Here is a 243793-nt window from a genome sequence, read left to right on the forward strand (position 1 = left end):
ATTGAAGTTTCCAAGTGGAAAAAAAACCAACAAGGAAATATCAGTTAAAAAAAAAAAATCTGATGTACTAGTATTTTTAGTAGCAAAAAAAAAAAGTAGATTTCATTGAAAAGGACAGAAAGGAGTATTTCAAATTTATGAAGGGAATAATTCACCAAGAAGGAACAACAGTCAAGTAGAGCTTCAGTATACATAAATAGAGAAATTGACAAATACAAAATCATGTGAGGAAACTTCCTATGGAAACTCTCAAACAGAAAATATACAAACAGAAAAAAAAGACAGGGGCTTGCTCTGTTGCCCAGGCTGGAGTACAGTGACACAATCATAGCTCACTGCAGCTGTAAACTCCTGGGATCAAGCAATCCTCCCACCTAAGCCTCCTGAGTAGCTGCAACTATAGGCATGCACCACCATGCCCAGCTAAATTTTTTTTATTTTTATTTTTGTAGGGATGAGGTCTTACTATGCTGTCCAGGCTGGTGTCAAACTCCTGGCCTCAAGCAATCCTCCCATCTCAGCTTCCCAAAGTGCTGGGATTACAGGCATAAGCCACTGTGCCTGGCTAAAAATATACATTTTATTCAAATATGAGTGGAACATTTACAAAATATAATTATATACCACATAATTTTATTTTAAATCATTAAAAAATAAAATTTAAAACTCTTTATTGAAGATAAGCCAAATCACCATATAATTATGTGTCTCTCAGTCATGAGTGAATAATTCATTACCATAATAAGTAGATGTTTTTTCTGTCATAACTGCAATCTTGTTTATTAAAGAGTAAAATTATATAAGACAATGATAACTCTAATTATTGCTAAAAGCTGTCTGTGTGAAAAATTATGTGAATGAAAAGAGATATGACCTAGGTCTCACAAATTTTCTGAACAAGTAGCCTTGTGAGAGAATCTTGGACTACATTGGTTTGCATGTCAATCTTAGAAATCTCTAAATTCAATAACTTTTGACATATAAACTCTGGGGCAGAAGACAGAAATTTCAGTATTATATTTTGAAAGCTATTTAGGCATAATGGATGCTAATGTTAGCTAATTCAGACACATAACTACTCAGGCAGCATATTTGTGCAACTCACAGCTCCACCACCAATATTGACCCTACTTTTCCTGTGTGTGTGTGTGTATTGAGTACCATAAAGGCTCTTGTAACTGGTAACAATATAAGTAACAGTATTTGGAGCAGCATGCCTTGGGGCTAATTCCATACTGATAGAACACCATAGTTCTCTTCCTTTGCCAAGAAGCATTGCCTAACATTAAACAGAACTTGAGTCTAAGTTTGGGCTCCTTATTTGTTGAGGCAAGAGGAAGAATCTTGTAAAAAAATTTCCCCTAAAAAAAAGATAGTTGCTCAGTTGTAAATGGAGTCCTTATATATTAAAATAAAAAAAGTATTCATTTTCACTGAACATGTTTTTGATTGTCAAGAAAATCTAGAACTGTACGTTCTGAAACCAATTCATACATTTCCTACAAGGCATTCATCTTTGATCCAGATTGCATTTTTTTCTCCCAAGAATATAATACATTCAATTCACAACAACTTCACAAAAAAATTGTAATAGGCAATTTGATATTAATCATTGAATTTCTTCCTCCTAATCATACAAACTTTATTAGCGAGAGAGAGAGAGAGGAGAAAAAGAGAGAGGAGAGAAAGAGAGAGAGAGAGACTTTGTGTACATAGGTAGTAGTGTACTGGTTAATGTTTAACATCTGGCCTCTCCCTGGAGGGGGAAAAAAAAAAGGTGCTGGTTTGTAACATTTGCTGGTTTCCATGGTGTAAATACTCCTTCTATGACTGATTTCAAGCTGCCAACATGATTCCTAAAAATCTAACAATCAGCTGTTATAAGCCAGTGCAGGCCAGTTTCAGCACACCAGTGGGGGAAAATGCTTTTAAACCATCAAAATTGAATTGATGAAAGTGTCTGCATTTTGCTACTCTGATTATGCAGTTTAGGGTATGTAATTTATGATAAATGTAATCTTTTATATTCAGTTATGTTTTTACCTAGGTAAAATATTTGGCAACATAAATATCAGCCTTTTATATCATAAGATCTCAGAGAGAGAAGGTTGAATATAATTACACGTGCACAAATCAACAATATAAAAATTAATAACTGCAGAATAAAAGCTATAAAAATATCCCTTTCAGCCAGAACCACCATCTTCCAGTAATTCGCCAAAATGATGAACACAAAGGGTAACAGGAGAGTCACCTGATAATTGTTCTCTCGGCCTTTTAGAAAATATAGAATTGTTCCTTTGGCCACATACATGGTAATCTGTAAGAAAGGGGATATTGTAGACATCAAAGGAATGGATACTGTTCAAAAAGGGATACCCCACAAGTGCTACCATGGCAAACCTGGAAGAGTCTACAGTGTTACCCAGCATGCTGTTGGCATTGTTCTAAACAAACAAGGGCAGGATTCTTGCCAAGAGAATTAATGTGCATGTTGAACACATTAAGCACTCTAAGACCTGAAATAGCTTCCTGAAACGCGTGAAGGAAAATGATCAGAAAGAAAGGAAGCCAAAGACAAAGGTACTTGGTGTCAGTCAGCCCCACCCAGAGAAGCACACTTTGGAGAAAAATGGAGAGGAGCCTGAGCTCCTGGAACCTATTCCCTATGAATTCATGCCACAATAGGTATATAAAGATAAAAGACCTCTGGACTATGAAAAAATATATAATATATTTAAAACATATATATATAATGTATGTAAGTACACACACACATAAAAGGCACTTTTTAAATTATTTATTTATTTATTTATTATACTTTAAGTTCTGGGATACATGTGCAGAACATGCAGGTTTGTTACATAGGTATACACATGCCGTGGTGGTTTGCTGCACCCATTAACCTGTTATTTGCATTAGGTATTTCTCCTAATGCTATCCTTCCCCTAGCCACCCCCCACCTCCAAACAGGCCCAGTGTGTGATGTCCCCCTCCCTGTGTCCATGTTTTCTCATTGTTCAGCTCCCGCTTATGAGTGAGAATATGTAGTGTCTGATTTTCTGTTCTTGTTTGCTGAGAATGATGATTTCCAGCTTCATCCATGTCCCTGCAAGGGACATGAATACATCCTTTTTTATGACTGCATAGTATTCCATGGTGTATATGTGTCACATTTTCTTTATCCAGTCTATCATTGATGGGCATTTGGGTTGGTTCCAAGTCTTTGCTATTGTGAACAGTGCTGCAATAAACATATGTGTGCGTGTGTCTTTATAACAGAATGATTTATAATCCTTTGGGTATATACCCAGTAATGGGATTGCTGGGTCAAATGGTATTTCTGATTCTAGATCCTAGAGGAATCGCCACACTGTCTTCCACAATGGTTGAACTAATTTACACTCCCACCAACAGTGTAAAAGCGTGCATAAAGGGCACTTTTCAAAGTAGAGCCTAAAGACAGTAAGTAGTTTTCTGTGGTTTCTTTCCTTCTTTCTTTCTTTCTTTCTTTCTTTCTTTCTCTCTCTCTCTTTCTCTTTCTTTCTTTTTCTTTCATGTGAGTAGATAATAACCATTACTTTCATGCTCTGTTCAACCCTGAGAAGAGCTTTTCAAGCTGTATTCCAGAAATGCAACATTAAAGTCATGCTGAGAGCTTTTCCTTTTAAAACAGGTAACAACTTATTATATAGATGTGGGGAGGTATCATTTAGCTACACTCCAGCTACACTCCTGGCCTGAGTCACTCTGACAAGTTTTGTGTGATTTTCAAATAGGAGAAATGATCTTACTGACACTTTCTTCCAACCTAGAATGGTTTAATTAGGAAACTGGAAGATATGAAACCTCATTTTTCCCCTTACTTATTGTACCATGTATCTGCTATTGACATTTTTGAAAAAAGACATCATTTTCCACATGTTGGGAAATTTTGTTATATTCAGTTTTATAAGTTATGCAGCTTAATTATCCCTTATCCAAAATGCTTGGAACCACAAGTGTTTCAGATTTCAATTTGATTCAGATTTTGGAATATTTGCATTCTACATTTTACCCTGGTTAAATATCCCAAATCCAAAAATCAAAAATCTGAAATGCTCCAATGAGCATTTCCTTTGAACGTCATGTCAGCACTCTAAAGAGTTGAATTTTAGAAACATTTCAGATTTCGAATTTTCAGATTTGAGATGCTCAGCCTGTACCAAACAAAACACATACACATAAAATGTTAGAAATTTTTCTATTCATATTAACTTTCTAAAAACTGCATTTTAAAATAGAATCTTAAGAATAAAAGGAATTCAGATGCTGCCTCAAACATTAAATGACACTGTCTGTTCAACTGACACTGCCAAGGGCATAAAAAACTTGGGTATGGTGTCATGAAATGTTTATATCCTTTTCTCCCAATGTAAGACTTAAAAGAGAGTGTTGGATATTGCAGCAAATTAGTAATTTTAAAGCATAACTTAGTGTATTAACTTAGGAGCAAAACAAATGATGTACATTGATTACTCAGTTGAGTTTGATACATTAACTAGAAATACATAAATGTACGATTACATTTCAAATGGACCATAAGAGTTAAAGTGCTCTAGTTATGTTGAAATACGTTTAACTAAATGTCAATTACACCATTAATATCATTAAAATATAGTTTCCAAATAAATTATCACCATTGACCCTTTTTTCTTATTTCTGAGCTTATTCATTTAATGTATTTTATTTCTACTGTAGTCAAAATGCTATTCGTAAGCAAATAACAACAGAAAAATATGTAAGTATGTAGATAGCAAGAAGGTTTACATCTGCAGTTTTCCAACTGAGATATAATCCTGAGGCTGCCTAACACTTTCCATGGGATATAAAGACAAAGATAGTTTTATGGAAATAAATTTAGTTAAAATGATTCCCTTTAACAATTTCCCTTCTTCTGCTTCACAAAAGAAAGAAAACTACCTTAGGGGCATAAAAAAATCTCTGGGGCATTACAGAGGATATTTGAAATGTTGGTGGAGGTATTAAGAAAATTAAGATCATGTCCAGGAAATGCAGTACCTAAAAAAAGAAAAGAAAATTAAGATTAGGTAACAAATCATTTTTTTTTCAATTGAGGGGTATTCAATTATTTTTCTTAAAAAAAATGTAAAGAGTCTAATTCAATTGTCAATGATAGGTCACTAAAAGTGCTTTTGATACGAGACTACTAGTTAGGATTCTTCAGATAAACAGAACCAATAGGAGATAGAGATAAATATATAGATAGATACAGAGATAGAGAGAGAAATGGAGATAGAGAGAGATAGAGATAGAGACAGAGACAGAGGGGGAGGGATAAAGATAGAGATAAAGATAGAGGTGGGGATAGAGATAGAGATGGAAACAGAGAGAGAGAGAGAGAGAGAGAGAGAGATACATAGAGAACTATCTTAAGGAATTGGGTCTTGCAGTGGGGTTAACAAGTCTGAAGTTTGTAAGACTGGCTGGCAGGCTGGAAATTCAGGTAAGAATTGACATTGCAGTCTTTAAACCAAAATCTACAGAGCAGTCAGCAGGCTGTAAACTCAGGCAAGGTTTCTATGCTGTCTGCAGTCTTAAGGTAGAATTGCTTCTCTTTTGGGAAACCTCAGTCTTTTCTCTTAAGACATCCAATAGAATAAACGAGGCTTAGCCACATTATTGTAGGCAATTTGCTTTACTCAAGGTGTATTGGTTGTAAATGTTCATCACCTCTACAAATACCTTCATGGCAAAATCTAGACTAGTGTTTGACCAAATAAATGGGCACCATAGCCTTGCCAAGGTGACACATAAAGTTAACCATGACAGGGATATATGTGTTTTTTGCATATGACTTGAGTCAATAAAACTGACTGACATTACTGTAACAAAACCTTCATTCTCATCTACTTAAGTGAACATAAGCTTTTCATCTCTAAGGAGGAGAAATAAAGCAAAGTTGATGCTCAACCCTGCCTAACAATTAGTAATATTCATCCATGTCTACAATAAGCTAATTATTTTTAAAAATTATATCTATCCCCCTAAGAAATGGATTTGCTTAATTATGTATCAAAATGTGTAATATATTCATGCCATTTAGTCCTATTTCGTACTAATAACTATAATGAATACTCAATCCAAAAGAAACATTTGAACAGTTAGAACCTATGGACATGAATTTTTAAAATTAGTTCCCAAATGAGTACTCATGCATTTGTTGCTGAATAATATGATTAATAAGGGATTTTTAAGCATAAAAATCAATTAGGTTATAATTCAGATGCAGAAATACAAGTATGAAGAAAACTACAAGTGAAAAAATGGAAGATTTTAAAGCATAAAAATATATTGAATTAAGAAACAATTCTGTGGGGGGATGGAATGGAAATAAAAGAACAAAACTACAAATGAAATTTCTGGTTTGAACTTTTCAATGGGTTATAGCTAGTAACAGATTGCTATGGTTTTTGTTATATTGAGTGCTTTTAAAATGGCTTTATTCTAAAAGGTCAATATTTATATTATACTGAAAATTACACCCCTTATCATTGTTTTTAGTGATGAAAAGAAATTTTAATGTCCATTTAAATGTGCAGGAGGGTATATAGCTTTTTAGAATTCTTTTAGCAGGTGTGTAAGAAAAAAATTAGGGGACTGCTGTCATACATGATATGCCTTAAGAATACAAAAGACATTTCTCTCTAGAAATAACTGTGCTAAGTGGAGGAAATGTTTCAAGTTCTCAAGTCTACATAATATACTGCTACAACACAACTGAACCTTAGAGATCATCTTATGCAGGTTCATTATGACAAAGTCGGGCCCAGAAAAGGTAATAAGAGGGTCTTTTCACCCACTCTAGTTTTGCCAACATTGTGATGTAGAGACCTCTTGCTGAGATGATCTGGCACAGCATCCTGCGATGCAGACAAGGATGTAAGGGCAAATATACAGTATCAGAATGGTACATGTGAACATTGTACTGGAATTTTGTTAAGAAATTTTATTTACTTAGCACCTCCAAGTTTATCATTTTTTGCTAAAGATACATTAAAAGTTTGTCCTTGAACTTTCAGAATTTAACAGATATTAATATGGACCTATTTGACAGTCTGATCCTGGCATATAAACTCTTGAAGTATAAAAAAATGGCTACCGAAGGTCATGCCCTTCAGATCCCAAATGCTAGAATCGAAGGGGAAGCTGAGTGCTTTACCTGAGGTAAAGTGCTTAATATAATCATGACGAGGCTTTCTAAAAGAAAATATGGAGAAAAAATACCAAAGCAGTATTGTATTCATTTGTATCAGTTTATATTAGGGTAATAATGTTGTAGGTGATTTTTTTCTTTTCTTTCTTTTCTTTTTTTTTCTTTTTTACAAATTTTGTTTAACGGGATCATACTACTTTTACAACAGAAGATTGTTTTCAGAAATATTCAGAATTTCTATGTTTCCTCACATTCACAGAATTTGGGGAGTAATAGACTGAAAAGCAGTATCAGGGGAGGAGAAGATAAATAATTTTAGAGCTTTAAATAGAGATCTACTAAGGAATATAAGGACTGATAAAAAATAAATATCAAGGCATTTATGCCTTTACATTTTCTATTTAATACAATTATTTCATGTAATCAATTGAAAAAGAAATAAAGCCCCACCCTGTTGGGTTGTGACACATCAGACTTAGCCCCAGAGTGGTATCACTGTCAAAGAGGCACAATCCAAACAGGCAAAAAAGGTTTCAATGGAATTTCATTCCTTAGTTAAACCTCTGTAAAGACAGTAAGGAGATCTATTTCTAGGCACTCAGCAAAATGTCGCAGTTAGCACATCTTGTTTTCCCTTCTCTTCTCCAGTGCTTTCAAATTCCACATCCACTAGAGCCTTTCATTTGCCAAACCCAAGGTAAGAGGCAAAAAAGAAAAGAAAAAAGAAATCAATCAATCAATAAAAACTTTCTCTTCAACCCCCAGTCTGAAACTGTCTCTCTTTCTCAACTCATGGATTTGCTGAGATTCAACCGCTTTGCTGGGTCCTCCTCACCTTTCCCCTTCTCAAGTTGGTGATGGATATGGGTTGGATTGGGAGAGTGGGAGTAGGCTGGGAGTTACAGGATTGCTGAATCATCTTGCTTCATCTTTACCTTTATAAAATTTGTTAAAATTAAACTTTTACAAAATCATAACAGATACACTGTATCATTTCCTGCAACATCAACGACAACAACAAAAAATCAAAATTTGTAGTGAACGTCCACCTTCTTTTAAAAATGACACTGACAAAAACTCTTGGAGTCATTGAAACCCTGTGAAGTGTGTACTTCAGGGAAATCTGTGTTGATATGCATGTGTGCCGTGTCAGAATCACTCACTACAGGAGTACAGATGCAGTGTCTGCAGAAGCATACAGAAGCCACATAGGACTGCTTGGAAAGATTCATCAGCACCAGCCATTTGCTTTTTCTCATCTTTGCTTAGAAAATTTCTCTTCCAGCCACCACAACTGGGATATCTCCTGCTCAGTGGTAAATCACTTTTATTTCATAAAATGGCCTCCTAGAGCAGTTTTTAATCTATTTTACTACCACGATGATCTGCCTGATCACACTGATGTCTTCAAGGTGACAGCACTCACTGCACAATTCTCAGCCTCCTGGATCACACCACAGCCCCTTCACTGCCTTCACTGCTGCAACATAGCAAATAGCAGGTCATTCTTGAATTGCTGAAAAAAAAAAGATGAATACATTTTTAAAAACATTCAAAATAATTCCAAAAAGGCATGAATAAATTTTAAAATACTTTCAAGACAATTTCATTGTTTGATATTGATTTTCTGGATAACTAATCTACAAAATGTAGCCATTGTTTCCTCCACCCAAGTAAAACATAGAAAGAAGAAAAGATATGAAAGAGGTAACTGGAGAAAGATACACAGTCAAGACATTCTATAGATTGGCCCCCAGAGAATATATTCTTTCACTCTGCCTGAATTGTCACATTGAATTAGCCAGACTAAATAAAACTCCACTGTTGGAGATACTTTGGGTTAACACATATCTTCCTTTAAAGCACAAACAATCTTGTTTAAATCAGCTTATTTCCATACTAAAAGGTGATTAGAAAGAGTTCATAAAAGATGGATTTCATTTGAGAGGTATGAAGGGTTTTTGTAGGGGAGAAATAGGTAATATTGGAGCAAGGAGGCCTTCCAGGAGAAGGGAAGGGTCAAATATTATACTTATAAACCTAGGAAAGCACTGAAGAGAGACTCTAAAGAGGTTGGAAAGTATGAGCAGAGAGTTATGATACAAAAGATACCCTGTGAGCATTATAATTTTACCCAGGGCAGTGTTTTGCCCTGGAAAAGAGGAGGAAATGTCTTTTAGCACTGAATACTACCCACAGACCCCTCTTCATGGACGAGCCCTCCTCCTTGTCTAGCTTCTATTCAGTTATTCACTTATGCAACATTTATTAATAGTCCTCTGTTTTTAAATTACAAGAAGAGTTAGATGGGGATTTGGGGGCTGGTTGATAAGCTAGCTATCATCTACAGCTCGACTTCATAGGGAAATGTGCACCAAGTACCCTAATATATGAACTCAACTTATTGTGAGAAATGCATATAAGAAATGTCAGTATATTTTTAGAAAGCAAACAGAAAGCTGAAAAAAATTTAGCTACTTATAAGTAGCTAAATAGAATGCGTACATTTTATTGTCCTACTGAAACAATATATGTATTTTTAGTCATTTATACAGTAATATAAATTAGTTTAATCTGATTGATTTTTTTTTCCTAATTCTTAAGCTGATACTATTGCCAGGAGGGGGAAATTTATTTTGGTTTGAGATCTAGGCGGAAAACATCATTTGTTAATATGGATCACGTTTGGAGGTTTTACAGGCTGAGATACAGAGATGAAGAAAAACAAACAAACAAAAACTTAGGGCAGTTTAAATCTAAAGGTCTGCTGAAAACCCAGTAGGAACTCAAAAATGTTTTTGGACAAATAGGCTATATATGATCAACTCAGGAGTGAAACATTAAGTAGAGAGATATTCCGTCTCATTTGTATTTATTAGGGACTACTCTATGGAAAAAGAATGGAAGACTGCTGGTTGGTGAGTTTGAGGAGAAGGTGCCACAATCTAGCATATCCTACCTGAGGTATTAACTCAGCCAGAACAAAAGAAGCAGAGGGGAGAGGGTTCTTATGGAATTATAAAAAGTAACTCAATGCTAGCATTAAGTCTTTAATGGAGTTTGTTGTTAAAAGGAATGAGACACTGAGGCTTCAAATGACTTAACAAAATACATTTCACACCCTGAACTCGGCCTTCTATTTTAGACCAGTTGTATATCTCTCAGTTTGTCTCCATTTATAGACAGAAGAACACACTGAATTAGGTCATTAATAAGACACACACAATGCACTGCCTTCTCAGTATAAGCAACCATGAAAATTCGTTCTGGGGAAAAGTAAACCTGTCCTTCAACATTTCAGTTGTTGAAGGTTGCGCTGAATTAGATTGCAAAGATTACATAATGTTTCTGGGGGTTGCAGGCCTTTCATCCTCTCAGCTGGCATGAAAACTGCTAGGTGCTCTTACACAGCACTAGAATTAATATGTGTGCGTGTCCTATCAGTTCGTTTATACAACATATCCTTGGCTTTTAAGAAATGAACTTGATTAGCCTTCCTCCCAGTAATAGTCTGTCATTGTCCAAGACTAGGGGAAGTAGGTTCTCACTTTAAGAGATTTTAATCCCTGTAAAGAAGAGTTCTTAAAAGGATCAGAATTGTAGAATATTAGAGTTCAATTGATCTTAGAGTATTTTTTAGACTAAACCCCTCTTTTTATAGATGAAGCCACTGAAGATCAGAAAATTATTTGTCCAGAATCACACACCTAGCTAATGGAAGGAGAGACCCCAGGTCTTAGCCTATTGAGATTCAGGTTTACATACTTACATACTAAAACTATGCTGTACAGTCTCCGGGGAACTTCTTAGAAGTGAAATTCCCATATGCCACTCCAGACAATTCATCAAAATCTCTGGGTGAGGAAACTTGGCTTCTGTATTTTTTTTTTTTAACTTTCCCAGGCAATTCTAATGTGGAACCAGTTTGGAAATCACTAGTCTAGAAAAAGAGTCTATCATCTTTGGCAAAGACAAACAAATATCTCCCTTTCTTTAGCATGTTCTTGGTTCTTGGTGTTCTTGTTCTTGGTGTTCTTCGACCTATTGTCCTGGGTCTAACTGTTGATAGAAACCCCTTTCACACTCAGAAGTGTCCCAGTATGCATGTCCCAAGCTACATCCTATCTTTAATCTATTTGACTTTTAGGCATTGAAATGACATCTCCCATGGCAAATGCAAAAGTCCCCCTAAAGAGTTAAAAAGTTATAGCTATGAGTCATGGTGCCAAAAAAAGAATACAATTTATCAGCTACCCTGGAATTCTCCCCTTAAGAAAGAGATATTTCTATGTCTGTATTGAATGTTGGCTTCCTAAGCCTAAGGTGACAATGTAGCCAGGTTTTGAAAGACTTTGGGAAGGCTAGCTTTCTGGGATCTCCCTAAATTTAATATTACAGGAGTTCCCTACTTCCCTTAACAACAAATAGCAATTTATTAATGTTAGATGCAAGAGGAATAAAGGAATCCTGGCACAAAACCAAGTTATTAACGAAAATGCCTACATATGTGACATATCCAGAGAACTCATTCGTACCATTGAAGGAATTGTTAACTTCCTGCATGTTTTTTTTAAATCTCCATTTCTATTTGTTGGTATTGTTTATTTTAGTCAGGGTATTTTCAGTTTGAAATAACAGAAATGCAATTCAACTAGCGTGTGGTAAAAATTAATTTATTGACTATATAGAAGGGAAGAAAATGAATGGTCCCAACGTCAAACATTTTGCACTAACCTAATAGATTCGGGACTAGATCACCTTGAAACATCACAGTGTACTCCATATATATGTACAACGATTACATGCCAATTAACAACAAAATTTTAAAAATTAGCCTTTTCCTCACGTTTCAGCTCTGCGTCTTTCTAGGTGTGGACCTCATTCTCTCATATTGTTGGCAGGCTGTAGCCACACGATGAGTAGGATAGTTTCTAGGGGTCTTAGGTTCCTATCCTTCCAGTAAGGGGACCACAGAGGTAAGAAACAATTTTCCAACCTTGTCCCAATAGGAATATCCCAAGGAGTCTGATTGATCGATCGATGTCATTAAGCTACCTCTCAGCCAATGTATGCAGCCAGGAGAATGAGTGTTTCTGTTTGCCACGACTGTTACTCCCATCCACTAATACTGGGGTATATAAGGAAGGAGCCTATTATATAAGTAGGAAGGTACATATGGGAAAACTTGTTGTGCAGTTTAAAACAATAACTACCACAAAATAATACCACCATCCTTATAGAGCCTCAAAAAATAAACACTTCAATTCAATAGATTAGTAGAGAAAATATCAAAACATATTTAGGAGTAGACCTGCTTGCTTCTAAATTAAAGGTAAGAGGTATGCTGGATGAAAAAATATAAAGCTTATTCTTCTAAATGCACTGTTCCAAATTCATTGAAATGGAGTGAGAATGTCCTTTCTTCACATAAGCACCTGAACCTCTATTGGGAAGTTGCCATTACAAACGCAGTTACATGCGAGTGAAAAAGCAGCTGAAATCTCTTTTTTTCTAATAGGATTCTGAGTGCAGATGGAGAAGCATCAAATTACACAGGAAGTCTAGAAAAGAATGAAATCCAGACCCAGGATGTCCTAACCCTTCCCTGACCCTTAAAAACAAAAACTGTGCAATTGGCACTTTAATGCTTTGTATTCACTTATCAGGTGGTAGCAAGAATTTGTGAATTACGGAAATGGAGCCTGAAGAAAACAGGTTAAAAAAAAGGGGGGGGGGGCATATGAATAGGGATTTAATTCTTTTTCTGATAAATTTTAGAATATATTTCTTAGACCTTTGTCTCTGAGTTGGAACTACATTCAAATGTGAACAGAAATATTGATTGAACACAGCTGGTGAGCATTTTAATCTCACAGTCCAAGAGGATGAAGCAGGAGCCTGTGAACTCCTCTCCAGTATAATCTCTGTTTATTATCAGATGTTTTCATACATTCAATTCTGCTCTAGGAATGCACTTTCAACACTTTGTAAATAAGAAATAGTAAATGTGAATGAGTCTGTAATTAATTTACAAAGAATGAAACTGAGGCATGAAGAAGCTGGTCTCCTTCTGAGAATTCCCGTAAATTATCATGGAGTCAAAAAACCAATTCCTGAAGGAGGATATGGTCAGTGCATTTGCAATGTTAGAGAAGGAAATATTTTTCCAAGCTCAGCTACTAACTACTGTACTCATTTCTATGCTTCAGGGAGTAACTTGTGATTCTTTAGATCAATATTTCTCCAAGTTATAAATGTTAGCATAAATGCACATTATTGGCTATCACCTCATCTTTGCTGATTTAGTATCCATGAAGAAAGGGCCTGTCCTAGAACCTTCATTTTAATAAGCATCCTCACATATTTCTTAAGCAAGCTAAACTTTAAGAACTTCTGCTTTACTATTTATTAATTACCAGTACACTATTTTCCACCTCTAGTATATGATTTATTTTTCTCTTTATATTTAACTTTTAATAAAAACAACATGTGACCAGTATTGCCTTTTGTTCCTTAAGGAACTTAGGAAAGCATTCCTTAAGCACAATTCAAGGTATATCTAGCCTACATGAGACATATAAACAAAAATTCTCTATTATCCATTCAACAATTATTTACTGAATGATTATTTTGTGACAAGCTTCAGTCACTGTACTGGAGACAGAACAATGACCAAATAGACAAAAATCACTGCCTACATGGAATTTATATTCTAAGTGAAAGAGAGGTTTCTAATAAGACTTAAAAGATGAAAATATACAATATGTTAGATAATAATACTTTCTAAGGAAAAAATAAAACAATATAGCAATAGGTAGCACATAGGTGCTATGGTTTGAATGTATCCCCTCCAAAATTTACGTGTTAGAAACTTGTTCCTCAGTGCAGCAGTGTTGAGGGAACAGGCCTAATGAGAGCCATTTAGATCATGAAGCTTCTGCCATGCCCCTATAAAAAGTAGTCATGGGAGTGGGTTCTCTCTCTCTTGCTTTTCTGCCACGTGAGGACACAACATTCCTTCTCTCTGGAGGAAGCAGTGCGTGAGGTGCCATCTTGGAACCAAAGAGACCAGGCTCTAATCAGACGGCACCTTAATCTTGAACTTCCCAGTATACAGAACTGTGAAAGAATAAATTTCCATTCCTTATAAATTACCCAGTCTGTATAATTCTGTTATAGCAACACTAAACAAACCAAGACAATAGGTGAGAGGAAAACAGTATTTGAAATTTTAGACAGGGCAGTCAGGGAAGGTTCCACTAAAGAAGGTAACATTTAATTTCAGGCCTTAGAAGGTAAAGAAGTGTGGATATTTGGGAAAGGAGAATTTCTGGCAGAGACCAGCAAATGCAAAGATCCTAAAGGAGCAAAAGCATGCCTGGTATGTTAGATGAAGACGAAAGCGATCAGTGTGCGGGGAGCAAAGTGAATGAGAGAGCAGTGGCAAATAAGGTCAGAGAGCTGGAGAAGGGCAGATCAAACAGTATCTTACAGGTTCTTCTAAAGACTTTGGTTACATTATAAATGAGATGGGAAGCAATTTGGACTAAAGATTCTGAACACTGTTCTTTCTATTTAGAAGGCAAAAGTAAGAGAGGGAGTATAATAGCATGGCTTAGAATGCAAACCCCTGACTGTGGAGGATTTTTACTTCCAGCAATACCTAGTTCAGTGATTTGGGCCAAACCTGCTAAAGATAATAAAAAAGACTAGCTAATATTTTTTAACTTCCTAAATGCATTAAAGAACTAACAATGCAATTAGGAATTATCAAATTTAGGAGAAATTTGGAAGAAAACAGGAATCTAAAGAGATGAGCCTAACATTCAAAACAACCCCACCAGTGGGCATTTGTAAATCCAAAAAGAGACGATTAAAAGGTTGTGCAACACTTTTTACAATGTCACTTGAATAGGAACATATAAGTAGTGGTCAAAGTTGGTGAAACTAGAAAAGAACTCCCTATTTAATTTGGGGCTCAGAAGGGCTGCAAATTGCATTCCATGAATAAGTGAACAGGAAATAATGAAAGAACTATATGGACTGCAGCATCTCTCTGCCATCAAATTTTCTGGGTAACATAGAATATCTCAAATCCTAAAATTAGATTTCGGAGATCCTAGATTAGTACTGCCACCAGGCACATAAAAGAAACAAAAGTAAATCTTCCCTGGAGGAATTAACATCATCTTAGGCCTCAAATTATTTCTGTAAATAATTTTTTTCAAATACACTATGCAGCACCTAATCAAAGATAACGAGAAACATGAGGAAACAAGATAAAATGAACAAGATCTGGTACAAATAACAGTCAGCAGAAACATGCATAACTTCTTCAGTTAGTAAAGTTGTCGGAAACAGAACATAAAACAATTACCATGTTCGTGAAGTGAAGCTAAAAGGCCAACTTTTAAGTTTCCAAAATGAGCTAGAAACTGTAAAAAGTAAACATGGCTTATTTTTAAAAAGAATTAATTTGATATTGAACATTCCTAGCACAAAGAAATGATAAATATTTGAGATGATGGAAATGCTAATTACCCTAATCTAATCACTCTACATTATGTGTATGGAAACATCACTAGTACCCCCACAAATATGTACAGTTATTACCTATCGATTAATAAAAATAAAACAAAAAGGAAATTCTAAAGCTAAAAATACAAATAAGCTAAATTAATAACTCAGTGGATGAGTTTAAGAACAGATTAGGCCGGGCGCGGTGGCTCAAGCCTGTAATCCCAGCACTTTGGGAGGCGGAGATGGGCGGATCACGAGGTCAGGAGATCGAGACCATCCTGGCTAACACGGTGAAACCCCGTCTCTACTAAAAAACACACACAAAAAAAACTAGCCGGGCGAGGTGGCGGGCACCTGTAATGGCGTAAACCCAGGAGGCGGAGCTTGCAGTGAGCCGAGATCGCACCACTGCACTCCAGCCTGGGCGACAGAGCGAGACTCCGTCTCAAAAAAAAAAAAAAGAAAAAGAAAAAAGAAAGTAAAAGAACAGGTTAAAGAAAGATGGAAGATAGGTCAGGAAGAACTACTCACGATGATGCACAGAGAGACAAAAAGTTGAAAAATACAGTAAGGAGGGTTTGAGTCATAGAGAAAACAAATATCTAGCGTACATTTAATTGGAGTTGTAATAAAAGATAAGAGAGTGGGACAAAAATATTTACATAATATTGGCTGACAATTTTCCAAAATTGATAAAAGAAGCAAGCCACAGCTTCAAGAGACTGCAGGGCAGATTAAAGGAAATTTACACAGAGATACATCATAGCAAAACATAAAATCAAATAAAAAAAGAACAACCTTAAAAGCATCCAAGGGAAAAATAAAATATAAATTCTTTTCCAAGGAGCAACAGACTAACAGATGAGTTTCCAAGAGCACCAATGAATGAAAAGTTAAAGAGTAAAATATCCTTAAATATCCTTAACATACCAGTAGAAACACAACTTTCCACTTAGATTTTTATACTCAGTAATATCATTCTTCAAAAATGAAAGTGAAATATATACATTTTCAGATAATAAAAAATTGATATTCAAAGTTAATTCAAAATCAACTTCCAGTAATAGTAGGAGATAAGTGGCCCTGCAAATGTGCGACAGATAGTAATTATAAAACATTAAAGACATTAAAATTGCCTAAAGTTACTGAGAAGTATCTAAAAGCATAAATAAAAATACAAAAACTGAGTGGAAGAGCTAAGAATTGTGAGCTCACAACATAAAAATCACAGAGACCCAAATGCAGAATCTGAACTACTTAAATGCCTGACTGATAACTATTGGTATATTTTGAGACTCCAGGAGACACCACAGACAAGTAGGCAAAGGGAAGAAAATGTGTATTCTTGAAAAAATATAGTGATATAGAGCAGAATCTATGAATTGGATGCTTTTCTTAGAAAAGCATATTCCCAATTATGAAAAGTTCAAGTAATAGAGAACCTAAAGGTCAGAATACAGATCCCAAAGCGAACAAACCTGCGTGAAACTACTTGTATCATAGAACCATTCCATGCACTTTTTGCCCTGTTCTGTCTTTGCACTGCTTTTAAAACCTGGTTCTCTGTGGATTTTCCCTATGCTGAAAAACTTGGTGGTTAGTTAAGTATTTTGGCCCATGTGGCACTCACTCCAGAGACAGTTATTATGTCTATAAAAATATTCAAAGAATTGGCCAGGCGCAGTGGCTCACGCCTGTAATCCCAGCACTTTGGGAGGCCGGGGCAGGTGGATTACCTGAGCTCAGGAGTTTGAGACCAACCTGGCCAACATGGTGCAACCCCATCTCTACTAAAAATACAAAAATTATCCAGGCATGGTGGTGCATGCCTGTAATCCCAGCTACTAGGGGGGGCTGAAGCAGGAGGATCGCTTGAACCTGGAAGGTGGAGGTTGCATTGAGCCAAGATGGTGCCACTGCACTCCAGCCTGGGCAACAGAGTAAGACTCCATCTCAAATTAAAAAAAAAAAAAAAAAAATTCAAAGGATTGAAGAAAAATATGGTGTCAATGAATAAATAGGCATTTTATAGTTTTAACATTTGTACTTCTTTGGCTTTAGAATTATTACTTAACAATTTTTATTTCTGTCAAGAAATAATATTTCTTAATATAATATTTATTATAATAAAATATAATAATAGTCATATAAAATTGTTATGGTAATATTTGTATTATTATAAATATAATATTTATTTCAACCAAGAAATAAATATTATTGTTAAATAATAATTATAAAGCTGAAGAAATACAAATGATAAAACTGTAAAATCTCCTAGATGTGCAAAACAACACATCAGAGATGCCAAAAACCACAGAGAATTAGTCAACCAAATTGGTTGAACTAGTCAGTTATATAAGAAAAAAAGGATAGAATAAAAAGGTTAAAATTGATGAATTGAACTATATTAAAATGAAGAACTTCTATTAATCAAAAACACTATTACTGAATATTCTCACTTATAAACAACTCTAAACAACAAGAACACATGGACACAAAGGGGGAAAACAGACACTGGGGCCTTCTTGAGGGTGGAAGTGGGGAGGAGGGAGAGGATCAAAAAGCTGCCTGTGGAATATGATGCCTATCACCTGAGTGATGAAATAATCTGTACACTAAACCTGGGTGACACACAGTTTACCTATATATAACTAATCTGCACGTGTGCCCCTACACCTAAAATAAAAATTAAATTAACAAAAAGAAAAAACGAATCTGCTGAAGATGTGGAGAAATTGGAACTCCTCTGTACTGTTGGTGGGAAAAAAAAAATGATGCAGCCATGATGAAAAATTGTGGAGATTTGTCAAAAGTTAAAAATGAAAATTATTATCCAGCAATCTCATTTCTGAGAACGTATCTAAAATATGCAGTGTAGGCCCTGGAAGAGATAGTTGCACACCCATGTTTATTGCTGCATTATTCATAAAAGCCACAAGGCAGAAGCAACCCAAATGTCCCTTGACATGAACAGTTAAAGAAAATGTGGCACATACGTAGAATGGAATATTATTCAACCTTAAAAAAGAAACCTTGTCACATTCTATGATAAAGATAAACCTTGAGAATATTGTATTAAGTGAAATAAGCCAATAACAAAGTAATAAACACTGTAGGATTTTACTTATATGAAATAATCTTAAGTAGCCAGTCTCATAGAAACAGAAAGTAGAATGATGCTTGTCAAGGGCTAGGGATTGGGTAAAATGGGCAGTTGTTACTTAAAGGGTATTGAGTTTTCATTTTGCAAGATATAAAAGTTCTAGAGGTCTTTTGCATAACAACGTGAATATAGTTAACACTATTGGACTGTACACTTTAAAAGATTTAAAATGGTAAATTTTATGTTGTGTGTGTTTACCAAAATTAAACGCAAAAACATGTAACTAAAAAAAACTATAAAAGAGTAAAAATCCAAGTCATAGAATGAGAGAAAACATATAAATCTAACTGAGATCTCATATCAGGACTACATTAAAAACTTCTGCGAACTAATATGAAGGAGAGATGACTATGGTAAAAGCATATTGTAAAAAGAATGGACAGGAAACTTGAAAAGGGAATTCAAAGAGAGACATCCAAATGACTTGTAAACAGAAAAAGATTCTCAACTTCATTAGTAATTAAGAAAACACAAATTAAAGAAAAAATATGTTCTCACTACATATTTGTCAGAATGACTAAATTAAAACAACGAAAATTCTCACACTCTGCTGGTGGGACTATAAATTGGTCAAGAATTTGGAAAATTATTTGACATTAACTGCCGGAGTTGAACATACACATATCCTATCCTCAGCAATTCAGCTTCTAAGTATGTCCCCTGCATGTGCAACAGGAGACATGTCCCAAGTGTTCATAGTAACATATTAATAATAACCAAATACTGAAAATAACCTAAAGGGTCATAAAAAATAGAAGAATAAGTTGTAATATCCTCATTCAATTGAACACCAAAAAACAATGAAAAGGAACAACTATAGAAACAATTAGGAGTAAATGAACTAAAATTCCAGAGACAGAATCGTCCTTTCTAGATGAGATGTTGATCATGATTGCCAGCTGTTTTCTTCTCTGGGGGTATTTGCTGGTTTCTCTTCTGCTGGTTTCTTTCTGCTTACATTTTTGGCATTAAAATCTCTAGTTGAGAGTTTGTTCTCAGCTCATACCAGGAGAGCTTGGTGGCTCTGAGGAGCTCCTACAATAGATTAAAAAATACAAAAGCCCAGTTTTTGTAATTTTCTTTTCTTTTTTCTTTAAGAGACAAGGTCTCCCTCTGTCACTCTGGCTGAAGCACAGTGGCACTGTCACAGCTCACTGCAGCGTCCTCAAATTCCTGAGCTGAAGTAATCCTTCCACCTCAGCCTCTTGAGTAGCTAGCACTATAGACATGACACCATACCTAGCTAAGCTTTTTTTACTTTTTGTAGAGACAGGGTATCTCTATATTGCCCAGGATTATCTCAAACTCCTGGCTTCCAGTGATCCTTCCACCTTGGTCTCCCAATGTGCTGGAGTCACAAGTGTGAGCCGCTGGGCCTAGCAATTTTCTTTTACTATAACATCCTGCTCTGATTTTAGTTTTAGAGTTTACTAGCCTGTTAAGATGAGTTGAAGAGTATTCATTCTTTTTATATTCTACAGAAAAGTTTTAAAGCATTGAAATTAACTCCTTTATGAAGGCTTGATAAAATTTTCTAGTAAAACTGTTGGTGTCTAGTGTTTTCTTTCTGAGGGTATTTTTATGGCTTTAATTTCTTTAGTAGTTATGTGAGTACTAAACATTATTATTCTAGATTGAGCTTTGCTAAGTTATGCTTTTCTAGCAAATTGTTCATTTTGTCTATGTTTTTTATTCATTGGCGTAAATTTGTTCACAGCTCTCTTCTAAATATCTGTTAATTCTCCAGTGATATCATTTTTCTTTGATTTACCATTTTTTATTATGGATATTTTCAAACATAATCAAAAGCAGAGAGATTAGAGCAAACTTTATAACTATTTTCTATCTTTCCGTTTTGACTTTTTGGATCATTTTGCACCTGAGATTTTTCTTGGAGATTACATACTAGACTTTTGGTTTGTAATCCAACCTATCTCTGTCTTGTTAGTGGAGAACTCAGATTCTTTTTACCACTTCCTTTTTTCATAAGTTTAAGTTTCTAATTCCATTTTTTTCTATAGTTCTGAAGATTACACACTGTATTCATTTATTGGTTAACTTTAAGATTTTAACATGCAAACTTCTAAAATTTTTTCTACAGTTTTCAACATTTTCAACATCTAAAATTTTTCAACATTTCAAACTTTCTCCAAATACAAATATTTTACATTTAACTCTTTTCATACCCCCTCATCATACATATTAATTTTTCTAAATATTTATATTCTATCACAATTTAATTACCCAAATCAAATATGACATTTATGCCATCCAATTTTTCTTCAGATTTACCTACATATTTCCCAGATATCTTTCTCACCAGTCCTTCTTACATGTCTGAATTCCAACTTACTTCCTTCTTAGAGAACATCATACAAATGTTCAAATATAATTTACATATTATATTAGTTTCCTAGGACTGCTATAACAGATTACCATAAACTTAGTGACTTCAAACAGTAGAAATTTACTCTCACAGTTGCAGAGTCCAGAAGTTCAAAATCAAGTTGCCTCCCTCCAAAGGCTCTATGGGAGAATCCTTGCTTGCCTCTTCTAACTTCTGATGGTTTCTAGCATTCTTTGGCTTGTGGCAGCATAATTCCAAACTCTGCCTCCAGGTTCACAATGGTCTTTTCTCTGTGTCTCTCAGTGTCTTCTCATTTTATGAGGACAGCAATCACTGAATTTGAGGTGCCAAATCCAGAATAATTTCTTAAGATCTTTATCTAATTGCATCTGCAATGACCCTATTTCCAAATAAGGTCAGATTCTGGGATTCTAGGTGGGCATGAATTTTGCGGGGACACTATTCAACCTCTACATGTACCCAACAATATACCAATTTGTACAGAATAAAATGTAAAATTCATTTTTTTTGTATATTTAGAATTCTGTAGCCATCTCCCCAATCAATTTCAGAACATTTTCATTGTCCCTAATAGGAATCCTGTACTGTTAAATACATCTGTTAAATTTTTCTTTAGTGAGAAACTTGGTGGTTGCAAATTTTTTCAGTTTTCCAAATCTGAAAATACCTTTATTTTGTATTCATTCTTAAAAGTCAAGCAAAAGTTATAATTCTAGATTGACATCTATTTTCTCCTAGCAGTTTAAATAAAATTCCACCATTTTCTGGATCTGTTATTGCTATTGAGAAGTCTGCCATTAGTCTAATTGTCATTTCTTTGTAGCATCTGTCCTCTTTCTTTGTTTTTAAAATCTTCCCTTTATTTTTAGACTTTTGCAGTTTCACTATGATATGTTCAAGTATGATTAGAATTTGTCATAATTATCAAATCTTTAGATTTGTATATTTCATCATATTTAAAAAATTAGCCATTATATTTTCACAAAATCCTTCTTTTTTTTTTTTTTTTTTTTTTTTACTCTCCCCTTCTAGAGATAGACCCTGGTAATGGGGAATCAGATTCCAGTTAGCTCAGCAGATTGCTCTGTTCTGGTCCCATTTTCAGCAGAGGGGTTGTACTCTACAATTCTGTGACTGACTGTCAAGCCAACTCAGAGAATCGTGCTATTAGTCACAGAAGAAGCTGTGGAGAAACACGAGTTCCTCAGTATAAAGCCATTTCCATACCATTTCGGGGAAAATTCAAAGCCCATGCCTTCCTGAGAACAGCAGGTATGTTAAGCCATCTTTCCAGATTAAGAACTGTGTTGCTATATTACAAATGAAGAGAAATGTTCCCTGGAATTATTGCTTGGCCTATAGATAAATATTTGAGTTTAGCAACTGATCTCTATTGTTTTTTTTTTCCTAATCTTCCAGAGTAAAAGTGTTATAGAAATCCCATCAATCATATTTTGCTGTTTCAAAGAAAACACACGATATTTAGCAATTATTGTAGCTGATATCCCAGTATATAATTCTAGTTAATTACTGTCAGTTATTATGGTTTTTTACAATATTTATTCTTCAGTGAGCAAAACTCAGTCTCGGAATAAGACATTATCTTATTCATTATGCCAGAAATGAATTTCTAAAATACATTATTAAAATAAACTATTACAAATCCAACTGTCTCAATGGAAGCTGTGTCTTTGTCATAAACCTTACTCAGGATACTTGGAAACTATAATTTGAAAAACAGAAATAAAACATGTCCCAGGGCTATGGTCCATTTGTCAGAACATTTCCACGTACATACTTTAATGTGATCTCTCTACATAATAAAAGATATTTACATATGTTTGGCAAAAGTTCTTGCTGTATTAATGTGTTTTTCTTCTCTTTTTTCCAAGAAGGTAGACAGTGTCTTTCTAATATCCTCTCCTCAGTGTGGTGGCCACTGCCAGGCCTGCCCACAGAAAGCCCTTAAGTAGACTTAAATGGAAAACTCAGATAAGAAGAGACTGTCCCTGTGCTAGCAAAGCAACAATTTCACAGCCTGGAACCCAGATTTTTGGTCTGGTTCACATGCTTCCTAGAGAAGGTTAAGTATTACCTTTCAGGGCAATATGTTATTTCTGGGTGCTGATGTGGCTGGAAACACAAAGAACAGCAAGCTCATCCTCAACCTGGCAGGCATTCCCCCTTTTCAGGGGCTGCCAAGACCCCTGAGATTGGCTGTGCCTCTGCCTGATATGCAGGGGAAAGCAAGGAGCTGCACCTACATACTTGTGTCCCTGTCTTTATGTGTTTCTGCTTTGCTATTGTAATGCTTCAGGAGTAAGCTGAGTCCAAGTTATAGTTCTTACCACTCCTCAAACTCAAATCAGATTCCATTGTCCAGTCCAGATGCTCAGAGATATTTGTAGGGCATGAAGCAAAAGCTGCTCAAAGGTAATCTTTTGTGAAAGTCTCTATCCATTGGAGATATTATGCTAGTTGTCCTGGGGTTTCTTTGAGGGTGAACGTGGCAGTCTGTGTCTTTGTTGGACAATGGGACATGGATGGTCTTGGACAACTGAAGGGGAAGAGAGTTCTAGAAGGTCGACATCTTGCTCCCTGGGAAGCCCAGGGTGGGTAGCAAGCCCACAGAGGAGTTTTGTTCTACACATGGCACTGAAAACACCGAACTATTGAATTTCAAGAGTCTATGGGTATTTGTGCCATGAACAGTAACCACATAGGGCTAGAAATCTGAGAACCTGCCTTCCTTTCCTAAGCACCACATACACCTTCTGTATCATCCTAGATGGAGGAAAGAGCCATGGTAAGGATTAATACCTTATTTCTTATCCACTTCTCAGAATAGAGAAACCAGGTCAGGGTTCAAGTTGATTTAGAGAAAATAAAGTAACAGATTATTTCCTCCAGATCTGACTATGTGGTTTATGATTAATACTATATACTATACATATTTACAATTTTTCTTTCAAGCTAAGTAAAATTTCAAGAATATTATCCATCACTTACTCGTACTATACCCACATACACACACACAAACGCACACATAGGTATGTACACACACAACGGAACACATTTTTCCATATTCTATTTCTCTTTTGTGTGTTATTTTTCATTTTCCAAACTCCCAGACTTGTATGGTCTTCCTCCCTATTATTGTGATTCTCCTCTCTATGTTTTTCTCTTCTTTTGCAATATAATCCTTACAAACCCTTTGCAGATGCATCTTTTCCACCCTGTCGTTCATCTTCACCTTCTTCACCTACCAAGAACCACTGATAATTGTCTCCACTATCATTATCTTTGGTTGTGGGATAGTGCTGTTGTGTCTCCCCCTTCTACATGATTTTCTTTTCTTTTGAAGTGATACACTCTTCTTTCCTGCTTTGAAACTTTAAATATTTAACTGGTGGACTGAAAAGATGTAGACTTCTTTTGCAAGAAGCTTAGTAGTGAAATGAAAGAAACAGGTTGGGCACGGTGGCTCACACCTGTAATCCCAGCATTTTGGGAGGCTGAGGCAGACGGATCACTTGAGGTCAGGGGTTCGAGACCAGCCTGACCAACGTGGTGAAACCCCATCTCTACTAAACACCAAAAATTAGCCGGGCATGGTGGCGCAAGCCTGTAGTCCTAACTACTCAGGAAGCTGAGGCAGGAGAATTGCCTGAACCTGAGAGGCGGAGGTTGCAGTGAGCCAAGATCATACTACTGCACTCCAGCCTGGGGGACAGAGTGAGACCTTGTCTCAAAAATAAATAAAAATAAATAAATAAATAAATAAATAGTTCATTGTAATAGCAAATCGAGAAACAAGATATGTTCAGCATAGGAGAGACATGAAAATGCTTCTCCTCAGAAGGAAAAAAGTGAGTAGTAGAACAGGAGGCACTGACTATGAGAGAAAGAAATGGGTAATTAAAGAGCCAATTCCTATGAAAGGCAAGAGGGAGTAATATCAAGGGTAACTTGAAAAAGAAGGGACATTTTAAAATTAGAATAAAGATGAGAATTATTAAATATATAAAAATATTAAATATAAATTCTTAAATATACAGAAATATTAAATATACAAAAAATGTGATGTAAAATTGAAGGAAGTTAATGGGGTTCCTATCACACTTGTCTCACTGTTCTCAACAGAGTAGGAGATATTGACACTGGCCAAGAATGAGCTCAGAGCTTAGCAAGTGGAAAAAGTTTGAAATAACGCGAATTCTGAAGAAGTAACAAAATAATAATAGCCACAACGATAAAGATAATAATGGCATTATAATATAATAATTGTAGTCTTCTGTTTTGTCCCTCCAGTTAACCTCAGCTTCTGTCATATCCTTCACTTCCTCCATTTGTGTTCTTATTTTAGAGTCTTTGTTCTGTCTGCTGCAAGCCTATTGGCCACATTCGCTTTCCTCTTTCCATCCCTTGGTTCCTCTATACTCTTTTTCCCTCTTTCTTTCCTCCTCTACTCACAAAGCCAAGTTCTACTGGTTCCTTTTGTTTGCAAGAGCTTTCTTCTCCTTATGTTCTTGCTATACCTCACATTTAATTTCATCTTCACTTTTCCCCACATCCATTCCAAAATCTGTAACTTCCTTGTGTTAATTCCTGAAGCCAAATCTACTGATTTTTCCCTTCCTTTCAAGTCCCAAGGACTTTCTCTTTATTCATTTGGTAGCTGTTTTTATCTCAGTTATTTCACTTTACCTTCCCTTTTCTACTGCTAGAAATAGGCCAGCTCTTCCTACCTCCTCTGCTTCTCCCAGGGCAACCATGAGGATTTTCATAGCTAGCTTTCCTTTCTCAGAGGTTATCATAGTCTCATCTTCTAAGGAAGATACTGTCATGCTCTTTCTTCCATCCCAAAAGCTCAATAGTTGACAAGTAGACAATTTCTGGAGCCACAGTAAAAGTATATTTTAACCTTAAACTTCTTCTGCGCTTGCCACAATAGTTTAATTCAAACTGTTTTCCCACCTTTTTTGAGGCTAGTGATTTCTTTAAACGAACCCTAGCAGTTCTTATATTCAGGTTTTCCTTCCCAAAGATAAAGAACAACCTTCATACTTGGTTGACTAAGTGAATTGCTCCATAAATCCTCTAGCATTCTGTAATTTCCTCGCCTCTGAAACTGGAGGGGAAAAATATAAATCTAGCCTTCAACCCATTTGTGCTTGCTATCTGTGCTCTAACAGACTATTTTCTCAGCCAGATATGTGGCAGAATACAGGCGGCCTCAAATTCTCCAGTACTCTTCTCATGAAGAGATGACTGGATCTACATCCACGTCCCTAGAATGTGAGTAAGTTCTGTTCCTGCTTTGACCAATAGCATGTGGTGGAAATGATGTTGTTTCAGTTTCTGGGCCCAGGCCTTAAAAGACTGACTGCTTCCACTTTCTCTCTATTGGAAGAGTCACTCTTGGCACCCTCAGTCACTGTAAAAATGTCAATCACCTGATAGAGAGAACAAGTGGAAAAGCCTGAGGCCACCTGGAAAGGAAGGGTTCAACTGAGCCTAGACTTCTAGCCATACCTAGGAAGGCCTCAGACATGTTAGTAAAGCCTCCAGGCCAGATCAGCCACTCATAATACTGAGGAACCCCGGTCAATGCCATGTGGAGAAGAATCACCCAGCCACTTGCCTAAATTTCCAAACAACAAAGGCAAATGTATGTGTAAAATAGAATCTGTATTTGCATATGTATATGTAATGTCTATATGCAAAATTATTATTGTCTGAAACCATAGTTTGGGGGATAATTTGTTATGTAATAATAGATGAAGGAGGAAGGTCTTATGGGCACACACAAAGGAATGCCACTCATGCACAAATAGATAAAGTTCATTTGTTCCTCAGTGACCTTAGAATAAAGTATTATCCCCATTTCACAGATCAAGAAAATAGCAAAAGCACTGTAGAATCAGCATAATATAAGGTTAAGAGGGTGAAGTTTGGAATTAGAGCATCTGGTGTCAAAGCCCTCCATTGTAACTTACCAGTTGTATAACTTTCTGAAACTGAATTGGGCTTCAGACAGTGCTCAAATGAATATATTATATTGAGTTATATACCATTAAAAGTAGAAGGCATCTTATTCATCCTTTCTATTTGATAGCACAATAGGGTGAGTATAGTCGATAATAGCTTAATTGTACATTTCAAAATAACTAAAAGAGTATAATTGGATTGTTTATAACACAAAGAGTAAGTGCCTGAGGGGGCACATATCCCATTCTCTATAATGTGATTATTTCACATTGCATGCCCATATCAAAACATCTCAGGTACTCCATAAAAATATACATATACTATGTACCCACAAAAATTAAAAATTAAAAATCTTGTAAAAAGTAGAAGGGATCTTGGCATCATCTAGTCCAGTGGTTTTAAAACCATGCTGCTTCAGAAACTTTTGTGTGAAATATAAAACTGAGGATGCATGCCAGTCACCTGGAGCCAGATTCTAGAACAGTGTGCTCCTCACAAAGAGTAGCAGGGAAGAAAGACTCCTGTGATGCTCAAAAAAGTGTGTGGAAGGTGCAGGTGGAGGGTTGGCGAGGGGAATTCTTCATGCCCCATCTCCCAACAGGCCCCAGTGTGTGTTGTGTGTGTTGTTCTCCTCCTCTGTGTGTCCATGTGTTCTCATCATTCAGCTCATGTTTATAAGTAAGAACATGTGGTGTTTGGTTTTCTGTTCCTGTGTTCATTTGCTGAGGATATGGCTTCCAGTTCCATCCATGTGCCTGCAAAGAACATGATCTTGTTCTGTTTCATGGTTGCATAGTGTTCCATGGTGTGTATGTACCACATGTCTTTATCCATTCTATTAGTAATGGACATTTGGTTGATTCCATGTCTTTGCTATTGTTGCAGCACTATTAACAATCAGAATTTTCTTAAAAGTTATTGCTGCTAAAAGAAAATAAACTAAAATACTAATATTTACTATATCTGTATGTTAAACTAGTACCCAAAGTCCTAATTTCAAAAATGAGGAGAGTGCCAGGGGAAGTGACTTTTGCCCAGAATACTCTTGCCCATTCTCTTCAGATATTCCTGTTCATCCCTCAGTTCTCAGACAAGACTTCACTTCCTTCAAAAATATTCCTTCCGCTTTGCATGTTCATTTCTGTGACTGTTTCTTTTTCAACTTTTTAATCAAAGCGCTCGCTGCTACATTTCAACAATCTAAGATTCACATTTTTCATATTTTAATATTGCTAAAATGAGGGTGCATGATTTAATCGATAACATCACCAACCAGTTATGACACAGTTCTGTAAAAACTTTCTACTGGGAGCTTCTGGTGACATCAAAAAAAGCATCAAAGCATCAGAGATTCATTACAATGCAGGTTATTTGTAACATAATGATATGCTTAAATGTTTGTTTCTTCTACCAGACTAGAAGCTACAAAAATGCAGCCATATCTTTCTCATTCATTGGTAAAGCTCCGCTCTCTGACACATAATACATTCTCAGTGAGCATATGTGGCATTGTCCAAGTAGATTTATTTCTATTCTCAGAATGAAGAAGTTGATAAAACATTTAAATACAAATGACAACAACAATTTTCTTGATAATTAAGTTCTTCATTTCCAATGAGTAAAAGTCTTTTTATAGATTAGACACAATTACTTTAAGGTTAGTTTAGTATTTGACAGAGATAAACACACTATAGCACAGAGAGACTGGTATCTTCGAACACTGCAAGTGGTTTTGTAGATTGGTGCCAACTTTTAGAAAGCAATTTTCCAAATTTTATTAATAAGGACTGTTAGTATTGTTTGTTGAAATCTGATTCTGATTAACTTAAGCAAAAAGAAAGATTAAAGGGATCACTGTTGAAGAAGTAATTGAACTACCGAAGGGCTATTCTGTGTGGAAATCAAGGACTGAGGATGCATGCCAGAGTGACCTGGAGCCAGATTATGGAGCACAGTGCTGCTCACACAGAGTGGCAAGGGAGAAAGAGCCCTTCTGTGACACTCAAAACAGTGTGGAGGAAGTGGAGAATTCTTCTTTAGTGAATGCCAGCTAATAGAGAAGGAATGATAAGAATTAGAAAATCACCATTTTATAAACCACAGTTTATAAATTGCTTCAGGCAGGGATCCTCAATTGTTACTAAAACAATTCCTTGTGATCCTGTTGGAGAAGTCTATATCCATAGATCTGAAGTGTCATCCCCATAAATTCCTTACTAACTGTAGAAAAAGAAAATATCTTTACAACGGGAAAGTGTGGCAGTCAGCACCTTTAGCAGGTAATCAAACCCAGCTTTACCAGTAATGGCTTACCTTTTGATATGATAGAATAAGAAACGCAAAACATCACCTATGGAGTATTTGTAACAAAAATGTCATTTTGCTTTTATTGTGAAAAAATTTAAGTAGAAAAGTAACTAAAAATGCACATTTCTCTTAACTTTAAAGTTGCACTAGTCACTAAAATATTAAGATTTTCAGTAATTTTACATATTTCCTCCCTGAAAATACATTAACATCCGAAAATATTTGTCTTCTCTGGCACTTTTCCTCCAAATTCCTTATTCATCATCATCTGCATATATGCTTTGGAAAAATGTTTGGAAAAAAAATCCAATTGGCACTAAACTAGCCACTTTTACTTTAATAAATAGCAGATAAGTAAATAATTTACTGATGTTAAATGTTAATCTCAAATTACAATATTTATTTTAGAATGATAGAGGTGTGCATTACAGACTCACTGTCTAAATAGCTTGATAAAATTGTTTCTTAAAATGCACCACATGGAGCAATAATTCACCAAGTTATTTTGCACCAATATACCCACCAATAACAACTTTAATAAACTAAATTAAATATAAAACATGTTTTTTTGAGGCATCAAACAACTAACAAGCCAGTAATAAATTGCAGGGACAAAACCTAGGATTGAAAGAAAGCTCAGAGAGGTAAGTCTGACATTTGAGACTACTCTTTTCTTACAGGAGTTTGCTGACTTTAAAAGTGGCAACTAAAAGTCTGAGAAGCTGAGCATAGCTTTGAGCAGACCACAGAGGCTGCTGGGACAGAAGTTGGGATTCTGGGATTTACCAAGAAAAGATTACCATGACAAAAAAAAAAAACACAACAGGGATTTGACTGGGACATGTAAGGGTTGCATCTGAGAGTTAGAGTGAACAAAAAATAAACCAGCACTAACAGAGACTGAAACCCAGTTTTGAGTCATTACTGCACCTAACTGAATGAATGTTTAGCTAGGACTGCTAGTTCTGACTACTTGTCAGACACAAAAGTAAATCTCTAGAAGAAGATAACATCTTCCACAATCTTAAAATAGCTCTACAAATTTTTACATATACTTTCTGGGACTCAATAAAAAATAACTGAACACATGAGAAAGCAACAATTGATAATAAGAAACCAAAAGAAAAAAAGAAGGCAGACTCCAGATAATGGGGTTATTACATGCAGTTGAAAATAAGTATGAGTAGTGTTTTCAAGGAATTACAAGTTCAGACTAAGAATTTTAGTAAAAATTTTTAAACTATATATAAAAGAACTTAATAAAAGGATTTAAGAACATATCAGACAAAGATGAAAAAAGAATTAGTGAATTGAAAAGTAAGTAAAATGTTTCATATTTTAAATGTAGAATATATGAAATACAGAGGCTCCCCAACCTATGATGGGGTTACATCCCAATAAACCTATCATAAGTTAAAACAACTTTAAGTCAAAAATGCATTTAATACACTTAACATACTGAACATCATAGCTTAATTTAGCCCACTGTAAATGTGCTCAGAACATTTACATTAACCCCAGAGTTAGGCAAAATCATCTAGCACAAAACCTATTTTATAATAAAATCGTGTTGAATACTGTACACAGTGTATTAGTTCTTGTACTGCTATAAAGAAACACTTGAGACTGGGTAATTTATAAAGAAAAGAGTTTTATTGGTTCATGGTTCTTCAGGCTGTACGGGAAGCATGGCAGCATCGTCTTGGCTTCTGGGAGGCCTCAGGAAACTTACAATCATGGCTGAGGACAAAGCAGGAGCAGGCGTCTTACATGACAGAAGCAGGACCACGAGAGAGTGCGGTGCTGCTACACACTTTTAAACAACTGGATCTTGCAATAACTCACTCACTCACTATCACAAGAACAGCACTGAGGGGATGGTGCTAAACCATACCCATGATCCAATGACCTCTCACCAGACCCTCTGACATTGAGGATTACAATTCGACATAAGATTTGGGCAGGGACACAGATCCAAACTATATCACACAGATAAGCATTCTGTAGATATGATGGGATGCAAAAACACAACATTCAAAAAAAGCTGGGGATGCAGTACACAGTAGTTCACCCTTTGGATCATATGGCTTACTGGGAGCCACAGCTTGCTGCCAGTGCCCAGCAACACAAGAAAGTATCATACCACATATGACTAGTCCAGTATCACTTTTACACCATTGTAAAGTCAAAAAACCATTAAGTCAAACCATCCTAAATTGGGGAGGATCTGTATGTGTATCAGCAAGGTCTACCTTATGATTATTTATAATTTCATTAAAAAGGGAAGAGATAACCTAGCAGAAGCAATATTTGAAGACATAATGAGCAAAAATTATCCAAAATTGACAAAACACATAAGGTCTTTAAAATAGAGCCTGGGAATACTCTAACCTCATTTACTTTAGTAAACTTATATGCTATTGTTTTTATGTATTTTAAATTCCATATGTATTTTCAGCCCCAGAAAACATTATCTTCATTATAATTTTATTATTTATTCAGTTATTATTTATTTAAATGTACCCACATTATTTCTTCTCTCCACTATTCACTTCTTCACATATTTTCAAGTTTACATCTAAAATCACTTTCTTTCAAAAAAGACTTTAGTATTCGCTTTGAATGCTTTGCTGGTGATTAATTCTGGTTTTTGTGTGTCTGAAAAGTATTTATTTCCTCCTTACTTATTTCGTTGTAAAGATTTAAGAATCCTTACAAATCCCAAGCAGGAAAATAAAAAAGAAAGCTAGACATATGTATATATGTATAAAACTACAAGAAAATACATACAACATGAAAATCTTAAAAGCAGTAAGAAAAAGTCAGATTACCATCAAAGAAGCAACAATGGGACTGGTAACTGATTTTTTAGTGAAAACAATGGTAGCCTGGAGGCAATGGAATGATATCTCCAAAATGCTTTCTTAAAAATGTGGACAACCTAGATTCTATAACTAACAAGTATATCCTTCAAAAGTGGATAGAGCTGGGCACAGTGGTATGTGCCTATAGTCTCATCTACTGGGGAGGCAGTGGTGGGAGAATTCCTTGAGCCCAGAAGTTTGAGAATGAAGTGTACTATAATCACACTTGTGAATAGCCACTGCACTCTATCCTGGGCAGCATGGCAAGACTTTGTCTCAAAAGATAAAAAGTAAAGAGGAAATAAGGACTTTTCAGACACACAAACACTAGAATTAATTACCAGCAAACCAGCCAAAAAGAAATACTAAAGAAAGCGTTTCTTGAAAAAAAGTGATTCCAGATGGAAACTTGAAAATATGGGAAGATAAAAAGAGTAGTGGAGAGGAGATATATGTGAACATATTTAAATGATTATTAACTGAATAAATAATAAAATTAAAGTAAAAATAATACTTTATGGGGTTCCACATACATAGGGAATTAAAGTACATAAAACAATAGCATATAAATGATAAAACTGAAGTAAGTGAAGTTAGAGTATTCCAAGGCTCTTGTGTTGTTTAGAAAGTGGCAAAAGATAGAAATTAATATTCAAAGATGTATATTGTGATCTCTAAGGTAACCACTAAAAAGAACAGTAAAAGAATTTATAACTGTAAAGACGGCAAAGGGAGAAATGTAATAATAGAAAAGAATTTATCAGAAGGCAAAAAAAATTGAAAAAGAAAAATAGGACAGATGGGACAAAAACAAAGCAAATTGTAATATAGTGAACTTAACCCCAAATAAATCAGTAATTAGATTAAATATAAACAAAGTAAATACTCCAATTAAAAAATAAAGATTGTCAGAGTGGATTAAGAGGGAAAAAACACTCTAAGCTACCTGTAAGAAACTAACCTTATATATAAATACACAGACATGTTAAAAGTAAAAGAATGGAAAAGTATATACCATGCAAACACTAACCAAAAAAATTACTAGAGGTAAAGAGGAAATTTAATAATGACAAAAGTTTCAATTCACTAACAAGATGCAATAATTCAAATTTTTATGTATTTATAGAAAGGCCTCAAATATATAAAACTGTTAAACAATAAAAGGTTTTAGAAAATGCAGTTTATTAAAATCAGTCAAAAAGTAGTGCCTTCTAAATTTTATCACTTTAGTAACAATGAAAAAACCACTGGAAAAAAATCTGAGTAAATCTTTAAAAGAGAAGAAATCCAACTTCTACATTTTGCATCTTAAATTCATATATTGCAATCCATTCCCATCACACAGGTGACCTGAAAGAAAAAGAATCTACAATATGCCAGAATCTCCACAATGCTGCAAGCATTTTATTTGCTTAAATATAATGACACCTTCAAAGGTATAGCTACTCTCTTTTCTTAGTTTTAAGAATAAACATATATTTGTAGTCCATGATGTTTAGAATGAGTCCATTTTCATGAATTAAAAGAAAGTATATCTTGAGTCTCCTACATGATATTTTCTAAGCCATCACTGAACATCTCTATTTTTTATTTGTTTGTTTGTTTGTTTATTTATTTATTTTGAGATGAGATCTCACCATGTTGACCAGACTAGTCTCGAACACCTGACCTCAAGCAATGCTCCCATCCTGGCCTCCCAAAGTGCTGGGATTACAGGCATGAGCCACCATGCCCAGCCACTGAACATCTTTAGACAATGGTTTATGTTAATTTGCCTACAAGCTTTATACTTATACAGATTATTTACATAAGTAAGGGTAACAGAACTATACGTCAACTGTTATTACCAACAATCATATTTATTGATCTGTTTTAGTGTCTCAGTGCACCTTATAACTTCTCCCCAAATTCAATGTCTTGCTAGTCCCATACAGGATGTGGCAAGGCCAAATTGGCTACAAAGGTTCCAGACAGGGATCTGAGATTAATTAGAGTTTGGGGTAGGCAAGTAGGAGAATCAAGGGAGTTTCAGCTAATGCAGGGCAGTTGAGAAGCAGACACCTGGGCAGAGTCTAGAGTCTAGTCTACACGGTGAATTCCTAAGTTGAAATGGTTATTGCGGATCCAAATCCACAGATGATTTTGTTCCCACTCTGTATATGTAAACTTGGACCTGTAGGCTTTCCCCATTATAGTAAGCCCTGACAATATAATAATTACTAGGACTACTTTATCCCCAAGAATTAAATATCTAGGAAATTGAAAAAATTTGGAATTGGTATTTGTCAGATTTTGAATTCTCAGTCCAGGTTTAAACTCCACTTCTGTAACCTTACTTGTTCAAATTCCTTTATCATGTATCTAACTTTTGGTATCTACATAACCTACATGGTACTTGTTCTAAGAGGTTAAATAAACTCCTGAGGTTTTGCATACAGGAAAGGAAAGATGTTTAACAGACTTAAATAAGAATTACCATGGTCCTACTGTTCCTGCCCAGTGGGGGACCTTTTTTAGTTCACACTCAAACGACAAATTACTTTCCCATCACAAAAATAAGTGAAATAAAGCCCTTCACATTGCAGCATGCATGTAGAATACAGAGGCAATAGACAGAGTACTGAAAAAGAAGCCGAAGCTGCAATCCAGCAAATAAAAAGAGAATCCATTTCCAAGCGAATAAAATAGAATAAGCAGAAGGCATTAAACAGGAAGCACTGGATGGAAGCCACCTCCTTCAAAGACAATTGATAATGTCTCTATATTGACAACAAACTCAGAGCAATGATAGAATTTTTTTTAAAAACCATTTTGTAATGGGTCATTAAGACACAGACTTAAGGATATAACTTTCCTAGCACAGATAGGCACAAGACAGGAGACATGTGCAAAACAATACAGACAACTCAAGAAAATAAAACAGGTCAGAGATAAGTCTTTAGCTTCTCTTGGTTAAATGATTCAACAATAACTTTAAAAAGAAGATGTGAACATTGATTTCTGGGTTAGTTCATTATTCATGCCCTATTATGAACACCACAGAATACTTTATATAGTTCTCATTTCAAAATATAGGCTTAACAATTTTCAATTAATTTCTCCTGTTGCTGCTAAAATTTTTTAAGTTAAAAACTCTCCAACCTCAGTATACATAATTTATCATACTAAATGGACCCACTTAATTATTTTGACCAAGATATTGCTGCCCAGAGAATCAAATAAGTTAAGGAATTTATCACACACGTTGGGCTTTCATGGTGAGGAACAGAGAATAGTAATACATTTCATGTTATTCAGGTGGATGCGCAAGGTTCTTCCAACTGCACAGCAGACGCTTGACCCCTGGCAACCAAATGAATTCCAGTCTCCACCAAATGCTGATCCTGAAGCTTTTTTAAAAACCCTTTTTTTGAGCCCATATTCATCTCCAACTACTTTTCTTTCACTGACTTTTCCTCTATACAAAATGTTGGTAAGTTGCCAGATTGAAATAAGTTGAAGAGGCTGTGGGAGACGCAGAAAAAGATAGAGAGAGAATGGGGATGTCTCACCAGATATTTTGTATGAAGGAGGGCGTTAAGACCAATCTGCTGTACTACAGTTTGACAGTGGCTACATTCTTTTGCTTAAAGCCACACTAAGTGTCTCCTAAGACTCATCAATATACTTTCTTTTTTAATTTCATGTGCTCTTCAACTACTTATTCTGATATAGAAACTGTAGACTTTGGGGAAATGAAGCTACTGTCAAATCACAGCATAACAGGGAGGGAAGCAGGATCTTTCTCTTCTCTCATTGGCTTAATCCAACATCAAGTCAGAGACAAGGGAGCCTGGCTGATATAATTCATAAAATTATGTTCCCAGGGCACGGCGTAGCATGGAGAAGCGTGGACAGACAAACAGAATATCCATAATTCTCCCCAGTTTTATCTTTAAGTCTGACAACTCTCCTCAACGATAATTTTATTTTCTTCTGTCTGATCATTAAATGTTGGAATGTCATAGTCATTCTCAGGCTCTCCTGTCTTTTCACTCCGCACTATACACAGGAGAGATCCTTCATACTTATGGTTGCAATTACCACCTACACACCAATGATCCACAAAATGTGCAGTTCCAATCCAGACCTCTCCCCTGAACCTAAGACCAAAATATCCAAGTGCTTCTTGGATATCTCCTGTTCAGTGTTCCAAACTCAACATGTTCACAACCACCTTCCTAATCTTCTCCTCTAAATGGGACCCCCTTCCAGAGTTTCCCCTCCCTACAAATGACTGCACTAGTCAGAACATTCTGCAATCCCACAATCATCTTCTTCACATTTCATATGCAATACATTACTATGCACAATGGATCTGTCCCAAAAAAAATCTCTCAAACTGATCCACTACTGTTTATATCTACCACCACCAAGGCACAAGGACCTCTATCTGCACCAAGACTACTATTGACCACCTCACTCCTACCTCTACTCTAATCTGTTTTCAACTTAGTAGACAAAGTCATCTTTAAAAATACTCATAAGTCTGGTCATTTCACAGCCTTGCTCTAAAGCCTTCAATCATTTCTTAGTCTCTGATCAGAACTTCATCATGATCTACAAGGCTTCCTACAGATTCTCCCCCTCCTTATTCCTTCTCACTCTGTGCTCTTGTCATACTGCCATTAGTTCCTGAGAAAGGCCGAGCCTCTGCCTGCCAGAGGAGATTGTGCATGACTCCCTTTGAATGAAATGCTCTGCTGTGGCCACCACCTTAATCCTTTGGCAACACAATTGCAACTCGCCCTCCAGATCTTAGCTCAGAGAAGTTGTAATTTTTCTAGGAGAAAGCCTTCTTGCCCCCTCCCTCCAAGTTAATAGGCTCCTTCATAGCACTGTGCATCTTTCCTTCATAGAACTTACCTCATTTCTCGGTTTTAGTTATTGTGTTGTTGTTGTTGTTGTTGTTGTTTTGCAGACTGGGTCTCGCTCTGTTGCCCAGGCTGGAGTGCAGTGGTGCAATTACCACTTACTGCAGCCTTGAACTCCTGGGATCAATCAATCTTCCCACCTCAGCCTCCCAAATAGCTAGGACTACAGGTGCACACCACCATGTCTGGTGAATTTTTTGTATGTTTTGTGGCAACAGGGTTTCACCACATTGCCCAGGCTGGTCTCAAACTCCTGGGTTCAAGTGAACTGCCTGCCTTGGCCTCTCAAAGTGCTGGGATTACAGGTATGAGCCATTGCACCCAGCCCTCATTTCTAATTTCGAATTTGTTGGGGGGGGAGGGGCAGTGATTATTTGATTAGTATTCCCTGTCCTCAGTAGACTGTAAGGTCCATGTGAACAGGACCGTGTCTACTTTGGCTTACAGTATTCACAGCACTGTGCCTAGTATATGGTATATGATTGGCAGATATATCTGCTGAATGGAAGTGGGAATAGATGACTGGATGAGTGAATAAATGAATGAATGGAAATAGTCAACATTAATCTTGCAGTTGGCAAGCACTGTCATTCCAGCTGGGAGGTCTTGGGTGGTGGCTAATAATACGAGAGACTGAGACATGAAATAGAATGTAAAAACTGAAATTTTAATAATTTCAAGATTTGTGTAACTAAGAAACTCTATTCAAGCAATCCCTTGGGTGGGCCCTGCCTCAGGCAAGCTGGGACTTCAGCACCCCAGGCCAGAAGGAAAGAGGAAGAGCCTAGGACCTACAGCACACATCAGTGCAGGACCTGCTGTAAGGTGAGGAGCTCAGGAAAACAATCCAAGATGCTTAGGTTAACACTTGGGCACTCAGAGTTGACAGAGAGGTTAACACAGAGTTCAGTTCCTGTTAGAAAGAGCCGTCCTGCAGAGGTCTGCCATACCTGTCAGTCACCTGTAAAGACTTTCCAATCAGATAATACACATGAGAGCCTGGAGAGAAGACGGAAAGGAAACTGTTCGAACTGGCTGTCTGATCAAACTGGCTGTCTTTACATGGCTGAGTGCTCTTGTTGCAGGGAAACCATTTGTGCATCTCAGTGTTCCTCACACGGATGCCAGCATTCCTTTTTTTCACTTCCAAAATGTTTTCCAGCTCTCATGTAAATCTGGTCTATAATTCAGCAAAATTATTTTTAGGAAGATAACACACTGTTTCATCTTTGAACCTAAAGTGAATTAAAAATTGTAAAAACTTGTTTTGGAAATAATACAGTGACTTCTCTGTATCTGAATATACCATGCAACTATGGGTGAAAAACAAAACCTGCAGCAAACAACTATAATTTGTAAGGTTGCATTGTTAGCCTGAGGAGATGCCAAGGATGTTTGAAACTAGGATTTTTTAAACGCCATGACAACTGGTATTCTTTAACATCAGATAAATTGATTTTATCTATCTACAAAAAATTATCAAGTCTCAGACTCCCTGGCAAGTTGTATTTTGTTTGTTGTTTGTGAAACTTTTCAAGCTTTTATTCATTTTTTATGTCTATGGTATTCCTACCTTGATGTGACCATTTTCAGTTATTTGTAGAGCCTGACTGGATGCATGCAGTGTGCATACAGAGAGTGAAGGAAAGAAAGAACAGACCCAGGAAATGCCTTTCCTCAGAGGCATGATAATGCCAAGGCTCAGACTTGACTTTGCAGTTTTCCAAACTTGTCTCTGTTTCCATTAGCAACTGTGAAATACAACCAGCAGAGTGTTTCACATGGAGACTGCTTTTGCCAGGAGCAGGAGGTTGCATAATTAGATTGAATGTGCTTAATCTCTCCTAGAGCTAAAACATGGAAAGATTTCATTTGATGAATTAAAAAAAAAATAAACAGTGGAAAGTATTTAAAACTGAAGCATTTGTGGTTTTCTAACGTCAATACATAATGTCTTTTCCTGGTTTGGTTTCAGAAGTTGCACACCAAAACTGCTACATCTAATGGTGAGGTTTGTAAAAAAATGTGTTGTGGTTGCTTCTTACAATGGGAGCCAGAATTAAAAAGTGATTGCATCATAATATCGCTCATTAGAGAGTCAGGGGAAGAAAACAAAGCTATCCCATTCAGTGAATGACCTATGATGCTGAGGCATTATGTTTGGCCTGATGGGGGAGAAGTGAACCAAAGTCGTGCCTCTATGAGCTTGCAACTGATTAAGAAAAATTGTAGCATTAAAAATAATAAATAATGTAACTGTGACTATTTTGCATGTCTTGTCAAACAAATTCCTTTGTGCTAACAAGGATTAGAGATTTCTTGCAAGAATATGTCAGTTGAACTGAACCTTAAAAGAAATAAATAAATGCACAAATACCATCTCATTCTTGCACTAGTCTAAAATTCCACCACAACCATGATCAAAGTATCCATTTTGAAAACAACAAATGGCTTTTCTGAGTGTTTTAAACTCTATTTATTTATTTCTTTATTTTCTATTAAGTTTAAGTACCAGAACTGGTACTAACTCTAATCGCCTAAACTAATACATAAATTCTCATCCTTAAGGTAACTAAAGAGATTGGTTTTGTTTTCTTTTAAATTTCACAGTCACATAGGTATGTTTTTTGTTTGTTTTACCACAGGTAAGGATTAAATCAGGGTGAAATATGCTAGTTTTAAAAGCTTTACTTATCACACTTTCATCTGAAAATAGCTTCACCATCTAATACATCAAATGCTTCCTCTTCCATATACCTAATGTGTAGTTACCTCCCACTAGATACCATTTCTGCCAAGAAACTGAAAGGTCCTTACTCTCTTCAGACCTGTTCATCCCAACAGTCTTTCCTATACACACACACACACCTTTCCATGCACTAAACTCAGGGCCTATGAAAGATGTTTTGTTCTTCTACAGACCACACAAGATTTGTATCATTTTTCTTCTATTCTTAGTGCAGAGATAATTATTTTCTTCCCAGCTGTTAAGTTTCCATTCATGTACATGAGGTATGTGTGGTTCATTTTGGGATTCTCAACCTCCTAAAAAATAGTGGTTGCTGCATGTATTAGTCCATTCTCACACTGCTATAAATAAATACATGAGACTGGTGATTTATAAAGAAAAGAGGTTTTCATTGGTTCCTGGTTCCTCAGGCTGTACGGTAAATATGGCAGCATTTGCTTCTGGGGAGGCCTTAGGGAGGTTTTACTTGTGGTGGAAGGCAAAGCAAGCAGGAGCAGGTGTCTTACAAGGCCGAAGCATGACCAAGAGAGAGAAGGGAGAAGTGCTACATACTTTTAAACAACCAGATCTCATGATAACTTACTCCTAAGCCGTTCATGAGAATTCTGCTTACATGATCCAATCACCTTCCACCAAGCCCCACCTCCAACACTGGGGATTAGAATTCAATATGAGATTTGGTGGGGACACAGATCCAAACCATATCATTGTATGTCACGACGTGTCACATTGTGGAATAAATATATATATTTAATTAAGTGTATTAATTAATGCTTTTTTGGTTGTGAGAGAATTCAATTTGGCATATGCAAAGAAAAAATTAGGTGGGGGGAGGGTAGAGTAAAAATTAATTTCCTCATGAGACTCAATAGGCCAAGGGTACCTACCTGACAAGATTAGACTGGTCTTAGAGAATGATTGCATTTAAGAACCCAACCTTGTCTATGTGGTTCTCTCCATTCCTTGATTTTGTTTCTCTTTGTATATATTGACTTTATTTTCTCCTACTATAGATGGCTTTCTCCTTGTGGCATTGGAAGGAAAAGGATGGTTGTAGACAGCTCCAGGTTTATATTATTCTAGTCAGTTCACTAAGAGAAAAGACATATTCTTTCTTCCAGTGTCCACATAAAAAATTCTACAGCAGTATGACAGAATCAAGCAGTTCTTGATTGTCAGACACACAAGAAATGCATGGAGTGGAGGAATAACAGTTCACCAAATGAAAGGAGATGCCAAGACCCAAAGATGTGAGTGTGAGATAATGGCCAGATAAAAACAACAGATGTTGATAAGCAGTATGGCAGATGCTTTTGGTGTCCACTCCATATCCTCTTGATCCAGCTCTGAGTTCAACTGTCACTGTGGTAGATGGTTTCTGGCATGCTGCTAGCTTCCCCTCTTGAGTTCCTGGTTCTACTCATTTATCTGCCAGAGGGCTTTCTCTACACTGTGAAAGCTTGCACCATCACAGAGTCTCATGACAAAGCACAAGTGAGTTAACTACCAGGTATTGTCAATCCTCACTCAGAGAGGATGAATTGGTAGGTAAAATCCTAACCTACTCATTGTCCAGTGGGACAATTCTGAGGTATGTTCAATATGCTTTCTTAGAATGTCTTTAGTGGGATTGAATTCCAATTGCCTACAAAGAGCTGGTTTATTTATACTTTTTATTGGTTCTTTTTCTTTTCCTGTCTCCCTTTCATATTACCTCACTTGGCTGCCTGAATTTACATCCCAAATAAACCACCACCACCCAAGTCCTTATGTCAAGGCCAGCTTTGCGGGGAGCCCAAAGAAAGACAACCAACTTATCCACTCAATTTTCCAAATAATAACTGCATTAGACACTGGGAATATAACACTAAACAATATAGGTATAGTCTCTCTGGGAGATGATAGAAAAGAAATTTAACCTCTAATTATAATTACTATCATATTATTCTCATTGGCATTCTTGGTGCCAGTTAAGATAAAGAGAATGGCTGATTATATAGGCTTACTTCACTTAATAAAGGTATTGGCTAGAAAAGAAATTTAACTCTCAGATCACAGTGGAATAAAAATAGAAATCAATGCGAAGGACATTTCTCAAAACCACTCAATTACCTGGAAATTAAACAACTTGCTCCTGAATGACTTTTGGGCAAACAACAAAATTAAGGCAGAAATCAAAAAATTATTTGAAATGAATGAAAGCAGAGTCACAGCATACCAAAACTTCCAGAATGCACCAAAAGCAGTGCTAAGAGGAAAGTTTATAGTGCTAAATACCTACCTCAGAAAGTTAGGAAGGTCTCAAATCAATGATCTAATCATACCTAGAGAAACCAGAGAAACAAGGACAAACTAACCCGAAAGCTAGTAGAAGAAAATAATTAACTAAAATTAGAGCAGAATTTAATGTGAGACCCATACAAAGAATCAACAAAATATCCATACAAAGAATCAATGAAATAAAAGTTGGTAATTTGGAAAAAAATAGACAAGGTTGATAGACTGCTAGCTAGATTAACAAAGAAAGAGAGATCCGGCGGAGCAAGATGGCCAAATAGGAACAGCTCCAGTCTCCAACTCCCAGCGCGAGCGACACAGAAGACCGGTGATTTCTCCATTTTCAACTGAGGTGCTGGGTTCATCTCACTAGGGAGTGCCGGACAATCGGTGCTGGTCAGCTGCTGCAGCCCGACCAGCAAGAGATGAAGCAGGGCAAGGCATCGCCTCACCTGGGAAGCGCAAGGGGGAAGGGAATCCCTTTTCCTAGCCAGGGGAACTGAGACACATAACACCTGGAAAATCGGGTAACTCCCACCCCAATATGCGCTTTAAGCAAACGGGCACACCAGGAGATTGTATCCCACACCTGGCCGGGAGGGTCCCATGCCCACAGAGCCTCCCTCATTGCTAGCACAGCAGTCTGTGATCTAACTGCAAGGCAGCAGCGAGGCTGGGGGAGGGGCGCCCACCATTGCTGAGGCTTAAGTAGGTAAACAAAGCCTCTGGGAAGCTCGAACTGGGTGGAGTTCACAGCAGCTCAAGGAAACCTGCCTGTCTCTGTAGACTCCACCTCCGGGGACAGGGCACAACTAAAAAACAACAAAAGCAGCAGAAACCTCTGCAGACACAAACGACTCTGTCTGACAGCTTTGAAGAGAGCAGTGGATCTCCCAACACGGAGGTTGAGATCTGAGAAGGGACAGACTGCCTGCTGAAGTGGGTCCCTGACCCCTGAGTAGCCTAACTGGGAGACATCCCCCACTAGGGGCAGTCTGACACCCCACACCTCACAGGGTAGAGTACACTCCTGAGAGGAAGCTTCCAAAGCAAGAATCAGACAGGTACACTTGCTGTTCAGCAATATTCTATCTTCCGCAGCCTCTGCTGCTGATACCCAGGCAAACAGGGTCTGGAGTGGACCTCAAGCAATCTCCAACAGACCTACAGCTGAGGGTCCTGACTGTTAGAAGGAAAAGTATCAAACAGGAAGGACACCTACACCAAAACCCCATCAGTACGTCACCATCATCAAAGACCAGAGGCAGATAAAACCACAAAGATGGAGAAAAAGCAGGGCAGAAAAGCTGGAAATTCAAAAAAATAAGAGCACATCTCCCCCGGCAAAGGAGCGCAGCTCATCGCCAGCAACGGATCAAAGCTGGACAGAGAATGACTTTGACGAGATGAGAGAAAAAGGCTTCAGTCCATCAAACTTCTCAGAGCTAAAGGAGGAATTACGTACCCAGCGCAAAGAAACTAAAAATCTTGAAAAAAAAGTGGAAGAATTGATGGCTAGAGTAATTAATGCAGAGAAGGTCATAAACGAAATGAAAGAGATGAAAACCATGACACAAGAAATACGTGACAAATGCACAAGCTTCAGTAACCGACTCGATCAACTGGAAGAAAGAGTATCAGCGATTGAGGATCAAATGAACGAAATGAAGCGAGAAGAGAAACCAAAAGAACAAAGAAGAAAAAGAAATGAATAAAGCCTGCAAGAAGTACGGGATTATGTAAAAAGACCAAATCTATGTCTGATTGGGTTGCCTGAAAGTGAGGGGGAAAATGGAACCAAGTTGGAAAACACTCTTCAGGATATCATCCAGAAGAACTTCCCCAACCTAGTAGGGCAGGCCAACATTCAAATTCAGGAAATACAGAGAATGCCACAAAGATACTCCTCGAGAAGAGCAACTCCAAGACACATAATTACCAGATTCACCAAAGTTGAAATGAAGGAAAAAATCTTAAGGGCAGCCAGAGAGAAAGGTCGGGTTACCCACAAAGGGAAGCCCATCAGACTAACAGCAGATCTCTCGGCAGAAACTCTACAAGCCAGAAGAGAGTGGGGACCAATATTCAACATTCTTAAAGAAAAGAATTTTAAACCCAGAATTTCATATCCAGCCAAACTAAGTTTCATAAGTGAAGGAGAAATAAAATCCTTTACAGATAAGCAAATGCTTAGAGATTTTGTCACCACTAGGCCTGCCTTACAAGAGACCCTGAGGGAAGCACTAAACATGGAAAGGAACAACCGGTACCAGCCATTGCAAAAACATGCCAAACTGTAAAGACCATCGAGGCTAGGAAGAAACTGCATCAACTAACGAGCAAAATAACCAGTTAATATCATAATGGCAGGATCAGGTTCACACATAACAATATCAACCTTAAATGTAAATGGACGAAATGCTCCAATTAAAAGACACAGACTGGCAAACTAGATAAAGAGTCAAGACTCATCAGTCTGCTGTATTCAGGAGACCCATCTCACATGCAGAGACATACATAGGCTCAAAATAAAGGGATGGAGGAAGATTTACCAAGCAAATGGAGAACAAAAAAAAGCAGGGGTTGCAATACTAGTCTCTGATAAAATACACTTTAAACCATCAAAGATCAAAAGAGACAAAGAAGGCCATTACATAATGGTAAAGGGATCAATTCAACAGGAAGAGATAACTATCTTAAATATATATGCACCCAATACAGGAGCACCCAGATTCATAAAGCAAGTCCTTAGAGACTTACAAAGAAACTTAGACTCCCATACAATAATAATGGGAGACTTCAACACTCCACTGTTAACATTAGACAGATCAACGAGACTGAAAGTTAACAAGGATATCCAGGAATTGAACTCATCTCTGCAGCAAGCAGACCTAATAGACATCTATAGAACTCTCCACCCCAAATCAACAGAATATACATTCTTCTCAGCACCACATCGCACTTATTCCAAAACTGACCACGTAATTGGAAGTAAAGCACTCCTCAGCAAATGTACAAGAACAGAAATTATAACAAACTGTCTCTCAGACCACAGTGCAGTCAAACTAGAACTCACGACTAAGAAACTCAATCAAAACCACTCAACTACATGGAAACTGAACAACGTGCTCCTGAATGACTACTGGGTACATAACGAAATGAAGGCAGAAATAAAGATGTTCTTTGAAACCAATGAGAACAAAGATACAACATATCAGAATCTCTGGGACACATTTAAAGCAGTGTGTAGAGGGAAATTTATAGCACTAAATGCCCACAAGAGAAAGCAGGAAAGATCTAAAATTGACACTCTAACATCACAATTAAAAGAACTAGAGAAGGAAGAGCAAACACATTCGAAAGCTAGCAGAAGGCAAGAAATAACTAAGATCAGAGCAGAACTGAAGGAGACAGAGACACAAAAAACCCTCCAAAAAATCAATGAATCCAGGAGTTGGTTTTTTGAAAAGATCAACAAAATTGACAGACTGCTAGCAAGACTAATAAAGAAGAAAAGAGAGAAGAATCAAATAGACGCAATAAAAAATGATAAAGGGGATATCACCACCGACCCCACAGAAATACAAACTACCATCAGAGAATACTATAAACACCTCTACCCAACTAAACTAGAAAATCTAGAAGAAATTGATAATTTCCTGGACACTTACACTCTTCCAAGACTAAACCAGGAAGAAGTTGAATCCCTGAATAGACCAATAGCAGGCTCTGAAATTGAGGCAATAATTAATAGCCTACCAACCAAAAAAAAGTCCAGGACCAGATGGATTCACAGCTGAATTCTACCAGAGGTACAAGGAGGAGCTGGTACCATTCCTTGTGAAACTATTCCAATCAATAGAAAAAGAGGGAATCCTCCCTAACTCATTTTATGAGGCCAATATCATCCTGATACCAAAGCCTGGCAGAGACACAACAAACAAAGAGAATTTTAGACCAATATCCCTGATGAACATCGATGCAAAAATCCTCAATAAAATACTGGCAAACCGGATTCAGCAACACATCAAAAAGCTTATCCACCATGATCAAGTGGGCTTCATTCCTGCGATGCAAGGCTGGTTCAACATTCCCAAATCAATAAACATAATCCAGCATATAAACAGAACCAAAGACAAGAACCACATGATTATCTCAATAGATGCAGAAAAGGCCTTTGACAAAATTCAACAGCCCTTCATGCTAAAAACTCTCAATAAATTCGGTATTGATGGAACGTACCTCAAAATAATAAGAGCTATTTATGACAAACCCACAGCCAATATCATACTGAATGGGCAAAAACTAGAAAAATTCCCTTTGAAAACTGGCACAAGACAGGGATGCCCTCTATCACCACTCCTATTCAACATAGTGTTGGAAGTTCTGGCTAGGGCAATCAGGGAAGAGAAAGAAATAAAGGGTATTCGGTTAGGAAAAGAAGAAGTCAAATTGTCCCTCTTTGCAGATGACATGATTGTATATTTAGAAAACCCCATTGTCTCAGCCCAAAATCTCCTTAAGCTGATAAGCAACTTCAGCAAAGTCTCAGGATACAAAATTAATGTGCAAAAATCACAAGCATTCTTATACACCAGTAACAGACAAACAGAGAGCCAAATCATGAGTGAGCTTCCATTCACAATCGCTTCAAAGAGAATAAAATATCTAGGAATCCAACTTACAAGGGATGTAAAGGACCTCTTCAAGGAGAACTACAAACCACTGCTCAGTGAAATAAAAGAGGACACAAACAAATGGAAGAACATACCATGCTCATATATAGGAAGAATCAATATCGTGAAAGGTTATTTATAGATTCAATGCCATCCCCATCAAGCTACCAATGAGTTTCTTCACAGAATTGGAAAAAACTGCTTTAAAGTTCATATGGAACCAAAAGAGAGCCCGCATCTCCAAGACAATCCTAAGTCAAAAGAACAAAGCTGGAGGCATCACGCTACCTGACTTCAAACTATACTACAAGGCTACAGTAACCAAAACAGCATGGTACTGGTACTAAAACAGAGATATAGACCAATGGAACAGAACAGAGTCCTCAGAAATAATACCACACATCTACAGCCATCTGATCTTTGACAAACCTGAGAGAAACAAGAAATGGGGAAAGGATTCCCTATTTAATAAATGGTGCTGGGAAAATTGGCTAGCCATAAGTAGAAAGCTGAAACTGGATCCTTTCCTTACTCCTTATACGAAAATTAAATCAAGATGGATTAGAGACTTAAATGTTAGACCTAATACCATAAAAATCCTAGAAGAAAACCTAGGTAGTACCATTCAGGACATGGGCATGGGCAAAGATTTCATGTCTAAAACACCAAAAGCAATGGCAACAAAAGCCAAAATTGACAAATGGGATCTAATTAAACTAAAGAGCTTCTGCACAGCAAAAGAAACTACCATCAGAGTGAACAGGCAACCTACAGAATGGGAGAAAATTTTTGCAATCTTCTCATCTGACAAAGGGCTAATATCCAGAACCTACAAAGAAGTCAAACAAATTTACAAGAAAAAAACAAACAACCCCATCAAAAAGTGAGCAAAGGATATGAACAGACATTTCTCAAAAGAAGACATTCATACAGCCAACAGACACATGAAAAAATGCTCATCATCACTGGCCATCAGAGAAATGCAAATCAAAACCACAATGAGATACCATCTCACACCAGTTAGAATGGCGATCATTAAAAAGTCAGGAAACAACAGGTGCTGGAGAGGATGTGGAGAAATGGGAACACTTTTACACTGTTGGTGGGATTGTAAACTAGTTCAACCATTATGGAAAAAAGTATGGCGATTCCTCAAAGATCTAGAACTAGATGTACCATATGATCCAGCCATCCCATTACTGGGTATATACCCAAAGGATTATAAATCATGCTGCTATAAAGACACATGCACACGTATGTTTATTGTGGCACTATTCACAATAGCAAAGACTTGGAATCAACCCAAATGTCCTTCAGTGACAGACTGGATTAAGAAAATGTGGCACATATACACCATGGAATACTATGCAGCCATAAAAATGGATGAGTTTGTGTCCTTTGTAGGGACATGGATGCAGCTGGAAACCATCATTCTTAGCAAACTATCACAAGAACAGAAAACCAAACACCGCATGTTCTCACTCATAGGTGGGAACTGAACAATGAGATCACTTGGACTCGGGAAAGGGAACATCACACACCGGGGCCTATCATGGGGAGGGGGGAGGGGGGCGGGATTGTATTGGGAGTTACACCTAATGTAAATGACGAGTTGATGGGTGCTGACGAGTTGATGGGTGCAGCACACCAACATGGCACAAGTATACATTTGTAGCAAACCTGCACGTTATGCACATGTACCCTAGAACTTAAAGTATAATAATAATAATAAATAAATTTAAAAAAAAAAAAAGAGAGATCCAAAGAAGCATAATCAGAAACGACATAGATGACATTATAGCCAATCTCTTCAGAGTCTATTATGAACACCTCTATGCACAGAAACTAGAAAATCTGGAGAAAAATGAAAAAAATTCTGGAAACAAACAACCTCCCAAGATTTAATCAGAAGGAAATTGAAACCCTATTCAGAATAATATTGAGTTCTGAAATTCAATCAATAATAAAAATTCTGCTAACCAAAAAAAGCCTCAGACCAGATGGATACACAGCTGAATTCTACAAGATGTACAAAGAAGAGATGGTACCAATTCTACTGAAACTTTTTCAAAAAATTAAGGAGGAAGAACTCCTTCATAACTCATTTTATGAAGTCAGCATCACCCAGATACCAAAACCTGGCAAAGACACAACAAAGAAAGAAAATGAGAGGCCTATCCCTGATTAACATAGACAGAAAAATTCTCAACAAAATACTAGCAAACCAAATCTAGCAGCACATCAAAAAGTTAATGCACCATGATCAAGTAGGCATCATTCCTGGGATGCAAGATTAGTTGAACATACACAAATCAATAAATATAATTCACCACATAAAGAGAATTGAAGACAAAAACCACATGATCATTTCAATAGATATGAAAAAAGCTTTTAATAAAATCCAAGACCTCCTCATGATAAAAACCCTCAACAATCTAGGCATCAATGGACAATACCTCAAAATAATAAGAGTCATCTATGACAAACCCACAGCCAATATCATACTAAATGGGCAAAAGCTGGAACCATTCCCCTTGAGAACTAGACTAAGACAAGAACACCCAGTCTCACCACTCCTATTCGAAATAGTTCCAGAAGTGCTAGCCAATCAGGCAAGAGAAAGAAATAAAAGGCAACCAAATAGGAAAAGAAAAATTCAAACTACCTCTCTTCATGGATGACATGATTCTATAACTAGAGAACCTGAAAGATTCTGCCAAAAGGATCCTGGAATAAACTACTTCAGTATAGTCTCAGGATACAAAATCAATGTACAAAAATCAGTAACATTTCTATAAACCACAATAATATTCAGGCTGAGAGCCAAATCAAGAACACAATCCCATTTACAATAGCCACATGAAAAAAAAAATACCCAAGAATACAGCTAACTAAGGAGGTGAAAAATCTCTACAAAAAGAACCACAATACTGCTTAGAGGGATCATACATGACACAAACAAATGGGAAGACATTCCATGTTCATGGATTAAAATAATCAATATCATTAAAATGGCCATCCTGCCCAAAGAAATATACAGGTTCAAAGTTGTTCCCATCAAACTACCAACATCATTTTTCACAGAATCAGATAAAAAAAACTATTCTAAAATTCATGTGGAACCAAAAAAGCCTGAATAGCCAAAGCAATCCTAAACAAAAACAAAAAAAGCTGGAGGTATCTCATTACCCAACTTCAAAGTATACTGTAAAACTACAATAACTTAAACAGTAGCATACTGGTACAGAAACAGACACATAAATCAATGGAACAGAATAGAGAACCCAGAAATAATGCCACACACCTACAGCCATTTAATCTTTGACAAAGTCAACAAAAACAAGTCATGGGGAAAGGACTCCCTACTCAATAAATAGCGCTGGGATAGCTGGCTAGCCATATGCAGAAGAATGAAACTGGACTCCTGCCTTTTACCATATACAAAAATTAAATCAAGAGGGATTAAAGATTTAAATGTAAGACCTCAAACTATAAGAATCCTAGAAAAAAATCTAGGAAACATCATTCTGGACATTGGCCTTGGTAAAGAATTTATGACTAAGTCCTCAAAAGCAATTAGCACAAAAACAAAAATTGACAAATGGGACCTAATTAAATGAAAGAACTTCTGCACAGCAAAAGAAACTATCAACACAGTGAACAAACAACCTACAGAATGGGAGAAAATATTCAAAACTATGCATCTGATAAAAGTCTAATATCCAGAATCTATGAAGAATTTAAGCAATTGAACAAGCAAAAAAGAAATAACACCATTAAAAAGTGTGTGTCATGGTTACTAGTAGGTGTCAATTTGATTGGATTGAAAGATGCCCAGATGGCTGGTAAAGTATTGTTTCTGGATGTGTCTGTGAGTGCGTTGCTAGAGGAGACTGAGATTTGAGTCAGCGGACTGGGAACAGAAGACCCATCCTTAATGAAGTTGAGCACCATCTAATTGGCTGCCAGTGCAGTTAGAATAAAGCAGGTGGAAGAATGTGGGGTGACCTTGCTTGCTTCTTTATCCTGTGCTGGATGCTTCCTTCTGCTCCTCCTGCCCTTAAACATCACACTCCAGGTTCTTCAGTCTTTGGACTCTGGGACTTGCACCGTGACTTGACAGGAATGGCACTGTTGGCTTCCCTCATTTTGAGGCTTTTGGATTCAGACTGAGCCACTACCAGCTTCTCTCTTCCCCAGCTTGCAGATGGCCTATCATGGGATTTCATCTTGTAATAAACTCCTATAGGATACACACACACACACACACACACACACACATGTCCTATTAGCTCTGTCCCTCTGGAGAACCCTGACTGACACAGTGGGCAAAAGACATGAACAGACACTTCTTAAAATAAGACAAGCAATCAACAAACATATCTACATCACTAATCATCAGAGAAATGCTATTCAAAACCACAATGAGATACCCTCTCACACAAGTCAAAATGGATATTACTAAAAAGTCAAAGACAACAGATGCTGGCAAGGCTGTAGAGTAAAGGGAACTCTTATACACTGTTGGTGGGAGTGTAAATTACTTTAGCCATTATGGAAAGCAGTTTGGAGATTTCTCAAAAACCTTAAAACAGAACTACCATTTGACCCAACAATCCCATTACTGGGTATATATCCAAAAGAAAATAAACTGTCTACCAAAAGACATATGCACTCATATGTTCATCACAGCACTATTAACAATAGCAAAGGTGGCTGTGCGCGTTGGCTCACACCTGTAATCCCAGCACTTTGGGAGGCCAAGGCAGGCGGATCACCTGAGGTCGGGAGTTGGAGACCAGCTTGACCAACATGGAGAAACCCCATCTCTACTAAAAATACAAAATTAACTGGGTGTGGTGGCCCATGCCTGTAATCCCAGCTACTCGGGAGGCTGAGGCAGGAGAATCCCTTGAACCCGGGAGACAGAGGTCACGGTAAGCTGCGATTGTGCCATTGCACTCTAGCCTGGATGATGGAGCCAGACTCTGTCTCAGAAAATAATAAAATAAAATTAAAAAGAAAATGGCAAAGGCATGGAATCAATCTAGGTACCCATCAACAATGGATTGGATAAAGAAAATTTGGCACATATGCACCATGGGATACTGTGTAGCCACAAAAAAAAATAAAATCATGTCTTTTGCAGCAACATGGATGCAGCTAGAGGCCATTATCCTAGGCAAATTAACGCAGGAACAGAAAACCAAAAGCAGATATTCTCACTTATAAGTGGGAGCTAAACATTGGGTATTTCTGGACATAAAGATGGCAACAATAGACACTAGTGACTACTAGAGGGAGGACAGAAAGAGGGGATCAGCGATTGAAAAACCAAGTAATGGGTACTAACCTCATTACCTGGGAGATGAGATCAATCATACCCAAACCTCAGTATCGTACAATATACCCATGTAACAAACCTGCACATGTACCCCCTGAATCTAAAATAAAAGTTAAAATTATTCTTTAAAAAGATGAAAGAGCAGAGGGAATGAATTATCCATTCAGGTTCATAAAAATACGTTTTCTTTTTTTCAAAGTGGAAAAATATTTTTAACTATTTGTTTATGTGTATTTGTTTTCATTTGTCATACATTATAAAATTAGAATTTGGGTCCCACTCAAAGCCTTTGTTCCCAATTCTAAGAATAAATCAAATTTGAGACTGTTATAAATGAATTCAGGCCCAGCTTGTCTCTTAGCTCGTCTTCCTCTCATTCGATTTGTTGTCCATCTGCAGATTCAAATTTTGCTGAAAATTATAGCACAAATTCTAATCTTCAGCAAAAGAAATTTAAATAGTTCTTGCCTGGTACTTTGGGATTCAGAAGGAGATTATCTCTGACCTCAAGTCTCACAAATCACAACAAGGCTTTGGTCTTAATCCTGAGACTTGGGTGCCCACTGTGAATCATCTTTTAACAACTGAGTTTATACATCATCCCTGACCAACAGCTAATGTATCCATTGTTTTCCAAACCAAATGGCTGCAACAAAAAGGAGGTACATTGGTCCAGGCAACTAAAAAGTCCAGAGGTAACGCTGTTCTTAGGCATCACACAAGCCAAGGTTTACTATATCCTTAAGAGTTTTGTCTTCATTTCTCTGCAAATTTCCAGTTCTGCCCATTGTCTTCTGTCAGAATTTTCCTTAACATCGTTTCCCTCATGGTATCAAAACTGGCTGCAATAGTGCCAAAGAAGGAAGAGATCATCTGCATCGCAGCCATCTTAGTAAAAGTCCTGACATTCACTGTGGGACTACTAGAGGGAGGACAGCAGGAGGGGGTCAAGGTTTGAAAAACCAAGTAATGGGTACTATGTTCACCACCTGGGAGATGGGATCGACCGTACCCCAAACCTCAGCTTAGGTCGTGGACTCTATGCTAATTGCCTTTCATTTTAGTTCTTTAGCTTTTTGTCTTAGTTATCTGCCTTCTTACTCATGCTATTTAGCACTGGATCTCATCTTGTTCTTTCCAACCTTCTGCTAAGGATCTTGGTCCTGGGTCTAGTGGCTAACTTTCCTAAAGGCAACTCTCTGGGCTTTTGACCTTCAAACATCACTTGATTTCCTCTTGACTCTGCCCCACAAATCTCCCAGGATGCCCTCTTTAAGCCCCAGTGCTTCCATTTTCTTTTACCATACTGTTTTGTCTACCCTGACCTGCTCGTCGGATCGATACCATCAGCTCATGTGGCTAAGTCTGTTCACCGGCCAAGCGTCAGGTCTAACCCCAGCTCCACACTCTCTATTCCACCTGTCAGTTTGTCAGGTGCTGCTGGGCCAAATCCAAGGTATGTTTTTTTTGTTTGTTTGTTTGTTTTGTTTGTTTGTTTGTTTTTAATTCTCAGCACTATACATTTAGAAAGAGGTAGAAATCTAACGAAAAGATAAAGAAAGCTACTCAAAACAATTTACCGATATTATTTTGAAAAATGCTGATTAAGATTTTCTTCTGGAAAGAACAATAGGAATTACAGAGTGATCTAAGAAGATTAATTTTATTTACTAGTGACATTTTGAGCAAAGTATTTTCAAATAAATATGTTTAAGGTGGTAAAAGTAGAATGCTACTGAATAACTTTTCAGATTCATAACAAATAGAAAAAGGTTTAGAATAGGTTTAAATCATTTGCACATAGCTCATCTGTTTATTCAAGTCCATACTTCTAGTGTTTGAGAACAGCTTGTTCCTTTTTTATCGTCTTAAACATCTCATCTGCAGACTCATGTATAACATTAAGCTGCTTTAAAATATTTTCACCCCCTTTTAAATGGTTCAAAAATAAATTTTATGCCGTGTCCCATCTGGCTGAGTATAAATTATGAATTGACCAAAGCCAAAATTATAACATTTTATGGACCAGGAACTAGCCTTTGGAAACAGAATTACGTGAGTGGCTGAGGTACACTAAGCAGTCAGCCTTCCATTCCTGAAGATTGTGTCTCCCCATAGAGGTATTTCCTCCTAAAATATTGCTCTCTTATATCTTTCATTAAAAGTAAAAAGGCCCAAAATAAAAACCTCTCCAGACTCAAAACTAATGTACTATAGTGACTGGCTCTTTCAAAACAGTGCAATCCTTCCGTTTGAGGTCCTCCATGTTGCTCACATTAGTGATTGATAAAGTGCTAATTAAACTAATTGGGTGTTTGTGATTACACATTTATTTATGTTCCTTCTTAACCTGATATATCTGTATCAAGAACAAAATATGGCTGTTTTCAGAAAAAAATAAAGAGAAATAGAATTTTAGGTCCCCCCAAATCTTGAAGATTTTCAAATGCAACCATACATCTGAAAGATTTTCAAAGGTATTTCTAAAAATTATTTTACTGTTGAAATGTGCATATAAAAGTTTTCTATTGGCTCCCAGAGATAAAATCTGTGTCTTTAAAAAATCATGTACTAGACTGCACATGGTGGCTCACACCTGTAATCCCAGCACTTTGGGAAGCCAAGGCAGGCAGATCACCCAGGGCCAGGAGTTCAAGCACTCAGTCCCTTAGTGCTTCTTATTATCTCCCTGACATCAAAGCCAAAAATCCGTTGCTATTTATACTAGCAGTGGTTTTCTTTTGGCATATAAATATTTTTCTATATTCATAGTTTTTGTTTGACTTGTTTCACTTTGTTTCGTTTTTAACAGAAGAGCTTTACTCTGTTGCCTAAGCTATAGTACAGTGGTACAATTATAGCTTACTGTAGTCCTGAACTCCTGGGCTCCAGTAATCCTCCTGCCTCAGCCTCTGGAGTAGCTGGGATTACAGGAGTTTGAGACTAGCCTGGCCCAGACCCAGGAGTTTGAAACCAGCCTTGCCAACATGGCAAAACCTTGTGTCTACTAAAAAAAAAAAAAAAAATTAGCCAGGTGTGGTGGTACACGCCTGTAATCCCAGCTACTCCAGAGGCTGAGACATGAGAATCATTTGAGCCTGGAGGCAGAGGTTTCAGTGAGCTGAGATCGTGCCACTACCCTCCAGTCTGGGCAACAGAGCGAGACCCTGTATAAAAATAAAATAAAATAAAATAAAATAAAATAAAATAAAATAAAATAAAATAAATAGTCTTATCTGATGATAAAAGTCAGCCACATTTTCCAAGACTGAGAAGCAAGTAAGAGAATAAATACCATGTCAATACTACTCAATGCTGGTTAAACAGTGACTATTGTAACTTCCAGATAATTTCTCCTGTCAGATGACATGGCGATTTTCTTCTTCTTCTTCTTCTTTTTTTTTTTTTTTTTTTTTTTTTTTTGAGACAGGGTCTTGCTCTGTCATTGAGGCTGCAGTGCAGTGGCACAATCATGGCTCACTGCTGTCTCGATTTCCTGGGCCCAGGTGATCTTCTCACCTCAGCCTCCTGAATAGCTGGAACTGCAAGGTGCACGCCACGACAGCCAGCTAATTTTTGTAATTTTTGTTTTGCCATGTTGCCCAGACTGGTCTTGAACTCCTGGGCTCAAGTGATCTGCACGCCTTGGCCTCCCCAAGTGCTGGGATTACAGGTGTGAGCCACTGCACCAAGCTGACATGGTTATTTTCTAAGAAAATAAAATATTTCATTGTTCGGCAAACAAGCCTTTTATGCTTCCCCATTTTCACTCCTAAAAGGAAATATTAATGTGATACAGGACAGGTGAGCCCCAAAATTGGGGCTTAGCCCAAGAGAGTTCTTGGCATACCCAGGAAAGGATTCCAGGATGAGGCAGTGGTGTTAGACAGTAATCTTTTATTGAATGATTCTGCTCCTTGTGACCTAACTCATAGGCAGTGTGCCCAGAGTTGGCAATGTATGGGCTGCTGGCAACTGTGCTTATATCCACTTATGTCCACTTTTAATTACATGCAAATTAAGGGGCAGGTTAGTGCAATTTGAGAGGTGGGTTATTTAGAACTTTCTAGGAAAGGGCAGTAACTTCCAGGTTGTTGCCATGGCATTTGTAAACTGTCATGGTGCTGGTCTTATGCTAATGAGCTATAAGGGCCACTAGGGATCATTTTCATTACCATCTACTGGTTTCTGTTAGTTTCTTTACTTTATCCTGTCTGGACCAGATCATGTTTTGGTCAGCAGGATTGTGACCACGATACAAGTCCTCCTGCTCTCCTACCTCTAATGCATTTATCGTTATCATAGCATGAAACTGAATAGGATACAGAATTACCTCGTGTTTCTTCAACTTTCAATATATGTTTTAAGTGTTTGCAATGACAGTTAAAGCAAATATTGAAAAATATGCATGCTGACCTTTTTAGGAGTTTTAAAGTTACTACTTAGCAATGCAGTGTCACCTTCTCCAAGAAGTCCTGGTGGACATCGGCTCTCTTAACTAGGTGATTTACTGCTGCGCTTTCATAATACCTCAGACGTATCTGTCAGATACGTCACACTCTGTTAGTACTGAATATACAAATCACTAAGATAGGAATAATAACATAGTGTGGGAGATAGGCATATGAACATGAGAAAATGGGGAAGCATAAAAAGCTTGTTTGCCGAACAATGAAATATTTTATTTTCTTAGAAATGAGCAATATGTTCATATGCCTATCTCCCACCTCAGTTGTAAGGGAAGGGTTTTTACTGATAACTGTGCCAGTGAGGTACTATCAGTACTGAATATACAAATCATTAAGATAGGATTCTATACTCTGGGACATCCCAGCCTTATGATCTGGCTTCTAGGTGCTCCCCACTATCCACAGAGATTGCAAATCAACAAGCTTAGGATAGAAGAGGCTGGTACATATGTTGTCTTTGACTCACGTAATATTTTAGAAAAATTTCAGTCAATATTTAAAATGTGAGTGATTTCAACAAATCTCAGGATTTCAGCTGTTCTTCAGAAATCTGAAGATCTGGCAGTACTTGACCTGGTTTCTTATGTGGCATTAGTCAACTATCAATAAGAAATAGTTATTCCTTTGCACAGGGCATGTGCTTCCCATGTTATCTCAGTCCCTAGTGCTCCTCATTATCCCCTTGACATCAAAACCAATAATCCATTGCTATTTATATTAGTAGTGCTTTTCTTTTGGTATATAAATATTTTTCTGTATTCATTGGTTTTGTTTGGTTTGTTTCACTTTGTTTTGTTTGTAAGAGACAGGATTTTACTCTGTTGCCCAAGCTGCAGTACAGTAGTACAATGACAGCTCACCTCGAACTCCTGGGCTTAAGTAATCCTCTTGCCTCGGCCTCCCAAGTAGCTGGGATTATAGGCACCACCACCCAGTTAATTAATTTATTTATTTTTTTGTGGAGACAGATTCTTACTTTGTTCCCCAGGCTGGTCCCAAACTCCTGGGTTCAAGTGATCCTCCCTCCTTGGCCTCCCAAAGTGCTAGGATTACAGGCATGAGACACCATGCCAAGCCTATTCATGTTTTTTAATTAAAAAAAAAGATCAAGAGAGCCATGGGATTTTTAAAAATATACCAACCTGCTTTATTTATCTGCTTACCTGAACTTATTTCAATAGCCTTCTGATTAATTCATTCAATACACTCATAGGTGTGTGCTCCAGGATTTAACTGGTCTCCCCACCTCGATTTCTCCCCTATTCTAACCCATCCTATATACCCTTATGGTATCATCACTATTTTCTAACACCTATAATAGTAACAGTGGTGGTAATAGTAGTAGTAGTAGTAGTAGTAGTAGTAGTAGTAGTAGTAGTAGTAGCAGTAGCAGCAACAGCAATAGCAATAGCAGCAGTAACAAAAGCAGCAATCGTTAATATCTAGTGAATGCTAATGATAACTAGCTGTTTGGCAGTGTCATGTGTACATTACTTGCAGTAACATTTAATTCTTATGTCACCAGGTCAAATAGGTAAGATTAATTATTACAGACTCTGCATGAACTCTGACCGATTCCATGCAGACACAACTCAACAGCACCTTACTTCATGCCTGCATCACACATCCACTTCTGCTCAGTGCTTCTCTGTTGTTACTGGTCACGTGGACCCCAACCAATTGTGTGGTGCAACTCAGAAGAGCAGAGAATTCATGCCCCACCAGACAAGGCTTTGACCATTAGGTGATGGGAGTCAGTGAATAAATTCCTCCCCTCAGAAGTGAGAAAAATCCTTTATAATTAACATCAAGTGGCAACCAAGTAAGTAACACATCCTCATATTGCATGTCCTCTCTTCCTGTCCCACTCCCCTCACTCTTGCTTCCAAGGACTGCACTCTCTGTGAAGTGCCAGTGCATGCACATTTGCCTCAGGCTCTGCTTCCTGGAAACCCACACTGACCTTCTTCCCCCACCATTTTTGCTTACATTATTTATATTGCTTTCAAAGACCACCTCTTCATATTACTCATTTTTTAGTTGCAAGAGATTAAAAAAATGAACTCTGCCAAGACCAGCTCGGCCATGGAGACCCTGACCCAGCAGTGCTAGAGGAATTAAAGACACACACACAGAAATATAGGATGTGCAGTGGGAAACCAGGGGTCTCACAGCCTTCAGAGCTGAGAGCCCTGAACCGAGATTTACCCACATATTTATTGACAGCAAGCCAGTGATAAGCATTGTTTCTATAGATTATAGATTTACTAAAAGTATCCCTTATGGGAAACAAAGGGATGGGCGGAAATAAAGGGATGGGTTCTTTCTGGCCAGTTATCTGCAGCAAGAACATGTCCTTAAGGTACAGATCACTCATGCTATTGTTTGGGGTTTAAGAAAGCCTTTAAGCGGTTTTCTGCCCTGGGTGGGCCAGGTGTTCCTTGCCCTCATTTTGGTAAGCCCACAACCTTCAGCATGGGTGTCATAGCCATCAGTAACTTATCATAGTGCTGCAGAGATTTTGTTTATGGCCAGTTTTGGGGCCAGTTTATGGCTAGATTTGGGGGCCTATTCCCAGCAGAACTCAAGCTAAGGTTAGTCAAAGAAATTACAAGGGTTCTTGAATATTTCCCTTGGCAGGGGGAGGGAGGGCTACAGTTGGTCCTAGGAAAAGTGAAAACAGTGCTCTCTTGCACTCTGTCTCTCATTTTCATTTCCATTCTCATCTCTGCTCTTACAGATATATCAGCTTCATTTTCACTGCAATAGTCCAGCGTCTTCCCTGTGTTGTAGGACACGGTAGACGAGAGTTCCCAGCATGTATTTCCCATGGCTCCCATACATTGAGAGTTGACTGCTTCTATTCCATAAAATTCAGATTGAGAATTCCGAAGAGCAGGTTTTAACTGATCTGGTTTAGGATGGGTCGGCAAGGAGTCAGGGAAGGAAAGTCACAGAGGACTGATATGGCCTCGAGGGCTCACTCCCAGCAGAATCTTTATGGGACAGGACTCTACCAGAACATGGCCTGTCAATGCCCAACCTGTGGTACTTCCTGCATAGACCTCCTCTGATCCTGAAAGTCATCATGTGGTAATTAAAAAAGATTGGGCCACCATGTATTCAGCACAAAATGCCAACTCTGAATTCCTCCCAAACATACCATTCTGAGCCTCGGTTTTATCATCTGTGAAGCAGGTAAAATAATGTCTACCATGTGACAGAAGAAATGATTTTTAATGTGCCTAACGTGTAACAGGTATTCAATAAATTCCATCAACCAAAATTAATATCTATCTCTCCAGGTGCAATGGCTCATGCCTGTAGTCCCAGCAACTCAGGAGGATCGTTTGACCCAGGAGTTGGAGGCTGCAGTGAGCTATGATCATACCACTGCACTCTAGCTTGGGCAACAAAGTGAGATCCTGTCTCTTTTTTTTTTTTTTTTAACTTTTTTTTTTTTTTTTTTAATTATACTTTGAGTTCTAGGGTACATGTGCATAATGTGCAGGTTTGTTACATATGTATACTTGTGCCATGTTGGTGTGCTGCACCCATCAACTCGTCAGCACCCATCAACTCGTCATTTACATCAGGTATAACTCCCAATGCAATCTCTCCCACCTCCCCCCTCCCCATGATAGGCCCCAGTGTGTGATGTTCCCCTTCCTGAGTCCAAGTGATCTCATTGTTCAGTTCCCACCTATGAGTGAGAACATGCGGTGTTTGGTTTTCTGTTCTTGTGATAGTTTGCTAAGAATGATGGTTTCCAGCTGCATCCATGTCCCTACAAAGGACACAAACTCATCCATTTTTATGGCTGCATAGTATTCCATGGTGTATATGTGCCACATTTTCTTAATCCAGTCTGTCACTGATGGACATTTGGGTTGATTCCAAGTCTTTGCTATTGTGAATAGTGCCGCAATAAACATACGTGTGCATGTGTCTTTATAGCAGCATGATTTATAATCCTTTGGGTATATACCCAGTAATGGGATGGCTGGGTCATATGGTACATCTAGTTCTAGATCCTTGAGGAATCGCCATACTTTTTTCCATAATGGTTGAACTAGTTTACAATCCCACCAACAGTGTAAAAGTGTTCCCATTTCTCCACATCCTCTCCAGCACCTGTTGTTTCCTGACTTTTTAATGATCGCCATTCTAACTGGTGTGAGATGGTATCTCATTGTGGTTTTGATTTGCATTTCTCTGATGGCCAGTGATGATGAGCATTTTTTCATGTGTCTGTTGGCTGTATGAATGTCTTTTTTTGAGAAATGTTTGTTCATATCCTTTGCCCACTTTTTGATGGGGTTGTTTGTTTTTTTCTTGTAAATTTGTTTGACTTCTTTGTAGGTTCTGGATATTAGCCCTTTGTCAGATGAGTAGATTGCAAAAATTTTCTCCCATTCTGTAGGTTGCCTGTTCACTCTGATGGTAGTTTCTTTTGCTGTGCAGAAGCTCTTTAGTTTAATTAGATCCCATTTGTCAATTTTGGCTTTTGCTGCCGTTGCTTTTGGTGTTTTAGACATTAAGACTTTGCCCATGCCCATGTCCTGAATGGTACTACCTAGGTTTTCCTCTAGGATTTTTATGGTATTAGGTCTAACATTTAAGTCTCTAATCCATCTTGAATGAATTTTCGTATAAAGAGTAAGGAAAGGATCCAGTTTCAGCTTTCTACGTATGGCTAGCCAATTTTCCCAGCACCATTTATTAAATAGGGAATCCTTTCCCCATTTCTTGTTTCTCTCAGGTTTGTCAAAGATCAGATGGCTGTAGATGTGTGGTATTATTTCTGAGGACTCGCTTCTGTTGCATTGGTCTATATCTCTGTTTTGGTACCAGTACCATGCTGTTTTGGTTCCTGTAGCCTTGTAGTATAGTTTGAAGTCAGGTAGCGTGATGCCTCCAGCTTTGTTCTTTTGACTTAGGATTGTCTTGGAGATGCGGGCTCTTTTTTGGTTCCACATGAAGTTTAAAGCAGTTTTTTCCAATTCTGTGAAGAAACTCATTGGTAGCTTGATGGGGATGGCATTGAATCTATAAATAACCTTGGGCAGTATGGCCATTTTCACGATATTGATTCTTCCTATCCATGAGCATGGTATGTTCTTCCATTTGTTTGTGTCCTCTTTGATTTCACTGAGCAGTGGTTTGTAGTTCTCCTTGAAGAGGTCCTTTACATCCCTTGTAAGTTGGATTCCTAGGTATTTGATTCTCTTTGAAGCAATTGTGAATAGAACTTCATTCCTGATTTGGCTTTCTGTTTGTCTGTTACTGGTGTATAAGAATGCTTGTGATTTTTGCACATTAATTTTGTATCCTGAGACTTTGCTGAAGTTGCTTATCAGCTTAAGGAGATTTTGGGCTGAGACAATGGGGTTTTCTAAATATACAATCATGTCATCTGCAAAGAGGGACAATTTGACTTCTTCTTTTCCTAACTGAATACCCTTGATTTCTTTCTCTTGCCTGATTTCCCTAGCCAGAACTTCCAACACTATGTTGAATAGGAGTGGTGAGAGAGGGCATCCCTGTCTTGTGCCAGTTTTCAAAGGGAATTTTTCCAGTTTTTGCCCATTCAGTATGATATTGGCTGTGGGTTTGTCATAAATAGCTCTTATGATTTTGAGGTACGTTCCATCAATACCGAATTTATTGAGCGTTTTTAGCATGAAGCGCTGTTGAATTTTGTCAAAAGCCTTTTCTGCATCTACTGAGATAATCATGTGGTTCTTGTCTTTGGTTCTGTTTATATGCTGGATTACGTTTATAGATTTGCGAATGTTGAACCAGCCTTGCATCCCAGGGATGAAGCCCACTTGATCATGGTGGATAAGCTTTTTGATGTGCTGCTGAATCCGGTTTGCCAGTATTTTATTGAGGATTTTTGCATTGATATTGATAAGGATATTGGTCTAAAATTCTCTTTTTTTGTTGTGTCTCTGCCAGGCTTTGGTATCAGGATGATGTTGGCCTCATAAAATGAGTTAGGGAGGATTCCCTCTTTTTCTATTGATTGGAATAGTTTCACAAGGAATGGTACCAGCTCCTCCTTGTACCTCTGGTAGAATTCGTCTGTGAATCCATCTGGTCCTGGACCTTTTTTGGTTGGTAGGCTATTAATTATTGCCTCAATTTCAAAGCCCACTATTGGTCTATTCAGGGATTCAACTTCTTCCTGGTTTAGTCTTGGAAGAGTGTAAGTGTCCAGGAAATTATCCATTTCTTCTAGATTTTCCAGTTTATTTGCGTAGAGGTGTTTATAGTATTCTCTGATGGTAGTTTGTATTTCTGTGGGGTCGGTGGTGATATCCCCTTTATCATTTTTTATTGTGTCTATTTGATTCTTCTCTCTTTTCTTCTTTATTAGTCTTGCTAGCAGTCTGTCAATTTTGTTGATCTTTTCAAAAAACCAACTCCTGGATTCATTGATTTTTTGGAGGGTTTTTTGTGTCTCTGTCTCCTTCAGTTCTGCTCTGATCTTAGTTATTTCTTGCCTTCTGCTAGCTTTCGAATGTGTTTGCTCTTGCTTCTCTAGTTCTTTTAATTGTGATGTTAGAGTGTCAATTTTAGATCTTTCCTGCTTTCTCTTGTGGGCATTTAGTGCTATAAATTTCCCTCTACACACTGCTTTAAATGTGTCCCAGAGATTCTGATATGTTGTATCTTTGTTCTCATTGGTTTCAAAGAACATCTTTATTTCTGCCTTCATTTCGTTATGTACCCAGTAGTCATTCAGGAGCAGGTTGTTCAGTTTCCATGTAGTTGAGCGGTTTTTATTGAGTTTCTTAGTCCTGAGTTCTAGTTTGATTGCACTGTGGTCTGAGAGAGAGTTTATTATAATTTCTGTTCTTTTACATTTGCTGAGGAGTGCTTTACTTCCAATTATGTGGTCAATTTTGGAATAAGTGCGATGTGGTGCTGAGAAGAATGTATATTCTGCTGATTTGGGGTGGAGAGTTCTATAGATGTCTGTTAGGTCTGCTTGCTGCAGAGATGAGTTCAATTCCTGGATATCCTTGTTAACTTTCTGTCTCGTTGATCTGTCTAATGTTGACAGTGGAGTGTTGAAGTCTCCCATTATTATTGTACGGGAGTCTAAGTCTCTTTGTAAGTCTCTAAGGACTTGCTTTATGAATCTGGGTGCTCCTGTATTGGGTGCATATATATTTAAGATAGTTATCTCTTCCTGTTGAATTGATCCCTTTACCATTATGTAATGGCCTTCTTTGTCTCTTTTGATCTTTGATGGTTTAAAGTGTATTTTATCAGAGACTAGTATTGCAACCCCTGCTTTTTTTTGTTCTCCATTTGCTTGGTAAATCTTCCTCCATCCCTTTATTTTGAGCCTATGTATGTCTCTGCATGTGAGATGGGTCTCCTGAATACAGCAGACTGATGGGTCTTGACTCTTTATCTAGTTTGCCAGTCTGTGTCTTTTACTTGCAGCATTTAGTCCATTTACATTTAAGGTTGATATTGTTATGTGTGAACCTGATCCTGCCATTATGATATTAACTGGTTATTTTGCTCATTAGTTGATGCAGTTTCTTCCTAGCCTCGATGGTCTTTACAGTTTGGCATGTTTTTGCAATGGCTGGTACCGGTTGTTCCTTTCCATGTTTAGTGCTTCCCTCAGGGTCTCTTGTAAGGCAGGCCTAGTGGTGACAAAATCTCTAAGCATTTGCTTATCTGTAAAGGATTTTATTTCTCCTTCACTTATGAAACTTAGTTTGGCTGGATATGAAATTCTGGGTTTAAAGTTCTTTTCTTTAAGAATGTTGAATATTGGCCCCCACTCTCTTCTGGCTTGTAGAGTTTCTGCCAAGAGATCTGCTGTTAGTCTGATGGACTTCCCTTGGTGGGTAACCCGACCTTTCTCTCTGGTTGCCCTTAAGATTTTTTCCTTCATTTCAACTTTGGTGAATCTGGCAATTATGTGTCTTGGAGTTGCTCTTCTCGAGGAGTATCTTTGTGGCATTCTCTGTATTTCCTGGATTTGAATGTTGGCCTGCCCTACTAGGTTGGGGAAGTTCTCCTGGATGATATCCTGAAGAGTGTTTTCCAACTTGGTTCCATTTTCCCCCTCACTTTCAGGCACCCCAATCAGACGTAAATTTGGTCTTTTTACATAATCCCATACTTCTTGCAGGCTTTGTTCATTTCTTTTTCTTCTTTGTTCTTTTGGTTTCTCTTCTCTCTTCATTTCGTTCATTTGATCCTCAATCACTGATACTCTTTCTTCCAGTTGATCGAGTCGGTTACTGAAGCTTGTGCATTTGTCACGTATTTCTCGTGTCATGGTTTTCATCTATTTCATTTCGTTTATGACCTTCTCTGCATTAATTACTATAGCCATCAATTCTTCCACTTTTTTTCAAGATTTTTAGTTTCTTTGCGCTGGGTACGTAATTCCTCCTTTAGCTCTGAGAAGTTTGATGGACTGAAGCCTTCTTCTCTCATCTCGTCAAAGTCATTCTCCGTCCAGCTTTCATCCGTTGCTGGCGATGAGCTGCGCTCCTTTGCCGGGGGAGATGTGCTCTTATTTTTTGAATTTCCAGCTTTTCTGCCCTGCTTTTTCCCCATCTTTGTGGTTTTATCTGCCTCTGGTCTTTGATGATGGTGACGTACTGATGGGGTTCTGGTGTAGGTTTCCTTCCTGTTTGATACTTTTCTTCCTAAAAATCAGGACCCTCAGCTGTAGGTCTGTTGGAGATTGCTTGAGGTCCACTCCAGACCGTTTGCCTGGGTATCAGCAGCAGAGGCTGCGGAAGATAGAATATTGCTGAACAGCAAGTGTACCTGTCTGATTCTTGCTTTGGAAGCTTCCTCTCAGGGGGGTACTCTACCCTGTGAGGTGTGGGGTGTCAGACTGCCCCTAGTGGGAGATGTCTCCCAGTTAGGCTACTCAGGGGTCAGGGACCCACTTGAGCAGGCAGTCTGTCCCTTCTCAGATCTCAACCTCCGTGTTGGGAGATCCACTGCTCTCTTCAAAGCTGTCAGACAGAGTCATTTGTGTCTGCAGAGGTTTCTGCTGCGTTTGTTATTGTTTACTGTGCCCTGTCCCCAGTGGTGGAGTCTACAGAGACAGGCAGGTTTCCTTGAGCTGCTGTGAGCTCCACCCAGTTCGAGCTTCCCAGAGGCTTTGTTTACCTACTTAAGCCTCAGCAATGGTGGGTGCCCCTCCCCCAGCCTCGCTGCTGCCTTGCAGTTAGATCACAGACTGCTGTGCTAGCAATGAGGGAGGCTCCGTGGGCATGGGACCCTCCCGGCCAGATGTGGGATATAGTCTCCTGGTGTGCCCGTTTCCTTTAAGCGCAGTATTGGGGTGGGAGTTACCCGATTTTCCAGGTGTTGTGTGTCTCAGTTCCCCTGGCTAGGAGAAGGGATTCCCTTCCCCCTTGTGCTTCCCAGGTGAGGCGTTGCCTCGCCCTGCTTCAGCTCTCACTGGTCGGGCTGCAGCAGCTGACCAGCACCGATTGTCTGGCACTCCCTAGTGAGATGAACCCAGTACCTCAGTTGAAAATGCAGAAATCACCGGTCTTCTGTGTCGCTCGCGCTGGGAGTTGGAGACTGGAGCTGTTCCTATTCGGCCATCTTGCTCCGCCCTCCGAGATCCTGTCTCTTAAAAAAAAAAAAAAAAAGTAACATCTGCCTTGAACATTTATGTAACATAACAAATATTTGTATCACTTTATCTCTTTGTCATTTTTTTGTGTATATTTTATCTCCCCTATTTGATCATATATTCCCTAAGGGCAAGGAATATCTTATTTCTCTTCTTTGTTCTCTTAACCTTGGTATATTTTCCAGCACACTGGAGGTGAAATATAAATATTTATTAAAAGAGTAATTCAACTGTACTCTATAAAGTGATCTGGTTTTTATTTGCAGATTATTACAACTTTTTGAAAATGATTAGTTCTTCCTCAGATTCAAGTAAAAGTAAATCTTTTAACTTTAAATGAGAAAAAATGTTTTCTTCCTCTCTCAAAATTTACTAAACGCCCTCTGTGCAGCAAGTACTGTTAGAAATACTAATAATTGAAAAATGGAATAAACTCCCTCCGTCCTTAAAGAGTTGAATATTAACTTGTTGATGTAGTTATTTAATTTTCACATGTATTTTTCTTCATATGTTCTTCATATGCTGAAAAAATAAACATCTTTAAAACTGGCTTTCTTTCTATTCCATGTTGCCTTCAGTTCCACACCCATGATGCAAGTAGAAACTGTTCATGTGCATTCGATTACATCAAAATGGCTTGTATATTTTCTTCTGTTAATTACAGTGATTTAAAAATTTATAAACTATTTCCTTCTCCACTCCATTTGCCATATGCACACCATATTAGTTACACATCTTTGGCTTAACACAGCTAGGGCACAGAAATACTTAATATATGTAAATAAAAGCCTTTAACCACATACATTCTCTGGGTTTTACATATAAAACTTATTATTTCTCAACATTTAAAAAGGCTTGCCTATACAAACAATTTAAAGAACTCATTTTAAGTAAAGAATGACAGTTAAGTCTTTCGTCAAACTAAAAAAAAAAAAAAAAAAGTCATTCTGTTACAGCCTGTTTCACCCTTTAAGGCTTAAACCATGTTTTCTCTGACGATTGTAATGGGTTCCCCACAATTTTACCAGTCCTATGTAACTGCAGGTTCTAGATGAAATAAAGAACCCCACCCACTCTGGACACCGTAAGCCAAATGAGCCTCACTTTGCCCACCCCAATGTGTGCTCAAAGCTAGGAACTCCAAGCTGGTCTCCCTTTTCTCTCCTTTCTTTTATCAGGAAATGCCTTTATCATTTGTGATGAGCATAACAAATCCAAACATCTGGTTACAGACATCATTGGCATCCCTGGAGCTCACTCAATTGCAAAGCATTCCACATAGAAATACGTACTTGTAGAGCCTCAAGAAGCCTTGGAGATCAAGAAGTACTGGACCTTCATTTTGCAGATGAAGAAAAAGCTCTATCAAAATGAACACTGAATTGAATTTGGCTGACTTGCCGAAGTGAACATACGAGTTGGTAAAGGAGCCTGCATGAATGATTACATAGCCTGTTTTAGGAGAAGGACCTGCTGACCTCTAAATGCTAGCTATACAGTCGTCCCTTGGTATCCTGAGGGACTGGTTCCAAGACTCCTCCTTGAATACCAAAGTCCACAGATGCTCACATCCCTTATAAAAAAATGGTGTAGTATTTGTATATAACCTGTGCAAGTGGAATCTTGGTCAAAACATATCTTGGGGTCTTGGTCCCACTCCACTGCCAAGTGTTCCCATGGAGGTTCACACCCCAGCAGGCCTACTTTTCCAGACAGTATGCAAAGATTCATATTCTTTCTTTTCCACCATCAGAACACCTGTATTTCCTAGTCTTCCCAGCCAAATTGGTTAAACCAATCCATCCTTCACTGTACATCATGGATTTAATCCTTGCAGGATGGTTTGCTTGTTAAAAGAGGCATTTTTGTTAGCCCTGAAAAATGATTAATGATAGCACCAGGAAAGGATTGGGGTGGGGCTTAGCAGCAGCTTTAAAACGTCTGTAAAATGAATTTCAGCTGGTAGATGCTTCAGAATTTTTATGTAAGAAAGCTCAGCTGACTCATCCTGTTTAGAAGGTGGTACTGTGGGGCTTTTGGTGAAACTGCATTTGCCTAGCAAACCCATTGCTTTTTCACAGATTTTCTAGGAAATTACTTGGAGTGGCTTTGGAGACAATGAGAGAAATCAAGCCAAGTTGTCCCTTGACACATCAACAGATTATGCTACTTCTCAAAACGGATAGTATTTGGTCTAAGGAGTATTCGGTCTAAGGAGCTGATCCAAAATCTTTTTTCACAAATTTCTGCCTTCCCAATCCTGGTTACAGTTGTCTTAATGTTTTCACGAAGTAAAAAACAATCAACATAAGCCATGAGTATTGCCCTAAAAACACTCTATATACTTCTAAAAGCAGTTTTAGCAGAAGTAGAAAACAGCCAGTTTATACAGAGATGACTCAACCTTTTTCCATTTTAAGAATGATGTGAAAACCAGAAATTTAATATTATAACATACATGTATTTTGCACACTTTGGAAGGAAGGAGTGTGAAAAGCACTGCTGAATGTATCAAACTGATAGCAGTCCGAGATTCTGCCTGATTGCATCCTGACATACAGTCTATAGCATCAGGTAGTAGGAAAAGAAATTTTGGGGGAGTGACTAAATCCACACGTTAGCATAGGTAGTCATCCACCTCAAAATAGCCAAACGGTCAGTCACGAGGCCTCAGATAACTGGAGGAAGTTATAAATTTCTTGAAGCTTATGCTGAATCTTATTCGTATTGCTTTTTCCCTCCACCTCTCATTGAGATCCAAGCACAAAACAGATGCTTAATAAATGTTTCCTAAATGGAAAAATAAAGTACAGTTCTCCACTTAGTTTATTATCGACTCTTCCAAGAACATATCATAGCAGGCAAGCTATTTCTCTAATCCGTATTTTCTCAATTGGCCCAATTATTATGAAACATGATCCTTTCCATATATATATGTTATTTTTGTCCTTTATTAAATATATAATTTTCATAATTTCCCATAATTATTTTTCACTAACACAAAAAGGAATAAAAAACAAAAGAATAAAAGAAGTGAAAATTATGATAATCAAAGAAGGAAAATGCTTACATATGCATTTTAGAAAAAATATGCCACTTATAGTTTCATATTTAAGCTTTTTCATGTCATAAGTTTCTGAAGACTTATGTACTTTTTTTATATTTTATTATAACATATGATATATGCTAGATTTCCACGTTTAATAAACCAGCAACTTAAAATAGTTATTAAGCCCTCTCTGTAGCTCCACTGCCCAGAGACACTATGGATAATCTTGTAAAAACAGCTTGTGCACCATAGATTGTAAGCCTGATCTGATGAATATGGCACCTGCCTGGCCTTGGGTCCAGATTTCAAGTTTGCACTCAAAGCTTCCTGGCAGGAGAAAAAAGCTAACACATGTCTGGTTTTACTACAACATGCTCTCCCCACTTTGGGCTGCCACTCTGACTTCTGTTTCTCCCTTAATTCCTAAGTCCTTTTCAAAGCCTTTTTTAGCTCATCTCTCTTTCTTTTTTTTTTTTTTTCTTGAGACGGAGTCTCGCTCTGTCACCAGGCTGAAGTGCAGTGGCACGATCTCGGCTTGCTGCAACCTCTGCCTCCTGGGTTCAAGCGATTCTCCTGCCTCAGCCTCCTGAGTATCTGGGACTACAGGTGCACGCCATTACACCCAGCTAATTTTTGTATTTTTAGTAGAGATGGGATTTCACCATGTTGGCCAGGATGGTCTCGATCTCTTGACCTCGTGATCCACCCACCTCGGCCTCTCAAAGTATTGGGATTACAGACGTGAGCCACTGTGCCTGGCCTTTCACCCCATCTCTTAATGTTTCATTACTGTAGGACTAGATTGGGTATATTCTTCCCATGGTCTAGCTGTTGGCATAGAGAATCATAGCAGTTGAGGATTCTCACTCCTCTACCTAACTAAGGTAGCAATTATCTTGATCATCTTCATCCCCTTTGTGGCCACAATAATACCCTGATCATCATCCTTCCATACACCTAGAAAAACTAGCTTTCTCAAAAATTCACTGACCTTTCTATAACTGCAAAGCTTAGGAGTTAGAAGCATTAACTCTGGAGTTAGACTGTCAGGTTCAAATCCTGACTCTACCTCTTACCTGCTGTATGACCTTGGACAAATTAGCCTTCTAAGCCTTTGTTCCTCACTTGTATCGTGGAGATGATGATAAAAAAAAATAATATTGATGTTAAAGGTTGTTATGAGGATTAAATGAGATAATATATGTAAAGCACCTGGACAATAGTGTACAAAATAAGTTCTTAATAAGCTATGACTGTTACCATTACCTTTTTGCCTCACATTTTTTAGGGTATGTATTGAGAGTTGCAGATTCAAAAATGCAAGAAACTTGAAAATCAACTGGTCCAGGGTTAAAAATACTCAAATGCCTACAAGGCCAAGATAGGCAATACGATTGATATGATTGAAACAAACTCACAAGATGAAGGACAGTAGGAAGAACTGTGGTCACCTGGCTAGACAGCACTCTAGCTGCCACTCAAGGTGAAGCACATTGCTGTCATATGAGATCAGGAGCCTGGTATTACCAGATTTTCCAGTTTTTCAAGAGAAGCTAGAAATCCAGATTTGTATGTAATTCCAGTGTATAAATGTCGACAGTCAATTCAAATTCTTATAAAAGGCTTTATTGGTTTAAAAAAAAAGAAGCATGGCAGCTTTTACTTTACAGCCTCTAATCTAATTGCATCTCATTTGAAAACTGAGAAAATAACATTATCAAAAAAAGTGCTATATGCCCAAGGGTGCACACAACTAGCTAAAGGCAAAACTGATAAAACTCACATCTCCCCCTGACTCCAGGGACCTCTTATGTCCTTTCCTATGGTGCTTTTTTCTCCTTTACATCTGTTTCTAATCTGCAACTAAATGCTGTTATTCTGTACTCTCCACTCCATTCTCATGGTCATCACGTTCACTGGGTTGCAGTTGTATCATAAACTTCTCACTGGAATTTCTGTCACTCCGATTCACCTTGGTTGGTTTGCTAAGATCAGACTAACCTTCTTGACATTAACCCTCACACCCCTGCCCTAAATTCTTCAAGAATTCCTTATCACTACTGCATCAGTGCGAAGTACCCTGGCCTGTTATTCAATCATCTGGCCTCAAGTTGGTTTCCTTCTGCTTTCCTCAGGCCTCTGCAGCTGGCCTGCATCCTGCCTGCTCCTGGAACAAGCTGGGTCACATTAACTCAGTGTTTCCTAAAGTAAGATAAAAATAATGGGAGCGTATAATAAAACAAGAACAAAGAAACATACATTGGTTTTGCTCCATACCAATGCATTCTTCTTAAAGTATATAAAAGATAAAGAGAAAAACTTCAAGAAAAACCCACAGAGAAAAGACAGATGACTTACCTGCAAAATGATAATTTGACTCATTACCCACAACAGAAGCTAAATAATAATGCAGTCATATTTCAAATGTTTATGGAAAATCTAGAATGTTATACAAAAACTGAAGTATTTCTTCCAAGCCTAGAAGAAATACTTTTTATTTATTTATTTATATATATGTATTTTTTTTTCTGAGACGGAGTCTCACTGTGTCACCCAGGCTGGAGTGCAGTGGCTTGATCTCGCCTCACTGCAACTTCCACCTCGGGGGTTCAAGTGCTCCTCCTGCCTCAGCCTCTTGAGTAGCTGGGACTACAGGCACGCACTACCACGCCCAGTTAATTTTTGTAGTTTTAGTAGAGATGGGTTTTCACCATGTTGGCCAGGCTGGTCACGAAATCCTGACTTCAAGTGATCTACCTGCCTCGCAAAGTGCTGGGATTACAGGTGTGAGCCACTGCATCCGGCCACGAAAATACTTTTTAGCCTCACAAAAATTCAGTGTGCCACTCATAGATCTTCCCTAAAACAATTTTAAAATTATTTCTGTTGCAGCAGGACAAATTACCACAAATTTAACAGCTTAAAACAACACGTATTTATTATCTCACAGTTTCTTTTGGTCAGGAGTTCAGATGTGTCTTGGCTGAGGTTTCTGCTTCAGGGTTTCTCACAGGCTATAATCAAGGTAATGGGCAAGGTGCATATCATCCAAAGGCTTAACAGGGAAGTGAGGTCACACAGGTGTTGGCAGGATTTGGTTTTTCTGTTTTGAACTGAGAATCTTAGTTCCTTGTTGGCTGCCAGCCATAAACTACCCTCAGTCCCTTATCACATGGACTTCTCCGTAGGGTTGCTCACAACATAGCAGCATCGTTCATAAAAGCCAGCAAGAGAGTCTACTAGCTAACCAGAAGTTACCGTCTCGTGCAACCTAGTCATGAAAATGACAATCCATAACCTTTGGTATGTTCTATTGGTTAGAACTAGGCCAGCCCACACTCAACACAAGAGAATTATGGAAGGGCACAAGGACTGGAGGTCAGCTTAAAGTCAGTCCACTAAACCAGAGCAAGAGAAAAAACCCAGAAAAAAAGACATGGATTATAAGGAAAATGGTTTTTATGTTATCTGCTTGATATTTGGTGCCATAGGTGGTTATACTTACTTTTATAAGTTTCTCTGCACCTCCTAAGCTACTTTTTACTTATTTTTGCCGTTATTATGTGAAAAATCACATTATTAGTGCACTACAACTTGGATGAGCAAAGCGTTAAGGACTTAGGTGTTGTGATGGCTGTGCTCCTTTCACAATTCTTACATACTTAGACAGTACGTCAGTGTGTTTAAATGAGAAAGAAAGGAAATTTATGGCTCAGGGTTACAAAAAGGTACTGAATTGAAATAAGCTTGATGCTCCTTAAGTAAAAGTGCACAAGGCATATGCACGAGAATCAGCACAGACAACTGCTTCTTCTGTGGGAGGGGGATGGGGAAGAAGGAATCGAAGATTTACTTCCTGTCTGGTCCCACTGAAACCGCAGGAAGGGAGGCAGTTTTTCCATTGGTGTTTGGCTGGAGTAGGGCAGATATTGCCAAAAGGCTTTTCTGCTGTTAGGTTATTCTTTTCCCAATCCTCCTGCAATGGGAATAGGCTTTCTTGGAGCTTTTTGTCTCATGCCTACTGGCAGCTCCAGTTTGGAGACAACAACGTCTCAAGACGATGTGAAAGGCAATAAAGAAACCTAAGAAGCTCACCATCATGTCATCTTTCAACTCTCAAGGTCCCTAGACCATCTGCCTTATTCTTTCTACATTTTTGAATCTTCCTGTGCCTGTTTGTTGTATTGTCTCTAGGGTTTTTTGGTTCTAGGATGGAGAACCTGGAAAGAATGGGGCTACCCCATGTTGGCTGGAACATGATCCATATTTTTAAATAAGTGTAACAAAGTAATTTTAAAAGAACACATTTGAGATAATTAAAGGAATTTGAGTATCAACTGAGGATAAGATGATAGAGGAATTGTTTTTAACTTGATTTGGTTTGGTGTGATAATTGTATTGTGATTATATAATGCCTTCAAATACAGATTTTTAAAAATCATTTTTCTTTATTCTTTGGAGATGTTTCCTGAAGTATTTTAGGTGAAATTATTTGACATCAGGAATTCCTATAAACTATATCTGCAAATTTTTTTCTAAAAATTAGAACAGGAGAAAGAGGAAAAAAGAAAAAAAAGAGGCCATGCGCAGCGGCTCATGCCTGTAATCCCAGCACTTTGGCAGGCTGTGGTGGTAGGATCATGTAAGCCCAAAAGTTTGAGACAAGCCTGGGCAGGATGGAGCTACAAAAATAAAAACTTAAAAATTAGCTGGGAATGGTGGCACATGCCTGTAGTCCCAGTTACTTGGGAGGCTGAAGTGGGAGAATCCTACTGCCAGGAGTTCCAGGCAGCAGTGAGCTATAAGGGCACCAGTGCACTCCAGTGTAGGTCAAAGCAAGACTCTGTCTCAAAAATAAAAAGGAAAGATAGAAGAATGAAAAAAGGGAGAGAAGACAGATATAACAAGCAAGAAGCAAGCAAGTGTGCCAAGATGCTGGTAACTGTTGAATCTGGCTGATGGCTAAATGGAAGTCATTATACTATTTTCTCTACTTTTGGGTATGGCTAAAAATTGTTATAATAAAAAGTTTTGTTAATTTAAAAATCATTCTCGTGATATTATGAAGAAAAGATTGGAAGGGGCAATCTAGCCAGAGGCAACTTCAGTAAACCCACAAGATATAATGGTCGTTTTGACTAGGATGGTGGCAGCTAGAGGAAAAGAAGACAAAAAAGTGAGCAAAAGATCTGGGAATTCATGACAATGGTTTGGGAAAAATATCTGAAGGAGGATTAAGTATCAAGTATGACTGCCAGGTATCTGGTTTGTGTTACCTGTGACAGGAAAGATGGGAGAAGGTACAATTTTGGTACAGAAAAGTGAGTAGGGAGGATTTGGTTTTGAATATGAGAAGCAACCAAGTGGAGTGATTTAGGCAGCATGCAATATAAAATCTTAAGCTTAAGAGCAAGGTCTAGATTGGAAGTGGTACAGCATTGGAAGTTGTTACATAAATGTTAGATGAACCATAACAATGGGTAAGAGAGTCATAAAGAGAAAAAAAGGGCAGGGCTTAGGACAGAGCCCTAAAAGACTTGAGAATCTACAAATCAGGAAAAGGTAATTTTTCTTAAAAATGGCCAAGCTGCAGGAGAACCTAGCATCCAGATCTTAGTTTCTAAATGCCATTTGTTCATTAATTTATTAGATATGATTAGTTAATAAGTAGGGTGGGCCCTTAATCCAATCTGACATACTCTTATAAGAAGAAAAAGGGCCAGGTGCAGTGGCTCACACCTGTTTGCTAGCACTTTGAAAGGTTGAGGCAGGCCGATCACTTGAGGTCAGGAGTTCGAGACCAGTCTGACCAATACAGTAAAACCCTGACTCTACTAAAATACAAAAATCAGCTGGGTGTGGCAGCGCCAACCTGTAATCCCAGCTACTCAGGAGGCTGAGGCAGGAGAATCATTCTAACCCTAGCAGGCAGAGGTTACAGTGAGCCGAGATCATGCCACTGCACTCCAAACTGGGCGACAGAGCAAGACTCTGTCTCAAAAAAGAGAAAGGACACTGCCACTTGAGGTGGCAGCTTCAGTGGGAAGTCAGAGCGCCAACTGAGTGAAAAGAATATCCATTCATAGGAGAAATCCTGCATAGGCTCTCAGAGTTGGAGCAAGAGAGTGAACAGGCATACAAGCCACCAGACACAGAGTGTCGATGCCCGTTTGGAGTGGCAGGAAAAATGTTCATTGGCAACATTTAGGCAAGTTGATTAAGTGAATATATTAAGGAATATAAGAGCCAAGTTTCTCACTCGCAGAAAGGGGAATTAAAACAAAGGAAAAAAGACAACTAGAGGCCGGGCGCGGTGGCTCAAGCCTGTAATCCCAGCATTTGGGAGGCCGAGACGGGCGGATCACGAGCTCAGGAGATCGAGACCATCCTGGCCTACACGGTGAAACCCCGTCTCTACTAAAAAATACAAAAAAAAAAACTAGCCGGGCGAGGAGGCGGGCGCCTGTAGTCCCAGCTACTCGCGAGGCTGAGGCAGGAGAATGGCGTCAACTCGGGAGGCGGAGCTTGCAGTGAGCTGAGATCCGGCCACTGCGCTCCAGCCTGGGTGACGGAGCGAGACTCCGTCTCAAAAAAAAAAAAAAAAAGACAACTAGAATTAACTCTGTGATGAACAGAAATTGGAGCTATTGACAATAAACTTACGCATTTCAGTAAATATAGATAGATATAGAAATAAACACAGTTGTGTGTGTGTGTGTGTGTGTACATATGCATACATCTATTCCTTAGCTTAGTTTTCTGAGAAACAGCAGGAGTACCTAGTACCGAGATCTGATTTCTAAATATTATTCGCTACTAAAAGGAAGCAGAAACTTCTTGGAAAAAATGGCAGATTCCAGGGCTGGAGGAGGAAAAGTACAAAATGATTGATTTTTGTGCTGAAAAAGTAATAGAACGTGTCAAAAGCACAAGACATCAACTTGCAGGGGTTCTCATTGGCCAAACTGGGGGAACTTCGAACATTAAAATCAATAATGATATTAAGAAATTATGGTTTATTGAATAAAATAGAAACTATGAACCCTAAGAGATATAAGTAAATGAATAAACTGAAAGTTTAATGAAAAGCAGGATATTTACATAGTCTTAAAGGACTCCCAACAAAATACTTCTAAAATTATACAGTGAAAAAGAGTAACTTTACAGTGAAGAAACCTGGCAGACACCACCCTGATCAAGTAATAAAAGTGAAAAATATTAGCAATGGGGGTCGTTAAAATCATGTGCACCTGACAGGATGTATTGAGAACACAGCATCACTTCTGTGATATTCCTGCCAATGATGTGTCACCTCAATATAATCATGAGAAGACTTCAGACACATCCATGCTGAAGATTGTTCTTCAAAATAACTGGCTGGTATCTTTGAAAGTATCAAGGTCATGAAAGTGGGGAAAAAAACTGAAAAATGTTTCTAGAGTGGAAGAACCTTGAGAGAAATAACAATAAAAGCAACACATGATCCTGAAATTAATCCTTTGGTAAAAAAGAACATTAGTGGGACAATTGATAAAACTGAAATAAAGTCTGAGGTTTAGGTGAGAGTAACATATTAATGTTATAAAACACATGTTAAAATATCCAGGGAACACAGGGCATTATATTGATAACCTTCTCTTAAATGGCCCAGAAAAAAAAAACTTCTTTGCACTTGCAACTTAAAGACCGTTGATTCTTTTATGTTTTATTTTTTATTTTTTTTTTTGCATTTGAAGAACACTTCAAAACATAGTACAGTGCAAAATGCCAGGCTCTAGAAGATACAAGACCTATACACAAGGAATTTACAACCCAGCAAAGGATTGAGACATGCACACCTGTATACCTGGTAAATCAAATTGAGCCAAGGATCAAATTTGACTGAAAAATTTTAACAGAGTTCTTGCCATACCACATTTCACAACATGTATTAAGGAAGGTTAATATTCCTTAACAAAATTGCCCCTGACTTGATCCAACTGATTTGCAATACTGAATATATGTATTCTTTATACTTCAATCCAACCCCTGGTAACTGACTAGGGTGAAATTGAAGGCATGGCCCAATTTTGTAAAGTAAATTTATAAAGGAATTTGTAAGTGAAGAAAATGGAGCTCCAGGGAACAAAAATAAAGAACCCTTTGTTTTACACCCACTATACCCAGTGCCAAAGTAGCATTTATTTTCCAAAGTATCAATCATCCCCCACAGAAAACTAATTTCTAAAATAGAAGAGGAACCCGGAGTAAATTTGTTACAATGATTTTCAAGACTCCTCATAAAACAACAGAAGAAAACGATCACTAGAGGGCACAGCTGTGTTGCTCTGAGGCATGTATATATAAGGAAATTTCTTCAATTTTATATCTAAATGAATTTATACCATCATTACACCTTTGAAATACAGTAGGTAAGTGAGTTCATTTCCAACAATGTGGGTGCAAGCCCTTGCCTGATACAGGTGATTTAGTGGCGGAGGGGAATTAAAAACGCTGTCGGAAAATTAAGACACTCTCATTTCTGGACTGCAATGTCATTTATATTTTTTTCTGGTTCTCAGGTCATATCTATTATTTTGTAGCATTTAAAATAGGACAATGTGTCTCCCCATGTTTAAGTTGAATCTCATTAAGAAGAAGACTTTTTGCTTTGTGTAACTGTTAGCCAGCACTGCAGACACCATTCCCTTACTGGCAGCTTTCCATTTATTTAAACCTTTGGCTTTCTACTAAGAATTAAATTTGAAATTTTCGTCTTTTAAATAACATCATCAGTAACTCAGAGTGATCACTTCTATGCCACTCTTACTGTTGGATAGTGAAGTTGTGAAATCTTAGTGCCTAATATTCTGTAGAATTTTTTCTCTTCAGTTAGGTCTCCTCTTCAATGAAGCAATGATGAACAAGAATTTTCTAGGATATTTAGCAGCCTGTGGTGTGTGATGTGTGGAAAGTGGGCTGAAAGCCGTTCCGCTGTCATTGCTACGTACCCCACGTCCACCCACCTGACACCTCTCTACTCACACTTGCCCACTTTCTCACATACACCTTTCCCTGGTCTTTCTCAAAAATAACTCACCCCAAAACACTGGTTAAGCATCTGAGCAATGCAAGGTGGAATAGAAAATGGTAAAAATTTATGCACACATTAAGAGCCTTATAATCTAGTTAGAAAGGCAAAGCCTAAAACTACAAAAATGTTTCAAACACATGATTACTTAAGGAACAACTGAAATTATGTGTTTAAGGGATGCAGTGGTTCAACCCTGTAATCCCAGCACTTTGGGAGGCCAAGTTGGGAGAATGGTAAGCCCAGAAGTTGGAGACCAGCCTGGGCAACATGGCAAAAACATATCTCTACAAAAAAATACAAAAATTAGCCGGGTGTACTCGTGTGCACCTGTGGTCCCAGCTACTCGGAAGGCTGAGACCGGCAGATCCATTGAGCCAGGGAGGACGAGTGTCTGCAGTGAGTCGTGACAGTGCCACTGCAATCCAGCCTGGGAGAAAGAGCGAAACCCTGTCTGAAAAGAAAAATGTTTTAACAGTCTATATTCTACATTTCCAGAACAATATCAATATTCTGACTCATTGTCACTTCATGTGTTAAAAAAATTTAGCATAGTATTTAACTTCAGTATCTTTAGGGGCTCTGAATAACTGGATTAGAATACAAGTGTTGTCAACTATTATGTAAATTCATATTTCTCATCTGTAAAATGTGAAAAGTAGTGCCTATCACTTAGAGTTAATAGGAAGATTATATTTTTCTGGGATAACGTACAGCAAGTAGTTAGCGATAATGGACAATTACATCATTGTGATATGTCAAAGTATATGTTCAAAACCTTTTATTGGAAAATCGTATTATTGTGGCTACATATCAGGTACCATGCAAAACTCTAGATAAAGATGAATCATACAGTTATTGCCTTCAATGAGCTTACCATCTAATACTAGCATTAGTATTATAAATATGGAAGAGTATATTTATGTCATAAATGTATATAAACATAAAAATACATACCCAGGAGGCTATTCTCAGATTTTTTTTTTTTTTTTTTTTTTACCATTGGGGTGCATGAGCAACAAATTTAGACCATTGACAGGTATATTAACAACTGATTATTGTACTGTGTTAAAATATTCTGCTGTCATGGTATGAATTAAGTGTTATGGGAGCCCAGACGCAAGATACATCTGGACACTCTAAAGTGTAGCTCAGAATTCATCATTCAGGAAAATACAAGAACAAAATTTCCAGCAGATGTAGTAAGCATGGGCTTTGGGTAAGAAAAAGCTGTGCTGAAATACTGACTCTAACACTTTCTAGCTGTGTGACCTCAGTGTGTGTGTGTGTGTGTGTGTGTGTGGAAACACTACTACTACCCACCCCAGGGCTGCCTGAGGATCTTTTTAAAAAAGACATTACGATAATATTCATTAGTTCAGTGCAGTTCTCTTGCTGTAGGTCTCTTTTCCCCTTGTTGTCTAAGGAGGATGCTCCTAACTAGATGTCTCTGCACATGCCAGGCCAGCAAAGCACTGAAGGGTAACTGGAGTTTTGAATTCTTCTGTTATTGCTGCTCCAAAGTTGTTTGTGGTTAATACCTGGATTTTAGCCCCTCATAACCATTCACTTTACCTGGGTTTCTGAAACCTGCTGCTTACCTACATGGACTTCTGATCTTCTGTCGAGCCCTGAACTGTTGCTACTGACTATAAACGTTTCTTGGTTTTTGTACTCCCATGTTTTCCTAATCTTGCTTCTCCCTGCTTCTGGTAGCAGCACTCTCATTTCCTTTGGCAACCCATCTATTTTTCATTCAGTCTGTAAGGCTCTGGGACTCTAGCCAATCACAAAAATGTATCTTCCCCGCTAGAGAAATTGGGTCCAGGATGGAGTACAATGCAAGTCAAAGAGAGCCAGGCCCAAGACACTTATTGGCACTTAGCAGGGCACACTTTCTCCTTCTTCTAGATTTGGAGCTGAAGTTGCCAGAGGAAATCATTAAGACAGCACCTGACTGAGAGTGAAGCCAGTGGAGTAAAGTATAATCAAAAGACAGTAATTTTTTTTAAAAAAATTAGCTTCCTGAGGACTTTTTTAAGGGCCTGGATCCACCAATACCTGAAGCCAGTAGATGTGCTAGATTTTTCAGCATATAAACCCGTAATTCTTTTTCCATTAAGCCTGGTTTTGGGCTTCTATGACCTGCAACTGAAAGAGTCCTAATACCTCTGAAGTGTGTTGGCCAATGCAGTCTTCTAACTGACTTCATTTAATATTGGCTGCCTCTGCCTCTCTAAACTAAAGTTCCAGCTTACTGCCATCATCGACAACTGAATTTATTACAAAGTACAGAACAAACCCACCTGCTTTCTCAGATCTGTTACATCTATACTAATTGTGTCAATCTACACTGCTTATGGATTACTTCTACACTCTGAAGCTTATGGTAAAATCAAAATAAGTTCAATCCGTCAATTCTCTATTTTTGAAGGGCACAGACTCTACCGCCTCATACAATCTTAATGCTACTACTACTACTAATAATAACTGTAAGAATAATAGCTGAAATTTATCCAACGTCTGCTGAGTAACCAGCACTACACAATTAATGGGTTATGTTTTGTGGGCTGCAATTATTATTTTTTAAAAATGGAGCAGGATGGAATAGAATCAAGTAGATTATAATGAAATGGAATGAAAAAGAAAATATCAGATTGCATCCAATAGGCTGGGCATGGAGGCTCACGCCTGCAATCTCAGCACCTTGGAATGCTGAGGCAGGCAGATAGCTTGAGCTCAGGAGTTCTAGGCCAGCTTGGGCAACATGGCAAAACCCAGTCTCTGCAAAAATGCAAAAATTTCCCAGGTGTGGTGGCACATGTCTTTAGTCCGAAGTATTCGGGAGGCTGAGTTGGGAGAATGACCTGAGCCTGGGAGGTCAAGGTTGCAGTAAACCGAGATCATACCACTGCAATCCAGTCTGGGCAACAGAGCCACCCAACTCTGTCAAAAAAAAAAAAAAAAAAAAAAAAAAAAGGCAAGAATTTAAGTATTGGTTTGCAAATTTTTATTTTCATTTATATCGTGTGTCTATGTGTGCATATATTTAACGATTTGCAACATGAACATATTTTCTAAATGTAGGTTGTGGTGAAGGTCATTTGTCCAAAGTCACAAAAATAGGAAGTAAGAGAGCCAGCTCTGACTCCAGGCGTAGACTGCCAGCTGACTTTCAAAACCATATGCCACTTATGGATAAGGAAATTACGCTTGGAGAAATCAAGTCATAGGGGGAAAGTGATAATACCTACCATATAGAATTGTAAGGATTAAGTCAGATAATATAATTGTCTGATATATAACTGAGCATAATGAAAGTTAATATTATACCATTTCAGAAGTTTTTTCATGTAACAATATATTAACAAATTTCCATTTCTTTAGTCTTTTACAACAGCATTTTAAATGCCTGCAATGTATTCCTTTGTATTTGCAGTTCTTTGCTTATTCGATCTGATACCATGAGACATTTAGGTTGTTTTCATCTTTTAACTACTTGCAATAAAAACTAACAGCGGCCGGGCATGGTGGCTCACACCTGTAATCCCAGTAATTTGGGAGGCCAAGGCAGATGGATCATGAGGTCAGGAGATCGAGACCATCCTGGCTAACGTGGTGAAACCCCGTTTCTACTGAAAAACACAAAAAAATTAGCCAGGCGTGACGGTGGGCGCCTGTAGTCCCAGCTACTCTGGAGACTGAGGCAGGAGAATGGTGTGAACCATGGAGGCGGAGCTTGCAGTGAGCCGAGATCATGCCATTGCACTCCAGCCTGGGTGACAGAGTGAGACTCCGTCTAAAATAAAAATAAAAATAAAATAATAATTTAAAAAAAACTAACAGCTTATGGCAACATCTTCTGTATAAATATTTCATAGGATAAATTCTGAGAAGGGGAATAGCTAAGTCCAAGGGCATACATGTTGTAAACTTTAGAAAGTTTAAACCAATTTACACTTTGCCCCAGCAATTGCTCTAAGTCTGGCATCTATAAATATGGGGTGTTATTTGTCAAGAGTTTTGAAACAACTTAAGAATCTATTTGTAGGATAAGTTACTGCTGTCACAGTAAGACCAACAAACAACAAAGCTGGCTTTGTGCAAATCTCATTAAAGCATCCCCGTGCTTGATCTTCAACTTCCTTACCCTCATCTCCTCCCCACCCTTGACTCACTCAGCTTTACATCTCTCTTAGAGCACTCTTAGTTTCCTCACGTAAGTAACTATTGCTGCCATCATTGGATACACTCTCTGGAACCCGACAACATCTATCTCCTGACTCTATAGGAATTGAGCAGGATCTTACTCTGTTTCCTAAACACAATCATACTGAGTGCAACAACACTGTCTGCTTGACTGCTTTAGCAGACTCTGACAGGTATTATTTGTAAACACCCAATACTCTTTTCCATATCCCTTCTTTTAGCAGCACCCCTGTCGTTTTCCAGACCTTTGTTTTAAGGAACAGCCCCCTACCCTCCAGTTCCATGTGATACTAGCGAGGGCCCTTCATCATAGTAACTCATTCTCTCTCCTAATGAGTGAAATAAAGATCCAATCTGAACCTATAACAGTAGCATATTCTTCTGAACAGAGAAATTGGTATAAGGGACAGACGCAGGACACATGAAGGGCCAATCAGAGTCTCTCTCTGAGCTCAAGGTACAAATTTTGAGTGAAGAAACTTCTCTCCACGTGGCTACTAAACTGATTATGACCTGTGGTACTGCTGGCACCTATCTTCCCCAGATGTCTAGAGAAAGTTGTCTGCTCCAGAAGTAGTCCAATACACCCAGAGGACAGAGATGAGCAGATCAAGAAATCTGATGACATCATTGGCCCTGCATTTAGCAGTGCTTGAAGTCAACACCAACAGACGTCTGAGTGGAAAAAAAAAAAAAAAACGAAAACTTGTTGGCCAAGGACAGTTTCATTGGTTTTCTGCTTCTAGTGATTAGAAGAGTCCTGACTGGCATAGTCATAAAATGAGCAAAATTAACAATATATATCTTGAGTTTGGATTAGGGAGGCATACAATCCGGAAATATTATATGGTAAACAGGGCAGGAATGGAGTTGGGTTGTAAAATAATATAAATAATAGTAGTTGTAAGAGAATGATGAATGCAAAATAACTCTAAGAAAGATATTCATTTTTAAAGGCAACATAATGAATTTAAATAAAAGAGGCAGAGCGTGGAGACTCAGCTATGGTTTCAATCTACCTCTAGACAGCTACATGTCCTTGGCCAATTCACATCACCTCTTAGGGACTTCATTTCCTCATCTAAAAATAAGTACACTGAATAGTTTAATTCTAGAATCTCGTATACCTCGAAAATCTAAGTTAACAGCCCAGTAAAGTTATTGTGCTATAACCTGTATTTCTAGGAAATGTTATTTTCTGATTGGCTTAGGCCTAGGTTACTGTCTGTTGAAGGCAGCAAGGGTGATATTACACTGCACGTGGAGGTGTAATGAAGCATATTACATTTGCTTTATTTTACTAATGATATTTTTCTACTCACACTTAACAAGTCCAGGATTCAAATCTGCCAATTAAAACTATCATCTTATTAGATCTTTTAGTCCTTAATGAAGACAAAAGAATAATTTTCCATTTTCTGTAGTTTTATGTGCATATGGACTCTGCAGAGGAATTTCTGAAAAGTAGCTCTTGAACAAGCAGCTATTTCTTAGCCACAATTTACAGCATATTTGCCATATGGAGTCCAGGGGCAGTACTGGGTAAGCTCAATTGTTACCATATTGAGTGCATGTGCACAGTGGGTGGGCAAGTTCATAAGCAGGGCCTTAGACAATGATTGCAGACTAACTAGTCTAGAGGCCAAAGGGTACCTATGCATGCAAAATGGTCCAAAGAGGTCTGTAGAAACCTGGAAAATGCATGCCTTGTCTGAAGTAGGCAGCTGCTACTCAGCTCCAGTTTATTGTTGCCACGAGGGAGTGTGTGCTCAGCACTGCCAGAGAGAATGTCTGATTCAAGGGAAGCCAGAAATCTGTACTTTTTAATGCAAAATCTCCTGATTTTTAAAATATTGGCAACTTATTCAAAATTTTAAAATTATTATGCAGACCAACAATGTGTGGTCCTAACAAAACCCATCTGTGGTCTACCAGATTGTGACCTCTGCTCTAATAATTGTTCTAGAAGGGGTCAAACATTCAGAAGGAATGGTGGTAAGTCAAGGTCATTCATAACCTATATTAATTTTATGAAATGCTCAATGACTTCATCATCCATTAAAGTGGGTATTTTGGGACAAACACAGATGCCTTCTAAAATCACTGTGTGGTATTGTAATTGTGTCCTCACTAACCCCTCCTCTAATGTGTAATAACCATGTGGCTTGGGTGGAACTGATTCCAATCCCACCGCACAATAAGAAATGTATTTTATTTCATTTCTTGGTGGTGCATTTCTTAATGTAGTTTGCATTTGAAAACACTCAAGAAGAAGAGAGTTACAGAATCTATCACACACACACCATTTCTGAGAAAATACTCAAGTGAATATTACAGTTGACTCAGTAATATAAAAAATATGGAGCTGAAATGTCACTAAGCAAACTATAGTGACTATTTATAATCAGTCAAGGTTCTAGTTTGCAGAAATTAATTTAAGTTAATTTAACTAAGGTAAATTTGAACAGAAAAATAATCTATTGGGAGTATACTGGGTACTATATTATTTATCTATTGCTGTACAACACATTCCTGGTGATTTAAAACATCGTTTATTGTCTCACAGTTTATATGGAAGCACAGCCTCGCAGGTCCTGTGTCTTTGGATCTCTTGTACGTCTGCCATCAAGATGTCAGCTGGGGCTGCAATCACCTTAAGGTTCAATTAGGTATGAATCTATTTCCAAGCTCATTCAGGTGGTTGTTGGCAGGATTCAGTTCATTGTGGGTCACGGGACCTCAGGCCTCAATTTCTCATGAGCCATTAGTAGCCTCCCATAGTCCTCTGCCACATGGACTCACAGGGTGGAAACCACTGCAGCAGTCGCTGAATACTGCACATCTCCTCCCGCGCGGCCAACTCAGCCAGTTCTGAACTCTAGATACCCTCTACAACATTATTTAGAATTAATGTCTAATTAGCTATTGAAATAATCTGCAAATATTGTAAAAATTATGAAAGTATTTTTTAAAGAGATGTAAAATTAAAATAATTTATTGTAATCACAAATAATAATAACCTGAAACTATTAGAAGAATTAACTTTTTTATCCTACAAGGGGAGAATTAATAAATGATGGTATATACATAATTTTTAATCTTTTATTGTGAAAAAGTTCAAGCATAAACAATAAAAGAGAATATTGTTATTAACCCTCGTGTATCCCCATCCAGCACTGGTGATTATCAACATTTTTTTTTTTTTTTGGTCAATCTTCTGTCATCTCTTCCATATACTTTTTTCTGGCTAACATATTTTAAAGCACATTCCAACCAATATAAATGATATGATATTGATGCTAATAAATAAGTGGCATTCAAAATTATTTTTAAAAAATTTAAGGCCATAATTAAATTTCTGTTTGTTAAATGTCTACTGTATGCCAGACATCTAGGCAAACATACAATGATAAGAATTTAATATAACTTTTCAAGCTAAATCAGTGAGTGTTTATGTGCTAAATAACACAGTTTAAAAATATACATAATAAAATTTGTGAGAAATTATACTAATAGATTGAAAAAAAATCAGACAATCTATGTCTCTCAGTCTTCTACAGAACAAGCTAACAAATATAATATACATTATATAATTTAGCATTATATATATTGAGCTTTTTACACGTGGACAATGCATATTCTTTTCAAAATTCATGATGCATTTTATAAAAGGGTTTCTTAATATATTCCAAATAATACAAGTAATAAAGGCACGTTCTTTGACTACAATATAATAAAAGTAAATATTTGTATGGCAACAAAACACAAATAATAAATAAAAGTCCACTTATTAACTAGAAATAAAATGTACACTACTGAGTCACAGAAAGTCACAGCATCAATAGCAGACTAATTAGAAAGCACCAGTGACCTGTAAGCATGACAACACAACCTTTAAATTTATGAGAAGTACTTACACTTTATTCAGAATAAAATGCATACTTTTAAATACTTTCATTATCCAATAAGAATTAATAAAAATAAGGCCGGGTACAGTGGCTCACATCTGTAATCCCAGCATTTTGAGAGGCCAAGGCAGGCGGATCACCTGAGGTCAGCAGTTCGAGACCAGCCTGACCAACATGGAGAAACCCTGTCTCTACTAAAAATACAAAATTAGCCAGGTGTGGTGGTGCATGCCTGTAATCCCAGCTACTCGGGAGTCTGGGGCATCAGAATCGCTTGAACCCGGGATGGGGAGGTCGCGGTGAGCTGAGATCGCGCCATTGCACTCCAGTCTGGGCAACGAGAGTGACACTCCATCTGAAAAAAAAAAAAAAAAAAAAGAATTAATAAAAAATATGTGTCAATTATCTATTCATTGCCTCTCGGCTCCAAATTTACCCTTTGTGATTGCTCTGTAAAATGAATCTGGGTTGGTCTTTCAAATATTTTTTGCTTGCTGGCTGGCACTGAAGATTTATCAGTAAAGAGGGTTGGAGAGACACTGCAATAGGAAAAGGATCTTGCTTCCTGGTTCTGGTGTGCTTACAAGGCAGGTTCCTAAGAGAGTGAGTGGGTGGCTTTCTCCAGCACCACGCTCCTGAAGCACTCATAGCTTCTTGAGGGCTCAACTGTTGCAGTGCATGGCAGCCACAGCACCTAGAGGTTAGCAGCCTGCCAACTGCAGTGCTTGCAGTTTCTCCAACGCCAAGCTCTTACACTGCAGTGGACAGCAGCACTCAGGGGCCAGAAATTCTCCCACTCCATGCCCCAACATCCCCTTTGGGTGCTTTTGTAGCAGAGTGAGACATCTTCCTGTGAACCATTTTTCCTAGCATCCTCAAGGGCAGATTTTTGGCAAGTTTCAGAGAGCAGATTTCCAGCAAGTTCCACTGATGTAGTATCACAGAGACTTCTTTACCATCCAGTGAGCCAAGAGGGCATTCTCTCCAACAAGGTCAGGTGTCAGTCGCAGGGATGGGGCGGGGCAGAGAGTGGAAGCTTCTTGCTTGGGTGCTCTATCTCAACCCAGAGAGTAGTGGCTGTTCCTTATATGTGCTCTTCCTGTGTTTAGTGTTCTTTTTACTTCTTACCAGTCAATCCCTAATTACTTCAATGCCTTAATGTGGTTAATAATTCTTTATACTAAACCTTCCCTGTTCAAATTATGTGACTTATCTCCCTCTTCTAATTGGATCCAGACTGATACAAACTATTCAATTCAAGAAATTAGAAAAAGAATAAAACAAAAGAAAAACAGAAGACATTACTAGTGATAAAAAAGAAATAAGTAACGTAGAAAAAAGAGTCAGCAGAATTGATAAATACATACAAGAAACCTTTAAAAAAGTTGCCAAATTTAAATAGGCAAGCTTGTATGGCAATATTAATCAAATAAATAAAAGTGGCGGCCGGGCGCGGTGGCTCAAGCCTGTAATCCCAGCACTTTGGGAGGCCGAGACGGGCGGATCACGAGGTCAGGAGATCGAGACCATCCTGGCTAACCCAGTGAAACCCCGTCTCTACTTAAAAAAAAAAATACAAAAAAAAAAAAACTAGCTGGGCGAGGTGGCAGGCGCCTGTAGTCCCAGCTACTCGGGAGGCTGAGGCAGGAGAATGGCGTAAACCCGGGAGGCGGAGCTTGCAGTGAGCTGAGATCTGGCCACTGCACTCCAGCCTGGGCGACAGAGCGAGACTCCGTCTCAAAAAAAAAAAAAAAAAAAAAAAAAAAAAGGGGGGCTGGGTGCGGTGGCTCAGGCCTGTAATCTCAGCACTTTGGGAGGGTGAAGCAGTCGGATCACTTGAGATCAGGTGTTCAAGACTAGCCTGGCCAACATGGCGAAATTCTGTCTCTACTAAAAATACACCTGTAATCCCAGCTACTCAGGAGGCCGAGGCAGCAGAATCACTTGAACCCGAGAGGCAGAGGTTGCAGTGAGTCGAGATTGAACTACTGCACTCCATCCTGGGTGACAGAGTGATATGCCATGTCAAAATAATAATAATAATAGTAATAAGAGTACACAAATGCAGAATATTAAAAATAGGACAGAAAATATAACAAATCTTAGAAACAGAGGTGATTAAGGCAGTTAAGAGAAGAATTCAATACATCTGAGAAAATGCAAAAACAAAAATTGATTCAAGAAAAGCTATAAAATCCAAATACATAAATAACCCTGAGAGAAATATTAAAGAGCCATCGCACCAAAAAAAGCCTGGTTCAGGCAGTTTCACTGTGAAGTTTTCCAGTTTTCAAAAAGCAAGTGAGTCAGTCTTAGGCTCTTTAAACTGTTTCAGAGGGTGTGGAATGAAGAAAAGAGTATCCTCATTGTAACACTTCTGTAGATCTCATAGTAAAGTACAGACAGTAATATCTGTGAGGCACTAAGATTAAGAATAAACATGAATAAAGCAACTGATTCAGTGATGTGTACACTAAGAGAAAAGGAGGGAAAGAAACACTGTTGTTGAGGTGCCTATTACTAGTGCCAAAATACTACTGTAAGACATGCCGTCTGGGCAAAAGTGCCCCCAAAGAAAGTTTGGTTACTTTTTTTTTTGAGATGGAGCCTTGCTCTGTCACCAGTCTGGAGTGCGGTGGCGCGATCTTGGCTCACTGCAATTTCTGCTTCCCAGGTTCAGGTGATTCTCCTAGTTTGGTTACTTTTTTAAAAATAATCACAGAGTGAAATAGGCCTCTCTATAATATCTATATTAGGGGACAGTAATAGGAGTTAAAGAAAAGCTATGAGAAGATGATATGGCCAATCCACAAAGGAAGGGAGGAACAGGCTAAAACACTCACTCTGAGTTGAGCACAAGTTCTGGTGTGGTTCAAGAAAATACTTACTGAAACATTTGCTGTAAATCTGTATAGCAAGGAGCGCATTAACATAGTCAAAAGACAACAAGCTAGGAAAACATTTGCAAGCCATATAGCCAGCAAAAGCCTATTTTCCTACGTACTCAAGGTGTTCACATTGAATAAGGAAAGGATCAACTGCCCAACATAAAAATGCACAAAGGGTATGAACAAGTGGTATGAACATTGATGCATGAAAAAATATATGTAAGTAGTATATACACACATACACACATCAAAGCTTTGGCTTGGAAAATTTCCTTTTGCTTATCAGAATTCTACTTATCATACCCTCAAGAAAGGTTCTAGAGAGCTCCTTTAGCATCCCTAATTTGAATGCTCAGTGTTAATATCCCCTCTATTCAAAGGGAAATATTAAGGGTTTCTTTAAACAAATAACATCTGCATGTGAAAAAGTTAATATTACCCAAAGTGAAACCAAAATTTTCTAAAAGTGAGATCTAAAAGTCATCTATATCAACATCACCTGGATGATTTATAAAATGCAGATTCACGGGCTCTGCTGTAGCCCACAGAATAAAAATCATCTCAAGACCACAAGACCAGTGTAGTTTAAGCAGGAGTCGACCTTGAGTGCTTTGAAAATGCTTCTCAACCGGGCACGGTGGCTCACGCCTGTAATCCCAGCATTTGGGAGGCCGAAGTGGGCGGATCATGAGGTCAGGAGATCGAGACCATCCTGGCTAATACGGTGAAACCCCATCTCTACTAAAAATACAAAAAAATTAGCTGGGCATGGTGGCGGGCGCCTGTAGTCCCAGCTACTCGGGAGGCTGAGGCAAGAGAATGGCGTGAACCCGGGAGGCGGAGCTTGCAGTGAGAAAAGATGGCATCACTGCACTCCAGCCTGTGCAACAGAGCGAGACTCTCTCAAAAAAAAAAAAAGAAAATGCTTCTCAGGCAATTCATATGTTCATTTGACTGTGAGAATTCAGCACCTGCGAATCAATAATAAATGTCTACCTTTGTTTTTATAGATTTTATAAGGTGTTTTTCACAAGCATTTTAAAATTTCATGCTCACATCCAGTCTGGGTGGCTGTCTGGGCTAGGAGTATTAGCTCCACTTTCAAAATAAGGAAATTAAAGTCAGAGAGATTTAGGGACTTATTCAAAGATTCACCTAGAAAATGGTAGAGCTCAGATTTCATTATATTTTCATGACCACAAGTTCTGTCTTTATCCATATGTAGAGCTCATACAAACCCCCTAAAACTCACATTTCTTCACATTTGCAGAACCAACTCACAGTGGTTCTTCAGAACAAAGTGACAACAACAGGTAGAAACAGCAGTAGTAAAGGATTGCAAGTACTTTGGGAACTCATGGCTCCATGAGGCAGAAGTTGATCTCACAGATGTGGAAACTGATGGCCAGATGGTTGAATGGTTACATGGCTGTCCCTTCAAGAAGGAAGGGTCAGGAACATATCTATAATAGGAGACAGTGATAGGAATTAAAGAAAAACTATGAGAAGATGAGATGGTCAACCCACAAAGAAAAAATGGAGGCACGGGCTAAAACACTCACCCTGAGCTGAGCACAAGTTCTGGTGTGGTTCAAGAATAACTGAGCCAAAGACACTCAGCAGCAGAAGCAGCAAGAGCAGTATCAGTGACAATGACCCCAGGCCAGAGACAAGAAGCCAAGCATGTCACCCAGAGCCTCTGCCTCCATGGATTCTGTAGTTGGAGGACTCACATATTTCTGTAGCCCTTTCTTCCCAGATGCTCGAGAATCCCACTGCAGCAGAATTTGCTCTTGATCCACGGCCAGGCCTGTGAATCCCAGCATAAAGACCTCAGGAGAGATTCTGGTAGCCCCAGCTACAGACTTGCTCTCTGCTCCTTATGCTGGGGACTTTATGCCAGTGTCTGAGTGTTTCCCTGGCCCCACAGTCCACCTTGCATCTACATACCCCTTTAGTGACCTCTATATGTATCTCTTCCCCTAGAACCCTATAACACCTTGTCCCTAGATGGAGCTGGCTTTCCGGATAGAAACTATCTCAGCACTGGGACATTTCTGAATTGCTAAAAGAGTCTGTCCACTGAAACAATTTGCTGATCCCCTAGGGAAGCCATTATAGAACCTTATGACAACTATATGTTAATGAGTTTATCCATGTTTTTGCCTGAAGTTGCTGTTTGTTCATTTTAATTGCTTTGCAGAATTCCAAAGTGGATCTATACTATACTTTTAAATCCCTTCTTCTGATGGTAGATAATTGAGTAGTTTCCAATTTTGGCATGTAATAAATATTGCTTTTATGCTAATAATGAATTTTTATTTCATATACATGAAATTGTTGTATAATCAGGTTTAGAAGATAATGCCAAAGAGTTATGTAAAGTAGACTACCAAGTTACTCTCCTACAGGAGAGTTCCTGTTGCTCAGGATCCTCACCAACAATTAGTATTGTGAGACTTGACTTTTTTTTTTGTATTTTTAGTGGATATGGGGTTTCACCATGTTAGCCAGGATAGTCTCAATCTTTTTCTCATGATCCACCTGCCTCGACCTCCCAAAGTGCTGGGATTACAGGTGTGAGCCACTGCACCCGGCCAGAGACTTTACATTTTTGTTAAACTGCTGATTGTGTGTGTGTGTGTTTTTTTTTCATTTCTCTCATGACTAATGAGATGAAGCACTTTTCATATGCTTTTGGACCATTAGGATTTACTCTTACCTGAAGAGTGTACTCAAGTGTTTTGTCCATTTTCTAATTGATTGTAATGAGTTCTTCATGTATTTTAAATACTAGTCTTTCGCAAACATTTTCTCCCATTCTGTTGCTTGTCGTTTTATTCTTTATGGTGGCATTGAATTATTATTATTATTATTTTTTGAGACAGAGTCTCACGCTGTTGCCCAGGCTGGAGTGAAGTGGCGTGATCTTGGCTCACTGCAACCTCTGCCTGCCGGGTTCAAGCGATTCTCCTGCCTGAGCCTCCCGAGTAGCTAGGACTACAGGCGCATGCCACCATGCCTAGCTAATTTTTGTATTTTTTAGTAGAGACGGGGTTTCACCATATTGGCCAGGCTGGTCTCAAATTGCTGATAATTATTTTTCAAAAATATATTTATAATGAAATTTTACACCTCAGAAAATGATTTGTTCTTTCATTTTAAGAGACTAGGGTAATGATTATTTGGAGGAAAGGCATTAGAAAAGATTACATATTCCATGGCATATTCTTCTGTAATGCTTGGAGTTTTATCATGATTATGTATTCCTTCATTCAACAAATATTTACTGAGCACCTAATGTATGCCAAGAAAGGCTCTAGGTCTTAGAGATCCATTACTGAACAAAAGAGACAAAGACTCCTGGCCTAATGGAATTTACAAAAGAGGACTCTATATTGCTTTTATTTAGAAAAAAAAGCTACAAAAGACTCTGGTTTCTATCACACTTTCATTTTGCACTTTCAAATATCTATATATAAAAACAACATGGCACAGAACTCAGAGTAAATACTTGAAAAGATAAGCAAAAGCTTTTGGTCAAGAGTTGCTATTGATTTTTCCCTTATTTCAGCAGCAAATTTTCCAGAAAGCACACTAAAATGTCAGACCCCAGGCCTCTCAAACATATAATACAAAACCATATAAAATGTTTATTTTAAAACACCTTAGTGTAATGAGCCATCTTAAATCAATGATGCAGGTAGTTTAAATGTGAGTCAGATTCTGGGCTGGCTTTGTCTATAGTAATGATATTTAAATTTCATTTTGAGTCAGTGATACATACACAAGGAAAAATAAATAGATGAGCATGTACGATATATGGAATAAATATATCTCGCTTTCATTCAGGATCCACCTCCTCCAACCCACTCGCCCTCCACCACCACAGCCAGAGTTAGCAGCTTCTTGTGTGTTCTTCAGAAGGTGTTGAATTATGTACAGACACATAGGGATTATGTATGTAGTTCTATGTTTTAACTGTTCTGTACTGCCAGGTTAATTCTGTGAGCGGAGGCTACAGATTTGGGGGATAGGAGCTTGTGATATCAAAATCACAAGTTCAGAACTGGGCCAGGTGAAGCTGAAAGGGGGTCCCTGAAAAAGCCTCTGCACTCCCAGGCTGGCACCCTTGCTGGTGCAAGCAGCCTGAGAATTGCTGGGATGCCGCATGAAGGTGGCAACGCCCTCCAGTGGATCCCAGGCTACACCCCTCCCACCTCAGCCCAGGCTTCGGAGTGAATATTGATGTCGATGGCTTCACTTCACCCCTTCTGTCCTCAAAAATAAAATGACTGCTGATGTCATGCCATATCCACTTCCTTCTTGATTTCTGGGCACTTCCCTCTCCTCGCCACCCACCATTTTGCCTGTGGGATGTCACTGCCCTTCTGTGCTCAACCCCTTCCTTTGCCTGTCCTACATTCAGCATAGCTTTCCTGAGTGCAAACTTGAAGCAATTTCTTGTCTTCTGTTAGTTCCTGCCCTACCCACACCTTTGGTCTCCTATGCTTCAGGCTTCTTCACAGGCCCAACAGCCAGTGCTCTGAGAAAGGTGTCTAGGTCTATAACGTCATCAGCCTTGGGGGATCAAGTTAATATATACAGTGCATATTTTACAAATATCCCTCTCCCCTGTACTAAAAAAGTCTCTCCAAAATAGGATTGCCAGTTTTAACTTTAAAAAAATGGGATGCTTAGTTCAATTTCAATTTCAGATAAACAAGTGATTTTTTAAGCATATATCTGATGCAATTATCTTTCATCTGTATTTAATCTGCCAGTTCTATTTCCAAACCAGTTGAGCAGTTAAATTAAACAGTCCTTCTAATCTGCATGTCTTTGGCCTGAAAAACAAAGTTCTAATCCTCCTTTCAATGACTGTGGCCCATACACAGCAAAATGTCCCACCAATTTCAAAACTGGGCATTTTGAGTAGCCTTGGGTCAGTGCAGGAGGTATTTCAAAGCGGTTGCTAGGTGGCAGACCTCAACCCTGGAAAGCATTTTTCACATTCTATTAGTACTGCTGGGTGAGACTAGCTTGGTAGTCAGCCCAAATGTGTATGATTTAGAGAGCTTTACTTTGTTACCATTTTTTCTTCCAATTTAAAATCAATAGCAAAACCAGGTTCAAATAGCACATCTAAAAAGCTTTGTCTTTTGAGCCAAATGCCAGAATGTCTAGGTAAACACAGAACCAAGTAATCACAGGCTTCATTTATTTCAGCTATTTTTCTCTGCTGGACTTTTGAGGCAGATAAGACTAGATTTCTTCCAAACAGATCTGGGCAGGAGAAAACTTGAAAGTACCGGCCGGTCTTAAGTATCCTCACATGATTCTTGATATAAATTTACCTGGAAAACAGAGTGGACACAACAGATTTGTTCTTTTAAATCTTGAGTTTTTTGCAAACATTAAACTGGTTGTACAAAAGGAACAGTGTGACATACCTTTGTTCAAATTACTTAATAAACTTCATGAAACAAGAATTGTGATTCTACATGCTGTCTTGTTAACCAGCGAAAGAGCAGGATCCAGGAAAGGACAAAAAAGAAGAGAAATAATCAAAATAATAGTAATAGTGATTATAGCACCTCAACCCAATTTCCTCAAAAAGTACCAGAACCCTTAGAGCATGTTGATGCATCATGATTTCACCATTAAGATAGCATTAAGAGCAGACTCTAAATTAAACATAACAAAATTAAATAATACCTGAATCTTTGTTCAATAAAGCATTCTCTTTAACTGTCTTACATCTTCCAGGCATTCAGGGATGGGAACAAAGCAAAGAATTACAGAAATTAAGAGCTGGAAGGAATTTTACAGTTTTTTCACTGGTGCTCAGATTTTGCAAAGAAATAATTTAAATGTCTATTAATAGGAAATTTGCTAATGAATCATGTACTATTAGGTGAAACCATATGAAATTCCTGATATTTGACTGTTTTTGACTTACAAAAATGGCAATTTTATTTGATCTACCTAACGCTCTGCAGTTATTAAAAATATATGGTAGTTCTATAAGTATTGGCATTAAATGAATTGTATTTAAGGTAAATTGTAAGGAACAGAGGAGTGTTACAGGGTGCCAGTGTGTAGCATGTGTAGGGATATATATGCTTACTAATGTCTACCATACATCTGAATTTATAAAGTACAAGAAACTGTTAACAGTGGACGCCTCTAGCGGGCCAACTTGGAAACTAGAGACAAGAGTGACAGAGATATTTTTACTTTTACGCAGTCCTAATTTTTACTACATGCATGTATTAAATATTTTACAGCAAACACAAAACAAAAACAAAGCAACAAGGAAATCACTGTTTAGAGAGGTAAAGCGTCTGTACAAACCATACTGTGAGCTCATACTAGAACACGTTGAACAAAGTGGCTGCTCAATTGCTTACCTCATTCCTACAATTCAAAGAACAAAAGCGAACAGCTCTTGGTGGCTGCCAGTTGTGGGAGCCACTCTATACTCTGACCTCACGGTTTACCTGGGATCTTAATTACTCTAGTTAAATGGGGACCTTCCCCCTCAAAACATGGTGTCACTGGAGGTTCAATGCATCACCTTTCAATCATTCTCACTGCGGTTGTGGGTGAACAGATTGCATGCTGCAGGCAAGCGCTGGGAGCAAGAAAGAAGCCCTTCTCCACCTGGTGAAGTCTTCTAGCCATTTGCCTTCCATCTGGCCATGGAGAGTCCTCGGAGTCATTTTCAACAAGTCCTAACCCTTTTCTCATTATGATCTTTACTCTTTATCATGGAGTTAAAAATAATAGAATTTTATTCTAATTATTTGCTGTTCAAGAGGGGGAAAATAAATTAGAATTCAGTTTTTTGTGCACTTATCTGGTTAGGTCTCCCCTACTCTTTGCCCCCATCCCCATTTCCTACTTTCCTACAACCATTAGACCGGCCACATCCAAATTATTCTAATCTATACCAGTGCTTCCCAAACTGTGCTTGAGAGGAGGAAATACTTCATGTTGCAGTTCAAGAAACTGTGGTCTTAGAGATTAAATGACTTGTCTTCATTCCAACAGTTCAAAAGTGGTAAACACAAACTCAAACCCAGCTTCCTGATGTCTAATCAAGTGTCCTCAGTCTTGAAACTAAAACTGTTTATTTCTCCCTTATCGTCCATCTACTGCCCTATTTTTCTCCTTTCTTTTACTGTCACAATTCCCACCGTTGCAGTTAAGTTCCTAGACTGTTTTCTACTTGTCTTCTCCATAAGTTCTGCCAGTTGGGTTCAGTGCCCACCAAGACTGAAGGTGCCAGTTGCAAGGGCACTAAGTGAGCAGCATCTTTAGCATTCAATGCTATCTAAGGTTGGTCTTTCCTGATACACCATGGCAAGAATCATCTGCCTATTTACTTCATCACTGCACCTATGGCTAGCTGAGGGCGAGGTACCAACCACGAGTTGAATAAATATTAGGTGACTGACAGGGCTGCTGATATGACTTTCCTTTCGGAAACTTCCTTTCTCAGGCTTTTGTGGCTTTCTTCCTACTTGGATGACATCCCTTCCTCCACCTCCTTTTCCTTATAACTTCAGGCATTTTCACCAATTGATCAATCTGTCCATTACTGAAGCAATACTGGAGATAAAGAACCAGTCTGACGTTGGGGTGTTTATATTATTTGTAAAAAACATAAATACATAATGGAATCACAAACAATATAACAATATAGCATAATAATTATGAGCCAGGCTGCATGGCTTTTTAACTCTCTGTGCTATACTTAATTTTCTTGTGTATAAATGGATTATGGTAGTAGTTCCTACTTCATAAGGTTGTTGTGAGGATTAAATTATATAATATAGTTGAAGCACTTCAAAGAGGGTCTGTATACTGTAAGTGCTCACAAAATATGTAAGATAATATATAAATCATTAGTAAGTGTTGTAGAAAGTCTCCTTTTAAGAACTTTTTTCCCAAAGAGATCTAGTCAATTTTCAAAACCTGTTTTTCAAGTACCCTCTCCAGATTTTTCTTTATCATTTTGACTTACCACTCCATTGTCTCAGGAATCACGGGGATATTACCCTGTTTAGGACATTGAAGATTTGAGAAACGGAGAACAGGAGCCTCAAATAACAGCCAGCATCAACCAGCTGTGAGGCATGAGAGGGGGGCTTTGTCCTCCTGACCCAGACAACCCCACAGCTGGCTCCCTGTTGCCACATGAGAAAACCTAGGTGAGACCTACTGAAGAATTGCCAAGCCAGCCCACAAAATGGTGAAAAATAACAAATAATAGAAGTTGCTATTTTATGTCACTAAGTGTTGGAGTGGCTTGTTTCACAGCAAAACATAATCTAAATATCACTATTAATCCAGCCATGCAGAGTAAACATAACATTTTGGTGAATATTCAAAATCTAGACATTATACATATACACAAATATGTTTTATATATTTAGAAGTAGTTTTACATACAGCTATTTGCACTTTGTAAAACTCAAAGTAGGATAGTTTGCATAGTGTGTATTAAAACAGCTTTCTAAAAAAATTTAATCATATATTTTGAATTTTTGTATAATTATAATTGCGTATAATTATTTTTGGTGGTTGCATTGCACATCATGGTTTATTAGCCAGTCCCTTGCTGATAGATATTTAGCCTGTTGCTAACTTTTGGCCACCATAACAAAAGGTTTATTTAAGTTAATCAGTATTTTGGTTAAGTATCATCTAATTGCTCTTCAGAAAGATGTACCAATTCACATTCTTACCATGAATGATTCAGAATTCTCTTTTGTCTGTGCTTTTACCAACAGTGAGTATTGCCTTTTTAAAAGACAATCTTGTATGGGCGCTGTGGCTCACGCCTGTAATCCCAGCACTTTGGGAGGCCGAGGCTGGTGGATCATGAGGTCAGGAGTTCAAGACCAGTCTGGCCAAGATGGTGAAACCCCATCTCTACTAAAAACACAAAAATTAGCTGAGTATGGTGGTGGACACCTGTAATCCCAGCTACCTGGGAGGCTGAGGCAGAGAACTGCTTGTACCCGGGAGGTGGAGGTTGCAGTGAGCCAGGATCGTGCCACTGCACTCCAGCCTGGGCAACAGAGTGAGACCCCATCTCAAAAAAAAAAAAAAAAAAAGACAATCTTTGCTAATCTAATAAATGAAAAATTATCTCATTACTTCTTAAATTTTGTTTTTATTATTGGGATTGAGTATATTTTGATGTACAGTGGACACCCTTCTCCAAAATGCTTATTCTTACTCTGTTCATTTTACAACTTTTGTTATCTTATTCTTATTAATTGTATGATATAGCCATTTAACACTTTGTCATATATATTTATTTATATATTTTAATATATAATATGTATTTTTAATATATAATATATAAATATTTAAATATATGACTATTTATATTTATATTTTATATTTATATTTATATTTTATACGTATTTAAACATTTTTCTCTAATTTCCTTCTAACAGAAGATTTCCCTCAAAATTTATGGGTTTATGTGGCATTTCTCAATGCACAAAGGCTAAAATGTTTAAATTGTCAAGTCTGTCAATGTTTTGTTTTTTATTTCTGACACTGGTGTCATCATATTCATTTTTTAGAAGATGACAAAGTTTAAGTATCTTCAAGGAGTATGTATTAGTCCATTTTCATACTGCTAAAAAGATACTACCTGAGACTAGGTAATTTGTAAAGGAAAGAGGCTCAATGGACTCACAGTTCCATATGGCCAGGGAAGCGTCAGGAAACTTACGCTCATGGCAGAAGGTGAAGAGAAAGCAAGAACCTTCTTCACAGGGTGGCAAAAGAGAGAAGTGCAAGCAGGGGAAGTGTTAGATGCTTATAAAACCAAAAGATCTCTTGAGAACTCACTCACTATCATGAGAACAGCATGGAGGAAACTGCCCCATGATCCAATCACCTCCCTCCATAAACACATGGGGATTACAATTTGAGATGAGATTTGGATGGGGACACAGAGCCAAACTGCCAAATCGTATCAGAGTAGTTAGTTGTCATTCAGGTAAAATCTCAATCCCTCAGTCTCTGTTGCATACCACATTCTATTCTCACCAAATTCAGCCAAATTAATATCCCACAACTTCTAAATGCAAACTGTGTTTTGGTGAGCTTAGTTTCTTGCATGTTTTGATGCCTGGGCTCTGGAGTATTGTAAAGAAAAAGTTTAGGATTCTGATTCAACCACTTATCAACAGTATGAGAAGAGCTTTTTGGGCTTCAGCTTCACATTTAAGTAGGCTTAAGACTAATGTGTGATTAACTTACGTGTAACAAACAACACAGCTTAACATACAGTTGGCACCTAATGAATATCAGTTCTCCAGCCATCTCTCCATGTTTTTGCTTATCCTGGGACATCTTTCTGTGACATCATTCTCCTCTTCTCCACCTTGTGATACTTTACCTACCCATCTGGGCCAGTTTTATCCAGACTCCTTCACAAAGGTTTCCATAGAACAGAGAGCTTACTATGCATCTTACACAGTGTGGGTGTCTTACATTACTATTTTAATGTTTCAGTCATGTTTCCATGAGCCAAACTGTAAGGTTCAGGAATGTCTGTCCTAATAATGCTTGGCACTTGAATGCACCCAATAAATATTTGTTCAATGTATAAACAAAAGGTGCATGGGATGGGATATATTGGAAAACTGGACATATATTGTAATAAGACAAGCTAACAATTTGTGTTTAAAAATTAGCCTAATTATTGTGTTTGGGACACAAAATTTGTGACCAATGTGAATTCATTTAGTAAATGTAGCCATATATATCTTGCATTATACCATTGAATATTCTAATAGTTCTATATACCATTGGAATATACCAGCGGAAAATATCATTACAAATATTTGACATACTGTATTTCTTCAATTTTAAGAACAATTTGGTACCACATGCTAATTTCTCTGAAAATGGGATGTATCTTACTATCAAATAAACAGCCAGTGGTCAGGTGACAGTGATGATATAGTTGGCATTGCCTATATTTGAACATGGGCATAAATGAATTGTCATCATTTCTACTAAATTCTATGAAATTTAGTCCTACTGTGTCAAAGCCACATGCCAAGAAACACAGTTGAAGGCAGGAGAAATTACCAGATATGACAGATTAGGTGAAAGAAATTTCAAAGCAAAGAGAGGTTGATATAACCAATTCATGTTTCATGCAGGACTATGGTTGAGGCATGAAACTACAATTTGTGAGAAACTTTCTCCTGGACATTAATAGAGAAGCTGCATAGCTTGTATTGATATACAATTCAGTTGAACAAGAAAACTATGTGTTTAGTCAAATGGGATAGTGCCAGTATCACATTTGCAGAATGAGTGTCATTGTCTAGGAAGCAAATCCCAGAAACAAGACTGGAACATCCTTTTAAGAAACGGTGCACTATCAACGGCACTGTGTGGAAAAACTCACATAGGAATGCTTTTCATGAAAAGGTATTCAGAAGAATCAGGCTCAATGTTCGGGACTTCAGTAAATTTATTTTGCTTATATTTTCTTTCCCACACATACACAGTACTAAACAAATCTATGTATAAGTGTCTAAAAGTACCCAGTAAGTATAAAGTAAGAATTCGATATGACATAACATTTTGTCTTAGTTTAATTAGCAGCTCTTTTCCTTTCTTGGTGGAACATATAATTGAAGATATCTTAGATTTGAATAGATACCAATACATTGAATAGGCACCAGGCCTGTGAGTTTGTAAACTTCCCTCAGTGAAGGACCACAGCTTGGTGTTTTGTTGTTGTTTTGGTAGGTATTTTGTTGTTTGTTGGAAATGAGGTAAGAAGATCGTATGAAGTCTTCACAAATATCGGTTACACTTGTTTGTAGAGGCAACATAATTTCAAGAAAAGCCACCTTCTCATATCACCTTTTATAGCTTCTTAATATAGGTCACAGGTTGTGTTTTGAATTAGGTGAATACTCCATTTCTCATTAGGGAACCACTTTTGAAATTAGTTTATTATATTTTTCCAACATAACAGCAGTACATGTTGGTATAGAAAACACCTTATATTAAAAAAAAAAGTCTATGTATCTACGCCTGAGTATGTAATCAGCCATATGTCTTCCGCCCAATTTGGAAAATTTCTTTTTTAAAAATTTTCTTAGGCCAGGAGCGGTGGCTCACACCTGTAATTCCCAGAACTTTGGGAGGCCAAGGTGGGCGGATCACCTGAGGTCGGGAGTTCCAGCCCAGCCTGACCAACATGGAGAACCCTTTCACTACTAAAAATACAAAATTAGCCGGACGTGGTGGCACATGCCTGTAATCCCAGCTACTCGGGAGGCTGAGGCAGGAGAACCGCTTGAACCTGGGAGGTCTGGAGGTTGTGGTGCGCCAAGCTCGCGTCATTGCACTCCAGCCTGGGCAACAAGAGCTAAACTCCGTCTCAAAAAAAAAAAAAAAAGGTTTCTTATACATTTTTCGATGCCATTTATTCTTTTCTTTGTTTATGAAAATGTCTCAGATCAAAGTAATATATCTTCATTGCACAGTATATTTTGTAAGTACAGAAAAATATAAAGAAGCATGAAACATATTATCCTTCATCTCACCACCCAGAGATCACATCTTAATATTTTTGGCCATTGCATTCAATTTAGGACAAAAACAGGCAGCGTAACTTGCACACAGTGGATGCTCACTGCATCCCTGCTGAATGCATGAATGCTGAAAGAGAACTTGGAGAAGGGCCCATATGTCTTGCTAATAGAATCAATTACACAGCTCTTATGGTCTAAAATTATTTGTCTTCTCAAGTTTGCCTGATTATTGGTCACACAGCAGGAGACTGGCCAAGACACAGCCATCTTTCTACTATTTGGCAACCAAGCACTTTGGAAGAAATGGTCACTGTTTTCACTTCATTCCTGTCATTCATTCACTCATTCATTAAATAAATATTAAGTGCCTACCATGTGCCTGAAATACGGAGGAAAAAAAACCAAAAACATGACCCCTGCCCTCATGGAAATTACCTTGTAAAGACAAAACAGACAATAAACATAAACACATAAATACATATATATAATATACAAAATTTGACAAGTGCAGAAATAGAAGAGAACAAGTGACTGGGAAAATAAACGGGGCAATGGTATAATTAAGGAGTGGACACTGCCTTTCTCATGCAGTGTCAAGTCAGGTCAAGAAGGAACGAAAGGGAAGGTTCTGAGGCTAGCAAACTTTGAGTGTGGCCAAAAAAATAATGAAGGAGAAAGTGATGATGGAAAGACTAGGCTGAAGAGTTACGGCAGTAGTGTAGTGTCTTCTTGTAAGCCATGGTAAGGATTTTGAGTTGTAGTCTATGTACTGTTAGAAACCAATACTATTTTTGTAGTGTAAATTGAGCTTATTTTTCATAGATAGATTTCAAGATTCAAAGCATACAAGGACCAAAAATAATTATATGAAAACTCTCCCTCCCTCCGGTTTCCTAGTCACCCAGTTTCCCACTTCAGAGCTGCCAGTCTTTCCTACAGAAAGACTCTAGGCACAAACAAGCACATCTATCTGTTTATAATATAATGCATGCTCAGCAGTGAAACAAGCCCATCTGATTAAGACCACCTGAATGCTGAGTGGGCCTGACTCTGCGTTAGAATGCTGCGCTACTACCCACGCGTCTCACAAAGTCTACTCCGCCGCGCGTTCTGTTTCAACACACCTCCGGGATTCAGGGCTTCCTAAGCTGCAATTCAGCAGGACTCCCTTGCTTGTTCTCACGCTATGCCCCTGGCAACAACCCCGCGCGCCTACACTCCAGTGCCGCCGCAGCTACTAGTCCGCAACTTCCAGCCCAAACGCTGGAGCTCAGAACCCACCTCAGGTGCGCTCCTCTGTTTCCCAGGCAGACTGGGGCTGATTGCAGGCGCGCGGGGGCGGGAACACAGCTTCTTGCTTCTGGCTGCAACGGAGGCGGATCTGGGCGGGGGCCGAAACGGGGGCGGGGCCAAGTGTGTGGGCGTAGTCAGGCGTGGGGGCGGGGCCGGTGCCGCGGTCGGCGGCAGCGTTCTCTTAAGCTCTCGCGGCGGCGCTTCGGTCCCGGACCCGGGCCACCCACGGGGCAGTGGGTGCTCCTTGGCCCCGGACATTGCAAGTCCCAGAAGGTAAATTTGCCTGGGAGCCGCGCATCTGGAGCACGAGGGTACCCACGATGAGGGCGGGCGGCTGGATGGCGACAGAAGGGAGCGTCCCGCGGCGAGTTTCCCAAGAAAGCTGAACTCGTCCCAAGTTTCTTGTGCCTCGGCTTGCACTCAGTGAATTGGTGGCGGGCTCGTTTGGTGCGGGTGGTCTTTTGGCGTGGGAGGGACGCGGAGTTGATTGGATTAATCCATTTGGGCGGCACCCCAGATTTCTGCCTGGGACCGCGCACCGCAGTGGTGCAGTTTTTGCCCGAGAAAGGGCGGGTAAGTGCGGTGCAGTCGTGTCCTGCGCAGCAGCAGGGGGACCGCCGGACTCGGAGCACGCGAGTCGGCCAGGCGTCCCCGCCTATCCGCAGGCACAGTTTCCTAACTTCTTTCCTCTTTAGGCAAGACTGACCCGGTGTTGCTCCTACCGGGGCTGACTTCGAGGCCCGGCTATGGACGGCGAGAGCGAAGTGGATTTTTCTAGCAACAGCATAACCCCTTTGTGGCGGAGGCGGTCGATTCCTCAGCCCCAGCTGCTGGGCCGGAGCAAGCCGAGGCCCCAGTCCTACCAGAGCCCCAACGGGTTGCTAATTACAGATTTTCCGGTGGAGGACCGAGGGACGCTCCCTGCAGCGCAGACTGTCGCCCAGGTGCCCACCGACTCGGACAGCAGGACGGTACATAGGAGCCCCCTGCTTCTGGGAGCCCAGCGGAGAGCGGTGGCCAATGGTGGGACGGCATCCCCGGAGTACAGGGCTGCCTCTCCTCGACTTCGACGGCCCAAGTCACCCAAGCTCCCCAAAGCGGTGCCGGGAGGCTCCCCGAAATCCCCAGCAAATGGCCCGGTGACCTTGCCTGCGCCGCCGCCGGTTCTGCGCTCTCCGCGGACTCCTAACGCGCCCGCCCCCTGCACCCCCGAAGAGGACCCGACTGGGTTGAATGCCAGCCCGGTGCCTTCGCCCACTGCAAATGGCCTTGCCGCTAATAACGATTCTCCTGGGTCGGGTTCACAGTCCAGCCAGAAGGCTAAGGAGCCCGAACGGGGGCTCTCTCCTGCGCCCCAGAAAAGTTCTTCAGATCAAAAACTTCCCCTCCAAAGGCTCCCCTCCCAGGAGAACGAGCTCCTTGAGAATCCTTCCGTGGTTTTGAGTACAAACAGCCCCGCCGCCCTCAAAGTGGGGAAGCAGCAGATCATTCCGAAGAGTCTGGCCTCGGAAATTAAAATAAGTAAATCCAACAATCAGAATGTGGAGCCCCACAAGAGACTCCTCAAGGTGCGCAGCATGGTGGAGGGCCTAGGAGGACCTCTGGGTCACGCAGGGGAGGAGAGTGAGTTCGATAACGACGTGGATAGCCCAGGGTCTCTGCGGAGAGGCTTGCGGTCCACGTCTTATCGCAGGGCAGTGGTCAGTGGCTTTGATTTTGACAGTCCTACCAGTTCGAAGAAGAAGAACAGAATGTCCCAGCCTGTTCTGAAAGCAGTGATGGAAGACAAGGAGAAGTTTTCCAGTCTGGGAAGGATAAAGGTAAAAGTGGGCAGGAGTGTGACACGCCATTCACTAAGCCAAAAGTAAATGTGTTGGGGGTGGGGAGGAGGAGCATAGAGAAAACCCGAAGAAGTCATTCCCTTTTAATTCTGTGTTTTGCTGTTGATTACTAGTGTACATCCAGCTCTTGGCCACTTTGATGCTGGCCGGCACAGCCGAGTTTAGTGCAGCTTTGTTGGAAGAAGTGAAATTCATCACCTTTAAATTTCTAAGCTCAGGCAGAATTGGGGGGACAAGAGTGAAATATGGCAGATTATTGGCTGAATGAGTCTTGACCACTTTTAAAAGAGATAGCTGAAAGGGGGAGGAGCATGCTCAGACCCGCACTCTGCAGTCAAGTTGTCTGGAGTTTGCTCAGAGGTTTCCGTCAATGGTAGCTGTTATCACAGCTGATTCAGAAAAATGCTGATTCCTGTTTGAGCCTGTTGATTATTTTTTTGCTTTTACTTACTGAATTGTTTTTTGAGTGGTTACTACACGCTTGATGTCATTCAGGTAGAATGTGAATTTGAAAATCAACTGCCAGGATCACAAAAGACACAAATCTTTTGTCATCTTTTTTGTTGCTTGTTTTTGTCACCATGGCCTATGATTGTGTTTTATTCCCGTTGTATGCCCATTCATCCTTGAGTGCATTTAACAAATTGGCAGCTGAAAACTTCAGGTTAGGGTGACACTGTTGTGGTATTGCTCCCCTGTATTGTCCCATTAGCTGCACTTATTAAAATATTGCCAAATATGACATAAAGAAACAGGGAAAACTGAAGAGGGATATTTTGGAGTGTATGCTGCCTTCCGCAGAAACAAGACAGATCTCAGCAATAGGGCAGAGATTCTTTTTGGCAGCCACATTTTTTCTTGGTTAATCAGAGCACTGGAACCAGTCTATATAAATGTCACATATGCAAAACACAAGCAAGCCTGTTTTATTTTAGAGCCCATGGTCTTAAAGAAATTACATAACATTTTATGTGTTTTTTCCAACTCTGCAAGTATAGCAAAGTTCAATTTAACAGTGATGGTGAATCACGAGTAGTAAAATGAGCTGACCTGCTAGTTATTTGAGGATTCTCAGTCTGTTTTGACAGGGTATGGGAGATCTTGTACATTTTATTTCATTGTTTCAGTGAATTGTAGTTATCAAATGGGTGAACTCCTCCGGGGCTCAGCTTGTCTGTGCTTTTGGAAATCTAATTAATGTAATGACAAAAAAAAAAAGTACTTAAAATAGCCATATTTTGTATTTGGCTCATTCATACATAGTTTGCTTCTCCTTTTTTTTTTTTTTTTACTTTTTTTCTGTCTCTTAGAAAAAAATGCTGAAAGGACAAGGAACATTTGATGGGGAAGGTAAGCATTTAATTTTCAAAACTTTTATTGCTGTTTCAATGTGGAATGCCAATTATAAGTTGAAATCCAACTACAGTAACAAAAATGCTTAAGATGAGAAATATGTTCAACTTCTTCCCAAATTATACAGTCCAAAGCTTCTCATTAAGCTAAATTTTTACCTAGTAATGCTAATGGTGAATATAGTTAATGGCATTTTTTATAGGCTGATAACTTTTTCAGTCAATGTCCTGGGATTTTTAATTCTTCTCTACCTTGGCTCCATCCCCATGTCCCTCAGGAAACAGAGAAAGAGTAAGACCAAGCTCTAGCTTTTTAGTTAAAAATTCTGATTTTGGCATTTAGATTTGAAGTCATATTTCTTTAGGTCACATTTCCTTTGACTTAGTATTCTGCCCATATTTCCACATTTTATTATCATTTCTGATTTCCTGTTTCCTTATTAAGTTTCAACTTTGGGGAAAATCTAACTCTCCTGACTGACAAAAACATACTCTCAAGACTTTGCAACCCATGTAGTATTTTTATTAAAGATCTCAAAAACAAAAGCAGCTTCAACCAGGTGTTCAAACCCTAATCAGATTAATGGACTTTCTGTAAATAGATGGGTCAAGTGTCAGCCAACTGGAAGAGCATGAAGGGAGCAGTCCCAGCTGTAGCACTTGTTGGGCTGGAGGGTCATGGTGGTAGTGAGGTAGTTACTTTTTGTCATGTTTTGAAGTGTGAAGATTTTCCAACCTTGGAAGAATAATGAAGAAGGGGATGCCCCTCTATAAGTCAAGCAAATGTGCAACCACCCAGAGTTATAAAATACGTAGCCTTAGGTGATTATCAAATAATTCCCTGTATAATTTTTATAAAGATGAGTTTCCCATTGGAACATTTAAAAATGACTCATCTATAAAAATTCATTCACTGCACCAATCTTAGGAAATCCCGATATAGTATTTAGCTGGTTGGAATAAGTTCATCTCCCTAATTTTATAATTGAAGAAACCAGAAGATCTGAGAGGTTTGGCACCTTGTCTACTGTCACACCTAGTTACACAGCCAATAGTAGGACACAGATCTAGTTCTTAGTCCCATTTGCTGCTTCTTATAGCACTCTATGAAGTGAACAGCATCTACCTAATATTTACCTAAGGAGATGCTTTACATTCCCTGGAATTTGGTATTTATTTTGTGACCTTTGCCTAAGAGAGTTTAAAATTTTAAGATTTTTTTTAAAGTCAGAGACTAGACTTCATTGTAACTAGTTTTACGTTATTTCCTTTTATAAGAAGTTGTTTCTGTGTATCCTCTCATTTCTTCTCAAATATAATGACCTAGAAATTTTTTTCACACATATATATGTACACGAGGAATGCAGGATTCTTACAGTTAATGATTAACAAGAATGTAACTAGGGAAGCAGTGTGGCCAAATGGTGAGAATCTGTGATATTAGATAGAGCCAGGCAGACCTGCTCCTATTCATCAGTTGAGTGATACTGAGAAAAACCCTTTATATAACTGGGCCCTCACTGAGCCACCTCATGTGTGAAATGAGATTAATAATAATGTTGCCTATGTTGTCGTGAAAATGAGAAATCTATCAGCAATGTTATGCATATACTTTGTGCCAACTACTTAGTGCTTTAAAGACTAGGGGAGACTCAGTCTTTACCCTCGTAATCTACTTTACATAGCATGACAATCAGAGACCAGTAAAATCTTGCATAGTGTTACTTTAGTCATAGTGCATACAGAATAATCTATAGTTGATGAGAAAAGGGGCAGATGCTTGCTTGTTTTGGTAGATGGGAAAGGCAGTTCAAACTCAAAATGCCCCAAACCAAACTCATAATCTTCCCCACTAAACCTGAATCTCTTCTGGTGTTCCCATCTCCTACTTTCTGGTTGTGAGGCCTGCAGACCTAGGAAACATCCTTAACACCTCCTTCTCTCTGCCCCCATATCTAGTCTTTCACCAGTCTGTTCTATGTTATATAGCTCAAACCTCCATCCTCTTTCATTGACTACCCCAATAGCTTCTTAGTCTCCTAGGTAGTCAATGTTTTGTTCTCTACTCTAAGCAAGTCTTCCCTTTTCATGGAGTCCCATTGTGTTCAGGAAAGAGATGCTATCGTGACAGTATGAAAGAAACTCAATCCTTTTGTACTCAGGGTAAAATCCAGTTTTTAGCATTGCCTACAAGTATTTTGTTGATTTGGACTGTCTGGCTTATTTCTCTAAACTCACCTTGTACAATGTGGCCACTAGACATACCCAAGCTTTAACCACATTGACTCTCCCTAGTTCTTTTAAGATATAGCGGTGTATCACTTAATGATGAGGATACGTTCTGAGAAATACATCCTTGGGCAATTTTGTTGTTGTGCAGACATCACAGAGCGTACTTACACAAACCAGATGGTATAGCCTAGGACATATGGTACAGCCAAACCTGTACAGCATGTTACTGTACTGAATACTGTAGGTAGTTGTAACACAATGATATGTGTGTATCTAAACAGAAAAAGTACAGTAAAAATACGATGTAAAAAATTAAAAATGGTACTCTTCTATAGGACTCTTACCGTGAATGGAGCTAGCAGTACTGAAAGTGGCTCTGGGTGAGTCAGTGAATGAGTAGTGAGTGAATGGGAAGGCCTAGAACATTACCGTACACTATTGTAGACTTCATAAATAGTGTATACTTAAGCTACATCAAATTTATTAAAAAACTTTTTTCTTCAATAATAAATTAACTTTAGCTTACTGTAACTTATTTTGTAAAATTTAAAATTTTTTGAAACTTTTAAACTCTAGTTTTAACACAGCTTAAAACACAAACGCACTGTACAGCTGTACAGAAATATTTTTATTTCTTTACATACCTATTTTGTAAGCATTTTCTTATTGTAAAAAATTTTCATTTTTATTTTTGAAATTCTTTTGTTGAAACTAAACACATGGATTAGCCTAGGCCTGCAGAGGGTCAGAATCATCAATATCACTGTCCTCCATCTCAATATCGTGTCCCACAGGAAGGTCTTCAGGGGCAATAACATGCATGGGGCTTTCATCTTCCATGATAACAGTGTCTTCTTCTGGAATACCTCCTGAAGGACCTGCCTGACGCTGGTTCACAGTTAACTTTTTTTTTTTTTTTTGGTGAGTAGGAGTACACTCTAAAATAATGATAAAAACTATGGTATAGTAAATACATAAACCAGTAACATAGTTTATTATCATTATCAAGTATCATGAACTGTACATAATTGTATGTGCTGTACTTTTATATTTTTGGCAGTGCAGTCAGTTTGTTTACACCAGCATTACCATAGACGTGTGAGTAATGTGGTACACTACAACATTAAGATGACTAGGTGATAGGAATTTTTTAGCTCCTTTATAACATATGGGACCACCGTTGTAAATGTGGTTTGTCATTGATCAAAACAATGTTATGCAATGCATGACTGTATTATGTTTCCTCTTATGTTCCCATTATAGCTTTTGTGTGTGCTTTTCCTTTAGCTTTGTGGCTTCTCAGCTTTCAGACCTTAGACTTTCCTCATTGACCAAATACCTGACTGCCAGACTACATCACACCCTACTGACAGTCTGTTCGTACCTGTATATAAATCCTTCAGTTCGTAAGCATGTATTTGTGTAAGATCATTATGTCCTCAAACTTATAGTGACTTCCCATCACATTTTGAGTAAAAATCAAAGTCCTTTAATGGCTGAGGCAAGGCCCTACTTCATTATAACTAGTTTTATGTTTTTTCCTTTTATAAGGAGCTGTTTCTGTGTATCCTCTCATTTCTTCTCAAATATAATGACCTAGAAATTTTTTTAAAAAAATTTCTAAAAGCCCTCTGGTCACCCTCCCCCATCTTCTTCTTCTTCTTCTTTTTTTTTTTTTTTTGAAATGGGGTCCAGTCTGGAGTGCAGTGGCATGATCTCGGTTCATTGCAACCTCTGCTTCCCAGGTTCAGGCTATTCTCCTGCCTCAACCTCCCGAGTACCTGGGACAACAGGGGCACACCACCATACTCAGCTAATTTGTTGTATTTTTGATAGAGGCAGGGTCTCTTTATGTTGCCCAGGCTGGTCTCGAACTCCTGACCTCAAGTGATCTGCCCACCTCAGCCTCCCAAAGTGCTGAGATTCCAGGTGTGAGCCACGATGCCCGGCTTCAACTCCCATCTTCTGTACTTTCCGCCCATTTTCTTCGTACTCCAGCCACGCTGTCGTCCTTGCTGCTCTTGGTAAATACAGACATACCAAGTAGACTCATGCCCCAGGGCTTTATACTTGCTGTGCCCCAGTGAGATGCTGTTTGGTCACCAGTTCTTCATCAGAGTCAACATCAAGGGCCTTTTCGTTGTAGTTTTGATACAGGTGGCTCACTTTCTCACCTCTTCTATGTCTCTACTTAATTGTCACCCCAGTGAGGCCTTCCTAAACTACCCTACTTAAAATCTACATGCCCTCCTCCCAGCACTTTCTACCCCCCTTCCCTGTTTCATGTTTCTTCATGACACTTATCAGCATCAAAATACTATCAAAGTTACTTGCTTATTTATTGCAGTTCTCTCATGCTTTAGTATCAGCTCCTGAAGATTGAGATTTTTATTTTGTTTCTATTACTGTAGAATAACAGGTGCTAAGCTGTTGCTTCTTGTGGGACAACCTACTAGGTTCTTAGTAGGTGTAGGTGTTTTCTAAGTAACAGTTGAATGAATAAATGCATGAGTGAATTTGACAGCTTTTCTTATTAAACTTATGAATAAACTTATTCATAAGGCATGAGGGGTGTCTTTCTTTTGTTTTCCATTTTACTTTCAGCCCTTGGCACATCATAGATATACAATAAGTGTTTATTAAATAGATAAATGAATGGTGACGGACCTGAAATAAAAGGTAGGATGTAATTTAACCTAAATTACAGTGATTTAATAGGCCTGACTGTCTTTCATGAGTAGTGGACAGAAACATGGAAACTTTGCTTCCGTTGACATTCTCTATATGGACTCCTCCTCCTCCCCTGCACTTGAGTTTGAGATAGAGCTATGTGAATGAGAAAATCACTTTTCTGTAATTATTCTACAGGGACTAAATCTGTTTGTCTCTCTGTTGTTTATAAAATTGGAGGCCAAACATTGGGTACATATGATGTTTATTTAGAACAAGTAACATAATGATTGAGAACAATTAGTGACACATAGGCCTTGTTTTCTTGCAGAAAATGCTGTCCTGTATCAAAACTACAAGGAAAAGGCCCTTGACATTGATTCTGATGAAGAGTCGGAGCCCAAAGAACAGAAGTCAGATGAAAAAATTGTGATTCACCATAAGCCATTGAGATCCACATGGAGCCAGCTCTCTGCAGTGAGTGTTTACCTTCTTTTCTATCTGTGGTAGGAAAAAAACAAGTTGTGGAAATTATGTGTGGATTTGGCTTTTGTTCTTTTCTGCCAGTGATACTGTAACTCTAAAGAGAAAGACTCCTTTTAGATTGTGAAATGTTTCTCGGAACTCTGCCGGCACTAATGAGAACGTGAACTTTGACACTTCTGATCAGGAAAATTAGGTTTGATAAAATAAAGTGCTATGAGATTGATGTACTGTGAACTCTGGAAACTCTTTCTACGAGGTCTCTCTTTTTGTTAAATATAGTGTAGTGTAAGCATAGTACTAACATAACCTGCACTTTGTCATTATTATGGCTGTGTACATATATATGCGTGTGTGTTTATTTGTGTATGTATGCATTGATATGTACATGTATGTATGTACCTGTATATGTATCTCTGCACAATAGAGAGCTAGTTGCAGTTCTTCCTTGGAATTTTTTTTTTTTTTTTTTTGAAACGGGATCTTGCTCTGTCGCCCAGGCTAGAGTACAGTGGCACGATCTCGGCTCACTGCAGTCTCCTAGGTTCATGTGATTCTCCTGCCTCAGCCTCCTCCTGAGTAGCTGGGACTACAGGCGTGTTCCACCACACCCAGCTACTTTTTGTATTTTTAGTAGAGATGGGGTTTCACCGTGTTGGCCAGGCTGGTCTTGAACTCCTGCCCTCAAGTGATCCGCCAGCCTCAGCCTCCCAAAGTGCTGGGATTGCAGGCATGAGCCACTGCATCTAGCCCTTCCTTGGAAATTTAATTTGATATAGAAATATTTATATATTCTTAAAGCTGATTAATGAATGGTATTCTGTTCCATCTCCCTCTGTGCCTTTTTTGTGTGCTTGTCTCTGACACTTAATTTTGTGTTGCTGAGTGATTTCTCCTCTCTGCATCAGACACCTTTTGCTTTTTAAGTGTATATTTTTTTCTTCGTGGCTTACAAAATGTCACAGTTTGATGCTTAGTTTACTTGATAAGAGTTTGGGCACAGCATTTGTGAATATCTGGTGAATTAGCAAGTAGAAAGGAATTCCCGTGACTGGCTTGGTTCGGGGGAGCTTTGCATCAAAAACAAGCCAGTACACCTCCATGAGTCCTTAGGCAATATCAGAGCAGAGGTGACAGAAGTGTTCAGAATCAGGAATCTTGTGCATTTAGGGAAAACACCAGTGTAAGAAAAGGAGTTGTTAATGTTGGTGCTGTATAGCCAGGGCCGTGGGAATGTGCATAGGTAAATGGTGGGAGACAACTTCTGCTTCAAGCTTTACCTTCCCTCTTCTCACCTGTATTGGAATTCAAAATTCAGTACACCAAGCGCTTTCTCCCTGTCTTGTTCCCACCTCCTGATTTTGTTCTCAGGAGAATCTGTTCATTTCCAGGGCCTCTGAGGTATAGCACCCTTATGATTATGCCCCAAATTAAAATACCCACAGTGGCAGAGCAAGTAGAATGAATACATGATGTTGGTTTATGTAGGTGATAGGGAGTGGTGGGAGCTGTGGTGAACAGGCCTTATATAAATTGAGCAGCTACTACTTAGCTCAAACCAGGTGAGTGCAGGGGCTCACTGTGACCAGATGTTCTGATAATTAGAAAAGAGAATATACAAATCCAGACTTTTATGAGTATTTTCCCAACTCAAATTTTAAAGAAATGTTGTGTGTCCAATAAAGTATTCAGATTTGACGTCTATGCTAACAGTTTGTAAATTCTGTGATATTTTTTAAAATTTTGCATGTGGTTAGGTGGTCAAAGCGAACCACAGAATTGGTGTATTAATTAGCAGCCTTATACCCTAATCTAATGATCTCATGATATGTGTATCCCAAAACAGATATGTGGAAAAACTGGTGACAAGGTCCATTGAGGCCTTGTCGGCTCTAAATGGCTGTCATTCAGTTCATTCAGTTGTTGGTATGGACCATTTGGTAGAGGATTCAGGAGAAGAAAGAAGGCTGTGGATTTTTTGTTTCCTCTTTGTGGCAGCAGCTGTGTTTGTTAGCATAGGCCTAAATCCTGCTGTTGGTCTCCGAAAGAATGCTAAAAAGAAATGTGGATTTTTATGTCAGTTACACCCTGATCCCACTTAGCTTTAGCCCAAGAAACAGGCTGCCATATTTGTGCCTCCTGGAGTTTGGCTTTCATATAGATGAGCACATGTACATACAATTAAATAATAGTGCATATCCTTCAGTTCAACTTTGTTTATGGACTTGCATTTTGTTTGGCAAAAAAATGAATGTTGTGTCTTTTGTAAATGATATGTAAACGATACGGATATCATAGAACTATCTTGTAATAAAATGTAAAACTATAAAGTGAGTTCTGACCTTAGTGTATGTTATCTTGGAGTTTAGTGTTCCCGGGAGGCTTGTGTGTATTTATTGTGTTGCTTGGCAATTACATTTAATGAAAGCAGCATGATTGAACTTTGCCACTTAGCATTTCTTAGGCACCAGTCTGCATTTCTTTGTGCCTTTTGTGTCTTCTTTTCACTTAAATTTTACTTTAATTTTTTTTTGTTATAAAGTGCTTTAAACCTGTAGAAAAATTAAAAGATAAATAAAGGTAATCAATTTCTGTGTACCTATCACTCAGATTGAATAAATGTTAATATTTTAACATATTTGCTTCATTTTCTATTTTTTTAGACTATTACAGCGAACCCCTCCTTCCTTTCCAGTTCTTTTCTCCTTCCTACCTCCTCAGAGATAACTTTATCACTATCCCTGACGTTCTCTTTTGCCCTTCTCATGAGGGTTTTCTGTCCACCAAAAGGATATAACCAGTTCTGGCTTTTAGGAAGGTAGATATTTTAACACCAGAAAGCAGTCATTACCTTTTTAGAAGCTCATCCACTACTAAATTTTCAAGTGGTATTTAGGACCCTAAAGAGAGGAGGCTTCGTGAATCATTAACAATGTCAGAATGTTTCTCATAAGTGATCGGCACCTCCATTTCTCTATCTGACCCCTCCTGATAGTGAAGCTGCAGTGTTTAGGGCAGGTCTCAGAAGACTTTCAACTTTAATATATATATTCAGCTTTGATATATAAATATATATGTGGGTGTATATATATAAAGTTGGAGGTCTATATAAATACCTATATATGTATAATATATGTATTAAACCTAGTATTATCTGTATATTAAATACTAGGTTTTATATATACATATGTATAAAGTACTAGGTTTAAACCTAGTGTGTTTATGTATACACCTAGTGTTTTATATGTATATACCTAGCGTTTATATATATATAGTGTTTTATATGTATATAAAAATACTAGGTTTAATACTTAGTATTAATACTTAGTACTTAGTACTTAATACTAAGTATTAGTATTAGTAATATTACTATAGGTTTAATACTTAGTATATAAAATATAAAATATATTTATATATATATAAAATTTATATATAAATATATAAAATAAAATAAAATATAAAATATATAAAATAAAATAAAGATATTTATAAAAAATATAAAATATATATAAAATACTAATAGTATTAAATACATAATACTTAGTATTAAACCTAGTATTTTATATACATATTAAACCTAGCATCATTCATACATATATATATATAAAATTATTCTTCCATCCTTAACTTTTAATAATCAAAATCATAAGGTAGCCCTGGTCTAATTTTGCGTGTAACATTTTAACGCAAAACACTTCTTAAAGTCAAGTCTTAATCCTAGAAAGAATAGGACAAGGGGTTTTCTGGCAGTGGGTTAGGTCTCAGTTTGGCATATACCTTCACTTCCTGCTAAGGAGGGTAGGGAGTGAGTGCACATGTGCAGTAGCTAGTGTTGATTGTTTTATTTTCTAAAAAATCTCTATTGCAAACACCTGCCTGCCTCCTGGGATGGTGAAACTGTCCTTATCAGTTGACTGTAAGAAGCATCCATGATGCCAAATACTTTAGAAGTGCAGCAATTTGCAGTAATTTATGGTTGTTACATAAGATCTTTAAGCCTTCAGTCTGTGGTGTAATTTGTCTGAGCGTGTTTGTTTATGTTTCCTTTGGTTTCATTGGACCATGCCGGGTAAGACAGTGTTCAACTCTACAGGTGATGGGCGGTTCCCCATTTATGGTGTTGGGAGAGGTTTAACTGTAGTGTTGTCATTTAGGAATAAAGGAGAATTATAACTGTAAGAGGCATTTATTTAGTTGGGCCTCAGTAGAATAATAAATGATAGTCATTTGTTTAACTGAGCCTCAATGGAATAATGAGCCACAGACTCATCAGAGTATTAGGACTAAAGAAATAAGGCTGCACACCTACAACTATGATCTGTCAGGTTTGTAGAAGATCAGATAGTTTTAGGTGTGCAGCCTTATTTCTGGGCCCTTTTTTCTGTTCCATTGGTCTGTGTGTCTGTTTTTGTACCAGTATCATGCTGTTTTGTTACTGTAGCCCTGCAGTACAGTTTGAAGTTGGGTAGTGTGATGCCTCCGGCTTTATTCTTTCGCTTAGGATTATTTTGGTTATTTGGGCTCTTTTTTGGTTCCATATGGATTTTAGAATGGGTTTTTTCCAGTTTGTGAAGAATCTCAGTGGTAGTTTAGAATAGCATTGAATCTGTAAATTGCTTTGGGCAGTATGGCCATTTTAATGATATTAATTCTTCCTATCCATGAACATGTAATATTTGTGTATTTGTTTATGTCATCTCTGATTTCTTTGAGCAGTATTTTGTACTTCTTCTTGTAGAAATCTTTCACCTCCCTAATTAGCTGTATTCCTAGGTATCTTATTTTTTTGTGGCAATTGTGAATGGCAGTTTGTTCCTGATTTGGCTCTTGGCTTGACTGTTGTTGGTGTGTAGGAATGCTAGTGATATTTGCACATCAATTTTGTATCCTGAGATTTTGCTAAAGTTTTTTTTATCAGCTTAAGAAGTTTTTGGGCTGAGACTATGGGGTTTTCCATATATAGGATCATGTCATCTGCAGACAGGGATAGTTTGACTTTCTCTCTTACTATTTGAACCCTCCCTCCCTTCCTCCCTGCCTCCCTCCCTCCCTCCCTCCCTCCCTTCCTTCCTTCCTGCCTTCCTCTCTTCCTCCCTTCCTCCTTTCATTCCTTCCTTTCTTCCCTTTTTCTTTCTTTTTCTTTCTCTTCCTAGATTGCCCTGGCTAGGACTTCCAGTAATATTGTATTAGTCCGTTGTCATGCTGCTGATAAAGACATTCCTGAGACTGGGTAATTTATACAGGAAAAAGGGTTCAATGGACTTACAGTCCCATGTGTCTGGAGAGGCTTCACAATCATGGTGGAAGACAAAGAGGAGCAAGTCACGTCTTATGTGGATGGCAGTAGGCAAAGAGAGAGCTTGTACAGGGAAGCTCCCATTTTTAAAACCATCAGATCTGGTGAGACTTATTCACTATCATGAGAACAGCACAGGAAAGACCAGCCCCCTTAGTTCACTTACCTCCCACCTGGTCCCCCTGACAACATGTGGGAATTCAATATGAGATTTGGGTGGGGACACAGACACACCATATCAACTGTGTTGAATAGGAGTGGTGAGAGATGGCATCCTTGTCTTGTGCTGGTTTTCAAGGGGAATGCTTCCAGCTTTTGTACATTTAGTATGATGATGTCGTGATGGGTTTGTAATATATCGCTTTTATTATTTTGAGGTATTTTCCTTTAATACCTAGTTTATTGAGGGCTTTTTTTTTTTAAACATGAATCAATGTTGAATTTTATCAAATGCCTTCTCTGTATCTGTTGAGATAATCATGTGGTTTTTGTCTTTAGTTCTGTTTATGTGTGCAAATCACTTATGTTGAACCAACCTTGCATCCCATGGATAAAGCCTACTTGATCATGGTGGATAAGCTTTTTGATGTGCTGCTGGATTTGGTTTACCGTATTTTGTTGAGGATTTTTGCATGATGTTCATTACGGATATTGGCTTGAAGTTTTTTTTCTTTTGTTGTTGTATCTCTGCCAGGTTTGGGTATCAGGATGATGCTGGCCTCATAGAATGAGTTAGAGAGGAGTTCCTCTTCTCCATTTTTTTTTTTTTTTTTGGAACAGTTTCAGTAGGAATGATACCAGCTCTTCTTTTTACATCTGGTAAAATTTAGCTATGAATCTGCCTGGTCCTGGGCTTTTTTTGGCTGGTACGCTGTTTATTCCTGCCTCAATTTCAGAAATCCTGATTGATCTCTTCAGGGATATGATTTCTTCTTAGTTCAGTCTTGGGAGGGTGTATGTGTTCAGGAATTTATCCATTTCTTCTAGATTTTCTAGTTTATGTGCATAGAAGTATTTACAATGTTTTCTGATGGTTGTTTGAATTTCTGTGGGGTCAGTGGTAATATCCCCCTTGTCCTGAAATAATGTTAATGGTTGTAGTTCCCAGTTTGGGTTGATCATATGTGAAAGGGATTTGAGGTTTTGAAACCTCAATGACTTTGAAAAGTAAGTTTTGACCTCTGGAGATTATCTGGAACTCTGCTCAGAGACAAAAACCCTGCTGCATGCAGGTAAATCGCCCAGTGCCTCACTCAAAACAGCAGCACAAACATTAAGCCAGCAGTTCTTGGATCTCTGGGAAAAGCATGTGGGTTTGAAGAAAAATATTGATTGTATTAGTCAGGGATGGAACATTGTGAACTTGTTACAGTTAATGCCAGGTGTGTAGTCAGCTGAACTGCAGGTTTTCCCAAGGGTTCATTCATTAGTAGGACCCCGGAAGTATTTATTGTCTTTCCTTTTAGATATATTTTGACTGGAGTTTTTGCTTTTCCATACCCCCTCCACATCTCCAAGATCATGTACTGTGCATGTACTGAGAAATGACTATTGCAACACCAGTGTTTGTTATGTTAGGTTCAGTGATGGAACCAAAGCCATACTTGCCAGCTGTGCCCTGACCCCATTTATTTGCCATGGGGTGTGTTTGTGTAATTTCCATCACCTTGAAATGCCAGATACCTTTGGAAAGGGTGTTCTCTGTTCAGCACCTAATAGAGTCATCCTCTACTGCGCTCGTCTTTTGTATTTGCTGACATGTGGCTTTATCAGTAATCTTGTCATTGGAATGTTTCTTCAGTTTGCTTAAAAATTTTGAACTCTGTAGTCAGAAATGGTTTGACTTCTTAAAGTATTCTAATTTTAATTGAAGTATTTTAACTAAAGTATTTTAATTTTAATGAAAGTGTTTTAACTAAAGTATTTTAATTAAAGTATTTTTCAGCTCTGTGCTTAGTGTGGCTAACAGTGCAATGGGAGATCTAGAATTCAGACCTCAGTCTTTGGTTCTGGGCTCAGCTCTTAAGGCATGCATAGTGTACCTGTGGGAGACTTTCTGGAATTGCAGGATGAGAAAGGAAGATTTGAAAAGCAGGAATGTTATTATAAATATCATTTTATTCCATTGAAAATAGAGCAGACACTTTGGCATCTTAGTAGTTTGATGTGATGGGACTTCTTATTTTAGAATTTACACTGTGCTTATTGTGAAAGACATACTATTTTCTAGTACAAATCAGAGCTCAACAAATGTAATATACCTGAAAGTCATTCTGTTTGCAGAAATGCTGAATGGATTTAAACTTATTCTTTTCCCTAAATTTTTACATTTGTCTGAATTTTCAGTTGTTTGTGACTTGTTGCTTAAAATAGTAATTTTTGCAGTTTTATGATTTTTCATTTACAGTTTGGCAATGCAGCAGTCTCAAAATACTATTTTTTTTTACTTTAGATGGTGACTAAAACCTTTTACCATTTTTTGTGTGTGTAAGATATGGAAAATTATTTTCACTTTTTATGGCTGGCTCCCATTTAGCTCACATTATAGTTTAAACAGTTAGAACTGCAGGCACATACTAGTCCACACTTTTAAGTTGGCCCGTGGGTCTTCTGAAATCCTTGTGTCCTTGTAAACAGAAATAGAGGCCCATGTGCCTAGACCTGAGACCCATGGTTTGGATATTTGTCGCCTCTAAAACTCACATGGAAATTTAATTCCTAATGTAGCAGTATTGAGAGGTGGAGCCTTTAAGAAGTGATTGGATCATGAGGCCTCTGCCTGCATGAATAGATTAACAGCCACAGATTACTGGGCTAATGGATTAATGAGTTATCATGGGAGGGGAACAGGTGGCTTTACAGGAAGAGGAAGAGAGACCTGAGCTATCTCGTTAGCGTGCTTAGCTTCCTTGCCATATGATACCCTGCACCACTTCGAGGCTCTTCAGTGTCCCCACCGGCAGGAAGGCTCTCACCAAATGTAGCCCCTCAGCCCTGAACTTCTTAGCCTCTATAACTGTAGGAAATAAATTCCTTTGCTTCATAAATTACTCAAGTTCAGGTATTCTGTTTTAAGCACCCCAAAATGGACTAAGACACACCCTAATTAGAATTACTACTCTAGCTAAGAGAGATAAAGGTGGGGGACTACTTAGCTTGAGCCAGGGACTGGGCTCTGTGTGTAGTCTTACTTTTTATGCATAATTAGATTATGGTATCCTCTTAAAGTTTCTGAAAATTAACTTGACTTACGTAAGACATATATAATATGTCCTTCATGTAGAGAATAATTCAGACATTTTGGACCAGGTGCAGTGGGTCCCGTCTGTAATCCCAGAACTTTGGAAGGCTGAGGCAGGAGGATCTCTTGAGCCCAGGAGTTTGAGATCAGCCTGGGCAACATAGTGAGACCCCCATCTCAAAAAAAAAAAAAAAAAAAAAAAAAAGAACAGGAAGAAGAATTGGACCATTTCAGATAAGACTAAAGGCTGTTTTGGTCATTTGTGCAATCCCAGTCTCTATCCCCTTCTCCATAGATATGCTGCTCTCAATTTGGTAATACTCTTCTGAAAACCCACATATATACATTTAAGGAAACAATATAGATTACCCATATTTATGTAAATACACAGATTATTTATACTACACAGCTTGCTTCTCTTCTGAACTATGTGTCTTATAAATCGTTTCATATCGACACATGATTTACAGTGTTATAACTCTGCATTAATACATAGGATGGATATGCATTTAGTCATCTTTACTGGGGGAGTATCATACATGCTTTAAGAATCTAATAAAAATTGTGAGTCAGGCTTTCTCTGTAGAAAAATACATACATGTATACATGTAAATTTTTTTTATAATTTTTGTTTTGTTTTTTCAGTTTTAGTTGGAGACTATCTTTTTCTTGACTTTATTTCCAAGTACTAGGAGCACCTTAGTGTAGCTTTATATGTATTGAGTATAGTTTCCATGTTGTTAATATCACTTTAAAAAGTTTTTCTGTATCTGAATTGTTGCAGTGTTGGAACTTCATATAACTCCTAATAATATAGGCAGAGATTGAGGAAAAAACTACTCTGGTTGGAGCTGAGTAATTAAAGGACAACTGAGTGATAGATCTGCCAATATTTATGAAATTGATTCTTCTGAGAGAACAATGAAGTGTTGGAATATGTCGGTGTATGCGCCAGTTGCCCTAGGGTAGGCAGAGATCAGAAATGACAGGTGCTCCAAGAAAGTAGGAGGAGATGAAAACACGGTTAGTTAATTCTTAAGGGCATAACTACAAAAGCAGATGTTTCAACTGCAAACCTACAACAGGGTCCAAATAGAGAGAGTCTTCTTATTTCATTGAGTAGAAAATCAATGAGAGAGGTTGATGAATTCATTGTCTTCATCAAGGTCCTGCCCCACATGAAGTTCTCTCTATGGCAGGCCTTGGAGATAGAGCAAGAACAGACTCCACCTTGCATTCATGTCCTTATAAACACCCTGAATGGCAAGACAGACGTCAGCAATCAAACCATCCCATAGATAAATGCATAATTACTATTGTGGTAACGCTGTGAAGGACTTACTGGTGCTGCTGCAAGAGAAGAGCACCTGTCTGGGTAAGGTGCAGCCAGTGGAGAGCAGGTGTCAGAGGAGGTGACGTGAGCTGTCGTCTGGAGGGTCCAGGATGATAGCTGGTGGGGCACAGTTGGGGAGTGGCAGGATAGAAGAGTCCCAGGTAGATAAAATGTCATGTGCACAGACCCTTTGGGGTGATGGTGGGTAAGAGGAGTTGGGATAAGGCCAGTGCAGCTGGAACGTCTTGATCACCTTTGTGGATTTTTCCTCATTCCTCTGTTCTCTAAATGTTGAAGGGTCCCTGAGCTCATCCTTGGGCCTCTTCTCTTACCTGCACTCATGTGATGGTTTTATCAATCTTGTACTTTTAAGTATATCATGTACTCTGATGACTTCCAAGTTATTGCTTACTGTGAAATCAAATTAAATTGTGGACTTATTCTCAACTAGCTGTTTCTTTTGGGGAGGTGGAAGGGATACATTCAAGAATAATAGCAGTCTGTAGCAATACAGCATAATTAGATAGAAGAGAAGACTCAGGGATGTTGAGGAGTTCTGAATAACTGCGTAGAAAGGCTTTCTCATACTGACTTTGGATTGCAGACTTATCTGTGGGATTCTTGTATTTGCCCTGTTGTGCTTAATGTATCCTCTTGTGGGGTCTCCTTCCTCAGTCCAAAGACGGGGCTATTTCTCAGGGCCACATCCACACAGTGGCTGGTCTCCATGATGACTGGAGAATATTGTCACCTTCAAAATTACTAGTGAATCTTTAAATATGGAATAAATCCTTAAAAATTTGTTACTCAAATTTTGTGGATTTATCTGGAGCACATATAGCCTGTTGATTCTCTAGATTATTAGCCTGTACTCTAATATCTTAATATTAGGATGTTTATTATCTATATTTCTATTATTTTGAGGAGATGAGAACTATACAGTCAGTGGACAACTTCTGCAGCAGGAAGTATTATTGACACTAAAATAAAATCGCAGATTATTTCCCTCTTTGTAGAGAATAAGCCTATCCAAATGTAATAATACAAAAATGGAGCAATTTGTACTTTGCATGGTTAGAAACCCTGCTTCTGGTAGTGGAGTGCAAAGGAGTCTGATTGTTGTGTGCCCACCTGGGCCACGGGGAGCCCTTATATCCACACGGGTCCAAAGTCTCTGAATGAGCAGACTGAGTTGCATAATAGCTGTTAGCTCTGGGATCATCACAGTATTGATTTATTTACATGCAGTTAAATTACTGACCAAATATTTGCAGGAGACTTATTGTGTACCAGGATTGTGTTAGGTAATTTCAGATACAGTTTATGTAGTCCCCAGGACAATGCCACGAGGGTAAGTACAAATTCTTTACATTGTAACAAGTCAGCTGAGAGGCTAGGATGTTAAATGCTGCTGCTGGTTAAGGTCTTGAGATTACTTGGAACAGCCTCTGCAGTGACCTCAAAAAATGGATACATGTACCTAGGGCTCTGCAAGAGCAGGAACTATATTTCTCCCAGGTGCTCAGCCAATAATGTGACTGCAGCTCTGCCTGTGGACTCTTTTCTCGTCTCATGAATTGGCTTATTTTCCTTTTTTACTATGCTTGTCTTTTTCCTGAAAGCTCCAGCATACTCAGTTTCTGAGTTCTTTTTTTTTTTTTTTTTTTGAGACAGTTGCCCAGGCTTGAGTGCAGTGGCACAATGTCAGTTCACTACAACCTCCACCTCCTGTAAGTGATTCTCCTGCCTCAGCCTCCTGAGGAGCTAGGATTACAGGTGCCCGCCACCATCCCGGGCTAATTTTTGTATTTTTAATAGAGACAGGGTTTTGTCATGTTGGTCAGGCTGGTCTCGAACTCCTAAGCCCAGGTTATCTGCTCGCCTTGACCTCCCAAAGTGCTGGGATTAGAGGCGTGAGTCACAATGCCAGGCCTCTGAGTTCTTGTAACTTACACTTGAGGCTGTGTTAACAGCCCCGTCCTGCCCTCAAGTCACTCTTTCAGCTTCCAATGTATTTTTGAAAGGATGTAGGCCAGAATGCCAAAGTGAGTGACACAGTTTAGTTGCCCAGTTTAGTTCCTTGAGAGAGAGGGGATTATATTGGCTCAGCTACTTTGTCCCCACTTAATAGGTCACTAGAACATGTATTGTCATTTAGCCAGGTGCTTAACGAACTCTGCTCCAGTCAGCTTTGGTTGGCTTCCATGATGTACTGCGGCACAAAATGTGGTCCCTTGGGGCCGCTTCTTTTGCAGAGGCTGCAAGTAGAATGGTTTTTCTTGTAGAGGTCCATGGGAGTGTTAAACAACATGACTGACTGACTTTTGTCTAGTGTGAGTTTATACATCATAGAGTGGACATTGTAACCATGGTCTTTATCAGCCACTTAACATGATAAGAAATATGTTCTGCCTTGTAAACCAGTATGTGTGTCTGAACGTATATGTTTGTACATGTGTATGTGTGTATATATCTCAAAGAAATTTTACAAGGCAGGAGTTACTTTATACTTCTGCTTGCAGTGTACTATAGTATTTTAATTTTTTTTCTGTTTGTTACATTTAAATAGATAACGATCACTTTACCGTAAGACTTTATTTTGCATTCACTGACAGTTTATAACTTATAATTTGAACAGTGCTAATATCTGACTCCAAAATTAATTGTTTTCCACTGCATTGTAGTGAATGAGGCAAACAAAACAAGGCTAAAACCCAGCCTACCCTCTAGATGCTTAGAACCTAGAGCAGAAGACAATACAAATGAAATGTCTAAATGATATTTTGAAAGGATGTAGGACAGAATGCCAAAGTGAAAGACACAGTTGGAATCACAGAAAGCAGTGAAGTGAAGGTGAGAAAAGTTTTGTCTATAGGATGTGACTTAAACTAGTAGGGCTAATTTGGCAGAAGAGTAGAAAATAAAAGTAATGAAGGTATAAATCACTTGAACAAAGCTTTTTCTTTTTTCTTTTTTTTTTTCTTTTTGGTAGACACAGAAAACAGGATTTCACCATGTTAGCCGGGCTGGTCTCGAACTCCTGGCCTCCCGTGATCCACTTGCCTCGGCCTCCCAAAGTGCTGGGATTACAGGCGTGAGTCATTGTGCCTGGCCAATAAAGCTTGATAGTAGCAAAGGGAAGAAGAGAGATAGGAATTCTGTGTCTGTTTCTCAGAACTCCGTACAATAAGATAATTCCTGTCCAAAGAAACCACTCTGCTTTGTACATCTAATGCAAAGCATCAGTTTACTCTATTATCCATTTTTCAGAAACAGATTTTGCTCAGGTTAGATTTTTATTGCAAAACCTCAGAAATTCACTGTCGCTGTTGTTCTAAGTAGCTTATTATTTTGGAGTTTGTCATTCCTATCCACTTGTCATTTTACAAAATTAGCAAACAAAAGTAAAATAGCAACTAATATGTTGGCATCATCTTTAGACACAGGTATTCTTTTCTTCTGCAAGAGAGGAACCTCAGACCTGTTCTACTTTCCTTAACCCCTTGACTCATACCTTCACTATGTGTAAGTGGCGTCATTCTCAGTTACACAGACTCTTAACAGGCCTTTCCTCCTTTATCTCTCATGCTTGCAGATCGGCCTGTCATCACTCATTTTCAGCACTGTCTCATAAGCCATTGCTCAGTTTGGACTTGATTAAAATCTTTCTTTCTTGCTGCCTCCCTTTACCTTAGCTTCTCATTTCTTTTATCTACAGGTGGTCATCTCTCCTTTCTCTAGTTTCTCTTTGGGGCAGCAACAAAGAAATAGAGGTATTTATTGGCACCCTTGAACAGTTCTACTTGTCTGCCCTACTCTAGTTTTCTTTCTTTTTTGGGAGAGGATGTTGAAGTAGTATTTTAGTTTTTGTTATTCAAAGTGTTGCTTTAATTGCAAAGCCAAGACGTATTTGTACAGAAAAATCAGAAAGTACCAATAAATAAAAATAAAAAAAATCGAACTATCTCTTTCTATTCAATCGCTATTAACATTTTTGTGTATAACTTTTCAGTTTTAAAAATATATATAGAGAGGGGTTGTCTTTTATGCAAAAATCAATAATGTAGTAATAGTTTTGTCACTTTTTTCTCTTAATGTTGTAAATATCTTTTCATGTTATTAAGCCTCCTGTTTTATCACCTTTTTTTTTAACAGTGTTATGAATGACCTTCCATGTCATTAAATATTCTTCTACAACAACCTTTTTAAAGCCCGCATACTAGTTCCTCAAATAAGTGGATGTTTAGCTCTTTTAACCAATTTCCTGTTGTTAATCTATATGTGTTTGTTTCTAATTTTTCAATTTAAAATTCAAAATTTAAAGCTGATTAAGTTTTTAAGAATAATTATTTTTGAACTACTGAAGTAAAAGAATTACATTCTCCTTATTAAAAAAAATAAACTTAAGAGTTAAGATTGAAAGCTGCTTGACTTTACCACCATTCCCAACTCCTCAGCTGTTAACCACTGCTATAAGTCTGGTCTATTCCCCAGTATTTTATTAAATAGTGCACGTTTAAAAATTGATAAGCTTTGGTTAAATTATAGAATTGACCTTTACCCTGAATTTATTCCCTTTCGTCCTTGCTAATTCTGTGTCATTAGCTTTTCATGTGTTTGTTAACCTCATTTTCTCTTCTTAATTTAGCTGATAGATACATGAGAACTGGATCTCTTGTTCATTTGGGGGATAGAGAATACATTTTGGTCCAGGCTCAGTAACCCACAGCAGGGAATGCAAGTTAGAGAGAGCCACAAGTAAAAGAGAGGAATTTGTTTGGTGGTAGAAATGTCAGGATTAATCAACAAGTTAAATGACCAGGGAGCCCTGCTGACAGCTTAGCTTTCACTGCAGCAGAAGCCAGGAAGCCAATGAGAGATGTTGTTTCTGGGGCATTCAGGGGGAGGAACTTAATTTAGGAGAAGAGTAGCTTGGACAGCTCTTAACTCTGAAGTTTTAGAAGGCAGTGTGCTACAACGATGAAGAGCTCAGGCTTTGGGGGTGGACAAGCAGACCCAAGTTTGAATCTCAGCTTTCCACTTATTAGGGTGAATGACTTAACTTTTCTATGTCTCCGTTCTTTATTTGTAAACTAGGGATAGTAATGCCTTCCTCACAGAATTGTTATAGGGTTTAGATGCATGGAAGGAACAGTACCTGGTTCATGGTAAACATTTGATATAATGGTAGTTTGAGAAATAAATTAAGAACCAACCAGAACTCTGAATCAGGAATTGACACGGGTAGCAAGCTAGTGAGTGCTGCAAATGAAGTAATGCGTGTTTATCTCCTAAATGTACGAAGCACAACAGTTCATTCTTGTGCATTTAATTACTTATCTGTAGTTTGTATTCTCAGCTTCATGTCTGTATTGAAATAATTTGGGTTCATTCAGGAATCCTGGCTCTGTCTGTAGATGGTGATGCAGGCCATAGAGGAGCAAATGTCCTGGCCTGCTTTATCTGAGTTTTCCATTATTTTATCAAACTCGATGTTGTCTGCTTGAGGCTGAGTACTTGCTATTTCTTGAGATCCAAACACTTTTTTGAGGATTGCAGAATTAAGCTTAACAACAGGACATCAGAGAGATCAGCTTTCTGAACAAATAAATTTGGAGGTCATTGGCATATTACCTGATGCATTTTTAAATTAAGCATATGATTTTATGATATGTGCTATTATCCTTCTACTTTTTCTTTTCTTAAAAAAAGCATTCTCCCTTTCTGATAACCCACCACTTCCCAAAAAGATGACCCATCTTGACCTCATATGTAGTGTTTGGTTATGCAAATCTCTGGCCCTTTGAAATTTGTGTTCTGTGGCAGCACCTAGTTAGGTAGAGTGATGTCTTAGAACCTTTCCTTGTGGATGTCGTGGGGTTAAAGAGAGCCTGTTGGGTCTGGTTACAGAGGACACTCTTTCTGGACTCTGGCAGATTTTTCATTTTAGGGATTTCAAGCATACTCTCAAACTGCTGCTGTTCCCATGTTATTTACAGTGAAAGAACTCTAGCTCATTTGTAATTCAGGGACTACTCAGGTTGCATTAAGTCTGTAGAAAGGACCTGAAAGTGATTGTGTCCTGTGGTATAATTTCACTTTGAAATCCCTTCCCATTTGAGCTCTTGAGAAAGGAAGTCTGTAAATAGAGAATCACCAATGGACATGAAAAACAAACTTATTTTCAGCAAATGAGTAAAGTCCATTGAGTCTTAGCTCAAATGGGTGTTCAGTATAAATTAGTGCTTTATGGAGACAGAGTGATCTTGGATTGTAAATCTAATGTCATTTTTAACTGGCTACATTTTTGAGTCTTTTTGGTTGGTGAGGCTTTTGGAGTCTTCCCATCTGTTTTCCCTAGCTGGTGGTCAAAAATAGAAGGAATGCACATTCATCTAGAAACAGTGTCAAGTCATGGAGGGTCTGAGAACAAAGAGGGTGTCAGAATGTAAATATCCCTCTTTACTTCACAGAAAATGATTATCTGATCAGTTAAGGGACTGGTGCTAATCTTGGTTCTCTCCACAGCTGTAGGACTGGCTAGATCCATAGATAAGTTCTGTGTAAATGACAATTTGAGGATCTATTTGGGGCTTAGAGAACTTGGCTCATAACCTATTCCAGTTAGTGGAGTCAAAGACCAATAAATATTACACAGAGTTTACAGTTCTTTTACACATTTCGCTGCAAGGTGGAGATGCTTAGCGTAACTGGAACGAGTGTAATAATGGACTCACAGTCTAAAGCTTGTCTGTTCCTTCTTAGGGTATTTATCTGAGAAGCTCAGACCTGCAAGGTACTTTAGTTTGGGCTGCCATAACAAAATAGCATAAATTGGGTAGCTTATAAACAACAGAAATTTATTTCTCACAGTATTGGAGGCTGGAAAGCCCCAAATCAGGGCAGATTTGGTGTTTGGCAAGGGGCTGCTTTCTGGCACTTAGTGCCTTCTTGCTACCTCTTCACATGGTAGAAGGGTTAGGGGTTTCTCTGGGGCCTATTTTAAAGGGTATTAATCCCATTCATGGGGCAAAGCTTAATCACTTCCTGAAAGGCTCCACCTCCTAATACCATCACCTTAGGGGTTAGGATTCCAATATATGAATTTGGGAGACCACAAACATTCAGACCATAGCACAAGGTATCAAAAGGGAAACCGGCATGATTTTAGATGGAGTGTCTAATAATTACCTTTTGGATCTATACTTTGGGAGCTTACCCGTTTACAAATTTCATAACCTATGTTTTGGGTCTAACTAGACAGTATCATATCCATAGAAGAAATATCTTTTAGTGTTCTTTATTAGGTTTAGTGAATTATTAATTTCTATCTCATTTTGACATGTAAAATTTTTCAGTTATAAAGATCACAGGTCAAGAATTTCAGCATCCATTATACAGTAAATTTGTAATTATGAATTTAAAACTATTATAACATTAGCGAGTTCTGTGCATTCACTGTCTTAATAAGGCACAGATATATGCTCATATTTTTAACATGTCAAAACTGTAGTATTGTTCACTGTCATTTTATTTGAATTATTTTCTATCTACTTAAAATGTTGAAGGTATTGACATATGTTCATATATTCTCTTTAAAATTCAGAATCCACAGATTTGAACAGTTTTATGAATTGGCTGGATTATACAAAATCAAGAACCTCACATTAAATCCGGTTCTTACTGCTTTGTTAAAAACTACTTTTGCAGTTCTACTTGTCGATGATATATTTAAATAAGAAATTTAAACCAGTGAGGAATAAGAAAGTTCAAATGAGGTTGCTTTGGCTGTCTGTGTGTTTAAAGGAGTATTGCTTTGGCTGTCTACGTCTTCCCATTTGTACCTAGCTGAAGCTGGTATGAAATGTATATTTTAAAAATGAAGCCAGACGCGGTGGCTCACGTCTCTAATCCCAGCACTTTGGAAGGCCGAGGTGAGCGGATCACCTGAGGTCAGGAGTTCCAGACCAGCCTGGTCAATATGGTGAAACCCCCTCTCCACTAAAAATACAAATATTAGCCAGGCACCGTGGTGCACACCTGTAATCTCAGCTCCTCATCCTCAGGAGGCTGAGGCAGGAGAATTGCTTGAACCTGGAAGGTGGAGGTTGCAGTGAGCTGACATAGCGCCACTGCACTCCAGCCTGAGCAACAGAGTGAGATTCTGTCTCGATAAATAAATAAATAAGAAAAAGGAGCCTGTACAATTTTAATTTCCTTCACCTTATATATCAAGTAAGACTCGTAGGTTTTAAAAGCTGGTATATTATATTTTCTTGCCCACAAATGGAGACAATAGAAACACTTGAAGAAATGTGATAAATTTGACAATACTTTAGATTCTCTTAGCAAAAATTGGTAAACTTCAAAAAGGATGTATATGTTAAGACTGTAGGTATAAACGTATGTTTTTCATGCTAAAAAAGCCTGGAACATCAAGTGATTTTTACTTAAGTTTACAGATAAGGTCACTGTTTCTGAATTTGAGAATTTTCAGAGGTATTTCCTATTAAAAACTTTGTACACATTCTTTCCCCTTCTTTTCTTCCTTTTCCATTCTTCCTCCCTCCTTTCCTCTCTGCTTTTCTTTCTTCCTTACTTCCATTTGATGTTATTCACCTACATTCTCATTCTCCCCTGATTGTCTCTTCTCTGCTCTCTCTCAGTCTTCTTGGGGTCCCCTTTTCAAATCATTCTTCCTCTTTTCAGATCATTCTCTCCCCTCCTGGGCTTCATCTCTCCACCTTGATCAGTCTCTGAAATCTTCTTGCCTGTTCATGACCTTCTACTCCAGACACCTGCTGTATGGTGCTACTTAATTTGGAGTTGACTGTGGAATGATGCCTCAGGTGGACAAAATGACTCTTCTGGGCCTTGGAGGAAGAATCTGGAGAGCCTGTTCTGTTACAGGGCATAGAAGGATGGAGACGGGAGCACAGGCCCGGGAGCAGCAGCCTGGCAGCCAGCAATGAGGAGCTGCTTTGTCATAACTTAGAGGGAACTTTCAGGCTCCCCAAATGTGCGACCCTTCAGTTTTCTTAATGAGAATACAAGAATGCTGCCCGGAATGTCTTTTTCTAGCACCATAGTTTTGCTAGTTCCTTACTGATGGCTTTTTTATTAAAGGAATATTTTACTATCTGTCATGTTAGTATTAGTGAAAGATTATAATTCTGTATATTAATGCTTTATCTTTGTCAAAACTACCTTCTCTTTCCCTTCAAAGGAGCAAGTACTTTAGTTGTGGGTTTACCCTCTCTGTTGATCGGACAAAGTACTCTTAATTCCACAGTAAACTAGCTGTCATCTGTGTAGGTCTTTAAGCCCAGGTTTTTCATTCTCTTCTCAAGATTTTTTGGGTCTGAACCCCATTTGGGCGGAGATGCCACTGGCATGGAAAGTCTTGCTGGTGACCTCACCTGCAGAGATTGTGGGCATGACACCTGTATATCTATCTGCCGGGCTTTAGGTCATGCAGGAAATCTTGTGAAATTCCTCGTCAGGGTTAACCAAAGGGAGCAGCTCTGAAGGGTTACATTCTTCTGGCCAGTCTCCTCCCTTATTAAAATGTGTAAAGAATCCTTTTTAACCATGAATTCTTGCTGACAGGCTGACCCAGGGTCAGGATGGTGGGTAAAGCTAAGAACATTCCAAGACATATGTGGACAAAAAAAACACATGAAAACTGGTACAGACTTGGTATTAGAAGGGGTCTTAGTGATGCTAGCCCAACCCTTAAAATGGGGTGCCTTTCATATAAAGTAGGGGGTCCCTAACCAATAATGTTGACTAAAAGCATTAGCCCTGGAATTGGACCGGCATCGATGCAGATCCTGGCCTTGTTACCTATTAGCTACATGCTCTTGGATCCTAAGCCTCAGTTGTTACCCCCATCTGTGAAATGGGGAAAAGAACAGTATCGGCTTTCTAGAGTTTGTATGAGGATTCAATGGGAAAAAGGGTGTAAAATGCTTAGTATATTTTTTGGCACACTATAAATATTTAGTAAATAATTGCTGATTAATTAATAATAATTTGATGAATTCAACATTTTGTATAGTTTATCTTAATTCATTTTTGAAGGGCGTAGAGTTATGCCTTGAATAATAAGGAAACTTTTAAAGTATTGATAAATGAGTCAACTCTACTTTGCTTTTTCTCCTAGGTGAAAAGAAATGGATTATCTCAGACAGTAAGCCAAGAGGAAAGAAAGAGACAAGAGGTATGTTTCTATCGAGCAGCTGCTTTAGAGCTCTGGAGTGTGCGTGTCAGTCTCTGCTCTTTTGTGTTTTCACTTTTTGTGTGCACTTGTTCAGTGTTGTCCTTTGAAAATTGTATTTGTTTAACACAAGCAGTAAGTGATCATTTTAAAGTAAAGCTACACATAAGCCCCCAGAAAAGAAAAAAATTTTAAATATCTCAATATCACTCAACATCATTTGATTTTAAACAACAAAGTCCCTAGTTCAGGTATTTAAACTGAGAGAAATATGATAAAGAATGAAACCAACGTTGGATCCTAGAACTGAAAAAGGATGTTTATGGAAAAACTGATGGTCACATTAGTCTGTAGATAAATGGAGCCTATTTATGTAAGATACCCTAGGTTAGGGAAAGCTGGATGAAGCATACAGGGGCCTCTGAACACTCTTTGCAAGTTTTCTATAAATTTAAAATTTTACCAAAATAAAAAGTTTATTTAGTAAAAACAAGTTAATAATGGAGTTTTACAACTTGAAGTTTAAATCAATGCAATTTGAGAAAACTGCATATTGTAATAATATTGTGAAGCTCTCAAAGTGTTTTCCTCTTGCTTCATGCATATTAGTGTGTGCGCATGTGTGTATGTCAGTGCATATGCATGCATATAAATTGATTCCACAAAGGACACAAGGATGTCCCTTTTTTTTTTTTTTGGTTGACATTAAGAATAAAGCAAAATTTAAGGGTGCAGTATAGTGCCATTTTTCCAAGTTTTAAAAAAGTAATAACATAGAACTTTGATGTACCTATCCACTGAGAATTAACAAATGTATAACAATTGTAATTTTTCTCCTTTTTTAAAAAGAACATAAAACTGATAGTGTAGAAGGCCTGCATTCTCTTCCTTAGTCCCATTTCTTTCCTTTCCTCCCCAGAGACAACAACTGGTATGTATACTTCCAGCCTGTGTTTTAAAATTATGTATAACCTACACACACATATTTTTTTGTGCATGTGTGTGAAAATATATAGGTATGATACTATTCTGTGCATATTTTTTGATTATTTGTTTTTTACACTCAACATTATTTTTGAGATTATTCATGTTAATGCATATGAATCTAGATCATTCATTTCAATCATCATATAGTATTCTCTTCTATGAACACCACCTTTAAAGATTTTTTATCTATTTTTCCAATGCTGGACAGTAGATGGGACTTTTTCCTTCACTGTTAACATTGTGACGTAAAAACGTTTCCCTCTCCTTGTGGCTAAATTTAAAAGCTCCTCCAAGGTATTAATCCCATTTGAACTCTTCTGTTCTTTTAAACCTTATATATTTAAACCTTGCCTATTTCTATCATATTCTGAAAATATTTATTCAGACTTTCTATTCCTATATAGCTGTTTCTACCTGCTATATATAACAGGTCTAACCTAATTTGCTTTTAAAGAGTTGATAGTATTATTGCAGTATATTTTAGCAATTATTTTATTAAATGTATTATAATAAACTACCAATTATTTACCGTTTCCTGTGATCTGTTATAAATAGTTCATTATGTCTTTTTGCCCAGTTTGGATATTTGGATTAGATTACACACTCTCTCCTTGATGTAATCAGAAGTAAAGACTGAGCAGAGTGGGGGAAAAGAAGGAATGAAATGACTTCAGATAGCTGTCTCCTGTCTCAATTCATTATACACTGAACATCTGTCTGTCCACCAAACTTGAAACATACCTCAAAATTTATTTCAAGGAATCAAGACAAAAGCCAAATGAATGAGACTTTATAACCCTAAATGTTTTCCTTTGGAGATAACAAAGGTTTTATTAATTAGTTTATGCCCTTCAAAAACAAATTAAAATAAATTATATAAAATGTTGAATTCAGCAGTATTAATTTTTGGTTTTCAAAACCCTCAACACTTAATCACATTAATAAATTAGCATAGTTCAGCATTGAAGAAGTGAAAAATGTCTTTGCTGTTGCAAATATTTTAAGTCATTCCAAGGCATCATATACATCAACACCTGAAATCCATTATTTATGGTCCAGAAGGTAATTTTTTCTTTAATTTGCTTTGTGTATAGTTTTTGGGGGTTATTGTATTGATTGAAAAAATTACACAACATACTGGTTAAATGAGACTCTTAACATTTTTTAACTCTTTACTCTTCAGATAGTTAAATCACTTAATTTCATGAAACACAGCTGAGGCTAGATTAGCACATTTAAGTAAGACCCAAGTCCCTAAACCTTACAGAAGTTAAAAGTGGAGGTGAACCCTGAGATTAGCACTTCTAACCTGATTTCTAAAATATAGAGCACCCATCAGCACCTGCTTGTGCCTTTCCTGCTCCCACCCAGCACAGTACCCTCTGCTCTTTGGGGCAAGGACTTGAAGGGGTGGAGCCCTGGAGATCAGGGTGATGAAGGCGGCATTACCAGGGAGCTTTCCAGGAAGTCTGTGAATCTTAGGCCTGCATTTTCCCTATGTCCCTTTTTAGAGGATCTGAATTTGATTTTGTTAAGGATCTAGATGAATTCCTTACACAGGGCGTTGGAGTCTTATCCACATATGTGGGTTGGTATTTCATCGTTAGTACTTATCAGGAAAACCACTGTGTGCCTGCCTCTGAGAGTCTCTGCAGAGAGTCCTTTGCTCCTTCTTGAGACACTGATGAGAGTGGAGAGTGTGACTTGTTGAACAGATGGAATTACTTTCAATTGTATGAGTTTATATAAAAGAATTCCTGTGGCTGATAAGAACCTTTTGAGGGTAGACACAGTCCTACCAGAATATTTGCTGTTATTGACTGAAATTAGATTAAGCGTAGAGAGAGGAAGAGCATGACACACAAGAGGGAAGGGAAGGAAGGTGTGAGAAATTTTCTCCGAGTCTCAAGAGAGGACCATAAATCCTTACTTTCCCTAAAGCAGCATGCTTTGAAAGCAGGACTGGAGGAGATGACCCCAAAGGTTAATGAATGTCACACTGAGATTTTATGACATGCTCTAGCTTCCTTCTGTAGATTCTACCCCTTGGCAAAGGCATGACCTCAGGATGTGATGTCAAGTCATCCACATGCTTTCATTTTTTTCATATTTACAGATAGTGATTATTTTTTAAGATTTGGGTAAATGTGTATTATGTAAAGAGAGTAGTTTGGTGATGTTGTTTCTTTAATGCTTCTCTTTTTGTACTTTCCAAGATATTATGCTTGAAAAGTGGAATATCTTGTTATTCTTATAGCAAAATTATGACAGCTATATTTAGTTCTTTAATTAAAATAATTAATAATACAATTATTTGTCCTTCTTACCAGGCTATCTTTGAAGTCATATCCTCTGAACATTCATATCTACTCAGCTTGGAGATCTTGATACGAATGTTTAAAAATTCTAAAGAACTGAGTGATACAATGACTAAAACCGAGAGGCACCATCTTTTCTCCAATATTACAGACGTCTGTGAGGCAAGCAAAAAGTAAGTGCGCTGCACTCTGCCTTTGGTCGTGCCAAGAAGTTGCATACTAATAGACACTTTGTTATCTCTAAAGGAAGGCATTTCAGGTCATAAAGTCTCATTTAATTGGCTTTTGCCTTGATTCCTTGAAATAAATTTTAGATATGTTTCAAGTTTGGTGGATAGACAGATGCTCAGTGTGTAATGAATTGTGACAGCAGACAGCTGTCCGAAGTCACTTTATTCCTTCTCTTTCCCCACTTCACTTGCTCTTTATTTCTGATTGCATCAAGGAGAGGGCCTTGGTTTGGTACTAGTCTGTGATATTCATCCATTTCAGTAAAGAAAGAGTAAGCCTCAGGCTTAAGTCTTCTATAGGCAGTATCCGGCTACAATTTAATAATATATATTTTCATTATATTAAGATTTTTTTGCTTTACTTTTCGTCATGAAAAGTAGATAAAATCATATAATAAACTTTTATTCATTCAAAACTTATGTTTAGCAGTTGTTAAAATTTTCCATATTTACTTATCAATGATTTTTGCTTAAATTTTTCCAACTATACACATAGGATGTTTTACTTATAAATGCTTCACTATTCAGCTCTTATGAATAAGTTTATTTTCTTACATAACTACACCATTGTGGTCATACTTATGATGATGCTTTTATGATTTTATTCTATTTAATTTTTGTGTGTGCAAGTAATAGATTCACATGTTTTAAAATTCCAAAAATACAAAAGATCCTATAGTAAAATGTCATTCATATACTGTTCCCTGGCCACCTGAAACACAACCACAGTCAACATTTGCTTTCTTGTATATCTTTTTAGTAATACTTTATGATTATGTAAGAAAAAATATGTGTATATATATATTCTTTTCTTGTTTTTACTTAAATCTTACCATACTATAAACACTGCTCTGCTCCTTACTTTTTTTTTTTTTTTACCTCTATCCTAGAGATTATAGCATGTCTGCACATTAAAAAACTTTCCTCATTCATTTTTATGTTTTTTTTCCTTGGAATTATTTGTTGAAGAAATCAGGTCATTTGTTCTGTAGAATTTCCCACGAAGCACATAATGTATGGGTGGTAATCAGTACCAGATCCATTAATTCATTAAGGATTGCAAAACAGTGTTACTCTAATTTATCGTTCTTTATTCATTTATTAGCCAAAATATTTCTATAAAGGGAAAGGTACATCCATCTGTTCATATACTCAAGTGGTAAAGTTCACCTTATTCTATTTATTAATGCTCAAATTGTTTCATCTTTGATCTTAATATTTTTTGGTTATATTCTTGCTACATGACATTTTAAGATGTTAAAGGATTATGTTTTACAATTCCTGCTCCAGGCCTGGAATCAGCCATTTCCCCAAAGAGCTCTGGTGTCTTTTGAGATGAAGTGGTATTTTAAAACTTCAGTGAGTACCAGGGGTGCTCATTGCTAAGTGGTTTTAGGCTGTTTCAGTAGATAGCCAGAAAAAAAAAATCCAAGCTTTTCTCTGTAAAACTAGATATATTCAAAGCCCATAGACAGTCCAAATTTATCAAAGTGTACATATTAATAGGTACTTTTACATATATCAATTATACCTCAATTAAGCTTAAAACATGAAAAAGGAAGTCTAATTTCTATTTCCGTCCCCTCTATCCTATTCCCTTCCCGTATAGATACTCTTAAATAAGTTGTTTTTCTTTGTTTTTTATAATAAGCATATGCATATGTTTATGTATATGTATTCCCCTCCCTTTGTTAGATAAATGAAAGCATATTCTACTTATTTTTCTCAACCTCTTTATTCACGTAACAACATACATTAGAGGTTACTCCATAGTAGTTTATAGAGATGTTTTACTCCTTTCTCCAGCAAGTGACTGTGCAGTAATTTATTCATCCAGCCCCCTATCTATATGAGCATTAGGATTATTTTCAGTCTTACTGTTACAGAGAGTCTTTCTTTGTGCTTACACCCTGCTATATTTTAGCCATTCCATCTTTGAGATTTTCTAGAAATAAGATTGCTAGATCAAAGGGTAAATGCGTATACTATTTTGTAAGATACTGCCAAATTCTTCTTCAAAGAAATTGTACCGTTTTGCAATACCACCAAGAATAGATGAATGCTTGCTTCCCCAAAGTCTTTCTAGCAGAATATATCAACAAACCTTTAGATTTTTGTCAATCTGATAGGTAAGAAGGATTATCTGAGCATAGTTTTAGTTAGCATTTCTCTTACAAGCTTTTCCATATGAATAAGAGCCATCTGGAACATAGTATGTGTCAGGAAAATACTATTAAACTAGTAATATTCCTCTATGATATTGAAACGATTTAAAATTTGAGATAAGCACTAACATTACATCAACAAAAGTGAAGGAAGGAAAGAGGTTTTCTAATGCTCACTGAAACAGAAGAATATTTTCTTTGACTAGATCAGCAGTGTTAACATGTAAGTTTGGCTTAGCTAATCAAAGAGAATTATCTGCTTGATAAGGAGAGGGAAAAAGTATTAGCATTTTTTTTTTTCCTGCTCTGAGAAAGATAGAAGCTGTTAGAGGCATCTTATCTGAAAAAGTTAATACAAGTAGAAATGATAAACATAACTGAGTTTATCAAATACCAAAATATTAGAATCCAGGGTATTCCCTGAAGCTTGAAGGACGTGTATGTTCATTTATTTAGTTATTATTTTAGTTATCTTTTATGGAATACTTATCATTCATACCAAGCATTATGTTATAGCCTTTTCAGTAGAGTATGTATGTACCGCTAAGTAGACTGCCCTCAATGAACAAAGTCTTAGGATAAATAACAAAAGTATTAATATAGTTCATGGTTAGTAGGCATGTAAAGATCATCACTCTAAGAGGTCAGGAAAACTGAAAGAAAATTCTAAAAGAACTGTAATAGTAATATGGGTTTAGTTTAGTAAACTATGTAGAAAATTCTAAAAAAGAATATTTAATGTTTTTTTCTAATTTAGTAATATGGGTTTAGTTTAGTAAATTATTTGAAAGGTAATTTATCTATGTATACCTATTTTCTGTAGTGTACAATTGTATTAAAAAGGAAACCAATAAAATCTTTGCTTGAAAGGAATATTTAATAATATGGACTTTTTTTCTAACACATTTAGATTTTTAAAGCAGATCTAAAGAGTGGGATTTCATATTGTTTTAGATTTTAATTATTTGAAAGGTAATTTATCAAAACATAAAGGATAATTATCTTTAATGAATTATGAGCTATTTTAATTTCTGTCTTTGTACTTTTCTGTAGTTTCAGCTTCTACAATAAACATAATGTAGTTAGAAAAGGAAACACAAGGAAAGGAGAAACAAGCAGTAAGAAATGTGAGCCCGAAATAATACAGGGGAAGTCACTGGATATGGCTGACAAATTCATAATTGGCTAACCTTGAAATAAGTCATTTTATTTAAAGTATAGACTAAAATTTTACTTTAATTTCAATCATTCACAAAATTTAAATCATTTAAGATTTTATTAAAAATTTTTATTTCTGTCATAGTTTGTAGTAAGGGGCTATTTTGAACATTTTTGTCTTTTTTATTTAAAAAAGAAAACTGAAATACTTTTCAGCCTCCATTAAAAGAAAAACAAAGAAATATCTGTATTCTTTACATTTTTATTTTGTTTTCACTTCTAATGTAATACTTTAATATGGATATCTGCCTTTGTGATAATTTGATCTCTGTTATATTTCAACTAGGAATGTTCAGCTTTTACATGATAACCTTATGTCTATATCATAATAACTAACATTACAAAAGTGTTTTTGATTTCGTTTGAAACACTCATTTCAGATACAGCCCTTTTGAAATTCAAAGTACTCAGAAGATTTGCAAAGGCCATTTCTTGATGTAAGGCTTGCTTGTTGAACTTCAAGAGTGACACCCAAGTGTTGACAACTACTTATGTATTACTCGTGAAAGAGTTTACAGTCCCAAGAAAATGTGAAATAAAATCTTGAATAAAATAAATGATCAGTGTCTGAATTACATATTACAGAGTAAGAATGGTATTGTTAAGTATGTCATAACCAGGGCTCTCTTCATTGTTTTACTTTCACCTAATGAAAAATTATAGCTATAGGTGATGACATATTCAATATAGGTTGTGGTCAGAACATCCTTGACATCCAAATTAACAGTGTGGTGTCTAGTCCCCTTCATTGTGACTTAGGTTGTTGACTGCCAATAAATAACACTAAGATTTATGTAAGTTGACACTGTTTGAAAACAGCAGGGACAACAATCATTTTGACTGTGTGTGTATGTGTGTATGTATCAGTAGTATGTCTCTGCAAAATTCTTTTCTTCTTTTAAAAAATTTTCATTTCAGTTAACACTTAGGGCCTCCTATTCTACAAGGCTCCTAAATTCCAAAGCATTTCAACTGGCAGCATCTGCCCAGGGGCTATTGGTTCTTGGGACCCATGGCGGTTGGTGAACACCCTCCAATGTATTTGTAGAGGCGTTTTAGGGCACTTTCCTTGAAATGGAAAGGTTTGGGTGGTATTTACCCCCTAAAGATACTTGGGAATGCATTTTTGGTTGCCCCAGTAGACATGGAGGGCTGTTGACATTAGTAGGTGCGGGCCAGGGTGCCAGGCATCCTACACTTAGTAGGGCAGTCCCAGATAAGCATGAATTGTTCCACCCAAATGCCACTAAAGCCTTTTTTGAAATGCATGGATGGAGTAAAAAGAAGACAAATGTCAGAACTTTGACAAAGAAACATTTAAGGAGCCTGTGGGTTGGGACAGAAATGAAGTAAATAGGATAAGAGGAACTGCACAGTGTGCATGGATCTTTCTGATGTTCTTTGGCTATAAAGGGTTTGCCTCTCTTATTAACACCTTCCTGTTACTCTCTGTCAGTGCCATGGCCTAACAATTGTTTGTTGTCTAACCCTCCTTAAAAGGAGTGTGTGGGAAGTTAGAATACTACTGATTGTTTTTACCCTGCCTAAGAAGGGTGATACACTTTCCTTTTGCATGGAATGATTAGAGCTAAATTCTTTAAATTTAGGTAGTGCCTAGATGGCTTTGGGTCAATGTCAGGGAAAAAGCCTTTGACTTCCAACTCTACTTCTTTCTGCTTTAACTGTACCAACTTCTTCCCTCTGACTCAAATTCATGAGCTCTTCCTGGTTTCATGGTCTCCCTGTCTTTTAAGGACCTCAGCTATCTTAAAAGCCTGGTCATCTCATGAAAAATGGAGTATTAGATATCATCTTTCAATTAGAAATGAATAGGCTTAATTCGTAACTAAACGTAACACATAGTATATACTTTGCTTATTTTCATATTTCCTTTGATTTTTTTTTGGGGTTCTTCCCCCACAAATCTATGGTTACTTAGGATAATTTATAGATAATTGCTGTGTTAATAGAAAAAGACCTATAAATATGATTAACTTACATTAATTTGCAACAGAATATGATCTAATACCAATTGTTTTTAAATTTAAGATACATCCCTATTAAAAGACTGATACTATTAGGAAAGAAAGTTATCTTTTGTAGAAGACTGAATGTTAATCCTTTTCCCCTATTTAGAAACTCTTAAGGTCTAAGTAAGGTCTTTTGTGTTAAAAAGTTTTCTGCAAAATGAAAATTAGATGAGTCTTTGCTTTGATGTCTCATAAAAAGATGTGTTTTTACTCTCAATTCTGAGTTTTTATTCTAAATATCTAGGTTATGTTAACAGTCTTTCATTTAATTTTTTTCAATAACAGAATGTGCTGTTATTAATACCCTATAAAAATATGCTACTGAAGACCTTTGCAAGGTACTTGTTTCTCTTTTTCCAATTACAAAGTTAAAACATTGGTATTCTTTGGAAAACCATTTAAAGCTAAAACTATGCTTGTCTTCGGTTTCTGCAGAGTAAAGTAAAAATATCCATCAATATGCTTTTGTGTCCTGAGGAACTGAATTTGTTCCCAACATATAATGAGCAGTGAATGCCAAATTCTCTGCTTTCTGCTTTGTGTAGCAGAGTAAATTACAATAGTAGTAAACATACAAAATAGTACTTACCCCGCACTTGCTTCTCCAAAAGTTTTTTCCCTAATTTTAATCAAACTGTATTAAAATTGAAATGCCATATGACATTAAAAACTACTTTACATGCACATGCTTTAATATTATTTTATGAAATGAGTTCATATTACCAGAAAATGACAATTTATGTAAATAATAGTATAGCATATTTACCTTATGAAATCTGTTTCTATTTGGTAATTAAAATTCTAAACTTTAATGCATAAGCAAATAACAGTAAACCTTCAAAAGTCTTTTATAGTATGAATATTAAAATTTCAACCTCCCTAATTCTTAAAGCTAAATTTTGAAGGAAAAACACATGAAATTTAACTAGGCCAGAGAATATGGAACATATTAAGTTGTAGAACCTGTTTAATTTTTGCCCTGAAGTAATGGCTGTTGCTGTTTGTTTTAGCAAATGTTATTTTCTTATTCCATATATACGCAATATAAACTTACCACAGAGTCTTTGGTAAATAAAGCCATTACCTTATTTTCCTGACTATAACAGAGAAACTTTATTCTTTCTAAAATCAATTTCTTCAACTGACAGTTGAAAGGCAGTGACATTCAGAAGCTACTCTTTATGACACTTTTTGACTTTTTCTCTGAGATGAATGACAAAGAAGTTCATTTGAAATTCACCCAAAGTATTTTCACAGTACTTCAAAGTAAGTCTATGTGAGTATTCTAGTCCATGTTGTTCAGCTCTTATCAACAACCAGTGTCTACAGTAATAGTAAAAGAAATAGGTAGTTGTTTAAGTATTATTTCAATAAAGAAAGAAATACTAGTGATGTTTTAATAGATGCAGTCCTTTTGGGTAAGGCTGCAGAAAAGCAGTGTGGGATCTGAAGTCTTTGTACAATTGAACAGGAGGCCAGTTAAAGATGACTGATTAGAGACATGCGCCGTATTCGTGCTCTTCTAAAATCCCGGTACTCCAGCCTGGGCAACAGAGCGAGACTCCGTCTCAAAAAAAAAAAAAAAAAAAAAAAAAGATGGAAAGGTCAACATGCGAGGAAAAAGAAAACAAGAATAGAGACAATAGCTACTGTATTTTGGAGTCTGAAACATTTTGGAGCCAGAAAAACCTGAGATGGTTGCCCAGTAATTCAGGAAAGTTTAAATCTAGACTGGTAGTGTGGAAAACCAAGAATCAACCAGACTTAAATCCCAGAACCTCTGAAAGGTGGTGCATTGTTTGATTGATTAGTTCTTCCTTCACAAATCTATGGTTACTTGGAATAATTTATAGATAATTGCTGTATTAATGGAAAAAGACCTATGAATGTGATGAACTTACATTAATTTGGTCTAGGACTAAGTTAAAGGTAATTCCTAGGTGCAGGAATAGATGATGAAGTTGGGTAAAGGTGTGACTAAAACTGCAAGTTTCATGCAAATCTGTTTGAGAAGTAGTCAGACCCTAGATCCTCTCTTTGGCTGTACGCAGCAAGATGATGACCCTCTTTACCCCAGCAGCAGGGCAGCATTGGTGAACACTGGGCCAGGAGACCCAGGACCACATAAGAAGGGGACTGTTGTACAGGAAACAAAGGTATAGTGGCAGTTGGCTCCCACAGCCTTCTGCCCTACTTTCCTTTTGGAATGCTGGTAGCCAGGTGTGTGTGTGTGTGTGTGTGTGTGTGTGTGTACACTTTGCTCCCTTTTTGTCAAATAGTGATTGGCATAGTATAGTTTAAGTAACATTTTACCATTTTTGTCAGTGAATTTATGTTCAAATACATTATTATTAATAGCATTATTAAGTTTTGCAGGAAACAATAAGTTGAGGATTACAGCAGAAATATAAAAAGCCTCAAGCCTTAAGAAATATCCATTTTAGTATCATGTTAGGCAAGTCCTTGTTGACTTTAAATCTTAGTTTCTCTATTTAATAAGGATGATAGTATACTTAACCTATAAGGTTGTTTTGAGGATTAAATGATACACATAAAATGCTTAGCGTAACACTAGGCAAGTTCTTTAGCAGCAATTATTTAGTTGATGTTATTACAATCATTTTTATCATCTGTGTCTGGTATTCTGAAATGTCTCTGGATTTTGTATTTGTTGACTTTTGAATGTATATGCCTCTGCCAGCATTGGTCTAGGATTAAGTTAAAGAACAGGTCTTGTTTTATGCGCATCTAGTGCAACGGTTTGCGTGAGTTTATTTTTAAAGATAGTTGTTGCACAATATTACATTTTAGCAATCATCTTTATTTTGACATTGAGTGAATCAAAGTAAATAGATTCTTCCATAATTATACAGAATTAATTGTGACCTAGATTAGGACTAAAACCTGAGCTATTTCTTCCAACCAGCCTGGTGTTTTCTTTGTGAGTGGTAGATTCCTTGGATCAGTGCTTCAGAGCAGGCCCTGGCATGCTTCAGCTGCCAATTAGACCATTCTCCTGGTCACTTTTTGCAGGCATTTGAACCCATTATGTTCTTTTTGCATTGCCTTTACAAGTTCTAAGTCTGTGGATTCTGAGTTGTCACATGGAGATTTAAACTTGGATAATGAGCCTGGTTGGGGCAGACTAAAGTGTTACCAACTTAGTCATTAGCTGTTATCAATCTTAAACTAGGGTAGAAATTTATGGAAAAAGAAACAATGACTAGGGTTTGGTTGCGGTGTTTCATCTGCATTGCATTTATAGCTGTGGATTTTGAACCATTACATGGATTTTGACTCTGCCAGTTGTGAGTAAAATAAGCAGGACCACACAGTTTTTCTGGCTGATGGAAAAGATTTTAATTTAAACTTTGTGTTCCAGCCAAGTTAAAGCTAGCACTTGATTTAAGTAGAAGGGAGATGGTTGATGAATTAAGTTTCAAAAGCAGACTTTTTAAAGCCTTCTAATTGCTTATCATAGGATATTGCCTCTGATTGCTATGCATTAATTATTAGCATCTGGGCATCAATTCTGTGTTTCTCCAAACACTTTTCTTATTTCATCTGATTTAATCCTTAATAGCATGCTGTGAAGTATGCCAAATCCTTGAGTAATGTTGTTTTGCTATAACGTTGATGGGGGGGGGAAAATGGATTCCCAGCCAGGGCCATTGCATGTGTGGAGTTTGCATGTTCTCCTGGTGTCTGCGTGGGTTTTCTCCAGGTACTCAGGTTTCCTTCCACCTCCCGAAGATGTGCACATTAGGTGAATTGGCGTGTCTGTGGTCCCAGTCTCAATGAATGTGGGTGTGTGAGAGTGCACTGTGATGGAAGGGGTGTCCTGTCCAGGCTTGGCTCTTACCTCGCCCCCTGAGCTGCCGAGATAGGCTCTGGCCAGGTGTGACCCTGAACTGGAATAAGATGCTTGGGAAAGGAATGAATGAATGAGTGCAAATGATTATGAAATACAAATTTGTATAATATATGATAATCATACAAATGCACTACAATAAACGATGCTTTTCGAAAGCGCTCATTGAGCCATCGTATTTGTGATTGTTTTCGAACTGCATGGTAGTAGGGGGTGCTCCTTCCAATTTTCACTTTGCAAACATTTATACCTTGATTTAACCCACTGCTGTCACTCACTGATTCACCAGAAATTGGATAAATAATTATCTTACTTGTTTTTACTTCTCTTTCTTAAATGTATGGATAGCTTACACTTATTTCAATGTTTAATATTAGAAGTGTTTTGAGTGTTTATTTAGAAGTTTAGGGATTTTTTTTTTTTTGACCAGAAATATCCTGTAAGAACTTAACTTTTGTTTATATCCATTAGCCTGTGGCAAAATTAGTTTAGTTTTATATCATTTTGCTTACAGTTGCAGCCTCTAAAACCTGTCAACAACATCATGATGACTTACTGTACTATCATTTCCCTTTTGTGGGTAAGGAGACTGAGGCCTAAATTAGTTATGTGGATTTGTTTGAAGTCATTCACCTAACTGGAATTGTACCTAGTGAGTTTTTTTATTCTTCACAATGTGTTGGCATAGACTGTTTGTTCAAAAATACATATATATTGTTAAGTGCAGTTAAGAGTTCAGTCTACAGAACTAAATTTTAATTTAAATTTTAATCTGCCAGGGATTACACATCTGGAAAATTATTTGAACTTGCTCCTGTTGGTGTACATCGCCCATGGAGCTAGTTCAGAGGGAGCGATTCAATTTTTATCTCATGTTTGAATGTCTTTGACCTCTTAGAATATGGAGACTTAAGAGCAAAGAGCATCTTGTTTTCTGTGGCGCAGCTCTGTGGCACATCATAAAGGTCACTGTCTTATCGTTTTCTCATGGACATTGTTCCCGTAGTGAGGAATATTGTCCATATCTTTAGCATAAGCAGTCTGTGAATGTGTCCCAATGGTTGTGGCGTTGCAGTATTCTCTAGAAATAACCTAATTGATTATAAAAGTATCTCATAATCTGAAGTCTCTGGAGTTTGTACTTACTAACTTTTGCATATGTACTGTCTTTATATATTTTCCTCAGATTAAAAAAATACCCAAATAACTTACACTAAACTCCTTAAACTACTTTACAGTGATTTTAGGAAGAAAAGAAAATGTATGTTTGGAAAGTGCTAACTTAATTCAGGTTATAATTTTCTGCTTTTTGGTCTAAAAAAATCTGTTTTCAGAATAAATGTTTGTAGAAAATGATTTTGCAAGTCTTTTTAGGACTTAAAGAATTTCTTATCTCTTAGGTGCTGATATAAATACTGAGCAACCTCACAGCAAAATGTTTTAATTTTTTAGAGTGTCAGCTTTATGTAAAAAGCTGTGAAAATATGATTTTTTAAAAAAATTGTGAAATCACCTTTTATATGCTAAGAAGAAGGTGAATACTGTTTTAATATTAATTCAATATATTATTACCATTCTCTAATTGTTTTAAGGATGTGGATTAAATAATGTAAGCCTTGTTTTATAATTTTAAAAATATATTTATAAAAAAATATCCTGAGGAACATATGATGAATGGTATTTGTTAAAGAACTTAATAGATACTTTATCTATACAGTGTTTTTTTTGGATTTCAAAAAGGTTTCGGGAAATGACTTGGACTTTGAAAAAAATTTGGTGGAAAGGTTCCATAGAAATGTCAAGATTGGCTAAGATTGACCTTGTCACTTGTGGGGGATTCAAACAAAGTTCCCTTTGTAACAAGGAAAACTGTCTCTGTATCGGGAGTTCATTGGAATTTCTTTTCTAGCAGAGAAGAGTAATATGAATAACCAGAACAGGACACAATAGGAATGTTTGTGTTCGTCTGCTGAGGTTGTCCTGTGATGTGGCTCCTACTTCTTATTCTCTTGCGTCTTGTATATATTTGATACACACTACTTAGTTATAAATATTTAGGTGTACATTTGTGAATGTTTTTAGATAGCTTTGAAGAAATCTGCTGTGAATAAGATGCTTTCCAAGAAATCCTCAGCAAGCATTCTCACAAGTTGAGATTTTACTTGAGGCATTCAGTTGAAAACAGAGCTGGAGTGATTAAGTTATGAAATTATTCTCTTGGATTTATCTAAGTAGCATTAAGGATTTTTAGGAAGACTGGTTTAAAAAATGTATACCGCAGGTATAGATTTAATTATTTTATCTTTGATTTTTGGAGGATCTAATATACCTGTTTGAGAATCTGTGTTTTTCAGGTTTTAAAAATACTAAATATGGGAGGAGTTTGGTTTACCTCACTTATGCTTATGCCATTCCTAGGGATCATGTATACCTCCTGTTTTGAACCTTGACTTATTTTTTAACCCTTTTTCTTTTTTCAGTCTTCCTGGCCAATACCCAGTTTACTTTCACAAAGCTGCTTTTGTGATTGTAATATAATTTTATTTGTTCAGAATGTTATTTTACCATTATTTTAATAAATTTAGAGATCAGGATATCATTTTATTAATATTTCAGAGAGAGACACACTAAGCGATATTTCTGTTACTCATGAAGTACCTTATCCAACTTCGAATGGGGAAAAGAGTATAATTATTTAGAATTAAGACACGTTTTCTCTGCATACTGTTGGATAAAGCATATTTTTCTGGACTCTTTGAAGACCTCTATATTTGGAAACTCAGATATTCAAACTGGAGAAACTTGCTTACCTTTATCTATTTTATTTCAGACTATCCTGGCATGAACTAATTCCCAACTTTGAATACTGGTTTTTATTGATCACATTTCTTTTTCCTGAGACCTGCATAAGGAATGTTAATCTCATCCTTAGGCAGATCGCTTTGTCCCTCCGCATGTCAGCTGCTAAGCGAGCTTTCCATCAGCATGGAACCAATGTTTATCGGAATAACTAACCTAAAACCAGGGCCCTAAGGTTTCACTTGCTGTGAGTCTGTTATCACCAGCTCACACTGGAGAATTCTTTTTCCTGCTATTGCTTTTTCTAAACAATAAATGCTATCCATGGTATGTGGATTTGGAAGTCAGTCTTTTAGAGAGTTAGCTTTGCAAACATTACCTTAAGCTCAGAAGTCTGACTTACATCAGGGCCTGGATGTAGTGAAAGCCTACTGAGGATGGTTTGAAAAAATCTAGCTGTACATGTTGCTACAGTATTCATCTATTTTTATTATTATTATTATTATTATTATTATTTTTGAGACAGAGGTTCGCTCTGTTGCCCAGGCTGGAGTACAGTGGCGCGATCTCGGCTGACTGCAGCCTCCACCTTCCATGTTCAAGCAATTCTCCTGCCTCAGCCTCCCGAGTGGCTGGGACTACAGGCGCCCGCCACCATGCCTGGCTAATTTTTTGTATTTTCAGTAGAGACGGGGTTTCACCATGTTAGCCAGGATGGTCTCGATCTCCTGACCTCGTGATCCACCCACCTCAGCCTCCCAAAATGTTGGGATTACAGGCATGAGCCTCCGTGCCTGGCCAGTATTTATTTTTAATGTGGGAAAGGGTTACTAGAGATAGCAAACATATACATAACCTGAGGATAGGAAGATAATGTATGAACATAGTTTTCTGAGAGTGAATGTCCACGCTCTGAAAAACATGGAGCCGAGGGCTTTATAAAGGAGCTGCTTTTTCCTTTCCTCTGGAATTGTTGTACAACATCTTTGAGGAAAACATGACATAATATTTTGATAATTTTAGTGAGTGTATGTATTTGAGCAAGGCTGGGATTGAATTGTAGGCTGTTTGGCATGGTAAAAGTTTGAATTCTCCAGCGCTGCTTTTGATCCGTTTGCAATGCCTGTGTTTTTTCTTGTGAGCAGTGTGTATCCTCATCAAGGGCTGCCTCAATGCTTATCCATCTGGAGGAGGCTACTCAGCTTTAATTAAGGAAACAGTGGTTGAGAGGGTCCGCCTACAACCACTCTAAGTAATAAATGTACATGGTGTAAAACTCAAATACTGCCAAAAAGTATGCAGTGAGAAACAAGTCCCCCTGTATGGCTGGTTTGGGCCGTAGCTTCCAGAGATATTCTCTGCACATTCAAGTACAATTTTTTAATACAGTGATTGCCTGCGATACGCACTGTATGCACCAGTACCAATTTACTTTTAGTCCATCAAATAGCCAGAGTCTTAAATGAAGAATAACACTGAGTGTCATTTTTTAAAATCTTTATGTGCTCCCCAAATAAGCCCAAGCTCTCTTTATGTAGTTTCTTCTATTTAGGAACTTTAAATGAATAGGTCCACATGAGTTATGGACTTTATTTTATTGTGAAAATAGTCATTGCTGTGAATATGGGATTCTTCTTGAGCATTACATCTTATTCCTTGATAAAATGTTTTAGAGTGAAAGCCCCTGCTGTATACCAGGCACTGTGCTAGCCATTGGAAATATAACAGTAAGCTTGACAAGCAAAATCCTTGTCCTTGAGACCTGGTGGGATAAACACAAACAGAACAGGTGCTTGAGAAACAGAGTATTCCTCACAGTAGGACCTTGGCCTGGATGGGGGAACTGAGGAAGTGACCTTTCCTTACCTCTCAATCTTCTTTCCTTTCCTCCCTCATCAAATTAATCTCATGAAATTAATAGTCTTTATCAGATGCTTTAATTCAAATATAATTCAATCTAGTCTCTATATGTAGAAATGCCATACTAGTCACATGTTAATCATTTTATATTTGCAAGTAACTTCATTAAATGGGCACCTGGGATGTATGGAACAGTTTAATAAACCAACATTTTTGCACTGTAGTTAAATTGATCCTTTAGCTACAATATGAAAATTTTTATTTAAAGAAAAACAGAGCCTGGATTATGTCACAGTTCAAAATATGAAACATACTTCTAGTTTGAATGCATAATTCTTGGATTTCCTTGCCTCTGAATGATTTCTAAATCTGGAAGATTTGGTTCCTGTGGATTTATTTAGCTTACGGAAAAGTCATCCGATCTATACTTCGGGTTCACTAGAAACTCCTTTTACATCACGTCCTTAGGTAACACTTAGTTTTATGAAAATTTCTGTAACTCATAATTGCAGTTTTGCTTTTACAATCTCCAGGTAATTTATTTAAAAATAAGAAATAGAAATTGTAAAACCTATCAACTGTGAGATCATTAGCTGACTAAGATATAGCTCACCTGCTGTTAATTTATTTATCTTAGTAAGCCATGTGCTTGAGCTCATTTTACTTGTTTACTTTGTTTTGTGATTAATAAACTACTTTCCTGGAATTTTGGATTGAGTTTAGAGGCCATATATCCCATTCTGTAATTTACAGATAGTACCCCAGATCTCACAGCTAATTAGAATTAGAGCTAAGGCTAGAACCCAGGACTTCTGGCCCATTTTATAGGAAAGGGTGGTTCACTGTGTTTTTAATATGTTATATATTTACGTGGCTTAAAAGTCCAAAGAGGCTGTGTGCGTTGGCTTACGTCTATAATCCCAGCATTTTGGAAGGTGGGGGTGGGTGAATTGCTTGAGCTCTGGAGTTTGAGACCAGCCTGGGCAACATGGAAAAACCCTGTCTCTACAAAATATACAAAAATTAGCCAGGCGTGGTGGCACATGCCTGTAGTCCCAGCTACTTGGGAAACTGAGGTAGGAGGATCACTTGAGCCCAGGAGGCAGAAGTTGCAGTGAACCGAGATAACTCCCCTGCACTCCATCCTAGGTGACAGAGACTCTGTCTCAAAAAACAAACAAAAAAACACAAGCAAAAAACCCAAAAATGTCCAAAGATTATCAAATAGCATCTATTTATATACTGAGAAGCCCAGCCACATTGACTCTGTTACCCTTCACCTTTTGTTAATGTATTATGTTAGGTGTCTTGTTTATCCTTCTAGCATTTCCTTATGCAGATGCAGGCAAATAAAAATGGTTTCTTATTGTCCCACTTTTCTTTAAAAACAGCATGCTGACTGTATATGCTATTCTGCCTCTTTTTTTGCCTCTCAACTTAAGTTTACATTTAAGCTCCTGAAAAAAGTCAGTGTGCCTGCAGATGCTGCTTCATTTTGTCCACTTAGATCAGAGCTAGGTTGCTATATTTAGCTTATGAGAAATGTGAGATAGTTCTATGAAGACTGTAGTGAAAAAAAAAAAAGATTAGAAATGGAAAGTAAAAGGTGGGAAATTAATGAAATTGCTATTATTTAACCCAAAGAAGAAAAGGTTTGGGCATTATTACTTTATAGATGAGAAAAGGGGAGACTCAGATGGAGGTAAAATGCCTTACCCACAGTCACCCAAGCACTCGGAGTCTCAATGGGGGCCTTCACTTGAATTAGCCTGCCAGTATTGAAGTCTCAATTCTCCATCTGCTACAGGAGCCTGATAAATTTGTGAGTGACAAGTACAGTTGATACTCATTATTTGCGGATTCCATATTTGCAAATTTACCTATTTGCTAAAATTTATTTGTAACCCAAAGTCAATACTTGTGGTTTTATGGTCATTCACAGTCATGCAAGCAAAGCAGCAAAAAAAAAAAAAAAAAATGTGTTTCCTGACACACGTGTTTCCAGCTGAGGTTGAACAAGGCAGTGCTCTGCTTTTTCTTATACTGTAAACAAGTGTCCTTCTGATGATCCATTAAGTACCACAGGTTTTTGTATTTTTGTGGTTTTTGTTGATCATTTTGCTGTTTAAAATGATGCCAAAGCATAGTGCTAAACTGTTTAGTGCTTACAAGAAGGCTGTGGTGTCTTACAGAGAAAACGTGTGTTTAAGGTAAGCTCACAGTGCTATTGTAAGTTAGAGGTCTAGTGCTGTACTGCTGTTGGCGTGAGTTCAATATTAACAAATCAACAATATGTCATAGTTATGTGTCTGCAGTGATAGTGCCATTGGCGTGAGTTCATTGTTAGTGAATCAACACCATATACATTAAATAAGGTGTCTTTAAACAGAAACACAGAAAACCAAGTTATGTATTGATCAGTTGATGAAAATACTGTGACCAGAGGCTTGTGGGAACCCACGCTGTGTTTCTACTAGTTCAGTATTCAGTAATTCAATGTCCACAGCAACTTCATGGAATGTAACTTCTGGGAATAATGAGAATAGATAGTAAATGCAATGCCAGAAGTAGTCAGCTTCCTGCTAGTTCTAGGCGTATTTTATTTCTTCTCATTCTACCCTAAGGTACAGGAGGAATAATTTAGTTTAGATATAAGGGAAAAAAAAAACCACAACTGGCTAGGTGTGGTGGCTCATGCCTGTAATCTCAGCACTTTATGAGGCCAAGGTGGGAGAATTACTTGAGCCCGGGAGTTCAAGACCAGCCTGGGCAACGGCGAAACCCCATCTCTACAAAAAATACAAAAATTAACCTGGTGTGGTGGTGCGTTCCTGTAGTCCCCGCTACTCAGGAGCTGAGGTGGGAGGACTGCCTGAGCCCGGGAGAGGTCTAGGCTGCAGTGAGCTATGATTGTACCACTGCACTCCAGCCTGGGTGACAGAGTGAGACCGTGTCTCCAAAAAAAAAAGAAGAATGACTTCCTATTAATGAGATAACTCAGGACTGTGAAATACGATGTTTTAATTGCTTATTATAAAACATTGTAAACATTGAGACTTTTTGAAAGTTGCTTTCAGTGGTGCTACTGATAGTATATAGCATGGTGACTAAGAGTGTCATCAGTCCACCTGGGTTCCATTCCCTTCTCTACCATTTGTCCTGTGTGACCTTGAGCAAAATACCTAACATCTTTGTGCTTTAGTAGTCATGGGCGTAAAATGGAGACGATACAACTAACTACTTCTTTCGGTTGTTATGGAAGTTAAATGAGTCAGTCAGTCAGTCTATGGAAAGCCACTAGACTAGCTCCTGGTGTACAGTTAGTGCTTTTTAAATGATTAGAGTCATTGCATCTCCTCATTTGCCCAGGATAATTTTAGTTGTTTCGGTATAATTATTAGTTGCCTCTTTCATTCTCAAAAGATATCCCAATTTGGAGGATAAATTGTATGGTCACCCTCTAATGTAAGGATGAGTCATAATTATCAGCTAATACTGAATTATGGGCTATTTCTGTAAATACCTGTTGGGATGATTGATTTCTTTTTCTTCTTCAAGAAGTAAGTTGAAAAACTCCCTCTTCCTGGTTTTGGAGGGCTGCTTGGAGAAGAGAAATGGAAGAGGAACAGGTTGAGTATTCACATATGGCATAATTGTGTATTGTTTCCTTATTTTGTGTTTTTGCTCAGTGAAAGAAAGTGGTCTAGAATCTGGTTCTGGCATAGAGAGATTATATCTTTCCCACTAGTCAGTTCTTTCGCTAGTAGCCAGGAAAGACTTGTGGGAAATATACTTTATATTTTAGAACAGTTTTAGGTTGTAGGAAAATTGAGCAGAAAGTACAGAGTTCTCATGTACCCCCTGATACTGCTCTTCCACCCGACACAGCTTCTACCCTACTATCAACAGCCTACACCAGAATGGTACATTTGTTGTAATTGATGAAGCTACATTGACACATCACTATTACCTAAAGTGCATAGTTTACATTATGGTTTGCTCTTGATGTTCTACACTCTATGGGATGGGTAAATGTATACTAGCATGTATTCTCCATTATAGTATCATACAGAATAGTTTCACTGCTCTAAATATCCTCTGTGTTCTACCTATTCATCCCTCTTTCCCTCCCTTTAAGCCCCTGGCAACCAGTGATCTTTTTAATTATGTCTATGGCTTCACCTTTTCTAATACTATTGAGTTTTGCAGTGTTATTTGTCCCTTGTCCCACATAGCCTTTTGAGATGGCTATGAGACATAAAAGGCCCTATTGAATAGGCAGATAAATAGGTTTGGATTTGGGCCATTTGAAGACTGGAGACATATTTGGGAGTGGTTAGCACATAGATGGAATTTCAAGCAATGGTGCTGAATGAGATTGCTGGAGACAGACTAGAGATAGAGAAGAAAAAGCTGATCACCAAGCCCTGGGGCCTTCCAACACTAAGATATTGAGAAGATCGGGATGGGGGAGGACTGGCCAAGAATGCCGAGAAGGAGAAGCCAGTGGGAGTAGAAGGAAACCCGGGAGTATGGTGTGCTCTAGAAGGCAAGCAAGATGTAAGTTTTTTTCTTCTTCTTCCACATTTATAAAGGAAGAAATCCACATGCCTTAAGAACGGTTTCAATCTCTTGTCGCGCTCTTTTGAAGATCAATATTTTGCGCCATGTGAGTGAGATACAGAGTTGTAGACAGGAAAGGCTCTGCACAAGAAGCAGGTGCAACGGACTCATTTGAGATGTCATCAATGTAAAAAGAATACCCTTTTGGAATCCTGGAGTCGTAGCATGCCTCTGTGCCTTCCAGAAGATTATCAGAGTAATCAGCATCACTTCCAAAGAAGTGAAAAGTGAAGAGGAGGTCGAGCACTTCACTCTAAATGGCAGTAGATGCTGTTGAAGTTTCACAGTAACTGTGGAAAGTGGATGAGTCTTCTGCTCTGGTTTGTTTTCAGAATGTAGAAAGCACAGGTTGTGTGTGGAAAGCACAGGCTTTGTGTCTCTTCGTAGGCCAGTCTAGGAAGAGCCAGCCATGGCCAGGCACCGTGATGCACACCTGTAATCCTAGCACTTTGGGAGGACAAGGTGGGTGGATAGCTTGAGTCCAGTGGTTCAAGACCAGCCTGGCCAACATGGCAAACCCCATCTCTACTAAAAATACAAAAATTAGCTGGGCGTGGTGGTGTGCGCCTGTAGTCCCAGCTACTCTGTAGATCGAGACATGAGAATCGGTTGAACCCAGGAGGTAGAGGTTGCAGTGAGCTGAGATCACACGACCGCACTCTAGCCTGGGCAACAGAGCAAGACTCTGTCTAAAAAAAAAAAAAAAAAAGAAGAGCCAGCCATATAGAACAGATACATTCATTCTAAGGGGAACGTGTTCATCCCCAGTATGTTTCTTCTTACAAAATAAATATCCAAGGGGTTTTTTTGGATCATTTATAGTGATTTGGTTTATAAAAATAATTAGCTTTATAAACATAAATTGCATAAATAATGCCTCCATTTTGTAACTTAAAGTTGTCATTATATAAGGGACAGGCTGTGCTGTACAATTGTTGACTTTGAAGTAAAATGCTTATTAAGGATCATAAGTACCAATTTTCACATGTGTCGTAGCCAAAATCAACATTTGAGAAATGGTTAAGGTTTTACAGCAACGTTTGCTTTATTGTCAGAGTATAGTATATTCAGTCAAGTACTATTAATACCTTCTCATACTCTTAATTATGCCATTTCAAGGAAATTTATTAGCAAGGTTTCCATGGATTCTTCTTTGCATTACCCTCCACTCCTGCCACCACCCCCCCACCCCATCTGCAGCCATCCACCTAAAAATTCATTATGTTACTGCCTTGGACTTTTGCCAATATAGTATAAGTAATTGGATTTAGCTTCTGTTATAGTTTCATCTGTCTCAGATTATGAATATAAGTTGGTAAGATTTTCTGCCAATTTTAATTTACCAAGATTGCATTAAAATTATGAAGAGATGATTGAATGTAATTTTTCTTCCCTTTACTCCTTCTGTATTTGAACTGTAAAAGTTCTCAATTAATTACAGTTCTTACAGAGATATCAATTATTGCAATTTGCAAACTCCGAAGCCTTTATAATGAAAGATAAACATTTTACAACCATACATTTGTCAACGTTTGCTGCTAATTGCAGCAATTAATTCGTTCTTTAATGCTTAATGTTTTATAGGTTAATGAAAGCTGGCATTCTCTTCCCGCTTTATGTTAATATGAGAAACTTTTCAGGGGTAGGGAACAGATTGATACATGCATAAAACTATTTTTGCAATCTATTGCTTGTCTTAGCAACTAAATGAAAACCAGACTTTGCAGAGTTTTGCTTATTCTTTTCTCTGCATATGTAGAGTGGAGGCCTGCAGGTTCCTGACAAACAAGAGCAGAAGTTTGATGAGTCCCTAAAAGCTCAATTTGTTTCTAAATAAAACATAAATTTGGAGGGTTGAAATGAGTGATTTCAGAAACCTTTTTGGCTTGGATGAAAATTAGCATCTTCTCAAGTATTTCTTAAATGCCTTGTCATTTGAAGATGATAATAGTATCTACCACCATTTATTCAGCCCAGTGTGCTGAGTACTGTGGTAAGTTCTTTTAGTACTTTATGTTATTTAATCCTTGCCGCAACCTATGAAGGATATAGTATTATCTTTTTTAGCAGATGAGAAACAGAGATTAAATAAGTTGTATCCAAGTAAGTAAGTACTCAGATAACTAAGTAGAGGCCAGAATTCAGACAAGATCTGACTTCAGAGCTCTCTCTACAGGGAGACAAGTTCAAATACCTGCCCTGGCAGCCAGGCCATGTAGCTGAATAAAGTAGGATGGGTGTGAGATGGGTCTGAGTAGTGGGATCACCATAAACTGGGCTATGAGTACAGCGCCAGTCGTTCCAGCCATGGTGGAATGAGTTCAGTGTTGCCAGATCTACTGATGTTTCAGAAAAAGTGGGAAATCTAGATGTGTGGTTGCAGTTCCTTAATGTTTAAATGTGTGGAGCTAATTTAGGTTTTTAAAATACACGTGTAGGGCAGTTTCAATCCACCAGCCATCCATTTGAGAGCTCTGAAGCACTCTGTGTTGGCTTGATACAATGACTGGGGCTTGTGCCTGTGTATCAGGTGGCAGTCTTGAAGTTCCTCAGAGAGCCTCTCTACAGATTCAGCAGGGGTTGGAGGGAAGAAGGGAAAATATATCTTAATTATATTAACAAATACTAATATTATGTAATTTGAGGCATTGAGGAAATACAATTATATAACTTTCAGTGATAAAGCATGCTGATCTTTCCTTCATTTTCATTCCTGTTAAAAGTAATTGGGCAATCAGTTAAATAATATGCCTTTGTCAGATTTTTTATATTAGAGCACTTAAAGGATCAGGTAGATTTCTTTTTTATTGTATTAATAGAGAAATAAAAACAAAGTAGCCTTTCTTTAAAAGAATGAGGAAATATTTACATATATATACACACTCTTTTTTTCTGAATTAAAAAATAGTTAAGAAATTTGAGTTGGCTTGGCAAAGAGAATGAGAAAATGCTTAAAATTAGACAATATATAGATAAATATACTTTTTATAAGCATTGCAAAGAAAAATGATGAAGGAGACTATTTTTATGTTCAATCTCTAACTGTCCTTGACATAGTGTAAGTGCCCTCAGCATGCAAGTCATGATTTACTATGAGTGGGTCTCCTATATATAATGCTTTTAGCCTCTATGTTTTTTTTAAAAAAATTGAATTTACCATTCTGTGTCATAAGACTAGAGGGTAAAGTTCAGATTTTGAAAGTCTAAGAAAATGTGATGGCATCCCATTCATCTTGTATTAAAGGTTCTATAAACCATAATGGTTAGATCTTTGACCTCTGTTCCTACACCTGTACCTAGTCCTAAATCAAAATGTTGAAGCCTGACTCGGGCTGCACATGGAACTCAGCGTGGAAGCTGCATATTGTAGGCTGTTTCTACTGTTGGAGAGGGAGGGCAGGCATCCTGGCAACTCTTTTTACCTTTTCATATGTTCATTAACTTTCCAAGGAAATGAAATACTTTCCTCTTCTTTTTCTACTGTTAAACTTCAAGCTAGTGTTAAAAAAGTGCAAGGAATTAATGTACCAAACCCTGGAGATTTGTAAAAGAAAAACCTTTAAAATTGTCTTTTCAAAAATCTTGAGTCCTTTTAACATTCCTATAGATAATTTAGTAAAGATAAATCACACTTACTTTTTCAGGAAGCTAATTGCCTCTGGTATGTATCTCCTGAGAAATACTCATTTACAAATTAGAGCCTACAAATGATTTTTGTTTCAAAGACCACTTCCCAGGGAACAATTCTCAATAACTGAAGGAGGGTGTTTTAGTACCCCCTTCAAAGGAAAGTATTGGCACTGTATGTTTTGTTTTGTTTTACAAAGAAGCCAGATGGTATTTATTTTGCATAGCTGTAATAAGTTCTAAGGAAAGCACTTGGAAATGGTACTAATGTTTAATGGAAAGATGTATAAACCCACTTGGGAACTGTAAAGCATGATGCAGGGTATAGTTTAGCTATTGCATATAATAACAGGTAATCATTCTGTGCTGGCTTTGTTATTAGCCCAGGTGCCAACTCATTTTGGGGCTCTGACATTTTATAGAAACCAGAGTAGCTGCTGACAACTCAAACAGTCATGTTACCCTGGCAGGGCCTGGATCCCACAGTCTAGCTATCCAGTGGTGCCTACCTTCTGTTCTGCCGGTGTATCTTTCTCCATCTCTTTTAAACTGGAGACTATCACCCTGTGAAAGAATCACAGTGCAGCCTTCCCCTGAGTAAATGACAAATAGGCAGTTTCTTTAGTATTTTTCACATTCCTGCATCTGGCTGGGAGCCAGCTCTGCTTTTGTGGCAGAAAGTGAGGATGGAGAGAATGTTTGGGAGCCAGTCTTGGGTAGGGAAGTGACAAAATGCAAGGGTATATGTATATGGACCAAAGTTAAGATGAACTTTTTTTGGTAGTTTTCACTGTAACTATGAAGAGGCAATTAAAAAAAAGATGTAACGTTAGAAAATGACAAACTCCCAGAAGGCGTAACGATTACTTACCAGTCAACTGCTCTGGGTCCTGGTGAGTGACATAGTCCTGGTTATCAGTGTCAACATCCTTCACAAGCAATGAAAGAAGATTTCGCAGTGACGCTACCTCACAGGATGTAGGTGGGTCCAGGCCTTTAGGCTGGCTGAAAGGCATAGGGTGGCTGAGAGGTGGTTGGAAAGAACTAAGAAGAGGTGGCTCTGTGTGCTTTACATAGAGGGTGCTGTATGGTTAGAAGCCAGTAGTTAGAAATTCGGTTTGAAAAGCCGGGTCTGATGTTTCAGAGAAAAAGGGTAATGAGACCAGAGACATTTTTAGAAGCAGATTTTGGTAGATTCCTTTTACCTTTTTAAATATATATATATATCTTTTTATGAGATGAGGTTTTCCTGTATTGCCCAGGCTAGTCTCGAACTCCTGGGCTCAAACAATCCTCTCGCTTCAGCCTCCTGAGTAGCTAAAATTATAGCCATACACCTCTGTGTCTGGCTTGGTCGTTTCTCTAAAAGGGGACTGATGCAAGAATAAAAGGGAGAAGAGTAAATACCATAAAAAGTCCATTGCAGAATATGTGTGTTTCAGAGCCCAGGTAGAGAAATAAGACAAGTAAGGGGTGCATGTATGAAACAGAACATTGGTGAAATGTGAGTGTTTATGGTTTACAAATTATGACTGGCAGCAGGAAGCATAGATTTAAGAATACACATGCTATAGAAATTTCCCTAAAGAAATAACATATTTTATAATTCTAAATTTACTGTTATTAAAGTTAGAGGCTGCCAGCACCTTGGTTATGGTCAAATGCCAGGTAAGATTTTGGGATATGAAACATTTGACCCTTGTGGACTAAATTGACATGCATTGGACCTCTCCAAAAGCCTTAGAAGAGGGTATAGAAGCAAACTTTCCTTAGCTTCCTATAAGTGAAACCATTATTTCCTCTTACCAGGGTACCTTGCATGGTGATTAAGCAGAAGGATAACAGTTGGGATGTGTTAAAGACTGTGCAGGACTGGCTTTAGTGTGGACATAACTGTCTCTAATTCCCTGGTGTGACTGGGGTGGGGGGCATTCTGGCTAAATTCCCTCTCACTGACCTTACAAAGATGCTTAACATTCCACAGCTCTCAGCCATTTGGATCTATAGAGTGGTTTCGATTGCATTCCATCAGGCCTGGAATTCCCTGAAGGCACTTTAGGGTCTGCCAATTTGGGTGTCAGGGAAGCCAAATAACTGGGCCCTGGGCCTCCTGACCCTACTACAAGCAGAACAGCTCTCTGTTATTGTGGAAGTCTTGGGACTTTTTGTAAGATTCACTTGAAAAGGGATGAAACACATACAAAATCCGCTATCTGGGGAAGCAGGAAAAGAGAGCACTCTGTATGTGAACAGAACTAGCTGATACAAGCCCCGGCCTTCCATCCATTTCTCTAGCTGCTGCACTTCCTATTAAAAGGACTTTATTGGCCAGGCGTGGTGGTGGCTCACACCTGTAATAATCCCAGCACTTCGGGAGGCCAAGGCAGGCAGATCACGAAGTGAGGAGTTCGAGACCAGCCTGGCCAACATGGTGAAACCCCATCTCTACTGAAAATACAAAAATTAGCCTAGCATGGTGGCAGGCACCTGTAATCGTAATCCCAGCTACTCAGGAGGCTGAGGCAAGAGAAATACTTGAACCCGGGAGGTGGAGGTTGCGGTGAGCCAAGACCATGCCATTGCACTCTAGCCTGGTCGACAGAGCGAGACACCATCTCAAAATAAACAAACAAACAAACAAGCTTTATTGAGATCACAATTCATATGCCATACAAATAACCCATTTAAATTGTATAATTTAGTGATTTTTAGTATAGTCACAGATCATGCAACCATCACCACAGTTTCACGATTTCATCACCTTCAAAAGAAATGCCCTACCCATTAGCACTCGCCATTTCCCACCACACTTCCCCTGCTCTAGGCTGCCACAATCTACTTTCTGTTTCTATGGATTTGACTGTTCTGGATATTTCATATTAATAGAATATATAAATGTGGTCTTTTATGACTGCTTTCTTTTATCTAGCATAAGGTTTTTCAAGGTTTATCCATATTGTAATGTGTAAGTAAGTACTTTTCATTGCTGAATAATACGTTATTGTATGGATGTGTCACATTTTATTTATCTACTCAGTAATTAGTGGATATTGGGTTCTATTTTTTATTTTAAATTATGCTGCCAAGAACATTTGTGTTCACGTTTTTGTGCTTTAGATTTTTATTTCCGCCCCCCCGGTATATACTTAGGAGTGGAATTGAAGGGTCATATGGAAACTATGTTTAACATTTTGAGGAACTGCCAGCCTCTTCTTAAGTGGATGATATGTGTAGACTTGCAGCTGGCCTCTTTACCACCTTTGCACCTCAGTTCAGTCTTTTCCAGCCCTGCATCCTGCCCTTCACCCTGCTCCCTCCAGGGTTACTTTCCTAAAATACCAGAAACCCTAGTGGTTCTCTTGTTACTTCGAAACGAATTGAAACTCCCTAACAGGGCATTTCAAGTTCTGCACAGTCTAGGCCCAGACTATGTTTATAATTTCATTTAATAGTAATTTCCAAGTTCTTTTGTAGATGTTTCATTATACAAGTCAGTGATTATTAAACTTCTTTTTGTTATGGACCCCTTTGAAAATCTTCCAATAGCCATATGTTTCTTGCTTCCTCAAAAAAAAAAATATATGTATATATATATGCATGTATAATTGTACTGACACAACAAACTTGGCATGTAACTTCGGAGAGCTTGTGATTGCTCTGACACCATTAGCAAACCGTGAAGTTCACCAACACATTGCCTGGGCATAATCTGAGTATTCTTTGTTCAAACTACTCTCTCACCTCTCTCCTCCCTTTTCTCCTGCCTTCCTCCTTCCTGCCGATTGCCTGATGAGAAGCTTTCTTGCTTTTTAGAGTATCTTTCAGAGAATCTACTGGAAAGGAAAGTGGTTTGGCTCCTTTTTCCACCATTGCTGCTCCGCAATTGTTTATGCAGTCCTGCAGCAGGGCCCTGAGGGAATTGAACAGAGAAGGCTAGCCTCTCTGAGAACTAGATGGTGAGTGCCGTGAAGACAGAGACTTTTGTTGGAATTGTCTTGGGCTGTGTATTTTATAAGGCTAGAATAGAGCCTGGCATATAATAGGCGTTCACTAAGTAGTCACTGAAAGAATGGGTAGGGAAGGGAATTGGGTCTGGAACCATCAGCTTTCTGGGATGGATGAAGCTATATAGTAGGGCCTAGGAGTAACAAGGGATCCATATGCAGATACTGGATGTTGGTTACTGGGAATGGAACAAGAGGTTAGAAGAGAGTTTTTAAAACAGATTAAGAGGATGTATTAGTTTTCTATTGCTGCTGTAACAAATTACCACAAACTTAGTGGTTTAAAACAACACAAATTTATTCTTTTGCAATTCTGAAGGTGGGAAGTCTGAAATCAATTTCACTGGGCTAAAGTCACGGTGTCACTAGGCTGTTTCCTCTGGAGGCTCTAAGGGGAGAATCCGTTTTCTTGCCTTTTCCAGCTTCTAGAAGTCACTTTTGTATCTTGGCTTATGAATTTTTCTGTCTTCGAAACCTACTGCTTACCATCTTCTCTCTGATTTCTACTTCTCTTCTGACTCTTATCCTCCTGCCCCTCTCTTATAAGGACCTCTATGATTACTTTAAGCCCACCTGGATAATCCAGGATGATTTTCCCATCTCAGTCTCATTTAATCACGTCTGTAAAATCACTTTTACCATGTTAGATAACATACTCACAGGACATGGACATTTTTGAGATGATGGACATAAGTAATAGACGTGTACATGGCCATAACTTAGCCTGCCACAGGGGGCTCTAAAAATAAACATGACGCCCTTTGTGTTTTTGCCAAGTGTGTCTGTGCCTTGCTCAGGGCTTCTTAATTGTGACATGACTTCTCCTCACAATGATTACACTAAGGCCAAGGACAGTATTTGCATGTAAAGAAATGTTCCACCACTTATCAGTTGCTGAGAACTGTTAGTTTTCCTTGGTTCATTTCTCTCCCACATGTAACTCACTGGGGAGGTACCAACACAAAGGATTTAAAAAGTTCTGTGCTGCATCCTCCTCTAATTTTGTCATTGGTAAGTACCTACTAAATTTTTAAAAAGTTGATAAGAAAGTGTTTACCTGTGATTCTGAGCAGATCTGGTATATGACAGGATTATGTTACACCTGCCCACCCAGACTTAATGGAAATACAGGATAGGAATGAGGCTTGCTGTCCTTGAACTGCATGAACTAGAAAATGAAGAAGCCTGCTGGTTTTATTTAAAAGACATGTGAATTCTATGAATTCATATAGGAGGGAAAGGCATTTTATTGCACTTTAAATGACGATTAATGTTAATGAGCATGTACCATGTGCCAGATCATGTTCTAGGCACTTAACATGTTTTAGCTCAGTCAGCGTGAGAACCTAATGAGATCATACCATTATATTCCCATTTTGCAAATAAGGAAATAAAGGCATGATGTGGGGATGTAAAATTGCCTACGGGTATATGGCTAATAAAAGAGGGAGCTGGGATTTGAACCCACGTGGTTTGGCTCCAGAGTTTTCACTTGTAACCAGTACCCTGCTGACATTTCCCAAAGAGGTGATGTGCATGGTACACAATTAGCCTAGCTAGTGCTACAGTATGTACAGTGTGGCAATCTGTGAAATGGACTTTGTCTGGAAGTGTATTCACTTATAGATATTATTATAGAGTTTACTCATGAGGTAACAGATCCCATCTCACCAATATCGAAGGAAAAGGAAAGCATAAAGTTTGGGAAAAAGAGAAAGTGGAAAGTCTGGTCTTTGGTTTTGAGGAGGTGATTTGGAAACCTAATAAGCATACTTTCCCTCTTTTCATTCTTTTATTCTCACTACCTTTGATTTACAAGACCTTTTCTTCCTGGCATGCTTCCTTTTTCTCTTGGTTGCCAGTGGTCTTTCTTGGGCTGATCACTGTCTATAGCAGGACTGTTGGCCCTGTCTTCTCCACTGAGTTGTTTGTTTTGTTTTCATAAATGAATAATGGAAATTTATCATTTCCAAATCTACTTAAAATCAGGGCAAGGACTTGTTTACCCCATACATCTTATTCTTCTGATGCTTTGCTAATCCATGCTAATAATATTTAAAAAGAAAGTATTTTAAAGCCTTTGATTAAAGTTGAAGGGGAGGGTTGTGTGAAAGGGGTAAGCTGGAATCAGCTGCTTCATATGAGCTGGAGCAGGATTGGAAAATATCAGAAAGGAAGTGAAATTCTATTTCCCTCATGTAGACAAGCATCATTTTCCTTAGGATACTGTGGCTTAAGAAACTGACCTCTAGAGTTTTTCAAAATCCTGTACTCTGGTTCCATTTTTTGGTTTGTTTGTTTGTTTTGTTTTGTTTTAATGAAACTGATGGAAGCTATAGAAAGCATTTCTTTTTTTTAGGAAGACAGCTTTCGGGGGGCATATTTAATAAAGAAAACCTGAGATTCAAGGATTTGGGGCCCACTTTAAATGTTATTTTTACCATTGGCTGAATTTGGATGCGAAGTATCATGGGCGCTCCCTGAAAAGGAACTGGAAATAGTGCCCAAAGAGAAATGTGTTCTTTCCTGTACTGATTTTTATCCCAGAATGACCAGTCCACAATAGGAAAGGGGGCTTTGGCATGCAAAAGCTTTTTCATTTTACTTGACTTCATTCCAATATTCTGTAAATTCATTCTTCGTGCAGTTTCCAAGCAGCAACTAAGAATCCACATTCTCCCAGTTTGTTTATAATTTATTATTTATACCCCAACTGCATCCATAAAAGGCTCAAGGAAACTTACAATAAAATACGTGTACTCAATGAGGCTGTTTAAGTGGGAAACAAAACAAGGCAAACAAGGCAGAGTTGAAGAGAGCAAGCATGCCTAGCCACTTCTGTTCGAGTTTCTGTGAGTGAGAATTAAACAGCAATACCCTTCTGGGCAGCTAAAATGGAAAGGTCACATAATTGGTTTTATAGCAATCGTATCCTGAAAGCAAATGTTCCTTAGAAGTCAAACCTTTCCTAGGATTTGAATTTTCAAGAATTTTTGCCAGGCAATGGATTAGCAAAACTGTTCTTGCAGATGCAAACCCTGCATGGAGGATGCTGTGTACGGAGTGTAAACTTCCACACGTGATATTTGCCAACCTGATTCTGACAGCTGGGAAAGCTGGCCTCCCCGCGGAGCTCACCCCCATCAGAAGTGATAGTTTAATGTGGTTACTAAATCATCCTGGTAGATACTTGCTTTGTATTTTTTTCTCATTGTTCTCCTTGGAAGAATGCACTTTAATAGTGGGGAAAGGAAGAATAATAGGGACCTAGTATTGATTCATTCAGTGTATCTATTGAGTGTTTACTCTTTGTTAGGCACTGGAGATCCTGGGGTGAACAGGCATACTTGTCTGTGTCTCCATGGTCATATATAAAATTAGGGGGCAGTTTTCATTAGATGGAAATTAATGGTTATATCCACATGAAAAATGTAATTATAAATTGAAAAGCTCTCCATAATAACCCAGAGCATCTCAGGCCCAAGCATTCACAGACTCTTTTCTCTTCTAAGGATGTTGTGGTAAGAGTGCTGGCATATGTTTTCTGTCATTCATTATCCCTATATCTGAGGAGTGTTATCCTCCTTTCTGGGAGAAATTAAAATATGGGTGAATACATTTGAGTAGCACAGAAACAAAAGAATCAAGTCTGCAGGTTACCATGGGAACAAGTTCCTTTTTCTCCACTTTATTTCTGTGAAGCAAGTTCAAATGATAAATACTTTAAATGGTCATTTTTAGGCAAAAACTCAGTCTTAATAGTATTAGAATTGCAAGGTCTTTTTTTATACTGTTTTCCTATATTTTTATGGTCTTGTATATATTCCTTCTAGCAAATACATTATCAGTAAGAGGAAGGACTAAGTACGTCGGAGCCTTAACTGATACGGAAGAGTTGAGGGACACTTGGTTTTGTAGTCTCTCTGCCTCTCCCTCCCCGGGCTCCCACTCCACTCTCCTTCTCCTTCTTTGGGATTTGCCAGGTGCCTTGAACTAAAGGTGTCTGTGCAGAGCTGGATTTAAACCTAAGCAGGCTCTGTGTTGTGTGGTATTAAGGCTAAGAAAACCCTTTGATTCAAAGTCCTGAAAATACCCTTAGCTTGTGTCTTTTACCTCAGTCTCTTCTGCCATTTATCCAGGCTGATCTTTAAGGTTTAACAGGATGACAAGAATTGTTTAACAAAAATTATCCTAGAGATTTTAAGGATCAAACAGTAGCTATAAGAATGGGAACGAGAACTACCAGAGCATTTTTGTTTAGAGCTTTTTTTTTCCCCTCATGTCCCAAACCACTTTTAATTTCTTATCCTCTTATTATCAATCCAGAGATAAAATTTCAGAAGAAAAGGCTAAAATAGAATGTGAGAAGACATATAGTCTGCTGAAAAGGAAATCTCTTGAGACCTTTACCAGATCAGGATGTAGGTAGGATATTTTCTGATTGAGAAGCAACTGTCCTATACTTTTGTCAAATCAACACATTTCCTATCACTGTTAGTCTCTGGTGAAGGATTCGTTGATGAGCTTCGTCTTCTTCAGCATTGATTTTGATGTGTTGTTAATGGCTGCCTGGAGTGTAAACTCTGCATGTAGGCAGAGTGCCAGACAGTTACTGATGCCTGCCATGGGTTAATGGCGGTGCGCTTGCCATGCTTTTACTCTCTCTGATCCAGTATGTCAAAAGAAACTGACGTCGACCTTCAGTGTCAATGTGACCACCAAAAAAATTCCAAATAAAGAAGCCCCAAATCTCACTTACTGGCAGCAGATATAAATTCATTTTGGTAGAGTACAGAACGTTCTGTATTAGGAAAGTATTTCCAGCAGCACATACTTTGCTGCCACTTATCTGGAATATTTCTTTGTTTAGTGAAGATATTTTATTATATAACAGCAACTTAGACATGTGAAACCTGCCTGGTATGTTGCAAGTCTCCAGCCTAAGTGAATATGACCTTCTCTGGTAGGATAATGCAGCCATTTGGATTGACAGCTCATTTAAGGGAGGGAGTCGTCCAGGAATGATTTCAGTTTGCTTTAGGCAGATGGATATTAATGAAGAAAAAGTACCTTGTAAGGATGCCATTCTGAGGAGGGCACGGGACAGCGGCATTGATTATAACCAGAGCTCCTTTTTTCCTGTGTTTCCAGAGCTAGAACGCTGAGTGTTGAGCTGCTTAGCCTCCCTGGCATCCTCCTGAATTGGATAGGGGAGGGGCTGGTCTGGCAGGTTTTTCAGAAAATGCAGCTGGCGTTGAAGAAACTCAGATTGGACTTGGTCTCACGTTAGTAATCCTAATTGAAGAAGTGTAAAGACTTGTGCTGGGAGTTTGTGTCTTCATAGGTGGCCCTTCCTGTACCTACTGCAGTTCTGGGAAACCAACTTGTGGTCAATTAAATATATGTTGACTTATCAGTGATAAAAGCAAGGTAGAGACTGACCACTTTAAAAGCAAGACAGAGACTGACCCAATTTGTGGGTATTACTCTCTTCGTAAAATAATAGAACAAAATTCTTTTACATGTTTCACCTTTATCATTTTCTATTTAAAACAATAAATTTCATTTGTTTATATATTCACTTATCAAATATTTGACTGTCTCCTATATTCCAGGTACTGTGGCCAGGTCTGGGTGTGTGTGTGTGTGTGTGTTTGTGTATACACATACTATATATACATACACACACACTATATGTATGTACACACACTATATATATATACACACACTATATATATGTGTGTGTATATATGTATAGTAGTGAACACAACAGACATGGCCCCATCTTCTAGACCTTGCCAAGAGAGACAAAAGTAAACAAAAATTATAAAAGAATTAATTGCCATCATACAGGTACACTGAAGAAAAAGTATGGGGGTTTATGAAGTCATAGAACCAGAGAGCTTAGCCTATCCCAGTAGGGTCAGGGAAGGCTTCCTGGAAGAGATGAAATTTAATCTGATACATGAAGGATGAGTGGGATTCATGAGGCAAAAAGGGGAGCGAGAATCGGAGGGCCAAAATGAATAACCCCCAGAGGGCTTCACAGGGCACCCGTAAACCAGTATTTGAACACACTGTGTCAGCCAGGACCAGAGCACATTGCTGGCTGTGGTTCTCCTGATTATCTTTCTTGGAGGCTGAACCTAATATGGTTGCAGACCTGTCTGTTGTCTTCACATCTTGTCGTGGCGTGGATCTTACTGTGAACGTCTGCACTCTGTTGATTTCTGTAATTTATTTGCTGAGACCATTCAACATTAATCTTCTTGGAGAATGAGCTCTTTCCTTTCAGTTCCAGCTGCTACTCTTCTTGCTGGATGTCTTCGTTGAGGGCTGGCCAGTAGTAACAGGTGGGCAAGATCAGCCCCCTACTGAGAGCTGAGACAGCAGGTGTTTTGGTTCAAGCACAGGGTCTGGCTCTGGTTTCAAACTTAAGTTGGGACTTAAGCACTCTTTGCCTTGGTTTTCTTATCTGTAAAATGGGTATAATGACCATATCATAAAGCAGGCTCGCTGTTGGTTTTGTTTTTTCCTCAAAAATGTAGTGCCACATTTAAGATCATCACATAATAAAGCAAGCACAAAAGGCCTAAAAAAAATCCCTGCAGTTTTAAAAAATGTTAGAAGAAAGCTTACTAGACCATAAGCAAGCTCCACATCAGGCTCTTTTTTCAAACATGGGTTTTAGCTGAATCTTGAACCTCCTGGGAGGTTGGCCTTGTATGTTTGATAGGACCATTGTCTGCACAGCTGAGGAGCTCACCTGGGCAGACTGCAATCATTTAAAGCACTTATTTGAAGTATGGGTGTGAGTTTCCTTGTGATGGTGAGTTGACAGTCAAACAGGGCTAACTTGTGTTTCTGGTTAGGAGAGAATGTTTCTAGGCAGCTTTTCCTGGTCCACAGAAGGTTTCTCTTTAGGGGTGAGACTGGAAATGCTTTAGGGGGGAAAAAAAGATAAAGGTTGTATAACATGATTGGTTATAAAACATGAACATCTTGGTAATACTACAAAGAGGAAATAATGAAAGTATTACCCCAGAAAAAAATTCATAGAACTTAAATACGTATTTCCATTAAAAAGTTGTCCTCCCAGTAGGCCCAAATTATTTCATTCAAGTTTCATCCGGGGAACCAGAATACTTTTACTTTTGCTTCAGATTTGATTTGATTCACCAGCAGTCTTGGTTCCCGAAATCATACCTCATGTTTTAGAAATACTTTCTTGGTCTTTTTGTAGCTAGGTCACTTAGTAAAGTATGCAAATTTCCCAGAATAACCAGTAGATCATTTAACATAGAAAGCTTTAAAATATGTCTTAATTATGTCATTGTAAAAATACAAGATGGGTGGTTTGGTTTATATTGAAGTAAGTAGCATAAACAGATATTTAATTAGTACCTTATTTTTAATATTGTGCTTTGGCAAAACTTTTACAGTGATAAATGAAATTTTCCTTTTAATTGAGAAAAGCCAAGTTACTGTTGTTTTTGGTTATATAGTTGCATTCCTTCAGGCTGGTAACAGTGTAAGCTCAAGACAAATTGTAAGAGATACTTGCCTCAAGATATTTATATCCTAGAATTACATGATAATGGCTTTATGGTTTCTTCTTTTTTCAATTTTCTTTGAACAATTTTCTATACATTTGCATTACAAAACAATTGTACAAATATTTCATATTTATGTGAAAACCAGCTAGAAATCAAGTAGTCTCAACTATACAGTACCTAGAATTCACGTTGCTCTGAATTCTCACAGATGTGTATTTTTAGCTGTCCATTAGACATCTCCAAGGCAAAATTAAATGGAGCTCTTCCTGCTTCTTCCCCCTCTTCCTGAATCTCTGTCTTCATTAATAGTTTAAGAACCCACTTTATTGCCCAGGTGGAAGCCTTGACCAGAAATCTCAGCATCTTCCTTGACTTCCCATCTAACGAATTTCTTGAGTCTATTAATTTTATCTCCAGATTGTTACCCCACGCTGTGTCCTCTCTTGATTTTCCACTACTAGGCTTTATTGTCGACTTGCCCAGATTAGCCACCTAACCAGCCTGCTTGCCATCTGTCCCTCCCTGCTAGTAATCCATCCTTGCTCTGCTCCAGTTTTCTCGGATTGAGTGATTTATTGGCTTCCCCTGGTTTCTTATAGTCTGCAGATTAATCCCAAACTTTCCAGCACGCAGTCTAACCTTTGCAATTGAGCTCAAGCCTGCTCTGCAGTCTTCTTTCTATGCCCTTGTTCCTCCTAGAGTCTATACCTCAGCTCCACTGAACTTCCCAGTTTCCCCAACCAGACCCACGTTGCTTCCTCTGCCCATTGTGCTTCTTTCCCCTGCTCCCGTCATGTCATCCTTGGCAGTGATGATCCAGCTTACAGGTGTCCTCACCTGTGCTTACCTCGAGGGTGGTTACTCTGCCCTCTGGAGTTTTCTTTGTAGGCCTCTTTATTTTTACTCACCATACTTCTGACACCAAATGTGTGATTTTTTTTCTTATATCAACCAATTCTCTAACCCTCGAGACACCAATTGTGTGTCCTACATTTCCAGTCCTACAGTTTTAGTTCCGACATTAACCACCCTGAGTTTGCATCAGACTCCACAGGTTTAAGGTTTCAGCCCACAAAACTGCCCTCATTTAAGATGGCAGATGCAAACATTGGGTCCCCAGGTTACCCACACTTCTCTCCTACTTGGCTACGGAGTTGCAGGGGGATTTCCACAATCCACCACTCTTTCAGGCCCCGATGCTTTGCTAAAATGATTCACAGAACTCAGGAAGGTACTCTACAATTTCTGGTTTATTATATAGGGTACAACTCAAGAACAGCCAAATACAAAGATTGTTACAGGGCAAGGCTGGAGGGGGTGTAGGTACTGCAGACCACCTAGTCCCTCTCAGGGCCTGCTATCCTCCCAGCACCTCAAGGTGTTCATCGTCCCTCCCTAACCCCATCAGTTAAGGGTTATGATGGAGGCTCTATTACGTAGCCATAATTGATTAAATCATCGTTCCTTGACAATTGAACTCAAACTCTTATGACTGGAGGTAGGCAGGCATGGCTAAAAGTTCCAACCCTGCAATCCTTGCTTGGTCTTTCTGGCATGCAGAGAGCCATGCCGAAGCTATCTAAGGGCCCCCAGCTACCAGTCATCTCGCTGGCATACGAAAGACACTGCTATCACTCTGGAGATTCCAGGTATTTTGGGAGCTGTGTTCCAAGAACCAGGGATGAAGACCAAATACTTATTATTTTATTATGCCACACCTGTGTTATAGATCTTCTATTGTAATTGGCTGCATGCCTCCCATCAACCACTCCACTGCGAGTGTTGGGAGGGAAAGGATCATTTCTTACTCAATTTTGTTTAGTGAACTAACCTCTCCTTGGTATATAATTCAGCTTCTTCTGTTTTGGTTCAGGTATTATGCTATCATTTCTCTACACACTCTCAAACACACACACACACAGATACCCACACCCCCACACCCATACACATACTACTGCACAGTGTGGTTAAAATTCCACCGATAGATATATACCCCAGAGACTTGAAAACAGACACACAAATAGATATTCGTATGCAAATGTTCATAGCAGCATTATTCCAGGTAGCCAAAAACTAGAAACTACCCAAGTCTCCATCAGCAGATGAATGGAAAAACAATGGCTATCTATATGACATATATAATGATATATATCATATATATGTATATTATAGATACATACATTTGTTTGTATGTATATATTTAGGTGACCCTAAATTGCTATCTATTTATACACTAAATCTGGTAACACTGGCCGGGTGTAGTGGCTCACACCTGTAATCCCAACACTTTGGGAGGCCAAGGTGGGTAGATCAGTTGAGGTCAGGAGTTTGAGACCAGCCCGGTCAATATGGTGAAACCCCATCTCTACTAAAAAATACAAAAATTAGCCAGGCATGGTGGCACATGCCTGTAATCCCAACTACTCAGGAGGCTGAGGCAGGAGAATCACTTGATCCTGGAAAGCAAATATTGCAGTGAGGTGAGAGATAATGCCAGTGCACTCCAGCCTCGGTGACAGAGTGACGCCCTTTCTCAGAAGAAAGAGAGAAAGAAAAGAAAGAAAGGAAAGCAAGAAAGAGAGAGAGAGAGGGAGGGAGGGAGAGAGGAAGGAAGGAAGGAAGGAAGGAAGGAAGGAAGGAAGGAAGGAAGGAAGGAAAGAGAGATGAAGGGAGGAAGGGAGAAAGGAAGGGATTGGAGGGAGGAAGGGAGGGATTTAAATACCATGTATATTATCAGGTTTAAAATAATATGATTATTTTTATTTTGACTAACATATAGTGTTAGATTTATTTCAGACTGTTGTTTTGTTTTTTGTTTTTTAATTTTTATTGAGACGGAGTCTGTCGCCAGGCTGGAGTGCAGTGGCGCGATCTTGGCTCACTGCAACCTCCACCTCCTGGGTTCAAGCGATTCTCTTGCCTCAGCCTCCCGAGTAGCTGGGACTACAGCCACGTGCCACCACACCTGGCTAATTTTTGTATTTTTAGTGGAGACGGCATTTCACCATGTTGGCCAGGATGGTCTCGATCCCTCCAACTCGTGATCTACCCGCCTCGGCCTCCGAAAGTGCTGGGATTACAGGTGTGGGCCACCATGCCTGGCCTCAGACTTATTTTTTAAGCATTTATTTAGGTGTTTTGTTCATGTACTTTTTAATAAATAAAATATATAAGCATTCATTCCCCTTCCCATAAAGAATTCTTGAAAAATAGTGAAATACGTTTAGCCTAAAGTACCTGAAGGCAGAGCAATGCCTCGGATTATCGGTGTTTGAAGCCAAACACTTGAAGCAATAAGAAGGTTTTTTTTTTGGTTTTGTCTTGTCTTGAACTCCTGGCCTCAAGTGATCTTCCTGCCTCAGCCTCCAAAAGTGCTGAGATTATAGGCATGAGCCACAATGCCCATCCTCAAGGAGGTGTTGATATGATAGATTTAAACTTAGATAAAATTTTTGTAGTTTTTAAAAATATTTTTTAGTTGGTACTGTGTACTGTTGAATTTTCAAACCCCACGTAATAACATTACACGAGGATAACCTGTTATCTGTTAGAGTGTATGAAAGATGTGTAAACTTTTTTCCCTTTGGTTTTTCAGGTTCTTTATAGAGTTGGAAGCAAGACATCAGAATAATATCTTCATAGATGATATAAGTGACATCGTGGAAAAACACACAGCATCCACATTTGACCCATATGTGAAATACTGCACAAATGAAGTCTACCAACAACGAACACTACAAAAATTGTTGTAAGCAATGTTGAATGCTACAGTTTTAATAGTCTAACCTAGTTTTAATTAGTCTACATTGACTGAAATTAATTGATCTTTTGAATTGTATTTAGGAATGCCTTCTGATAGTCTATTTCCCTGAGGAGAAATGTTTAAGAGCATTACTTTTAGGGCGAGGGTGTTTAAGTAGAAAAATCTAGTGGGTAGAGAATTTTCTGTCTTATGAAATTTTAGTTTGTTCTTGATGTTGTCCTTGTTGGTTGTTTCTTTGTTTTTAATTGCTGCAAGACACAGAGGTGGTCCTCACTCCAAACCGGCAGTTTTCTGAGCTTTTAACTGGCAATTAAGTGGTTTCCCTGAGGCCTAGAGGGGATTCTTGAGTAGATTGAGCTAGAAGCTAAAATTCGGGGTTTTCTCTACTATTCTAATCTCCCTCCGTTCAATTGACAATGATAATGAATTGTTTACAAAAATTGCTGATTATTCCTCCCCTTGGGTAGTTAGGATTGAGGAGAGGAGAGAAGTTCTGAAGGAAGGCAATAGAAAAAAATAATGTTCTTGAAGATTTCAGTTATGCAGCAGAAGTCTCAAGTATTAGATTTCCCGACACTTCTTTTTGTCCTTTTTAGGTTACTGAGAGTTTTGATGTGATACATAATGCCATCTGCATCCTTAAAAGAGTCACCAATTGTTCAGTAATGCCTATGTGTATTTTAAAGAGTCCTGTTTATCACAAGTAGCTGTTTTCCAGCACAGTTGTGCACTGCTGTAGACCCAGTTTGGGAGCTTAATGGCTGTTATCCTTCTCACCCCCTCCTGTGAGCTGTGGCATTTATGACCATAGCATGGAGCTTTGGTCAACTTCTGTGCAATTTGTGAGACCCCTATGGAGGAGTAGGGGTTGAGGATGACTAACTTATGGCTGCTTGGAGAAATAGTCAAAGCCTCCAAGCTGGTGAGAAGGGCTGATGATGGCTCCCTTGCTTCACATCTTCATGACATTTTCATATAGCCAGAGTGGAAAACACACTCTGCCAACCCCAAATGAGGTTTTTAATATAAAGCAGCGTTTGTTCGCACAATTGACATTTTGGACTGGATAAGTCTTTGTGGTGGGCTGTCCTATGCATGGTAAGATGCTTAAGGGCATCCCTGGCTTCCATCTGCTAGATGCCAAAAATCTCCCCAGACATTGCAGAAGGTCCCCTGAGGGTAAAACCACACCCATCACTTCCTCACTCCACCACCCCCCGGTGGGAACGGCTGCTATAGGGACAGAGGTTGCTCTGTAACTGTTAGAGAATGCAAGTTCATGTCTGAAAACAAGGCCTTGAATTATAGATAAATTTGGGTTTCATTTTGTTTTGCAGAATTTAAAAAATGTCACTAGGTACTGCTATGCATCGCGTGACTCTTAAAGGTTTTATCTAAATTAGCTTAATGATAACATCATCTGCACTTTCACATGGCAATTAGTAGTTGTGTTTTCAGGGGCTTTGTTGTAGTTGATGAGTTGATGTGATTCCAACCCCCTGCCCCCCCCCCCCCCCACCCAGATGGAGTCTCTCTCTGTCGCCCAGGCTGGAGTGCAGTGGCACAATCTCGGGTCACTGCAACTTCCACATCCTAGGTTCAAGCAATTCTCTTGTCTCAGCCTCCCGAGTAGCTGGGACTACAAGTGCGTGCCACCACACCTGGCTAATTTTTTGTATTTTTAGTAGAGGCCGGGTTTCATCGTGTTAGCCAGGATGATCTCGATCTCCTGACCTCATGATCCACCTGTCTCTGCCTCCCAAAGTTCTGGGATTACAGGCATCAGCCACCGTGCCTGGCCCACAGTTGATGTGAATTTAAGGTTAGAACAGTGGCTTTCAATTCTAGCTGTATGTTAGAAATACTTTGGGACCTGGAAATGAGCAAATATACAGTGTCCAGAGTCCATCCCAGACCATTTAATCAGAACCTTTGGAAGGTGAGGGAGGGGACTGGGACCTGAGTTATTTAAATATACAACTAATTTAGAGTTTTTTTAATATATTTTTTTAACTTTCTAAAAATCTTGTCAAAGCTGTCAGTAAAAGGAAACTTAAAACTTCTCAATTAGAGAAAATGGAAATGAAATGTTATGTATCATTTCTTTTGCTATTCTGGCATTCTCCCCCTCCCTGCTTTTAGTAGCAGCCTTGAACAAAATTATTTCATTTTCAAAATAACATTTTTAAAAAAATGACTCTATTGCCACTATGCTGCTTCCTTCTCCCCTCATGGGAGTACAGTATCCATCTACCTCCTACCCTCCCTGCCTTGGAAAGTGGCAGTGGCGCTCTACAGAGCTCCTCATGGGATGAAGTGAGGTAAGAGAGTGAGAGATGGGGGGGACAAGAGTGTCAGATTTAACATTAGAAAACTTAGGTTTGAGGCCGGGCACAGTGGCTCATGCCTGTAATGTCACCACTTTGAGAGGCCGATGCAGGTGGATTACTTGAAACCAGGAGTTCGAGACTACCCTGGCCAACATGACGAAACCCTGTCTCTACTAAAGATACAAAAATTAGCTGGGCGTCATGGCGCACACCTGTAATCCCAGCTACTCGTGAGGCTGAGGCATAGAATCGCTTGAACCTGGGAGGCTGCAGTGAGCCGAGATCGTGCCACTGCACTCCAGCCTGGGTGACGGAGCAAGACTCCATCTCAAAAAAAACCAAACAAACCTGCGTTTGACTTCTGTCTTTGCCAGTTACTAAGTCATATTTACTTGGTGAGGTAGGGACCTTTCTGCATTCCATTTTCTTACTGGAATCCCTATCTGGCCTTCCTTAAAAGTTATGTAGGTGGTTCCACATGAAAGAATGTATGTCACAGTATCTTGCTAAGTTTCATTAAAATGTTATAGCAGCATGAATACTTTTCTTACATTAACAGAAGAAAAAGAGGAATATTTTGACTGATGTGATCAAAAGATTTTCTGTCTCAGAAACAGGATCTTTGTGGCCTAAAGCCTCTGAAGTCCAGTCTAACTGTTAATTTCTTATATCATTGTCTAGGGCTGGAGAAGTGGCTTAAAACATATTATTTATGATCTTATTAATTTTATGTGTTTATATATGATCAGATATAAGACCTAGTCTGTATACTGATTTATGACCCATATATTCACCATTATGTTACCATGGGTTCTTCATTTGCTTATCTTCCACTTGTATAAATTTCTAGCTCATACATGTTTTGCCTTGTTGTTAATACTGTTACGTAAAATCCACATCTTATTATATTCAGCCTCGAATATAAAAGGCAGACAAGCCATTCCTATTTGCCTGTGTAATTATGTGCTTTTGATGTTTTCATATAGTTTAAAATAGTTGGTGCTATATGGATTTATCACAGTATCGTGTAATACATTTTTACTTACTGCTTAATTTGAGGAGGACATATTTTGAAGTTTCTCTTTTCTTTGTTTTCCCTCAGAGCTACCAATCCATCCTTTAAGGAAGTATTGTCAAGGATTGAGTCCCATGAAGACTGTAGGAACTTACCCATGATCTCTTTTCTCATTCTCCCCATGCAGAGGGTGACCCGCCTTCCCCTGCTGATGGATGTAAGACATGATGGTGGCTTTTTCCTCTGTGGAGAGCTGTGCTTCTCTAAATCAGATTAAGAAAATTATTCTTATTCCACTTAAATTGATGCATATTTAAAGGTCTAAAAATCCCCCAATTAAGCGAGAAGGTGTTGTTTGTTCGGAAAGTCTCACCTGTGTCTGGTATCTCTGGAAATTATCTTTCATGTAGGCGTCTGTGGTCATTCTGAAGAAACTGGATCTCATCACCCACTTACTCAGCAGTTTTTGAAATAGGAAGAGTTGTGGCTTCTTTATGTCAGGAGGCCTGGATTCCAATTCTAGCTAAGCCATTAGGCATGTGACCTTGAGCAACTCAGTCTCTTTGGGCCTAAGATTCCTCAGACTGATCACTGAGATCGCTTCATCTATAATGTTCCAAGGTGCCCTGGGGCTTCCATTTCATACAGGAATGAGTGTCTCTTCAGCATGACAAGGCTTAGTATTGCCTGTATTATCATTGTGCAAAGTGAATGAGGAAAGCCCAGCATCCTTCTTGTGTTAGGCAGCATTCATGAAGAAAGCAAGTGTTTGACTTTGAATAATGGCAAGACATGACTGGGAAGAGTGAGTGGAATCTGCCTAGTAGTACGTGCAGCTGGAAAGACAGGTAGGCTATGGGCAGGAGAGTCTGCCACTGGCTGCACTGGAGCTGCTAGAGCAGCAGAAGAGAAAACAGGGTGGCTCGACATAGGGGCCACCCCAGCAGTGGACCACAGAGTGTCTTTTTGATCTAATTAGAAAATATTTTGTTACAATCCTACTTTAAAATTGGATCATAATGTTGATATAAGGTCAACTTTTTACATACCTGATTTTTACTAATTAAAGTAAAATATATATTAAAAATTATGATGAAGGTTACAAAGTAAATTTCACCTTCTGTTTCCCATTGTAAATTCTAAAATATATTCTTTAAAAATGCTGAAATTTTGAAATGTGTAAAAGCTTGGGATCATGAGCATTTAGCTGACTGCTGCAGTTTTGGAGAGGTTTTGTCAGATATTTCAGGATTCACAGCACCTTGTGCTCCTCAAGTTCACCTCGTTCTACTGCCTTTACACCTTCTCCACCCATCTCCTATAATTCGGGAACTTCCCTCCTGTGTGCATTTTGGGAAGCTTGCAGTTTTGAACATTTCACTTTCTGATTTTTTTTTTTGAAATCAGTATTTATCATGTTTAAAGATAGAATGCTGCTAAGTTATCAAAATCAAATTTTGGCTTAAGAAGGAAACTTTGGTCCATATAAGGAAATATTATTTCAAATGTGACTATTTTTTTTAAACAAGAAGTGAGTGCTTTGTAAATATAACATTTCTTGTAATGTTAGACTTTGGAATTTTCAGATTATTTTTCTTCTTCTGAAAATGCATTTTATTCCTCTTTGAGAATTGAAATAAAAGAATAAAAATAAATGAAATGCATTTTAAACATGTTTTCCAGATTTTATATATGCTATGATCGCCAAGCCTTTTATAGCCTTTTTAAATTTGAGAAATTTACTTGTATAGAATGGGACTCCAAAATCTAACACATTATGTTATACAGTGTTGGAGATTCATGCTGATTGCTCAGTAGGCTTTAAACTTTTTTTAAGCCACAGACCCCATTGAGATTCTGAGTAAAGCTATAGCTTTTCTTCCCAGAGAGTTTGTGTATGCACAGAATTTTACATAAAATATCAATATATGGAGTCCAGCTTCGAATGCCTGCTCTCAGAGACATAAACCAGTATTTTTCATGCTGCTTTCATACCCATTAGTGGGTCATAAAACTGATTTTTGAATTATGAGCGTATGTACATTGCTCATAAAGTGGTTAAATACTGTTTCATAAAATCCTGGTTCATTTATGTGTGCATGTGTGCTGGTTGCAGTGTAAAAGTATTTCTTACAGTAGGTCGTAGTCAAAAACTATAAGAACCTCCACAGATGGTGCGTTCTGTGTTTCTCACATAGCACATAGTTAAAAATCTCGATGCCTGACTTTCAGATGGCTTGGCTTGGTGCTTCTGTATATTTAAGGGACCAGTGACTTGCTAGTCCCCAGCTACTTTCTACCTCTGCCTGATGCCTGTTGCTCTAAACTGTTTCTCATGTGTGGAAATCTGGCCATTTAGACAGAATATAAATGTACTTAAAGTAGTGTCTCTTCAATTTTACCTCATTTGAAAATTCAGTTAAGCTTGTTAATTGAAATAAACAGTTTCAATAATTAAATTGGTTCCTTGGACTTTGAATGTGTGTGTATAGCTTTAAAGTTATAAGTAATTAAATTTACCGGGAATTGACCCTGTTTGACCTTGATTTTACTATCACAAATGAAATTCACAAATGAAATTTCTCAGTATAAATATATCACAGAAAATCTAGCAGGCTCTTTTTCCCTTGCTCCTTTTTTTTTTTTTTTTTTTTTTTTGGTTGGTTGGTTGTTATTTCTTTGAGACTCTGTCACCCAGGAGTGCAATGGTGCGATCTCGGCTCACTCCGACCTTCACCTCCTGGGCTCAAGTGACCCTCCCACCTTAGCCGCCTGAGTAGCTGGGACCACAGGTGCATACCACCATGCCTGGATAATCTTTTTTTTGGTATTTTTGTAGAGATGGGGTTTCTCCATATTGCCCTGGCTGGTCTTGAACTCCTGGACTCAAGCATTCTGCCCGTCTTGGCCTCCCAAAGTGCTGCCACTGTGCCCGGCTGTTCTTTTTATTCAAAATGTATCATCTACAAATATAATTGCCTCTAATAACAATGATTACAATGGTGATAATTAAAGTAACTCTTATTTATTGAGGGCATACCGTATGCCAGGCACTCATAAAGAACTTTACATAAATTATCATTAACACTTGTAACAACCTTGTGATGTATTTGGCATCACCCCAGTTTTACAGATGAGGAAAGAGAGGCTTATAAAGACAGAGTCCGTGACTTGCCCAAGGTTGCATAACTAGTAAGGGGCAGAGCTGGGATTTGAAACCAGGGTGCCCACCTATCTTCTTACTTAACCATTCCCTGGATGGACTTGGATCCTGTGTTTAAAGATTATTTCCTGGTTTTTAAATTGGGTTTTAATATTATCCTCATACTCATCCATAATACCATGTTTGGCATTGTTTGCTATGAGTAAGAGGATATGGCTGGACATTGGTTTTATTTTACTGAATAAAATAAATCAATAAATTTTGTTCACCTTTATTTCATTACAGACTATCTGTCAAAAAACACCTAAGGACTCTCCGAAGTATGAAGTCTGCAAAAGAGCCTTGAAGGAAGTAAGCAAGGTAACTGTTGGGTGACAGTTTATTTGTGAGACAGGAAACCATTCAGTTATCTCAGAACAAAGTGTGTCTTGGCTTGATGCTGAAAACTGGTAGAGTCTCATGGCCATTTGCACAGCATTCTTTAGGTAGTTGCAAAACAAAATAATGTTTACTATACTCAGTGAAATTGGTATTTTTGCTGTTTCAGACAGTTTAGCTTTAAGGACCTACAGATACCTCATTTTCTTTTGGTGGCTGAATAGCTGTATTTCTCGTTCAGTAAGTGGTTGTTGAGTATCAACCACTGTGCCAAGAATGATGCCACTTCTTGGAAATGCAGTGATGAGTGAGACACGTGTGCTCACTGCGCTCGTGCAATGTGCAGTGGAAAGAGGAAGGCAGACATTAAAATAGAGTTACAATGAAGGGTGGTGGGTGACGTGATAGGGAAGTCCACAGTGGTGTCTAAGCTGAGACCTAACCCAGGAGTGGCTGTGAGCCCAGGACTGTGGGAAGAGAGTGTCTCAGGTATGTGTAGAGATCCAAAGGCAAGAAGATATTGGAGATTTTGAAGAGCTGGAATGTTCTCCATGTAGCTAGAACGCAATCTGAGAGACAGCACTGGGGAACCAGCTGTGTGGGGCCTTGTTATACATGCTAGGCTGTTGGGGGCCTGATCCTAAGATGATGTAGAGGCTAAATTCATGTATTATGAAGATGATAGTGAGGATGGGACCAGTTCCGAGGCCAGTAGTAGTTGATGAGGCAAGGGATGGCAGTGGCCTCTGTTGACATGATGGTAAGGTGGTGAGAGGTCTGCCTGTATACTGGGGACGCAGGCTTGGGGACTGATTGGATGAGCACATTTCAGGACAGAAGTCAAGGACTATGGTCTCTGGCTTGGGTGGCAAGGTGAATGCTCTTCTTCATCTACAGTAGAAACATAGGGAGAGTGGATAAGTTCCATTTGGGTCGCATTGTCATTGAGATTCCTATAGAACATCCAAGTTGGCCAAATAAACAAGTCAGAAGCTCAGAGTGGAGACCTGAACTGGAGACATGGATTTGGGAATCATCAGCATATGGACAATAGTTGAAGCTGGGAGAGTGGATGAGGTTACTTAGGGAGCCTATATGGAATGAGAAGGGTAGTGAGCCTGAGGAATGACCATGAGAAATGCTAGCGTTCACAGTCTTAAAGGGAAAAGAAGCCAGCGGAGGAAACTAAAAAAAGAAAAAGACCAAAACAAAGTAAAACATACCAGAGAAGAAGGGAAACCGTAATAGCTTGGCAAATGGCAGATGATTTGGTGGTTAACTCTGTTGAATGCTGCTGAAAGATAAAGTGAGATAATGATTGAAGTTATCCTTGGGTTTATCGTCAGGTCGGTTATATACTGGGGCTGGGGGACGGGGGCAAGGAACCTGAGCTGAGTGTGTGGAGAAATGAGAGGGAGGTGTGAATGTGCAGTCAGCCAGCAGTGGTAGCTGACTGTCTAAGATTTGGGGAGTGGGAAGAGAAAGAGCTGTGGCTGAAAGGGAAGTGAGAGAGGGTCTTTGTTAGTGTATTTGTTTAAAGATTAGAAAAATGTAGGTAGGGTTAGCTACTCATAGAAATATCTAGCTGAGAGGAAGCAATAGAAGGTATAAGTATCACTGAGGATGCTGTCTGAGGTTGGCACAGAGGAGCAAAGATACTGGTAGCATCAGAAGCTTCCTAAATGTTTCCAGTTACATAGCCCTATATGAATTGGGTATGGCTTTGTACCACTTAACTATGAAGTACTGTTTCAACTTTACATCGAGTCACCATTTTACTTATCCTTATCCTTGCCAATAATAATTACAAAATCATTGGTTTTATTAGCTAGTTGTTTATTTTTCTAACATATACTTTTGTATTAAAAGTAAGTGTATCTGTGAGCTTAAATTAAGCTCTTCATCCCATCAGTGGTCTGCACACCTATTTTGGGAACACTAAGTAAAGAAAGCCTGACAAGTGAGAAGTTACATAAGGTATTACTGCCAGTGGCGCTTCCTGCAAGACCTCAAGCCCTATGCTGTCTTCCTAGGGGAGGAGTGAGGGAGGGAAACGGGGGAAGGTTTTTAGGAGAAACTACTAGAGAAGTTCTAGTCTTGGACATAAATGATATTTTGACAAATTTTGCCTGATTGTTACTAAGAAACCGAAAAAAAAGAATTTGCACAGAGAAAAAAATAGGAAGGTACTTGTAATTGGTTATTGAATTAAACCTGAAATGTTACTTACTTTTTTTCAAGAATTTTACATCTTAGTTTCAGTAGATGACTACATTCCTTCAGGCATCTCTTGTTCACTTGATTTCATACTGATACTTTCAGGAAAGGCTGGCAAAAATGTAAGAGACCAGTGAATTGCTTTACCTTGATACTATAAGTATACAAAAGGCTATCATGTGACGAGATGTCACTCCAGTGACTTGCTTTCTCTGAAGGGCATCATACCTTTCTCTCTATTGAGCATGAGTCATGAATATTACAATTATTCCTTCAGTCTCCCAGTGTTATAGGGAAGCTCAAATCATACCTTTCTCTCTATTGAACATGAGTCATGAAGATTAGAATTATTCCTTCAGTCTCCCAGTGTTATAGGGAGGCTGAAATCAATATAGTCAGCTGAAGAATTAATCTTCTTTTTTATTTGTAAAGGTTACTGATGAGGTTTTATAGATTCTGGGAAAACAATTGAATACTTTCAGCAGAAAGAGTATGCATAGAGAGCATTTATGGTTCAGAATGAAAATGTAGAACTACATTTGTTTGCTTTATCTAAAATCAGAGAAATTGGGAGTTCCCAATATTTTATTTTAAAGAGTTAAATTTGGTATGTTGAGGCCCAAGTTTTTAGAACTAGATGCTGCCTTAATCTCTTGGGTAAGTATCTCTAAGTAGTTACTCATTCTTGGAAAAAAAGAGTCATACCTTTTTGGTAATTAAAATAATGCAGTTTATTCACAAGATGCAAATAATACTTCGCTGAAATTGCTCATGCATGTTGCTGGAAAAACTGTGACAATTTCTTTAATTTAGGGCCTTGGAAAGAGTTACTGACCTAATCAAACAACTTAAAAACAAGAACAACATTTCTGTAAAATGAAAAATGTGCTTACCTCCTGATTGTTGGTTAACATGCGGGGGGTGGGGAGAAATTTTAGGGAATCTGATAATTTCCATAGGAATCTGATAATTCATGTCATCCAGAGTGATATGTACTGTGTAAGGAATAGTGATCAAGAGATGGTCTTATGCCAAATGAATCATCCCTGTTATTTCCTTCTGTTTACTCTCCCATGGAAAGAGAATGTCTGCTTTAACTCTGACCTCATCAAAATTCTATTTGGAGTTGGTGATAGTGTTACATTATGAGCTTTTGTCCCAGAGGCAAAATAGTCAAGCTCTATTTAATTTTTTACTGTAACATATTGCTTCATACATTTACAAAGAAGTACATGTGTATGACAAATGGCCAACAAACATGTGAAAAAATGTTCAATGTCACTAACTATAAATGCAAATTAAAACCACAATGAGGTACCACCTTACTCCTGCAAAGATGGCCATAATTTAAAAATAAAAAAAATAATAGATGTTGGCATGGATGTGGTGAAAAGGAAATACCTTTACCCTGATGGTGGGAATGTAAACTAGTACAACCAATATGGAAAACAGTATGGAGATTCCTTAAAGAACTAAAAGTAGAACTACCATTCAATCCAGCAGTCCCACTACTGGGTATCTACCCAAAGGAAAAGAAGTCATTACATGAAAAAGACACTTGCACACTCATGTTTATAGTAGCAAAATTTGCAGTTGCAAAAATATGGAACTAATCCAAATGTCCATCAACCAATGAGTGGGTAAAGGAAATGTGGTATATATACACCATGGAATACTACTCAGCTGTGAAAAGAAACAAAATAATGACATTTACAGCAACTTGGATGGAGTTGAAGACCATTATTCTAAGTGAAGTAACTCAGGAATGGAAAACCAAATATCTTGTGTTCTCACTTATAAGTGGGAGGTAAACTATGAAGATGCAAAGCCATAAGAATGATATAATGGACTTTGGGGATTTGGGGGAAAGGAGGGAGAGGGGGATGGGATAAAAGAGTACACATTGGGCATAGTGTACACTGCTTAGGTGAAGGGTACACCAAAATCTCATAAATCACCACTAAAGAAATTCTCATGTAATCAAAAACCACCTGTCCCCTGAAAAGTAATGAAATAGTTTTTTATAGATAAGTAGATGTGAAAGTATTTTTATTATTTTATTATTTAATTTTGTGGGTACATAGTAGGTACATGTATTTATGAGGTACATGAGATATTTTGATATAGGCATACAGTGTGAAATAAGTACATCATGGGAAGACAGTGTGGCAATTCCTCAAGGATCTGGAACTAGAAATACCATTTGACCCCACCATCCCATTACTGGGTATATACCCAAAGGATTATAAATCATGCTGCTATAAAGACACATGCACGCATATGTTTACTCCGGCACAATTCACAATAGCAAAGACTTGGAACCAACCCAAATGTCCATCAATGATAGACTGGATTAAGAAAATGTGGCACATATACACCATGGAATACTATGCAGCCATAAAAAAGCATGAGTTCATGTCCTTTGTAGGGACATGGATGAAGCTGGAAACCATCATTCTGAGTAAACTTTCGCAAGGACAGAAAACCAAACACCACGTGTTCTCACTCATAGGTGGGAATTGAACAACGAGAACACTTAGACACAGGGTGGGGAACATCACACACCAGGGCCTGTTGTGGGGTTGGGGGGAAGGGGGAGGGATAACATCAGGAGATATACCTAATGTAAATGACGAGTTAATGGGTGCAGCACACCAACATGGCACATGTATACATATGTAACAAATCTGCACGTTGTGCACATGCACCCTAGAACTTAAAGTATTTGAAAAATAAAAAATAAACACATTATGGAGAATGGGGTATCCATCCCCTCAAGCATTTATTTTTTGAATTAAAAATAATTCAATTAAACTCTTTATTTTAAAATGTAGGGAGTTATTAGTGACTATTGTCACCCTGTTGTGCTATCTTATAGATCATATAGTAGGTCTTATTCATTCTATTTTTTTTTGTACCCATTAACCATCCCCACCTCCTCCCCAGCCCCCGACTACCCTTCCTAGCCTCCAGTAAGCATCATTCTACTCTCTGTGTCCATGAGTTCATTTAAAAAGTTTTTTTAATCCCACAAATGAGAACATGTAATGTTTGCCTTTCTGTGTCTGGCTTACTTCATTTAACATAATGATCTCCTGTTATAGCCATGTTGTTGCAAATGACTGGATATCATTCTTTTTCATGGTTGCATGATACTCCGTTGTGTATATGTACTACATTTTCTTTATTCATTCATCTATTGATGGACACTTAGTTTGCTTCAAGATCTTAGCTATTGTAAACAGTGCTGCAGCAAACATAGAAGTCCAGATATCTCTTTGATATACTGATTTCCTTTCTTTTGGGTATATACCCAGCAGTAGGATTTCTGAATCATATAGTAATCAATTTTTAGTTTTTAAAGGAACCTCCAAACTGTACTCCATTGTGTTTGTACTAATTTACATGCTCACGCTCAGTGTATGAGGGTTGCCTTTTCTCCACATCCTTGCCAGCATTTGTTATTGCCTGTCTTTTGGATATAAGCCATTTTAACTGGAATAAGATGACATCTCATTGTAGTTTTGATTTGCATTTCGCTAATGATCAGTGATGTTGAGGACCTTTTCATATGCCTGTTTGCCATTTGTGTGTCTTCTTTTGAAAAATGTCTATTCAAATCTTTGCACATTTTTGATTGGATTATTAGATTTTTTCCTATAGAGTTGTTTGAACTCCTTATATGTTCTGGTTATTAATCCCTTGTCAGATGGGTAGCTTGCACATATTTCCCTTCTATTCTGGGGGTTGTCTCTTCACTTTGTTGACTCTATACTTTGCAGAAGACTTTTAACTTGATGTGATCCCTTTTGTCCATTTTTACTTTGGTTGCCTGTGGTTGTAGGGTATTTTTCAAGGAATTTTTGCCCAGACCAATGTCCTATAGATTCTCCCCAACATTTTCTTGTAGTAGTTTCATAGTTTGAGGTCTTAGATTTAAGTATTTACTCCATTTTGATTTGATTTTTGTATACGGTAAGAGATAGGGGTATAGTTTTATTCTTCTACGTATGGATTTTCAGTTTTCCCAGCACCGTTTATTAGACTGTCTTTTCCTCAGTGTATGTTCTTGGCATTCATGTCATAAATGAGTTCACTGTAGGTATGTGGATTTGTTTTTAAGTTATTTTCTTCTGCTTTTCTGGCGTATGTGTCTGTTTTTATGCCAGTGCCATGCTGTCTTGGTTATTATAACTCTGTAGTATAATTTGAAGTCAGGTAACGTGATTCTTCCAATGTTGTTCTTTTTGCTTAGGATGGCTGTGGCCGTTGTGGATCTTTTGTGGTTTCATATAAATTTTAGGATTTTTTATATTTTTGTAAAGAATGTCATTGGTACTTTGATAGGGTTTACATTTAATCTGTAGATTTCTTTGTGTAGTGTGGACATTTTAATAATACTGATTTTTCCAATCCATGAACATGGAATATTTTTCAATTTTTTGGTGTCTTCTTCCATTTCTTTAATCAGTGTTTTATAGTTTTTATTATGGAGATCTTTCACTTCTTTGGTTAATTCCTAAGTATTTGATTTTATGTGTGGCTATTGTAAATGAGATTACTTTTTAATTTCTTTTACACATTGTTCACTGTTGGCATATAGAAATGCTACTGATTTTTGTATGTTGATTTTGTATCCTGCAACTTTACTGAATTTGTTTATCAGTTCTGATAGTTTTTATTTTGTGGAGCCTTTAGGTTTTTCCAAATATAAGATCTTATAATCTGCAAACAGGATAATTTGATTTCTTCCTTCCAAATTTGGATGGTCTTTATATCATTCTCTTGTTTGATTGCACTAGCTAGGACTTCCAGTATGTTAAATAACGGTGGTGAAAATGGATATCCTTGTTATGTTCCAGATATTAGAAGAAAGGCTCTCCATTTTTCCCCATTCAGTATGATACTAGCTATGGGTCTGTCATACATGATTTTTTATCATGTTGGGGTATATTCCTTCTATACCTAGTTTTTGAGGGTTTTTATCATGAAGGGATGTTGAATTTTATCAAATGCTTTTTCTGCACAATTGAAATGATCATATGATTTTTGTCCTTCATTTGGTTGATATAATGTATTACGCTGATTGATTTGCCTATGTTGAACCATCCTTGCATCCCAGGGATAAATCCCGTTTGGTCATGATAAATAATCTTTCTAATGCGTTGTTGAATTCAGTTTGCTAGTATTTTGTTGAGGATTTTTGCATTAATATTAATCAGAGATATTGTCCTGTAGTTTTATTTTTGATGTGTCTTTGTCTGGTTTTGGTATCACGGAAATACTAGCCTTGTAGAATTAGTTAAGAAGTATTCCCTCCTCCTCTATTTCCTGGAATAGGTTGGGTAGGGTTGGCATTACTTCTTCTTTAACTGATTGGTAGAATTCAGCAGTAAAACCATTGAGTCTCAGGTTTTCCTTTACTGGAGACTTTTTATTACAGCTTCTATCTCATTACTTGTTATTGGTCTATTCAGCTTTTGGATTTCTTCTTGGTTCAATCTTGGTAGGTGATATGTGTCTAAGTATTTGTCCATTTCCTCTAGATTTTTAAAATTATTTATTTTCTACCAATTTTGGGTTTGGTTTGCACTTACTTTTCTAGTTCTTTGAGTTTTATTGTTAGTTTATTTGAAATTTTTCCTTTTTCCTTTTTTTTTTTTTTTTGAGACAGAGTTTTGCTGTTTCTCCCAGGCTGGCATGCAGTGGCGTGATCTTGGTTCACTACCAGCCTCCACCTTCTGAGTTCAAGCAATTCTCATGCTTCAGCCTCCCAAGTAACTGGGACTACAGGCACATGCCTGGCTAATTTTTATATTATTATTATTATTATTATGCTTTTTTATTATTATACTTTAAGTTCTATGGTACATGTACACAATGTGCAGGTTTGTTACATATGTATACATGTGCCATATTGGTGTGCTGTACCCGTTAACTCATTATTTACCTTAGGTATATCTCCTGATGCTATCCCCCTTTCCCCACACGCCACGACAGGCCCCGGTGTGTGATGTTCCCCACCCTGTGTCCAAGTGTTCTCATTGTTCAATTCCCACCTATGAGTGAGAACATGCAGTGTTTGGTTTTCTGTCCTTGCGAGAGTTTGTTCAGAATGATGGTTTCCAGCTTCATCCATGTCCCTACAAAGGGCATGAACTCATCCTTTTTTATGGCTGCATAGTATTCCATGGTGTATAGTGTATATGTGCCACATTTTCTTAATCCAGTCTATCATTGATGGACACTGGGTTGGTTCCAAGTCTTTGCTATTGTGAATTGTGCTGCAGTAAACATACGCGTGCATGTGTCTTTATAGCAGCATGATTTATAGTCCTTTGGGTATATGCCCATGTATTATTTTTTAGTAGAGATGGGGTTTCTTTCACCATGTTGGCAAGCTGATCTTGAACTCCTGGTCTCAAGTGATCCACCCACCTCGGCCTCCCAAAGTGCTGGGATTACAGACGTGAGCCACTGCACCCGGCCTTTTCCTCTTCTTTGATGTAGGCACTTCCAGCTGTAAAATTCCCTCTTAGTACTGCTTTTAGTGTATCACATAGGTTTTGATATGTTGTGTTTCCATTATCATTTGTTTCAAGAAATTTTTCAATTTCCTTCTTAATTTCTTCTTTAACCTACTGGTCATTCAGGAGCATATTATTTAATTTCTATGTATTTGTACAGATTCCAAAATTCCTCTTATTAATTTTTAGTTTTACTTCATTATGGTCAAAGAATATACTTGATATTACTTCAGAACTTTTGCATGTTTTATGACTTGTTTTGTGACCTAAATATGGACTATTCTTGAGAATGATCCATGTGCTGAGGAAAAGAATGTGTATTCTGTAGCTCCTGGATGAAATGTTCTGTAAATATCTATTAGATCCATTTGGTCTATAGTGCAGATTACGTCTGATGTTTCTTTGTTGATTTTCTGTCTGAAAGAACTGTCGAGTCCTGAATGTGGGGTGTTGAAGTCTCTAGCTCTTATTGTACTGTGGTCTATCTCCTTATCCATAATAATATTTGCTTTATATATCTACGCGCTCCAGTGTTGAGTTCATATATATTTAAAATTATTATATTCTCTTGCTGAATTGACCCTATTATCATTATATACTGACTTTCTTTGTGTCTTCTTATAGTTTTTTTTTGAAATCCATTGTGTTTGATACAAATATAGTATCTCTTGTTTTTTTTTGGAGGGGGGGAGGTGGGTTTCCATTGACATGTAGTATCTTTCTCCATCCCTTTGTTTTTAGCCTATGTGTGTCTTTATAGGTAAAGTGTTTCTTGTAGGCAACAGATCAATCAGTCTTTTTTTTTTTTTTTTTAATCCATTCAGCCAGTCTTTGTCTTTTGATTGGAGAGTTTAGTCCATTTACATTCAGTGGTAATACTTCTGCCCTTTTATTATTTGTTTTCTAGTTGTTTTGTGGTCTTCTATTCCTTCTTTCTTTCTTTTTCATTTTCCTCTAGCAAAGGTTATTTTCTCTGATGATATGGTTTAGTTTTTTGCATTTTATTTTGCATGTGTCCATTGTATATTTTTTGGTTTAAGGTTATCATGAGGCTTGCAAATATTATAATCCATTATTTTAACACAATAACAGCACTATTTGCATAAGCAAGGAAACAAGCAAATAGAAAACTAATAAGAACTCTATGTCTTAACTTCATACTCCCACTTTTAATCATTTTGTTGTTTCTGTTTTTATCTTATTGTACTGACTATGTCTTGAAAAGTTGTTGTAGTTACTATTTTTGATTGGTTAATCATTTACTCTTCTACTTAGGGTAGGGGTAGTTTACACACCATAGTTACAGTGTTATAATATTCTGTGTTTTTCTATGTACTTACTATTACCAGGGAGTTTTGTACCCTCAGGTGATTACTTATTGTTGATTAACATCGTTTTCTTTCTGATTACAGTACTTTAGCATTTCTTGCAGGAAAGGTCTAGTGTTGATGAAATGCCTCAGCTTTTGTTTGTCTGGGAATGTCTTTATTTCTCCTTCATGTTTGAAGGATATTTTCCCTGGATATACTATTTTAGGGTAAAAGTTTTTTGCCTTCAGCACTTGAAATATGTCATGCCTCTCTCTCATGGCCTGTAAGGTTTCCACTGAAAAGTCTGTTGCCAGATATATTGCAGCTCCATTTTATGTTATTTGTTTCTTTTCTCTTGCTGCTTTTGTTTATTTATTTTTTGTAGAGATGGGGTCTCACTATGTTATCCAGCTTGTTCTCAAACTCCTGGGCTCCAAAAGCTTCTTAAACTGATTAACAACTTCAGCAGAGTCTCAGTATACAAAATTAATTTGCAGAAATCGCCAGCATTCCTATACACCAACAATGGATGATCCAAGAGCTAAATCATGAGTGAACTTCCATTCACAATTAACACAAAAAGAATAAAATACCTAAGAATACAGCTAATAAGGGAAGTAAGGACCTTTTCAAGGAGAACTACAAACCACTGCCCAGAGAAATCAGAGATGATGTAAACAGATGGAGAAACATTCCGTGCTCATGGATAGGAAGAATTAGTATCATTAAAATGGCAATACTGCCCAAAGGAATTTATAGACTCAATGCTATTATTATTAAACTACCATTGACATTCTTCACAGAATTATAAAAAAAGTATTTTAAAATTCATATGGAACACACGAGCCTAAATAGCCAAGGTAATCCTAAGCAAAAAGAACAAAGCTGGAGGCGTCACACTGCGTGACTTCAAACTATACTACAGGGCTATAGTATCCAAAACAGCATGGTACTGGTACAAAAACAGACACATAGACCAATGGAATAGAATAGAGAACCCAGAAATAAGACCGTACACCTACAATCATCTGATCTTCAACAAATCTGACCAAAACAGACTGTGGAGAAAGGATTTCCCATTTAATAAATGGTACTGGAAGAACTGGCTAACTGTATGCAGAAAATTGAAACTGGATTCCTTTCTTATACCATATACAAAAATCAAGATAGATTAAAGACTTAAACGTAAACCCTAAAACTGTAAAACCCTGAAAGGAAACCTGGTCAGTACCATTCAGTACATAGGCATGGGCAAAGATTTCATGATGAAGATGCCAAAAACAGTCGTGACAAAAGCAAAAATTGACAAGTGAGATCTAATTAAACTAAAGAGCTTCTGCACAGCCAAGGGAACTATCAACAGAGTAAACAGACATCATACAGAATGGGAGAAAATTTCTGTAATCTATGCATCTGACAAAGTTCTAATATCCAGCATCTATAAGAAACTTAAACAAATTTACAAGGAAAAAAAAAAACTCTTAAAAAGTGGGCAAAGGACATGAACAGACACTTCTCAAAAGAAGGCATACATGCAGCCAACAAACATATTTTTAAAAAACTCAACATCACTGATTAGAGAAATGCAAATCAAAACCACTAGGAGATACCATCGCACACCAGTCAGAATTGCTATTATTAAAAATTCAAAAAATAACAGATGCTGGTGAGGTTGTGGAGAAAAAAGAATGCTTTTACAGTATTGGTGGGAGTGTATATTAGTTCAACCATTATTGAAGAGAATGTGGTGATTCCTCAAAGACCTAGAAACAGAAATGCCATTTGATGCAGCAATCCCATTACTGGGTATGTACCCAAAGGAATAGAAATTGTTCTGTTATAAAGACACATGCACATGTATGTTCATTGCAGCACTATTTACAATAACAAAGACATGGAATCCAGTTAGATACCTATCAGTGATAGACTGGATAAACAAAATGTGGTACATATACATCATGGTATAACTATGTATCCATAAAAGAGAATAAGATCATGTCCTTGCAGGGACATGGATGGAACTGGAGGCCATTATCCTTAGCAAAGTAATGCAGGAACAGAAAAACAAATACCACGTGTTCTCACTTATAAGTGAGAGCTAAATGATAAGAATACATGGACACAAGGGGGGAACATCATACACTGGGGCCTAGTGGAGGATAGTGGGTGGGAGGAGGGAGAGAATTAGGGAGAATAGTTAGTGGATTCTGGGCAATACTTGGGTGATGGGATGAACTGTGCAGCAAACCACCACGTCACATGTTTACCTATGTAACAAACCTGCATATTGGGCATATGTAGCCCTGAAGCTAAAATAAAAGTTGGAAACAAACAAAAACTCCTGGGCTCAAGTGATGCTCTTGCCTTGGTCCCTCAAAGTGCTGGGATTACAGGTGCGAACCACCATCCTCAGCCTCTTGCTGCTTTTAGGAGCCTTTCTTTATCTGTGACCTTTGGGTATTTAATTATTAAATGCCTTGAGGTAGTCCTTTTTGGGTTAAATTTGCTTGGTGTTCTGTAACCTTCTTGTACTTGGATATTGATATCTTTCTCTAGGTTTGGGAAGTTCCCTGTTATATCCTTTTGAATAAAATTTCTACCCTGTCTTTCTCTACATCTTCTTTAAGCCCAATAACTCTTAGATTTGTCCTTTTGAGGCTGTTTTCTAGATCCTGTAGCCATGCTTAATCATTTTATATTCTTTTTTCTGTTATCTCCTCTGACTGTGTATTTTCAAATAGCCTGTCTTCAAGCTTCAAGCTCACTGTTTTTTTCTTCTGCTTGATCATTTCTGCTATTAAAGGACTCTGGTGCAGTATTCAGTATGCCAATTGCCTTTTTTTGTTTTTTGTTTTTTGTTTTTCGAGATGGAGTCTCACTCCATCACCCAGACTGGAGTGCATTGGTGCAATCTTGGCTCACTGGAACTTCCACCTACTGGGTTCAAGCGATTCTCATGCCTCAGTCTCCCAAGTAGCTGGGATTACAGGCACGCACCACCATGCCCGGCTAATTTTTTGTATTTTTAGTAGAGACAGGGTTTCACCATGCTGGCCAGGCTGGTCTCAAACTCCTGGCCTCAAGTGATCCGCCCACCTCGGCCTCCCAAAATGCTGGGATTACAGACATGAGCCACTATGCCTGGCCGCCAATTGCATTTTTTGGCTCCAGAATTTCTGCTTGATTTCTTTTAATTATTTCAGTCTCTTTATTAAATTTAGCTGATATAATTCTGAATTCCTTCTCTGTATTATCTTGAATTTCTTGAGTTTCATCAACACAGCTATTTTGAACTCTTTGCCTGAAAAGTCACATATGTGTGTTTCTCCAGGATTGGTCCCTGGTGCCTTATTTAGTTCATTTGGTGAAATCATGTTTTCCTGGATGGTGTTGATGCTAGTGAGATGTCCTTTGTTATCTGGGCATGGAAGAGTTAGATATTTATTGTTGTCTTCACTGTCTGGGCTTATTTTTACCCATCCTTCTTGGGAAGGCTTTCCAGACATGTGAAAGAACTTGGGTGTTGTGATCTAAGCTGTATCTGCATTAGGGGCACCCCAAGCAGATTCATATAGGTACCACCTTGATGGTCTAAGATCTAGAAGAATTCTCTGGATTACCAGGTAGAGACTCTTGTTCTCTTCCCTTACTTTCTCCCAGATACATAGCCTCTGTCTTTGTTCAGAGTCACCTAAAGATGGGGGTGGAGTGACACAAGCACCCCTGTGGCCAACCTCACTCTGATTGTGCCGGGTCAGACCTGAAGCCAGCACAGTGCTGGATCTTGCTCAAGGTCTGCTCTAACCACTCCCTAGCTACCGTCTGTTTATTCAAGGCCCTTAGGCTCTACAGTCAGGTGATGGCAACGCCAGCCAGGCCTGTGTCCTTCCCTTCAGGCCAGGGAGGTCCCCCAGGTCCCAGGTGGGTCTAGGGGTACTGTTTGTGAGTCAGGGACTAGAGTCAAAAACCTTAGAAGTCTAGCTGGTGTTCTGTCTGAGGCTGAGCTGCCACTCAAACCACAAGATGCATTTCTTCCTTTTCCAAAGACAGGGGAACCTCACTTTTTAGCCGCCACCACCCCAGGCCACAGGGAGTACTGCCAGACTACTGTTGATGTTCCCTTAAGGTCCGAGGGTTCTTAAGTCAGCTTGTGGTGAATGCTGCCTGGCCTGGGACTCACCCTTCAGGGCAGTGGGCTCCCCTCTGACCCAGGGCAGGTCCAGAAATGGCATCCAAAAGTCAAGTCCTGGAGTAGGGGACCCCAGAAGCCTGCTTGGTGCTCTGCCTTCCTGTGGCCGTGCTGGTACCTGAATCCAGGAAGTCTCAGAGGCTGACTCAAGGCCCTCAGCATAGTACCTGGGTATCCATGCTGTTTATTCAGGGCCCAAGGGCTCTTCAGTTAGCCGGTGATGAATACTGCCAGGACTGGATTCTTTTCTTCAAGGCAGCAGGTTCCCTTCTGGCCCAGGGTGTGTGTAGAAATGTTGTCTGGGGCCAGGCACAGTGGCTCACGCCTTTAATCCCAGCACTTTGGGAGGCCGAGGTAAGTGGATCACCTGAGGGCAGGAGTTTGAGACCAGCCTGGCCAATATGGCGAAACCCTGTCTCTACTGAAAATACAAAAAATTAGCTGGGCGTGGTGGCGGGCAACTGTAATCTCAGCTACTTGGGAGACTGAGGCAGGAGAATTACTTGAACCCGAGAGGTGGAGGTTGCAGTGAGCCAAGATTGCACCATTGCACTCTAGCCTGGGCGACAGAGCAAGACTCTGTCCCTGCCCCCTGCCCCCTGCCCCCCGCCCACAAATAAAAACAACAAAACAAAACAAAAAAAAAAACAAAGAAATGTTGTCTGGGAGGTAGGGCCTGGAACGGGGGCCTAACAACTCTGAACATTACCCTGTCCTGTTGTGGCTGAGCTGGTATCTAAGATGTAAGACAAAGCCCTGCCCATTTTTCCCTCTCCTCTTCTTAAGCAGAAGGAAGGGGTTTCTTTTGGAGCTCCAGCTGTGTAGCCTGGGGTTAGGGGAGGGGTGATTTCAGCACTCACTTGGCTGCCACAACTGGTGTCTCAGTATGTCATGTGAGCCCCATTCCATTGTCTCTGGGCCTAGTTCAGCACTAAGACTTGTCTTAAGTGTCAGTCCTTATGGCCTAAACTGCCTTTCAAGTTCTCTGAGAGAGACAGAGTGCTGTAGGCCTTGGTGGCGAGGTCCAAGCTCAAGTTCAAACTGCTGGGATAGGTGATTCCCTTCTGCGTAGGGCTGATATAAATACTCCATCTGTGTAGATGGGCATCAGCTGAGTTTGGTCGGATTTTTCTTTCTGCTCTAACAGGGCAGCACTGAGTTTAGTGCGTCACAGCTGCTGTGTTCTCTCTCCTGCAATGCCCAGAGATGCTCTCTGCAACATGCTGCTGCTGTAGGAGGTGGGGGCGGTGGGGGGTGGCATCGGGGGTTCAAAACTGTTTTTTCTATCTCTTCAGTGCCTCTTTCAGCAATATGAAGATAAAACCAGGTATTGAGAGCTCACCTAATTTTTGGTTCTCATGAAAGTGTTTTTTCTGTGTAGATAGTTGTTAAATTGGTGTCCTTGAAGAGGGTAGCAGGGAGGATGATCGGTGGAGCCTTCTATTCCATTATCTTAGTTGGCTTTGGGCCAATATATAAATATATATTTATATAAAAACATACAAACGTGTCTAAACTGTGTTGTTCAGTGCAGAAAATTAAGTTGCAGAACAATATAAATAGTTTAATGACACCTAGATAATAAAGTGTGTTTTTTTATATATGTATATATTTTATTGATATGCAGAAGTAGTCCCAGAATCATCCACATCACACTTTCAACCATTGTTAGCTGTGGTAAAGGGAGAAGAGTTTGGAGGGGAGGAAGTACTAAGGCTAAGTACAGCTCCGTAAGAATGTATTTAAGTTGACATTGGTATATTTTAACAGTGGATAAAGTGGCCAAGTGCAGTGGCTCACACCTATAATCCCAGCATTTTGGAAGACTGAGGTAGGTGTATTGCTTGAGCCCAGGAGTTCGAGACCAGCCTGGGCAACATAGTGAGACCTCTTTTCTACAGTAAATCAAAAAATTAGCCTGGCACACAGCTATCGTTCCAGCTACTCGGGAGGCTGAGGTGGGAGGATTGCTTGAGCCCAGGATGTTGATCATGCCATGATAGACCATGTGACCGTGATCACACCACTGCACTGCAAGCTGGGTGACAGAGCAATACCCTGTCTCCGAAAAAAAAAAAAAAAAAAGAAAATTGAGTACAATAATAAATGTATATTGCAGAGTATTTGGAAAACTTAGGAGACAGAAAGGAAAATGTAGCAGTAATTTTATCGCTTAAAGATGACTGTTGTCATTCTATTTTGTATCCTTCTGGTTGGCTTTCAATTTTTTCCAATATTAGTGTATGGCTATAAAGGAACACTTAAAAGAGGTCCCCCAACCTTTTTGGCACCCCAGACTGGTTTCATGGAAGACGATTTTTCCACAGACATGGGTGGGGTGTTGGGGGTAGGTGGTAGGTGGTTTCGGGATGAAACCATTTCACCTCAGATCATCAGGCATTAGATTCTCATAAGGAGCACACAACCTAGATCCTTCACATGCGCAGTTTACAATAAGGTTCACATTCCTATGAGAATCTAATGCTTTGACTAATCTGACAAGAGGAGGAGGCAGAGCTCAGGCAGTAATGCTCACTTGCCCACTGCTCACCTCCTGCTGTGCGCTGGGTTCTTGTAACCAATCCATGGCCCTGGGGTGGGGGATCCATGGTATATATGGTACCTGTTTCATTTGGCATTCTAAGTTGTGCTCCGTTGAACATTGTCTTACGTAAATGATTGTGCACATCTAACCATTTCTAAAGATAAATTTTCAGAAGTGGGTTTATGGGAAGAAAAATACAAGAATATTTTAAAGAATATTTAAAGGTATATAATGCCAAAGTGCCTTCCAGAAAAGTTCCTGTCCACATCTGCCAGTAGTATTTCAAAGTGTCTCTCTCACTGCATACTGCCAGGATCAGATATTCTATTAATCTTTGTGAATTTGACAGATCAAAAAGACTTTATTTGTATTTAATTTATGTTTCTTTACTAGTAACATTGAGAGAGGTGTGTGTGTGTATATATGTGTGTGTGTATATGTATATACATATACATATATATATGCTTCTGTTCCAAGCCTAATATATATTTATTAGGCCTGGGACAAAAATTGTAGTGAACCAAACTTAATAAAGCTTGGGCATAAATTGAAGGAAGGTCCAGTAATATACTGAGGCTGCTTTCAATAAAAACAGCAGAACACATATATCCAAATTAATGCTTGTCCCTTCAAAATACTGATTAAAATAAACTCCATTGATGACACCTTTGCTGAAGACATTTTAGGATCTTGGTTTTGGTCTGACTTCTGAAGCACTTTTGGTTTCTTTAGGATTTCCCTAGTGGTGGCATGACTCCAACTTTTGCCAATGGGCTCAGAATTTGGAAGTTTAAGAAATAAGGTAACCCAAACTTAATAATGCCACTTTTTCCTTTCATTTTATGAAGGGATAACTATTGGCCTGGTGTGCTGGCCCATGTATGTAATCCCAGCAGTTTGGGATGCTAAGGTGGGGTGATCACTTGATGTCAGGAGTTCAAGACCAGCCTGGGCAATGTAATGAGACCCCATCTCCACATAAAAGGGAGGGTAACTATAAATAAATTATTTCTTTTTTAAAAAATGACTTATAAACTGGCTCTGAAGGTGGTTTGTTTATGCAGAAACATTTGCAGAATATCCCATTGGGTGTTAGATGCTATGTTGGGCTCTGGGCTTACAATTACGGAAATTTTATACTCTCCGCTCTCCGGTCTTTTTGGAGAGGTAATGCCCACGTTGAGCACTGAAAGACAAGTAGGGGGATATAAATCCAGATAAGAAGGAGTCAGTCGGATGGAGTGTGGTGAAGGATGTTCAGACAGGGAAACACACATGCAAAAGAGGGAAGGCAGGACACAGCATATGCATCCAACATTTGGTAGGGTGAGGCCCCACATGGGAGCAGTGAGAGGTTAGGGATCAAGGAAGTAGGCACCGGATCATGAAGGGTCTTGCTAAGACTTTATTCTGAAAGCTTCAGGAAGCCTTTTAAGGATTTCTAGTGGAGTTGTTTCATGATCCGATCTGAACTTAGAAAAACTGACATCTTATTTTTGGAGGATGCATAAGGGTAGGGCAGAAGTGAGGAAAATAATTGAGAGACCAGTAATCCAGGCAGCAAGAGGTCTGAGCCTGAGTTCAGTGGCCAGGGCAGGTAGAGAGAAGTGGACAGCAGGACAGCATCATTAAGGAGACTTGGATTATATGTGGAGGGCAAAGCAGAGGGAGAGGTCTGAGTAGTCGTGGCCAAATTTTGGGGGAAAGTGGATGATGCTGAGGTGAGTCACGAAGATAGACAATGTGGAGCCAGGGGCAAGAGTGTGATGAAGGATATGCTTAGGTTTGGTCGTGCTGAATTTGAAATGGCTCTGGGACTTTTAAGAAGAGATGTCATGTAAATAGTTGGATCCAGAGCCTAGGATGTAGACAAAGTCTGGGAACATAGATTTGGGAGCTATGAACACATTCCCCAGGAGAAGTCACAAAAATGTGCCAAGCAGCAGGAGCCTGATACGGTGCTTGCGTTTCACTCTGATATGCCCTGTTCCTTTCAGGGTATTGCATTTTCAGGTTGCCCCTGTCTCACACCTAGATATTTTGGCTCTCAGCTTTGATCTGATATGGCTATCAATTCCTGCATCAGTGAACTCACAGGCCATAGCTAAAGATATGCTGTCATTGAAGACAGGTTTGTCCTCCAAAACTAAATACCAAGTGAGCAATTAGAAATTGTTTAAGTGCCCATCAATAGGAAATAGAATAAATATATTGTGGAAAGTCCATATAATTATTATAACATAAATTGGATCATATCATTTCCCCCACTGAAAGCCTGCTAGTGACTTTTTTTTGCACCTAGAATACAATCCAGACAGTTTAAGACCTTGCGTGATCTGACCTTGGCCTGTTTTGGCTTCATCCCATGCCACCTTCCTTCATGCCAGGATCTTCTTTGACTCACTCAAACAGTCACACACTTTCTCATCTCATCCTTTGCTCATGGTGTCCCCTCTCCGTGAACCATCTTATCATTTAGTAGTAACTACTTGTCCTTCAGCTTGCAGCTTAAATTACCTCTCAGGAGAGGGTCCCTTGGATCCCTCCCCACTTGCCACTCCCCTACTCCTCTGTGTTTTTACATTGTGGTCTCAGTCTATGATTTTTTTTTCTTTTTTTTTTTTTTGCCTTTTGTCTGCCCTTCCGTAAGGTTAGAGATTATGAATATTATAACACTAGTACCTGAAACATAGTAGGTACTAAATAAACTTTTTTTTTTTTCAATGAATGATATTTTAGCAGGGGAAATATTTTTGTCTTAATTCAAGCTGCTGTAACAGAGTACCATAAACTGGGTGGTTTAAGGAACAAGTATTTATTGCTCACAGTTCTGGAGGCTGGGCAGTCCAAGATCAAGGTATAGGCAGATCCAGTGCTTGCCAAAGGCTGGTTTCCTGGTTTGCAGATGGCTACTTTCTCCCTGTATCCTCACATGGTGGGGAGAGAGTGGAGAGAAGAAGAAAGCTATTCTGTCTCTTCTTATAAGGGCACTAATGCCATTCATGAGGACTCCACTCTCGTGACCTAATTACCTCCAAAGGCTCTGCCTCCTAATATTATCACATTGAAGGTTAGGATTTCAACATGAATTTGGGGGAGGCACAAACATTTAGTTTGTAATAATTGATAAGTGAAAAAAAAAGACACACAGCATAGAATAATCATTTCCAAAAATGAAAGAAAAATTTCTATACATATATGTGTGTGTTTATATCTTCATATAAACATAGGAAAAAAAGAGAAAGTATGTGGCCCAGTCTGTTTCCAACTACATCTGTTCGGTGGGAGTCGGTCAGGACCTTTTATGGCCTATTTTATTTACTTCTATATTATAATAATCATTTATTTATTTCTATAGTGGGCATGTTTATATTTTTGTAACTATATTTTTATAGTGGGCATTACCTAACAAAGCAGAAATATTAAAAATAAATCCAATTAAAATTTCCACTCCTTTTAACAATCACCTTTGTTTTTATGGCCAATGACTCTTACATGGGCATTTTTTTTTTTCAGGTTTTCCAGTTAATGAGAAATTTGAGATGCAAAATTCTTTTTGATTTAGACCAGTGAATGAAGATTAGGTACTCATTAAACAACTGTGAAAGTTCTTTGTAGATAATTTTGCTTTATAGATAATTTAGTGCTTCCAGTGAAACTGAAATGTAACTGATGGCCTTAGCTTGGCTATTTTTGAAGAATCCTTGACTGTCAGGCTCCCCTGTAAGACTTCCCTCTTCAGCACTCCGTTTACTGGCCACATGCTTTACATAGCACTCTGCTTAGATTTTGCCTTTGAGGATGGCCATCTCCCTTCAGCTGCTCTGATTTGGAAGAGGGGCAAGGAGTGCAGCTTTCCCTGAGATAGGGCGACCTTTTTTTCCCTTCTATCTTCACATCCTAATCACACTACTTCTAACTGGATGTGAATATCTTAACTGTGAAAAACTGCGAGTTCTCTGCCAGAAATAAGTCTCTAGGGCTTCCCAAGTGTTAATTATTTCCTGTTAGAGTTCTGATTTGAAAGTGAGGTTTCTCTCCTTGACCTTTAACCCTCATTACTCTTCTGTGTTCCCAGTTGGTTCGACTGTGCAATGAGGGCGCCCGGAAGATGGAAAGGACTGAGATGATGTACACAATTAACTCCCAGCTGGAATTTAAAATTAAGGTATTCTCGTACCTTGTTCATTACTGTTCTTGCCTAAGTTTTCTCTAAATAGAGAGAGACAGTTGAGGGCAACAAAGTAGATGGGAATTTGCTTTTCAAAGAAGGGTCATAAATTGATAAGAAGGAGTAGCAGATGCTTCAGGCAATTTGGTTTTGCTTGTACCAGAGCGACCTTTCTCCAGGCCCTGAAGCCAGGCATTATCTAAGAAGACTTTTTTGTTTTTTTCCAGGAAGACACCAAGCTTAGGGGAATAAACAAAATAATAGAATAGTGTAGTTAAAATAATAGAATTTTAGAATTGAAAGGAGATTCCTTCATTATTCTCAAAATGTTCTGAAAAACAGTAATATTCCATGCCCTGGACCAGTGTTCTCCTAAATTAAGTAAGGACACTCCTTTTCTTGTTTGCAAAACAGATCGTTAATAGGTAATTTTTTTCAAGATTGTTTTTCTCCCATAATTTTTTTGAATATGTGCTGCTTGTTATTCCTTGTCTGATACTGCTCTGGAGCAGATGACAAGATGAACAAAGAGGAAGAAAATGACAGTTAATGGCAAATCGAGGTCATGGCCATTCTTTTGTTAGCTCACCGGCTGAGTTTTTAATGGGAAGTGAGTGCTCACAATTGTGACTCTATTTAGTTTTATAACTTGTAAATGTCATTAAACCATTTTAAATGACTGGTCATGTTTTTCCCTAGTAAAAGTGTTTCTATTTCGTGCAGTCAAATTATAGTGATCAGCATTTCATGGTATTCTGTGAAGAGCAGATTCTCTGCCATGTCATGTAGTTTGAGGATTATTGCATGCTTGCTTTGGCAGCATATATACTAAAATTGAGGATCACTGATACAGTACAGCTACACCCTTTTGTTTTAAGAATAAGGAAAAGAGGCCGGGCGCGGTGGCTCAAGCCTGTAATCCCAGCACTTTGGGAGGCCGAGACGGGCGGATCACGAGGTCAGGAGATCGAGACCATCCTGGCGAACATGGTGAAACCCCGTCTCTACTAAAAAAAAAAAAAAAATACAAAAAACTAGCCGGGCGAGGTGGCGGGTGCCTGTAGTCCCAGCTACTCGGGAGGCTGAGGCAGGAGAATGGCGTGAACCCGGGAGGCGGAGCTTGCAGTGAGCTGAGATCTGGCCACTGCACTCCAGCTCGGGAGAGAGAGCAAGACTCCGTCTCAAAAAAAAAAAAAAAAAAAAAAAAAAAAAGAATAAGGAAAAGAAACCCAGAGAATAATTGTCTGCACAGTCACTTGGCTAGTGGTGATAAAATCAGGACTAAGGTCCAGACGTCCTGACTTGCAGGTCAGTGTAAACTCTTCTACTGTAACATTCTGACGGTAAGGGTTTAGATGCAGAAACACAAACTGTAAAAGGGAAGAAGATGGGTATTTGCCAAAAACCAGACACACACGCACACACATGCATGCATGCACACTTTAAATAGTTTTAATATTCTTGTACAGACGTTTACAGCAATTAAAAAACCCATCTTTCTCCTAGTTCTCAATATCTCGTTCTCTCTAATTTGTTTCTAAATATTTTGGAAAATATATCTGACAAGTTTGTTTTTTGTTTTTTAATTTCCTCCTTTTGAAAGATGAAAAAAATCCCTAACCATTTTTCTTTTCCCTTCTTCACTGAAACTCAGTTGGTATAAGATTACATTAAGAAACTCTGTCCAGGCCGGGCAAGGTGGCTCATGCCTGTAATCCCAGCACTTTGGGAGGCCGAGGTAGGGATCACCTGGGGTCAGGAGTTTGAGACCAGCCTGACCAACATGATGAAACCCTGTCTCTACTAAAAATACAAAAATTAGCCGGATGTAGTGGCGGGCACCTGTAATCCCAGCTATTTGGGAAGCTGAGGCAGGAGAATCGCTTGAACTCTGGAGGCAGAGGTTGCAATGTGTCGATATCTCACCACTGCACTCCAGCCTGGGCAACAGAGCAAGACTCAAAAAAAACTCGGTCCAGAACCCAAAATTAATTTGTAACTGAAAAATACTAACCCCAAGGATCATTAAAATAAGTGATTAACATCAATTGAGTTCATGAATTTCGGTTGGTTGTTTTCTTTTTCATTCAATGATTAAAATATTTGCAAGCCTAAAGTATAGATTTACAGTGGAGCACTTAATTTAGAACACTTAGAATTACTAATTAGTATTAATTGGAAATACTCGTAAAATCTTAGGACCTTATAACACTATATGAATAACAGTGGACGTTCCTATTTAATTTATTTTAATGATGATAAAATGGAGGTTCAGTGAGGTTAAATGATTTATCCAAGTGTACAATGGCAAGTATTGTAAGAATACAACAGATTTACTGAGCATCTTCCATGTGGAAGGCAGTAGATAAACAAAAACATGGTCATCCCTCCCCTCATAGTCTAGTAGAAGACTGCTGAAAATCAAAGGAGTCAGCAAAGTCTACAGCTATCACAGTAGCTAGAAGACTATGGAAAGTACTGGAAATGGAAAGGAGATGGACAGCTCTAAGAGCAAGAGACAGGCTGTGGGGCTTGGAGCAGTCTGGCAAGGCTTCATGCCAGAGGTGTGTTTGACCTGAATCTTGAAAGGTGAGTTAGGAAGGGTCTCAGAGCAGAAACAAACGCACAGTTTCCACTGCTGTGGCCCAGGAATTGTAAGCAATTCAGGAACTGTGGGTAGACTTGGGGTGCAAGAGGAGCAGGGCGGAGCTGCGGTAGCAGGCAAACGCTCATATGGACATCCCTGTGCACCAAGAGGAGGAGCTGAGTGAGGTCATTTGGGAGCCACTAAAAAGTTCTCATTAGGGAAGTGACACAATCAGATGTGTGTTTAGTAAAGACAACTTCAGCAGTGGGGAAAGGCTTTTCCAACTTACTCCAAAGCCAGAAGTCATTAAAAGAAAAAAGTCCAATTTATCTATATAACTTTTTAAAAATTTTCTCTATAGGGGGAAAAAGACCATGAAAAAAGTGCAAAGGCAAATAGCAAACTGGAGACAAAAATAGTTACAACTCACATATAGACAAAGGGTAAATATCCCCAATGTATAAAATCAAAGTGATAAGAGAAGACCCACTAGTCTACAAGCCAAGGAGCACCAAAGATTGCCGGCAAACTACCAGAAGCTGGGGGAGAGACCTGGAACAGATTATTCTCTAGCACCTTCTGAGAGCCTGGCCTTGCTGACACTTTCATCTTAGGCTGTCTTCCAAAACTGTGAGACATAAATTCCTGTTGTGTAAAACAAAGAAAAAAAAATACCACTAGAAAGTTGCAAATTAGAAAACTGCTACCAGAAAAGGAAACCCAAATGATGATTAAAGTTTTGAAGATGCTTTATTTCACTCAGAAGAAAATTGCTATTTGAAGACTAGCAAATAAAGATAATGAACCTCATCTTTTGGATTTATAAATAATTCAAAAGTTTGATAACACATTTTATTGATGGAATTGGAGAGAAAGACATTTTTATATGTTGCCGGTGGGAAAGATTGTTCCACTCCAATGGTGTGCAATTTGGCAATAACTATCAAAACTACAAATGCAAGTGACTACAACTCAGCAATTTTACTTCTAAGAATTTATTCTACAGATGTACTCATCAATGTATAAAATTATACACACACTGAGCGTTGTTTGTAATAGTGAAAGATGAGGAAAAACATCTAAATATCTATCAAAGAGGACTGATTAAATAAATTATAGTATACCCAAATAATGTGATACCACTCAAAAGAATAAAGGAGAATTTTAGATACCTATATGGAAATCTTTCTTATACATTATTAAATGAAAAAAGTAAGGTTTAGATATAAAAAAATACAATTTGCTTTTGCAGATGAAATCTTTGGACAGATGCAGACGAAACTAGTTATTGGTCATTACCTGTGAGGGGCAGTGGTCAGGGAGTGGGTCTTGTCGGGTTGACTGGGTGGAGAGCCACCCACTCACTCAGATAGGAAATTCAGGAGGAGGAACAAGTTTCAGGGGAAGGTAATGAGTTCTATTTTGGCCATATTTGTTTTATGGTATGGCTATAGGTGCTACTACTATGAGAATATTGGTTGCAAATTTACTAAGTAGTGCCATTTTCATATTTATCTGATTTAATTCTCACATGAACCCTGTAAAGTACCCTATTATTAACTTCATTTTATAGATGAAGAACCTGAAGCTAGAGAGATTAAATACTTTGCTCAAGGTTATACACGAAGACGTTATAAAGTCTAGATTCAAATCTTTGACTCTGGAGTCCACATTCTTAACAATGACTGTATAATAATATGGTTATTTTTCTAATTTGGAGGAAAGTAAATTTTGTAGGGCGTGTGTGTGTGTGTGTGTGTGTGTTTCATTTTCATTTCACACGTTTTTCATTTTTAATTTTGCTTGTGATTTCCTGGAAGACTGTCAAGTGCTAAACTGCAGTAATATGAGAGGAGGTAGAAAGCATCGCTGGATTGGCACTTTGGAAGCTAGTATAAAGTTAGAGCACAGGCTCCAGAGCTGGCCTGCCTGAGTTGCTGTAGTATACTAGCTGTATAACCTTGGGCATCACTTACCTTTTCATGTCTTGGTTTTCTGAACCCTAAAATAAAGCTGATGACAGTACTTTTCCTCATGGAATGATTTTGAAAATTAAATTCTTTAAGAGATATAAAGGATTGAAACAGACCTGATTTGTAGTAAACAAGCAGAAAACATTATTGAGATGTTTTATCAGAATATTTAAATAGATGTGGATGCATTGAAGAGTGAATGGGATGTGAAGCATTTGAAGCAGGTTAGACTTTTCATTCCAGAAGCTTGACTATCAAGAGGATAGGGTAGTGATGATAACTAGAGGATACACAAAGTCAAGGGACCATTTTAGTGATAGTCTTCAGGATAGTTTGCAGAAAGGGAGCCAGGAGGGAGAGAATACTAATGAGAGGGGAATAAATCAAGGGAATAAGGCCTTAGAGCTGAAAGCAGGGTGTTGAAGACAGTAGAGCTTATCCTCCGAGATGGGAGGAAAGAAAATGATGGTTGTAGAGAAAAAGCTGGTCGCTCAACCAAGATCAAAAACCAGAGATTAGTTTGTGTCTCAAATCCAGTGTTTTTTCTCCACTAGAGAACAGCTTTCTTTAAAAGTTGCTTCTACAGAGTTGGGAAGAATTTTTTTTTTTTTTTTTTTTTTTTTGTCCTGCGATGGGTTTGACCTTATGAATAAGCACATGGAGAAGTTGAGGGTTCTCAGGCTGCATTAGGAGACATACATTCAGTGTGGTTGAGTGGAGTGGTGGGATGTTAATTGACAGAAGGCTTTGCTAGTTGCCATTTGGGGGCCTGGCTGATGGCCCCCCAGTGGAAATATAAGAAAAATCTTTGTGTAATAACGGACAGTTTGGTGATTTCCCAAAAATCTAAACATAAGAGTTACTACTATATGACCCAGCAGTTCCACTCCTAGGTATATATACCCAAGAGAACTGAAAAGAGATGTTCAAAAGCATATACACGAATCTTCATGGCAGCATTATTCATAATAGCCAATAAAGTGGAAATAGCTCAAATCAGTGGAAGAATTGATAAACAAAATGTGATATAGGTATATAGTAAAATATTTAGGCACAGAAAGGAATAAAGTTCTGATATTTACTATGTGGATGAACCTTGGAAATATTATGCTAGGTGAGAGAAACCAAATTCAAAGATCACATGTTGTATAATTCCATTTATATGACACATCAAGTATAGACAAATCCATAGAGTTAGAAAGTAGATTAGTGGTTGCCAGATGCTTGCGGGAGGAAGAGTGGGGGATGACTGCTCAGTGAATATGGGGTTTCCTTTTGAGGTAATAAAAATGTTCTGGAATAATGGTGATTATTGAACAACACTGTGAACATACTAGAAACCACTGTATTCTATACCCTCTGAAGTGGTGAAATGGTCAATATGTCAATTTCATGTTATGTAAATTTTATCTCAACATAAAAAAAAAAATTTGCTGTTCAGCAGCTCTTTCTTTTCTTGCTGCCCCATAAAATTAATTACATTTTATGCCAAGGCTCGTTTTCTAGGATTCTAGGTAATAGAAAAAAAGAATGAAAAGTCTGTGCTCTGTAGGCATTGCATCAGTACTGTTTAGGATATATCTTTGTTCATGAATTTCTTTTCTAGTTTCTGGTTCACACCTTGATTCTAGTCTCAGCACTTCTGTACTAGGGGAATTCACTCATGCTCACTTTGGGCTGTTCTGATTTCCTTTATTTTGATCATTTTAATGTCTCTTCTTTAATTAAACCTATCTGAATGAGTTCAGTCTTCTAACAATAAATTTGAAACATAAACTATATATAATATTGGATTTTTGGTTTCAAAAGAAATATAGATGTATTGAAAACTATTGTCAATTTTAGGTGTTTATAGATAGAAATTCAGTTTTGCCCCTAGTGGAGTATGAGGACTCCATAAAAACTAATCTGTTTTAAAAACAATAAAACAATTGAAAAATCTCTGTTTCTCCACCCCCTAAATCAGAACAGTCACAGGGCAGCATGTACACTGAAACTTAACCATAATACTGTCCTTGGTTCATCTTGTAGGGTTACACGCAATAGCAAGATAGTCCTGTGTTTCCTGTAATTACGGCCCTTCAGCCGGACCTACCCTGACACAAGGTGACCTCTTGTATGTGCTGCCTAGTCTGCCGGAGTTATCTAAGCAATCTGTTGACCTTTAAGGTCTCAGCTGTCTCTGTAGGGTAATTGTCTGTTTTCGAGATTTTGGGGGTTGGGAACTTCATGAATTCCCTTAGCAGCCAGTTTTGAAAAGTTTGGGGTTCGCCATGATCTTTTATCTTCATTTTTTGGACCTTCAGGAAAATAGTATATAAATGATAAGCAATCTTCTTTTAAAAGCTCTTTATAAAGTTTAAAATAAATATGAAATCCTTTCTTAGACTTCTCATTTCCTCTCTAATATCCTCAATTTCCTTTAGCTATTTATAATTATTATTTCCTGAAAAGGGTGATGTTTGATTGCACCACATTTCTGCATTATATTTTGTGTCCAAGAACTTTTGCTTATTTTATGGATGTAGTCTTTTAAATCAGATTTTTGGCAGTAAACATTTCTGGTAACTTAAAAAAAAAAAAAAAAGAAGCTTTCAAAGGTAAGGATTGTTCTGTAGTTTTGAGAGTTTTCCAGTTGGCTTGTACAAGACAATAAAGAAAATAAAAAAGCAGTATGCTAATTGTTTGGATACAGCCTTTTCTATGATATAATGATTATGATGGATTATTTTGGAAGAACCTCATTTTCACAGCCAGAAAGTAGTATGATGCTTTCAGGGACAGACTTCCATGAAGAAAGCTACCATGATCTTAAGAATAGGTGTTCTCAAGAATATGGCTAAATAGATAATTTGTAGACAAAAAAGCATGTAGGTTTTTCTCTTGAAAGAAACCTTTTTAGTTCATAAAGTAAATGTAGACTTTTATATTTGTCTCATTAACCTACAGTTGTGTTTTTCTGTATGTTTAGATTCTGATTTGAGATATTTAAAATAACCAGTTGATTCTGATAGATTTTATTACTAGGCTTTTCAATTTTAAGTAACTCCTTACTTTCTTTTTCAGTTGAGAGTTAATAGAAGGGTCATGGTTTTTTATTGATCCAGTAACATTTTCTCATTGAGTTTTAGTTTCATATTGGGAAGTCAGTAGTTTTTTATAGTAGAAGATATATTGTTCTTTTTCATTTTTTCTTGAATTTTCTGTACTTCTATATTTATAGTTCAGTTTTATATGCCTATGAAACAATGATGCATACTATGATAAGTATCATTTGTTTGAATGCACGTTTTAGATTTTCCTTTCAGTAATCTTAAAAGGATTTCAATTTGGCTTTGGTCACTGAGTTTTTCTCCTTTTGTAGCCTTTTCCTTTAGTCTCCTCTTCCCGGTGGTTGGTAAAAAGAGGTGAATTGACAGCCTATGTAGAAGACACTGTGCTTTTCTCAAGAAGGACATCCAAACAGCAAGTCTACTTCTTTCTTTTTAATGACGTGCTCATTATCACCAAGAAGAAGAGGTAAGTCTTTATCTGGTGTTGCTGACTAGACACTCCAGTTTTAAAGTTCTGTAATTCAGATGCCTGTTAGGGTGATCATTCTTTAAAAGCTAGAGATGTTGAAAGTATAGTTTCTACATACTGAATCATAATTGCATCTGTGCTTCATTTTCTTTGAATTGCTTATATAGTTCAGACTTGAATCATTATCTGCATCATAATTCTTGCCAACCTCTACTGAGCCACTGTTCTAAGCATTTTACACATTTACATCACATAATTCTTATGATATCTCTGAGAAGGTAGCACTGTTTTTATTCTCAGTCAGTGTTTTTCAGATTCCTTCTACCATAAAATTTTTGTGTAAAACAGAAAAGTTGGTCCAGTTGAGAACAGGCTGGGGAGCAACTCTAGTGCTCCTTTTAACTTAATTTAAAATGCACTGCTTTTCATGATTCTTATTCTAAAATATTCCCCTGTGGCTGGGAAGGTGTTAGCCATACTCCCTTCTGAAGGGAATAAAGTAAATCATTTGATTGGCAGAGTGTTTGTTCTTCTTACTCCAGGCTTCTAGTTGTGTGTTTGTGTCCAGCTCTAGTGAGATGTCCATGAAGAATATTGTAGAAACCTTTTCTTTCCAGTATTTCTTCTGTCAAACTGTTCCTGTTCTACACACATACCCCCCGTCAGCTCTGCCTTTCTCTAGGGAACATACTTTATTAAATGCACTGAATACATGTAAAGTCCTACGTAAATATTCCGTCTTTTCTAGAATATGAACTTAGAGTGAAAACATAAATCTGTGGGCTGTGATTTCCACATATGAGGGAAACGATGGTGGGCTGAATTGATGTCACGTGGTGGGAGCAGGGGTGGTCCTGGAGTGCAATTTAGGCAAGGTGAAGAGAATTATAGAAACACATTCCTATGAAAATACAAAATAAATGTCCAGATGTATCAGAAATAATTAAATGCTAGTTCTGAGCTGCTGACTTTGTAGCTTGAAAATTCAAACTAAATTAAAACAGATTGAGTTTTTCTTTTTGCTCCAGACCATATTATGAATTATTTCAGTTGAGTGGCTGTCCAGCTGAAATGAGATGTTAGTATGTTCTTCCCTGAAAAACCATAATATGACAATGATACATACATTAAAATTCTGATAATTATTTTTCATACTTAGGAAAATACTGTTTCCATATCTCCAAGGAGAAATTATTTCTCTTACCTGGAGTAGTCTAAATACTTCTAGTAGCTAAGTAATTGTTTTTTTCTTTTTTTTGAGACGGAGTCTTGCTCTGTCACCTGGGCTGGAGTGCAGTGGCATGATCTCCGCTCACTGCAAGCTCCGCCTCCCAAGTTCAAGCCATTCTCCTGCCTCAGCCTCCTGGAGTAGCTGGGACTACAGGCACCCGCCACCACGCCCAGCTAATTTTTTGTATTTTTAGTGCAGATGGGGTTTCACCATGTCAGCCAGGATGGTCTCGATGTCCTGACCTCGTGATCTGCCTGCCTCAGCCTCCCAAAGTGTTTTGATTACAGGCATGAGCCACCGCGCCCAGCTGTAAATTTTATAAAGATGGGAGAAGAATTACAATTTTTATGTTTCTGTGTTTTGTTGGTTTCCTATGAGATAGCATTTTTCCTTGGCTTTCTCCAGGATGTTTTGTTTGTAGAGGAGAGTAATTATATATGTCTCTTCAAATGCCAGAACTCTTGACTTTTAACATCTTCCAGCTGTTGAAATATTTGTTCTGTCTCAGTGGACCTAGAGCTTTAACTAAACTTTTGATTTAAATGATAAAATGTACACTGACAGTACCAAGCCAAGTTTAAATATAAATGTAATTTCGATTATGATGACTTTGGCGACTTAATGAAAATATTAAAGGTATTTAAACCAGTACAGTGCAACTTTTGTTCTTGAATTTGCACAGAACTACTCGGTAAATATAGACTATTGAAAGTCAGAATTATGGTAGATGCTCTTCTACTTAGCAGTATACTTTGCCCTTCACAGATGGTTTTGCCATTGTATTTAACATTGCTCTCCTAGCTATTCCACATTTATTTTCTCAGGTAAATTTGAACTTGCATTATTAGTAAAACATAGAGCAATGCCACTGGGAGTCTTTGAGAATTTTTTTTTTTTTTTTGGAGACAGAGTTTCGCTGTTGTTGCCCAGGCTGGGGTGCAATGGCGTGATCTCTGGCTCACTGTAACCTCCGTCTCCCAGGTTCAAGTGATTCTCCTGTCTCAGCCTCCTGAGTAGCTGGGTTTACAGGCATGTGACTACGCCTGGCTAATTTTGTATTTTTAGTAGAGACGGGGTTTCTTCATGTTGGTCAGGCTGGTCTAGAACTCCTGACCTCAGGTGATCCGCCCGCTTTGGCCTCCCAAAATGCTGGGATTAGAGACGTGAGCCACCTCACCTGGCCTTTTTCTTTTCTTTTTTTTTTTTTTTTTTTTAAGAGCAAGATATACAGCTCCAGTGGAGAGGACAACCTGAGTACCTAACTTGACCTTTACCAAAACTAGAATTTTCTTGCCTTACCAACTAGTTCATTGTATTTCTAGGGTGTTCTTAGGTAATAATATTGGAGACCTAATTGTTTATGACCTGAATATATGGTGAGGTGACATGCAGACCACAGAAGCTTGATTAACAGACTTGGATAAAAATGTACAGTATGCCTGACCGTATTTACATTATAGCGTCAAGGAGGTGACTGCAAATGCTCTGCATGCCAGAGGCAACAGTAAAGGAGATACAACAACCCTGAACCAGGCAACAATTTAGGCTCGGCCACAAGTTACAGATAAGGAAAATCACCTGTGCCAGTGCTTGAGGACTGATCTATCCACCCACTGCCTAATTCTAATTCCAGGTTTCAGTCAAGGAACTTAGCCGCTGGGGTTCCAGTGGTTTTCCTCTTCAGGGAGGTTTTTCAGCTACTGGGAAAGGCTGCTCGGGAGGACAGTTACTCGTCCTCCTCCGATCCAGACTGGCAGAAGTTTTATGCTGAGCGCATTCCATAGATTGCTGAGGTGTGTGGCCCCCTCAGCTTCACAGTGCATGTATCACTGCTAGTGCTTGTAAAGCTGGCTTGATGAGTGGCCATGACGTTGTCTTCGTTAACAGGAATTTTCACTTTTTTAGAAAAGATAGTTTATTTTTATTTTTATTATTTTTTTTAGAGACAGGACGTTGGTATGTTGTCCAGGCTACAGTTCAGTGGCTATTCACAGGCAAGATCATAGTGCACTGCAGCCTCACACTCCTGGACTCAAGCAGTCCTTCCACCTCAGCCTCCTGAGTAGCTGGGGCTGTGGACACATGCCTTGGTCTTTAAAAGTAAGTTTAAAGTTTTCATTAGCACTGGCTGCTAGTGAGTCACTCTACTAATAGCCTGGTTCTACCAAATTTCAAAAGGATACATGATCGACTACTCTGGATGAGGGATGAGAACATGAACACTTTGGTATTTGAAGCTTTGACTGGAAGTTATCTGGGTACAGCAAAAGCAGACTTCTCAACCTCGGCACGATTGACATTTTGGGGCCTGATGTTTCTTTGTTGTAGAGGGCTGTCCTGTGCAATGTAGGATGTTTTAGCAGCATTCCTCGTCTCTATCCACTGTTTGCTAGTAGCAGCCCCCTTGCACCCTAGTTGCGACAATCAAAAATGTCTCTGGACGTTTTTGCCTAATGTCCCCATGGGGCAAATCCCTGCTAGTTGACAACCACTATACTAGCATCGTAGTAAACTAAACTAGCTTTGCCTTTGGAGTAGTGAAGCTGTGTAAATCTATCAGACTGGCACAGCAAGAATAGTAATATTGTATTATAAAAGTAATTTATTGTCAAGTTATACTTCTAGATTAACAAATAACATTATGATATCCAATATGTGCCTAATAAAAACTTATTATAATAAAGACTAATTACAGACTATACCTTCATGTATAACCTTATGGTCTAAGTACTGTTGTCCCTAGTTTTGAAATACAAAACTGAATCCAAGACCTAACTAGGTTCAAACTCCTAAAAGGTTTATTTTGTAAGATATAGTCCCTTCTATATGGCTTAGGTCTTCTCTACCAATTTCACCTGAAGCTAAAAGCAAAATTTTCCTTCCTTTATTAATTTCCTTGCTGTGTTAGTTTCCTACAGCTGCTGCATCAAAGTGCCACAAGCAAAGCGAGTGGCTTAAAACAGTCAGAATTTATTGTCTCACAGTTCTGGAGGCCAGGATTATTTCCATTTCACAGATGAAGATGCTGAGGAAAAGAGAGATGAAATGTCTTTTCAAGGTCTTTCAGCAGAGCCAGGATTCTAATCTGAGTCTTTGTTTCCATAGGCTCAATTTCTTTATGTTCATTACTGCTTCATTTTATTTTTCTAGAATATTTCACTTTTTCCCTCATCCTATAAAGTTATTGGGGGAAAAAAAAAAGCATAGAAACTTACATCTTTTTTTGGTTTTTGGAGAAACATCTTTTCCAAAGTAAGCTTTTGAGTATTTTTATAGTTCTATTGGTTGTAGGAGAAAACTAGAACCAGTACCAAATCATATTTGTGAGTCTTCCTCTACCATTATTAGCTAATCTAGCATCAGAATCCGGGGAAGAGTTTCCCTTTGATAACATTTCCTTCCTGCAGACATTTAAGACAGGAGATTTCTACTTCCTGATTTCTGGTTCCATAAATACTGTGTATATTGACATAGTGTGAGCCCCATGTTACAACTTTCTAAGTTTTATAAAAAGGTTTTCAAAATTTTTAATTTTTTTTCAGGTTTTATAAAATTTTCTGTAATAGCAAACTACTAGGTCATTATCATAAGGGCAAGGACTTAAGTTCAAACTTGGATTTTCCCAAATAGTTTGAACACCCAGTGGCTTAAAACTGTGCAGGCTCCCTTGAAAGGTTCATGGCCTGGTTTGGTTCCTTTTTTTTTTTTTGCTTTTTCCATGAGAATGCTCTTTCCTATTATAGAAAGCTGGAAACCACCTGATACCTGTCTTCTTCTGGGGAAGTTAAGAGTATCTTGGCTAAAGGAAGGGCAGTAAGAATGATTGAAAGCTCCTTTGTTCCTGGAACACATGAAGCTTGGTTATTTCTGACCATTTTGGAATTGAGTTCTAAATTCAAGATAGCAAGATGGGGTGGAAAAGAAATGAGGGCCCTGTTTCCTTTTTGCTTTTCTTTTTTCTTCCACTGTCCTATGCACCCTTGATTCCTCTGATGTTACAAGGTGTTGTTTCCTCTGCGTCTATAAGGAGAGTTGGCATTGCTGTTAAGTGTTGAAATCTGCCACTACTGAGAAGCACAATATCGATGTCTGGGGTCAGAAAGAACTGAGCTCAAATCCTGGGTAAATTACTTCTCATCTGTCAGAGCCTCAGTGTTCCATCTGTAATATGGGGATAATAACATCTTCATCATGGAGTTTCTGTGAGAATTAATGAGATAATGCACATAAAGCTCTTACTAGAGTGGATATGAATAGTCCTGCTAAGTAACTGATACATACTATCATTAAGATTATTTTTGGTATTATGTTTCTCTCTCTAAAGATTTTGCCATAAATCAAATTATTGCTCTTCTACTTCTAGAATATTTTATTGTTTTAAAAAATGATTTTCAACCTTTATGTAATTGCTACATAGCTGAAGTTATGGCTCACTCTAGGACCAGACCTGAATGTATGGCCTCCAGAGCACGAGCAGTTTAGGGATAAATGACTTTAACTCTGTGCCTTTCCCTCCTCAGGAAAGCCATGTCAGGCGGCAAGTGAGTGAGGAAAAACTATTGGTCTATTTTTATTCTTTTATAAATTGGTGTAAAGCATGTATACACGTTGTAGTAGCAGTTTTGTTTTTATTTTTTGCACTGTTCCTCAGTGATTAGGAGACACTGTAACATTGCTGCTGAAAAATGTGCAATAAATAGTATATTTTTCCTTTTTATTGATATAAGTCAGTGGTATGGTACTCCTGACTTGGAGTGTGTGGTGGCTTTATAATTTGGATAACCTTGTTACCCACTTAAGAAGCTGCCTGCCTGCCCTTCAGGGCTTGCTTATTTCAGCTTATCCCAGGGAGATAGCTTCAGAAAGGTACTGACAGCCTCTCAGAACTGTGCATCTCCTCTTTTTCAAGGACTATGGGTTCAGAGCATCCCATGGGCAACCGCAAAAGTGCTGGGCTGTGGCATCTGGTAGTCCTTGGTGACAGGGATGGGGCTTCCCGGCCCTTTTCTGGGTCACTGGCCATCTTTTTTGTGGCAGTGAATCATAGCAGATGCTTATCATACTAATGAACGGGGATCCTCATCTCTACTATTGGCTATGTTATTAACAATGAAATAGGATGTATGTGGCATGTTTGTTAGACTTCAGAATTATCTTGAGGAACTGAGCAAGTAAGGCTATTTGAAATCAGTTTCTGGATAAATATTGTGCCTTGTTTTGCTGGTCTGAGCACTTGCCAAATTGTGGATTTCTTGACATGGGCATTTAGCTCTAATTATGCTTGGTCCACTTGCACTTTTGCAAAACATATAATTATCAGACTTTTAACAAAACGTCAGGCAGTTTAATGGATGGCGTTCTGTTAGGAGAGTAAAAAAAATAATAGCTGACATTTACTGTAAGTTAGGCATGATTGTAAGAGCCTTACACACAATGAGGTAATACATGTGTTACCTCATTTAATCCTCTCAACAATCCAGTGAAGTTGGTACTGTTACTCCCACTTTACAGATGAGAAAACTGAAGCACAGAGAGGATCAGTAACTTGCTTGGGTTCACAAAGCCAGTGAGTAATTGGGTTTCTTTTTGTTTTTGTTTTTGTTTTTTTTGAGACGGAGTCGCCCAGGCTGGAGTGCAGTGGCACAATCTCGGCTCACTGCAACCTTCACCTCCTGGGTTCAAGCAATTCTCCTGCCTCAGCCTCCCGACTAGTTGGGACTACAGGTGCTTGCCACCACGGCTAATTTTTATTTTTTCTACTGTTAGTAAAGACCGGGTTTTACCGAGTTAGCCAGGATGGTCTGGATCTCCTAACCTTGTGATCCACCTGCCTTGGCCTCTCGAAGTGCTAGGATTACGGGTGTAAGCCACTGTGCCCGGCCTAAAATTGGGTTTCTTACCAGACATTCCAAATCGTGGCTTAACTCTTACCTGCTGTGCCGTACTTCATTCCTTTAAAATTGTATATTGTTCCACTAACAACATGTTAGTAGTATAATTCTAAAACCAAGCTTTGAAATGGAAATCAACCTCAATCAAGTGAAAAAAATTTTTAACTCCTTGACTGAAAATAAATTTTAGCATAAATTCAATGTCCTTCATCCCAGCAAAGTTTGACTAGAGTGTTTCTATTCCATTTAAGCACACGATTAAGTGTGAGGGTTTAGGAATCATGTTTTTTAGAAGGAGAAGGGAAACAAGTTGAAATCTACAGAACACTTTTTCTCATACATATATTGGAGGACAGTAGGAAGAATTTCCTTTGATCTCATAAACCCCATTAACTCCTGTGTATCAGTGCTACTGGGCGGAATGTTAGAACCATTAAATTCCTCAGAGGGATTTAATGCATGACAGTCTAGAAGAGGATCTTGGAGAGTGTCCCCAAAGAAGGATGACTTAGAAATGTCACAAAAGGCATTAGAAGACAGGGAGTTTCAGGATTCACAGTTGCTCAGTGTCACTAGATTCTGTATACATGCAAAGAGAAATAATGGCAAAATCCAGGTGTTTAATTTTGTGGGGTGATGGGCTATGGTGGCCTTCGGAAGCCATTTCACTGGCCTGTAAGCACAAAGGTCTGAAAAACCGCAGGCAGCTGCTAACTCAGGAAACATATTGTCGTGGCACCAGCATATTCTAGTAAATATTTTTTTCAGGACAGAGAAGCTGTGTGAATGTTTTAAAGCCTATGGAAAGGGAACTACTGAATAAGTAAAAAATAAATGTCTCTATCTTGAGAATACATGCCAAAAATCATATGACTATCAATGCTGTGATAAGTCTCAATAGCATCTTTTCTTTTAATTAAACCTTTTTACAAAAGGAAGAACTGGAAATGCTGCTTGGGTTTCCTTCTGTTGGATTTGGGCTATAAAAGAGAGTTCTAAAACAATGTAAGCGGGTATGTGAGAGTTATACCCACAGCTGGGGCTGAGAGATGTGGATTGTGGGAAAGCTGGCTTGTGCAGTCTAACCCTTTCCCTTGCCTCCCCATCACCATCCTTCCTTTCACTCTCCTGGGTGCATCTTGGTAAACTAGCCTATTTTCCATTCCTGTTCATCCGTATTAAGTACCTAAAATGCTTGCTAATAAGGGTTAAGATAAGAACTCGCCCTAAGGTATGTACATGTTTAACAGCACCTCTCTGACCACAAGGCAAGCCCTTATAGGTCTGTATCCTGCAGAAAGACCTGCCTTGTCACTTGCTTTTTCTTCACAACTCTTATGTACCCAGAGCTTGGGTCCAAGGAAGTATCCTGGTTTAAGGAGTGAGATTGGGATCCACATTTTAAAAAATATTTGATGTTTCCCCAAATGTCCCAGTATTATTTATTGATTAACTCATTAATTTTTTAGAGATTTGAAATGTCACCTCTGTATCCCCAGACATGTCTGTGTCAACTCATGAACCCACTATTCTGCTTCACAATCCATCAGTCAACTCATGCCCTTGTCCCAGTCTTTGAATTTCTGCAGCTTTACAGTATGTTTTGATACATCATAAGGCTAGTTTATTCTTTTTTTTTTTTCAGTCTTTCTGGATATTTCTGCATGTTTATTTTTTCTGTGTTTTACAGTCAGCTCAACTATTTCCACTCCCCGCCATCTCTCAAAAAACTCTTGCTTGTGTTTTCACTGGGTTGTGTTTAAATTATATATTAACTGAGGAAGAATTGATATCTTGATAATATCAAGCTTTTCTATTTATTACTTTGAGCCTTCTTCTAAAATTGTTTAAGGTTATCCACATATAGAAGAAACCTGTTAAGTTTAATCCTAAATATATTATGTGTTTTGTGGCAATCATAAATAAAATGACATCTTCATTTTGTATTCTAACTGGGTGTTACTCATATATAGAAAAGCCATTTTTTTTTAACACCTAATTGCTTTACTGAATTCACTGTCACTTGGTAGTATATTTTCAGTCAATGGTGTCGTCTGCAAAGAGTTAGTTGTTAGAGGGCAGAAAAGACATTCCATTATCAGGTAGTCACTTCAGTTGCATCCTTAAGCAGCCACAGACACCTAGAGTGATGATAGCCATCACTCTATGTATTTTTGATTAAATTCTTGATTTTTACTTTTACTTGTAAAATGGTTCAACCTTGCAGAAAATTATCAAACATGAATATACCTATCATCCATATTTAACAGATACTTTTTGCCATATTAGTGTCAGATCCCTCCTTTTAAACAAAAAAACTATATAAAACACTTGAGATTACCCAAAGTCCTTCCACCCTCAGCCTTTCTTCCTCCTCTTCCCCAGGGCACCTACTCAGCTGAAGTTGGCGTCTCTTATTCCTGTGCTAACTACTGCATATACATATATGTAGCTTTGGTATTTTAAAAATGTATGCAAGTTGTACGCAAAGTTTTAAATGTTTTCCTGATTTCAAAGTAATAAATATATGCTCAGTCTGAAAATTCTAACCTTTATATAAATTATGGGACAGAAACTTAAAGGGCTTCATAATAATCTCCTTAAGAAAGCCAGTGTTTACAATAAGGTGTATCATTTTTCTGCCTTTGATGTTGCGTTGCGTATAGTAGAACCAAACACTGTCTGACTTGCTTAACAAAGAATGCCCTCCAGAGAAAAAAATAATTAGAATATGTGTTTACCATCATATCCTGTTATCTGCTAGTAGTTCTTTATGTTGTTAAAAACAAGAAAAGAAAGAAATCTCAACAAAGGTTACTAGGACCTTAAGTGGATTTCAACAGAGAAACCCATCACTGTTTACACTCCAAGCAACAGACTTCTATAGATTTGATTCAGTTGAAGCACCTGATAGGAGCTGCTGCTTGCACAAAGCAGACGCCTTGATGAGCAGCTGGCAAACTTGGAGCACATATAAGACAATCAAAGGAAGTCTCCGTATAAACTTCTCCATGCAAGGAAAGATGGTTTTTCCATTTGCCCTTTTCTGAGCACTTTAACTTCCTCATTATATGTTCCAAATTGTTTCAGAGACTATGTAAACCATATGTTTGTGAAGTGATAGAGACAAACATGGGGAAGTCTGATTAGCATCAGCTTCCTTCAGGAAGGGGGTTACTTTCCCAACCCTGTTTAGCCTGCTCCATACTTATTGGACATGGGATAAGTAAGCAGGCATGGGAAATGGGCTTTAAACAGCTGCACCTGGCTGTAGAGTTGCCACTCCTCTTTCTACTGAAGCACATGTTTTAATAGTTACTCTCTATTAAGAAGAGAGATAGTAGGTGCTGGCTGACAGTAAGAGAATGAATTTCATTCAGTGTTTCAGTATTCATTCAAACCTTCATGAGATCAAGTGTGTGAATGCGTATGTGCGTGTGTGAGAACACTCGAGCTAACAAGCAAGAGTGAGCTGCTTTTCAGTTTTTGTTCTTTTTTTTTTCAGTCCTTTTTTTCTTTCAGTTTTTGTCTCACTGGGTTTGAATTAGGTAGCCAACAAGGATAAATAATCTGTTTACTTCACTACTATTAAATGGAATCATTTCTTTTTATATTAGATTCCCTAGGAGAGCAGTAAAGAAGGTATAAACACCTACATTATTTATTACATAATGCAGAAGTTTACTAGCCTAGACGAAATAATGATGTTGGATATTGAATGATAGTAAATCACTTTAAAAACAAACAAACAAAAAGGCCAACATGTTTCCTGCATTTTATTTTGGACCCGGAAGTCCAGTGGGCCAAGTTCCTTGTTCAGGCATATTCAATGGCACACCTGTGCAGATGTGTGGAAATAAATAATTGAGGTGAAATCATATAGCTATGATTAGGGCAGCCACAGTTTATCATTCAAACTGGACATTTGAGAGGACTACAGGCATAGTCTGAGCCCAGCAGCCATCCTGGGTCTTAATCAGTGGCATTGTAGTTGTCATTGCTTGAGAGAACAATTAATAAACATTTTTAAAAAGTATCTACTTGTGTCTTTATCTCCCAAAGACGAAAAAATAAAGCATTGATGACTCTGAAAATTGAAAGAGAAAAAAGCTGGCTGGGTGTGGTGAATCGGGCCTGTAATCCCAGTACTTTGGGAGGCCGATTACTTGAGATCAGGAGTTCCAGACCAGCATGGCCAACATGGTGAAACCCTGTCTCTACTAAAAATACAAAAATAGCCAGGCATGGTGGTGCGTGCCTGTAATCCCAGCTACACAGGAGGCTGAGGCAGGAGAACCACTTAAACCCGGGAGGCGGAGGTTGCAGTGAGCTGAGAGTGCACCACTGCATTCCAGCCTGGGCAACAGAGCGAGACTCCGTCATTCTCTCTCTCTATCTCTCTCTCTCTCACTCACTCACTCACACACACACACACACACACACACTCTCTTAACTGGTTTATTCATATTAACATATTCATTTTCTATGAATGCTTGGTCTTGAATTCTATTGGGATGACTTGATAGGTGAAACCACTTTATGTTGACAACTTTTTAGAATTTGAGTCATCTCAAATGATGACTTTATAGCATATCCATTTCTTTGGCTTTCATTTCTTGGGAAATACCTACGATACCTACGCACATGTCATTGTTTAGGGCCTTACCCCACATTCACAATATTAGGTTGCTTCCATTTATCTTTCTGAAGCAGAACTTTTTAAGCAGAAACAGGTGCCTTTGACTAACAGGTTGTGTTTTTTAACTTGTAAATTGGACCAAAAGAGTAATCAAAAGGGTCAGAGAGAAAATAGTAACAAGAAAGCCTCAGTTCATCCTCTTTTTCTCTTTGTTTTGATGCTGTTGTTGTTGAGGTTTTGTTATGTTTTATCCTGGTTTTTGGTTTTTATCTTGAGTCCTATGCTGTTAAATGCATGTCTGATATAGTATCTATACAACATGATAAACTTGTTCTATGCTGCTAAAAATTGACTGCTTTGTTTCTAGTAAACATAGTCTTTTAAAAAATAACCATATTTGTTTGTAAAGCGTGTTATTCACCTTTCTCTTTTTATAAACATCATGTCTACTTTGATAAGTCTCATTTTGGATGTGAGAAATATTTGACATATCCAGGTGTGGGTGTGCTGGTCTGTAGGCAGTCTCAGGAGAGCGTTGGAGATAATCGTGCTACACAATCTTTTAATTAATACAGATTACTCTCTTGGGAACAATTAGGCTTGATCAGAAGGCAATATTTTGCTTTTATAGATAACTGCACTTGCTGTTTTTTGAGGGGAGAATCTATCAAACTAAATTTTAGAAAAAAAAAAATGAAGTTTTTCAAGGAGCATTACAAGGGAGTGGTTGACAGGTAGATGTCCATTCTGAGGAAAATAAATTCCAAGAAATCTTGAGCAAAGTGACCTGTTCTGAAATTCCTAGTGTACTTGACTTTGCACAAGGATTTTTCTTTTCTCTAAGCTCCCCGGACATCATTCATTTGCATTTATTATTAAATAAGGCAATTATTCGATATTCCTAGCGTATATTAGAATTTATTGCATATTCATCCACTTTTGTGACAATTATTTATTGAGCACTCTCATGTTCACCCGCAAGGGTGCGGGTGCAGAATAGAGGAAAAGCTGTGTGTAACCAAGTTCGGGATTTGCCAGGCAAGTACAGTCAAGGAGATGAACATGTATGCAAGACGTGATTTAACTAGGTACCAAGAAATCCAAGCTAGGTAATTTAATATGCATGAACAAGAGGACACGAGGGAATTAAGGACAGGGGGAAAAGTTGTAGAGTCAATGGGTTGTAAGAACTGGTGGGTTAAATAATGGTTGGTGTTGAGGATTAGAGGAGGAGAGTTGGAAAGAAAGGCTGTGCTGGTTAGAGAGAGGTACGTTTGACACTGCGATTACAGAGAGATTGTAGTTGATGGTAATGACAAGGACTAAGGTGTAACCATGGATTTGTGGCTGAAGTAGGGCAGAAAACAAGATCATTGAAGGAGAGTAAAGTCAGGGAATTGAGGGTACGGGGTAGTGGAAAGATCCTTTACAGGAGAGTTCAAGAAAGAAGTAGTGTTGGGGACTTGATGTAAATGACCGAGAGAGAGAGAAGGAGAGAGAGAGAGAGAGAGAGAGTGAGTGTGTGTGTGTGTGTGTGTGAAGTATAATTGGAGAAAGACAGAGAGCCAGCAGTGAAACTCAAGGGAGAGGATCGGGAATGATCCAGGGGTCTATAATGACTGTGGTTATGAGTTAGAGACTGATGGCATGAGCTTCAAAGCTGATGATGTTTCAGGAGGAGGAAGCCATCATTGTCTAGAAGCAAGAATAAAAAGCAAGCAGGCAGAGAGCTCTCAGGAGATGCCTTGTTCTCTAGGGAGAGACATGTTTCTTTTAAAGCAAGAACGTGAAGGGAGGGTTCAGAGATGAGGCCAAGTATTTAGAAGACTTTACTAGATTCCCTAAATGAAGGAATTGCATTCCCAGAGGGTACAGTGGAAAGGGTTCAGGAACCAGCTGAGGAGTGGAAAAAGTTGGGGCCAGACTGGGCATGTTCACAGTGCGATGGGAATGGGAGTGCAGGAGAAAGAAGGATATTGGGGGTCCTGAGCCTAATCAGGAGTAGAGGGCATAATGAGATTAGTCCTAGTGGTTTCTGAAACAGGTGGTGAGGCTCTGAGTGTGGGACAGAAGGATGGGTTGGGTGTCTTGCCAGAAACAAGCAGACCTCTGGGACTCTTCTCTCCAATGCATGGTCATTTGGAGATGGGGATTTTGGGGGGTGAGGTCTTGTTTCCCAGAGCATGAGTAGATTTGGGGCTCCTCCTTCATTCTACAAATAGAGATGTGGAAGCTGGGGAGGTATACCTGCTGGAGCATTACCAAGATGCATGCAAGGATGCAAGGACCACTTATTATAACAGTTCCAGGATGAGGTCAAATGAAACCTAGAGGGTTTCATTTTTTTTTTTTTTTGTATTACTTTTGTACTTGAGATGCAATTTAGTATGTTACATACATAAAAATAGTAATTAGGTTTAATTGGAGGGGGTTACATTGATTCATAATCAGTAGATAGAATTTGAATTCCAATTCATAGTTTAAAATAAGTCATTCTCTCCCTCTCCTTCCTGCCTACTCCTTGCTGTTTCCACCAAAATGTGCCTTGAAAACTGACAATGTCACAGTCTTATCTGGCTGAATAATTGACATGTTCTTTTCCCTTTCCTTTATAGTGAAGAAAGTTATAACGTCAATGATTATTCCTTAAGAGATCAGCTCTTGGTGGAATCTTGTGACAATGAAGAGCTTAATTCTTCTCCAGGGAAGAACAGTTCCACAATGCTCTATTCAAGACAGAGCTCTGCCAGTCACCTCTTTACTCTGACAGTCCTTAGTAACCATGCGAATGAGAAAGTGGAAATGCTGCTAGGAGCTGAGACGCAGTAAGTATATGTGGGGAAAGGATCGGAATATCTGATGGTATCTCCCTGACCTGATTTCCTATGGTTTACAGACTCCCTAAAAACAGCAGCTACTATTCATGTTTTTGTTGAGCACCTACTGTTCGCTAAGCGCTACGACTGGGTGCTTTTTACAGATGTTCTTCTTTTTATTGTAATCGTCTTATAGGAGATGGATGTTGTTATTTTTGTCCCTATAAGTCCTGATAGATGCACTGTGCTTTAGGTGTTTTTATAGAGTGGTTTAAAAATCATTTTACTTTTTTTATTGACAAAGAATATGATACACTATCCTTAGGGAATATGACTCAACTGGTAGTTTGAGTCTAGGCCATAAGCCCTCTTAGGTAATGGAATTGAGGTCGTTTCTCAGTCACCTACCTTCAACCAGAGAGCAGAAAGCCCAATGATTTCTGTCAAAAGAGCTACCCAGTTTATGGAAATATACTGATAAATCCTCTTTCTAATCCAGAGCTTATGCAAGACCAAAACAGGCATCCTGTTTGTGCCTGCAGTTTCGCCAGCAGTTAGTGTGCAGTTAGTTCTCACATTGGATGAGTGGCAGTGAGGGTTAACTTTCAAGTTCACCTTCGTGATTTTTTGGTGGTGATTTTAAAGCTAACTGACCAATTTATTTGTTTAGAAACTGGAAACTTACTCTTGCAATAATCATCATGGGCAGATGTTATATTGGGTCAGAGAGTGGAGCAGTGGAGGGAAAGGAGAAGTTCCCTAATTCTTTGTCCTGTCAGATTCCTGCCTCCCACTCCATGTCTGCCTAAGTTCCTAAATGATGTGGTTCAAATGGATCGGCACCTAATGAGTAACAACCCTAAAACTGTAGGAAGATCTTAGAGAAAGTGATCCCAAAGAGGTATCTTCGCCTTAAGACAGATTTTATCAGTGTTCCTAGATGATTAAAGAAAATATTAAAGAAAAATTATTCAAGGACACTTGCTAAAGCACAGTAAGGCTGGCTTTATTCAAGATCATCTTAATAGGTGGAAGGACCATTGCAGCAAGGTCTTCAGTGGGGGAGACAGATTGGGCTCAACTTCGAATCCAGCATGGGCCAGTGGGAATTTACAGCCATGGAGCAAGATGGAGGTCAGTGGATGGAAACTCACTAAGAGGAAATATCAGGGATAAGGGCGATTCTGGCTAAACTAACCAAACAGGATTCTTGCTGAAGACAGGCCAGAGTAATTAGACATCATAACCTCTGGGATGATGGAGAATAATGAATCTGATTATCAGATATTGAGGATGGAGTAGGGGATATTCTTGCCAAGCTGACTTAGTAGGGTTCTTTGCTGAAACTGGATTTTATGAAGAAGTGTACAGATGAGCCTAGGAGAAGGTACAGAAATCTAACTAAAGTTTGGCCAAGCAAAGAATCTTTGTCAAGAGACATAAGAAAAATGTGAAAATTACAAGGCATCCGCATAAAATGTCAAGTTATTGCATATCTTTTGGCACTAGAAGTAACATTTCACAGGCTGGAGAAAAACAAAGACAGGTTGGTGAAAGCTATAGAATATTCCAAATGAACTGGAGAGTTCACCGAGGTAATGAAGAAAGCAATGTATTTCATAAGGCTACGGCTAACCGTAGAGAGTGATTCCTCTGATGGATCTGGGCAAAGTCTTCTGGAAAAGATTCACCGTCGTAAATGTCATTAAAAACATTCATAATTCATGGGAGGAGATCAGCATGTCAACATGAACAGGAGTTGGGAAAAGTTGATTGCAACTCTCATGGATGACTTATGAGGGGTTCAAGACTTCAGTGGAGGAAGCAACTGCAGATGCAATGGAAACAGTGAGAGAACTAGATTTAGAAATGGAGACTGAAGATGCAACTGAATTGCTGCAATCTTATAATACAACTTGAACAAATGAGGAGTTGCTTCTTCAGGATGAGCAAAGAAAGTGAAGTTGCTGCGAGCATTGTTGAAATGACAACAGAGGATTTAGAATATTGTGTAAACTGAATTGATAAAGCAGTAGCAAAGTTTGAGAGGATTGACTCCAATTTTGCAAGAAGTTCTACAGAGGATAAAATACTATCAAACAGCATTGCATGCTATACAGAAATCTTTCATGAGTGAAAGAGTCAATTGATGCAACAAATTTCATTGTGGTCTTAATTTAAGAAATGGCCACAGCCACACAAACCTTCAGCAACAATCACCCTAGGTAGCAACCATAAAAAAAAAAAAGAAAAGGAACTTCATCTTCATGTGTTTGTTTACAAAACAAACAAATGCCTTTCTCTGAGGTCTCAGAGTTCTTCCGCTAAAGGTGCTGGAAAGCGCTGATGGCATTCCAAGCTTGCAGCTCTGGGGAGGTGAGCTTGGGTGGGCGTGTGCTTGCTTGTCTGTGAGGTAACCAGCAAGTGACATACCCAAGACCAGGGCCAAGGGGAGGCATTACTTGAATTCCAAAAGTGGTTTAAACCCCTTCGCCAGTGAGGACAAACCTGGACTTCCTTTGTCTGGGGAAACTTTTCCTCAAAACAGAATTTTTAGTATGCCTGTGCTTTCAATTTTATATGACTTTAAGGATGAGAACGACTTAAACACTTTGGAAATTAGTACTTTTCCAGTGTTCTAGAGAATTCTCAGAAACTAGTGACTTCCCTTTCCCCATATAGTTAGTAATGGTGAAAGTGTTGCTGGTTTTGCCTTGTGTTTTCCTTTTCTTTCAGTTTACAAGGCTTGTTTGTTCTTTATTCAGACTTTGCCAACATCTCAACAGAGATTTTCCTGACTGTCTCATTCATAATTTATGTAATCTCCACCACTCGTTTCTGAGATGATTCCAAGAGAGTAGGAGGTGAACTGACACGTCCAGCTTATTTTCACGCCAAGGCTAAATCCTTTCCTGGGACATTCTGTAGCATTTGTTCCATCCTTTTGCCTTTTAATCTTGCCAAAGACTGAATGGTTGTTCGTTTCCTCAATCAGACATGTTCTCAGAATATTTAGTCATGTCACTTGGAAACCCATGGGTCTGACTCATATTTGTAGTTCTTTAATTAATAGCAAGAGGACATTCCAGAAGGGGCATGGGACAGAGGTCTCCTTGGGTACAGAAGGAGTGACTCTCTCATTCTCTTTGCTCTCCCTGCCCCCACCCTCAATTACAGTTGAGAAGTAAATAAATGGACATGCTTTTAAGACATAGAATAGTATTGGTGTTGAAAAATATATTTAACAACTAAAGACTCACTTTCTTTAAAAAAAAAAAAAAAGACTATTAAAAAACCTGGCAAATTGTTACATGCCATGTTTGCAAATATGCAGGTTAGCTCTGGATACCTAGTTTTGAGCAATTAGAGCTTTGACGTGCATAGAATGTGTTCCAAAATTTGTGAAATGCATCAGTAAGTATATATTGTTTAGGTTTTCTTTCTTTTATGTCTGTGTGGTTAATATGGTTCATTGGCAATCTAGCTGAAGAAACAAGGTTTTCACCACCGCTCTAGCCTTAAGTAATTGAAGAACTTCAGACCAGTCAGGTATATCTTTTCACTACTTACTCTTTGACCTGAAAAATAATGAATTTTACACCTAAATATTTATCTTCTTTGAAAACCTGTTGTCACTAAAGGCCACCAAAGGATATACCACATGTAAAATCAGCAGTAGGAGGGGTGCAGCTGTTTGGCACAAGGACAGTTTGACTTCAGAAGACAATGAAATTGTGGAAGAAAAATCAATGGCTTTGATTACATAAAGAATGCAGAAATGCTCACCGAAAGGAGATGAGGCAAATAGTGAGCATCTGGGATGTGCCAGGCACTGAGCCAGCTGTAGAGCATGATGAAGGGACCCATGGGTGTTTCTAGAGGAGGATAGAATTTTGAGCTGAAGAAAGCATATAGGTAAGGTGATCAGACATCTTGGTTTTCCCAGAATCAGTGATTCAAGTTTAGGTCTGTTGTCCTGGTGAAATTATGAATGATTCTCTTTTTGACTCTCAAAAGGTCCTTGTTTACACAATGAAATATATGATGACCCTAATTATGTATAATTATAATAGTATATAAAATAAAATATTATCAATAACAAATTATAAATATATACACATATTTATAATTATATACATGGTCCAGCTCCCTCATTTTCTTCCCCCATGTGAAGTGAGACTCACAAAGGCCATACAGGAAGTGAGTTATTGCCAAAGCTGGAACTAGAATCTGGCCTTCCTGACAGTCTAGCACACTCTCTAGTAACAAATTTTAATCTTTTTATGGAGAAGCTGCCAACCAGTAGGCTGTTCCACCCCCACTTCACTGCTCAGTTTGGCTTGTTCTGGATTTGGAAGGAAAACTCCAGGAAGTCAGTTGCCATTAACTGTGAGAAACTACTAAAATACATAATATTTTAAGCCCAAAGACTTTATTATTTTTTATTTTATTAAGATACAGGTTCACTGTGTCACCGGGGCTGGAGTGCAGTGGCATGATCTCAGCTCACTGCAACCTCCCCCTCACGAGTTCAAGTGATTCTCCTGCCTCAGCATCCCAAAGAGCTGAGATTATAGGTGCTTATCACCACGCTTGGCTAATTTTTTTATTGTTAGTAGAGACGGGGTTCACCGTGTTGGCTAGGCTGGTCTCAAACTCCTGACCTCAATTGATCAGCCCGCCTCAGCTTCCAAAGGTGCTGGGATTACAGGCATGAGCCACTGTGCCTGGCCAAAATACATAGGCTTTAAAAAGGAAAAAGGTTGTGGAAACCTAGATGTTAAATTTAGGGTATCATATGGGTTGGAATATTTTATAATAAAATGCAAAATAGATATTGCATCCCCAAAATTATTTTCCATGTTAAACTTCCTTTTTTGTTCCTTTGCCTGTGTTTTTCATACTTCCTGGAGTGCCCTCTTCAGGCCTCCTCAGGTGGCCAGGTAGGTCCTCTTAGGGCCCATGTCAAGCCTTTCCTCTGCTGAGGAACCTCTCAGTACCGCACACTGCAGTCTCATCCTGAGAATGCCCAGTGCTCGCTGTGTGTGACACTCTTGTCAGTTCACTTTCCCCTCATGTTTTCTGTCTCACCCACCCTCCAGTGTATGACTCCAAACCCCCAGCCTACTCCTACATCCTTCCTTCCCTTTACAGAACTTCTCAAGAGAGTGGCCTTCGTTTCTCCGGATTAATTAATTCAGTGGATTTTTGTCAGGCACCTACTTCCCGTCAAGTGCTATTCTCAGTGCTGGGATGTAGCAGTGAAGCATACAGAGATCAGATCTCTGCTCTTAGGCTTATATCCAAGTGAAGAACCGATCCCCTTGGGCTTCCTGCTTTTAGGAAGATGACTGGATGGATGGAAGCTTTTGCCAGTCTGCGTGGGCAAATGGCCTGCAATGAACTGGGATGTTGGGAAAGCATTTCTTCTTGATCCAGTTAAAAATATAGGATCATTTCAGGTAGTGGTAAGTACCTAAAGCTGGTGATATGATCTGGAGTGAGTGCTAATTGGGGGGTGGTAGGGATATGTACTCTAACTTAGGTGGTGCAGAAAAACTTCTCTTAAGAGGTGATATTTGAGCCTTGAGTGAAAAGGGGGAGTCAACCCTTAGGAAAATGCAGAGTCAGAATGTTTCACCCAAAGAGAACAGCAAGTGCAAAACCTCTAAGGAAATGAGTTTAGTGTTCTCAAACTTGGCCTGAACCTGGAGAATGTGGCTGGAGCAGAATAAACCAGGGAGAGGGTGGTGGTCAGTGGGCAGCAAAGGCCAGTTTGTGTAAGAGCAGAGCTACTCCAGTGCTGTCTGTGGGCCATCAGTCCTCAGGTAGTTACCAGCCTGGTATGTAGGAAGCAGTTTGACATTTCTGAGGCATCAAAACTTGTGATGATTTTAACAATTGATTTTTATTGTATTTCTAAAAACACTTGGTCCGCAATGGATTCAAGGAGAGGAGACTGGTTCTCTACCAGAGGTATTTTGAGAAGTACTGATTTAGAGCCACGTAAGTCATAGCAGGAAGTTTCAGGAACAGCAGGGGCCCTGGGGTGAGGGACAGAAGTTTCAGTGGGGCAAACAATGAGAACCCTAACCCTAATCCTGTTGGAGTAGTCGAGGGAGTCCCAGTGTTGGCTTGGACCATGATATATAAGAGGAGATAGAAAAGTTGTATTTTGGAGACAAAAACAACAGGACCAACCGATGGATTGGATGAGTTGAGGTGGCAGTAAGTGGAAGAGAGGAATCGATGATACTAAGATTTTTGGCGTGAGCTGCTAGCACCATATGTTGAATTGTTTCTTAATCAACCTTGCCGTGGCTTCTTCCTCTGGCACCCTGTTGAGGCCTCTCCATCAGATTAACAGGCTTCCTGGTTTCACACTCAGCAGTTCAATCTTCCTCTTTCTTTACCTCTCGTATTTAGTTTTATTGACCATCCAGCTCTTTCACGCTAACCCTTTTTTTGAGATTATGTTTTTCTCAGCCTCTTATCTGTGCTCTTAGTTTGCCTCTCACACCTATGGCCATTCCTCTTCTCTGTCTCTTCAAAAATGCAGCCTGTCCAGAACCAAACATCAACACTGCCCGTGGCTTTCCCCGACACACACATTTCTGTAAATGGTACCATTGACACTGTTTTGTGTTATCCAGTCTGGAGACTTGGTGCTGTTTTTGATGCTTCTGTGTCAGAACAGATCCATCATCTGCCAGTTCTTCCTGTGTAAAAGTCTATTTCATCTTTCCACATCTTTCCATTCCACTGCCTCCTTCCTAGGTCAACCAGATCACTTTTGAACTACCCCGATGACCTCCTAGCCATTCTCCTCTCCCATCAATACACTACTGTTTTATCACCAATCCCTCAGGTCAGCTCTAATCTTGTCCTTTCCTTGCTTTGTACATAGCGAGTGGGTTCCCAGTAAATATTTTTGGGATTCGTAAATATTATAACTAGCTTTTCTCTATCCAAGACAAGGTAGAAGAGTAACCGGGTGTGGAGAAAAACTGCTTCCTATCTGTCTCTATTTACTGCCCTTGTTGTTACTGCTGGAGCAAGTTTTTCCCAAATTTTACTTGTTTTTCAATGTTTGCTATTAAGGATTCAGTCAGTGTTTTTTGGGGTGTACATCTAAGTCATGTATACTGTGTTATATCTGTTTGTCCATGACAGGCCCTAAGTCATGGTATTGTTAATGAGACAATAGTCTGCGAAAAATACAAAAGCCTACCCTTTATAAAAGGACAAAAGAAGAATGTTTTACCACTGTCATTCCTTTTTCCCTCTGGGTCTTTCAAGAGGAATGTGGGAGCCAGAGAGCCCCTTTGTCTGCCTTCATTAAAATGAAGCACAGACAGCTGCAGCTGGCACACACAACAGGCTGTGGCAAGTGGAATCCTTGGCTTCCTGCATTTGCAGTAAAATTTAGATGTCATTTGGGTGTAGTGTATACCGTCATGAAACATCTAGGACATGTTCAGTGATGAACATAAACTTTCTTCACTCATTATATGACAGTTATAGGATATGATGACCTTAGCCCATAATCAAATATCCTTCTCAAAATTTCTCCCTCACAGAGCTAGAAGCATAATGAATGTGGTCGGTGCTGTCAACCATCCAGACACCAATTCCTGGGCCTCCTGATAAAGGGGCATTGTTTGCAGGGAGTCTTTGAGCTTTTCCTGCTTCTGTTAATGATTTAATTAACAACAGGAAGTACATGGAATGGAATAAAATTGTAAATAGTATCTCTGACATGTTATATACTTCATCCTTTTAGAAAAATCACAACATAAAGACAGTACACATGGAAACATTGTGTTTGTTGCAGGGTACAGCATTTTTTCCTTGTCAAATCTAAATTCTAAGTCCAATCGTAATCTTACATTTGTCTAGTGCCTGTCAAAGGATCTGATCTTATGTAATCCTCATCACCAACCCCAACAGGACAGGAGGTCTTTTATCAACAAGGAAACATTATTGACCCGCTTCAGGTTAACTGAAGGATTCTGGACCAGATTTTTTAGGTCTGAACTAACGTAATATGATAAACAAGAAATAATTGATTTAACTATATAGCATGTGACAAAAATCAGAATTTTAGAACTCTTAATTAGTGGGCTAGGGATATTATTTTGCTTCAGTTGGATTTTTTAAAATTTGGCAAATTGAGCTGATAATCTAGTTGTTTAAGGCATTTTTAATGACTTTTTTTCACGCTGTGGGCTTTCTTTCATGGATCAGTTTTCTGAACTAATCTGGTTGAATTGAATGTGCAAGGGAATGAACAAAAACAGCTATCTTCACAATCCTATTCTTTACAAAGGTTCGAAGGACTTTTTTCAAAGGCCATGGATATAGAAAATTCAAAAGGAACCAAAGGTAAATGTGTAGGCTGTGAGAAGAAACACAAAAGGTAACTGGTCAAATGCCATTTTGGGAGGGATAAGAGGAAGGTTAAAGAGCAACTGAGGGTTCTTTTTTTCTATTGAGAAATCAGGAAAACCCTGTTAAGTGATGGAGTCCTCAGCCTGTGTTCTGTTCTGTGCAGCCTCACCTGCAGCCCTGCCTCTGTGATTTCAAAGCCTGCTTCCTACTTTCTCAGTATGTATCTGTCTTTTGTAGCTGATGCCTGGTATTCCATAAGAATTGAGACTTTGCTGTATCTTTGACCTTCATGCAATTAACTTTAAACCTGCTGTGCATAATTAATTATATGAGAGAGAGAGAACAAGGTGCTACCACAGCTGATAGAAAACTGTAGAAACATCATTTCATGCCATGCATGGAGATTGAGGTTATGAAAGGACTGCATTTATAGATATTTAAGTTCAAAGAGTCTCCTCTCCATTTAGTCTTCTCTCTCTGCCTAGGGCAAACGTTTTGGCAGAGTGTTCCATTTCAGCACACTGCACGCTGTGTTGGGTTTTGTTGCGTGTTTTCTGCTCTGTGTGTTCCTTCATATTGCGGGCGGTGAAAAGCCAGGGAGTCCAGCGTATTCACTCTGCACCCCTGCCCAGCTCAGGGCCTGTGCAAAGTGAATGTGGGTGGAGGAAGGAGCGGTCGGGTGAGTCTTGAAAGTTGATATGCTGCAGATGGGCTTCAGTGCAGCATTGCTTACTCTGTCCCTTTGGGCAAAGGGAAAAGTCTGTGAACTGGCTGTGTGGTAGATTGTGAATTCATCTCGATTGTTTTGTATCAATATGTCCCTGGAGAAAATAGATGTCTGTGAGTGAGCCCTAGACTTCAGAGCTAAATTTAATAGTAGGTAAGTCGGCCGGGCGCGGTGGCTCAAGCCTGTAATCCCAGCACTTTGGGAGGCCGAGATGGGCGGATCACGAGGTCAGGAGATCGAGACCATCCTGGCTAACACGGTGAAACCCCGTCTCTACTAAGAAATACAAAAAAATAGCCGGGCGAGGTGGCGGGCGCCTGTAGTCCCAGCTACTCGGGAGGCTGAGGCCGGAGAATGGCGTGAACCCGGGAGGCGGAGCTTGCAGTGAGCTGAGATCCGGCCACTGCACTCCAGCCTGGGCGGCAGAGCGAGACTCCGTCTCAAAAAAAAAAAAAAAATAGTAGGTAAGTCTATGCCCTGGTTTTTCCTGTCCCTAAAATCCATCTTACAACAGCTTAGTTCCTGCTTTAGAGATGTAGTGCTCTCTGCTTCATAGCTGGGGAGCTTTTTTTTTTTTTTTTTTTTTTTCCTGAGACAGAGTTTCGCTCTTGTCACCCAGGCTGGAGTATAATGGCGCACTCTCGGCTCACCGCAACTTCCGCCTCCCAGTTCAAGCAATTCTCTTGCCTCAGCCTCCTGAGTAGCTGGGATTACAGGCATGCACCACCACGCCCAGCTAATTTTGTATTTTTAGCAGAGATGGGGTTTCTCCATGTTGGTCAGGCTGGTCTTGAACTCCCGACCTCAGGTGATCCGCCCACTTCGGCCTCCCAGAGTGCTGGGATTACAAGCGTGAGCCGCAGTGCCTGGTCTCTTGGCAGGCTTTTGGAAGCCCCAGGGAAAGTCCTGTGGATTTGACAGCATCTGAGACGGGGGTGAGACTGACTCAATTGAAGCAGTTTCAAGAAGCTGCTGCTTTCAGTGATAGCAACAATGAGTGTCTTGTTGTATCCTCTGGAGTCCCTGCGAGGGGCGGCCATGTCTCAGAGATGCTATTAGCATCCAGGCAGCATGCCACAGAAGTGAAAGATTTCATCTGGACTTCTGGAAACTGGCAGCAGGGCAAAGCCACTGCTGATCCTGGCCACTCAGTGCCAGAGACGGTGTCTGTGTACAGGAAGATCTGCCTCACTGGCTCTAAGTTGCTCTAAATTGCTCCGGAAGACAGCAGTATAGGCTGTGTATAACTTGTTTGGGTATGGCATAGAGAGACACAAATGGATCATTTTCGATTTCTCTTGGTGAGCAGCTCTTCCTTTCATAAGGTATTTTGTTTTCGATTGGCTTTGTACTTTGGAAATTCCACTGAAGCCTGCGTAAAAAATGATCTTATTCCCAATAAAGACATGATAGCAAAGATAGAAATGTTTGCCTGGGAATTATTTTACATGAAGTTGTGCTTTGCTTATTTCTTATAGAACTATGGTACAGCCCTTTGTCTTGTATTAGAGAGAGAGGTTTTAAAAGCAAGACAGGAGCCTTGGCTTCTATATAAATTGTGCATATTACTACTTGACACACTATCTTGACCAAGGCCTAGCCTCATCTTAATCTTTGAAAATGCCTGTCTTTCAAGATCCCACAGTTTCCGCCCTTCCTGCCTTCCATCATTATTTTGTAAACACTTGCTAGGTAACACCACATCTTCGATTTCCGACTGCCTGGGTTAGGTGTTTAACATACCAGACTTGCTTTGTCCTCTGAAAAAATAGAAATAATTTTGGTACTGTTTTCTTTTCAAGATTGTTATAAAAATTAGGTTAGATGATACTTGGAATTGTTTAGTACCATACCTGAAACATACGTGCTTCAGAATATTATTTAGAACAAGGCCCAGTTCCTGCCATTTTGGAGTTTATAGCCTGGTAAGAGAAGCACATGAGTCAGTAAATGATTGGGCTCAATATGTGATGAGTTATATAATTCATTCATTAGCAGACGTATACTGAGCCCCTGGTATGTGGCGGGCAGTGTTGTAGAGATAATGCAGTGAACCAAATGGATAAGCTGCCTGCTTTTATGAGGCTTACTGTTGACCAGCAGTATAATAGAATTGTGCAGAGACGTGCCCTGGAAACAGGATTATCAGACTGGGATGGGGATGGAAGGATTGATTTATGTATCAGAGGAGCCCCCGCTGGAGGAAGTAAGCCTTGTGTTTTCAACACTGAGTGGATATATGTTGAGCCAAAGGAGCCCAATACAAAAGCATGTATACTAAAGGATTTCATTTGCAAAAAGTACAAAAGAAGCATGGTAATAGAAATTCCATGGTAATGAAAAACAGAAGAGCAGTTACCTTTGGACAGAGGTTGTTGATTGGAAAGAGTCAGAATGGAAATGCCTGGTGCATCTATGTCTTGGTAAGTAAACACAGAGCTGTACTCGCTTATGATTAACTCAGTTTATGTTACGTATGTTAAGAAATTTTAATGGCAATAATGAATGGGCTTATCTAGGTAAAAACAGAGGGAAGGAATAGGAAAGGCTGGGGCAAGGGTGCTGTGTTCCTGTGTGGTAAGTCGTCCTCTCTGCTGGGTTGGAAGGATGCACATGGGGATGAAGGTGGGGTGACAGCGACAAGCGTCTGTAGATTCAGGCTGCTGTGAGAGAAGAGACTTTTTTCCCCCAGGTGTTGGTCATGAAGCATTTTTTCTTAAGAATGTAGAGTGGCACAGTAGAAACTGACTTTGGTTTGAATTGCTTGCCTCTGAACTTCTGTCTGATCTTAGCATCCTTCAGATGGGCTTTTGGGAGGATTACGTGGAATAGTGGATGTCGAGTGCAGTGTCTGACCTGTACGTGTGTTTAATAAATACATAACAGAGTTAAAAGTATGTGTGTGGTGGGGGCAGTATTTAATTAATTGTAATTTTAATACTTGCTCAAAATAAAAAACTAGGGTGACTTCAATATGTAGAAAAGTGCTTGCTTATCTGAAACTTTTGATCCTTCAGTTGAATAATGATTTTTATGTAATTATAGCTTAATATTATATTAAAAGTATTGATCATTTTTCCTGTACTCATTAAACCATTGTAAGCATTTGGGAACAGTGTAAAAATAGCCAAAGAATTTCTCTTTTAGTCAGGCTCATATTTGGCAAAAGTTGTATGAGGGATGAGACAACTAAGTATGTCAAGTTTCTCATCTTTTCTGAAAGGTTTGAGTGTGTGGGAAGGGAAGTGAGAAGCAAGCAGAGGAATTAGTAGGATTTTTAAAAAATGAAATTAATGCTTTTGAAACATTAAACATCAAATTATAGGTATGATAAATACCTTTTGGGGTTATAATGTGTTAGTGTAATCAGCTCCTTATTAACTTTGAAACTGTCACAGGAGAAGTTCCTTTTAATCAATAATGAGCCAAGTTCATTCAGACTCTTTTGACAATGATTACTAGTCTCCGACTTATTTTAGACTTTCCAGATTATCTCTTTTAAGCTCTCACCCTGTTTTACCGTACCTCTCTGAAGAATCTCTCGTTTTCTGGGAATGGCTTTGCATTGACTGCCTAGAACACACTCCATTCTGTGTTTTTACACCTTGAATCTCAGTTGGATCTGTGCTCTGTTTTAGGAGCGAGCGAGCCCGCTGGATAACTGCCCTGGGACACAGCAGCGGGAAGCCGCCTGCAGACCGAACCTGTAAGTTCTCTCAAGGGGAAGCCCACTTGGGAACATGGACAGGCTCTGCCCCCTGCTGGACGCTGGGTTGCTAATGAGTTACACTCAATACTCAGGCCTAAGTTTCTTCCAAGGCTTCCTTCCTTCTGCTTTACACCGGAAGTGTGTGGTCCTTGTTTTGGAAGTCAGGGGGTCTGAAGTCAAATCCGAGGTGCATTTCTTTGTTGTGTTAACATGGCAAATCATTGCTTAGCATTACAGAGCCTATTTAACACCATCTGCAAGTCAGTTACACCATTATATAAAACATGGGGTTATTGTGAAGATTAAGTTAAATAATCTATGTTAAAAGCCCTACTTGAACTATAAAGCTCTTAAATCTTTAGCTGTTATGAAATGGGCAATAGTTGATAATGTTTAAGCCTTCTCCATACTGACAGTCTGGATTTAAGCTGGAAAGTATTTTTAATCTAAAAGAAAATTACTTAACAATTATTTTCGACCTTCTAAGAAAGTGTGTTTCATTATTTAGAGAATTAGAAACTGGTGCAGTAAAGGGTGGTGGTGTGTGCCTATTAGCTTCCTAACTGATGCTGTGGTTCCTTAGATTGTTACAGTTGCAAGGTCAAATCCACAGAATTAGGGCAAAACGTCACTATCTTGGAACACTCAAAAATTATAGCTTTAAGCTTAGATTAAAAGCCAAAATGACTGGTTTGAAAGTTCCCTAAAATCAAGCTTCGTATGAAAAAGCAAATTAAGAAGTCACATGTCAGCATTTCTGAGGAGCTCTAACATGTCTTCTCAGCTTTTGGTTGGAACTCATTTTATTTCTAAACTTTTTTGTGGAAGCTTTCATGTGCTGCTGTTGAGATGGGGAGACACTCTGATGACAGCCAGGAGAACTGTGTCTGTTGCAGATTTTGCATGGCCTTGGCACATCAGCAGCTCTTTCATGCCTCAGTTTCCCTAATACAAAATGGCTGTTTTCTTCTCCATTGTGTGACATGACTAATGACTCCTGATCAACCTGTTATTGAGGGGATTCATGCATCATAAAAGGCCTCGCAAATCTGAGCTTCTAAAATTCTAAAGCATATAGCCAAGCAAGGGAGCTGCTAGAAAAGACGTTCTGCTTTTTGTTAGAAGCCCAACTTGTTTCTCTCAATGCTGGGCCTGAATTGCAGAGAAAAATGAGTAAGTGTACGCCATTAGATTGCACGTTTTTTCTCTGCTACTGAAACTATGTCCTCTTTGTGCCGCAGCACTGACGCAGGTGGAAATCATTAGGTCATTTACTGCCAAGCAGCCAGATGAACTCTCCCTGCAGGTGGCTGACGTCGTCCTCATCTACCAACGTGTCAGCGATGGTGAGTGGGAGCATTCTTACTGGGCACTCGTGGTCCAGGATGCAGAGTGCTATAGACCCGAGGAGTGTCATTTTGTCATCATTGCCCATATTCCAAATCTTGACATGTTAATGTTTGAGATCGCATACATGTACTGTCTTCTCATCTCTAAGGCTAATTTTGCTGCTTCTCTGTTCTTACTCCTTTCCTCTTCCCCAAGACTTTATTTCCTAAATCAGAGGCATAAAGATGACTTGGAGAAGTGTTTTGGGGACTTTGAAACATTTGTCTCTTCCCTTATGTGCTTTCCCTTCAGCTTTCTCATGTGCATCTGCCTCAGCTATCTACACTCCACGATTGATCTAATTTGGTTTTGAATGTAGATGCAGTCATATGGTTTGTTATTCAAAAGGAAACCATGAGGTTTTTTTTTTTTTCCCCAGTCCCCCAGTGACCTAGTTCTCATATCCAAATATTCATCCTTTCAAAAATATTGTTCTTCCTGCTATCCTTACCCAAAGCTTCTCCTTTCCTAGCTCAGCCCAGGTTCAAATACTCCCAGCCTTCTCACTTAATAAGGGCCTCTGCTCATGTCCTTTCCCTGCCATGTCATTCATTCCGCCTTGAAACCTGTCCCTGTCCCACTTTCTCTTCTCACCATAGCATCTAGCCTGGGGAGGGATGCTGCCTCTCAGCTTTTTCATATCCTCCTTGGAGCCTGGCACACTCCAAATACTTGTTGTTTGATGTGAACTCTGTTCTTTCTGACAGGCTGGTATGAGGGGGAACGACTGCGAGATGGAGAAAGAGGCTGGTTTCCTATGGAATGTGCCAAGGAGATAACGTGTCAAGCTACAATTGATAAGAATGTGGAGAGAATGGGACGCTTGCTAGGACTGGAGACCAACGTGTAGTCTCTCAGATCGTCTTTTGTTACTGCAAGATTTGCACGACACTTACCGGGCTGATTGATTCTGGGCTAGTTTTATTGTTAATTTTATCACAGCCTATTTAATTAAAAGAATGAAAACACTTGCCTTTAAGCTGGCCAGGTTGTTCCGCTCTCTCATGAGAAGAACTTGGATACAGTGAGTTTGCACAGCTCAGTTTTTACCTAACCACACACCTGCAGACCTCCTGAGGTACACAGACTAGCTGAGCAGTTCACTTCAGGGATCAGGTCATCTCTGCTCCTCCTGGTTTCACCATGTTCTGGCAATAAAAAGCACATATTATATCCTGGTTTTCTCCGTCCTTGCTTTACTAAGGTTACTGTCTCTTTAAACATCCTTGTATGGTTCTCCCCGTATTAGCAAGATTTTATATCTGTAAAGAATGTCCAGTTTTGTAAATATTTCCCTGCTTTTTTTTTTTTTTTCTTTTTTTACATCTGATTCTAATGCTTTGTTAACTTCAAAAGGAACTGGTAGAGTTCAGAAGATGAGCTGTTCTGTTTTTCTAAACCTCTTCCCAGGAAAGGGACATCGACACTTGAATTTTTGTCACCTTTTTCCTCACTAGAAGGAAAGTAGAAAGCCTCACTTTAGGATTTTTTTTTTTAAAAATCCATCTCACCCCATGTTAGTCTTAAATAAGTATAGACTAATTAACCTAAGCTACCTTTAACAATGTAGAATTTAGATGGTTTCACATATGTGAGAAAATCCTGAATATAGGACAGGGGTCCTGCTTTTTTTCCCCCACCTCTGCCACCCTGGCTAGAGTGTAGTGATGTGATCTTGGCCCACTGCAACCTCTGCTTCCTGGGTTCAAGTGATTCTCCTGCCTCAGCCTCCCAAGTAGCTGGGATTGTAAGAGTATGCCACCACGCCCAGCTAATTTTTGTATTTTTAGTAGAGACAGGGTTTCACCATGTGGGCCAGGATGGTCTCTAACTCCTGCCCTGAAGTGATCCACCTGCCTCTGCCTCCCAAAGTGCTGGGATTACAGGCGTGAGCCACTGTGCCCAACCCACTTTCTAAAAAAAAAAAATTCTTCCCGAATGAGCTGATAAAAAACTGACGTGAGGCTGCTTTGCCTTCAATAATACCTGGTTTTCAGCTTTTCCAACTCGTTTCCAAATAGAAATTAGCTGGAACACACTATAGTACAAGGAAGGGAAAATTAGGCCTTAAAAGATACCAAGAAGTCAGCATGGTACCCAATTGAAACCTTTTGACCTTAGTGAGAATTCATTCTATTTGCACTAAAAGCCTTAACTTGCAGTATCCAGAGTCGCTCTTAACTGTTGAGTTTCTATAGAACTTTGTCCACTAGTGCAGAGAGAGAGGTTATTTTAATAGTCGGTTTCATGGAGATGATGAAGAATGGGAGACTAAGATTGGGGAAATGATTTTTACTGGCAGCTATATATTCCCTATTTTCTTTAACAAAGGGATAAAACTTGGCAAAGTATACATTATTGGAGGACTCAAATCTGTATGTGACATGTCCCAGCTACTGTCTGCTAACTAGTTATCCAAATTGTAAAGCTACAGAAACCCAGTTGAGGGATAAGTGTGCCTGACTCACACAGCCTGCACCCTGCCACCTCGGCAATGAGCCAGTGTGGGGCACTGGGGACTTCTAACCCTTGAATTGCTCTTTTTGACCTGTGCATACATTCTAATTGTAAAATTTTAGACCGTGAGTACCTTGAGATCTGAGCAACTGTGTTAGTGAAGTAACAGCAATGGGCCACAGTGAAAGATGTGTTGGGGTTTTCAAAACAAGAATTCCGTCTCCTCTTTCATAATGTCACAGACATTTTAAAGGAGAGGCTAACAAGTTGTAATATAATCTCATGTTTTATTTAGGAAGGAAGGTAAATTTGTGCTTGCATGGGGATCATTTTGTATTATTTTTGCTAATACCCAGTTGAAGCTAAAAAGCAATTATATGAATCCTGTGAGTTAATTTATAAGAATGTTAAACAGCTTTGGAAATACATGCATCTTATGAATCATAGCCTTATTTAGCAAGATCAATGCTGTGTATTAAAGTGTTGTTTTATGGCAAGTATTTAACACATTCAGTGTTTGATTTCAGCTGTGAATTGTCTTAACACAGTTTTTACAAACCTAGTTGTTTCTATGAACACCTGCTCTGAATTGTACATTGACTTCATTACTAAAGAACAAAAATGTTCATTTTTGTCCCAGTAAATTGAGACTGCTTGTATACTTTCAGAAAAAATGTGAATTTATAAAGATTTTGTAGATACTTGTCCTTTTGTGCTGGTGTGATTTATTTTACTCTAGGTTGTTTTCAGTTAAGTATACAGTTTCCTGGATTTTTGGCCAAGTCAGAGCTCTATTTAAAAGGTATCTGTAGCTAACATTTCAGGGGACTAAGGTTTTCTCTTTGGGTGCGTGCTGGCATCAGCTGCCCTAGAAGACCAGAACATTTTTAAGAGATGGGTCATGCTGTTTCTTCTCGTAGTTGGCATAAACCTGCAGGACTAAATCGCTTATCTTACATAGTGCACAGTTCCCTGATCCCCTGGAGCATATCCTACCATTTTGGTCACCTCGTATCTGAACCTTTGTGTTTGTGAAATTCTGCCACCTTGTGAGCCTTGGTAGAAGTGAAAAAATGACCTCTTTGACATTAGTTTTTTATTGCTGCATAACAACAAATTACCACACACTTAGTGGCCTAAAACAATACCCATTTAATATCTCACAGTTCTGTGGTCAGAAGTCTAGAATAGCATGGGTGGGTTCTCTGCCTAAGAATTTCACAAGGCTGTAAGTGTTGGCTGGCTGCTTTCTCATCTGGAGCTTGGTGTCTTCTTTCAAGCTCATTTCTGTTACTGGCAGGATTTACGTCCTTGCTGTTGCTGAGCTGAGGTCCTTGTTTGCTTGCTGGCTGACAGCTAGGGGCTGCTCACAGCTTCTAGAGGACCTTCATATCCTCACCACAGGCTCCTTCCATCTTCAAGGCAGCAGTGGCATGTTAACTCCTTTTCTCACTTGGAATCTGTTTGACTCCCTCTTAGGCTACCAGTGGGAGAAAACTACTCTGCTTTTAAATAACTTACATAATTAGGTTAGACTCATAAGTGCCTTATGACTAACTCAAAATCAAATGATTTGGGGCCTTAATCACATCTGCTAAATTCCTTTGCCATGCAATATGAAAGAATCACGGATGTAGTATTAGGGAGGGAGATTGGGGGACATCTTAGATTTCTGCCTGTAACACCTATAAAACCTTAAGATGCTTGAGGTTTAGAGTTTCCAGCATCTCTTGCAGCTAAGATACAGCTAGCTATGTGATAGGAAACAGCAATCAACTACCTCTATCTTAGAATACACCAATCAAAGGCTTCTTTCGTAGATTTTCACTCGAGCTAGTGATGGAAGAGGAAAGAGATAGTACAACCCTGGAAGTAGCAGGATGCATCCTCCTCTTCGCTCCATCCCCTATCCCAAATTACTGCTGCATTTTTCCTAGGCTTTGGCAAGCACCAGAGAGACAGAGCTACTTGGTGGTCTTGCAGTGCTAAAAAATAATCCAGGTCAGTGTTCAGTACCATTAATAACACTTCTCATGGATTCGGTCCCTAAAGGGCTTATTCTGATGTGGGAGTATGAATCTGAAAGATCTAAAACTTTGCTTTCTGGGTTTCTAGTATATTAAAGTCCTGGTAGAAGAAAACACATCCTGTCTCTGAAAGAAACCAGCATTGTCAGAACTAAGACTTCTGTTATTTCTAAAAGCAAATCGTCAAAGTTTCAGTAAACACTGAGACATGGCATTGTGATCCAGAAAAAAACACAGGGACTCTATATCATCAGATATATGATGTCTATAGAATCATCAGATATAGACATTAAAGTACTTAGCATTGCTGTTTACAGAGATAAAGCCAGAACTGAACTATATAAAGTTGCATAACAGAAGGAAAAAACCTAGAAATTATGGAACTGGGTTTAATGCCAGATTAGGTAAGAGTTAAAAGAGATATTGCGGAATGGGAAGAGAGGCTAGAAGATTCTATCCCTAAGGAAGCATGGAGAGAGGAGACCTGGAGAATGTAGGGATTTAATCAGAATCCCAGAGGAGAGCGGAGAGAGAAAGCAGCATTGGCAAGGGGACTGGACCTTTATAACCCTGTTCTGAACAGATAGAGGAGGCAGACTGTCCCCAGGAAAAGAGAGTGGTCTCGGGTAAGGTGGCTCCCTTCAGCTGAGGACAATTCCCATAGAGGGCTGATGGGTGAAGGCTGTCATCTGGTTGTACTCCCAGCACCTAAGTCAAAAAGTCCTTCAGTCCTGATGGGGGATCAGGGCAGAACATCACAACATTCACTACATGGAGCTATATCAATGTTACATAAAATGGTCTTTAGGGTAAAAGGTATCACTAGGGATAAAGTGAGTGCCTACATAGTGATGAATGTTTCATCTAATCAGGAAGATGGAGTAATTTAAATATATATTCTAGCAATAACCTGGCCTTAAATTATATGGCCTCAAACTAAAGTTGGCAGAAATATAAGAAAAAATAATTTAAAAATCATAGCATGAGACTTCAACACATCTCTCAGAATTTGATAGGAAGAACAGATACAAATCAGGAAAAGTATAGAAAATTTTAATGAAATAGTTAAACATAACAGGCATATATAGGACACTCTGCAAACAATTTCAGCATATGCATACTTTTCAAGCACATAAAATATTTACAACATTTGGCTATTCCCTGGGGCATAAGACAAATTCCAACAAATTTTAAAGAACTGAAGTTATGTGGAGTGAGTTCTTTGACTGCAACATAAGTAGGTTAGAAAACAATAAAAATGAAGAATTATCAATTTATTTGGAAAGTTAGGCCTAAATATAAAATGCAAAAGTATAAAATTCCTTGAAGATGACATAGGAGACAATCTAGGCGACCTTGAG

General features: G+C 38.5%; 1 protein-coding gene and 2 long non-coding RNA genes across 3 annotated transcripts; 1 reads left to right on the forward strand and 2 right to left on the reverse strand.

The window, feature by feature from the left end:
* Positions 1-86481: 86481 nt before the first annotated feature.
* Positions 86482-103680, reverse strand: LOC126947511 (uncharacterized). The gene is made up of 4 exons (XR_007723110.1): positions 103499-103680; positions 95075-95128; positions 90968-94978; positions 86482-87088 (listed from the first exon to the last, which is right to left on the reverse strand). It is a non-coding gene; the product is annotated as an uncharacterized LOC126947511 (long non-coding RNA).
* Positions 103681-104256: 576 nt separating this feature from the next.
* On the forward strand, positions 104257-241109 carry ARHGEF26 (Rho guanine nucleotide exchange factor 26). Its single transcript, XM_050778226.1, has 14 exons — positions 104257-105330; positions 106662-106701; positions 111937-112082; positions 132124-132180; positions 135495-135655; positions 173061-173213; positions 176661-176790; positions 180022-180096; positions 200981-201070; positions 208998-209152; positions 223532-223741; positions 236489-236556; positions 237801-237905; positions 238656-241109. The coding sequence occupies exons 1-14, from the start codon at positions 104257-104259 to the stop codon at positions 238796-238798; spliced, it is 2607 nt and encodes an 868-aa protein (XP_050634183.1). The 3' UTR covers positions 238799-241109.
* LOC126947512 (uncharacterized) lies at positions 181296-183378 on the reverse strand. Its single transcript, XR_007723111.1, has 3 exons — positions 183225-183378; positions 182345-182442; positions 181296-181408 (listed from the first exon to the last, which is right to left on the reverse strand). It is a non-coding gene; the product is annotated as an uncharacterized LOC126947512 (long non-coding RNA).
* Positions 241110-243793: the final 2684 nt, after the last annotated feature.

Source organism: Macaca thibetana, chromosome 2, assembly GCF_024542745.1.
Source record: "Macaca thibetana thibetana isolate TM-01 chromosome 2, ASM2454274v1, whole genome shotgun sequence".
Taxonomy (NCBI): domain Eukaryota; kingdom Metazoa; phylum Chordata; class Mammalia; order Primates; family Cercopithecidae; genus Macaca; species Macaca thibetana.

Excerpts from the sequence above, each read along its gene's own strand:
- ARHGEF26 (XM_050778226.1), top strand. The coding sequence starts at position 104,257 with ATGGACGGCGAGAGCGAAGTGGATTTTTCTAGCAACAGCATAACCCCT. Across the intron at positions 105,331-106,661 it reads CCAGTCTGGGAAGGATAAAG|AAAAAAATGCTGAAAGGACA; the intron begins GTAAAAGTGGGC and ends TCTGTCTCTTAG. Across the intron at positions 223,742-236,488 it reads CTGCTAGGAGCTGAGACGCA|GAGCGAGCGAGCCCGCTGGA; the intron begins GTAAGTATATGT and ends GCTCTGTTTTAG.